This window comes from Barbus barbus, assembly GCF_936440315.1.
Source record: "Barbus barbus genome assembly, chromosome: 13".
Classification (NCBI taxonomy): domain Eukaryota; kingdom Metazoa; phylum Chordata; class Actinopteri; order Cypriniformes; family Cyprinidae; genus Barbus; species Barbus barbus.
This window is the reverse complement of record NC_136741.1, coordinates 27,419,436-27,641,191: the sequence shown is the minus strand read 5'-3', so window position 1 is coordinate 27,641,191 and position 221,756 is coordinate 27,419,436. Positions and strand designations below refer to the sequence as shown.

Genomic DNA, 221,756 nt, shown 5'->3' with positions numbered 1-221,756 from the left:
CCAGCGGCTCGACTGCGCATCCCCTTTCAGGGTAGCAGTCGTCAGCGAGAAGTAGCGGGCAGTGGGTGTTCTCTTCCGATACAAAAAATGTCGATCTCCGCTTCGCCAAAGAGACTCCAAATCAACTTTACTGTTGGAGGGTGTAATCTCCACTCCCCGTGAACAATGCCCTCCCTGGACAGCATGTCCGCGCCACGATTCAGACTGCCCGGTTCATGAACTGCTCGAATCGAGAGAAGTACCCGATCTGTCCACAAGAGCCGGCGTCTTGCCAAGCCCTGCAGGGCGCACGAGCGCATTCCTCCCTGGCGACTGATGTGCGCCACCACCGTCATGTTGTCCGTTCGGATTAGAACATGGTGGTCTTTCACAAACGGAAGAAAGTTCTGCAGCGCCAAACGAACAGCTTCCATCTCCAAGCAATTTATGTGCCAGCGCTTCTGATCTCTCGCCCACACGCCGAACGCTGGTCTGCCATCGCAGAGGGCTCCCCAGCCTGACAGTGACGTGTCCGTGGTCACAACTATCCATCTGACCACCCTGCCCATCGCAGCACCCTGTTTGTACAGAGCTGTGCCGAACCAGGGCATCAGAGCCTCGAGACATGAACGCGTTATGACAAGGCGATTCGTCCCCTCTCTCCATGCCCGCGGTGGGACTCGGTCCTGTAACCATAGTTGCAACGGCCTCATATGTAGCAAGCCCAGCCGGCAGGCGGAGGCTGCAGCTGCCATTAGACCAAGCAGTCTTTGAAACGTTTTCAAAGGAACCGCCTTGCCTTGCGCAAACGAGGCCAGTGTATTGTGAATGGACTGGATTCTCTGCTCTGATAAGCGCACGATCGTCGTGCGCGAGTCCAGAACCATGCCCAGAAAAGTAATCAACTGGCAGGGCTGAAGCATGCTCTTTTGCATGTTCACGGACAAACCCAGATCCGCTAGATGGGCGAGGAGCTTGTGTTCCTCGAGCACACTCCTCAATTGGGCGATGATCAGCCAGTCGTCGAGATAGTTCAGCACGCGCAAGAGGAGCTCTGCATTCACGCACATCGTAAACGTATGGGGGGCCAAAGCCAGCCCGAATGGTAACGCTCTGAATTGGTATGCGACACCCTCGAATGCAAATCGCAGAAAGCGCCTGTGATGAGGGGCCACCTGGATATGAAAATAAGCATCTTTCAGATCCACCGCTATGAAATGGTCATCGGGCTGAATGTGCGTGAGGATCTGTTTCACTGTAATCATCTTGAATGCGCGCTTCGCGAGTACCTTGTTCAGCGGTCTTAGATCTAGAATAGGACGCATGCCTCCATCTTTTTTCAGGACAAGGAAATAACGGCTGTATAGCCCGCACTCCATCTGCTCCTCGGGTACTATCTCTACTGCCTGCTTGGGTAGGAGGGAGGAGATTTCTGCCCATAACCCATATGTTTTATGTTTATTGCAACAGAACACATCGGTTTCAACATAACATTTAAACATACATTCTCGGCTTCTGGCTGCCGAGAGAACTCTGGGTGAGAACATGCCCTCTTGGCCGCTGGCCCGTTGCCATGCACGGACCGCGCCTCTTCCTCCTGGCATGAACATCAGGAACGCTGCTCTTTTTTCTCCACAGGCTGATCCTGCTGACGGGGTGCTGGCTTCGCTCCGAAGCGGGATTTCTTGAACTGCCTCTGATGAAGTGGCGGCTCAGGCTCGCGTTGCGAGCTCGTGCTCGGTCGTGGAGTGCGACCAGCATCCGTTCAATCACTGAGCTGATGACGATCTGGATCTTTACCTGGGGGAGCGCTAGATCGCTTGGAAGAAGGTGCGGCAGCGTCTTTGACTGCTTTAGTGCTTCCGTGCACTTCTCGGAAAAAGCGTCCACCGCAACTCCAAAGAGACCATGTGGGCTCACTGCGGCGTCGAGGAGTTGCTTCTTCTCTGCATCTTGCATTTCCGTAAGCGGCAGCCATAGGTGACCTTTTTAGATGCGGCCAGGGCTAGATCAGCTGCTGTCCGCAACTTGCGGAACGACTCTGGGTCCGCGCCTTCTTCATCCAGGGACCTCAGCAGTCGCGTCTGGAATACCTGCATCGTATGGAGGGCAGATGCTGCGTGTCCTGCAGAAATATATGCCTTTTCAGCGATGTGAGCTGTGGCTCAACATGGCTTAGAAGGCAATGAGGTGGTTTTCCAACCCCGGGACGGACAAAGGTGAGCCGCGACGGCGTCCTCAACGGGAGACGGTCGCGCGTACCCTTTTTTTCTCCGCCCCCTCCACTGTCGTGCTCTGCATCCATCGGAGTCGGGGTGCAGCTAGACTCTGAAGGGAATTCCGACCAGGCATCCGGATCGGAGGCATTCGTAGACATGGTGTCGTCCTCTTCACAGCTGAAGGAGACTATTTCCCACGCTTCTGTCGGAGGGCGGGAACTCTTTTCAACATAGATGAGCGGAGGCTCCGGTGTGTGAGGGCGATGTGGGCGCTGGGCCGACATCAGCCCCTCGTTAGAGCCTCCTGAAGGAGTAACCTGCAGTCTGCCGGCCCGCGGCTCGAAGGCGCCGGGCGGGGGAGATGCAGGAGCCAGCGGGCTACCACTGCGAACAACGGCCAGCCATGCCCGAAGGATCTTGATTGGCAATTCTTCACAGGCTTGGCATTCTGATCCTTCCAGTGCTGCCTCGGCATGGGCGCGGCCCAGACACAGTACACAATCCTTGTGTGCATCTGGAAAATCAACGGGCCCGCCACACATGCAGCAAAGAAACATCTTGTTGATAATCTTGTACTCCGCCGGAATGCAAGAGGGGATCGCTATCTGCTTCATCCACTCTAGTCGCGTAGGTCAACGGCGAAAACAGGCTCCAGGTGAAGGAGAAAGATTCTGAGATATTTTGCCGCCCGACATCGCTTATATAATATAAGGGGAAGTGGCGTGTGGCCAAGTATGGTGACCCATACTCGGAATTTGTGCTCTGCATTTAACCCATCCAAGTGCACACACAGTAGTGAACATACACCTGGAGCAGTATATAGTGGCTAAGCCAGCCAATCAGGCGAATGCTCAGACGCCATTGGCTATTGCAAAGCAATAGAGTGATTCAATCAGGCTTCAGCATTTAGAGGAAAAAGGGTTTCCCCATACGATAAGGGAACTTAAGACTGTAAGTATATTTATATTCAATTCACTAGTTTTATGATTAATATATAAAAATAAAATGAAAATGAAAAAAAAAAACAGCATCACCTCTCTTGTACAGAGGCTATTCTGTGATTATTATTGTGTTTGGGTGCAGCTCAACCCGTTTCTCATTGCGCTGAACAGACTGAACAGCGGCTCAAAACACCTGACCGCTGCATGAGCATATGATACGCAAACTACAGCTCTCGCTTGGATAAAAGAAGCCAGTGTTGCACTAGCAAGGTTTTGATGAATGACGATTGTAATCAAGGTAAAGATGATTATAGTGGCACAATATATATCGTCGACCTGATTGCAAAGACACTATTTAAACTTATTGACACATTATTTTCCTTTTTTGATATTGTGCAGTTGCTTTGACACAATTTGCATTGTAAAAAGCGCTATATAAATAAAGGTGACTTGACTTGACACAGGAGTCGTGCATTAGGCGCGCCTGTCCGTTATTAGCCTACTGATGCGCAAACAAAACGTGTATGTGTGCTCTTGGCACGTCTAAAATATCGTATTTCTGCTTGAACACAGTTCAGAAGAGTGTTTTGGAGAAGTCTGTGAGCATTAGTGGTGTTTATGTTCATATGAGTATCAGACGCTCCAAAAAAGCTTGTTCTGACAGAGGACCTGGCTGTTGACTGATGACATCGAGCCGCCTTCAGTTTCCACACATTTAGAATGGTTTCATTTTTCATTTGTATTTTGATGTGTTTAGTGATTCTGAACAGATCCGTATAGTGGCTATATGCAGTATAGCCTATATACTATTTGGCGTCTCCCTGTGGTCTTTTTTGGTGTGGCAGGTTGACTTGTGCTTATTTGTTAAAAATAAGTTACTGTATAATCTAGCTTCACATACTTTTAAAGAATATATGCAGTGACATTCTTGCTAAGTATTTTTGCAAATATAGAACACTATGTTTAAGTCTATCTTGAAATTGTTTAGTTTAAATGTAATTACAAGGAATTAAAAGGCACTAACATTAGAATACAATTTTATATATATATAGAAAAGGTTGGGGTGGCGGGGTTTGAAATATTGACTGAAAAAAGGTTGAGAACCACTAAGGCATTGCTTATCTAGGGAATAAACCAGTTTAGGTTCATTAGTTACTCAATGAGACCCAATACTGATTTTATGGATGCAGGCCCAGTCCTGACAGCGATTGTGCTATTTTTCATGGCTCTTCTTAGAGGCTTTGTGTTGCCGACCACACATCGTGACCTCGTTTTTCATCGAGGAGTTGTCATTATCACAAGTCTGTCAGTGAATGCCTGAGCATGATGTTTTTATCAAGGAATCGTTACAGGACACAAGTGGAACGGTTTTAATTTATTTCTTATGTTTTGGCTTGTGATATTACGATTATTTATGGGAAATGTCATAACTCAAATGCTGTGAAGATTCTTGAAATCGCTTCACATTATTCTGTTTAATATTCAGAACAGAGATATCGCAATCAAGAACTGGGACTCAAAATCCTAGTGCAGAAAGTCATTTCAGGAGTATGCGAGATGCTTGCTTCACCCTAACATTCAAGTTCTGTCATCATTTTCTTATTCAGTGTCATTTTATTTCTTTACGGGAAGAAAACAAGATATTTTGAATGTCAGTGGGCAACACTGGTCAGATCCAGAAAAATGAGTAGTGATTTATCAGTTTAATCTCTTAATCCGGTGTTGAAATGGAGGATTAACAGCTGAACGAGTTACAGTCAAACACCACATTTATTTCATCAGGTCTTCATAAGTGGATTTAATAACACAGGACAAGCTACCCAGAAACTCAGCCTGCTAACAGAGAAATTACTCTTTTTTTTTTTTTTTTTTTTCCATGGTTGTCATTACTCTAACGGGTTTTCAAAAGTATGCATGGCCAAAACGGTTAAGCCTCGCTTAATTCATAGTTACCTGACGGACTGGATAACACAAAGTAAGACATGGATGAACCAAATTGTCCCAGCATGTTCATTTATTGAAGGGCATCAAATAACTGACCAAATGAAGAATTGTGTGTTTTTTTTAACATAACCATATAATAAAACAGGGAATGCAAACGAGACAGTGACAATGTTTTCACAACTTGATATCAATGCAAAACGGCGTTGGTGAGAGCTTGCAGGCACTCGTGATGAGAGTGAGAGACATGATTAAGCACTATTATAGCCGTAAAGGTAACTGGCACAACTGTCAATGATCGTGTAGTCCGTTCTCATCCACAGCTGAAGCTGCAATTGGTCAAAGCTACTTAGTAGCGGTAGTGGTCCGCTTTGAAGGGACCGCTGCAGGGTAGGCCCAAATATTTGGCTTGCTTCTCCGTCAGTTTAGTCAGTTTGACGCCCAGCTTGTCCAGGTGTGCGGCAGCCACCTCCTCATCCAGCTACACATTCACAAAAGACATAATGAGGATCTGCATCTTGTTTTTATGCAAGCTTGCAAACCTTCTACACTCTTAAAATCAGAAAATATTCACCGATAATGTGCATATTAATGTACAATGCCACCTGCAGTAAGAGTCTACATGAAGCTACTGTACCTTCTTTGGCAGGAAGTAAACACCCAGTGGGTATTTGCTGGTGTTGGTCCACAGCTCAATCTGGGCAAGGACCTGGTTGGTGAATGAGTTGCTCATCACAAAGCTGGGATGGCCCATGGCACAGCCCAAGTTCACCAGACGTCCCTCAGCCAAAACAATGATGTGCCGGCCACTTTTCATGCGATAACGGTCAACCTGTATAAAAGAGTGGGCAGTTAGTCCAAGTCAGATCAGAGTTGACCATCATGGGTCAGAAAGCAGGGCTGTTTGGTGATGTCTGCCCAAAAGAAAAAAAAAAACAAAAAAAGTTCTGATGAATTGTTTGCAATAAAGCCAAGAGTGTATTTAGAAACAAATGGGGTCAGTTTTGAATTCATGGCCGTTTTATTTACAATACAGAAAAATCTTTGTACCATTTAAGCAAATTTTAACTAGGATTTCCCAACTATGGAATGGATCATGATGGATTAGCAAGCAAGCAATTTATTTACTAATAAAACACAAATAAACAATAATTGACCATTGTTCTGTATAACCACAATAAGATGTGTATATTAATAAAAACAATTATCATCTAGTGTTAAGTCCTCAATTTAGACTTAAAATCATAATGTAGCAGATTTGACATTCGAGTTTTACAAGATTCCAAATAACAAAATAATAAAATATAAATTCAATTCATCATTAAATAATTTAATATTTAATTAATACATAAAATACAAATATTGAAAATACTTTGTAAAGTACTATAATCATTTCCCTAAAACTATTAAATCATTTCATTATTATTAATAAATGAAAAACTAAATTTATTGAAAAGTAAAAACTTTCTCCTAAAACAATTATTAAATCACTGAAATATTTAATTATAATTTCATTATTTATAATTGGGTAACACTTTAAGGTGTCCTTATTACACGTTACATGTACTTACTATTATAATAACAACAAATTATGCATAATTACATGCAAGTAACCCTAATTCTAACCATATAGTAAGTACATGTAGTTAATTAATATTACTCAGTACTTCAATGTATAATTATACAGACACCTTAAAATAGTGTAACCAATAATTAAAAAAATATATATTGAAAAGACATTTGTAAAAGTAAAAAAGTCCTTGTTTAAAAAAAAAAAAAAACACATGCATTACTGTTCAACACTCAAGTCATTAATCTCATACCTGAGCTTTGATGTTGATTTTCTCCGCTGCATGTTCATTCAGCCATTTCATGTCAATCTCACAGTCAAAGTGGCCAATGTTACAGACGATGGCGTCGTCCTTCATCTGCTCAAAGTGTCTGTGAGGGAAAAAAAAAGATGTTTATACTACCTGACAGAGTGAATGACAAAGACGAGCAACATTTCTAGTCAAAGCATTTCAACATTCAAAAGGCTTGTGGCACAAAATTCTGTTCACAATTCAGTAAAAGCCAAAACAAACCACTTCAAGAACAATAATATAGAACATAATTGTACCAACATTAAATAAATGTGATGTTTGCCTTGCCATTTTATACAAACCACCAACCGTAATATTATTTTTGACAAGTAACTCATCCTGCATCTTTTATTCTTCAGCCAACGAATGATGCCTCAAATCATGCGGCTTTTCGAGGAGATGTGGGCAATTATGTTTCCAAGCAATCAAGGCTGAAGCAAAAATGTAGGTTCAGAATATTTCACCTCAACCATTTCTGGACTGCATTTGCTTAACTGGTGCCAGACAGACATATGCAGATAGCCAGCCTTTAAGCATGTCCCATCAGCTCTGAAAACTTCCAGAGAATCTAAGACACAGTTCTCACATCTGTAGATAATACCAAACAGCAGCTGTGCTCCACTGGCCCCTGCATGTCCTCATCCCGACCATTTATCACAGAGGCCCGCACCCCATCAGAACCCACCAGCCTGCTCACCTTCAGATAAACACAGAACAGCGTGCATATGCACACGAAACTCCAGCGAGCGCTGCATAATGTAGCAGGCTCAGGCCAGATCTCACGCTGTGCGTGTTTGATCGCAGGCCCAGGGGTCCTTCCACCGCACATGAATCTCCCCGCTTGTTACAAGCAGAAACCCACATCCTTATATGCAGTTAGCTTACAGTGTGAGAATTCAATTCAGTTTTTTAGCAAGATGTCCAACGAGTCAGGCCGTGTTTGAATGCTCGAGTGTGAACCCCATGAGGGCATAATCTAAATAAATATTAATACACTACAGTGTCTGTATATATTTATATTATACACACAAACATATTTTTTTAAATACAAAAATTTATACTTTTATTCAGTGCGGACACATTAAATTGATTAAAAAAAACGACGTTTTCAACTTTGATAAGAAATGTTTTTTGAGCTGCAAATCAGCATATTAGAATGATTTCTGAAGGATCACGTGACACGTAATGCTGAAAATTCAGCTTTGCAACAATAAGAATAAATGACATTTTAAATAAAAGACTGTTATTTTGAATTGTAATAATGCGTCACAATATGACTGGTTTTACTGAAGTTTTGATCACATAAATATAGCGTTTTTTGTCTTCGTTTAAAGACAAAAAAAAAAAAACTTGAACATTAGTAATTAGTAAAACATGTATCATTACTATTATTATTTATGGTATATTATTTAACTATTGGGTGTCAAATAAATACAGCCTTGGTAAGCGCCATGTTAAAAAACAACTTGATTATCTACGTCTAGAATCGATAAGATTATGAAAAGCAGCGTTTCATAGCAGGGTGGAGCCAAAACTGTTCGCTGAAATAGCTATTTGGCCACTAGCAAACATCCTACACTTTGACTGAAGATACTAACAAATTTTCTCTTTAAAAATTTAATAAAAAAAAATAACAGGCACAGGTGAACTGTCCACAATAAACCACATTTTTTGTATTTCTGAGACAAACTAAGTCCAAAAGGCTAAGGCAAGATAAAGACATTAATGTTTCTAGATGCAGTAAATTTGATTGAGAAATAACCTGTTGCTCCATAAATACTTTGATTTATTACTTCCCTGTTGAAATCAAAAGTGACCTCATCATTGGGCAAAAAGCTACTGAAATTGTTATAAGAATCGTTCTTGAAATATTTTCCATCTGTTCCATCTTAAAACAACAAAGTATGATTACGAAACCGGGAATTGAAATCGGAAATAGAATTTTCTCAGTTCTCGAGGGGACACTAAATGCAGTGCAACACATATTCTTATACATATCTCATATTTGTTAGTTGGTTCATGTTTGATTAACACAATACAAACCTGCCAAGGATAATGTCCTCACAGCCAGTGGTTGTCACAAAGATGTTTCCTTCCTTGCAGGCCTCATCCATGGTGGTCACCTCATAGCCTGTGTAACAGGAGCCAAATGCAAAGCAATCAGACACAAAAATAAACGCAGGGGATTAATTTTTTCTGTTTACAAATTTGCGATTAATTAATTTTTTTAACTATTGACAGCACTAATATATTATATTAATATATATATGTGTGCGTGTTGTCAATCGGTTAACAATTAATAAAAATCACTTTTGTTTTTTTTAATGAAATTAATCAATTAATCATTTTTACTGACATACGGCCTGGCAACTTCTCTGTACACACACACACACACACACATTAGAATGTGTCGTGTTTATTTATAAAAAAAAAATTCTGGTCAAAAATAATGACTATCATAAATTTTTACCATGAATTACAAAAAAAATACATAAAAATAGTTTGTAAAACAAATCTTGTCAGGCAGAATCATTGGATGTTATTAAAAGACTTTAAGGATCACAGTACAGCCCCCAAAATACTAATATTTGTAATTTTAGATCTTCAAAATGATCAGTCTATGCTACTATTCTTTAAATCACTAGGTTTTACCTATTTGCCAGAAAGACATTTTTGGTCATTTAAAATATTAAAAAGTTAGTATGATCACGTATTATTTTATATTTTTTAATAAGTAGAGGTCAGAATAAGTTTGTGGTTTCATTTACATGAACATATTACATGAATATAGCTCATGGTGAATGACGATGGAACATTATTTAATATTTTATTCCTATATTTTGACATTTTATTTTCACAAAAGTTATTTGAAACATTAAAACAGACACTTAGCATTTAATACGCTTTGTGTGTTAAAAAAAACAAAAAAAAACACTTTTGTGAATTTAATTTGATGCAGACACCAAAATGGGGCATCAGGAAAGAAAAACACACACGTGTGTTTTTTTATGGTTTACAGGGACTCTCCATAAGAGAGTTTTTTATACTCCAGAAACCGTATTTTCTATCACCCTACACCTAAACCTACCCAGGGGTGAAAAAGGTGACAAACTAAACTCCAAAGCAAAAATTAGATTATTTTGCTTTTCAACTTAATTTTGACCTTTTTTTTCTGAAAACAAGACAATCATTTTTACTTGTCTAGAAAATGCTTCTTGATTGGACTAGAAACAAGACAAAAACTAGGTAGGAAAGGATTTTTGTCAGTGCACCATTCAAGGATAAACACCTTTGTATGATTAAAAGACGTTTGAGCGACAACTACGGTCTACAATCAACAAGGATTGTAGTTAAGATATTACATGAACTTAGTCAGGGCAAATAAACCACTGTAAAACTTCATTTCAGCACTGGAATTATTGAAGCAGCTGACGGGCTAAACGTGAGGTGTTTCTCCATCTTGAAACAGTTACAGGCTGACACCTAGCTATGGCTTAGCGCTGCCTGACTTGAGCTGAGTGATACTAATATTACTATACATTAAACGGTATGCTTTACTTGTAGGTCGAACAGTTCTCAAGTCGACTTCATGTCAGAGTAATAGCTTACTAATATGTGAGACAGATGTCAAGGTCGAGACCGAGGAGCATTTTTGCAAAGGGTAGCGAACTAATTAGGGCTGCCACTAACGACTATTTTTATTTTCATTATTCTATCGACTAATTTAGCGATTAATCTTAACGATTAATTTCCCGCAAAAAATAAATCAACAATTTTACTTAATATTTTATTAAACCAAATGAAATCCAAATTTCTATGAAAGCAAAAGTAAAGTGCAACAGAGTGCAAGAAGCAAGTGTCCATCTCATAGTCCAAATTAAAGTTCATTATTATAATGTAATAATGACAACATAGCCATGTGTTCTAGTCTAATAACAATAAAATTATAATCAAAAAACACTTTTTAAAGGTGTATTTACCAGAAATATTATTTACCAGAATTTATTTAGGTGAAAATGTAAATGTACAGTATTTCTGAAAAAAAAAGAATAATAAAAAGAATACTTTTCTTTACTATAAAATCAATTAATTGGAGATGCTTAATTGGAGAAATTTAATGGAACCATTAAAATGGAATGCAGAAAATAATGGAAAACAGAATTTGGTACAGATAAAACTGTAAAACTCAATTAATTAGACAGGCTTTTTGAAAAAATTAATTTAACCATTAAAACAGAGTATAGAAAAATGAAAAAAATTATTTGGAAATAAAATGGATTTCATAGGGCCCTATAATATATATATATATATATATATATATATATATATATATATATATATATATATATATATATATATATGGTAATAAAATAGATGTAAGTGAACAATAGCTTTTAAAATGACTTAAAATACATATATAAAAGCAATGATGCAATAATAATAATTAGTTCAAATAAAGTATCAAAAGCAAGAAATCAAATGGTTTTATTGAACAAAACTGTTAAAACACAATGTATTATAAACAATAGAGCTGATGTAGATTACGCATTACAACAAAGGCCTGCACGGGGCGCCAGCGACCTGGTGATTATTTTTTACACATTACTGTGTGATCTAATCCTTGTTTAATATTGACCAAGCCCCATTTAATTCAAATGTCCACTTAATCTTTAATATTTGGCCATTTCTTTAGGACAGAAATGCTATAGCTGCTGTAATTAAATGAATTTGTGGTCATCAAACCGTGTAACACTCAGAGTGAGGGTTTGAGCTTTTATCTTGAAACCGCGATGTCTTCTCCTGTGTTTGAGTAGATTTATAAATGATTTACAGATACAGTTGGGTTTTTTTTCTTACAGATCTACACGATTCACGTGAATGACCTATTTCAAGGTGAAAATGGCAAAATTCTCTGAAAGGTGACAAGTTTGCACCCCTGCCTACCCCTCACAGGAAACTTTCTGCATTTTTAGACTTATTCCATTTAGTATATTTTTTAAGCCTTTTGAATTACGGGGGCACAGAAAGTGTTCTCATAAATCACCTTCCCATTGAAATACCCATATCATACCCATGTCATTATACAAATTTGTGTCCTCAAAGCACATATACATGCGCACACACACAACATACCCTCCATAGCCGCCTGCAGAGCATTGATGGGATCGATCTCTGTGACAATGACTCTGGCACCGAACCCTCGCAGGGCCTGAACGCAGCCCTTACCCACGTCACCGTAGCCAGCCACCACTGCCACCTTACCGGCAATCATCACATCTGTGGCACGCTTGATGCCGTCAATCAGAGACTCACGGCAGCCGTACAGGTTGTCAAACTTACTCTGCAGAGAGTGGGAGAATAAATCGTTCTCAAATAAATACTTTTATTTACAACAGCCACATAATATTATAACCATGCATAATGTGCTCACATTTGTCTGTGAACAAAACAGACCATCAAATGACGACAGCGAATAACCGGACAACACCATGTATTGATATTACCTGCTTGTAATAAAAGATTACCTTGGTAACGGAGTCGTTGACATTGATGGCAGGAACTTTCAGTTCCCCTTTCTTCAACATCTTGTAAAGGTTGTGAACTCCTGTGGTGGTCTCCTCAGAGATGCCCTTGATTCCTGAGACCACAAAGAGACATTTTGAAAATGTTAAAGACCCAGAAAATCCTGCTCAGCGCATCTGTCTGGAAGAAATGTTGAACTTACAAGTTGGCCGATAAATTTAATTTTTGCATAGCTTAGCTTGACCCTCAATGGTGTAATGGATCTGACCGAATCAAATCCAAGACATTTCAAGCGTCTACTTCAGAAAATCAGATAGATATCTTATGACAAATTTAGCTTTAGTGGAAAATATACTATACCTTGGAAGCCAAAAGTATTATCATAACTCCATATGGACATATTTCTGGCGTTAAGCCACACGAAATGAGAATAGGAGGAGCAAAGTTTGATGCTGCGAGAGACAAAATGATGTACGCTAGCACCTCCTGTGCATATGCAATGGAAAACATTAAAAATCTGTGCCATAATGTTAAATATAAAACACATTCTGGTCAATACTGCCTTCCAGACATGCTAAAACTGGACACAGTAATAGCCAAGATCTTAATGACTGTTAACGGTTTATTGTTTAGCTTGCACGTCAGGGGCAGTACTTAATGTAATAAAGTTATTAAATGAAATGAAAATATTTCCCTTCTATATTTTGTTTAGCATCTATTCAGGTTTCCTGCACTTTCTGACCAATGAATTTACAGGATTTTCCATGACTTGTCTAGTCACACTGGATAACTTTTTTAATATCACACTCAAAAAAAGAAATACTACTGAACGTAAATAGAACACATATTACAAATAAAACATACTGAAAAAAAAAAAAATGTATCTTCACATTATATTTATATAGTTATATTTTCCATGAATGGGAAAAAATTTAAAATTCCAAGATATTTCCAGTCTATCCAATGCTTAATATTGAGTCATTTCATGGTCTGTTATGAATAATGATGGACTGTAATTTTTCTACATTCACCCATAATAAGCAGGAGTGGCAGAAAGACCCCATTTCAGGCCCTTAGAAACAATAGGAAGCTTGCAGGGTTTATTTTTCCTCTTTAATACCCTGCCATCACTTATAGCAGTTTTCATATTTAAGAAAGTTTACCTACACTAACGTTCAAAAGTTTGGAATATTTTTGAAAGTAGTTATGCTCACCAAGGTTGTGTTTATTTGATCCAATAAACAGTAAAAACAAAATATTGTGAAATATTACTACATTTTCAAATATTTTAAAGTGAAACAATGTGATGGATTATTTCTTATAATAATCGATGTTGAAAACAGTTGTGCTGCTTCATATGTTTGAGGAAGCTGTGATACGTTTCTCTCAAGATCAGCTGAAGAACAGAAAGGTCAAAAGAACCGCACTTATTTGAAATAGAAATCTTTTGTAACGTTATTACACTTTTAGTCACTTTTGGTCAATTTAATGCATCCCTGCTGAATAAAATAAAAAAAATACTAACCCAAACTACTAAATGGTAGAGTATGAAAAAGAGAGATAATTAATAATAATGCTTAAAAGCATTTAACTAACACCACATGACTCTGTCAAATACAACAACGGATACCTGTAAATCTTTTTATGGTTATGGGTTATGTATGCTTTTCAGTTTTCTAAGACTGCACTATACTATACTGCTTGCTTTCTTTGCTTAGTCAAGAATAGAGCAGCTTGATCACGGATTGGCCTGCCATCTAGTGGCCATTAAACAGCAGTACAGTACAACTAAATGATGAGCATCAGCAGGCCAGAAGTACTGTTATTACTAGCCAGGGAAATCCAGACAATGATAGTAACTGAGGCAATGTAGTCTGAATGACTCTTCGTGACCTCTGGCTGTTCAGGATGAGGGTGAGAACATTATGACAGAACAAACACAGACCTGCAAGCAGTTTGGGGTATTTCTGGTGCACCATATTGGTCAGGTCTCCACCGTCGTCCAGGATCATGTTGAGAGGCTGACCGTCCTTGAAGTAGATGGTCTGCTCGATGCACCACACATACTCTTCATCGGTCTCTCCCTTCCAAGCATACACTACAATTCACAAACAGCACACTCACACATTAGACACAGATATGATTGTGTAACTAGCTGCTACAAATATTATTGAAATGGATGAACTGTTCACCGGGTTTGCAAAGTTTGTTACAGAGTGGTTATTTTCAAACTTACATCTTGACTCATATTTACCCGCCTCACATACCAAAAATTAATTTGTAATTTTACATGAATAAACGTAACACTAAATGTTACAAGTAAGGTGCAAAGTGGACAGAATGTTATCAATAGCTGAAAATCTGCTCTTTTTGGAACCACAACAAGTTCTCAATATGTTTGATAGATTTAATGTGGTATTATTTTCTAGCTGGTGCAACAGTTAGTTGAGAAATGCTGTTGTTACATAAGCAATGGATTCGAGTAACAATCACCTACTGTCATCACTCTAAAGGAGACTAATAGGTTCACATGAAATGCTATAAAACCGTATTACTTCCAAGTATAGAAAAATTAATGCAAAATCAGCTTATCAATTCAAAAGTTTGGGGTCAGTCTTTTTTTTGAAAGATATTTATTTGGCAAGGACAAATTAAATTAAAAGTGACAGTAAAATATTAATGTTATACAGGATTTAGATTTCAAATAAATGCTGTTATTTTTTATTTTCTATTCAAAACATCCTGAAATTGTTTTAGTAAAGACTGTTTTAGTTTCCAAAACTGATAATAAGATAAGAAACGTTTCTTGAGCAGCAAATCAGCATGATTTCTGAAGGATCATGTGACACTGAAGACTGTGAGCATTAGAGATTTTGTAGAAACATTAAGAACAATCTTACTGACCCCAAAATTTTAAACAGTAGCGCATGTTTTTCACGCTACAGTCACTGAAATATCAGATAATACCATGCCGTTTATAAATATTAGAATTTTTATTTTCAAATAAGTCTGCATTAGCACCAATTCAAACCTATAAGCTGCATCTCCAATTTAGTCTCAAAACCCCCAATGTATAAAGGTGTAAATTAAAAAGTAATATATGGATCTGTTCCACAACCTAGTGAGCAGCATTTTAATGCATCATAGTGCTGGCAACACAAAAGTGATTACAAAAGGCCGTCAGCATAATTATGCTGCTAACTAAAATACCTTCTTAAGGCCAAGTTCTTAGGGAGCACTTAGGCTTATCCTTTGTGGAGAAGGCAATCTCATAATGTACTGTGATCAGTGAAAAACAAATCCATCCAAGACAGCAGACACAGAGAGAGACATGTGGATTATAAATATATTTTGAGTTCATTCTATTGAATCTTAAAAGTATTGATAAATGTCCCAATATATGTGATTTTATTATAATATTATGTTCATGTTATGCTTATTGGAGCACTAAAGTAGAAGACACTTAAAATAAGCATCTTACACCGGAAAAGCACAGGCTAAAAATCGGTTTGATGTTGTTAGATAAATGTTTTGCAATCTTTTATAAAAATTTTTACATTTTTAACTCTAAAAATCATTCAGCTTGTATCCCTTTCAAGAGTTCAGTGTTTAAAAACTGCATGGGAAGAGTCTCATCAACTGAAAGCTGTAATAATGACGTTGATAAAGTGATCTTTGCCTGCATGCTCTTGCATGTTAGTCCTTCAAAAATGTTGAGTCCAATCTAAAGATTAAACCCATTTGTGCTGATTCTAGTTTTACCCGCTTTAAGCTGGATGCATCTCTAAACTCTGAGTTCTCCTTATCTACACTTGATTGTGCAGCTTTAGAGCAAACAGTGGGCAGGAGGGCAGCAGTCTAGCACACCAACACCTGTTACCTGGAACGCCAGATTTAGCAATGGCTGCTGCTGCGTGATCTTGGGTGGAGAAGATGTTACAGCTGGACCACTGGACCTGGAGCAGACAGAGATCAAGGAGAAGGAATGAGAGCATGTGACGTGCACAGACTTCATACATTAGTTTCATAACTTTTCGGATAAAATATGGCCTTGGGCTGGGAAATTCCAGCTTGACAGAGGAAATAGAGGATAAGAAGAGCAATGCATTTCAGTCAGACAGCAAGGTTAGGCATCTAGGAGTAGGTGAAGAAACTGTACTGTCCTTTTCCAAACAAATTACTTATAATATGAAAACTCGTATTTATATACCATGGTATTTACATTTCAAAGAATACCATGGCATACACAGGTTTGGTAAGATTTTTTTTAAATGTTTTTGAAAGAAATCTCTAATGCTCACCAAGACTGCATTCTAAAATACAGTAAATATTGTGCAATATTAAAATAACCGTTTCCTATTGTAATCTGTTATAAAATGTAATTTATTTCCATGATGCAAAGATGAATTTTTTTTAGCATCATTACTCAAGTCTTCAGCGTCACATGATCCTTTAGAAATCATTCTAATATGCTGATCAAGAAAAACGTATTGTGATTATCAATGTTGAAAACTGTTGCACTGCTTCATGTTTTGTTTCTGAAAAACCATGACTTTTTCAGGATTCTTTGATGAATAGAAAGCATTCATTTGAGATGGAAATATTTAGCAAAATAACAAATGACTTTACGATCACTTTTGATCAATTTAATGCATCCTTACTGAATAAACGTTTTAATTTATTGCAACAAAAAAAGCTACTGTACTGACCCAGAAAACCATAAAGCAATACCATATTTTTTTCTTAGTGAAACCAAGAAGCAGCAAAGTACTACTCATTCAGTAATTGCTCAGTTTTACATTTTTAAGCCCTTGTAAAATAATATTTTGCTACAAGATGAAAATTCTCTCATTGTTTACTCAAATGAAGAATTTTAAAGCAGCTATTGAGAATGATGAAATTTCAAAGAATGCTAATGCTGTTATTGTCCGTACAAAGACAGTTCATAAACTAATAACGTCAATCCTAGAGCAAAATGCAAATTATTAACACAAATATAAATCAGTTTTTATTTTTTGGGGGGTAATAACCATTTCTTCAATGGCTCCGTGTTTGCACCCTCACCTCAGCTCCGAGGGCGGTCAGGGTTTCAATGAGCACAGCGGTCTGTAGAGTCATGTGCAAGCACCCTGCAACGCGAGCACCCTTCAGGGGTTTGGTCTGGCCATAGAGCTCCCTCATCTTCATCAGACCCGGCATCTCATTCTCAGCTATGTCGATGGCTTTACGTCCCCACTCAGCCAGGCTGATATCAGCTGGACAGAGAGAAAATGACAACAGATTATGCATAAAAAATGCATACGGAAAGAATGATTAAATTAAACAGCCAAACTAGTACAGATTATGTAAGCTTTCACTAATGCATCTGAGAGCACAGTTAAATAGCAACAACAAATCCCATTATAACCTGCAAGTTAAACCGGTCTTTAAAGTGTCAGTCTCATATGTGACCCCTGACCACAAAACCAGTTTTAAGTGTCAACTTTCCAAAATTGAGATTTATACATCATATGAAAGCTGAATAAATAAGCTTTCCATTGATGCTTGGTTATGTTAGGATCGGACAATATTTGGCCGAGATGCAACTATTAGAAAATCTGGAATCTGAGGGTGCAAAAAAATCTAAATATTGAGAAAATCGCCTTTAAAGTTGTCCAAATTAAGTTCTCATCAATGCATATTACTAATCAAAAATTAAGTTTTGATATATTTATCGTAAGAAATTTACTAAATATCTTCATGGAACATGATCTTTACTTAATATCCTAATGATTTTGGCATAAAAGAAAACTGGATCATTTTGACCCATACAGTGTATTTTTGGCTATTGCTACAAATATACCCCAGCGACTTAAGACCGGTTTTGTGGTCCAGGGTCACATATTTGGACATCTAGGACAGGAATTCAACAGATGACACCCAAAACCACATACCTAACATGTCTTGAACTGGTTGAGGAGATGGTGCTTGGTTTCATATGCACACTTAACCAATAGGCAACCCAAAGGATATTCATTTTCTCAGTCTGCACTGATTATATTTTACTACCAGGGTTATTACCACTGCAGACATAGAGGAAAACACACTAGCAAGAGTAGTTGTTTAGTTTAATATGAAGACGGTGTTTTAGCAAGGTGAATTTCCAATTTCAGTGACTGTTACCGATTTCCATAATTTTCTTATTCCAGTTACTTCCAGGTTTTCCACTGACCATGGAAACCTTGTAATATGCCTTCAGAATGGGCTATTAATAAATAAGTGTGTAGTACTGGTGCACTTTGACATTTCATTCACTGATTTTGAAAAACTGAACTCTGATCTCTTAAAACTAGGGAGCAAAGTCCAGCTAGATTTACCTTATCTGCACAGAGAACATCACATAAATAACAGATGCTGAAAGCCTGAGGAACAGGTGCCAAGTCCTGACTGAGCTGACGTGTGAATAAACAATGCAAAAACAACAGTGAAGATAGGAACTTAACTGTGTTTAATCTGTCGCAACTCAAAGTATACCTTTTTAGCGCATAACATTAACTTCTGGTCAACCACGAGCAGAAGGGCCGTTCTTTTGAACTGGACCTTTTCAATGAATCGATTGAACTGATTCACAAAAACCAATTGGAGTGAACCGATGCTTTCACTGATTCGAACTGGAAATAGGTTTATGGCTTTGTTTGACAGTTTTATTAACAGACAAACGAAGCACAGCTAGTTTTATAAAACACTATTTTGTGAAATACTGTAATGAATTAAATTTTAATATTGTTTAATGTAAACAAATAATATTTAGGCTCTAAATGACTAAGTTCGAGGGTTTACAATAAACAGAACTAAGAGGCATACAATTACTATTAAGCAATATTAATAAAGCATTATTTTCCTACATGAACGTTTTAAGCATGAATGTCGGGGGGCACTTTATGAACTGGACGACTAGTTCAAAAGAACCGATTCTCAAAAATGAATGACTACGATCAACAAAAAGTGGCGGCGCGTTTGACTACTGCATTATGGGAAATGTAGTCCAAAAGTGCAGGAACTCTCATCCGGTGGAGCTCTACAGCGCACGGAAAAAACTACAACTTCCAAACTTTATTCTTACCGTCTTCCGAACGGAACCACGATAGCTTGTTTGACAGGTGTTAGATATAAAATCATATACACTACTTTATGAGTAAGCACCAAACGGCTATTATAATAAACTAGACATATTAAGTGCGCGAACAGAGATTTTATGGGGCTGGGTTTGTAATAGTGTGTCTCGTGCAAGGCAGTGCTGACAATAACGCCTCTACTGCCATGTGATACATAAGCACTAGCAACCGAAGATCTGCAGCAAATCTATGCTCGATCAAAAACACAGCTCAAGACCCTTTTGCAGAGATTCATATGCTTTATCGAGAGTCCATTAGAGCGCTTATTAGAAATCACTACAGTGGAATTAGCTAATTGGCGGCAAAAACACGATAGCATGATTTTGTGCAGAACAGCATCGAGCATGATCTAAAGTCAATAATCAAATAAACTTATACTAACCAACTTTGAATGGAAGCTTCTCTGACATTTTGCTGTACTGTCGTTAGGTAAGCCTGCTATGGGTTGGTCTTGAGCCCGGCTGTGGACCTGAGTGAGAGCAGAAGGAGGTAACTTCTTATGTGAACTTGAATATAAGTGTGTACAAACCGGTCGTAGTAATATTCATGAGATCATGCCGCCTCTCGTTTCTTATTGGCCGAAATACGCCACGCCTTATAGCTCTAAATAAACCATAGTGGGCGTGTTCCGTCGGTCCTACGATAGCCAATGAGAATCCACGGTGGTTTAAGGCGTGTAATATCATTCGGAATGTGGAGATATAGCAGTACAAGTTTCAACTGGCTTTTGTGTTTTTACTAATATTTAACATCATGAGGACGGATCTGAGCTGGTGGGAAGAAAGTTGCTTTTCAGATTTTTTTCAGTTTCAGTTGAACAGGGGTTATTTTGGGTTATTTGGATAACACTAGGGGCCCCCTGAATAAAGTCCATTCGATATGTCCTCAAATATTTATCCCCATATCTGAAATTGTCTGGTTTGTGTGATGAAATTAAACCTGAAAGACTGATTTACTAAACACTCTGTCAATCATAAAATTATTAAATGTTTTAGTGGATGGTATGAGGTCAGAATCTAGAGTTTAAATGTTGAGGTAGATTATTACTTAGACTAACTAAGTTTGGGGTCGGTAAGATTTGTTAATGCTTTTGAAAGTTTCATGCTCTCCAGCATGACATTTATTTGTTCAAAAATACAGTAAAATAGTAATATTTAGAATATTTAAAATTTCATATTTCAAACGTTTGGAATCGTAAAATGTTTAAAAATGTTTTTGCGAGTAGTTTATGCTCACCAAGGCTGCATTTATTTTATCCAATATACAGTAAAGCAGTAATATTGTGAAATAGTCATAAATTAAAACTTAAAAATTTATTTTAAAAGATCACTTGTTCCTGTGATACAAATCTGAATTTTCAGCATCATTTCTCCAGTCTTCAGTGTCACACGATCCTTCAGAAATCATTCAAATATGCAGATTTGCTGCTCATGAAACATTTCTAACTATTATTATTGCTAAAAACAGTTGTGCTGTTTAATATTTTTGTAGAAACTGTGATGCATTTCTCAGGATTCTTTTATGAACAGAAAGTTCTGATTTTATTTGAAATAGAAATCTTTTGCAACATTTTTTTTATTGTCACTTTTAATCCGTTTATTATTATTTTTATTCATATATTTTAAAAAAATACCAATCTTACTGATCCCAAACTTTTGAATGGTAGTGCATATGTATTTATTTTTCACATAACCGAAGCCTCATTTTAGTTGAATTCATGTGCCAGGACCAACAGAAACTCAGTCAAAATATTTTAATAACAATAATTATGAGATTATAAAGATAATGATATAACAATGATAAATCCAGCACCTACAAGATAATGAAACATACAAATGTTTCTGATGCAAACTGATTTGTACTTTCACATCCTGTACAAATCAGTTTGCATTATTACAGACAGCATGTTGCTTCAAAGCCTTCATTTTCCTTTCCACTGCATGAAAGAAACAGAAAAGCACCATAACATATTCCACTGGTGTCTCTGAAAGATTACTGACTGTATGCTTGTAATGGACCAGTCGGGATTCTCCTACCTGGACACTGTTTCCACAAATTCATGTTCAATATTCAATAGACAAAACCATATCTTCAAGGTGAGCACTGATGCGGTGAAGTGCATTAATAAAGAAATATTAAAAGAAACATCTAATACGCAAAGAAAAATCCAGAGAGGTGTTAGTTTGGCAAAACTTTAATGTAGGTGTAAGGTTGAAAGGCAGAGAAGGACAACATAAACGAGAGCGTCAAAAAGACAAACAAAACGATCCGAGTCTGATAAATAAACTGTTAAGTGTTTAGTGCTTCTCTCACCTCTCAATATTCAATACTCAAAAGTTTAATAGACTCTCAGGAGTGGAAAATGAATAAAACCACTGTGCCAGAACATCATAGTGCACTCTGTAAAATAAAGCATGATATTACAATAATCTGTGCGGTCTTTCCTGTCTGTACAAATCTGTCTGAATGCATTCACACCTCAAATATAAGACAGCAATCTACAACAAACCTTGTAGTTTTCCCCCTAACACAACACTCAGTTCAAGAAACCACTTCTAGTGTAATGATATCTTAGAATCATGAGCCATTATTTCTGAAATATCTCAAATACAGTACACGTTTCTCGAGCGAAGGGACCTATTCCATATAGGAATCCCATGCTGTCAGGAGAGTGTAAACCGTCACGCCATTAAAGAGAGATGCTATGTACAGTAAAAGCCTTACAGTTGCAGCAGCACTCAAACCTTCATGGCCACCTCTGTTCTGAAACGGAGAGCAAGACTTGTACTCATAAAGCCTAAGTGCTGATCTAGGACGTCCCGTGGGCGCTGTGGATATTGTACGTGGAAAGCACCTGCACTGAAACGCTCGATGCACAGAATCAAACGGGGCTTACAGTGCTTTTAACAGAACTTGGGAACAAATGAACTCGTAATATACCACATGTTCTCTCCAAAAACACGACAGATCGTTACAGACATTTTCCGCTGCGTGCAAAGGGTTTCGGCGAGTATTGGTTTCTCGGACCAAGCGGAGGATTTGCTGTAATGAAAGTTTGAAAATATATGACCACTTTTACAGGTAATGGACTGCCGAACACACAAACACTGATCTACAACAAGCTTTTTTCATGTCTGAACAGTCCAGAGATGAGGAGAAACGAGGCAAAACCTCAGACTTGCTTAGATGAGTGTGTTGACCGTAAGCCTGGCGGAGATTTTTTTGAGCAGCTGCATTCATGTTTTTGTTTTCCTCTTGTGTGTATTTAAATATTAACCTATTTTAGACACAAAGACGTCATACTGTAATATATTGAAGAGTCCTTCCAGGTCCTTTAGTAACAGGTATCGGAGTGAGGTTTATGCCTTGTATAGTGTATATGGGTATCGGGAGCATTAATTGGCAGCCCAAGCCTCCAGGTCTTTCATGTCATCCTCATCCTCTTCTTCTTTCTTCTTTGCTGCATTTATGAAAGACATTCAAGAACTGCATTTAATACAAGACCATTGTAAACACATTTGCAGGAGTCTAAAGAAGCAATTTGCAGCATCAAAATGACCAGAACTTGCTTAATGTCATGATTTGAGAAACATTATATTAGTAACAAGTAAAATAACATGATCTTACTGTATCAGTGTTTTTCAAATTAAATATTTACAATTTCAACAACTCACATACACTGCAAAAAATATATTTAAGTTGTAAATAAGCTGTAAAAATGATTATTATTATTATAAGTCGTTTTAGTGCATTAATTATGCCTTTTAATGCAACTTATAATGAAATGTATGATCTCATGAATAATTATAGCCACATTAATAATACATTATAATACTTATCTATTCATTGTTACACCTTTAGAAAGTATAATGCAATAAAACATGACAAACAAATCATTACACATTATAATGCATTTTAAATTTGGTTACAATTATTTATAGAAATACTGCATTACAAATAATGCAATACAACTTATATTATGAATACCTTTATTATGCATTATACTTTAAAGCTTTAAGTGTTACCAAAATACAATTTGCTTTGTTTTTTTACACAAAAATGTCATGTTTCATTCAATGTGTGAAATTTACTAGCAATTTCTAAGTGAAAAATGTCACCAAATCTCTTTCAGCATTGGCATGATGCACTAGAACGGTCTAAAACAAAACTAGATGATGTAAGGAGACTTATGTTTCCAAACACCATGTGTGTTTTTAGTACCTGGTCTGGCAGGTAAGGATGTAGAGGGCACATTTGGCAGTGGTACATTGTCTCCAATCTCCAGGAGGTTCTTATCCAACTCTTCCTGCTCCAGCTCCTCAAGTTCTGCTAACAGCTCATCCTGAAACAACACAACATCTATTTATACCTAGTATTAATATGCATCTCAATTTATTTATTTTTTTTTAAAGAAAGAAAAAATTCAGCAAAGCTGCATTAAATTGATCGAAAGTGACAGCAAAGAAATTTAGAATGTTTAAAAAGATTTTCATTTCAAATAAATGTTTCTATTGTTTAAAGCAATAAAGACACATAATAGACATTTATTTGAAATAGAAATCTTTCCACAAAAATATTAAGCAGTACAACTGTGTTCAACATTGATAATAATACTAAACGTTTCTTGAGCAGCAAATCAGCATATTAGAACAATTTCTGAAGGACACTGAAGACTGGAGTAATGATGCTGAAAACTCAACTTTGCATCACAAACATATTAAAATACAAAAAAAAGTTATTTTAAATTGTAATAATTTCACAACATCACTGTTTTTAAATGTATTTTTGATCAAATAAATGCAGCCTTAGTAAGTATTAATGACTTTAAACATTAAAAAAAAAAATCTTACCAACCTCAAACTTTTAGGGGCTTTTTACCTCAAATTAAGCGTCACCTAACAGGTTTAACAGAGGTCTTTGGCACAAATATGGTGTTAATGAGTAAGCGGATCTTTGATGTAGTTGCATGAGCATTTTTAGCTCTGACATGCAACGTGATAACATCCTGAGCACCTTAGAAATGCACTTGACTAGACCCATTTAGACCAGTATTCAGTGGTGTGTACTTGTGATCGCTTCACCCAAATTAGATGTTAATAGCGGGAGTAAACAGCACCTTTGTTAAAACACATAGAAATCTCCCAAAAGCTCAGCAGGTGAAGCTTTCATCATGGCTGTGAAGTTTGCTTGTTTTAATCTTACCTCATCAAATTCCTCCCCAAACCCGACAGGCTTTGAGATTGCGTCTGAAATTTCTTGCGCCAGCTCCTGCTGTTCTGTGATGTCCTGCATGAGTTCGTCCACTTTGTCGATGTCCCTGAAAGTACAAATTTAGATATATCATATATCAAAGTGTCATACAGAATCCTAATAGCTTGCACTGGTAAACTAATCTTGTTTAAGATCTCACAAACCCAAAACCTTGCCGTAATGAGGCTGATACCAAAAGGGAAGGAAACACTGATAATAGAAGAGAAGCTCCTCACATGTTGTCATGGGCAGCTTTCATGGCCTTAGCAGCAAAGCCCATATTCTTGATGACCTCAGTGTTGGTGTGAGCGTTCTCTAGTGCCTCCCGCTGGAACTCGATAGTAGAAAGAGTGCCATCAATCTGAGCTAACTGCTTCTCGTAGCGCTTCTTACGCTTCAGTGCCTGCAATGCAGCTGTTTCAAACAGAAAGAAAGGTAAAGCGATTAAAGTGCAAAATAAGAGAATTTTGGAACCCTCTAGAAAAGTACTGCATAACATTAAGTGTGCTTTTATTTAAAAGAGTTAAAGAGAACATTATGTAATTATGGGTCAACTGATTTAATTTGAAGCCCCTTTAATTTCAATAAAGATTTAGCTCAGTAAGCGTCATGCATTAGAAGTCCTCCTGTTACCCGGTAAGGTGGTTTGTGCACTATATTATCAAGTCGTTTTGGTAAGAAAGTGTTTGCGTGGAAAATAAATGTACAGTAAAGGTAAGATGGAAAGCCCATAGTGTAACACACTCAATACTAAATTAAAATTGTGAGGTCTCTGATCCACAACAGATTTGATTAGGGTTTTACCATGGAAAGTAAAGTCTACTACTGTTAATATTTCTCAGGAAAGCAGTGGTGCAGAGTTAGGGACTCCTAAATGAGGCACACTCACCAAACTTAATCAGGCAAGTGAGCTGCAAAAAAAGAGAAAAAAAGTGTTGCTTTGTAGGGAGAATCTGGTTGGCAGTCTAATAATGCATTAAGGACAAGCACATCAGTACAGACATGCTTTTCTTGTAAAGTTTGAATCCTGCAAAGCCAGCCAAGTAAAAAAAAAAAAAAAAAAGTGAAAGATTATATTTTGCACCAAGTCAGTAAACCTATTTTAGGACCATATAAAAAAAAAAAAAAAAAAAAGATCTGCCCATTCTCATTCTCAAAAAAAAAAAAAAAAAAAAAAAAAAACTATTCTTTCAGTTTTAAAGTGTTTATAAGCTGGGTTATTAATGCTAACTGAAACTAAAACCCATTCAAAACATTTTCATTATTTGAAATAACATAAATAATAGCCGAATAAAATAACTGAACTAAATGAACTAAAATAAAATACTTAAAAAATTGTACTTATTTTATTTCAACTAGTTGCCATTTTCATTTAGTTTAAGTACTTTAAATAACTTAGTTTAATAACTAAAACTAACAATCAAATGTATTAAAACTATAGACCTATTTAAAAATCAACCTAATAAAATTCTGTCATAGTTTCCTTTCATTTATCCTTTTGTTGTTGTTGTTTTTTTTTTTTAAATCAGGATGACACTGGAAAAATACATTTGAAACAGATGTCACAATGCAAAAAAAATGTCAGTATACTGTCAGTATACCAAACAAAACATGGTCCATATTCACTTTCTACAGATTTGAATTTTATACACAGTCAAAACAATGATTTGAGTTTATTTGTAGAAGATAAAACAGCAGCTGTGTTTGTGCAATATATGGAATGTAACCTTAATTTATCAGGTTTGCAATACAATAAAACCTCAACAGACTCTTACGTCATGTGCACGTTCAAAGGGGGCATTCCAAAGACGTCACCTGACACAAAGGTCATGCAAATTAAACACCTTTTCAATGAAGACACTGGAATTGTAAACTATGACCAAACATCAGTCCCACACCCCTAGCAGTCAAACCATCAGCGTCGTCATCTGTCATGTCCCAGAAGCCCTCACAGGATAATCAGATCAATTATTGATTACCTCTGTTCTGGGGACTTTAAATGTGGAGTTGTATTACAGGCCTCACAACCTAGACGGCTCTTTAATGTGGTCCTTATGTTGCCCTGAAATTATTTATGGAGCTATCTCTGGATTTGGACAACTCTAGTAGCAAAAAACTGACTTATAAATATACTTTTGTAACTGCATTTGCATCATTATATTTGCACACCCTGTAAGTGACACTAATGGAAACCATGACAAAGTAGGAGTATAAAACGACAAGTTTTCTCCAGGGTTTGAGTAGATGGGCAGTTTGCAGTCCTTTTTTATGTATTTAGTTCAGTAATAACAGTCAAATACAGAATGTTTTATTTAACAGTTCATAGAATGTCAAATAAAGAAGAAAAACAACAACAATAGTAATTTAAAAAAAAAACATACAAACAATAAAGTTAACATTTGGACAGCTGCATTAATTAAAAAAAAAGTTTTTATATTTTTATTTTGTGTTCTTATTTTTAAAAGGGTTTTAAAGTATATCTTATCACGGTTACAGAAGTTAATATATGAGACTTTTTAAATTATTCTTGACTTGACTTTTCTATTTCCTCTTATTCAGAAAGGTTTTACTCTGTAAATAAAGTTAGGTTCTAAATGTAAGGCTTTTAAAACATTTTCTCTGTAAAATGAAAGAAACAAAGGGCAACAAAAAAAGCAATATCTTCAACTGATGTGTTGCAGAAAGTGCATTCATCACATACAGTATGGATATATTTATACATCTGCAATATAACATCCGTGGATAATTTTGTATGTAATTTCCATTATTTTAGTTTCCGGAGTGACACGTGTTTGTCATCACCATGGATACTAGGATAGGTCAAAGGTTACCAGATGGAGAGCTACAACATTTTATCTGTCTATCCCAAGCATCCTGAAAGAATTATTCAAATTATAAAGCAAATTATCGTCCTAAAATCTAACTTATCTCAAGATAATTGACACAGCTCTCATGTGTTTTAGTAAAAGTCTAGCCCTGTTCATATTATATTACTTCAGTTACAAGATACGTTTTTGATGAATTCCTTTGTATAACAGACCAACATAAAACAAAGCTAAACTAACGAAGCAGTAACAACCACAGTGCCGAGCTAACCTGAGTTAACCAGCTAATCTTCTCCAGGTAACTCACCTCTTTTGTTCTTCGTGCCGTTTCTCTTGGCCGTTACAAGCTCCTGTTCAATCTTCTTCTCCAGGAATTCTTGTTTCTTGGACAACATTTCTTCTGTTTCTCGCAGTCGCTGGATAGCCTCTTGGGGGCTTGGAGATTTACCCCCCTTTCCACTGCTACCAAACAACTTCCCAAACAAAGACATCTTGATATTCAGTGATATTAGACTGATTTTAGTCTAGACGGGTCACCTCAGTGCGGCTTCTGTCTTGTTGTTGTTGTTTTCTCTGCGTCCTCCTCTCTAACCCAGGCCGCATGACATCATCACGTCACAGGAACATGACATCATCACGTCATGGCGTATCGAGCGTCTCATCATATACAACTATTGATATTACCATACATAAAAGTAATGTTTACAATTTTTAAACTATAATGTAGGGTGTTATGAATTTAAACGCAAAAATTGCTATTGTATAAAATATTATTATTATTTGTATAGGTCGTAAGTATATATGAACAATAAGCATCGGGTGATATGAAATCTTATGCAAACAAACTGCAACAAAATAAAAGAACCTTCTTCATGTATAATCCTCAGATAATGAACAGCATTGTTCAATAGCAATAAATGAAAATGTACTGTATTGTTCAACACGATTAATCCAAGCAGCATAAGGGGATTAATCAATAAATACTGCGATTGAGCGAGATTAATGAATTCATATTTTATATAGAATACACTGGAAAAAAAATTATAAATCTGAATTTGTGTAATTAAAACTTTCAAATATCCATACACAAAAATTCAACCTTTAAATTTTACTCAACTAGTTTATGGTTAGTGTACGTTGTATCATTAAACTGCGGTGATTGGGTCAATTGCAGGTGACGTATGATGAGTGACATGTTTGCCAGCCAATGAGACTGTACGCTGGTTTATGACGTGTATTCCGGCGGACGCACAGGCCTTGCTCTCGTCCTTGATCAGCGCGAACCGCAGCTTTTGACGGACTTAAGACGGAAAAATGGTTGCTTACTGGAGACAAGCAGGACTGAGGTAAATGAATGACAGATAACAACATAAAAAGCTGGGAAATTTGTATTTTAATAGCTGTGCGCTATATATGAGCCATGCAGTTGGTTTGGCCTTGCTCTGTATGACTTTGACTCTAGTGATATTAGCGTCGTGTTGAATTCGGATCACAGTGGACATATTCACACGAGCAGTTTCGGTTGAATTGTTCAGTAACTTAATATTTGTCTTATTTCAGTTACATCAGGTACTCTGCGATCTGCGCCAGGGTCGTGCGGGCAGCACTGAAGCCACAGCTGAAAACTGAGGCCATTAAAAACGCAGAATCCAATGTGAAGGTCACTAAAATGAAGACTGTATAATGTGAGTTAACATTTCAGCTGTTTATCTGAACTGCACTGCTGTAAGATTCTAATTTATGTTGTTATACATGATTGATTATCTGTTTGCTTTTTTGTAGGATCTGTAATTGCATCCTTCAATCCCCACTTCTCCACGATCTCTGTTGGATTTACAACAAGACCTGCAGTCATGATGATTAAATGGAAGTAGCTGTGTTCTTTTGATAATAAATTATGAAGAGTCTCAAACTAAAACAGCCTTCACTTGGTGTGTTTTTATTCTAAAGAGTTTTCTGTTCAGCAGGTGTTCACTGGGTGTATTGTGTAATCTATCAGATCAGTTTTACTTAGAAGTAGCACTGGCTTTAGAGCATCAGCAGAAGAGCCAATAACAATGAAGTAAATGTGGCATTTAGTATGATCTCAGTGTAAGATGTGGGCAAATTTGGCTTTTCAGTATGTACAGTGCTCTTTGTATATAACTCATTTTTACATGAACAAAACAAGTTTTTCAAAGATGAATCTATTTATTTTAAAATATGTACAGTGTTTCATTCATTATGTAAAACTCCTTAGATTAACAAATTGAGTAGTTTAGTCTGTTGCTGATATATAAAAGTTTTTATTTTGATGCATTTTGCAAGAAAACTGATGGGTGCTTGACATAAGTGACAATTAAATGGTAAAAGCTTTAGCATTATAAATATTTTAGTACAATGCAGATACATCAAATAACAGTTGCAGTTTATATTGGTAAAATAATTTTCTCATGCTTTTAAAGGATAAGCAAAATTAACAAAAAAGCTGAAATGAAGCATTTTTTGAATATTGACAACAAATAATTTAAGCCTCTATATAGCACTATTACACCACACAAAAGAAAAAGGTTTTGGCAATATGTATTTCCCCCTGTATTTTTGTTGAGATATCTATAGATATTCATTATTACAGAACACAGAAATTGTTTTGTTCTCCAGTGATGTGACGCATCAATATAGATTAATGTTTTGATATCTTTATATAAATTAAGCGTTACAATAAACTATACACTACCGTTCAAAAGTCTGGGGTCAGTGAGACTTTTTTTAAAGGAATGAATACTTGATAAGGAAACATTAAATTGATCAAACATTTATACATTTAAATAAATGCTGTTCTTTTGAACTTTCTAATCATCAAATCCTGAAAACTGTTTTCAATATTGATAAGACATTTTTTTTTTTTCTAAAAGTTCAGCTTTCCATCACAGAAATAACTTACATTTCATAATATATATTATAAATAATATTCACAATATTACTGTTTTACTGTATTTTAATTAAATGCAGCCTTGGTGAGACTTTCAAAAACATTGACCCCAAACTTTTGAAAATATATAGGAAAGATTAGAAAATGATATTTGAATTTTGAATAGATCCTAATTTTATGTTATTATTATTATTTAGTCATTTAGCAGACGCTTTTATCCAAAGCGACTTACAAATGAGGACAACCGAAGCAATCAATTGTAGTATTAAAACAACTAAAAACAGATTCAAAGCTAAAACTTTATAAATACTTCTATACACATTTTTAAAAATAAAGAAATTAAATAAAAATGACAAATGCATACAACAAAATTTCAAAATTTAACATTTAAATGAAAAACCAAAAAAACTATGTGATTCATCATTTTCTCCTGTAGGTCAGAAATATTTCACAGTTTGCTATGAACAGTGGCGCTAAATAGTATCTGAACACTTAAGGCACATTGTCATTAAATTACATAAAATATATACCTTTCAAGCCAAATATTTTTTCTAATGCAGTGTAATTCATATATCAGTTCAAACTGTATCTTAAGTGTCTAAATCTCTACACAAAATCAGATCCACTCTTGCCATATTCTCTAAAGCCCATGCGTCATTCGCTGACAGAAGTTTCAGTGACCACCTCAGTCTTAATCTCCACTGGAGTGCTGCGTGCTGTTGATGACAGACCCTCCTCTTCTGGATCTTTATCTTCTGCATCATAATCAATATCGGCCGTGGCATCCTGATATTGCTGGTACTCTGAAACCAAATCATTCAGGTTGCTCTCGGCCTCGGTGAACTCCAGCTCATCCATGCCCTCCCCCGTGTACCAGTGCAGGAAGGCCTTGCGTCGAAACATGAGCGCGAACTGCTCTCCAATGCGCTTGAATATCTCCTGGATGGCGGTGTTGTTTCCGATGAAGGTGGAGGCCATTTTGAGGCCTCGTGGCGGGATGTTGCAAACGGCCACTTTGACGTTGTGAGGGATCCAGTCTACGAAGTAATTGCTGTTCTTCTGCTGAATGGCTAGCATCTGCTCGTCGACCTCTTTAGTGGACATGCGACCGCGGAAAATGCCCGCCACTGTCAGATAGCGTCCTCGACGTGGGTCGCACGCGGTCATCATATTTCGGGCATCGAACATCTGCTGGGTGAGCTCGGGCACCGTTAGGGCACGGTATTGTTGGCTACCGCGTGCGGTTAGAGGAGCGAAACCTGACATGAAGAAATGGAGACGTGGGAAGGGCACCATATTGACGGCCAGCTTCCGAAGGTCAGCGTTCAGTTGACCTGGGAAGCGAAGGGAGGTCGTGACCCCGCTCATGGTGAGGGATACTAAGTGGTTGAGATCTCCATAAGTTGGCGTTGTGAGCTTCAGAGTGCGGAAGCAGATGTCGTACAGCGCTTCATTATCAATACAAAACGTCTCGTCTGTATTCTCAATCAGTTGGTGGATTGATAGGGTGGCGTTATACGGCTCGACTACTGTATCAGAGACCTTCGGCGAGGGCAGTATGCTGAAACTATTCATGATGCGGTCAGGATACTCTTCTCGGATCTTATTGATAATCAGGGTGCCCATTCCCGAACCAGTGCCACCTCCCAGAGAGTGGACGAACTGGAAGCCCTGCATGCAGTCGCAGCTCTCGGCTTCGTTACGAACGCGATCCACAACCTGCTCCACAAGTTCTGCGCCCTCAGTATAGTGACCTTTGGCCCAGTTATTGCCAGCTCCAGAATTGCCTTTACATTTATAAAGAGAAAGCAGGATGAGGAATGATGTTATGGCATATGAGTGGTATTGTGTCATTGTATCAGCCAATCAGATTTCAGAGTCTGAATTCGGGTTCGTTCACAGCCAGGGAGGTTAACTTTACAATAACTATAAAGTTTTAATAGTCGTTATAATTCTATGAGAACAGTGAAGTCCACACCACAATTATAACAATAATGACAGAGGAACGATATCGTTGGAATCATTTTTTCCAAGTGATGAATGATAAAAACACTGGCAGCCAATAACTTTTAAGAGCACATTTAAAAAACTACAGTGCACATTACTGTGCATTGGTGTGGAAACTAACTTACATAGTGTATATTCATGGTTGTTCATATAGATTCATTCATGGTCAAGATAAAGTTATTAAAAATGTAATCCATCCATTACATGCACACATTTTGCTGACACCTTTATCTAAAACAACTCACACTGCATGCAAGTTATGCATTTTATAATTTGATGCACTCTCTGAGAACCAGATTCATGGCCACTGTGCTACAGTTTGAGCTTTGTTTTGTAGTATTACATTGCATATTACATATATCACAATACACACTTAAAATACAAGTTTTTATTGCTGTCGCATGGCTTTATAAATTACCTTTAACATCCATAGATCCTCACCATTCCACAACAGGTTCTATATAGTGGAAAGGGGTTCCTTAATTAAAAAAAATATAATGTTCACACTAAGAAAAAATAGTTTCTTTTAAGAATTGTTTACTGAAGGTTCTTTGTGGAGCCTGAAATGGCTCTTCTGTGGCAACACTGTGAAATCCCCCTTTCGGAAGCTTTATTATATACCATCCCTATTTATATTTTATAGAATTCAACTCATGTGGTATCTAAAATGTCTTTAATGTAGCTGATTGCTGACTCACCGTGTATAAAGTTATCCGGTCGGAAGAGCTGTCCTATGTGACTGCCCCTCACGCTGTCCATAGTGCCCGGCTCCAGGTCCACTAACAATGCTCTTGGAACATACTTGCCACCTGACAGGCAATTAAACATGTCAATGAGACTTTTGTTACAGGAAGTTACTCTGCTCCTCAAATCCAAGACACATTTACAGATAAAGAAAGATTATGAAATCTAAGGCTACAATTTAATTAAATACCTGTATAATCTGATCTGCATTTAATGATTATAATGATTAAATATTAATATTTTTATTTTTTTTACAATAAAATTTTACAACAGTAATATTAATATTTATTTTAGAATTAGAGTCAAAACATACTATTACTACTACTAATACTACTAATTATTATTATTATTATATTATCAGAACTATGATCATGTGAATGAGTTGTTAAATTATTGACTAAATTATTGTTTAATTGTTTATTATTAAAAAGGGGGTTTGGCTGACAAAAAAAGTTTGGGAATATAGCCACTGCACACAAGCATTAAACATGAATGTAACGTGTAGGTCTGCATACCATGTGCTTCGTTGAAGTAAACATTGACCCTCTCCAGCTGAAGGTCCATGTCGCCCTCATACGCTCCTACTCTGTTAATACCATGTTCATCACTGATCACCTCCCAGAACTGCAAACACATGAAAATTAGTCACCATATTTTCTCCAATGAACTGCATTGTGACCTGCTTAAACTGATATCTTCAGCACTGAATGAAATGTTTTGTCAATTTCTTTCTCTACACACAGAGTCAAAGCAAGCCTTCAATAACTGACTTGCCTGTTGAGTTTAAGTGACTTGCAATTGTTTTTCCAGTTTTGACCACAATACTACTGCATCTATCACTCAGAAACACACAGGCCGCAGAGCTCATTTCCATGATAAAGAAGGCCCACCCCGTCACAAGAGGCTCTGTGTTTCTTATCTTACACTAGACCAATTTAGGGTCAACACCCTTGACCGCACGTATCATAACTTTATATATTTATTCACTTTAAAAACACATTTCATACTTCAAATATAGTAGTAAAGAAGTTTTTGTTATTGATTTTAACTGAAAAGCACATTACAGCAATATTTAGCTACTAACAGAATGCTGTTCAAAATGACAGTAGACTAATAAAATTACCATAATAATAAAAGAAGTGCATGACATAAACAACTAAGAAAATTAACTACTAATTAATACTCATAATAAAGAAATGCATGCTCATTTGTCTGCTAAGCCTTCATCAGATTGGCTAGCTTGAATCAACTTGAGGTTAAGATGATAATGCAGCTGCTAATCATAAAAATACACATAGAAACCCATATTTTGAGCCATCGCACCTTTGAGCCGATCTGATTCCCACACTGTCCGATCTGTAGATGAACAATCTCACGCATAATGATAGATTTGGCACGTTGAAAGAGCAGGAATAGCCTTGACCGTGAGTCTGAGGTGCCCACTGTGTGTGTAATACCACTGATGACATCATCGAGAGGGAGTCACCCATATGTCACATAACGTACTAGTCAGTGTGACACTTACAACAGACTACTGCCTTTCAGTCAATAACAACAATTGTGTTGCAGGGTCAAAGTTTAGCACACTGTGAATGACCAAACTGATGATGTTTGTTAAGAATGTAAGGATAGTTTAGATATTTGAATATTTAAAATGAAAAAAGTCCTATCATCATGAGCTTGGATCGGTCGCCGTCTCTCTGGTGTGCATGATAAGACTCTTGCGGGCCCTATCTGCTGCAGTGCAGTGACACAGACCGCCAGAAGGACAGACAGACCACATACTCATTGTCTATGTGTTTCCTGCAAATGGTAGCCTATATGTTGGAGCTGGCAGTTCTGTACAGTATGAAATTTTCCATCCTCCTGGTCTGGAATTTCAGAATACCCAGCTAGCAAAAACTTTCCCATTAAGTTAAAAATGCTATTTCTGAATGCCCCAGTTTTTTAAATGTTTTTCTTGGATATGCAAATGATAAGAGAACGTTCAAATCTGCCAATATTATTGGAATTTTGCATATGAATGTTCTCTGAACAAGTAGTAACATTGCTTGTTGTGCTCCAAGTAGTTTTCACAAGAACTATTTATTTTACTCCTACTTTTAATAAAAAAATGGACTCAATCATTCATCTTCCTGTCATTTATTAAGGTGATTCTAGACTATCAACATTCCAAAAAACAATAAATAATCTAAGTTAAGATAAAGCACAAGTATTGAGACCTGACCTGAAGTGGAGGGAATGTGTGAAATGGCAGCACTCTTATTGATAATGTCAATGCATGAGGCATGCTGTAGGACAGATTAAGAACAGAAGGCATGCTATTGTGCAAGTTATTCAACCTTCCAAGAATCAGAAGAGAGTTCGTATATTTAGCAAAGTGCTGTGCTTTTTGAACAAACCATGTCAGATCTGTAGTTACAATGAGGGCTTTCATGATTTCAGGTCATTTTATTAGGGGAAATTAAACAGAAATAGTGAAAGAGGGGGGATGAGAGAAAGCAAAAGATGACAAAGGGCAAGAGATCCATCTTCACTTTTAATTTATTCAATAGCCTGTGTGACATCTTTACAACCCTTTTAATTCATATCATGTCATACCTTAGAAAATGTTAACTTTCTACCATGTCATACCCTATGTGATATATGACAAATAAATAAATAAAAGCTTTATAGGTTTTTTTTCTTACATAAGCACTGTTTTTTCTAATGCAAGGAGGTGCGGGTTCAAATCCTGACTTATCTTTGATTATAAGGATTTAAAAAAGTAAAAGAAGCAAACAAATGTGCAAGATGATGCTACTGGTACACTGCAATGTATCTATAAGTAATTTGCAACTGTCAAGTCTGTCATGAACTTTCATGTTGATGTATAATAACGCCACCTACAGGATATTATTATTGCAGCTGTTATATTTTGTGCACCCTGTACTTGACAAAAACTGGAATGGCAGCAGACTCAATACTAAAACTGTTGTGTGCGCTTTAGGTACACACACAAAAAAAGCCTACAATAAAACATTTACACTGTAAAATAATATAAAAATAATTTTAACATAGAACAAAATAAATACATTTGAACAATTTCTATCATATAATAAAACTATAAATAGATAAAAGGAATACTTGGTTTACAAAACTAAAATTGTGCTATTTTTTCCATATGACGTCACTGGGTGACCTTTTTTTATTCAATGAACAACAACATTATACAAGACTATGAATAACAACCGAGATAAAATGACCGCCAGGGGGAATAATTGAAATATGCACTTAATTTCACTCAGTTTGTTTTCTGTGAGCGCAATTATTTATTAACATCAGTATTTGTGTCTGTATGTATGGAATGTCATCAAAATTATGACAAGATGAATGCAATTAAAGTGTTTTTCATCTCCATTCAGATAATTTGTGAAGCCACAAATATTTGAACAACGTCACGGAGTGAGTGACCTCCCCCTGCAGCTCGTGAAAATTTAACGCTGTGCAAAAGTTACGGAGCAGAGCTGATCTCAGGTCAGCCCCAGAGAGAGCGAGCGGAGCGGCGAGAGCTCCGGCGGACGAGCGGCGTCCCGAAATAGAAGAGCAAGAATAACAAACAGTGAAAAGTACGCTATGCGTGTCAGGTCAAAGTTCACTCCTGTCCACTCGTGAATGTCAGAAACTGAGGGAAAACCCGATGAGGCTAACTGACACCTTTGGAGAGCCTGAGCGATAAGGCTGTAAGGGATAGCGAGCCTTCTCTCCACCTGACCTGGATAACCATCATCATCCTCATCATCATGGTGTTCTTATCCTACAGTTTCGAATGTTAAGGATCGATCCCAGCGCTGGCCATGGGGATGTGTCACAGCTTCAGATCTAGGTTATCACAGTCGGCGATCTCATACACCGGCGGACGGACCGGTGCGAGTCCCGGGATCGATGTCGAGTCTGGTCATTTGGACAGTTGTGACCCGCAGCTCAGAGAGCGGCGGCGGGTGGAGGAGAAGGTGCGGGTCAAAGCGGAGAACAAACGGAGTCGAAACATTGACAAAAGTCTGAAGGCGGAGAAGAGGGAGTACAAGCAAACGCACAGGCTGCTGTTGTTAGGTAAGAGGACGGTGAGGCTACTTTATTTGCAGCTGTCAAGGTAAATGAGAGCAGCCACGAGCCGCTTGGCCCCTTAAAACACGTTACCATGGTAACCGTCGTTGCCACCTAAATACTGTGGTATCTTTTTTAAGCGTTAGCGGCGATGATGGCGTGAGTCTTTAATAAAATTAGCATAAACAAGTTTTTAATGCATTAGCTATGTTTGGCCTGTACCACGTAAGAGGCCTTCTCCACTAACAATTAAAATCAAACAATGTAGCATCTGTTCATTCATGCATATAAAAATGGTAAAAACTTTATTAGCATACTTAAGTACAATTGAAATGGAATACTTAATTACATTTACACTGATTATAAAATGATACTTTTTACTCTGTTCTTCATTTAATTACATATTTTGCAGGTCATCATGACTAAAGACTATTTTGGGTTAAATGCAAGCGTCAGCATCTGTGGCCTGCTGTTGATTACCAGAGAATAGAATCAGGTCTCATTTAGTAAATAAAAATAAAATAAATAATTGAATTAGACCAGAGAATAGAATTAGGACTCAATTATATATATATATATATATATATATATATATATATATATATATAAATTATTATAACATAAAATGCATGTACAGTAATACACTTACAATGGAAACCAACATAGGGAAAGGGTTGAAAAACAGAAATGTGCAGCTTTTTTTTTTTTTTTTTTAATTCATGCACTTGCACAGATTCTTCAGTTGTAATATGTTTTTGAGATCATGCTTCTCTAGATGGAAGAATTAAATATGTAATTCCTGTCTGGAGTTTGTGCTTTATTAAGGGATGAAGCAAATAACCCAAATTATTTTTTAGAAAATAATGTTCATTCCTAATGCTAAGGTTTTTTTATTTATTCATTTATTTATATAAAATTGTACACATTTTGTTAATTAATGTTTACTGCTACAAAAATCCACATAAATGTTAAACTGTAGACACTACAAACCCATTTAAAATAAAAAACAAAGTAGCTCTTTTCACCGACCACTTGTTGAGAAAGAAAATGAAGTGATTGCGTGTTTCCTTTTAAGTTTCAGGTCCTATTTTTGTCCACGGAGAGTACTGTGAAAGGTTGTTTTGTGGTATTTTGGTGGAAACTATGGTCATCCTGGTTTTCAGTTGGTCACTAAAAACACATTTTGATTGACCGTTATTCTGAATATGCCCCCTAAAATGTATACAGTGCAAAAAGAGTATTTAAAGTAATTTTGAGTTTCATACCTAAGCTTTTTAACTCGGATTAAACCTGGTTTCTGTGATCGTCATGGATTGTCATAACAATGAAAACATCTGGTCAAGATCTAATCAGTAGCAGGAAGCCCTACTTGTTTTGTTTTCTGTCTAGCAAAGAATGAAATTATAACTCCAGACGTTTTTTGCAGAACATAACATTCAGCTGATTCCAGTCTAAAATTGTACAAAAGTGAAGTGAAACTGTTTTCCGAAGACCATTTTATTTTTTAAAACTGCAGGGCTATTCTTGTGGCATACGTTTTATAATTTTTTTCCCCTTCCGCCTACTTCTGCACTAGTCGCGTGGCTCGACTTCCTCTTTGGATAAAAAACAAGTGTTGCTGAATATTTTCTGTAAACCAAGATGAGATATAATGTGTCTATGCCCATCGGTCTGGAATACATGTAGATTTAAAGGTGTGATGAAACCCAAGAAATTTCTAGTGCGTTATTTTTTTCTTTCAAACTTGTTGACTTCCCCTTTGGCGCAAACAGCGTTAAAGCAGTCGTGGTTTGATAAAGCAGCATTACACAAGGCCTCATATGCTGCTACCTTTATGAGAGCTGTTCTTCTTTTTTATTAACAAGTTACACAAGGAAAGGAGGGCAGCCTGACGACACAAATGAAGAAACTGTTAAGCTCTGTGACCAAAATACTCTAGTCATGCGGGTGCTCGGTTCAAAAACAGATGACACACACATACAAAGCTGATTGTTGCAACCTTAGAATGTAGGAAAATGATCTCTGTGTGTTGTGTGTTTTATGGGCCTTGGCCGGTAGTGTTTGTGTGCGCTCGTCTAAAAAGGAAGTCTGGTTATGAAGTGTGTCCTTCTTTCTGCTTTTGGGCTTTCAATAACAATTTGTCATTTTAAGGCAGAATCAACCTCAATGAAAATGTTTGTAGCTTAACTTGGTCTCTTTTGATGTGGCCACTTTTGACTGCTGCCTCTGTTGTTGAGCCGCTCACAGCTGCAAGCCCACAAGTGTAATGTCTTATTTTAAGTGATTGCATGCTGTTATTGCTCACTTAAACAGAATCACATCCTCTCATGAAGGATGAAATATTGCAAGAAATCAGATGAATGGACTCATAAGGAGTCCACTGTTGATCATGCAACTTCATGCAGGGCATGACAAAAGACATTCAACACATACTGCAGCCCGTTTGAATAGAATCAGGGGCTGTTAACCTCTGGTTACACACAACTGAAGTAAGCCAATTGGTCTGTAATGCTTGCTGAAACTTTAGCAAGTTGATTGTCACCAAGAACAATTGTATTTTTGTTCAGGTTAAAATTTGAGGAAGGCATGCAGTTCTTAATATAACATTAGACGAGGAGAAGGTGACTAATTCCCCGAATTACCTCTTTCCTTGAAAGGGACTGTCTTATGTAATGTGACATAACGTAAATGGGTCCCGAGTTAAAGGTTGGACTGTATTAAACCTCATTGTGTAACAGTGCTATACCTCTTATTGTCGGATGAATAAAATCCCATAGAACATTAAAGGAGGGGCCTAACTCATCTACAGTAAGGACAAGAATATCACAGAGACTTACCTACAAACAATACTCTTGTTTTCCTCAAAGGGATGACAAATTGTGTTAAATAAGCTAAAATATTTCTACTTATTCAGCAAACAACAAAACTAATCCCTTTTTTTGTACACACATCTCACATCTTTCTGTCCCATTTCATTTTGTGATTATTCATCATTCAAACTCAAAACACCTTAAGAAATAAATAAAATTAATACCATATGAGTGGGGTAGGGCAATGTCTATGGTAACATATTAAACTGTAAAATGACTGTAAAAAACATGTTTTACAGTTTAGGTACAGGTTTTCACAAAAAAAGTTTTTTATAAAATAATAACTTTACATTTGAGCATGTACACGATTTCTAAGAAAAGAGATGAGTCAAATTCATTCTCAGCCAGCAGGTGGCGCTTTTGGAAAGGCAGAAATATAGCAGTTTCCCCGGCAGGACCGTAGCTGGGATTTGCGGGGCCCCGGTGCAGGTTGTACCCATGGGCCCTGTTTCAAACTGTGTAAATAGCACAAATAAATAAATAAAGATAGAAATTAAACAATGTTTAAGTTTTCTTTTTTTTCAAGTTTGTAGGTGTCCAGGTACAGAAACTAAATAAAATGTAAGATATCATTGCATAGTCTTCACTGTATAAATTAAATATAGATTTATCCTTGTAAGTGATTTTCTCTTTCTTGAATTTAGCATTAAAGGTGCCATAGAATGGAATACTGTATTTTACCTTGGCATAGTTGAATAAGAGTTCTGTACATGGAAATGACATACAGTGAGCCTCAAACACCATTGTTTCCTCCTTATGTAAATCTTGTGTGTGCAAGAGACCACTGAAAAAGAGCCGAATCCCAACATAACACCGACTGTGACGTTACAGTCGGGATCATTAATGTTTACGCCCCCAACATTTGCATAACGTATACCAGCCCATGTTCTAGGCCAGCCGGACCTGCACAGCTAAATCATCGATGCAGTGTTGCCAGATATTGCTATTAAAACAAACAAAAACCTAAACTGCAACGTCCTACTTTATTAACTTTCTAAAGTGTCAAAAAAAGTGGAAAAGACAAGTCCAATACTTATAACAGCTGGATCTGGCAACACAGAGACTGCTTCCGCCCCCTCACTCACAACTCTCTCTCAAGCCTCATTCACTCCACCAGCGACTCGCAGCGATCATGTTCATACCATGGATGCTAAACATTCTTGCAAAATCTCTCAAAATCTGTATCTTCATCTGATACAGGCTCAAACATATAAGGTTGGATGCCTAATCTCTCCATCGTTCACGCCAGACAGTAGAGATCTGTTTGCTGTGTAAGCTACTGAACTGAGTCGTGCTGTGAAACAGCCAATCAGAGCAGAGCTCAACATTATTATTCATGACCCTTCCAAATAAGGTAATAACAAACCATTTCATTCTAGGGACAAATCCTAGGGTTGTAAATGGACATGTAACCATTTCTGGAGAATTTTTGGCCTTACCTAAGCCACATACCTTCTATGTAGATATCAGAGAACAATTTAAAATATTGCATCAATGCATTCTATGGCACCTTTAAGGACACCGACAGCAGATGGTAAATTAGACAATGCATCCAATATAATGATACACATTCACTTAAGACATAACCAACAGTTTTGTCGAAGATACTTGCCAAGACGGGTATTTCGGCATAATTTTCTATGTATTTGTCAGAGCAGGTGCTGAATTAAGCTTTTTGCATCTTTTTGTGTTTGTATGTTTAAATTGGCGAGGTTTATTTGTTCGTTCAGGTGCAGGAGGACGCGAAGGAGAGCTCGGTTCGGTGTTTGCATGCTGTCTGTGAGACATGGCTCTCTGTGTGGCTGAAATGGCCAGGGGCCCCCTGTCAGCCGTAGGCCCCTATAATCGTCATCACCTTTCACCCCACTTGCGACGACCCTGTTCCCAGATAATTTCAGTACACCAAGCAGCACAGCACTTGGCTTTGAAACGTGCAGCACTCATTTTTAATCAATGAAATCATAGCCTCTGTTAAGCTATTTCACAATTCTTCAATTTCCGTCCTCAAATTTAAGACCTCTTGAAATCAAAATTAAGCCTTTCTTGTACCTTTTAAAGTCCCCCTGTAGTCAAAAATGTTATCCCTTAAAACTCATCTTTGATCATCAAAATGACATATTAAAATGTTTTTTTCTTGTGACTTTTTATGGGCTTAAATTTGATACAACTAAGACTTTTTAAAGACCTGTGAAAGCCCTGTAATAATTAATTATGGCAAGTAAAACAAATACAAACTTAATTTTAAACAATATCTTCTCAAAAGTTTCTGAAATTAAAACTGAATGTTTGTTATATATGAACAAAGTTGCATGTTGAATCTTGAAAAGTTGTGCTGCCGCACTTAATATGTGACCCTGGACCACAAAACCAGTCATAAGGGTAAATTCTTTTAAAATTTAGATTTATACAACATATTCAGTCTGAATAAATAAGCTTTCCATTGATGTGTGGTTTGTTAGGATGGGACTATATTTGGCCAAGATATGACTATTTGAAAATCTTGAATCTTAGAGTGCAAAAAAGTTTAAATATTGAGAAAATCACCTTTAAAGTTGTCCAAATTAAGTCATTAGCAATGCATATTACTAATCAAAAATTAAGTTTTGATATATTTATGGTAGGAAATTTTTGTGGTCCAGGGTCACATATGTCAAAGCATTTTGGTCACAGAAATATTGGCTAATATATTGATCTGACTCCTTAATATGTAGTGAAAGAACATTGTTATGGATAATAAACTTAATTTAAAATGGAAAACAAGGAAATAGCATCCAACAATATTCATCCTGTCGATCAGCCTTCAAAGGAAAAAACAAAGAAAGAGACTTAAGACTTGTAAGGACAACAAATGATGTTTTCCACAACTGCTAAATCATTTATTTTTTATTTGGATAGTCATTTCTCAAATAGCCTAAGGGTTAACAACAAATGTGAGACTGAATAATAATAATAATTAGAATGTGGCATATGTAATGGATATTTTGTGTTTTGTGCTCTGTCAAACTTATTGTTCAGCACAGAATATGAGACAGATCATTCTGATGATCCTCATTTAACTGTTGCATATAGAGTTCGAGACAAATGGTCTCACAAAAAAACAAGTCTGCTGGAGATCAAATATTAGAGAAATGCTGCCACCTTCTGGTGACAGATCATAGTGTAGTGTCCTCAAACCCAAGAGTCATCTCAACTGCCATACATTATCCATGCATCCTTACATTTAAAGGTGATAACTTTGGTTTAGCCTCAGAATGGAGTTTAATTGTATATGGATGTGACCACTGAAGAACTCTGAGTATAGTGACTTGTTAACTGTTGTGTTGATTAGTTCAGGCTTAAACTTTTAACAAACCCTCACTGTATAAGCATACTTCTCCTTGTTTCCAAATGAGTCTGTTTAGTCTCTGCCCCTGAATGCCACACAAAGATTATGGGATCAAAAATAGATCACAGGGTGTCAAAAAATAGCTCAATGAAACGTCATTTTCCTTTTTCGGTCTCTGTCATACAGTAGTTTATCTCTCACATTGACTTTTGCATGATCTCTTATACTAGAACTATATGTGTCTTGATTCTTTGGTTTACTCTCTGACTATCAGCATGTCACTATTTTTAGCCTTTGTTTGGAGCAATACAGATAAATATACGAGAAAAATCAATGACTCAAGTTAACACGTCAAGGCACCAAATAGAGACTTCATTATGTTTGGCTTTAGATTGTTACTATAGCTTGAATGAAATAATATCAGAGACATTTTTTTAGCTGAAGGAAAAGAATAATAAAAACAACTCTGTATTTCTAGACTATAATCCACACCGAACAATGCATGTATTAAAAATAACTGATTATAGAGCACAAGTATAGTGTATTGCCAGATGGATGCCAGTATACATTTTCTTTCTAGCATGTCTGATGAATGTAAAGTGTGATATATTGTATGTTTACAATGAACAATTCTGAGTTTATGCAATTTTGAAGAAAACCTGACTATTTGATTAAGTTTTACTTTAATTTAGATTGACTGTAAGAAACCTCTAAAACGTCTTTGGCATTTTGTTTAGTCTAATGAATGTAGCCATTAATTGCCAAAATAGAATATAAACTGGTTTTAGATTATTTAGTGTTTCTGATTTATATTACACATGTACATGACATATTGCATGTCTGTGGAGATTCTCAGCAGGCAGATTAGAATGTATAGTACTTTTTCAAGCTAAACTTACTTAACCAGTTTACAAAATAGAAAATAAATACTGTTGTAGGAAGCTTATAATTATTGTAATAATAAGGAAGCACTTTTAACCATTCAAATGAATATGAGGACTCTATATACTTTTGGCTGGTGAATCATTCTGGTTTTGCAGCGTATGTTTTACTTCTGGTTTGCTACCGTTGTATGTTGTTGCCATATTGGAAAAATCATGGCTTAATACACCTTCAAAATAATTGCACTTTTAATATATTAAGAAGTAACTATTTGCAATTATGTTTGTGTACACTGCAGTGCTGAATAATCAAGTGCTCTCTAACAAATGTGCCAGTTTATTAATACAATAATTGTTACATAAAGTTATCAATTTACTGCGGCCATCAGGATTAAGTACATATCAACAGACAACAAACACTTAAAACATTCTTTAGTCATTTTTAAATATCTACTAATAAATGTTAGTTTTTTTTAAATACTTGTAAAGAAAAATTGTAACTTGTATTGCATTCACTGTCCTCAGACATCTGGTGCCACAAGAGAATATCATATTTACGTAACATTTCACATACAGATATAACAAATACAGTTCTTACAAAAGATGTGCTTGACAATAATTTGAGGACTTTTCAGACTGCAGTACAATAAACTAACTGATTCTAATAAAAATACACATTTTTAAAACCATATATTTGTCTAAATCTTTTTTATGTGTACGTTTTAGTACACGCTCAGTACGCGCTCTGTGTGATTCATAAATGTTTTAATTCACTATAAGGAATCGACTCATTCGAGTCAGTCGTTCGGGAATCGGACTGCACTAGTCGCGCTTTATGTTGGTGATTCGTTACAAAGAACCGACTCAAAAGAGCCATCCATTAGGGATTCGAATCACAGTGGTCAGAGTATTTTATTAGGCTACTGTGTTCTATGTGCCTCGGATGCAAAACTTACGCTCAAAAATCATTAACTGATTAAAATGATTTAATTATTACTCGGCTGTGGCATGTGTTCACGGAAGCAGCTCTCCAGTCCTATTTAAAACGAGCGTGTTGACATATTTTCAGGTCGAAGCTGTGCTTCGGAGAATACGTCGTTAAACATAAGATTGTACACATAAGCAGCGCTAATGGTCAATAGTTAAAAATGGATCGGGTGGGAATCGCGAACTTTATCGCGTATGAATCATGTCTTCAAAGAGGGCGCCTCGCTCCGCAGAATCGCCGCTTGCTGACGTTTTTGGGCTGTCATGTGATTAGCAGGGTTCAATGAGAGCTGTTTGCCCCACCCATCTCTTCAACGCTGTCTATCTCAATGTACAATTCACTGAGAAAAGGAAATAATCGCTAGAAAAACACCCTCGAAAAGGATCCATTCGCCACAATTGGGGATTCAACGCGTTCCGTCCGTAGGGAATCCATCGCTGTCGTTGTGGTGTCGGATTTATCTTCACGTTTCCTAATGCACATGATCTAAGAAGGATTCAAGAAGGATACAAAGCGTAGCCTGACAGCGGACTCGGGACTGCGATAACCGGTAAAATATCGACGGAATCGCTCGCATTTGCATCTGCGGTTGAGAGAACCGTAAGGATCGCCGCTCGCGTCAAAGCAAAGCCTACAGATGTGAGGAGAAACTCAAATTACGGTAACGGAGAAGACGGCGAAGGGCCTCGTTTGATTTGGACAAGCCGAAAAAAGCGATCAGTCACCGTAAGCAGAACAGGAGGGAAAATAGCGTCAATCTAAGAGGAATTTTTCAGGAGTACCGCCGTATTTTTCTCGCAGACATCGTCGTTTCGTAACGGAGTTAAAAGGTTCATGTCGGCCACGGCGCAGGGCGGAATGATCCACATGCCGTCATTTTGATGGAAATATTTATTTCTTTAATTTGTAGCCACCCTTTCTATCTCGTTCTGCCCGTCTCATTGCATCGGCCAACGGATTCGACAGCAAGAAACCGAAACGAATCGCGTTTTGTGGAGCTATTCATGATTTGAATAGGAGTCGCTCGTTATTTCGGGAAACCGAGCATGGATTCGCGACGGGAAATTTGCTAAATCTCCGTCGTGGGAAAGCCGAAATCATTCATGTAACGTCGAAGGCTTCGCTGGATGCACATCCACACACAGAAATCTCTTATTTGATAGCAGCAAGCGCTCGACAGGACTCGGTCGTCTGTAGGCCGGCCTAGTGTTTTCACCACCACCTATTCTCGCCAGTACTAGTCACCCATAGCTTTCATATTTCCCCGTGCTCCTCTCCTGCCCTTATCAGCGAAATCCGGGGAAGCGATGTGCATACAAGTATAAATGTCCCGGTTTTCCATCAAAGTGTTCTGATCGGAGGCCAATCAAGGAATTTGGATCATTTATTCATACGTTAGATACACCTCACCCCCCCACCCACCCCAAAACTTTTCTTGGGTTTTTGGGAAAATGGGTTGTTTGGGCAACAGTAAGACTGAGGACCAGCGAAATGAGGAGAAGGCCCAGCGAGAAGCTAACAAAAAGATTGAGAAACAGCTCCAGAAAGACAAGCAGATCTACAGAGCAACTCATCGACTACTACTGTTAGGTAGGTTGGTGTCAAAGCTGAGGTTCTGCTGCGAACACTTTCCTGATGCGCGTGACGTCATCGGGGCCTGTCATATTTCGTAGCGTTTTGTGTGCATTTGATTCATTTGTCCGAAAACACGATGGGGGTACACACGCGTTTCGATTGGGATTCCTGGGCCGTAGTAGTGGACACCTCAGGGCCTGTGGTGCTTCATCCAACACCGCTCAATCACTCCATTCATTCCCATCTGATTTATGTTGAATAGGTTTTGCATTATGGAAATGATTTTATAATTCATTCAACTATCTCATGGAGATCCCACATTCACAAGCATACACTTACACATGCATATGCTGTTTCTTTAGGCCGGTGTTCATGAGTTTAGGGTGGTTTCTGCATCCTGCTAAATTAGCAGTGTGCTTATTACATATGGATGGAAATATCTTTTGATATCATTTCTGAATTAAGGTGTTTAGGGGATTAGTGCATCATTTTTAGGTTTAGTTCTGGTAAGGGTTGCTTGCATAGTGCTATTTTTATAGTTTAGCATTCTGGGCATCCCCAAAATTATAATAGTAAGAAAGATGACACACACATTTTCTTATGTACATATTTTCTTTACATTTGTAACAGAAACTGATCAGTTAACACATTTTTCATGCTTTAAATGTTCCTAATTTAGCTGAGCAATAGACTGATGTATTAACCAAGCAGATGAACAGAAATGGTAATTTTGCTTATTGTCAGTTCCAAAATAGTTATAGAATGATGGGCTTTTGTTGTTGTTGAATTGAGTAATTAAAGTGTAAAATAATGAAGTTTATTTAAATTCCGCTATTTTGTAGATGTCTTATTTGTTTTCATGAAACTAGTATGTTTATATCAGCATTATGCTGGTCACCCTGCTCTTTAGATATCGGCATTGGAGTTATTGGCCATTTAGGAAAGAAAACATCAGTCTACCACCCTCACTACCTTGAACCCGATAAAATCAGCAAGTGTTTAATTTCATGGATCTTTTGTAGCACGACATGTAGTTGTTTTAATTTCAGTTTGATTTGATTTACTCTGTTTAAGAGACTGGTCTCGCTAATTCTGATAAAACCCAGTTCTCTAACAGCCTATTTTTTTTTCAGATGCACACAAAGTACCCTATTCTAAATGAAAATCCCATGAATTCAACATAGCACTCTAAATCATAATATCTGGTGTTTAAGGGATATTTCTAGATACCCATGATTCAAGTGTGTTTTAATGATATATGATTTAGGGATGTGTACCAGTGTAATTGAAGCACAAAAGTGGAATTCCTGGATGCAAACAGGCCTATTTGCCACAATTGGAGCCTGGTAACAAAATATGTGTTGTGATAAAGAGGTTCCCATCATATATCTGAACTGAGCGCCTAAATCTGAGGTGTGTTGGTGCTTCTGTAGTTTGTGCTTCACATCTGCAGGGGAAAAGTTAACTCTCTTTTCATATTTAGCACTTAGAAACTGTATTGTTGACCGTACATTGAATCATTCAGCTTTGTCAATGTTTGACAGCTATTGCTCTAAGAGACATTAGGTGGTGTTTCTGGATAGTTCCTTAATGTTTTGTTTTGCATTTCACTATTGTATTTGATGCATAGCTAACCAGTTCCTGTTTAGTTGGTTTACTTACAAGAGAATTGATTGGAGTGATATTGTTTATCATTTAATGAAAAATCAGAATCAAAGAAAGAAGCATCTTATTGAAATCTCGTGAGGTATGCAACTGTAGAGTATTCATAATTTAAAAAATCTTAAATTGGCAACATTTTATGTGTACTAAAGGACAAAATTATGATATTCCCTATAACATATTCCATGTGTTAAGTGTTGTGACGTTATGAATTTTTTTTTTTTGCTGCTGTTGCACGTTTGCAACGATATATTAATTTATAGACCATTCTTTTTAGCTTTAGATTTTTAGCATGAAATTTCTGCTTGAGGTGCATGTTTGGTTTGCCTTTAAAAAGAAATGCTACTGTGAAATTGACTTAATTATTCCTGTTGAATCAGGTGATATCTGACCCCCTCCTCCTCCCACATCCCTTGTGATTTATATCTTTCTTTTGCTCGTCTCTCAGGGGCTGGAGAATCGGGGAAAAGCACCATAGTCAAACAGATGCGCATTTTACATGTCAATGGCTTCAATGCTGAGTAAGTATTGCTTTCACATCTATGTACTTTTATGATTCCACTTAAGTCAAACACAAACTAGATTTTTATTACGTCCATAAGCATAGTCTACAGTCAAGTATGACATAGCGTATAAACAAACCCTGTTTTCATTCATCATGCCATTTTGTTGGCAAACGCCGATTTGCTGTAATGTTTTTCAGTGAAAGTTGGGTTTGGGAGGATGTTGATATCCAAGTCAGTAATCCATGCGGTAAAGGCGAGCTTTATGTCATTGTGTTGTTCTCTTGATTTAGTGGGACATGTTATATTTATAATTTTAGAGTATATGTATTTATTGTAAGTAAAATGCAGTGCTTTATTTTGTATTGTAACAGGACATTTTATTAATGTAGCATGATATTGCTCACTGAAAGTTATAATAAAAAGCTGACTTTCAAGAAGTTTATTCAATAAGTAGTATTTACCATTATGAAATTGCAGCTTAGCAGCTGGTCTGTAACCAGTTTTGTGATTTAAGTTACTATAATTTACTGTACTCTAATCTAGTCCTCGATTAGTGTAGTAAGGGTGTCCAAAAATACTGCATGGACCATCAGTATTTCAACACCGGTTAAAATTTCCATGCTAAAATAAGACAAAGGCAAATAATTGTTGGGTGAATTAGTCAATAGAAAGACTGCGATTGCAGCGTCTGGAAAACGATGAATAATGCTACGGTGGTTTATGCTCTGTAATGTTACACATTTAATTCTGTGGCAGATAGTATATTTGCGCAGTTGCCAGGACCACTTTATCAAAAATGTTCTATACATGCATTTAATATAGTATTGTTAATGTAGAGTCACATGTTTGTATTTGGCTATTTTACAACAATCTGAAGCAAATGCAGCTCATCCAATCAGAATTTAGAGTTTGAACAATGCAGTTTATAATAGTAGTTATAATTTATTTCAGGGGTGCAAACTTGTCACCTTTCGGAGAATTTAGCCGTTTTCACCTTGAAAAAGGTCATTCGCGTGAATCGTGTAGATCTGTAAGAAAAAATAAAACAATTTGAGGGGAGGGGGTCATAGTCGTCGTCGTATCTGCGAGTTATCTGTGTCACGTCACCTGTAGCGTTTTTTTTCCCGCTGTTGGCAAAGGAATGGACCGGCCCTACTCTGCCTCTGATTGGCTTACCTTAATGTTCTTTCCCTCATCCAACCAATCTCACTCCTGAAGCCTAACTTTTAGACGCTGCAGGCAACTGTCCATATTTCAGACGGAATGCATTGTATCTGCTGTAAATTATGGTGTTCCAGTTTAATTGATTTACTGTGTGAGGCTGCTGGTTTTTTTTTTGCGTGAGGCTGCTGTTGTGATAGATATGAAGATTGTAAGTTTCGTTGTCGCTACATTAGTTCGTTACCCTTTGCAAAAATGCTCCTCAGTCTCGACCTTGACATCTGTCTCACATATCAGTAAGGTATTAGTCGACTTGAGAACTGTTCGACCTACAAGTAAAGCATACCGTTTAATGTATAGTAATATTAGTATCACTCAGCTCAAGTCAGGCAGCGCTAAGCCATAGCTAGGTGTCAGCCTGTAACTGTTTCAAGATGGAGAAACACCTCACGTTTAGCCCATCAGCTGCTTCAATAATTCCAGTGCTGAAATTAAGATTTACAGTGGTTTATTTATCCTGACTAAGTTCAGGGGAGTTTGTCACCTTTTTCACTCCTGATGAGTTTGCACCCCTGTCTTTTGTTTTTATCTCTAGTCTTGTGTAATATGAAATTTTATCATTTTGTATGCATTATAGTGAAGAAAATAGAATGACAAAGTAGTTAATTGCGATGATACACTTTTAATTTGTAGGGTATTTATTTACCTCACAGGATTATGCGAACACTTCAAAACACAGTTGTTTAATTATTATAAATAACCTTATAAAATAATAGGGATGTAATGCTTAACCGCGAGCCGGTTGAAAATCGATTCAAATGTGACGATTCAAATCGATTGAGATGCTAAACAAATCGCGATTTAATTAGGGGTAGGAGTTTATATGAAAGTATGTCTTAGGGGAACTTACTGTCTTTAGAGTAGTTTAGATGGTATTTTTTCTTTTCATCTTGCCTCTGTATAATGCATAAGTGTATAAGTGCAGCCCTGTTTTGTTTACATCGGAAACCAAAGAAATGCTTTAAGTGCCACCTGCTGGTAGAAAGTGAAACTGCGTCTCATTCATCCAATTTTTTTATGTATAGTTTCAAGTCAAACCATTTTGTTTTTGCTTCAAATTTCGAAATTATACCATCTAATTTAGATTTAAAAACTGCTCATGTTGCATGTATACAGCATCTTTGTTTGATCATGAAAGGGGAAAGGGAAGTGGTGTGTGGCCAAATATGGTGACCCATACTCGGAATTTGTGCTCTGCATTTAACCCATCCAAGTGTACACACAGTAGTGAACACACACCTGGAGCAGTGGGCAGCCAATGCTGCGGCGCCCGGGGAACAGTTGGGGGTTCGGTGCTTTGCTCAAGGGTCTCACCTCAGTCGTGGTATTGAGGGTGGAGAGAGTGTTGGTTATTCACTCCCCCACCTACAATCCCTGCCGGACCCGAGACTTGAACCCACGACCTTTGGGTTACAAGACCGATTCTATCCATTAGGCCACGACTGCCCCTGAATGCAGTGGTTGCCTCTAATTTTAAATGGAAAGATCACAGACAAAGTCTTATTTTGTTTATATGAAGAGATTTCTTTTATTTGTGTTATTTATTTGATTTGGGGCTTGTTTTAAAATTTCTATTTAGTTTTGTTATTTACATTTACATTATATTTTAATTTTGTTATTTAGCAGATGCTTTTATCTAAAGCGATTTACAAATGAGGACAATAGAAGCAATCAAAACCAACAAAAGAGCAATAATATGCAAGTGCTATATTAGTCATAAATTGTTATAGTATATTATTATAGTGTTATATTTCAATTTCACACATGTAACATTTTGTCCTAGCAATAATAAAAGGACACATTTAATTTATAATTTGTCTTAAATCTCATTTTGGTAAAAAAAAAAATCGAATCGTGAGTTGAGGGAATCATTAGATCCCTATAAAATAATATAAAACCAAAATGTATAAAATACTATCAAATCAAAAATCTGTTGAATTTTCAGCAAAAATAACTTAATATACTGTAAATTGATTCATACTGCGATATAAAAATTTGGTTTACCGTCCACCCCTAAGTAGCATTAAGTTGCTTAATTCATACTGTTCACGAGATTACAGTTATTTCATTCATGTTGCTTGAAATTGAAGTGATCTGAAGTAACCAAGCGTCATTGTTTTACAGAGAGAAAAAACAAAAAATTCAAGACATCAAGAATAATATAAAAGAAGCTATAGAGGTAAGTGTTGAAGCTTCTGGAGTTGAGTTGAACTAGTAATCAAACGTGTAACTATGTGAACGCACTGAAACTCTAATGGTCTTTTTTCCTTTACAGACTATTGCGACGGCAATGTCCGCGTTGGTACCTCCAGTCCAGTTAGCCTGTCCCGCAAATAAGTTTCGAATTGATTACATCCTCAATTTAGCCAATCAGAAGGACTTTGAATTCACAACGGTGAGTATGAAGTTATTGTCACCCCATCGCCCCCGTTTTTGTTTCCGTTAAGAGTGTGTGTACCATCTCAATATTTTTAGCTGGACATGCACTTTAGACTTTAGTTATGAAAAACATGACATTTTTAAAAAGACTGATCAAGTTTAAAGGTAAAAATGGCAATTAAGTGTGTGAGCGTAGTGGTTGTTTGTGTCAGGCCCGTGTGTGTTTTGATGGTTCTCCTCAGTTGTAGGGCCTTGTGTGGTTTATGCAATTATAATTAGCAACTATTCTTTGCTTGGGGACAACACATAGGTGAATTGAAAAAGCGCCCCCACCTCAGGGAAATGTGGGTGTGTGAACGTGTGACTCTCAGGTATAATGGTGAGGCGTTCATTACGACTGATTACTTGTAATAACCTCTAAACTCTCCCTTAAGAGGGCCTCACCTGAGCCACACACCTTGTCACCCAGGACCTCCCTGCTCCCTCATCACCTAGACAGGTGCTCTGTGTCTAGGGAAAGAGGAGTGGAGAGCCGCCCTGACCTGCACCAATGGGCCGCTTAAGATTTAATTACTTGGTGGCCCTATGGACTTAAAAACAGAGAACATGAACCGCTCACCTGCTGGTTTAGAAGAGGTTTTAAATAGAAACCCGTATCATTACATAAACATTTCTAGAATTATTAGATTATGGATACAATGAGTTGGAATTTTTGACATCAGAAAATTGGATAGATGTACAATGACTGTTACACGGGATGCTGGTTTTGTCTGTATGCTACAGGATTGCCAAGAGAGCATGTGTGATTCGGAGTTGATCGTTAACTGTTAAACTTCAGAATCGAGTGCAGGAAGTTGTTGTAGTTTTAGCATTACTAAGATACTGCCCCACCCTCTCTCTCTCCCTCGGTGGCCCCAGGGCCCGCTGGGAACCAGTCTGACTGGTTGATTGTGTTGCAAGCAAGAGACAAAAATAAAAAGCAAAAGCAATTATTGACATTTATAACTCAGTCATGCCACTTTAGAATATAAAGACCCATTGAAGTTTATAGACGACTGCTATTTCAGCCCTGTTACATGGCTGAGTTGTAATATTTCCATAAAAAAAAAACAAATAAAACCCTCTGTAGCTGTGAAGCTATCGAGCTAGGAGGAAACTGGTGAAGCGTATTAGCATAAGATCTTTAAATGTAGAGAGAGACAGATGTAGACTAGCTGAATTTAAAAAAAAAACACACATTAAAAACGTTTAAACGCATTACCTTCACCTGAAACTGTGTATGCCAGGGCTGGGCAAAGTAGCTAAAAATGTCTTATTTTTTACATTTTCATCATACATCTGAATATTATTCATTTATTTATATAATAAATATGAAATATAAAAAATTATTTGTTCTGAAATTCTTTTCGCAGTAAGAGTGCATGTAAGACTAAACAGTAAAAAAAAAAAAAAAGGCATTGTTTTCAATACTATTGATATTAGTCATATATAATACATCACAATTTTAACCTAATATTTTGCTGTCATATTTAATGCCAAATGTATCAGAATCAGAAGCTTATTCATCAAATCGGATAAAATGGTTTAACTGCTTCACAGAAGTGAATTTGAATGGCCAACTCTACTACTGTTTTAGCTACTAATTATTTTAATTTGAAGCACCGTCATAATGTCATACTTTTTAAATACATACTGTTCATGCATTGCTTATTTAAATCTCTTAAATATTCATTATATTGCCCAGGCCTACCTTAAGCATGTTGTAGAAAAAAAACTGAATTGTTAACTCTGATAATCATGTTTATCCACTGAAAACTATTGTCTTATGTATTGCACATACGTTGTTTGTCACTGACGCTTGTGGATTCTATACAGTGAACATTCCTAAAATACCAATCATTATTTTACAGCAGCTTCAGCTTTACATTTCACATTCTGTAATTAAGTTTTTTAATATGTATATTGCTTAATGTGTTTAAATTAGCACGTTTAAATGTTTTTAGCTTGATGTTGTTTTTGCTTGTAATTGCTGATCAGCTTTGAAATATCAATGTTTTGTTTAAAATATAATTAGGGCCTAATTTTATTATTTGTTGCAGATCATATCATGGTTCGCGTAAAGAATGAATTTATTTTTAACAATAAAATATTTGCTTACATAACAACATATGCAAGACCGTGTCCTATATATCACAATATACTGTTGTGATACAAAAATTCAGATTCCCGCAAAATAAATATTTAAGGTAAGAGCAGTGAGCTGGTGGGTGGCGTGAATCTCAAGTGTGTGGCTCTTGTCCTACACATTTAAAAGCGTAGTGGCACTCCTTTTTAAAGGAGCTGTGCCAGAGTGAACGCTGACATTTCTAAACGCATCAACAAAGATCAAGTGAGACGAAGCCCCGTTCCCTGTCGGGACCACAGTGCCAGTCCTCCTTTGTCCCGTACGGTGTGCACCGACTCATTTGCTGTTCAGGTTCATGCCACCACATATAAACAGCTTTGCAAGGTGTGTCCCGCTTCATGTCGTATTGGCTCAGATTGGAAGTTGTTCATTTCGAATGCTCATTCATGCTTCACCACCATGTCTGGATTGCAGTAGGCGGTCAGAATCGTTTATTTCTGTCTTGAACTCCATAAATGTGGCTTTTGTTATACATGAACTGCGTACGTTGTTTGGTGTTTATGTATGTCATCCAAAAGGAGACAGCAGAAGAGCTAAGTCCATGCGTATAATGTTAGTCTTCAATGTAGCTTGCAAAAAAGTTTTGACTTTCTATCTTTTTTCCTGGTTCATCAAGGGTCGATGAAATCTAAAATCAGACACAGAATTCCTCCTTCGGGTTTTTTTTTTGTTGTAAACACCTTCTTGCGATGTATTCGCATACATGAGTCACATGACATTGCTCATTTGAAAAACAGATTTTTTTTGTTGCCAGTAATTCTATACAATTTAGTTTTGATTTTGTAATTATCGTTCTGTTGAAATCTGAAATTTGAAACAATTTGACACGCGTTAATAGAACCACTAAGGAATGAAAATCATTGTATTGAATCTGGTACCTTTGCATGCAAAAATCCCAAATCAAATTCCCGATTGGTTGTCCAGAATCTGTAACGGCGTGGTGGCGTTTTTATTTTTATACAGGTTAGCATGTACTAAAGAGGCTGTGCAAAACTAACACAAACATGTTTAAAAATGATATGCAGCCAAACGACAGAGGTGTAAAAGATTTGCCTGGATTCCGACAGCTAGTTTATGGGTTTGTCCTCTCTTCCACTTGTCTTCCCAACAGGAATTTTATGAACACACAAAGACCCTGTGGCAGGATGAAGGGGTGAGAGCTTGCTTCGAAAGATCCAACGAATATCAACTGATCGACTGTGCACAGTAGTGAGTATTTGGTATCTTTTAAATGCTGGGTTTGAATTGCTGTTTAATTGTGTAGAGTTGTTAGTGTTTGAACATTTAAAGCTTTGGAATATTCTTGGAATTGTTAGTCAAGTCGGTTGCAATCGATGGAATTGTTTGTGTGACTTTCATTGCACGTATCGCACCGATTTATGCATTCAAGAGGGAGGGAAATAGAAATGCGATGAGTGCAGAAGTGACAGAACGTGAAAAAGAGAGACTGATGAGTGCTAGACAGATAGGCGCTTTCAGCCAGACACAGAGGTATGAATGTTGGGTATACATTGTAAGGTTTCCTGCATTGTGGCGCATATGCGTCTGTGTCCTGTCCTCTCCCACAGCCACTGGTGGTTGTTGTGAATCAGACACTGGCCTGAGCCGTTTATACCGGAAGTTGCCCCCCCCATCGCTCCCCGCTGCACACTTATGTAAACGTAGAGCAGAGAATGAGAGAGAGAGAGCTATTTTTAACTCGCTGGTTCACTCTCTTGCAGCAGAAGGAGACTGTTTGAGAGGCAATCCGCAAGTATCGCGAATAATACATCTCCTCTTTTGAAGGAGAAAAATGAGCTTGAAGTGGTAATGGTGGCTACTTGCGACTGTTTGGAGGGCAACTCCCAACCTCCCAGACTGTGAAGAGGGACGGTGGAGAATGACAGTGCTGTTTCAAGCGCGTTCACGCACGTACACGCGTTCAGCAAGAAACCAGCATTAGACAGTCGTCTAGCGCTTGTCCTGTTATGAGCTCATTTTTCTGTCTGAGTGTTTTCAAGGCTCTTCCTGTCACATGGCCAGGTGTCCATATTGAATGTGTGCGTGCGTGCATGCGTTCGTGTTTTCATCCACCTCTGTTTCTTTGTACGGTCGAGCCACAGCAGTATCGTGGGCTCAATAATGTTATCATTGAGACAAACACAAGAATGGTAGAAAAACCCCCCAATGAGAATAGTTTCATTAGGGTTATGCTGTTTTCAGAGGAAGCATGTGTGTGTATTACTGAAGTAAGTTAACTATGTTTGTACAAGTTCTCTTTATTTTCGTAAGCTAGAGAATAAGAAATGTTCTCTTAAAGTGTTTTCAGGGCAAACGTGCGTGAGAAGCAGTATTTTCTGTTATGGTGTTCTCGTATACTAAAGAAATGTTATTTCTCATTTTTTGCATTTTGTTTGCATAAATTCAATAAGTTCATTTAGAAAAGATGAAATGTTTCTTTAATATTACATGTTTTCTATATTTCCATAAACTTTCCAATTCGAGAAATGTTCCGTTCCTGTCTGTTAACATTTTGTAAATGCAAATCAAGAGCATGATTTATTATTATTTTTTATTCCTGACAAAGGTCTCATGACCGAAATGTTTGTATTCCTCCTCTTTTGCATTTCGTTTGCGTAAATTCAGTGTTTTTACGTGCTTCCTATATTTACATAACCTTTCCAATTCCATATATTTCCTTAAAACAGAGAAATATTTCTTTTGTAAATGCAAATCATTTTTTAAATTCCTGACAAAGGTCTCATGACCGAAATGTTGTCACCTTAGGTAATATTGGATTCCTTGCAGGCTACAGCAGTATGCTTTTGCATTATTTCCTGTATCCAGTGCACCTGCCTGCAACCATTCATGTGTGCAAGAGGTGTTTGAATAGAGAAAAGAGAGATTTGTTTAAGGTGCTGTTATTACAGAAAGCATGTGTTAAATGTGGACAGTCATTTCTTGGAGCTTTCTATATTTTTGTAAACCAGAGGAACGTTCTTGCTTGTTTGCATTTCGTTAGCATCATGAAAGAAGGGTTTAGAGTTTTCAGAGAACGTAAAGAAAAAGAAACAACAGGGCTTTGTAAATTTGTAAGCCAGAGAAGCATTATTTTGTGGCGGCATATCGGAAAAAAACATTAGGGTTATGCTGTTAAAAAAAATTTGTATAAAATAAAAAAAAATGGACAATATTTTCTACAATAATTTCTTTCGTTCTTTTTTTTCCCTCTCCTGACTAGTTCTTCCTGCATCTGCTTGTAGCGTCACTGCAGTGACAGAAAATGGCTGAGATAGAAAAAGCTAAACTTTTTTTTTTTTTGTAATCCAGAGACATTTCGCATTCCATAAATAAAGAAATGTTTCTTTATGACTGTCTGTTTTCAGAAGGGCTTTTCACACTTCAAATAGTTAACCCTGGGTCATTCGAAACCCCGGGTAAACGGAGTCCTGGGTTATCTTGCTTCACGTTTCACACTGCTTATACTTGACCCAGGGTTGAAAGTTAATACCGGAGTATTCATAAGCTGCCGTTTCACACTGCACATTCCTAAACCCCGAGTCCTTATTTTCATGTTTGTGGTGACCATGTCACTGATTGGAAGAACACAGCAGGCAACCCGTTTACGTGGCTTTTCTCACATCAGTTATCCTGTCAGTTAAAAAATGTTACCACGTAGGTCCTCCTTGGCAGGTTTCATTGCTAACGCACATTTACTGACAGTGACCGGATACAGCACTTTCAAATGACACGAACAACAGGGCTCGACAGTGCGAGTGTTTCAACTAAAAATAGATGTGCCAAATGTAAAATGTATTTAGGAGTGCGAATAAAATTTCTGGTCCAACAGACGTCTTACTTTAAAGGTCCACTGCAGTGCTTTGAAACACAGAATTATTCTATGTGTTGACAATTTCAACTGAAACGGGAAGACAGGGCAGGACATATCTAGTAGCCCCGCCCCTTTTTAAAATAACCAATAGCGTTTTGTTTATATCACAGCTTGGGCTAGAGCTGTTGAACTCTGTGAAGCCACATTTGATGGTATAACAGTAAATGCAGGGTGATGCCATCAAAATCTTTGATCCATATTGGTGGAAGTGAGAGACTGCAAGGTATGAATGCTTATATCTTGTAAATGTGAATTTTGTCATTGTTTTGGAGCACACTAGCTTATAGATAAAGTTAAGCATAACATTCACACTAAAGGTCTGCACGGGCTTTAAACTGAAGCCCAAACCTGGCCCGTACCCGAGATCGTCTGACCCGTCCCGAGCGGCACAGTTAAATTTAGAGCCTGAACCCGAAATCTCTTTTCTAGCCAATTTAAAAAAATAAATAAATACAAATGCATGCATTTCACGACTGCATGCAACGGTCAGTAAACAAATACATGTAAAGAACCAGATTCATCACGGCTCAGCCATTTCACAAGGCAAAAGAAAAAACACTTACCAGTTATGAAAGTTTCATCAGGTGCAGCGGTCACACAAATTCTGCCGAGTTTTTGAATGGTTGTAAAGGACAAGACGATAATTCTTCCACCGTGCAAATTATGCTCATTTTCGTCAGTTAAGACTCGTTAGCATTCGGCATACTTTAAATCAGACGCGGAGATGTAGTGCGGTAAGATTGTATTTATTTGAATTAATAATTTCTTTGAATTAGCGAGAGAGAGACGGACAGAGAGAGAGAGGGATGAAAGTTGCGTGTGTGAACCTGCATCTGCGCCTCTCTCTCTACAAGCAATGAGGCTTAGTTACTTCAAAAACAGCGACTTTACCCCCTCATTGCAGAGAAATATAACATTGTGAGTCAGTAGCCTATCGAAGCTATTTTAATAATAAAAGTTTCCGTGCTTTGTGTTCGCTGCGCAATCTCTGCTATGTGTGTGTGCGTGAGTCTATGAAAGCAGCAAAGTCTGCATATAGTTTTGGTTTAGCTACAAACCCGAGCACGAAGCTATCCATTAAATATTAACCCAAACCCGACCTGAAAGTATTTCGGGACCCTTCGGGCACAGGTCGGGTAGCAGACCTCTAATTCACACTAAAAGCCCAAAAACTTCAATTTTGATTTCATGGGGACTTTAAAGACTTGAGCTATTTGTTTTCAAATTTAAATATTTTTAAGTTTTAATCTGACCTAAAATTTGCACTGGATATTGACTGAAAATGTCTGATTCTTTATTATTGTTTGGTCACATTTTACAATACGGCCCTTTTAGTTAACCAGTTAACTTGAAGTAACAATGAAAAATACTTCCAATACATTTATTAACCTTAGTTCATGTTTATTTACTAATGCGTTATTAAAATCAAGAGTTCAATATTGTATGTAATGAATATTGTTTGTTCATTGTTTTTTTTAACATTACCAAAGAATAATAACTTTATTTTTAGTTTAGCTAACATTACCTTATTGTCCCTCATTACTGTTGTCTATCACCATACACCAATGATTTGTACATTATAAGTACAGTCATTTTAGACACTTCCAAAACTGTTGCAACAGATGGAAGTAAAATTTACATGAATTATGTTTCCATCTTTGTTGCCACAGTTTTGGAAGTAACTTCTTCTGTTCTTAAGAAGGGGGTGTCCCAATACATTTGTCCATATAGTGTATGTACAAGTCATTGGCTCAAGGTCTGCATTTAAAGTCACACCAGAGGTGTTCAGCTGGGATTAGGACTTTGCTTTCTGCAGACCAGTCAAGTTCTTCCACACTGACTGAATCAATCATGTCTTTTTGAACCTTGTCTTATACACAGAGGCACTGTCATGTTAGAATAGAAAAGGGTCCTGTCCAAACTGTTGCTATAAAATTAGAAGCACACAATTCCCAGAATATCATTATATGCTTAAACATTAAGATTTGTACTCATGGAAATTACTAAAGTAGTCAAACCTGTTGATTAGAAGGGGGTGACCCAATACTTTTGGCAATATAGTGTATGATGATACCATGATAAAAGTTTCAGCAATTATCATATGAAAATTTGATACCGTCACATGCCATATATATATGTATGTATGTATATGTATATATCAGTATAAAGTAGGACTACAAATAATTACATAATTATAAACCGTTTCTTCTGTAACTTTTGTATTCTCCTTATAATATCCCCTATTTTATTTTTAACAGGAGTGCATAAAAAAAAAACTGCCTCCGTTCAAGCAGCATGTGAACCGATCGTCTTTTCTTATTTACTTAAAGTGCCAAACAAACATGAAAGAACATCAGAAGGTATTATATTTCAACCACGGAAAGATGTCAGTACACAATTTTTCAAGTTTAAGTCCACCGATTCAGCGTTATGATTGGTCAGATTGCTTGTCTTTCAAGGTCTCTGCGAAGGGTCCATTCTTATTTCAATATTTTTACTATAAAGTAGTAGGTTTTGACTTATGATGAATTTTGGTGACTATAGTTTTATGTACTTACTATTTTGCTTTGGGTGGTGTTCAGGAAGGTGCAGTATTGTAGGTGATAAGCAATTGTATCCATCCAATATCTTTGAGATTTTAATATTGTGCTTTTTATACTAATTCTTTATGGGCAACATTTCAAGGCTATAGTTAGTTGATGAGTCAGATGATGTATAAAAAGTTTTAATTATCCTTTTTTTGTGTGTGAGTAATGTTTCTGTTACTTGCTTTACTTCATTTCTATTTTTCCAAAACCAAAGAAATGTTGCATTCCTCCTTGCATTCAATGGGGAAATTGTTTCATTAATGTTGTCTGTTTGAAAGAAACGCATTATTTTCTACAAACGTTCTGTTTTTTGTAAAGCATAAAAACGTAGCATTCTTGCATGTCCCGCAGTTCCTAAACATAAGGCCAGCGCATGGAGAGAAAATTCCTAAACCATCCGCCATGTTACTTTCTGTCTCTCTGAGCATCTCTCTTTCCCCATCCCTCTTTTGCGAAACCAGACCTGTTTTTTTTTTTTTTTTTGGCTTTCCCCTCTCTTTTTCTGACTGGCCCTTCTCCACCCCCCAACCCCCCCCCCCCCCCCCCCCCCCCCCCTCTCTCGCTCGCTCGCTCGCTCTCTCTTTCTCTCTCTCGCTCGCTCCAATCCCTCTGTCTTTCTTTTTCTCTTCACTCTTTCTGTCTGTCTCTCCCTCTCTCTGGCCTCTCTCCAGTCACACAAGATTTGGAGCTGATAGTCTATTTATAGCGCCTGTGGTTCTGTCGCTATGACAACCGAGCTGGAGGCCAGGGCGCCAGGGAGCTATTTTTGGAGCGCCGCTGTAATGTCAGACACAGCCTTCTCTCTTTTCTTTCTCTTCCACCGCTCCCTCTCTCCCGGTTTCTGCTGCTTCCTTACTTTTAGCGTTGCAAACTTACAGAAGTGTGTGCGTTTGTATCTAAGAGAGGGAAAATGCGGTGGAGGCTATCGATTAATTCACGATTTAACATATTTGGAGAGATAAATATAGCTAGCTTTTTTTGTAAGTTGCATTTCATAAAATGCTGAACCTCAAATCTGACTGATTCTTTGGAATGTCGCATTTTCTGTTTATTTTTTAATTTTTTTTTTTTTTTTTTTTTTTAAACGGGCACAACCAATGCAACTACTACTTTTTTATTTATTTATTTTTAACAAGAAACGTTTGTTGTTGAACGCCACTTGATTCTGAAAGGCTTGCCGTTGTTCTGTTCCGTATCGTGCCACGCACACACACACGGTTCACTCAGAGCCTAAACACTGTTTGCCGTATTGGCCCCGGAAGTTGCCTAATCCACACTCTTAATACTCTACTGTTAACTAGATGAGCTGTAACATTAACCAGATTAGTAAGCGATGAGGATATTATCAGCTTTTCCATGCTAATACACCATCGGCACAACAGCTCACTCTTCTTTCTGTGAATGGTTTATTCTCTTTGCATGTTTTTTTTCTTTTTTCTTAAACAGAAATTGCTTTATTTTTGGGATTTTGTTTAAAATTAATTAATTAATTAAATCTAAGCTTTTTTTTTTTTTTTAGAATTTGTATTTGTTTATTTCTACACAGTTTTAAATGTTACATGCTGTGGTCTGTTGTGAATGTAAATATTTTTAATTATAACTTACAAATGACTTACAAATCACTGCAACCTAATATGTACTTGATAAAAAGATGAATCCATATTTCATAATTAAGTCTAATAATTAAGTGCTAATTATCAGTAAAGCTTTTGTTTGTTTGGGATGCTGTTTGCCATCTTTTATCAACTGTAAACATTTGTTTGTGCAGGTCTGGATAATTTGTTAATTTAAAATGTAGTTATTACAGCTCTAGCCCAAATGTAGTTATACCGTTATTTTATAATTTGTTATAAATGTCATTTGTTTTTGTGACCAAAGTAGTAATTGGTTTTGATTTAGGATTAAGTTTTGGTGATTTCAAATTTTTACTATCCACTTGCTATATTGTTAGTAGTCAAAATATGAATCCAGTTGCTTTGGGTGGTGTTTAGGTAGGTGCAATATTGCATGTAAAGCAATTAGATCCATCAAAAATCTAAAGATTTTTATATTGTGCTTTTTATACCAATTCTTAATGGGCAACATTTCAGGGCTATATTTTGAGGGCAAAGTTAGTTGATGGGACGGATGATATATAAACAATTTTAATTATACTTTAAAACAAAAAAAAAACGTTTCTGTGCTTTTACTTTACATGCATTTTTACTGCAGCGATTTGCTTTAAGCACGAGTGAGCTGCATACTTTTTTTTATACAATAAATAAAGGGAGCTGAACAGAAATTCTGTGTGAGCCAAGTCATATGACTCATGTGATGCGTTGTGTGTGTGTGTGGCCAGACCATCTATTTACTGCTTCAAGTGTTTTTACATTTAGTTTTTTTCATTGAAGTTGCTGCCTAATCATATCTGCACTGAATGCTTAGAACAACTCAAAATAAAATGCATATACATGCATGCTAATATCCATCTTGTGTGTTTTTAAGACTTCTGACATCCATCACACATACTTTAAAGTGCATTTTCAACGTCTGCTACACACTATTCCAAACTAGAACCTCCGCAACTGTTGGCAGACGTCAACATGCAACTAGAATTCCATGAACTTCCTGCCGTGCGGCCGTTTGATTTCCAGAATTCCACTTGAGTTGAGGCTGGATTTGGAAGGCAGGCCTAAGTATACTCGGTCGCAGCTATAGCTGTCTCTTCTGCTTGGCATTACGGCAGTCGAGACTGTATGCGTTCTCAACTATTGTACCCAGAGGGGCATGAGTTGTATTATGTCTGACCAGCGGGCTGGGCTATTGTTGGAATCGTTCTATTAATAGGAAAAAAGGCAATAATTGAGATATGGTGTTAGACAACGGCTGTGGTCACAACACAGCTGTCTGTGCGAGCCTCCCCCATCTGTCTGTCTGTCTGCATTTTATCCTGTCTGTCTTTCTTTGTTTGCTTTGTTTTATTTCTGTTTATGCCCCCCTCTTCCACGTGATGTGCCACACTTTCATTTGTGCGGCCTGCTGTGCGTGTTGCATGCATGCACATACACACACTAGTGCAGTCCATGCCGCTGTGTGTGGGACCTACAGCCTTGCTGTTACATTTCAACCCTCTGTGTCACATTCTTGTTGCACTTGGACAGGGGGAATGTACATGCGCATCCGGCCTGCGGATTTCTCTCGCTTTCTCTCCGATTCCCTCAGGCTTTGATTAAGGCGTTACACTTCTGCTGGCATTTGTGTGGAATTTTAATGATTCCAATTATAATTTCTTAAAGATTCTTTTAGTACTTTTGAAGATTCATTGGTCTTTCTAAATAAACAAGTTCATAAATGCCCTTTGTTCTGAATAATATTTAATTAAACAATATTAATTGTACTCATTTTATATCATATTGTAATGCTTAATATTAATATGTATTTTAGCATTTGTTTGTGTACAGTGCCTTGCGAATGTCTTCATACCCCTTCACTTTTTTCACATTTTATGATGCTGCCTTGTTAAACTGCTTTAAATTACTTTTCCCCCACATCAATCTACACTCCATGCACCATATTGACAAAGCAAAAACAGAATTGTCACAACTTCGTAAATTTATTTAAAATAAAAAAACTCAAATAAGTACATTGTATAAGTATTCATACCCTTAACTAAATATTTAGCTGAAGTACCTTTACAGCCTCAAGTCTTTTTTGTTTGATGCGACAAGCTTTGCTCATCAACATTTGGCAATTATCTGCCATTTTTCTCCTCACCTCTTCACCTCTCAAGCTCTGTCTGGTAAACATTTGATTTGGTTCAAGTTAGGGATGTCAACGATTAATCGACGATCGATTAATTGTCGATAAGCATTGTAATCGATAAAAGCTATCGAATTTCATTTTGGGGTGCGTTTGGCTCATGCGCAAAACGCATGCAAACGTCTGTGAGTGACGGTGAAGGGGCTGGGTTTTACACAATAATAATTTACTAATGTACAAACTACGCTTTTAATGTGATACAAACTTTACAAGTACATTAAAACAGATGCTTTACAAAGTTCTTTTGTATTCAAATGTAGTAATAAGTCATGTTCAATTATAATTTCCCTAGATAATTGTTGCATATTGGGCACTTCGCTTTGACAGGGCTGCCGCACGCGAGCAGGACAGATACTATAGAGACTATTCATTCATGCGACTTGTTAATTCATTCCTATGACATATTAATTTGTGGCCACTGTCCAAGTTTCATTAATTTGTTCCCTAGAAAACCCATGAATTTAAAAGCGGGAGCAATTTAAGTCATAGTAACGAATTCTTAATTCATGGCCACGAAATCTTTCATTTCCCCCACGTTTACCACAGTAAGAGATGAAAACAGTGATTTAAAACAACAATAAAATAAACCTGCGAATCTAGAGGGTGAGACAGTGAGGATTTGGGAAAAGAAACAATAAATAATATTAAATTCGTGACCATCTGGCAAAACGGAACACAAATCCACGTATGGCTTGATTTAAATGTATGCGCGTGACGTAACATTTGCCTGCTAACCAATTATTTCTCTTATCAACAAAGCTTTGTACCTCACTTGTGTCATAATACTCGCATTAAAATGTTTCAAATGGGTAACAGTGTGTTTTGCCGTTGCAACGCCGGTGGTTTTGGAAACGGATCACTGACCGCACGACACAGCCCCACGCGCCGTACTTGCGTTTGGGATTATTGCATGTTAAATCCCGATAATGTCAATTGCAAACATTGAGACAATGTTTTAAAATAAAACAACGAGCACCATGAAACCATTTAAAAAGCCGCATTCAGTGGTCTCCGTGACAGAATATGAAACAGCCACAAAGTATAATGATCCCGTGCGTAACTACGGCGCGCTCTCTTCATTTTATCAAATGATCATAATCGCATCCATTCATTTTACTATCCTGCTACTAGCCTATTACTTAAGACTAAAACACCTTTCATTTGGGTGAGGAAGCTGGCGTTTTGAGTGGCATTTGCACATCCTCTCATGCCGGTGACTATATGCTACTGCAATAGACGCATTTTGCAGTATTAAGGTTAACGATTAATCGATTAATTGATCGTTAATTTAAACGACGATTGATTGTGGAAATGATCAAGAATTGGCATCCCTAGTTCAAGTCCAGGCTGTGGCTGGGCCACTCAAAGACATTCACAGCATTATGTATAAGCCACTGTTGCTGTGTGCTTAGGGTCACTGTCCTGTTGGAAGGTAATCCCAGTCTGAGGTTCTGAATGCTCTGAACTGGACTTTTCATTAAGGTTACCTCAATATTTTGGTGCATTGAGCTTTTTTTCTATTCTGATGTGTCCCTCAGTCCCTGCTGCTGAAAAACAGCCCCATTGCATGAGGCTGCTACCAGCACACTTTACTTTTGGGATGGTACTCTGCAGGAGATGAGCAGAGCTGGTTCCCTTCAAACACGATTAATGCAGCACACATTTTCTGTTTGACCCGTAGCCTAGCCCGTAGTTGGAGAAATGGAGATGTACAGTGTTGCCAACTTAGCGACTTTGCAGACCCCTTTAGCGACTTTTTCACCCCTCTTCAAAAAAGCACCTAGCGACAAATCTTTACTTTGCCCAACCCTAATTTAAACACAGTTTCTGAGACTCTCCAGTACTGCTGTGCGAGCGCGAAGTCTTGCTATCCCAGCGCGCGCACACACACACACCTTTCTCTCTCTGTGCTTTGCGTCTGCTCTGTTCAGCTAGCGGCAGAGAAGAGCAGCGCTTTCAGTTAAACACTGATATTATGCTTCTCTAATTTTCCATGCAAGTATAGCAGAAATCATAGCACAGCTATTGTCATTATCTTATGTGTATTTGATTTTATCAGACGACTGCTTGATTTTCAGTATTTTTGTGCAGATTAACATCTTGGAAAGGAGAGCTGGTTATGTAGCCTAGTCTGAATGGGTCTCGTTTCAGTCACTATATCATATTCATTCTGTTGTCTGACAACAGAAACCGTAAAATATACCAATGAAAACAGTTTTATTGAGAATTTAGCTGCATCAAAATACAGTATGTGGGCACAGAGAGGCAAACAAATCTAATAATAAATGTACATTTTGCATGTTCAGAAGAAGAGGTGACCTGTCTGCAAAAATGTAAACAGGTTTGTGTAAGTAAATTACTCAGTGCAAAGAAAAAAAAGTAATGGGAGCCTGGTACATTTTTTTTTTTTTTTTTTTTTTTTTTTTTTTTTTTTACTATGGTTTCAATAATAATAAACATACATTTGCATAAAGTATTCATATTTGTCCATGCCCATGTTGATTAGAGTATTAAAAACTTAAATGTAAAAATTAAAAAAATATTAATTTAAGGTACATTTAGAACAAATAAAAATGTGTGATTTAAGTTGCGATTAATCACGAGTTAACTCATGACAATCATGCCATTTTAAGAAAAATAAATAAAAATAATAAATTTTAATCGATTGACAGCCTATATATATATATATATATATATATTTGGACCTTGAACCGTTTGGGTCCCAATGAAGTCCATTATATGGAGAAATGTTTTCATCAAAAACCTTAATTTCTTTTCGACTGAAGAAAGAAAGACATGGAGATCTTGGATGACATGGGGCTGAGTAAATTATCAGCAAAAGTTTTTTTAAAAGTGAACTAATCCTTTAAAACTACATAAAAAAAAAAAAACAGTTGAGGGTCAACTAGTTGAGAATATAAAAACTGTAACAAAGACTAATGAATACAATTCATGTGTATAACAAACTTAAAACTATTTTTTTTTGAGGATCAACTAATTGATAATATTGTATTATGGTGTCAGTTCTGAATGAGAAGCGTCAATGTATGTTAAATTAATATACATTGTATTTATTTATGATTTGTATATATTTGTGAATATTAATATTTTAAAATTAAAAAGCTAAAATGTTAAACTATATATTAAAACAATTTGTAGGTCAACTAGTTGAGAGTATTGTATTATATTGTCTTCTGATTTATAATGTCAGCATTGACATTATTATAAATCATATGCCAATAATATATATAAACATGGAGCCAGTTCTGAATGAGAAGCATTTTGATGTCCTCAGATGATAAATGTAAATATATGCATATTTATTAATATATATTAAAACAAACGTAAAACTAAAATAAAATACAAGTTGAGGGTCAACTAGTTATAAAGAATCTTATTACATTGTATTAGATTGTCTTCTGATTTATTATGTCAGCATGGACATTATTATAAATTATTATTTCTATGATGATCTATTAAAAATGGAGCGAGTTCTGAATGAGAAACATTTCATTGGACACATTGATTATCAGCCACTCTTTCTGTATATATTTGATTCTGATGAGCGTCCTTAAGATCTCAGCTGCATGAAGGACCAGGAGACGAGTTCGAGCCGTCCCACCATCTTGCAGTCTTTTTCGCCGGATAGCAGCTTGACCAAGACAGCATTTCTTGATCCCCCTCCCTCCCTCCCTCTGTTTTGCCCTCTCTTCCCCTCTGTTTCCTCCCACTAGAGCCGATCCATTGACTAGAGCAGCGTCTGACTGAGCGCTCTCTGATCACTATGACTCAGAACCCTGCCTGCTTTGATCTCCAGCACAAACACACGCCACCTGCTGGCTGATTCCGCAGCTGCAGATTGTGTCAGCTGCCATTTTTATTGTTTCCTCCATGGCTGACTTGTCATGCAGTGATTTGAAAAATGTGCGTGTGAAAGTTTTGCGGATGCTCACTGGGGCTGTGTAAATGCAGGAATATTTTGTTTGAATTAACTTTTGAACATGGCTTTTTCAACAGAATTTTTTTAATGATTATTAGGGATTGACGATATGACCATCTCACAGGACAAATAATTTACATCACGGTATAGCACAATAGAGTTTATAAATAAAGTAGTCGTGGTAATTCCTTTTTAGGGAAGGTTTCCAGATGTAAGGTGATTGCTCGGCAATGACTAAACTTTGGGTTGTGCATAACGACTTTTTTTGTTGTTAAAAAAAAAAAACAGCTGTACAAATTTAAAACCCATCCCACCCTTTGGTAGACTTAAAAATAAATAGCATAATAATAATAAACACGCATTAATTAATATTAATAGATAAACGCATAACAAAATAATTTTTACAAAGATTTTAGAAAAGACACATTAAAAGCTGAATGCCATGAATTTACAGTTTTCACGTTAGATCCATGTATACGAGAAGTAGAGAGTTCCATCGAGATAATGTCCAACAAATACACCGTCCAGCTTCGTCTGTTCATTGTGTGAGGAGGATTCCAATGGCTGACAAGCAATTGTTTTGCTGCTGTGAGAGCAGCTAACAGTAAAGATCTTTGTTGGACGGACAAGGTGAAGTCCCAAAAGTCATTCGTGAAAAAATGGCACTGAGTCAAACATATCTCAGTACCCAACAAATATGTCAAGTGAGAGCTGAGTCCAAAAAGGTGAGCGAGAGGGGCACTCCCAAAAAAAAAAAGCAAAAACGTGCCTAAAACTCCTTGGGAACAGAGATACTTAGAAGATCACTTAGGAGAAGACGACAGATTCATATAACATAACATTCTTTAATTCCTTGTCTTGATTTGTTTGGAATAAATCCAGCTGTCTGTCATCGCATTACTCAGTGTTTATATGCATCTAGCTCTATTAATTAAAAGGAAGTGTTGAGACATACTGGACAGTTGTTAATGTTTTTTTACTTTTATTTTTAGTTTCCTGGACAGGATTGACACTGTGAAACAAAGCGACTATACTCCCACTGATCAGGTGTGTAAATATCCACATGATGGGATTCAGGCATTAATATTGTAGTGTATATCTTCGGCTTATGTCCTCTTTCTTTCTCTTTCTTAAGAGGCATCATTCTCTTATTGTGTCTGATTTAAAGATGTCTTTTATTGTAAATGTAACCCTTCCCTTTGTCGCCGTCTCTCAGGACTTGCTCAGATGCAGAGTTCTGACTTCTGGGATCTTTGAGACAAGATTCCAAGTGGACAAAGTTAATTTTCAGTGAGTTTGACTAGGAAGCCTTCATGAAACTTTTCACAGATTCACAGTGCTACAAAAGATGTTATTTTCATAACCGCAGTTAACATCTTAATCATTTTTAAAAATGAATAGTAGTAATAAGTGCTTGACGTGAACAGCTCCATGCCTAACTGTCTAACTGATGTTTTTTTTTCTGCAGTATGTTTGATGTTGGTGGGCAGCGAGACGAACGCAGGAAATGGATCCAGTGTTTTAATGGTAAATGCTATTCTTTTATTACTTAAACCAACAATATTATTAATAATAATGAATGTCATTTTGGTCATTATTTTATCTATTCACTGACACAAAGGTTATTAGTCTGGCCAATATATTGGTTTATTAGTATACATTTTTTGTAATTGGTAGTAATTTTTTGTAGAATAGTTTTATGATGGATTGTTTGCATTACTTGTTCAAAGTGTACCATAAAACATTTTCTCTCTTGTTACAGATGTGACAGCCATCATTTTCGTGGTAGCCAGCAGCAGTTATAACATGGTGCTCAGAGAGGACAATCAGACCAACAGACTCCAGGAGGCACTTAACCTGTTCAAGAACATCTGGAATAACAGGTACCCTTAAGACACATAAAACATGCTCACATGTGTAAAAAGAGGGCTTAATGAGAGTATACTTCCACGCCGCTCACATTTTCTTCAGAAAATGTAAAAAAAAACCTCTTTATTTTTCTTTCCTTGCTTTCCAGGTGGCTTCGAACTATTTCTGTCATTCTGTTCCTAAACAAGCAGGACTTGCTGGCTGAGAAGGTTTTGGCAGGAAAATCTAAAATTGAGGATTACTTCGCCGAGTTTGCACGCTACACTACACCAGATGATGGTCAGTGAAATAGAATAATGATTTTTAGTCCGTATAATTGAATTGAATGCTAATTCATGTATTAATCTAAAGCACAGTAGTAACTTTGGATATCACTCCATCGGTGTTATTAACAAGATACTTTCTTTCTATCAGCAACACCAGAGCAAGGGGAAGATCCACGAGTTACGAGAGCAAAATATTTCATCCGAGATGAGTTCTTGGTGAGTCTGGTTCTTCACCAAAATCATCATCAACCCATCACCCTGTGTCTATGGCATTTTTTATTATTAGGGATGCACGATATTGTATTTTTGCCGATATCCGATATGCCAATATTTTTCAACTCATTTTTCCCGATACCGATATATTTACTTTTGTTTGGAAACAACATCAAGTCTCACAGGTGCAGAAATTATAAGCAAAATATTTTTAATTTTGGTTAGTTTTTAACAAGAACTTATTTGTTAGAATTAAATAAACAATAATGAAGGTTTTTTTAAAGTACATTGAAGCTTTGAAAATAAATATAAATAAACTATATATCAATCGCTGCATTTTTTCCCCCCAGAAAGATGCTGTTAACCATAACATTTTGTTTTAAGATTTAACATTTGTAGATGGTCTAAAGAGTTGTACAAATTCTGAAAACTTTTATAGCTTATGATTTGTTTAAAAAAATAAAACGTATTACATATTAATGAATAAATCAGTATATATCAAATTATTTAATTTACAAGTGTCATGTTTGTGTTTTTTTTCATGTAAGCTATAGCTTCTGACCTTTTAAAATAAAAATATGCTTATTATTTTATGACATCAATTTCTGCTTTATTTAATCAGAGAAACAGTCTAAATGTTATTTCTGTAGGCTATTTTATTTTTAATTTAATTAGAAGTAGGCCAACAGCGCCCCCTACAGATTAAAACTCCTTACCTAACGAACATTAGGACCTGGGGGAGGCTGCAGCTGCTGTCACTGCACGTGCTATTACTGTTTACTCTATCACACACCAAACGTGTCATTCTCAGTTTAAATGCAGCAATCCAAAACAGTGAATCTAATCATCATTCAGACAAAATTTTGCTTCAAGAAGGAGCCACACTGCTGATGTGATCTAATCACTAGCACTCCCTGAGCACATGTGAGTTAATGTATTCCTCTTATCTGCAAGATATATCGGCATCATTTTTCATATCAGGCCAATGCCGATATATATATTTAAAGCCCTTGTCAGCCGATTCCGATATCAGTCCGATAATATCGTGCATCCCTATTTATTATTATTTTTTATATTTTTTTAAAATACACTACCATTCAATTCAGCAAGGATGCAATAAATTTATCAAAAGTCACAGTAAATACATTTATGATGTTACAGAATTTCTATTTCCAATAAATGCTGTTCTTTGGAGATTTCTATTCATCAAAGAATCCTGAAAAAAGTATTTCCACAAAAATATTAAACGGCAACTGTTTTAAACATTGATAATAATAAGAAGAAGAAGAAAAAAGCAAATCTGTATAATCAGTATATCAGAATATAATTTCTGAAGGATCATTTGACACTGACTGAAGTAATGACTGAAAATCGAGCTTTTATTTTAAGTTACATTTTAAAATAATTTTTTTTTTTTTTTTTAATAATATTTCACAATGGTATTGTTTCTACTTTATTTTGCCTTGCTGTATTTTTGATCAAATAAACAGCCTTGGTGAGCATAAGAGACTTTACTAATCCTAAAGAGTAGTGTGTGTGTGTATATATATATATATATATATATATATATATATATATATATATATATATATATATATATATACACACACACACACACACACATAAAAATATATATGTATATATGCACATATATAAAGGGATATTTAAGTACATGTTTTTGATTTGAATTATGAGAGAATGACTTGCACTGCACCATATCATGCTGCCGGTCCTAGTAAAAATACCTTCCTTTTATTTGTTGTTGTTTTGTCTATTTAGAGGATCAGTACAGCGAGTGGAGATGGCCGGCACTACTGCTACCCCCCACTTCACCTGCGCTGTGGACACAGAAAACATCCGCCGAGTGTTTAACGACTGCAGAGACATCATCCAGCGCATGCACTTACGACAGTACGAACTATTGTGATCGCAGCAAGGATGACGGGACGCAAACTCACCACCTGAACTTTCTTTAGGCCCCCTGCCCTACATCACGCCCCAATATCAAACCACGAACCTTCAAACTGATGAGTCCCCACCTATTACACTTACACACACATGCATATTATATATATATATATACATACACACACACACACACACACATGGCCTTTCTCCATCCTGAGTGACTAGGGGCTGGGGCAAGGGGACACACTGTGTTACTGATGAAAGCGTGGCTGTGATATCTGGCAAAAAGACTTGTTAACACAGCCAAGGACTACCGATGTTAATAAAAAGAGAGAGAGGGAGGGGGGAGAAAAGAGGGAAGAAAAAAAACTGTCCAGGACTGCTCAGGACAAGGAAGCCATTTCGTACACATACAGACACATAATGCGTCCAGCTAAACTCCTGACCCACAGTCCTATGTATGTTACACGTCACACTTTGTCTTTTTTCCGATCATATGCCTAAACACACGTTACTTATATTGATGCGCACGCACAAGACATACACACGCTATTCTTATCCCCCGTTTTGGTCCTGTTGAACGTTTAGTGCCTGTACGAGCCTGGCGAGTCCCCCTCAGTTTCCCCATTTCCTCTTTCCCGAGACCACATCCCACCCCCAAAGGTGGACAGACCCCACCGGCGGAGAGCAAAACAATGGACCGTACGTTAAAAAAAAAAAAAAAAAAAAAAAAACACATAAAAACAGAATGTAGAGCAAAAAATATATATATTTTTTTCCCCCCAACAAAAATGGAGGGTTTGGAGCATTTACTGCCCCGGGTTGCTTTACGTGTGGAACAGAGAATGACTTGAATACAAGACCCATCACATGACTCGCTTCTCGAGATGCATCGCAGGAGAGGCGAGCGCATGCAATGCTAGATTCATGCAGAACAGTGAACTAAATGCAGTGCAAAAAATCCAAACTGTTCTGTTTTCTGTTTGTTAGTTACCCCAGTTTGTGTGTTGGCGTGTGCAAATATGCACCATGTTAAACCTCCTGTTTTCCCGGTTGCTCTCTCCTTCTGTTTTCCGAGTGTCATTCCTCTCTCTCTCGTTCTTTCTCCTCCCCTTTATCTTTCTCTCTCTGTCTGTCTCCTCCCTGCTGCAAAAAATCTTGTACACTGACACATGGGGACTTCATCAGACTGAGGGTAAGACCGAGTAATGAAGCGAGACATGAGAAGGACGTCTAACGGATGGCGTAGTTGCCCCCCCCTCCCCTCCGACTTCCTCTCCTCCCCTTTAGCCTGGCTTTTGGTCTGTCTTTTGATTTCTCTGCTGGATCATTATTCTTGTACAGACTGTAAAATGTATTATTTTGTACAACTTTATTGAAGAAAAAAGTAACTTGTAGAAGCTCCCTGTGCCTTGATCACGACTGTACGTGTAAAATGAGCTAAGATGTAAGTAAGATATGTTTCATTGCGCTGTTTGGCTCTGCCCTGCCTCTGTCGATTCCCTTGAACTCTGACCCCCTCCCTGATTGCCTGTTTAGACTCTGGGTGGAAGTAACCCCCCCCCCCCCCCCCCCCCCCCCCTTTCCTCGTGCCGATCACGAACCAGCCTCCCCGTACAACTTAAGAACGAAGAACGCGTGATGCCAGTGTCAGATCGGCGACAGAGCGCAACTTTTACTGACACTGCTTATCAGTGGAGTTTGGGGGGGAGCTGCTGTCTGTCACATCTCCCTCCCCCCCTCTGTTTTTTTTTTTCTTCCGTTTAACCTGCCTCTGGTTTGTTTTAGGATCAAGATGAAATGCCTGATTCTGTGTAGTACAAAGCAAGAAACATTATATACAGTATATATAAATATATATATTTATGTGTAAATATATTATTTATATATATGTGTTTGCTTTTTACAGGTCTTAATTGCCTTTTTGGTCCGTGACAACAATAGTCAACATTTTTAGAGGCAGGGTGTGGGGCTTTTTTGTTTTCTTTTTCCTTTTTTTTAGCTTTAACTCTGTTGAAGGAGAAAATAATCCAAATGCAAAAACATTGCTTGTCTCTTCGTAAAAAAACCAAATTTCTTTGCTAAAAAAAGAGTGAAAAAGACAGCAAATCTGTCGATGTATTAAGTGTACAAATTGTTTTGATAGCTGCACAGTCAGATATTGGGTTCATATTCCCCCTCCCATGGTATTCATGTTTTTTTCTTTATATTAAAAAAAAAAAGAAAAAAGCTGCTCTACAAACTGACATACTAACAAAAAGAGGCTGCCCATCACCGGACAATGACCAATCGTAACCCTCTCTGTACCACACTTCATGTCCTGCTACCCAATCACATGAAAGCAGGGGCCAGCTTTTGGTGCTCTAATGGTCCACTTTGTTACACAAAGTATTTATTTTTGTTTTATTTATTTGTCATTTTATACTTTTTTTTTTTTTGCAAAATGCCATAATTTGAATCAAAAACTCTAACGTCTAACCGGTCTGATCCGGTTGTTTTCTGCAAAATGTGGTACAGGTGTTATATACTTTTTTTTTTTTTTTTTTTTTTTTTTGTGTGTTATGGGATGGGATGGTGTGTGGGGAGATGTTAAGCTATGACATTTTAGTATGTTTACTTTTTTTTTTCTAGTTCAGACTCGCTGCAGCAATAAGTGAGTGAGATTTGAGTACCAAACGCCCCCTTGCCTGACTGTCTCTATAAGAAGTGTTTTCAGTGTATATGTTGCTTTTTTCCATGTCTCTCACACTTACTGTACATTTTGTACAAAGATTCAAATTACAGCAGTAAAAGAAGAGTGTAACACTGTCTGAGTGACACACACACATGCACACACTCTTTTCACAAGGCTAACTCTGTTTTTTGGCCCAAATCAAACTATAAAGGATACTGTAGTTGCTCTTACAGTGATGGTGGTTCTTAAAGGTCTAATATACCATTTGCTACATGTTGCTAAAGAAGCAAAATGTTATCATTTGCTATTTAAACTGACGGTTTCAATGGCACATCCTAATATGATTTTGGAAAACATTTGGTTGTCCTTAAACTACACATATGTTTTGTAGGCAGGCACATGGATATTCATGACGAATTTCTATGCATTTTTCAAGCAAATTTGCAACATCTTACATTATCACCTTTAAAATAAGAAGCCTACATTAGTGCATGATCCCATAGTAGGGTCCTGTAAGACAGGTTCACTTTAAAAAGTCACTGGACTGGGAAAGTATTACCGGTAATTGCTGTGTTTAAAACAAACTTAACTTGTTTCGAATCTATCATCTTGATGGTTTGCATCATCAAACACTCAGTTTCTGCTTATTGTATATATTTTGCTATATTCTTAATGTCAGAAGTCACTACACCACGTTTATGATCTTAAAAAACAAAAGCTATTTTTTAATGTATTAGCTGCTGTCAGCATCAGCAGTTCAAAGAACAGACATAAAAAAAAGTTACACAGTACACACAATAAATTTGGGGATACAATTTAAACCATTAGTTTATATAATATAACGTAAGACTCAGCATATTTTAGTTTCCCACTTCCTAATGAAATCTACTGATGTTCCAGGGAGTCTTAACATTAAGCCAAACACAGTATTGAGTGTACAGGCAAATACAACCCATTAATGTTATTTAGATTTTCATCTTGTCGTATGAGTAAGTATAGAATTACATTTCACAGTATTTAGAGCCTAAATTAGTTTCATTCAGCTGAGCATATTTTTTTTATATATAAAAATAAAATGGGGATATTTAATAGCAAGGTCTGCAAAAGGAACAAAATTATTCTCGATTGAAGATAAGGGATTGTTTCTACAAGTCTTAGCCACAATAATTTATTTATTTATTATTATTAGAACTTTATGACCTACACATATCTTGATTTCATTACATGTTTCTATATGATATCATAACAGAAGGTTGTTTTTGTTTCTCAGGGTATATTAGATCTAAGTCATTGGACATTTACGTATTTTTTATTATTAAGTTTTATTTAAAAGCAAATACCTTTTTGTTGGAAGCTTTTATTCAGTGTTGGTTACTCCCAACTTCCCATGAACTGCAGGGACACCTACTGGACTGGATGTATTTTTCAATACACAGCGCCATCTGCTGGACAGATATCGACTACATCACATATATTATTTCCTAAAACTCTTTACCTTTTTCTTTAAAATGTCAAAAACATTTAATAATAAATGTTATATAAACCTTTAAAATCTCATTTAATTAATACCTTAGGCTGAGCTACGACCATTTCATTGAATGATTTTACTATTATTAAAAATGGTATATAGATAATTTATCCAGTTTTTGCAATATTAAATATACAGAGTGTGAACAACATCTGGATCTAAACTTGACTTTTGGATAATTAGCCATTAGTTTGTGTGACCTCGAGGATTTCAAACAGCGCTGCTCAAAATGGCTCTTCTGATAGTTTAGGAGTTTACAGCACTCCCTTTTTCTTAAGGGACACAACGCTGTTTACCTCCAGAGGGCGCTTGAAGGCCCAAAAATCCTCCATTGGGTCGCACGGAGGATTTTTTTTACATTTAAACAGGTAAGCATTTAATCAATTTAACTCCATAAATCTCTCTCTCTCTATGTATTTTATAAATTATTTAACCAGTAATAAAAAACTTGATTGGTACAGACCAAACAGCGCTGAAAAAAGTATCAGAGACTGAATACAATAATTACATATTGCATTGTATTCAAATGCACATTTAAGAATAAAACAAGACCTTTGTTATTTATATTTACAGTCATTCTAGTCACTGCCTGCGGCCCAATGTGCATACTATCCATGCTAAATTCTATGTGATATTAGTAATTTTCAATACTATTTAGGGTGGATAGTATGCACATTGGGACGCAGGGACAGTCAAGTACACGTTATCCCATTGTGTAGTTCACTCCAGTCCAGAAGGTAGCGCGCTATTCCGTTCTCATGTGACGTATTATTCACGCGCCAGTCAGTGTTCTCGTACGTGTTTTGTAAACAGTCGCTTTTCTGGATTAAAGAAATCCGTTTATTTCTTTCAATGGAGGAAGAATACTACGGCAATGTTGGAGAATGGGAGGCACACGACGGCAACGTTAGTTTACTGAAACCACCCCACAGACACCAAGACCATGAAATTAATCTGATTTACTAGCTAACGTTACACTTTTGAAATCAGGAGTTGCTTTGATTTTCATTTACGTTACAAAAAGTACTGTCGTGGTACCAATATTCTTAAAACGTATTATTTATATGAAACTCAGGGTTAGTTAAAATAATAACGTGGGACATGTGCATAATCCATAACTGCACCATGATGAAAAATGGTACATAGACATTAAAATATGGAATTACCATTGTGCCATGTTTAAAAAAACAAAACTTCGCTAGTGCTGTCGTATATGCCCATAAACACCATGTTGGATTGTAATATGCTATGAACTACTGTAATCGTGTTAAATTCGCCAATAGAAGATTGACCGTTTCCCCTCTTTCTATCGCTCCAGGAGGATGGATACGCGGATGCTGAGACCGATGGAAAAGTTCAGGAGGAGTGCCTGCAGAAATTCTCCAGCAGAGACTACATCATGGAGCCCACCGTGTTTAACACCCTGAAAACGTAAGGCACCCAAATGGAAAGATGGTGATTTGTAAAGATGAAAAGGGAAAGATGATCCACAGCAACTTCTCCGCAGGTATTTCCAGGCAGGCGGTTCACCTGAGCATGTGATCCAGCTGCTGTCCGAGAACTACTCTGCTGTTGCACAGACGGTCAATCTACTGGCGGAGTGGCTCATCCAGATGGGTCAGTGAATATATTACCCAAATATCCTGTAGAAATGCGTTTATATTTGGATTTCTGCACACTTCATGACTCCCTATATCACATTAGCAGAATACGGTTGTCCGGCCAGTATTTGAGTTTGTAATAACGGTTATGTTCACGGTTTTAACGAAAGTGACAGCGATAGCCGTAAATGTGTGTATGTGTGTGTGTGTGTGTGTGTGTACCTGTGTGTATGTGTGTGCATGTTTATGTGGTTTATGAGGACACAAATTTGTATAACGACATGGGTATGACAGAGGTATTACAATATGAAGGTGGTTTATGAGGACACTGCCTATGTCCCCGTAATTCAAAAGTCTTAAAAAACATACTAAATGGTGTTTTTTTGAAAATCTAAAAATGCACAAAGTCTCCTGTGAGGGCTAAGTTTAGGTGTAGGGTTGGTGTAGGGCAATAGCACACACAGTTTGTTCAGTATAAAAACCATTAGCTACGCCTATGGAGAGTCCCCATAAACCACAAAAACCAACATGTGTGTGTGTGTGTGGTTTCGGTAACTTACATATCAGTTTTGTGTCATCTGAGGGGTTTAAATCCAGTCACTTTTGTCCACCGGAGCCGCTCTGGTCAGTTTTGTAGTCTTCATACGACTCAAATACTCAACACATACAGAAGTAAAAGCCGATGTGGATTAATTAACGGACGAACTCGCGCTAGTGGGCGTGTCACCATGGTTACAGAGGTGATATTTACCGCTAAGGCGCGAAAAAAAAAAACTACAAATGTATGTTAAACTGTATATAAAAACAAACGTGAACGGGACAGTTTGAGAGTCACACCTGTGATTAATAATAATAATAATAATAATAATAATTTCGTGTGTCTCTCGTTTGCAGGTGTGGAGCCCGCGCAGGTGCAGGAGCGTGTGGAGAATCATTTAAAGAGTCTCTTAATCAAACACTTTGACCCTCAGAAAGCAGACTCTATTTTCACTGTTGAGGGAGAGGTGAGGGTTTATATATATATATATATATATATATTTGTTGTCTAATGATATTAGCATTTTTTGTTTTCCTTTTTAAGAGTTACTAAGTAGTTACAAAAAGTTATTTTTCTTTTTTTTTTCCTTTTCGTCTTCAGGTATTATTTATTTTTGTGGTATTTATAAAGATTTAATTTTGTTGCATAAAAAACCCCGTTTTACATTTTGTGTTTTCCGATAATCCATTTCACTTGGAATCTTCATAATAACCGGCACAATACAGAAGAATTGTTTTGCTGGTTACGGTTTGACTTTGTTTATCAGGCTAATCTCTGTTCAGACACCTGCATGGCTGGAGCAGATGATTGCACACACAACATGGAGAGATCTGTTCTACAAACTTGCTGAGGCTCATCCAGACTGTCTGATGCTCAACTTCACTGTCAAGGTAACAAAAATTGGTCTGAAGTGAGTTAAAGATGCTCATATTGCTCAAGTGAGTTTGTAGTGGTAAAACATGTTTCTTGATCATGTATGTTGTCTGTAGTTGATTTCAGATGCAGGATACCAAGGAGAGATCACAAGCGTGTCCACAGCCTGTCAACAGCTGGAGGTTTTCTCCAGAGTCCTACGGACCTCTCTCGCCACACTGCTGGATGGAGGAGAACAGAACCTGGAGAAAAATCTGCCTGAATTTGCTGTGAGCATCTTTTTGAGGTCGCTATATTTGTTTGTGATTTGCGTTTTTATAATCAGATCTCATTCTTGTGTGTGTTTTGAGCAGAAGATGGTGTGTCACGGTGAGCACACATACTTGTTCGCTCAAGCCATGATGTCCATCCTCGCTCAGGAGGAGCAGGGCGGCTCAGCTATGCGGCGAATTGGACAGGAAGTACAGAAATACGCCCATGAGAGGTGCTTTTGTGTAACACTGAGCTGTTTCATCTGCCTTATTGATCTGATAATTAATAATAACTATGTTATTGATTTGTTTGCTGTTTTTAGGGGACATGATGCCAGTCAGATCACATTAGCGCTGGGCACAGCTGCTGTATATCCACGTGCATGCCAGGCTCTTGGTGCCATGCTGTCCAAAGGGGCTCTGAACCCAGCAGACATCACAGTCCTGTTCAAGATGTTCAGTAGCATGGATCCACCTCCTGTAGAGCTGGTCAGAATCTTCTTTACGTTTATGCATTTAGCCAACTATTTAATCCAAAGCGATTTATAATAAAGAAGCATAAGAAATTTGTCACAACATTTTTCATTTCTAATAATATTTGTAGTATGCAACTGCAGGTTTTTAAGAGAGCTAGATTAGATTAGGAAATAAGATCATTCAAAAGAGAAATGCAGAGAAGTCATGCTTAAACATAAATACACAATGGGTTCGAAGTATTTAGTTATGAAAATGCACATAAATCTACTGTATTTCTAAAGTTTTGTTTTTAGTTTAAAGAAATAGTTTCCCCAAAAATCACCTTCAGACTGTCCAAAATACAGAGTTTATTTCCTCATTGGAAAAGATTTGGAGACATGTAGCATAACATCACTTGCTCATCAATTGATCCTCTGCAGTGAATGGGTGCCATCAGAATGAGAGTCCAAACAGCTGATAAGTCCAGACCATCAATGAACACATTTTAAAATGAAAATCTGCATGTTTGTATGAAAAAAAAGTCCATCACTAAGGCATTTTAACTTTGAACTGTCCATTATTTTTTATGCTTCCTGCAGTTAAAAATGCTTTCTCTTTTGTCCTCTCACATCAAATTCCACTGACATGTTTGTTTAGAACTGGTTTGGACTTGTTATCTGGGCATATTTCTCTCCTGATTCAGACACTTACTTTTTCACTGGAGAAAGCAATATTGTGGATGCAGCTTTTTGCTTTAGATGTTTAAATGATGTGGTTGTGTGGATTACTTGTAGATTATTGTGATGTTTTTATCAGCTGTTTGGACTCTCATTCTGACGGCACCCATTCACTGCAGACCATTGGTGAGCAAGTGATGTAATGCTAAATCTCTCCAAATCTGTTCCGATGAAGAAACAAACCCATCTACATCTTGGATGACCTGAGAGTGTGTATATTCCTTTAACAAATACCTACAGAAAACTGTAGTGATGTTACCTAAACTGCTTCTTTCTCCATGTAGATCCGAGTTCCTGCCTTTTTGGATCTGTTCATGCAGTCACTATTTAAACCCGGAGCTAAAATCAACCAGGACCACAAGCACAAATATATCCACATTTTAGCGTATGCTGCTAGTGTTGTGGAAACATGGAAAAAGGTGCAGATTAAATACACACTTAACTATATATATATATATAATGCATTTTTCTCAGTACATTATTCTGACAAGAAATCTTGTACAGAATTACATCAAATATTACTTATTTCTAGAACAAGCGTGTGAATATTAATAAAGATGAGCTGAAGTCGACCTCAAAGGCCATTGAGACGGTTCATAATCTCTGCTGCAATGAGAACAAGGGAGCTACTGAGCTAGTAGCAGAGCTCAGCACATTATACCAGTGCATAAGGTATGAATAAACACATTTATATATATTTTTAAGGATTTTTCAATGAACAGAAAGTTCAAAAGAACAGCATTTATTTGAAATAAAAATCCTTTGTAAAATTATAAATGTCTGTATTGTTGCTTTTGATCAATTTAATGTATCCTTGCTGGAATACAAGTATTAATTTGTTTTTAAAAACCTTATTGACTTTTTGAATGGTTGTGCCTTGTAAGATTATATATTTGTTATTTCTGGATTTGTATTGCAGGTTTCCAGTGGTAGCGATGGGAGTACTGAAGTGGGTCGACTGGACGGTGTCTGAGCCTCGTTACTTCCAACTACAGACGGACCACACTCCTGTCCATCTAGCACTACTGGATGAGGTGAATTAAATATACCAACAGAGTACGAACTGGTCACTACCCAAACCATTATTATGAAGATTCTGATTCACCATAGTTTAAGCATTAACATTTGTCTTTATTTCTCAGATCAGCACATGCCATCAGCTTCTCCATCCGCAGGTGTTACAGTTGCTCATCAAACTGTTCGAGACAGAGCACTCGCAGCTTGATGTCATGGAGCAGGTTTGTAAGACTGCAAAAATGGCAGAATCAGTGCACTTTTATTTGCTCCTCCAGTACTCAAGTTAAATTCTGACAATTATTTTTTTCAGCTGGAGCTCAAGAAGACCTTACTGGACCGTATGGTTCACCTGTTGAGTCGAGGTTATGTTCTTCCAGTGGTCGGCTACATCCGCAAATGTCTTGAGAAGCTCAACACAGATATTTCACTGATCAGATACTTTGTTACAGAGGTGAGGATCAGGTCTTTGTTTTGAGCTTTGATTGATTTGAGTGGCAGTTTCTTCATAGATGACATCAGTATCATTATTGAGTCTGAGGTTGGTTTTCTCGTCCGTTTCATTTCGGACAGGTTCTAGATGTGATAACGCCTCCATATACCTCAGACTTTGTCCAGCTGTTTTTGCCCATCCTAGAAAACGACAGCATAGCGGGAACGATCCGCACTGAGGGAGAACATGACCCTGTAGCGGAGTTCATTGGTGAGTTGTTTTTAAAATGAAAATATGCTTGATGAGATGGAACATGTGATGTTTTTTCTCTTAGTATCTCTAAAAGGGGCATGATTTTATCTAGGGGAACCATGACTTGGGAGGCATACAAATGCAACTCATAATTATGTAGTTTTATGCTTGTAACACGTGGTTATTAATCTCCAATTTTACGTTATAGCTCACTGCAAATCCAACTTCATTATGATGAACTAACATTCAAAATTAGTGGGATGTTTGAGAAGTGAAAGGAGCAACTTGTACGAATGGAGCACTCTTCATGGATGGACAGCCAGTTTCAGTGTACATAACTGTTGTGTTGACCTTTTCAAATAAAATATTGACACGAATGCTGAACTTTGGAAGTGTGTTTTTCAGGTCATAACTTGTAGAGCCGCTATTTTGCTTTGAAATAATTTGTGACGTTGGTTTTCCTTTTTGTATATTGTAATCATTTTTATTAAACATGATTGTACGAAGTCTATAGTGTCATCATTTCAAAGGTCACAATACATGTGGTCAGGTATACTGTTGATGTTTCTTTGGAGGTTTTAGTCTTCAATAAAAGTAGATGCTAATGTAATTTGATGCAGATGAATGTGTAAATGACAAGTAAAACTTCATAAGACATTTAATGAAGAGTATGATTGATAAAACAGTGCATCGATTAAACTGATCCATGGCTTCACATGTTGAAATGGTTTGACAGATGCATTAAAAGAACAATCAAAAAGCAAACTGTACTTTTGCTTTTAATACAACATAGCAAACCCTAAAACCTTTTCAGCACACTAGGTCATTAGATGACCATTTGGCCTGAGTTCGGTCCATTTAAAACATCTTAAAAAGGTGTATAAAAACCAAGGGTGAACTACTTTTCCCTTTTCGTTCATTAGGTGGTGTAGAAAACCATTCAAAATGAGGCCTACAAATGCAGAATTACAGAAACAAATCTGTACAATTTCTCTAAAACATTCCTGAGATTAAAAATGATTAAAACAAAACCTCTGCAACTGAAGTTGGGCAGCATCAAAAAATGTTTTGGCAAGTCTAAGGCTCTTTTCTCAGTGAAGAACTTCACAGAAATCTACAGGTAGTTTTTGGGTAGGATAGGGTCTCCATACATGCAGTCCTCTTCGATGGCGAGGTTGTATTGGCTCCCACTTCCACCCTTGTATGCGCTGGTGACTATTCTCAGCCAGCCTTTCTCTCCCTGTATAACAAAAGAGCAGAACATGCATTCAACATCTTCATTTGTTCATAGGGCTACTCTAGTCCAACTTTCAGGTTTTGCTTACCCATGGCTCTCCCCAAGAATTACGAACGACCCAGTACTCCACTCCATTCTCATCAACACCCCAACCGGCTACAGATACAATGTGGTTTATATAGGGATCCTGTACGTATTCAGAGTACACACCACCCGTGTATGCATCCAGCTTGTCTGTTGCCATGATCCCACAACTACAAAGACGGTGCCAAAAATCAACAAATACTGGTTAAAAATAAAACAAATCCACAACTATTTGCATACCACAACATGTTGTATACCTGACGGGTCCTCCAGAATAGATCTCAGCTTTCATCTTGTCCAGCCCGCTGACTGAGCCATAGTCGCCGACTTTCCAGAGAGTGTAGTTCTTTACTACATTACACACGCCAAAGGTTGTGCAGGTTCCACACTGATTAAAGGTGTTACAGTCTGAAAGAACAGAAATACAAACCAATGCCATAAATATCCGGTCAAGCAAACTACCAGACGCCCAACCAAACAACTTTCTTACCCTGATCTTTGGCTTGATAGTTGTTGCAGGTTTCATCAGGAATGCCTTTACTGTGTGCATATTGCCACACACCAGAATGATCTCCACCGCCGCAGGAACCTGCGTCGCCACAGTCAATCACGTTCTGGACCGAGAGATAGGCAGATGGCCATGCTGCTTTCCGCTTGATGTTGATACGATCTAAAAGACAAAAAAAAAAAGTTACATAGGCTGACAAGAAAAGAGGAACTTTAGAACTTTTTTTTTTTCCTTTTACAACAAAGGGTCAGTTAAAAATAATAATAAAAAAAAATAATAGATGTGCTTCACTATTTGAAAATACTGAATAACAAGCTCAAGCAGTCAAAAAAAAAAAAAAAAAGTGGTTGTGTTTAATTAATTTTATGTATTTTTTCAATTTATTACAATTGACTTTTTTAAATTAAGCATTAGCAAAAAAGAAGTGCTTCACCTTCAGAAAATATTATCAAGGTCAAGTGGTCAAATTAAAAATGTAGTTTCTCAATTATGACGATTATTTTAATTGTTAGATACAATCAACAAGGTCCAAAATGCATTTAAAACTACCTGCTATTTATGGTACTGTAGATTGATATCATATGTAATAATACTGTTATAGATCTAACAGTTTTTCACACTATTTGTGGAAAATATAAGTAAAGCTTCAGTAAGAGGAAGTGGCAAGTTCACTGAAATGTTAAGGTGGCTGATCTCAAACTTGTAGAGATCAGGAAAACACCTTTAAGTCATAATTGCACATCAGATGATAGTCAGGTGGTACGCAAGCGTCAGATGGCATACACATCATAATTTCATATGACAGATACAGGCCATTGCATTTGTAATAATTAAACAACCCTGTAAGTCATAAGAGGCTACAACAGGGATGGTGATGTTCTGTGGTTCCTCATGAAAACGCAAGCTTCACAAAAATTAACATGGAGATATTTACCAGAAATTTATGGGAAAAACCAACCAGGACATTTTGCTTAATATTTCCTTTTGTGATTCACACACACCAAAAAAAAAACAAATTGAACTATCCTACATTTTAAACAATATTTTCCTTCACCTGCCATAGCACTAGTGCTTCCATGCGCCCAGCAGGAGCCGCAGTATTGTGGTATGTGTTGGTTGCGTGTGGTGCTGACGTAGTTAACGCCGTTGATGTTTCTCCAGTCCCATGCTTTGGGGAGCTCTTTTAAATTCATATATTCATAAGGACGTGGTCCAGTCCTGAAGAACATAAGAAAAAAAAAAAAAGTAAACTATCTGCACATGACATTAAGCCACAGCTCTCACTTCACGGACCACAAAACACTGAAAAGACATTCACAGCAAGCAGCAAGAGGCCAAGAAGGAAACTCCAGCAAATAACCCATGCACAGGCCATCTGTTCTTCAGTTAACATCCAAAAATGGGAAATGAACCTTGAGGGCATGACATTTATAATCATAAATGAAGCAGGTGTCAAACGGTCTCATGATGGCTACCTTTTCACCACTCTGCTGTGTTTTTCTCTTAATAATTTCATGTGCCGAATTGCCATGACGTGAGTCGCCTGCAATACACTGGGCGACAACGGAGCCAAAAAAATTAAAATGAGATGACAAAATAATGGGACAAATTATTCATGCATTACACTGGAAATTTAAAGTCAATCTGAGTGCATTGCATTGTGGGATACAGTATGCTGTGCTCAATACTGCACATTTTGGAAAATCAGTTCAAAGCAGAAAATTCACTTTTTTTTTTTACAACAAAAAAGGTAAAAGTAGTGTTATTCCACACAAAGCTCGTTAAATAAATAATACATATACATACATATATATCATTAGAATGTACCAAAGCTCAGTTTAACCTAACAGACACCAGAATACAATGTTACATGAACTAACTGTAAATAGAATAACAGGAAATATATTAGTATACTGAACAGTACAGGAAATAACTTACAAACTTACACCCCCGAAAAGAAAAGAACCAATACTTATTTCTTTGATCTCTTTTATGGCACTTTTAAAGAGAGTAATCAGAAAGTTAGCCTCAACAGTGTGTATTACTCGCCTGACTTGGGAACAAACATGTGATGCTCAAAACTGCTGAGAGATTGAGATTTGAGACACGGCCCTAGAGCCGCACTACTCAGGTAGACAAACATACACATGTTTATGTATAATCTGAGTTTTATGAAGTTTAGAAAAAATGATAGTTTGACATACTTGAGTCCTTGTAGGTTTCTCCTCGGCTGGGGTCTGTAGCAGGGCTCGTTCTCATTAAAATAGCGTCCGGCGAACACCCCCGACAGAGTAAACAGATAAAAGAGCAGCACGCGAGCCATGTTGAATCTCAGGCGGTCATATGATCTTCACAGCAGGCTGCACTGCGGCTTTTATTCCTCGAGTCTGCATTGAGGCGTGGAGGAAACATCGAAACCAACTCTCTTATTGGGCGTCTTCTAAGAAAAAATATGTTGTGTTTGTCAGACGCTTTCTGGCCTCAAAACGAGTCCGGGGCTAGTTGTCACAAATTTATCTAAAGAAAGCCCAACAGCATAAATGCTCGTTTTCATAATCTACTTCAGTGTCAGTAAACAGTCATTTCCCATTGTGACAACTTACACTATAGAGAAGGACAGGCAGCATAGGGCGTTTTGTCACAAGAGGTCAGTGTGTAATAAAATGAACTGGATCTTTTTAGGACAATACTTATAGAAATGTGCAATATTTATTTATTGTTTTTGTAGCCAAAACCTAAATACATAAAATATACACTAGTGTAACACTTGTGTGTGTGTGGAAATTATTAGTCTCAATGAATGCCTTAGAATAAAAAAATATTTTGTTATATATATTCATACATTAAAAAATAAATATATATATATATATATATATATATATATATATATATATATATATAGTCTAAAATGTAGGTTATGTTTTTGCTCTAAAAAATGTTATTTGAGTTTTATATATTTACTATATTATAGTATTTGTTAATATTTTTATTTGATTTTTATTCGTTTTTGTAAGTTTTATTTATATTTCAATTTTAGTCATTTTAATTTCAAGTCACTATTTTATTTAAAGTGCCCCTATTATGGGTTATGAAAGGTTCATATTTTGCATGCAAGGTCAAAAAATACGTTCATTTTCTTATAATATGCATTTTTATTTTTACCTTATTTGCTGTATAATAGTAGCACGGTGTGCATTATAATGTACAATTTATTGTTTAGATATTCATGTTTTCATTAGCTAAATGTGAAATATATTCATGTAAATGCATGTTATTTTGAGTCGGTTGTTATGTGTTTCACCAGCGACAGTGATAAAGAGCTTGATGCACCTCTTAAATAAACACCATTTAAAGGGAACAGTTATAATTTGGTAAGGACTAGAGGAGTTACAGGAGTTTTGCTTGATCTAACAATTTGAACGTTACATGATAATGTCTGGTCAGCTGAGATATTTTTTGCTGTATGGTCATGTGTCAGCTGCTTCATTTTAACTTGAAAAGGAAGTTAGCAGCTGCTGTGCATGTGATCAGACATGGCCGAACAAAGTCCAGCCAAAAAAATAAGGAAACAGGTCAAGGGGGTTCTTTGCGACGTGAGCCCCGTAAAAGACACATATTTTGATGCCGTTCTTCAACATGAAAGTGGAAATAGCAAAGTTACGGTCTTCAGACCAGAGGATCACATGCACTTCCACAACGCAGAAAAGACCCGGTAAGCATAGCAAGCATTTTAGCTTAAAATATTCCCTTGAATAACTCTTCCTTCTCTCACAAAAATAAAGGCATTCTATTTTTCTTAAGGTTCTAAAATGATTTATTGAGCTCCATGTTAAACTATATAAAGTAGAATTATTCAGACACCCATCCTGTTCATCTCTGCTGTGATATTTATTGTAAATGTGTGTCTAAACCGTGAAATGCTTCATGCAGGAGTTTAGTTACACTACAGGATGTGGTTTTACAGCCGTCTATGGAGTCCAGCAGAGGAATGGACGTCTTCTACACTCACAGCTCGAAACTGTCCTGTGTTCGCAACCTCGGAGAAGCATTTAACTACAGCTTTTCTTCTGGACCACAAGCTGTGCAATTGTCTGAACTCCTTAACCTACACACAAACCCAAAGAGGGTAGGTAGTTTATAATAAATAATACTAGTATCACAAAATGCTATTGTGCAGTTTTACAAATTAAACACATTCTTGGACAATGAAACCTACATCCCATTGTTATGTTGTTATACCGCATCTATTTAAAGAATTAAAATCAATGCATATTTCAGTTTAAGTTAGTATAAAATAAAATAAATCTATCTATAGTATATTATTTCCTATTTTGGTTCCACTTTATATTAGGTGGTCTTAACTACTATGTACTTACATCAAAAAAATAAGTACAATGCACTTATTGTGTTCATACTGTATTGCAAAACACTATTGCTGCTATTGAGGAGGGATACGGGTAAGGTTTGGTGGTATGGGTAGGTTTAAGGCTGGGTTAAGGTGTAAGGGATAGGTCAACAGTGTAATTATAAATGTAATTACAGAAATTAATTACATATAGGTATTTTTAAAAATATAAGTACAATGTAAAACATATATGTACACAATACGTGCATTGTATCAAATTATTAATTTAAATGTAAATACATAGTAGTTAAGGCCACCTAATATAAAGTGGGACGCCTATTTTTACCACAAACAATAAATAAATAATAGCTTCCTGCATGTTATATTACTTTTGAGTTATATTTTATGAGGACATATTTTCCATTTAATAATAATAAATTCCAAACTGCTTTACTAATTATTTAAATACACAATTATAAATGATTGTAAAACTACAAATGGTAAAGTTGTTTTCTGTATTTTCCATTATTTAATTTTTTATACTCTGTATGACAATATCTGGACATTTACACCCCCTAGATATTTTTAAATTCATAAAATAATAAAATTTAATTAAGAAATGTTTTAAAAATAGAGAGGTGTATTCAAGTAATTTTTGATGACATTTAAATTTTTTTTTTTTTTTTTTTAAATAAGCCAAGCGTCAAGTCACTGAGCCATATGCATCTGTTTGTTTTCTGTATGTTCCACAGGTCAGCATCAATGCAAAGATTATTCAGGAGGTGTGCAGGGGAAACGGTGTTGTATGGGACGGACAGAATCTTCCAAAAACTGAATATACTGTGGCAGATACCACAGGCTGCATGAGTCTAACGGTCTGGTGTGAGCACAGCATCACTGTCGGTGAATGGTACAACATCACAAACGTCTCTGTGAGAGAGTTCAGGGGCGAGACATCCCTATCAACTACCAAAGACACAAAAATCGTCAGCATCCCATCTCAAGGTACAGCAGCTGCTGCTCAAGTGCCGACAGAAACTATCAGATGTGACATCATTGGTGCAAACATTAAAAATCACATCATTTGTCCTCGTAAACATAAACTGAAGAGCATGACACTGTCAAGCCCAACTCTATACTGTATCTCATGCAACACGCATTATAAAAGCACTGCCATCGTCATGAACTTTAGTGGTCACCTGGATCTTAAATCGGAAACGGGAAATGTTGTGAAGGCAAAGATTGAAGACGAGGTCATAAGGTCAGCGCTCACAGTCGATCCCACTGCGTCACCAAAGGACATTATTAAGAGCTTCATTGCTCTGCCAGCCATGCAGATCACAATTCGCAAGAACGTCATTGTAAAGATAGAAGATGTTCCTCAGAAGACTGAAATCAAGTCTGAAGATGAGCTTCCTATTAAAGTGGAACCCGTGGAAGAATCTGATTGTGGCTTTCTATTCATTTCACAAGTCAGAAAAAGAAAATTTACCGACTGACTCTGATCATAGAAAATCATAACTTCCCATTACTCTATTATTCATAGAGTTTAGTTAAAATCAGAATAAAGACAATCTAACAAAGACTACCAGTGTAAATATTTTAACATTTAAATACCTTAAAAAAATGATGCAACCTTTCAATTAACCAAGGTCTTTGCTGCTGACCTTTGATGATCCAGTTCAACCATACTAATAAGCAAAAATGACTTTAGATAAACTAACACTTGTGCTTCATTGTTTTTTTTATTGCTGAGGAGTGTTGAACCTTCTCCTTCGTTCTACTGTACAGACGTGAATTTACTTTTCCTTCAGCCTGAGGTTTATTCATTACACTTTTTGTTGTGAAAGGGCTTTTACATTTGCTATGATGAGAACTTCTTGTATTAAAAACAATCAAGCCCTGCTCATATTTAAAAAGTAACGCAAAAGAAACGTAACGCATTACTTTCCATAAACAGTATTATTACATGCCATAGAAATAGTTTTAATGTTAATTTTAAAGTTTGTAAGTTAATTGGTGGTGATAAATTAATTGCGATGTTATTTCCCTTTGCATTAAAATTGATGATTATGTCACACTTTGTAGATTTTATGGTAATTCTGAGTAATTGCAGACATATAGCAGAGAAAATGAATGTGAACAAAGGTTTTTTTTTTTTTTACCATTTACTCTGAAAAGTTTTTTTGTCATTCACACTCCATATTCTTTATTTGCCACACTTACAAAATTGGCATCAAACGTGAATATCATCAGCACACATTTAGAGTCAAAAACAGTGTCATTTACGTTCGAAATGAAAATCAAATGATTGTATTTTAAACACTTTCTGATTGAGAAAGAAAAGATGTTGAAGACAGTAATTTGCTGACAGACACTTCAAGCCCCTTGCTGTTCCTGCCACATTCCCTATGGCAAAGATTTTCACATGTACATTACAAAATATTGAGACAATGTTTGTGGGGGTGTCTAATGGATACAACTTTTGTGAAAGAACATGTACAAGGCGTGACATTTAATCGTTTTGAAGATTAAGAACAGTTTGAAATGATCTTAGACAAGTCTTCTCCTCTTGCAGTCCCTCTCCATCTGGTCTTCAGAGGCAGTTTTGGCTGTGGCGGCACCCAAAGGGGACACAGATTTCAGCAAGGGGTCCTCAGACGCCTGGCCGAACAGAGCCAAGAGCATGGCCACACCAAAACCAGTGGCTCGCTCCCCCTGTCCACAATCCACACTGATCAATTATTAACAGTTCTTGGAGAAATATGCATCATTTTAGTTCATGCTCAGTCTATACTCACAGAATGGACTGGTGAAGCGATGTCTACATGTACCCAAATGCCTGGCCAATCAAAACCCAGATGAGAGCCAATGAAGAGGCCAGCACAAGAGCTCTGCGCATTCTCACGGTCCTGCAGACACAAAATATTCACCACTGTTAACTCAAATCAAATTACTATTAAAATGAATTGAAATTTTAATTTGTCTTAGATTGTGAAGAATTTAAAATCCCAATTCAGAAAGCAATAAAATAAAAGTAAAAAAAAAAAATTTTATAAAACCTAAAATAAAAAAATAAAGATGTAAAAATAAAAGGAGCAAATAAAATTAAGGAATACTAAATAAAATAAAGGAAAAGGGTGAAAAAGTAATAAATATATATATAAAAAAGTAAAGAAAACTATAAAAGTTAAAAGTAAAATATAAAAGTACAATAAAACAATATGAAAAAATATAAAATAAGTGAAAAGCAAAAAAAAAAAAAACTGTACAATACACAGAAAACACAAAAAGTTGTAAAAGCTAAAAAGTCCCTCATGTCCTAACGGTAAACAATTATTATGCACTGTATGGTGCAGTATTCTGGTAACTTCCATCACTATAGTGAACATTTGTGGGGGAAAATAAATAAATAAATACACTCTCTTTATCCCCTTCCTCTCCACACCCATCTCTTCCCCGTTTCCTCACCGCCACAGAGTTCTTCATGTCAGCCACAGCTGAGGTGAATTCACTGAAGTGAAGCTCAGGGCAGTAGACCAAAGGATGTGCCAGGTCTCCGCTGCTGCAGCCCGCCCTCACACAAGCAGCTTCCCACTGCTCACTGTTGGTCATCACAGCAGCGTGATACTTCCCCGTGGAAATGCCCTGCAGCGGGAAGCAGCAGACAAGGAAACAGAAAACACAAGAGATAGAATGTTTGAGTAGTATAATTTTATTGACTGGGAACTGGATTTAGAAACAAAGATATGATATACTATTATGATTTAAAACAACTGTTTCCTATTTGAAAACAATTTATTCTTGTGATGACAAAGCTGAATTTTCAGCATCATTACTCCAGTCTTCAGTGTCACATGATCCGTCAGAATTCATTCTAATATGCTGATTTACTGCTCATGAAACATTCCTTATCAATGATGAAAACAACTGTGCTGCTTTAAAGTTTTGTGAAAAGCTGTGATTATTCTTTGATGATTCCTCCTGATATCATGTGACACTGATTTCTCTTTTTACACTTCGCTTGAAAAGAAATCTTGGGCAGAAATCCTGCCTCAAACATATCAATATACAATATCTTGTTCTCAGTCAAAACCTGTAAAGACTTGTACACAAAGAAGATGGAATGACTGCACTGAAACTGAATATAGAATTATCATCTTTTGCTAATAAGAGAAGCAAGCAAGTGCATTCAGAAGATCCTCACACACTAATGCGTCAACACAAACGTACCTGAGCACCGGTCAGCGTCGCCATGTCCAGTATGATGTCAGCAGAGAGATCTTTGTGAGCATATACAACACCATCAGAGAGCACCAGCCTCCCTTCAGCATCCGTGTTGTTTATCTCCACTGTTCTGAGAAACAACAGAAACACACCTCAGTGCATTGCTGGTTAGGACACATAGAAAATGTTTTCACTGGCACGCCTAAACTCACTTTCCAGAGTAGAGAGTGTGTATATCATCTGGTCGAGTGGCTGTAGGTCCCACTGAGTTCTCAGCTAGGCAGAAAACTGCATGAAGATTGTCCTTAAAGCCCTGAGACATGCAACAGAAGTCAATGTCAGAACTTCAAACATGCATTAAGGTGATTAACATCCGTTTTGTACAATGTGATCACAAATACAGATGTAAACTAGTTCGCTCACAACATATTCAGATGAGGTCATGATAGATACAGCTAGATCACATATGTAATGTAGACACTAATGCATCATTCATGCAACGCGTAATCACTACACCAAAACAATAACTTACAAAAATGCTAAAAACAAACTACAGTTTAAACGTTCAGGGGTCTGTAAGACTTTTATTCAGCAATGATGCAATTAATTGAGCACAAGTGACAGCAAAGGCATTTATAATGTTACAAAAGATATCCATTTCAAATAAATGCTGTTGTTTTGAACTTTCTATGCACCAAACAATCCGGAAAAAAATATATAATGGTTTCCACAGAAATATTAAGCAGCCCAACTGTCTCAACACTGATAATAATAAGCAAATCAGCATATTAGAATGATTTCTGAAATTCAGCTTTGATCACAGGAATAAGTTTTTTTTTTTTTTTTTTTTATATAATAGAAAAGAGTTATTTTAAATAACTTTTAACAATTTTATCAAATAAATGCAGCCTTGTTTAGCACTGAAAGATATTTCATTGAAAAACATAAAATCTTACCTACCCCAAAATTTTGTACGTCTTCACTGAACACATTTGGTATACTGACGTCACATACACTTACATGTAAAAGGAGACACTCTCCCATAAACAAAATATTAAATGTTAACTGCAGACACATATTAATACCAGGTGTAAAGTACAAGCCGTCTTTGGCTGCCCACTTGTGATCAGCCCACCCGAGACCAGGGTTAGGACCTTTAATGTAGATAAGTTTAGCAGCCAGTGATCTGTTAGCTATCAAAATAATCAGTACCTGTTTAACAGTAGCTTTAAAAGCTCCTAAAATAGCTGCGGCTCCTCCACAGTCTCTCTTCATTCCTGGCATTGTGGTCTATAAAAGGGAGAAAAATAAATTGAACAAAAAACAAATAAAAGGAGTCAAATGTGATGTTTAAAGGTGAAGGGTGTCATTTCTGTGCCTCTAGCAGCACCAAACAGCATTACAAAATATTTGATTTAATGTTAATACCAGAAAAACATACAAACTTAACCTTTAAGAAAAAAATTATACTATTGAGCATTCTGCCCCTCTTTTAATCCATTAGCAAGACAGTAAGGTGTAGTATTTACTTTGCCCTTGATGCTGAGACCGCCAGTGTCATACACAATGCCTTTGCCCACCCAGGCAATGGTCTGTGTGGCGCCTGAGGGAGTGTGGCTGAGCACAGCCAATGCAGGAGGATGCTGGGCAGCTTTACCAACTCCATAGATACCTAAAGAGAGTGATTTTGCACACATGAACATATGCACAAAGGTAACGGTCATCTGGTGTCATGCAAAACAAAATGCATTTTCAAGCTTAAAATAGCGTGCATGATTTTTCTTTACGTGCCAGAAAAACGTCATCTGGAAGAAGAAGCACTAAGTCTGCAGTTCTAAAATAGCACATACATTCACTCATCTTGTGATAAGAATGCAAGCTCATCTTTTTCATCATAGATTAGAGATTGTTGCAATCTGCTGAGTTTTTAAAGAAGAAACTTATTACCTCCAAAGCCCTTTTGTTTCAGTTCCTCTCCTCGAATTATAGTTGGAGTGATGCCAAATTCATTTCCCACTGCCTTGATTTCCTGCAGAAGATTGCATTATGTATCATGAGCGGAAAAGCAATTTCAGCATGCATTGTTGTTAGAGTTAACTAAAACTATTAAAAAGTTTGTTAATTGAAATAACTCTGAAACAAAATAAAATATAAATACTAGATGAAAAACCAAAACTTAAATAAAAATCAAAAAGGAACACACATTTTCATTCTCCATTGACAGATTTTTTTCTTCTTGTTTTAAGCATAAAAACTGAAATTGGTTAAATTTTTCAAGACAAAATTTTACATTTGCATCTCAAGTAAATGCATCTTGATTAAAGGTTGTTTAGATATTTGCACTGAAAAATTCTGAGGAAGATATTAATTTTTTGAAATACATGCAACCTTTATTGCCATAATTTTACAAATTTAAGACTTTTCTTCTCTGATTTAAGATTTATTCCCCACCTCTCAGATGTGGTTATTTCTGGTGCTGCTTTCTTGGTTTTATTTCTCTGACAGACAGTTCTAAATTTTAGCGAAGGATTTGAGATTTCCTATTGCCTATTTGAAGCAAGGTGTACCCCAGAGATCCGTTCTTGGCCCACTACTATTCATTATTTACATACTACCCCTGCATCAAATCTTGTACCAACATGGCTTTAATTACATTTATACGCTGATGACATTGAAAATAGGCCCACTCTATCCACTCAAGTTGACAAAATCTCTGCTTGTGTGCACAAAAAAAACGGCTAACCTCCAATTTTTTGAAACTAAACATTCCTAATGACTTTTCTTGTGAGATAGCTGGTACTCTTTATTCGATCTTTATTAGATATATCTAGGTGTTATTTTTTATTTCTCTCTCTCCTTTCAGGCTCATATTAACTCTGCATTCTTTCAATTACATCGCACTGCCCAGGTCTATCGTATCACTAGAGTCAAAGATGCTGAAACCATTATTCATGCTTTTGTCTCATCCTGCCTTGATTATTGCAATGCCCTTTTCACTGGTTAACTGCCAGTTCCATTTCCAGGTTACAGTATATTCAAAATTATTTTCTGAAAATGCTCATTTGCACTCAAGACATTGCTGTTTTTTATTTTACTTTAGCTTATTTATTAGTATTCTTGTTAGCTAGCCTATTTATTTTATAGTTTTGCATTGAATTACTGAGTGGGGGATGTGTGTAACAATTTTGTTTTATGTGAAGCATAAAAATGACAAAAAGGAATCTTAAAACCTGTAAACTAAAATAATTACTAAAACTGAAATAAACATTTCTATTAAGTTTAACTGTATTAAAAGTATAATAAAAGTGACAAAGGCACATAAAAAAAAACTATTAAAACTTACACTAAAATGAAAACTGAAGTCAAAATATTAATAAATACTATAATAATATATAAATAATACTGTTTCACAGAAACTGCGATTAGAAATGCTTGCCTTCAGGAAGTCATCAGTATTCATTTCGCTGCATGGAGTGTCCACGATTCGAGCAGCCAGACGAACTCCATCCGCTGCACTGGCAAGACACTGGAAACAACCACTTGCACACTCAAATGGATGCATAATCATAATTTTCTAGTAACCAACTTAATGTGAGGCACAGGAAGGTAGCTCTGAACACTTTACCTCTAGTGTGGAGACCTCCAGCGGGCCGTTTTCCTGACCCACAGTCACAAACTCCACAGTGACGTGCTTCTTCTCTGTCCTGCGAGAAGATGCTGAACGGCGGGTGAAGAGCGGGAAAGCTCGGGCAATGGCACACGCTGATGCAAACACATCAGAGTGCTCACAAACCATCTGAAAAAGCAAACAAACCCACCATTTTAGCTAATGTCAAATTTGAAGAAAAGTTTGAAGTTGAGCTGCATCAAAAAAAATAGAAATGGAATAGAATAGAAAATAACTGCACATTTTAACATTTAAAGTGTTGTGGCTGTATTTTAAAGTTCACCATTTCATTCCATTGTAAATAGCATTACTACAAACATGATTTTTACCTCTTTTTTTATTAATTTCTCTAATCAGACTGTGGTATCAGACTTAGAAGACAGATCTGTAACTCATGTAATTACACATACAAAAAAGGGCAAAAAAACATTTTATATACTTAATTTTTCTTAAATTATAAAATAATTTGTATATAAATTTGGATAAATAAAATGTTTTTTTAAAATGAGTCTGTCACCAAGGCTGCATTTATTTGATTTAAACAAAAAACCCCGCAGAAAAATAGTAATATTGTGCAATATTATTACAATTTTAAATAACTGTTTTCTATTCGAATATCTTTTAAACCGCAATTCATTCATTTGATAGCAATGCTGAATTTTCAGCAGCCCATGCTGTACATTCAAAAATAATGTAAATACATAATTACATATGAATTAGTTACAAATCTGTCTTTTACCAAAAAAACAAAAAACAAATCATGGCTTATACGGTTTTAAAAAATTAGAAACTGAACAAACAAGGTATTTTAAATGAAAGTGTTACTGTATGTATATGAGAGTGAAGGAGATCCAGAGATTGTATGCATTACACTGAAATGATGAGCAACAGAAAAGGGAAATGAAGACTAACCACTGAGACACATGCTTTCAAGACCAATTTTTCAGGTCCATTTGAACAAAATAAGAGTTCTAAGCATATTAATAATAGTGTGAAATGAGACTGACCACAATGCATCGGTTATTGCCAGCGGGCAGGCAGGTTCGGACGAGGCGGGTGAGGAAGTGTGCAGATGATGGGCTGTTGTGACGACTGACTCGTGAAGGAAGGGCCGCCACGGCTGCAAAACTCAAATACAGCGGGCAACTATCCGTAGGGTTGGGATTCAGAGAGGCCAATGCTGCCTGCCATATCTGAAAGCAAAAACAGACACAGCACACATAAACGAAAACTGATTGTACCATGCTCTACTGTACCTGACACCTAATATACATTATTAAGTAAAATAACAAACTGATCATTAATGCAATAACAGCAGTCAAACCAAACAATCCAGAGCATCAAGTCTATCAGCAGATCTTGTGCTGATGATAAGTGTTCACTTTAACTACATGATGTGGCTGACTTAAGAAAAACTAAGACATACAAATAAGGGCTGTAGCTGTAATGTTAACAGATTTACATAGTTCTCCAAAATATGTCAATAATAATAATGATATTGCTATAATACATCAAAGAACACAATGGTACTTTTTAGTAGAGGAAAGAAATGATAACTGTGAAAAGTTTCCTTTTATTTAAATTTATAACGGTTCGTCTAGAATAATAATAACTTATCTCGTTAAACTGATTTTGTTATCTTCAGTAAATGCAGATTGTAACACAACACCAGTCAGAAGAGGCAGATTTCTCTCGAACTTTAGCCGGTAAGCTAACGTCAACAAGCTGTTACATTCTATTTAACATTACGTACCTCTTTGGTGACCACCGGCTGCAGTTTTCCTTTCACCTGGGTCCAGTTGATCTGTTGCAGGTTAGCGAGTTGGCCGACGATGAGAACCGGGCGGTTCTGCGGCTCTGAGTCCGCGGCAGAAGCCTTGAACTCCAGCAGAACGTTCGCCATCTTCCGCCAGAGTCTCTTCAGAGGGAAGATGCACTTTGACCTTCCGCTTCTCCTGCGCGTCTCGCGAGCCCTCGTGCTCTTATTTAGTTCAATCTAGATATTTATTTCAGGTTTTCGACCAAGAGAGTGCTTATAAAACGGCAGAACGTATTCCTGTAATAACCATACTTGAAATATGTTAGATTACCACCAGTGGTGTTTGAATATGGTAGCTAATAGTTCATTACAAAAGCACCACATAGCAAGTGTCATTAACACCTTTGTGTGACCAAATACAATTTAACCATGTAACGCATGATCTATGAAACCATAGTCCGAAAAAAATCTAATTTTTGTTGAACGTTCAGATTAAATGTTTTTTGTTTTTTTTTGTATATATACCAGGCATTTATGGCTCATATAGCTATGATGTGAGAGCCCTGAACTAAGCACAAATATGCAACTGTGTGCAGCTGGTGTTATTTGCATGGCCAAAATGTAAGATTAAATTATAATGTAAATCAGTGAGAGTTGATTATACAGGCATGTTTTAGATGGTGTACAAAAGGATTTTCAGCAAAGTTTTGATCATGTTGGTAATTTAGAAATTCATATATCAAATGTTATACAGTCAGCTTTATAGGGTTAAGTAGAAAATAGTGAGATTTATTTTGAGTTATTGTTTCAGTTGAGCGAAAAATCCTGACACGGTACTACAGTATTTTTTAAATAACTAAAATATATGTATCAGTGCCTTTATAAAATACTACACACCATGCATCTTTATATATATATTTGTTTTAATTTCATTAAAAACCTGTTCAGCGTTTACAGAAGGTTCAGATGGAATACAGTAGTACCATAATGGCAGAAAAATATTATATTCACACACATGAAATGGATTTAAGCCTTGAATGTGCAGTTATATATATTTTTTAAACCTTCTAAAACAACATAAACGGTCTCTGTATTTATAAAATAGCATGGTTAACTTCATGATTTAACCCCATCATACAGTAGTGGTGCAATTTCCCTTCACAAAAGCCAACAGGAATTGATTTTTGAAAGGACAGAAAAAAGTAAATCATTACATTATACAAAGAAAAAAAGACTCTGGACTACCAATAGACAACAATAGAACTTCATAAACTCTGTACACATATTTGCATCTAAAATAAATAATTTCATCTTGTACAGGGAACAGTAGTTGTACAGACAGTCAGCAGACCCAACTGAACTTCAATCTGAGACTGAAGGTCAAAGTTCAGTTTAAGTTCAAAGGTCAGACTGAACGATACGGTAGTGACAACACCAGCTAATAAAACATGGACAAGGAAAGCTTTAAAAAACATTAAGTTCAGCACACAAATATTCACTCTTTAAGGCAAGGAACAGAGTGAAGCAAAAAATCTTGATGAATCACTCCTGCTTTATACTGAATAAATCACTGAAATGATACTGATAGAATGACAACAACACTGCCATTAAAACGTAGACAAACACATGATGCATAAAACACCTCCGCTGACGTGCACAGAGGAACTAGCGCTCAGTTATGACGCTCATAAAGGACAATGTAACATTCAGCATGTTATAATCCCAATGATATACATTTTATCACATTAAAAAAAACAAAAAAACTGAACATGGTAAATGCTTTGAGTACACGTTCCTCAGTCATCAATTTCCTCCATGGTTGACTGGAGTATCAGTGCTTCTCACACTCTCACACACAAAACTTTTCAGATGAAATTACAGGAAAACACAGTTTATGATGTCATCTTGGGCTCGCATCAAACACACACATCCTAACCTGCAAGCAAGGTCTGCTTCAAAGGCAGCTTATGACAGGTTTCATTGAAGATGCTCACACTGATGTTGGCTGAACCCAAGAAAGTGACTGAATCTTTAGAAAACACGTTCAGGTGACATTTAACCCAACATTTAAAAGAATATGCATCATGATCTTATTTTTTACAACCATTAAGCCCATTCCCCTTTAAAGTCTGGTTATTCCAATTAGATTTGTACCAGTTATACAGTAAAATTACTGTAATACTGCAACTGTACTTTTTGATTTTTTATTTAAAATAATTTAATTCTGCATTACACTAAGTTGAGAAGGAAATGTGCAAAAAATAATAGATTAAGGAAAATGTGGAAAAATATTAAAGCTTTTAGGCAAAATTATGGGATGACATATGACCTGGAAATTCTTTTGAAATTCTTTTTTGAATTCACCCAAGCAGATATGATCTTCCGAGGATACCTTATCTCTTCCTGTTTACTCTTCAAATGAGATGACAAGGGCAGTTGATATGAGCATGCTGCCATATCGCATACACGCTCCTAATTACTGTGCTTGTGCGGGAAAAATGAAGACAAATGGCCCTCTGAAAGAAAGCCTTTCACTACAGAATTAAACAAGAACATCTCCAGACACTGCACTCGGTGGCCAGAAGGGGGCATCCTTATTTGCTTCACTTTGTCTTGTAGTATTTTAAAACTTAAGTACCTTCCAAATTTTCCCACCCTCAAACAATGGTGTTGAAAGTTAGCATGCATACCCACTCACGCACACATCAGTTTCTCTCATACAAACAGGTAGATCCCTCCTAGAGGCCATGGAATGATTCACCGAAACTTTGTCCCGAACAGAACAAGTATTAGAATAACAACTATGACAAAGAGAATTAAAATGACCAGCATCTTGCGGTTTTTCTTCTGGTACTGTTCAGCCTAAGAAAGAAAAGAGAAAACTTTGAGTGTGCTTTCCATCTCTTTTATGTAATATTACTTTTAAAGTGTCATGTGGATATTGTATGTACATTTACAGTATCTCACAGAAGTGAGTACACCCCTCACATTTTTGTAAATATAATAAAATATCTTTTCATGTGACAACACTGAAGAAATGACACTTTGCTACAATCTAAAGTAGTGAGTGTACAGCTTGTATAACAGTGTAGATTTGCTGTCCCCTCAAAATAACTCAACATAGTCATTAATGTCTAAACCGCTGGCCACAAAAGTGAGTACACCCCTAAGTGAAAATGTCCAAATTGGGCCCAATTAGCCATTTTCTCTCCCCGGTGTCATGTGACTCGTTAGTGTTACAAGGTCTCAGGTGTGAATGGGGAGCAGGTGTGTTAAATTTGGTGTTATTGCTCTCACTCTCTCATACTGATCACTGGAAGTTCAACATGGCACCTCATGCAAGGAACTCTCTAAGGATCTGAAAAAAATAATTGTTGCTCTACATAAAGATGGCATAGGCTATAAGAAGATTGACTGAGCTGCAGCACGGTGGCCAAGACCATACAGCGGTTTAACAGGACAGGTTCCACTCAGAACAGGCCCCGCCATGGTCGACCAAAGAAGTTGAGTGCACGTGCTCAGCGTCATATCCAGAGGCTGTGTTTGGGAAATAGACGTATAAGTCTGTAACATCCACCAGCTCTGTGATGTCGTCCTGGAGGAGTGGAAGAGGACTCCAGTGGCAACCTGTGAAGCTCTGGTGAACTGCATGCCCAAGAGGGTTAAGGCAATGCTGGAAAATAATGGTGGCCACACAAAATATTGACACTTTGGGCCCAATTTGGACATTTTCACTTAGGGGTGTACTCACTTTTGTGGCCAGCGGTTTAGACATTAATGGCTGTGTGTTGAGTTATTTTGAGGGGACAGCAAATTTACACCGTTATACAAGCTGTACACTCACTTTTTCTTCAACGTCATTTCTTCAGTGTTGTCACATGAAAAGGTATAATAAAATATTTACAAAAATGTGAGGGGTGTACTGTACTGAGATACTGTATATTAAACAACAAATTCAAATTCAAATTTTATTTGTCACATACATATACATACGTAGTACGACATGTAGTGAAATGTATTGTACGACTGTCCAACAAATTGTCCAACAAAATTAAGAAAAACCTCAAGTTTACAAAAATACAAATAGAAAAAGTACAGTAAACATATATACAGAAATAAACTAGCAATAAAATAAAATAACAAATAGATATGAGAATAAAAATAGATATGAAGAATAAAAATAGAATATGATTCTATATAGATTCTATAAAAAGTAAAGTGTATGTCAGTGATAAAGTGTCCGTGTGCTGTGCAGTGCAGTAAAGTGTATAAGTGAGTAAAAGGAATACTAAAGACAAAGACAAATGACAACAAATGACTAAAGGTAAGTGTAAGCAATTACAACCTTTGACATGTTGCTTAACACATCATCAAGCTTGATAAGAGCCTCACCTTCTGCAACTGCTGCAGCCCTTCCTCTGTTTTGACACAAGCTTGCTCCACATTGAAGTCGATTCTGTCGAGGACTGTGCCCTGCATTGAATTTACACTGACATTAAAAATGGATATTTAAAAAAATAAATAAAAAATAGCATATTAATGCAACTGCCTCAAAGCATAATATCCATTTTTTTGTAGGAACCTAATTTATTTATAATCCTTTTTATTATTCATTTTTATTTATTAATTTTTATATAATTCATATAAAATCAGTGTAAATATATAAATAAATTAATATATAAAAATTTAATCTGACCTGTTCAACAACCATTCCAGCAAGATCTCTAAATATCTCATTAAGGTCAGAGATGGACTGAACAATTTGTCGAATTTCTCTCTCTCGTTCTTCTACCAGCACTGTGTTTTGCTGAACCTGCACTAGTTGGTCATCTGTAAACCCCTGAAAGAGTGAGAAAGACAGATGTCAACCATGTACTGAAAACAATATGCTATTACATAACAAAAGTTGCATTGAAATGAATATTACTTTATATATTTACTAAATTTGAAATACTTAATCGTAAAATTTAATCAATATGAAAAAATTTCTAACTTGATTTTTAAAAGTCTGTAAAATTAACAGATGTACGTTTTAGCAACTTTTTGATTCTGTAATCCTATTATAGTATTTTTCACAAAAAAAATAATAGTTAAAAATAATAAAAAGTAAGTTAACACTCTAACAAACAGTTGACCCAGTAAGTATGTTAGCACTGGAAATTATATTTTCTTAAATAAAGACCAGGTAATGCTAATTTTACATACAGTACGCAGTGACATATGACTTGAATATGACAGTAGCAAACTGGATATAGCATAGTTTATTCGCTGTCAAAATAAAAGCTGCTATTGGCCAAGCCAAAAATGTATCGGTCAATGCCACTAATTTAAAAATGCCAAATTTCAGCTGATATTTCGGGTCGCCCACAGCACACCAAGATCTAAATGTTTGCTGAACAAAAACAAAAAGAGATTATTAATTATATATTATGGCCCATATTCACATTCACAGGGACATTAAGCATCAAAATATGACAAATTAATTGTAAATGTGCTTCCACCAATGTCAATAATTTAAAGCAACAGCGACTGGTTGACACCAATATGGAAACATGTATGTAGCATATAAACTAAAAACATAAGTAAAACAGTCTCACTCTGTCATAAAGCGCAATATCTTCATCTTCCTCCACAAGAGGACCGGAGTCAAAAAAGTGCTTGGATCGTTCTTCACGGTTTTTCATACCTATAAACGAAAGCAAGATGTATCAAAGATTTGTCAAGAAAATAAACAGCATGAGGTAAAAGCTAATGTTCCTATATTGATTAACATAAATCTTGTGTTTGCATACACTTACGTTTCAGGTAGCTTGACTGTGTGTGTCTGAAGTTGATTGACAGGTCTTGAAGGCTCTGGGCCAGTGAGGAAACCACATTGGTCAACAGCCTGTTTTCCTGCTCTGTACAATGACGGCTCTGAGTCTGCAGCCCCGTCACGGCCCGCTGGCACCTGTGAAACATCTACACACACATATATGCAGACTCACTACAACTGCTGAAAATTGTTCTGTTTTATGATGTGAGCTTTGATTAATTGCTGTAGTTTTTCTGTCTGTCCACTTCAGTCTCTTTAGTTATAACAGATGGCACTGTAATAAAACAGGATTTCTGTGTGTGCTATTATACCTGTGTAATTTCCTGTGTAGTGATCTCGATGGCATGCTCCTCTTCACTGCTGTCATCCAGCGTGGGCCGGTTCATGTGTTTGTCGTGCAGACTGGCCAGTTCCTTCATCTTCTGACGAATACGTGTGATTTCATACTGAATCTGCGGGAACAATGACTTCACTGTTCACTCTGTTGACGATGGCTAGAAGTCTTATTTGAGCTGAGACTATGTATGCCAATGTCAAATATCTATATCTAGGTTCAAAATAAATACTGTTGATTAACATTAAACATAAAATTGTTTAAGACCAAATATACACTGACATTTAAAAGTTGGTAAGAATTTTTAATGTTTTGGGAAAAAGTCTGTTATGTTTAGTAGGGCTGCATTTAGAGTAAAAACAGTAATATTCTGAAAAAAATAAATGTCCTTTTAAAATAACTGCTTTCTGCTTTAATATATTTTAAATTGTCATTAATTCCCCATCATTACTTCAGTCTTTAATCTCACATGATCCTTTAGAAATTATACTAATATGCTGATTTGCCTATCAAGAAACATTTTACTATACATTTTGTCTGGATTCTTTGATTAAAAAAAAAAAGAAGAAAAAAGTTAAAAAGAACAGCATTTATTTGAAGCAGAAATCTTTTGTAATATAATAAATGGCTTGTCCAGTTCATTACATGTCACTTTTGAATTATTCTTTTTAATATTGTAAATGTGTTACTGTTTTTTTTTTTTTTTTTACAAACTAAGTCTAAATGATTACTGGTAATTCATAGCATACCACAGATGCTGCCAATAGAGCTTAACTTGTTTTGAAACTGGAACATGCCTTTAAATGTCACTAATCACTTAAAACAAACATCTAATAATTACCTCATCCACTCCCTCCACCCATTTAGGTGGGAGTCTCTTCGTGACACCGATAGCAGCCTCTGGATCCAAACTGATGCCTGACACCAGGGCCATACGGTCATCAGCCAACTAACAGACAGAGAGAAATGAGGGCAAACATCACATTTCTGTTGATAAAATCTGTGAAATTAAATAAAATTCAGTAAATGTATCTTAATGAAATTATAATTGATCGTTGAAATAATTAATGGACAAAATATTTAATGAAAACTGAGTAATCAGTGTAAAAAACAACAGTGTTCAAATTTGGCACTTTTTTAATGCAAGTCTATGGATGGTGTGTTTTTTATGGTTTTGAAAGCAATTGTACAGACAAAATAAATCAATAAAATGTTGGGTCACTTAAAACTGTAAATCAGGAAGAAAGGATACACGCTGTCAAATCATGAAAGAGTTCATGCTGCGACTAAAACTGTGTGTTGCACTCATTCGTATATGAACACAAATAAATATGTTTTTATTGGTGGTAAATTAACATTAATTCATTCCAACGAGACATTCTTTAAAGCTCATCTGAGTTAGCAACAGTAACCAAGGGGGCGGAGCTTAGCAAAGGAATGCTAAAACATCAAAGTTACCTCATCAAACTCCTAATGTGATAGGAAGAGCCCAGCGATGTCCCATCCAGTGAGAGGAGAGATAGCAGAGAAGGGGAGGAACATGAGGAGTGAGAGCAGAGGAGCCCAAGACAAAAAGCAGTGATCAGCATCAAAAAGACTGACAGCAGGACTTGGACAGAACTGGACAAATCAGGAACAAAAACCAATAAATGCAAAGTGTTCTTAACTGAAGATTAGGCTAATTCATATATATATGCTAATGTAGAAGACAGACAGGCATACATACAAAATATACATGTGCATATGTTTTTTTTCGCATCATGCAGCAAGGCAGGTAAGATTTGTCCATTCCAGCCCAATAACTCCAACATCTCAATCCTACTGCATAATTGTGCTACCGATTCATAAATTCACTAAATAAGATATTAGATTTGGAAAAACAAAGCACTTTGTGATGTTACTGAATTTATAAAATGCAATAAAAGATTAAGCTGGAAGAGAAATCCTATTTTTAACCCAAAGCAACACACTGACATGAGAAATGCACAGCAGAAGATTCTGCCAGGATTTTTCAAGGCAGAGCAAGAAGTGCTAACTAGACCAAAAAAAAGATAAAAATATAAACATGCAAGCAGATGGTAAGGAATGGAGCCACTACACCAGACAAAACACAAGCAGGCATGACTTATATGATTGATAGAAGTTCAGAATGACGTCCGTGCTAGTAACACCGAGTTAACTTCAAATACAGCATTGACAGACATACAAAATCTGTCTGTCAGGACCCAATCGATACCCTATAAAGATACTGGACCATTTAAAAGCAGGATAGCATGCCGCCCACCAGCATCAAAGAAAAAGAAAAATGTGATGCATAGCTTATCTGTAGGAAAGATCTATGGAAGACTGGGAGACAAAACATACTGCCTTCCTCTGGAGTCTCGTTTTAAAATGTAAAAACATGACTAGTGCAAAGAATATAGAGAATCAAAGAGACTCTCAAAATTATTTGTAGCAATAAAACTACTACGTTTGTAAATGCATAAAAATAAGGTATTAGGGCATTTAATGAAAAGTGATATATAAAGGCATAAATTATGATTTTAAAAAGATTTAATGATTTTAAAATTCCATAATGTTTTGCAACTTCCATAAGCCTGGTTAACCAATCAAAAATATCCAGAATTTATAAATATTTCATTTAAATAATTTTTGTATGATCAAATTTCAGGAAAAACGCTAACCTACACTACCGTTCAAGGTCTGGGGTAATGAATAATTGAATAATAAAAAGCAAGGATACATTAAATTTATCAAATGCGACTGTAAAAACTTACAAAATATTTCTATTTCATAGTAATGTTGTTCTTTTGAACTTTCTATTCATCAAAGAATCCTGCAAAATCCACAAAACACTCTGATAATATTAAGAAATGTTTCTTGAGCAGCAAATCAGCATATTAAAATGTTTAAAAAAATAATAATAATAAAAAAAATAACTTTCTGAAGGATCATGCGACACTGAAGTAATAAAACAGTATTTCACAATATTCCTGTTTTACTGTATCAAATAAATGCAGCCTTGGTGAACATAAGACACTTAAAATAATAATAATAATAAAATCCCAACCCCAAACTCTTGAACGATAATGTATACTGATTTTGACATTACTGTTTCGTTATTATCGAGTTATTATTCTACTGTTACTAATCCTGGATTAATCACTAATTATCATCTTTGTTTTTATTATACTGACATTCATATTTGAAATAAAACAATTACAAAAATGTGTAAATGTTTCTCTTCAAGTTTATACATCTAACAGCTATTATTTTCATAGCTAATACTATTTTCAATGCTGATCACTTATGTTGGCCACAATGACACAAAAGCCAATGAACTTCTTTTATAATATAATAGGCCTACTTCGTTTTGTTCCACACTCAGTATAAGTGGATTATCGTAAACGAAAATATACAGCTGCCTTCATATTTCAGAAAGGGGCCCATTATATTTTAGGGTCCCTTGCATCAAAACGTCCCGCACTGATGAACTAAAGGTCCAAAACTAGCACGACCATCACCTTTTAGCATTCCCGTGTGTTGAGGTAAATCAAAATGCGACTCAATGAGAAGTGTTTGATGAATAGCTAGCACAGACCTGCCAGCTCCTCACACGGCAAACAAAACAGTAGAGGTTTGTTGGACAACCGACTGACATCAACAAACACCACTAGCTAGTGCTGTTGTCTAGCTAGCTCAGAATCACACACACACGAGAAAACAATCAATGCAGACAATGAACGTTAGACTCACCGCAGCATTGCTACGTGTATTCAGGGTACGACGGGGGTCGTATGTACTCACTTGCTCAGCCAAAATCTGCCGGTTTTGGATTGCATTGTTCCGCATTAATAAGAAGGCATCGGTCAGTCGCCGAGTTGCCATGGCTACGCAATACAAGGCGACAGTAAAATGAAATAACTGCGAGTTACTCAGCTCGTCGCCAAGGCAGCTGGCTGCTAAACTAGCGAGCTAGCCTGCAAAACGGCAGGCAGGCTCGCACACCAACTCAGCCTCCGCGCTTTCGGCTCTCTTTTAGACCAAGACAGTCCTGAGTCTGTATCCTGTGAAGTACCACAACATTACAAGACCGAAAACCCAAGTTCTCACTCAGCTCGGTTTTAGATAATGGATCATCATCTCTGACTTCCGTGACGTGGAATACGTAGACGTGACCTCACAACGAAACTTCCGCTTTGGGCAATGAATATGCAAAAGTCAGAGACGTTATTATTATTTCTAACATGATCGTTTTACTTTGTCTTAAAATACATTTTGTAATATTTTAACAATTTGATAACTGATTTGGCTTTGTTTATCGAGTCTCATATATTAATAGCACGTAAATGTATTTTATTTTTCACTTATTGTATCGAAAAATATAATAATAAAATTATCCATTATATTTAAAAATATACATTTTATGTACTATCATTGTCTAGCTTGTATTTTGTTCTTGATTAATAAAAAATTATCAATTTAGACCTAAATATATTTTTATATTAAACCTTCTGATTTTATTAAGTTAAATAATATATAAAATCAAAATAAGCAAATATAAACAATGTTTTAATTTTTATTTTTTTTATTTTGCGAAAGTTTGATCATTTAAAATATAGGCTATTAATAATATAAAAAAAGAGCTGAATTTAACTGAAAAGTATGAACTGTAAGTGTTGTCAATTAATTTTGTCTTTTATTTCACAAATTTTTTATTTTGTGAATGTAATAATTAAACACCTATATATAAAACCTATATTATATTAGCCAAAAGCCTTATAAATAAATGTAGGCGTAAATTGTAAACAACTTTATCTTTATCCACGAACAGGAGCATAGAAATAATTTAGTTAAAAATCTATTTTAAGTGTGGCATTGTATGAGGATTTGGGGTTGTTTGCTGTTATATTCAGACTTTGATTATAGTGTTGGGTCTGTCTGGGGGGAAAAAAAGCCGAAGAATGTAATGTTAAACTATAAGCACACTCATTTTTAATTAGCACAAGTTCTGGCTTCTGTACTGTTACGGCGACTCAGAAGGGCCATTTGGCATTTCCACAATCTGAAGTTTCACCACTACCTGAAAGATCACGCGCACAATCTGACATCAGGGTTGATGTTGAAAGGGAAAATGTCTGTGTGAACGCTTTCAGAAAATGTTTTACTCCAGATGTAGAAAACATGGATGTGGATTAGCTGGGGACCTGTTGAAGGGATAACTATGGTAAAATCTCCAGTGGCTGGGTGGGAAGTGACAGACTTTGAGCATTTCACATCTATCTATCTATCTATCTATCTATCTATCTATCTATCTATCTATCTATCTATCTATCTATCTATCTATCTATCTATCTATCTATCTATCTATCTATCTATCTATCTATCTATCTTTCTTTCTGTTCGTCGGTCCACTCATCTATCCATCCATTAATCCATCCATCCATCCATTTATCTATTATTCTAAAATGTGGAAAATAGTCATAATAAAAAATCAGAAGGTGTGTCCAAATGTTTGACTGATAGTCTGCATATACAGAAAGAAAGAGAGTTTCCAGCTTTACTTTCCATGTGCTAACCAGTGTGACGTGCCAAATCTGCTGGGTTTACGTAAGACAAACCCACCCCTGTTGACCTGCTGAAGCATGCATCTTAGCGCGACCCTTCAAAGATGTTCTGCAGTACTGGTGAATTTATTATCGCATACTGCCAACTTATAACAAGTTTAAAAAGCACCCTCCTGCCACACTACATAAAGAACTGTGACTTCCTGCCAAACGAGCAGCAGCAGCAGCCAACCCCACAGGAACATCATTTGAAGCCTCCTGTGATGTGTGCGAGTGAACAGTTGGAAGTTAAACTACAATCGTAGATCCAAGATTACAGAATATTCTGGAACAGAGTATACATAATAAAATATTAAATAAAATATAAAGGCCTAATAAAACAAAGTTGAGGTTGCAGAATGAGAAAAGACAGATATAACAGGAAGGTTTATGAACATGAACATGAACAGACAACTACAGAATGTGTATTACATATAAAAGTGGAGAGCACAGTTAGAGAGGTTAACTGGGGCTATAAAGCAGACAAAACCCAGCAGTGTTTTTTACCTCATCTGGACAGTAACAGAAACTAAAGGTTGTGACCAAGAGTAACTAGCAAGGGATTTCACAAAAAGAGCAGCCGTGCAACCCAAATCCCCTTCCTAAACTGTTCAGGACACTCAATATGAACTTCTATCATGTTATACTGTATATACTGTACTATACAGATTAAAAGTTTGGGATCGTTACGATTTATTAATGTTTTTGAAAGAAGTTTCTTATGTTCACCAAGGCTGCATTTATTTGATCTAAAATACACTAAAACATCACAATTGTGAAATATTATTACAATGTAAAAGAACTGGTTTTATTTAAATATTTTTTAATATGCAATTTATTTCTGTGATGGCAAAGCAGCTATTACTCTAGTCTTCAAAGTAAAAAAAAAGATCATATATTATAGATCAAACCTCTCTGCATGGCACTCAGTCAAATAGGATCTATGAAATCAATAAAATAATATTTGGCAAAAGTTACAAAACATCATTTGTAACTCATTTTACTACCATAATCTGACAAAAATTCAAAGTGAAACAGGATATTTTAACAAAAAGGATGAGACTTGTTTTTATAATTTGGGAATTAACTCGATTATGAAAATGTGATATTTCATGGCAGCAGAACTGAGCCTTTCTATAATGTTTACACAGAGCAATAACCTAACAGTATTTACTTATTGTTTCTATTCACAAATGCCACAATGATACCTATTATCTTAATCTGAGGTCAATTTTTGCATATGTGATTAACTGTAATTAATTAAATTAATTATTCAGAATATAAATTCAATCAAAAATTGAAATCAATTGCCATCCTAAATTAAAATTATAAGCTTTTTCCTAAGGATGACTGTGTTTCTCCACTTCTTTGTTTTTTCACACACTTGTTTCTCCTCTCTCCTCCTCTTTTTTCCATCACTCAGACATTCTCTCTTTTTTTCCCTCACAGTTCAATGTGAGATTCTCCTCTCTGCTTCATCTTATCCCTCATGCGTACCCAAACCCTGATGGCCATCCTCTCTCTCACACACACACACATTCAGACCCCAGCAGCCACATTCATCATGCTCTTTCGGCCCATTCATCACATCCCCCTGAGCCCCCACAGTCCTCTTAGACACAGGCATGGGGTTAGCAAACATCTCCTGGAATTTAGGGCTGTGGTTGGGTTTTTAATGTTTTACAGCGAGTCTCTCGCAAGTTCACAATTCCCCACAGCGCAGAGGAACTCGCAGGGAATGGAAGGAGAACGCATGTGTACGTAATAGGAATAATGTGTGCTCAAGTGCAGAAAATCCCACAGACTGTTTACAGGCTTTTCATACTTTGTGGCCGTGAGTGATGACATTTATTTGCCCTTGACTAAAGAGGAATCTCTTTGATTGTGTTCGAACTGAGCGCCTGATAAGAGTGACAGCGCCTAGTGTTGTGCTTTGTTTCCTCTCTCACTGAATATGTCTCTCATAGCTAGCAGGGCTATTAGCAAAATATATATATTTTTCACAATCTAAAGAATGCTAAAGTGTCTACATCCATAAAATGTGTCCAAAATCAATCAATTGATTGATAGTTAATTAATAAAGGTGTTTTGCATCTTTTAGATGTCATTGGAAAACCTGCTCATTTTATTGAGCTTTTTATTTGAAAGTGTTGCCTCTCGCATGCAGCACCTGTCCCACAGCAGCGGCCGGAGAGCGGAGCTGTAGACATGTGTTCCTCAAACATTCCTTCCACAGCGTTCATAAATCACCATTGCCCAGATACTCGGCTCTGCCAGCTGGATCTCTCCGCTCAAACACAACGCTTTTAATGACATTTTTACAAGAGAAACTTTATACGACAGTTATTTTTGATGGGTGTTTGTGTTATCTTTAGTGTATTTGGTGCATTTAGACACTGGCTATTTAGACAGTTTGATATGAGAAGGGTTAAAGGTGATTGATGACATGAGGACCGAAACTAATCATGTTTCCAGAGCCAGACAAAACTCAACACACCTGTCACAGTCAATGAATCACCTTTAAACGATTATCATTGGGTATTTGTTTTCTCATTGAACAAATTAAAGCCTATAATATTACACAAAAGTTTGGCATCAGAAAGATTTTTTGACAGAAATTAATACTTAATATATTGGAGTAATGACTGCTAAAAAAAATCAGCATTGCATCAGAGAAATAAATTCTTAAATATATTCAAATAGAAAATAGTTATTTTAAATTTTTACTGTAATTTTGATCTATAAATGCAGCCATGGTGAGCAAATGAAAAAACATTAGGAAATATAATAAAGATCAAATAAATAAAAATATTTCATACTGAAATGATCAAATTTGTACATTTACAATTCATCTGAGAAACAGAAACATAAAAGTTTGACTTTACAAGTTCATTACCAATTTTTACTTACATATCATTTTGATCCCAACATATAATCATTGCTGTTAATCAAGTTCACCATTTCTGTTTGAATACATGTCATTGACTAACTGCATGATCAGTAGCTACATTTCTGCCATATGGACATCACTTTGGAAAATCTTAATTGTAGAAACATTTATTTTCTGTCAAGTTGCTTTACAACGAAGTGTATCATGAAAAGCGCTATACAAATAAGCATGAATTGAAATTGTGTAATTTTTTAATGAACATCAAATGTTCGACACTAAATGACGCCTTTTCCATAATATTTAGTTTACTTCTATGGCCCTTAATCAGGAGGTTAATACCAATCCAACAATTCTTTGGGGGTCTCTTATTTTTCCATTTCTGTGCCCTCAAATCTTCAAACACCTCAGCAATAACATTCTCAGTGTCTTTTGTTTTCTTTGCTTGTCATAGGCTATTAGCTTTGATAAAGCATCCATTACTCTTTTATGAGCTACTCTAGATGTTTGGGCAGGAGCTGAGGAAACCTCAAACTCTGACATGCACTGTGGCCCATACGCTCTCACCATGCTACATGGGTCGATGGGATCAAATATCAATGTGAAATTCCTCATCGCTTAGCTACCTGGCCTGTCTATTATTGGCCCACATGCCACAGAGGGGGCGCAGTAGTGGCATGATTATATAGGTGTTACAGACTGGATGGAATCTGAAGGGCAGGGGTTCAGACTATAAAGAATGTGAGGTTTTGTGTGTGAGAGAGACAAAAGAGGGAGAGAAAGGACACAGACTTTTAGAAATGGTTGCAAAGCCAGGACAGTGGTGCTCAACTGGTTTTGCTTCAGGACCCAGATTTTACATCGGACCTTTTACGGTGGTGACCCAACATTGTCTTAAAATTGCTTATATTACCAACACTGAAATGTATAAATATGACCATGAACTAGGCCAAACAAAAAATGATTTATGTTTTGCACTCTAAAAAATATTTAGGCCTAAATGTAAGATTTACGCTTTCCATTTGGACTAAACAGTTTTAACATAAAATAATAAATGCACTGCGATGCATATTTGTCAGTCATACATAAATGAAACGGGTAAGATTGTGAAAATGTAATTTATTCAGTTAAAAATGGTAACTGTTGAAATAAGCAATATTCAATTAGTTAATATATATGAAGATACAACTAAGTGGATTTATTAATGATAAATAAACCTGGTTATTGTGTATTTAAAACACATTCAGTTTAATTAGTATATTACAAAAAATCTCACCTGTTTCATTTATGCATAATTATTATTTTACATGAAATACAACCCTTTTACATTGAGGCCTAAATATTTTTTGAGCACTTTGGAATTGGACTCAAACGACAGACTGAAATAAAGTCAGTAGAAAGTTGAAGGTATTTTCCATGGTGAGGAAAAGTACATTGAACTTTGCTTCTTTTTATCATCATCCATCAACATTGAAGATCAAAGGAAAGAAACTGCATATGAACACACACACTGCATTAAACACAGACATACCACTCTTAACAGGCAAGTCAACCAGCAAGCGAAAGAGTGTGATCATCTACCAGATAAACCTTCCTCTAGTATATGGTACATAATATGCACTCTTTTGTGTATACAGTGGTGTGTGCTCTCTCTCTCTCACTCACACACACACACACACACACACACGCGTATGAATTCCTCTGTAGAAGAGGAGTCTCAGAATAAGATATTCAGTTCTCTTGCCAAACACAACAGATGTTTTGCGTGGTATGTGTGAAACATCTGGATTACCATCATTTACAGTACTGCTTGTTTTTCCTACATCTGAAACTATCTCTCATCACTAGATTAATATACTTCTCAAACTTCAGTGTAAAGTAGCATGATTTAGCCTATAAATATACATCATTTAAACTAAAGTATAGGGACATAAAATTACATGAACTTAATCAGCATGATATTTTTTCTGCCAATACCATTCAAAAGTTTGTAATTAGTAAGATTTTTTAATTAATACTTTTATTCAGTAAGTAAGCATTAAATTAATCAAAAGTGACAGTAAAAACCTTTGCATTGTTACAAAAAATATATTTTAAATAAATGTTATTCTTTTGAACTTTGTATTCAAAGAATCCTAAAATGACAGCTTCCACAAAACTATCAAGCAGCACTACAGTTTTTAACATTGATAATAATAATAAATGTTTCTTGAGCAGCAAATCAACATATTAGAAAGATTTCAGCATATTATGTGACACACGAGACAAACAAAAGAAAATTGAGCTTTGCCATAACAGAATTACTGAATATTGTGAATGCTTTTGCACAGAAACAGAATAAGATGTTAAATAATTTGATCAAGATTGAGGAATTAAAAGAAAAACCTTAAGTCTCATAATTTTTTCTTTGGCTGCCCCTCCCCCCCACTTTAAGTTGTTTGATGTTTTTCATCACCAGCACTTCTCTGTGATTATAAAAATGTCTCTGAAGGAAAGTGTGTGTGCAAACATCTGCTGAAAAGACGAACTTCTGTGGCACACTTTATTTAAAACTGATTTCTGGGTGTTTCGTGAAGGGAGAAATGTCAGAGACACATGCACATATTTGATAATGATTCATGAATGATTTGTTTATTGAGCAGTTCACACAACTCCAGTCCATCAATTAACGTCTTGTGAACAGATGATCTAAGTGTGAGTAAATTTTCAGCACATTTGAATTTTTTGGGTGAACTATTCCTTTGATATCATCCTTCCTGAATCATTATTTGGATTTGCTTTATAATCATCCAAAAGCCCTTTAAAAATTTAACCACAGCTATAAAATCAAAACAACTTAATTCTGTGGCATCCATCAATGTCCCAGAGAGGTCCTGTACGCTACTCTATATCTAATTCTGTAAGGATGAGTTGAAAGGTTGTGAGGAGGAACAGACCATTAGCTGTTCTCTTTGCTACACTGAGTCTGGAATCTTGGGAATTCTACAGGCCTTGAGTTCATATCAAGCAGAGAATTCTCCATTCTGGAACTGAACTTAGCTGAAGGGTCATGGGTTCTGGAGATTTCTCTGTTCTCTGTTATTCATGGGCTCAAGACCGCTCTTTATACATAGTACAGTATGTAGACAAACATTAGAGGATCCTGGGATTTAGGGGGACTAGAGGGTCTTAAACTGGCGGATCAGGCACCTGTGGGTTTGTCCGCGGGAGATGCTTCATATCAGTGAATCTGAAATGACCCTCCCCCCCGCGTCTGACCTGCACACGGCCTGTTTGATCCGTCAATAGAAGAGCTGCTTGGTTTCTATTAGGAAGATTATGAACAATGATTAACTGCATGTTCTACTTAGATCAGAAATACAAAAAATAGTAATATTGTGAAATATTACAATTTAAAATGACTGTTTTCTATTTTAATGTATTTTAAAATGTAGTTTATTCTTGTGATGCAAAGCTGAATTTTCAGCATCATTACTCAAGTCTTCAGTGTGGCTTGATCTTTCAGAAATCAGAAATTTTTTTAATTATCATCAATGGTGAAAAAAGTTGTGCTGCTTAATATTTTGTGTAAACCATGATACTTTTTTCAGGATTGAATAGAAAGTTAAAAAAACAGCATTTATTTATAATAGATATACCTTTAGTAAAATTTTAAAGGTCTTTACTGTCACTTTTGATCAATTTAATGCATCATTACTGAATTTTTCTTTAAAAAATATATATTATATTCTGTATTGCTATAATATTATATATATATATATATATTTTAGGTTTGACACTCATTCTAAAATCCCACAGGTTCATATAAGTATTTTTGTGGCTACACACATGACCTGACATGAGCAACTCTCATTTCACTTGTTCTTGCAATGCTGTTTTTATGATTATTCCTCCAACCATTTCCAGAAGTGGAACTCCACATAGGAGAGGTAAACCAATCCAACAAGGGAAGCCTTTCTTTTAAGGATCACTAAATCTTGAACGTAATTCTATTCCTACAAACTCTCTGTCCCGTATCATTGCCGAGTGTCCCTGCGGTAAGGATGTGATTGTAAATAATTATGTGCATTACATGCTGTTACACTCGGTTGTTATTTCTATACAGCACCGAGAATTGTAAACCGGCTGTTTGCCGTAAATTCACCAAGAAGTGAGATAAAAAAGTTACAGATGGAACTTCATGATCTCGAGACGAGGGAGTGCTTCATAAATCATACATCACAAAGTGATGGAAATAGAATGTGTATTGTTGTAAATGGTAGTAGAGAGACTCTTTAACGAGGAGGGGATGGAGATGATAGCTTGCACTGGTGAGCATGTTGGATCGATTACTATGAAGATATAATGACACCATAACCAACATGCAGTAGATGCCTCTGTTTGTCAGCATCTTTAAATCAGGCCAAGGTAACCAACATAAAGATCAATGGTCTCTCTTTACAGTTGACTCTCTCTAAACCTGTCAAGCACATATCTGGGTCATATTTCACCCTAGAATCAAAAGAAAGAAAAAAATACATCTTGAAATATGAATTTATTATTGCATAAGAAGCTGAATAAACAAAAATTTTAAAAGATACGTATGTGTGAATTCAGGTAAATTGGGACATTTTTTTTCCCAGGCATCTTAAATGAGTCATGAACTGAGAAACCAAAATTCACTTGATCTTTTGACATATAAGAGGCCACTGTGCTATAAAAACATCCAGTAAGTTTCAGAACTCATAACTTTCTTGTTAGTCTAAAAACAGCTTATATTGAAGCCAATCTGTCAAAATGACAGGTTGTGCAATGTAGGACTCTGTGATGTAATAGTGTGGATAAGCACCGCCGCAGACGCAGAAGATAAACGCCTGCTTCTACATCACTGCCTGTTTAGCCCCGCCCACCAATTCACGCATGTAGTATTTACGAGAGAGACGAACGCAGGTCTATGCAGGAACCAAACGATAAAGATGCTCCAAAGACAACAAGATGCTGTGCAGTGCCAAGTTGTGGAAAAACAAGTCTTTGCATTACCTTCTTCTGATCCCAACATCAGGAAAGAGTGGATGAACTTTAGTTTTAAAGATGATCCAGACTGCGTCAGTAAGAACTTGGTCCTTTGTTCGCTTCATTTTACCACAGATTCGTTTACAAACAAGCATAATTCGATGCAGGATTTTCAGAAAGACTGAAACTAAAAGACGATGTTGTGCTGACTATATTGGATCCGACATGTCACAACACACATCACAAGTGTGACTAACTATTGCGTAGTCTATTACTATTGCTTTGTCTGTTATACAGATCTTTTGTTATGCATTTTTAATCTAAACCACTGCAGCATCCATCATAGCAGTGGGGGTTTACTTCTAGTCTAGTCTACGATCCGCCACGCCTATTCAAACAGGGGGTCAAAACAGCACAGAAAATAGCCTATTACTTATAAATTATGATGTTTTTTGATGTATATTATAATATTGATAATATTATAAGTGTACCTCAGAGAAGAGTACAAACTAAAAAATAAAGGCATGACCCCTTTAATGACAAAATGTTTCTCAATTAACCTGAATTCACATATATAGTGTAAAAATGTGGTTATTTGCCATGAAAATACTGCCACAATGATTGATATTGAAAAATGTAATATGTCTTAAGTCGCTGGGGTATATTTGTAGCAATAGCCAAAAATACATTGTATGGGTCAAAATTATTGATTTTTCTTTTATGCCAAAAATCATTAGGATATTAAGTAAAGATCATGTTCCATGCACATATTTTGCAAATTTCCTACCGTAAATATATCAAAACTTAATTTTTGATTAGTAATATGCAGTAGTATCTCGGCCAAATATTTTCCGATCCTAACAAACCATACATCAATGGAAAGCTTATTTATTCAGCTTTCAGATGAAATTGACACTTATGACTGGTTTTGTGGTCCAGGGTCACATATATATAAGCTGACAAAGAAGTTGCAGTGACTTTACAGTTTGTATTTGAAGATTTCTTTATATAAAATTTATTTTTTCATATATAAACACCCAGCTACTTTTGAATAGTTGTCAATGGAGAAATAAGTAGATGTAGTTCCGGCATCTACCAGCAGGGGCTAAATGCTAAAGTTAACCAAACCAATGAAGCCACACAGCCATTAGCCACAGCTAATTATGGCTTTGTCTGTGACCCCTTCAACCACCCCTCTGGCTCCCTCTATAAACTGTCCAATTAAAACCAAAAAGACTGCTGGAGGAATCCCACAGTCATGGGACATTTCTGTTTCAACAGATACATTTCTGTGAGTAATTAAAGAAACATTTTCAAGATAAGCAGCATGGTTGAACAGACTCACCAACACCACTTACACAAGTAAATATCCCGTTTACCCAGTTTTTTTTACCCTGGGTGGAAAAACAAATTATACACCATCTGGCCTTTCTGAAGGAGATTCAGGCATATTAAATTATATGTATAGTTTAATTCAATAATGTATAATTTAAAATAAATGATATATATATAGTGAATCTTTTTGTACCACCCATGAACCCTCATTCACCACCACACACATATGTATAGTAATATCTATGGTGTCAAAATCTGTAGGGCTCATGTTACAGGCCACAGAGAATTCCTGCTTCATTCTGGCTCTTAGGACAAGTGGGAATGTAGTTATGTCAACAGACTTGTCTTTAACTGACATCTGAAAACACATACACGGCACAAAAAGAGTCATTTGGGAATACCGGAAAAGGAAACTATTTTATGACCATGCTAATATCAAGGAGGTCTATAACACCTGGAAAAAGCTGTCTGTTAGCATTCTCATTCATCTCAAAGGCAGTTGCTCGGTTGACACAGGATATTCAAGATTGCTTAGATCTGAGCTGTAACGTCACAGGCTGCAGACAGAAAAAAAAGTTTGAAAAATTCCATTTCACACTTTAAAGAATTCAAATTTAGAATCTTTAAGGACTTTTAAATGTTTTTGAAATAATTCTTTCAAAAACTGCTTTTCAAACTTATTTGATCAGAAAAATCAGTGAAATATTATTACTATTTTAATAGTAATAATTTTTTAACAATTGTGAATTTTTTTTTTTTGTGGAAGCTGTGATACACTACTATTCAAAAGTTTGGGGTACGTTGTTTTTTTTATTCAGTAGTGACAACCGAATTGATCAAATGTGACTATAAATAGTCAGATTACCATTTAAAAAAAGAAAAGGTGCTCTTTGCAGTCATATGGTACTAAATCAGGTTCTCCAAGTAGTTCTTATTTATAGATTAAAAATAATCAAGAGCAAATTCTTTGAAACAATATTACATTCATAATCTAATTCTCAAATCCCAATATGTTTACGTTCATGTTGCTTTAAATAAGCGTGACAACAACTAGGCTTGTTCTTGGGCGCTTGTGACACTTTTAGATAATGATGTCGAACTGGAGGCAGTTAATTAGTCAGCCAGTGGTATGTTAATCTTTGTATCTGCAGAGAGCACATTGATATCTCCAGCTTTGTAGATGAAGTGAGAAGTGATGTGCTGGAGATACATTCCACTGCTGATATGAGATGTGTTTTGAGGTTTCTTTAACACAACAGTCGAGGTCTGGTTGGGGTAGCTGGTCTCAGATCAGTGCGTGATGAAGTGTTGAGAGTGAGATGCTTAGCATATCAAGCCACACTCATGTCACAAACCGCTAGCAGATGAGAGAGCTGCTGACTTCAGAACAGGCTAATCTTCTCAACCTCCTGGCAACAAGTCTTATCACTAACACTAGACAGCAAATGTTAGATGGAGAGAGTGAAAAACACAAAGAAGAGTAAGAGCAAGCAAACATGCCACAGGGGTTTGTATTTTCCAGGCGTTTGCTCACAGATCTACAGAGATTAATGGTAAAGTCAAGGATCTCGGGTTTTACTTTTCGCCTGTTCTCACTTGGGGAATGTCTCTGAGCCAAAATGAGGAACCTCCAACATAATAAGAAATGTGTTGTGAGTAGAGCTTTCAAAAACATTTCCATTTTTCCTTTCTGCTAATCCCACATTATTACAGAAAGCCTTTGTTCTAGCAAAAAACACGTCCATCACCCCTAACGCTTCAAGCTAATCTCCTTAATGATAATGTGCTATAATAACTTTTTGTGTGTTTTATTAAACATGTAGCTGCCAGTAGATTCATTGTTATTAAATATGCTACAACATTAAAATTCTGATATTGGAGTATTATTATTTTCTTCTTATGTCCTTTAACAAATAAATATCTTTTTAACACTATTTCTACATTAAAAATAAATTACATACAATTTTGTCTAAATAAAACACTATAAACTTAAATAAATTGCTTTAAATTCAAGCAAAGGTACATTTAGGAATCACGACATTATATTATATGTAACACGAAACATATTTTACATTATAATATATTTTAGATAATAAATTAAGATGCAGATTAAGTCTTTACTATTTAGTCCTTTATGGCAACAAAAGCAATTTAAATGTAAAAATAGAGGATATGAAAAAGCACGATTAAATATCCATTACTGGCTGCTACAAAATAATGAATATATGATGCATTCATAACGGCATGTTTTGTTAAGGAAAGCGACTACATTTAAGTAAAAAACGTCTTCCCAACTGCCTAGAAATCCACAACTACATTGCAACAAGCTAAAACTTAGGCCTACTCAAAACCAGTGGTATACTAATCACATGTAATCTGCATTATATAATAAGATTCCAAAACTAAGTACATGGAATTCGATTATTATATTTTAAAAATACCAGTAATTACACTACAGTTACTTTTTTATGGATTCATTTGGATCAGAGTTAGAGGAAAGAGTAGTTGTAATATGGCGAATTTGTGAAATGTCTCCGCATCATTATTTGTTACTTATTTTAGTTTCCGGTGCATTGAAAGCTGTAGCTGTTGTAACCTCTGGAAGAAAAAGCAGGGTCCTGCTGACAGGACTGCACTAATGAGCCGCTGTGTGCGTGTCTAAATGCCTGTTACTCTGCATGTTTGTGCATACAAATGTCTATTTTTGTGCCTCACACACACAGGACCAAAGAAACACACAAGGGGTCAGAGGTCAGCTGGCTAATGTATCTTCCATGTGGCATCGGAGCAGGAATTGAAATATTCCAGGCTATGGCTGTGTGGAATTCTCAATGAAAGAGGGGCAACATTGCCGGGATGCTTCCTAAGTTGCTATGCTCTGACTTGTTTGGGCATCTGTTGTGCTCTGGCTATGCAAAAAAGACACGCAGATAAACATCAGTGCAGATAGAGAAAGGCTAAAAGCAGCGTATCAGAAGAGCAAAGGCAAAATCTGCTCTGTCCAAGACCACCACTGAGGGAATCCATAGCAGGAGGTCCACATACCCACAAGGCAACTTCTCCCCATCTAGAAATAGACACTATTAAATGTAAATAGACAGAGCAGCAAACTGTTGGCGCAAGTATTTAAATTAACAACCAAAGCGTAAACATGCTAAAGCTTACCGTTTTAACCACAGTCACAGCTTGTTTGAATCTTGAAAAGTCAACCGTGGGTGTAATGCAAGGATATTTACGAGTCATTAAGCAGACTATATATATAGTCTAAATGTCCTGCGCATGTTTTAGGGTTAGTTCTTGTGAAAGGGTTGCCAACTTTCTCTACATCACATAAGATTGACGCCTGCAGCTAGAAAAACAATCACTCCTTGACTGAATGAAGTGCTGAAATGCATACTACTTCATTGCATCAGTTAAAAAATAATAATAATAATTTTAATGTCATACTGAAGGGCTAATTTAGCTTCTGTCCTCTAAACTAGAGAATTGTGAATGTAAATAGTGGAAGATGAAGTGTTGTTGTTGTTAAATAAAAACTGTCAAAATAAATAGTTTTCGGTAATTGAAATAAAACAAAATAAAATGTAAATATTAGCTGAAAACTTAACTGAAATAAATAATCTGAAGTACTAAAATGACTAAAACTGAAATTAAAAATGAATTAAGCTATTTAGAAGTATATTGAAAACATCTAATAAAATGACAAAAGCACATAAAATAACTAATATTTAAAAAACAAATTATGAAAACTGGAAATAAATCATATATACTTTTAATATCACGTAAGTGCTATGATTTTAAACAAATTACTACATATTTCTATATGTATAAAACCTCTTACTATAAGCGAAAAATTAATGAGTGCTCCTTTATAAATGGGCTGATTGTATATTCTACATTTTTTTAAATAATGATTAAAAAAAATAGTTTTTGATGCTAAACCCTAAATCGATGCTATAAAAGAAGAACTGGGGTTGCCCAAAGAACCCCCTTTTTTTTTCAAAAGTGTGAAGAATATTTTAATAATTTAAAGAACTTTTCTATTATAAAGAAACTTTTGTGCATGGATATGTTGCATGGATGTCAAAGGTTGCCAAGAAAGAATCTTTAATTATTAAGAGTGTAAGAGACGCTTGACAGCCCTATCGGTGTGCATTTAAAGCAAGTGTTTGTGTCAGTGTGCATTTGCAGTCACCCAGCTGCCTGATCGCATGCAGGGATGCGAATGTGTGATGATTAGAGAGTGGATCTTATCTTATGCACAGGGCACGATTCTGCTTTTGTTCTGCGCCAAACCCCCTTCTTGCCCACCTGGGCTGGGCTGGAACTCCTGCAGCTTGGACAACCGCCATGTGTTAGACTTCACTGGTTTGGAACCGCTGCAGCATCTCTGGTTTAAACTGAGGAAGCGAGGGGGGAAAAATACTCTCTTTCATATCTCAAAGCACCAAGACAGAATTACGCACCAAGCCAGCACACACACTAAAGCCACATCTCCACATGATCAAACAGATGACTGATTGCACAGGCCTCAGGGGAATGAGAGAAAGGGGAGGATAAAGAATGAAATGGGTGGTGGTTTTGCAAAGAAGCTTTGCACCTCAATGACATCAAATCTGTGCATAAGAGTGTGCGACAAAGAAGGCAGCGAGACGGAAAGGTTTTGATTAGAGAGCTGTTTGTGGTTTTGGGTGCATGGGTGTGTTAGATTAGAAGCTGCGTCCATTATAGAGAAAGCAATGTGAAGGGAAAAGTCAGAAAGAGAGTGGAAAAAGGAACGAGAATATGTCCATAAATGTGTGTAGAAACTAAACAGGTCCTGTTGGGGGTGCTGTAACCATATCTTGGGAATAGGATGTAAAACTTATCTTCTTCTTCTTTCATGTGAGCTAAATATAACAGTTTCTTCCTAATACAAGAATGGTTCAAGGTGAAGTATGTAATTTGGCGCCACTATTGTTACCAAAGGAAACTGCAAAAATAATGATTGCTTTTAAACAGGTTTCCCAAACACTCTGTCTCCCATTGGTTGGGCAAACAGAAAGTCCCACCCCCAAATTCCTGCTATTGATTGAGTTGCATTTTTAGGTGTGTCTTGGTGTTCAAACCAAAAGAGCAATGTTTTAAAAGTGCCAAAAACACTTGTTGGGGTTTTTAAATTTGTTTTAGGATAAAAAACATATTTTATCCCCTTTAACTTTTCAGATTTGTTTTGCCTAAATGCTGAAATAACAGACTGTATTAAATAACTATAAATAAATGAATTAATAAATCGAAATAACTCAACTAAACAGTCATGCCATCTCTCATTACTAGCAAAACCACTGGTGATCATTATGAAACATGAACTGTACTGACCGTTACCTTTAGTTCTGAAATTCAGCTGTTGTTTCTTTAAATAAACTCTTGAGATTTGAAACACTGAGTTTGTGCAGCTTGTCTGGCAATTAGACACTGGATTTTATCATCACAGCAAACCACAAGTGGTGAAACTCAGCTACATGGTCTGGCGCTCCTCAGGGTTATGTCCGCGGTCCAACTCTGTTCTCACTCGTCACTTCTTTACTGCAACAAACACATTACTAAATGAATGACTGATCGACACAGCAGTCACAAACAGTTATGAGGCTGTGGCCAAAAATGATATCACAGAGGGCTTAACAAGAATTCAGATTCAGAGTTAATGAGTTCACACCGCAGTCCATATGCAAAAAGATTTTGTGTTTAATGGACTACACATTTAATTTACCTTACCTAGCACAAAAACCCCACTCTAATCCATCCAATTTCTATGCATTCTAAATCCAAGCATATAAATTAACTCTTCAACTTGACCTAATGAACATAACACAGAATCCAAATCACTCAGGTCATAAACACTTCAATGCATTGGCGGCAGCATCGAAGTACAAAGTGCCAGTTTCATGACACTCTCACCAACACATTAAACACCATTAATGTCTGACTAAACGTGTACTAATATTTTACCTCACATGCATTAAATCCATTTAATATATCATTATAGTAAATATTATTTATAGCTGGTAATGTTTACCGGTATCTAGGGTCACATATATAGTAACAGATTTATTTTGTTGAACTGTACTTTCACTGTGTTATCTCTACTGTATTGCATTTCAAAATCATAGCAGCTGGCAGAGTCAAGTTATAATTTCAATATACCTCAACTTTTTTCTCAGATGGCACTGTGCCATTGCTTTTTAACACCTACTATGCCCATATTATATGTGTATATGAGGTAAAGGGAGAAAAGATTTAAAGCATTTCAAAGTTAATGCAGGAAACCTTCTGATTACTTTGCATCTGTCAAACTGTGTTTATATATAGGTGTGTGTGTTTGATTAACACATTTATGTTTAATCTAATGTTGCGAGCAGGTTTCTCAACTTGCTGGCTTTGATTGTGCCCTTTTGCACCTAACCCTGAGTGCTCCCCAGAGGGTTAATGCTTGGAGGTTACAAGTTCCCTCCTCTTTTCTCTCTCTCTCTCTCTCTCCCTCCCTCTCAGACTCTCGCTCCGCTCTCTAGCTCCTCTCAACTGAGTAACCCAAAGACAGACTCTTACAAGCACCACACAGGTTTATCATCACCAGAGAGAGCACAGAATCAACAAGGGACGGACTTTCAAGCACCATTAAGAAAGGAGATCTTGCAAACTCAGTCAATGAGTTCTACCATGAATGGAAAACTTCACATTTGAAGATGAAACTTGGATTAAGTGGATTAAATTGATCTGCATAACTGGTAATCTCTCATCTGACACGCTCTCATTGACGTGAACATCCAGTAGAGGAGCATTTCCAAAGCTTTTTCTTTTTAACCCTACATTTATTGTAAAGTGATTTGGAGACTGTAAGTACCTGATCATGGCTGAGGAAAGACTTATTCACCTGTTGAATTCAACTTGGATGGTTTTTCTCATGCAAGGTTAGTTAACTTGTCTTTTATACTCTTTCCATCTGTCATTCTAAATGAAGCATTTCAAGATGCTATTTCAAATATTTTAATTAAAAAAAATCATGAAAACGCATGATCATACGCCTGATACATTTGAATCATAAAATGTTTTTATATTGTGACGCCACAAAAAAAAAGCGTTTGGATTCATGCAATGTTGCTTTTTATCCTCTAAAACAAACTGGTGCTTTAAAGCATGGTTCTTAATCCTGGTCCTGGTCTCCCTTATCTGACACACCCAATTCAGGTCTTGGAGCCTCTACTAATAAGCTGAAGATATGAATCGGGTGAGTTAAATAAGCGAGATATCCAAAATGTGCAGTTTTTCAGAACCGGGACTGGGAACCACTTTTGTGAAGAAACCAAATATGCTTATCTGAACAACCTAAAATGCAACTGCATTAACTTCATTAAATTAAAATCACCATATAGCAACTCAATACAGCCAAAAAAGTAAGAAACGTGTTCTTTGCTAAACTTGAAGAACCTTAATTTTGATCATATTAGTACAGCCTAGATCTGCATTTATCAGATGCAACCAAGCAAATCAATCACTATAAATCAGAAACATACGATTAACTTTTATGGCACAATTGAATGAATCTGATGTCTTATGGTATTAATGTAAAATAATCACAAATATGAACTATGATAATCTTATGTATAAGATAGCTTAAGAATGGCTTATTGTTAATGTGTGAGAGCTGCCAAGCAAAACACCTTCGTTTTGGAGACCGACATGTCTGAGCATTTTCTAGTGTATCAAAGTTTTACAGCATTTTTTTTTTTTTTTTGGTCTAGATTTCATAAGAGTAATTAAGATCTAAAGGATGACAAACAGCACTCAGAGAAAAGTTCAGTTGAAGTTTTAGAGAAAATTCCAGCTATAATTAACCTTAATAAAACCAATGACAAAATTAAACTTGTCCTGAAATTGTTAAAAGAAACACATGCAACTCACACTTACACTCTTTCAGAATACTTAAGCTGATGTTGGTGGGACATATGTGCATGTGTAAAACACTCAGTGGGCTAAAAAATGCTTCTGATTTGCATGCAAATGATATAATCAAAATATAAATTGAAATTGTTTGATTTCACACTTTTGAAGCCCATATTCTTAAAAAAAAAGTTTTTGCAGCACCTTCTTGTCAACTACTGTCTTTTCGCTATATGTATGATCTAGAAAGTTGTTTTGACTTGAAAAAAGTTCTTGATGTTACATTAATAGGTTCTTCAGATCAGCGTGTCAGTTTCTGGCTTCTCTAAAGCACCACACAGATGGTTTTCTAAAGAAATAAAGAATAAATGTCGGTTCAGGAACTTTAAAAGGTTCTCCAATGGCATAAGGTTATAACTTTCATTTTTAAGAGTGCACAAGTAACAGAAATTTGGCTTGTTCTCCAGGAAAATAACTGTAAGTTAGTCAGGTGAAGCTGAAAGAGCTTTAAATATAAATAGCAAAGAGCTTGGCTCGACACTGTGAGATTACTCTCACCTTTCCCCATGCACCGCTCTTTTCACCTGTCAGTCTCCTACATGGGGCCCGGACCCCCATTTTTGTTCCAGGCTCTTTTAAAGTTAGCAGGGGTGTAGAGGAGGTCATTGTTTCCTGTGAAAGCAGATCACAGCCGTGGAACTAATGCCACCATTAAAATAATGATTAGAGTAACAGGCCAGCGCCATTAACGACCCCTTCTGTTCATATGCCATTTAGTGGCTGTTTTTCTTCTACGGTCCCATTCCTTTCAGTCAGGGATGGTTAGGGTGATGAAGAAAGCAATAGGCTTCTGTTCTCACTATCAGGCCGCCTACAGAATGACAGAAAGGGAAAGACTGGCGCAATTACACCCGCCCCCCAATGACTCATGGCAGTTACCCATGACCTCAGAGGTCAGTGTGTGCATTTATGTGCCTTTCTCTTTTCTTACAAAACATGAGCTTCTTTCATCAAACAGCAGAATTAAATCTGTGAAAATGATTAATATCATGCCCATGGGCTTGAGTAATCTGCCAAAACAGATGCTAAATGCAACGCTGTATTGTAGTTGGCTGTTACACTTTGTTTACTTTGATTTAAAGTGGAAAATTATTTAACACAAGGTGATTTTACAAGAAGTTACAAGAAGTTTTAAGCAATGATTAAAAAAAAAGCATGAAGGCTTTCCAGTATTACAAGGAATTGCCAACATAATTTTTCCAGCTGTTTGGCATCGTCTGTTCATCTCATTCCACCGTTTTAAAAAATATGTCTGCTTTGAGATGCATGAGTAATATTCATAAGCAGACGACATGAGAGAAAGGCTGTCAGCCCTTTATAGATTAAAGGAGGCCCAGTGCTTGTCAGAGAGACTTTGACTGATGCACAACACTTCAAAGTCATCAGCTATAGGAGCATAAGATCACATAAGTTACTATCTCGTTAACTGATTTGGTATGTGTTCAGCAACAGGTTGTATTACTGCATATGGTTGACTAATGTTGGTGAATTAAAAAAAAAAAAAAAATTCCTCATTTTGATATAACATATCCCATATACATGTTATGTATAAAATACAATACTATTTAAAAGTTTGAAGAATTTAATTTAGATACATTTATAAGTTACAAATTTATAAATTCTTAATTTATAAAAGTAAGAAATTAACACGTTTATATAGCAGGGATGCTTTAAATTGATCAAAGTAACAGTAAAGATATTTATAATGTTACAAATGACTTCTATCTCAAATAAAGGACTTCTATTTCAATTTTTTTCAAGCTTATTTATAAAAAATCCTGACAAAATTATATCATGTTTCCACAGAAATCTTAAGCAACGCAACTGCGGTCAACATTGATAATAATAAAAAGTGTTTCTTGAGCAGCAAATCAGCATATTACAATTATTATACATATTACTAAAAGATCATGTGACACTGAAGACTGGAGTAATCATGCTGAAAATTCAGCTTTGCATCACAGGAATAAATTACATTTTAAAAATATATTCAAAATAGAAAAGAGTTATTTTAAATTGTAATAATATAAATATCACTGTTTTACTGTATTTTTGATCAAATAACTGAAGCCTTTGCAAGCATAAGAGACTTTCATACATGCCAAAGAGATATTAGATGAAATTATTAAATATCACTGAAATATTGCAGTTTTTATTAGGGTGGAATTTGGCATGACACTTACTGAAGTTAAAGTTAGTGTAACACAATTTCATAAAGTTAACTGTATTCGTGCCATAATTTGCCTTAACACTCAATTAATAACCAAATACTTGTTGTTTTTGATTAGGCTAGCAAGATATTGCATTAGATCCAAAAACCTAACAGAACTAAAAAAAAAATAGGAATAAGTTACTCAGGAGTTCTGCTGTTTAGTCACTATCAGCAATGTTGAGTTAACCCTAGAATTGTAAGGACGTTGAGTGATGAGAAGAATTCTGGGGAAAAAAGCACACATACACCCACCATTTCTTACGCATATGGAGATATAACTGCTCTCTACACAAATCGTATTCACATTCACTTGCACGTATCAACAGACAAACATATTCTCCTACTCTTTTCATAAACATATGCACATGAACATAAGGGTTCACACACCTTTGTTGCCCCTAGCGCTTATATGCATGCACACACATGCTGACTTGACTCTCTATATGAAACTTTACCTTTCTGTAACTGTATTTCATCAGACAAAAAGATTGTGACAGAGGGAGAGGAAGCGAGGAATCTGAGCTCTATCCAAAGTAAATGAGGTGTAAATGGGAGTTTTTTCATCAGGGAGCAGTTATCAAAGCAGGGGCCGGTGGGAGAGAGAGTCGGACGAGCGGCACAAAGGCAGTTAAACACTGAAAAGGGGCCATTTCATGCATGTGGCAATACTGTAGTACAGTGATGATGGTATCAGATGGTGATACTATGGTGCTTTGATATATGCATTGGTTCTGAATCATTACCATATTCATATACCATGATATATACAGCATGATCCAAAAGCCTAAACATTTATTTTTTTTTTAAACATGAAAATAATGAAGGTTTAGGATTTTGAGAATGTAAAATAAAGTTATGATGTAAAATGAAGAAATGTTTTAACATTGTGATCCATTTCCAGGTTGAGTGCACATTAAAGCAAAATACTATAAACGTGACTAAAATACAATAAAAATGTGAAATTATTAGTATTAAAAATAATGCAAAACAGACGCATTTTCACTTAAGTGATTTATATAACTTTTCATTTTCATTTTGATTAAGCTGAAGTACTAGCCTAAATAAATAAAACACTATTAAAACTTGAAAAAATAAATTAAAAATTACCACAAAAAAAATACATACTAAAACTAATTAAAACGAAAACAGAAAATTTTAAAATAAGGTTTAGAAATGATGAAATTTAAAATGAAAACTGAAAAGAATATGTAAGTATATGACTAATATTAAAATAACACTGGTCTGACACGACTGAAAATGAGGCCATGTGCAGTCTGTTCAATATTTTAGACTTTAGGTGTCCTTGAGTGATCAAAACTGAACGTGTTTCATTTTAATTCACATTATATTAAATAGGCAATGGCAAATGTCCGGAGGAATACTGTAGTGGTGGAGAGGAACACTCTTCAGTAATGACGCATTAGGGGTGAGAGAGAAGCTGTCCAAATTGAAATGACAAATAAAAACAAATACATGAAACCGACGGAGGTACTTTTGCTAGCCTCACTTCTTCTATAAATCAATGTCTCCAGTGTGAGTGTGCCTGGGGGTGTTGCATGGTTGGAATATTAGGACAGGTAGTTTACTTTGGCTCACACTAAAGGGAATTGCCTGTAAGCAAGGAGACCACACGCATTCTACCACAGCGCCCTCTGCTGCTCAATATCATGCACTGCCGCTTCTCTTCACGCACCAGCGCTTCTGGGACATTTATATGGGAGATAGAAAGATAAGAGAAACAGAGAGAGAGACAGGATCACGACGTGTAATTCTCACAGAATTTACACCATGTCTACAATGAGAGCTAGTCATATTACATTTTATAACCAGAAGTCCTGTCACTCGGCGGCCATCTTTGAAACGCAATCCAAGTGCAGCTGCTATCACTTTGTATAGGAAACATTAACTTCTCCAAAACTGTTCACTAAGCTTACGATTAAATTTCATATTTGAAATCACCAATAAAATCGGACAACAGCTGTGTCATAAATGTTGTTTCTTTTGCTCAAATAGCGTTATAAAAAGCTTATTTCTCAGGCAAGCTCAGCTGAGCGCGCGTCTCAGAGCGCTGACTGTTTCTATAGCAACCGGGACTTCTAACTGCAGGTGCAGTGACGCGCTGACTTTACTGATTAGCGATTGGTTCTTTCATTCAGAAGGCGGGGCTTCCTGCGTTTGAGCGGCCATATTAAGCGTTGCATTTTTCCCCATTCAAAACAATACGAGTGATGACGTGTCTTTGGTATTCAATAGTCTTTATTATAACCCACAGCGCTTCTATTAACCAATTAAAGGGGCGTCTCACACACACACACACACACACTTATAATCGATAACTCACCGTGAAAAGTGATTCAAAGGCAGTCATTTTCACGAATGGGTCATTTTTTCGACATTAGCGACGTTAGCGCAACGCAATACGAAAATTACTATCAGCGATCATAGGCTTTTAAAACGTGTAAACGTCGCGTTTACAGCCAGGTTGAGCACTTTTAATTTTGAAATGGTTATAAAAGCAGCTTTCAACCCAAGTTTATGAAGCGCTGCTCCAGAGGTTTGCAACAGGCAACCAATCATAAACCGAAGAGCGCCTGCCTCATTAAATATTCATGAGCCCAAATAATATTTTAGAAACTTACAATGTAAGTTAAAATCTGACTACCCATAGTAAACTATAGGCTGAAAATTACCCCTGTTTACAATTTCAAGTGTGAAAAGCCCAGAAGCTATTTCTACTCTTAAGTGTAGGCCTATGTCCAAGTGATCCACATGCAGATAGTAACATAAAACAGGCCTGCACTGAATAAAAAAACATACAAGAGAACCTCAGCTTGATTAAAGGCTGCTGAACCATCAAAGCAACTGTAAACAGGCGGCTGAAATGCACATGCTAACTCTATCTAGTATTATTACTTTATTGTGATCATGAGCAACAAGTCTGCTTTCACATTGGCTTCATATGGGGGGGGGGGCTTTAAAAAGCAGATCCCGGATCCCTCCCAAACAGCATGAGGAAATAATTTCCTTCTTTAGGGCAAACAACTAGACCCAGCCTGACATGCTCAATAAATGCTCTGTAATTATGCAATCAGAGAAATTTTAGGGCTACAGTTAACAAATGTGAATAAAACATTTAGTGCTTCCCTGAGAGAAGTTTTATCTGATTATAAGTTCCATCGAACTGATTAAAAAACTATTAATTAAAACATGGCAATATATATTTTTTTACCTCAAATCAAAAGAACAGAGAGCAAAGATACATAACCCTACCATTCAAAAGTGTTTTTTTAGCATAATACTATAATATAAATAATACTTAAATATTACTTTTACTCAGCAAGGATAAATTAAATTACTTAAAAGTGACAGTAAAGGCATTTATAATATAAACATTTCTATTTTGAATAAATGGTGTTCTATAGCATTATTCATTTTAAAAAAATCCTTTAAAAACATATCATGGTTCCTGCAAAAATTGTGGTGAGCGTAAGAGACTTCTTTCGAAAACATTTTAAAAATGTTATGTCCCCAAACTTAATGGTAGTGCATACTGAAATGATTTATAATTTTTTTTTTAAAGTATTTGTAATTGAAATTAAATTAAAAACCTCACACCTCTAATTTATCATTAAAGTATTTCTGCAATTGTTATCAAAATCAAGATGCAATAATCTTAATTGTCCTAAAATAGGCTTCATTTTCTTTCAATTTCAGGGTGAAATGTGACTTAGAAATGTTATTCAGCCTGTTTGTATTTGGAATAGTTATTTGACATTTGCCACAAGAGTAAATTAAGTCCCAAATCGAGTTGTTCCTCTCCTTCGCACCCTTCTCTTTGGAGCAAGTTTGATAGAAGAGCTCAAGTTATGTGCTCATGTATAGTGAAGCACTTCTCAGCATGCAACTTCCCAAAGTTCTATATATCTATAATGTTCTTACTCAAGGACAGCTCTGTGGTGAGGCCAACGGCAAGGAGATTTACAGATCAAACAAAGATGCCCAATGCCATGTTGACAAATCTCACTCCTCATGAGCTCGAACCATGTTTGCTTTTCTGTCTGTTTAAAAAAATTGTCAAAAATTGTTGTTTTCATTGGCCAGTGCCACATATCCCTTCCCATTCCCTTGAAGATGGTGTCTGATTGAAGTGACATGCCAAACCTCTGGCCTCCGTCCCTCACCACAAATCGTGGTCAGAGCAGGATTGGGATCTATATATGGCTCTAATAGACCTCATCTCATTTCATTACACGGAAAATTACAGAAATGCAAAATCCTTCAACCACTTCCAGTTCTGCAAAATCCTGTTTATGGACCGTAAAAGACCATGAAGTGAAAATGCTCCTCTTGGAGTTTTTTTTTTTTTCATTGCTGGAGGTACCAAAGCTTTTTGAAGTGTCTGAGGTTTTTAAAGGTTTAATTTATTCGGAGATGTGGTGACAGAGTCATGAAAAGAGACACATTATTGCAAACTTAGACCTTCTGGAATGATTTCAATGAAGCCCTTTGGATTTAATATATTGGCAACTCTTACAAGCAACAACAATCCACATAAACAGTTAATTGGGACTTGCTTAAAACTTAGGACCTTCAACTACACTTTAAGGAAATAATTTGATTAAAAACATTAACATATAGAAACTTTTTAGGATTTAAAATTTTTTTTTTAATAAAAATGCCTATAATTTAATGATATAGTTCACCCAAAAATGAAAATTTGCTTAAACTATAGTCACCGTCAGGCCATGCAAGATGTTGATGAGTTTGCTTCTTTATTGGAACAGATTTGGAGAAATATAGCATTATATCACTTGCTCATCAATGGATCCCCTGCAGTAAATGGGTGCCGTCAGAATGAGAGTCCAAACAGCTGATAAAAACATCACAATGATGCACACGAATCTAGTCCATCAATTAATGTCGTGAAGTGAAAACCTGTGTGTTTGTAAGAAACAAATCCATCAAGGCATTTTTCAAACCGTTGTTTTTCTAGGATAATATTGCATTTTCCAGTCAATAAGTCATCTTATCTGAATTAGGAGAGACATGTCGGTGAATTTTGATGTGCGAGGACAACAGGATGGACTTTTTCACTGGAAGAAGCATTATTAACAGTTATGAACTCATATTTTGGCAGGAAGCGACAGTTTGAAGTTAAAAGCGCCTTAATGATGGATTTGTTTCTACTGATGGAGTGAAGTCCATTATTATGGATTATTTTGATGTTATCTCATTCTGATGGCACCCATTCACTACAGAGGACCCCTTGGTAAGGCAAGTGATAATGCTACATTTCTGCTCAGATGAAGTAACTCATCTACATTTAAGGACGATCTGAGGGTGATTTTTGGGTTAATTATTTTAAGCATGATTAGGTCAAAACCTAAATCACAGTTTCATATAAACTAAGTTTACAGTACATTGAGGCATTAACATACATACAGACTGGTAATTTCCCTGTCTCTCCTCAGTTTTGTGTGTGAGGGGCAGTAAGCTGTGGGAAGTGCCCACCGCCCCACTCGTACCCCATGCCAACCTCAGCACGAGACTGTTTTGGGAGCCACAGTGCCAGACTCAGCTACGCCATCTACAGAACGAAGCAAGAATCACAGCCACCATACCACCCAAACTAGAGGGCCACTGGGTGTCAAGCAGGTAAGAGACACACTTTTCTACTTTTAAAGTCAACATGAATGCAGATTTGATCCAATTTACGTTTCAATGCAAAATCTTGGTCTTATTGTGAATGATTTGTCAGTGCATATTATCAGTGTTGAGAAACCTACTCTGAAACTGAAGCCTGTGAAGCAACAAGCCAAGCATCATTTAAAGTAGTTCAGTCATTTTGTCTCACTGAATATCCTTCACTTGAAAATGCATCACATTATGGAATTAAAATGGTTTGCAACTGCCATATTAACTAACTTTTTGACTTTAAACATTGTTCTTTTCTTCTCAGATGTGAAGTGCGACCCGGCCCAGAATTCCTCACTCGATCCTACACGTTTTACCAAAGCCCCACACGTCTCTTCAGGGCCCTCCAGCACTTTTACTCTGACAGTGAGTGCCACATCCCAACCTACTCTCTTGTAATCAGGGGTAAACTGCAGCTACACCAGGCCTCGTGGATCACCCATGGAGCCACTGAAGCAGAGCACCACCTCCATAAAGTAGGAATGGTCATTCACAGCCAGAAGGCCGTTCATCATCTCTCTACTCGCCTGCCCTCTTCCTGCCTAGGGCTCAAATCTAGAGGACACCTGGTGCCCCATCGCTTCTATGAACTCTTCAACGCCAAAGCAGAGAAAGACTGCCTGGGTGCTCTTGGGTTCTCCATGATGGAACTGGAGTTGCTGCGGGTGGAGACCCATCACCATCCGCACAGCAGGCCAGCTCAGGAGCTCTTCTTAGGGGATGTACACACAGACTGGAACGAAAGGGTGCACCACAGACCGATTGGTTACCAGGAGCCTCTGCAGAATGCTATGGTGAGAGTAAAGACTACAATTATTATTATTTTTTTGCTTAAAAACTGATTAGGACTGCTAAGATAAAATGCTGACCAGATTCAATGACTACACTTTTAAACATAAAGGTTCTAAAATGGTGATTTCGCAGCAATGCCATAAAACATGGGTGCCCAATCCAAGCGTTCAGTTCCAACCCTGATCAAACACACCTGTCTTTAATTATTGAGAGCTGAAGATCTTAGTCGGTTCAGTTGGGTTTTATCAGGGTTGGAGTTGAACTTTGTGGGAAAGTAGATCTCCAGGAACTGGATTGGAGACCCCCACCATTCTCAAAAACCATTCTGGGTTCCTAAAATAACCTTTATCAACCATGCACTCTTAAAAATAAAGGTTCCAAAAGGAGATTTTCACAATGATGCCATAGAACAACCATTTTTAGTTCCCCAAAGAACCTTTTAGTGAACAGTTAAAAAAAAAATGTTTAGTGTAAAGAACATTTTAATAATCTAAAGAAGCTTTTTTCCCACTATAAAGAACCTTTTGTCCTTTTGAACCTCCCCATGGAACCATAGATGCCAATAAAGAACCTTTGTTTTTAAGAGTGTGGAACCTTTCCAATCCACAATAAGTTCTGTATAGTGGGGGGAAAAAATAAAAATTAGATAAATTTTTTATTTTTTTTTGGAAACCATTTTTCCAGGATTTTTAGATTAATAGAAAGTTCAAAAGATCAGCATTTATTTGAAATTTTTTTGCAACAGTTTAAATGTCTTTTCTGTCACTTTTGATCAGTTTAATGCTCCCTTGCTGAATAGAAGTATTAATTTCTTCCAAGAAAAAAAAAAAAAAACTAAAATAAATAAATAGAACTGACGCCAACCCTAAAATAAAAAAATTCCTTGTTTTTACTCTCAGCACCACATCCACCCATGCCCAGTGTGCGCCCTGGTATACCGAGCCTCTGAACAGCATCCACCCATCCTTCCTCCATCCTCTTCCATCCCTCTGGACCTAAATGGAAACTGGGTGAGTCAACGCTGCGAGTCCCATCCAGCCATCCTCTTCCTCACTCGCCTTTTTGTTTTCAACGAGAAGCAACGCACTTGGGAGGGGACCTACCAACATTACTCCGACCCAATGTGCCGCCAGCCCAGCTTTACACTATTGGCATCAGGTCATTATGTTAAAGTGGGACAGTCCACTAAGGTACGTGGGGCCACCGAGCTCGTCTTTAAGGTGACACGAGCAAAAGTGATCGTGTATGACCAAGCACTGCTGCGGGAATTGAATTCAACCCAAAATGGAAGATGTGGGCAGCCAGGTGGGTGGGAGACAGGCATCGAGCAAGACATAACCTGGACGGACGGATGCGACGCATTGGGGATACGACTTCCGCACAAAGAGTACGAGCTGTTTAAGATGGGGGTGGATCATAAAGGGTGCCCCCTGTTGTTCAATGGGGAAAGGCCCACAGATGGATCCAGCCCGGATCGACCTGCAAAAAGGCCAACGTCCTTTCAGACACCAATGGTGCAATGCAGCACAAGGGTTGGGGTGGAGCCACGATACAGTTCCTACAGTGATCATTCAACAGGACCTAAGATAAGCTCTGCTAATGCACTGCACTCTTCGTTGATTCTGCTGTCTGTTCTAAATGCATGGTGCTGGAATATTTATCTTTTCTAGAATATGACGTGCCATTCACGTTCTCTGATCAAATTCTGACCCATTTATTACGGGATATTATTATTACCTGATAGACTGGAGGAGGACTGTTCTCTTTGGTGCTATAACAAAACGCTTGCTGCAAATGCTCTGAAATATGACACTTTTTTTATCTAAGAAATTTCCACCTTTTATCATATAGTATATCAACAATTTGGAGCGTTGTTTCAGATGAACTCCAGAAGAATGCTACATGGATATCTATTCAAAACCTGAATGTTCTGTAGAAAGTATATTTGCCAACATTCCATCAAGATAAACAGTTACATTTACAAGTTACAGTTACAAGTACTTCAAATAATTACCAGTGTACAACCAATTTGTGTGAATTTGGGGCGGGACTATCTGTTGGACCGACCAACGGGAGGCAGGAGTGTTCGAGAAACCTGTTTGAAAACAGTCATTATATCTGCAATTCTTCAGCTTATATGGGAGATACAGATATACATTCAGATTCCCTTTCGACTGTAAATGAAGAAAGAAGATTTCCAAAAAACAATGCAAACACGCTGGAAGTCAAAATGCCTTTTTCTGATCTTGTATGTCCTAATTATTTGATCTGAAGTGCATATATGGACTACATTCAACCTTTATTTTTTCAATATTAGGCTGTTGTCTTCAAGACAAGGAGACTTAGCTGATTTTTATTTCTATCTAATAAATTTTATGTAGCTTTAATCTTCTAATAATGGTGAGGGTGAACATATTTATTGCTACTATTAAAGTAATTTTGATAAGAAACTTAATGGATGTATTTTTGAACTGATTCTCCATTAACATATCTACATAAATAGTATTGTACAAAATGTATTGTGTGACTATACGTTCGGTGAGCTCTTGCACAATAGTTCAATTCACATCCAATGTTGAATACATGTGCAAGACATTTGAACGGAGCTGTCATATGGCTTCCACATTATGCTCGCGCTCGCCAATATCTGAAGAGTAAGTTCCCAGAACTCTGCGTACAATTCACCCCCTCTGTTTATTTGGAAGAACAGGAAGTGTTCAACTCATTCAGTCTTAGTTTAGCAGAGCGTATGATTTTCTGTTTGTACAGAGTGGAGTGATTCCTTGTTCTGGAGGCAATCTTTGACCTAAAAAAAATTCCAAGATGTCCAAATGAATCTGTCAAACATAAAAATGCATGATATTGGTTGTTATAGTTTTGACACGACCCCTACAAAAATGTACCATAGTAGCCATAATTTCAAAATTGGATATAAAATAAATAAATATGGGATATAAAAAAGAGAGAAATACCATATTAGCTTATATGGTTCAGAAACAATTGCTGTAGATGTCTATTTAAGCAACTATAGTTACCATTTTAATAAGTTAATCCTTAATTAAATGCATAAATTATGAAATAATCAGAGATGCTAGGCATGAAATCCTACATATGTTCATACTCGTGTTCAGATTAAGTCCCATCACGAACCTTTCAAGATCCTGTGCTGAAGTGGATATATGCTTCTGCAAAAGCCACATTATTTTAAAATATCAAGATCAATCACATAAAAATATTGCAATTCTCATATATGGGTGGGTGGTTTGTTTTATGGCTTGTAACAATTTAAAAACGTTCCTGTGGGGAAAATAAATGGCGCAAATACTTGCAGAACAAAGTCATTGAAAAAACTGTGCTGTTGCGTTATGTGGGGGAAAAAACTGCTTGTATGCAAAAATGACAATCCTATAAAGTCTTGTGTCTTATTAATCACAGATGTTCTCAGCATTTGCACTTACCAGATAACAGCCAAACCCAGAGTTCAAACCTAGTAAAAAATGAAAAGAAATTGGAATAACCCTTAATTCTGAAATCTTTAGCTTTAATAAGCAATGTCATATGGCCAGCCATTACCCAAAATTCTCAAGAGACTTCCGCTTTCCTCTCCTTTTTTTTTTTTACTTTTCTTAGAACTACGTCATTTAAACCATCTGCAGGCTTATTCCTGTTAAACAACTCTTTTGGAATCATGAAACGATGGAGTTTGTGGTTTTTCTGTTAAAAGTAATGAAATAATGGTCGCTGGCCCTGAGGGACGTAACGGAGGAGAGCGTGGAGGGCAAAACGAGTCACAGCCAAAAGGCAGCAGATTGTTTTTATTAAATTGTGTCTGTGACGGTGGCTCTGGGTGCCATGAGGTAATGCTTTCTGATTGTAACAGTGTTCCGAAGGTTGGGAATTTGGAAATAATAAATAGAGAGCGGGAGAACAAGTCACCATACTGACAGTGGCATACAGCGAGCTCGCCAATAACAGCAGATGACTGGAGAAGTCCAGCAAAACTGATTAAAAATAAGTGACAATTTACTTTCTGTGGTTACAGTTAAACTAATAAAAGCCAACTGTCGGAAGATCATATTCCAAAAAAGCCTTTGGCTTGTAATCACGCTTCTTGCTTGTCAAAAGAATCTATAAAAAGATTTAACACGAGGCCTATTTTGCACTGTTCAATGAAAAGTTACGAAGCATAACAGCATGACTGTGTCCTAGTTACAATGTCTGTGCGTCGTGCTCTCCTGCTCCAATTATTATTTCTAATGGGATGAGCGGCTTTGATCATTAGCTCTTGTGATCAGAAACAACACACTAGAGCCGCCGTTCTAAACTAGTGGGTCGTGCAGAGACAGGATGACAAAATAAACCGGCTTATCAACTTTAAAACATGTCTTTTGTTGTTGACATCAAAGGCCGTGTGCATCTGCCACTGGTAGAATAGCGTGACATCCTCGAAAACCACAAACAAAACTATGCAAGGTGAACAAAAACACGACCCAGACTGTTAAATTCACTACAGAAGAGGACGAACTTGGAAAGTGCATGGTGTGGGGAATTACTGGCTGCCGAGAGCATGAAACCATTTAAAGGCAAGAGACGTTTTCAAACTCTATAAAGGTTTTGAAGGAAAGTAGCCTAATATGGTTATTCAGGAATGAGGCATTAAATGTATCAAAAATGAAAGTAAAGACATTCATAATGTTCAAAAAAATAGAAATTCAAACAAATTTCTATTTTAAATCAATTCCGTTCTTTTGAACTTTCTATTCGTAAAGAATACAGAAAAAAATGCAGCAGTTTCCACAAAAACATTATGCAACTGTTTTCAACATTAATAATAAGAAATGTTTCTTGAGCAGCAAATCAGCATATCAGAATGATCTCTAAAGGATCATGGGAGATTATGCTGAAAATTGAGCTCTGCCATAGGAATTTATTAAAATAGATTGAAATAGTAAACAGCTCTTTTAAATTGCAATAATATTTCTTTTTTGATCAAATAAATGCAGCCTTGGTGAGCATAAAATTATTTTTTAAAATCTTATCAATCCCGAATGTTTGAATAGTAGTTTACATCATATGAATAATTTTGCAGTAATAATACATTTCAATATTTGATAAGGAGATTTTTAAAAAAATAGATACATTTTATGTTGATTTGCCACTTGTTGGTTAATTTAAAATCAGGAATTTAATAAAAAAATAATATATGCAGATAAAAATAGGGTGATGAAGCACAACTAGCAATCAAAGCCAATGTTTAATTTCTGAATGCAGAATAAATGTTACTGTTGCATTTGTTGCAATCATACAATCAGCTGCACTTACTGTACGTATCCCTGAAAGCCTGGCCTGCTTGGATTCAGACCTAAATTGTGGTAATTAGTCCAACACTCAGTTCTGAAAAACATGAACCAAAGAATCAAATCAACTAGATTTGACATGCACAGTCCACTGGGGTGGAGTGATCCGTATATGGTGGTAAGTTTGCATTTTGCAATCATGCATTCGCAGAAGAACATGTTTCTGGCAAACCATAATAAAAAAAAGGTACAATAACACAATGCCAAAGTAAAACGTTTTCCTTCAGCAAATCGATGCGTCCAAACCTCAGAATCTTTGTGGGTTTGTCATAATAATTCCCTAGTAAGGAAACAATGTGAACCAACTACTTAGACTGATGAAATCCAGCCTTTGATGCAGAAATTATAAAAGTACAAAGATAACATTCCATACTTAACAGCGGCGAAAAATCCCCTCGGTCGGCCAGACAACTGACATTGCTTCAGATAGAAGAGATGCTTAAAAAAAGTGTTATTGTATCACATTACAAAAGTATTCTTCACACATGGTAAGCATTTGCACTACTTAAGAGTCATTACCATAAAACTGATTTCATCCCACAAAATGACACCTCTTCTTGAGACCGCTCTGGTACAAGCGTACAGAGTACAGTAACAGCCTCAATTCACTCAACTCACAAAGGAGAGTTATGTCAGGGCTATATTTGCCCTCTTATATTCTCGACTACAGACCTCCACTTACAAGCTCATTGGAAACATCCATTACAAGGCTGTACAGTTCAGTATATGAGCTACAGCTGTCTAATAAAACCTCACCATCAGCTAGACCCACTGACAAGAGGAAATATTAAAAGACCTTACATATCTATAAGATCTCTTTTATGGTATCTGTTTTTAAAGTGTAAGTGTGAGGTCCTGTAATGGATCAGATTACATTCTTATGAAAAACCAGGGCGAATTGTGCTTAGACTGACCTCATTCTGTTCATGTAGTAAAAGTGCGCTTATTGTTTTAAAGTTCACAGCAGGTCATCAATAAAACAAAAAGGCATTTATTGTTCTGCTTTGTGAGAGGGAGTAAATACTCTTTACCTTCATAGAAACCAAGTTGGACTTGAAAGCGAAAAAAAGAATCGGCAGCAATTTCAACGTTTTGACTAAACAACTCAATCACCATTTAGTTATAAACTCCCAATAAAGAGTAAACTTCAAAAACAATAGTGTTTCATTTACTGTAAAATTTGGGTTATAGACGTTATTGTTTTTCTATTTTCTTTCTCTAGTTTTTTAACATAACATCTGGCAAAGGGACTACCCATTTGGGTACATTTATATTCATGAACGTTGATTAATGAACACTGTCCATTTTTTGTGTGAAATAAACTAATGCACAAAAAAGTGCATCTTAAAAACACTTAATTGAGCTATAATACAGACATTTATGCATTGTTGCAATATATTTAAATGTCCTTTTTTTAATATGTCTCTAAATGTTCTTGGTATTGCATTATTTAATCAATAAAAATACTTTATTGTAAATACAGATACAGAAAAGTACAGATACTAAAATGCTTCTGTTTAAGTAAAGACCAACATCTGCTCGATACTTTTTCAAAATTTAATAAAAAGCATAAAGGGGCATGCATTTTATAGAAAAGACCAAACTGAGGTTTGCAATCCTGCAAGGCCAAATGTGTAAAATCCAAATAAGTGTAGTTTATAAGATAGCTGGAACAGACTTCCTAAATTTTTACATTATTTTTGCAAGTTATGTATACATTTGTGCAGGTGTCCTGTTATTTTCTGTAACTTGAACATGTCTACTTGTGGGTAAGTTAATATCAGAAGCAATGCGGTAGATCTGAGGTGGAGTTTAATGATGTCGCAGGTCTATAATAGAGGTTTATATGTTTTTAACCACAGCTGTAATGTGGTGAAAGTGAAATGTCTCTTACAACGCAGTCAACTCAGAAATCTCCTCAAAAATCAACAGGAAGTCCATTGACAGGCATACTATCCATCATTTTGTTGTCACTACTAAAAACTATTAACAACATAAAAACAAACAATTCACAGTACATGAGTAGAATACAGAAAATGTATTAAAGTAAGTTCAGCCAAAACTTTCAATTGGGTAAAAATACTCACCCTGAGAGCATTCAAGATCAGAACAGATTTGGAGAAATTTAGCATTATATCACTTGCTCACCAGTGGATCCTCTGCAGTGAATGGGTGCCGTCAGAATGAGAGTCCAAACAATTAATAAAAACATCTCAAATATCAACACCACTCCAGTGCATCAATTAATGTCTTATTAAATGAAAAGTGTGTTCATAGCAAAAAAATGTCCATAACCCATAAAAATGCTTCCTCCAGTGAAAAGTCCCCTGTTGCCCTGACCTGTTATCACTTGTACAGTATATGGTGTTTGATATGTGCATATTTCTATCCAGATTTAGACTTTTCAATTGAGAATTTGTTTGAAGAAATGGTTTGAATTTAAAATGTCTTGATGGATTTTTTGTTTTTAGTCATGTAGATTACTTGTGATGTTTTTATCAGCTGTTTGGACTCTCATTCTGACGGCACCCATTCACCGCAGAGAATCCATTGGTGAGCAAGTGATGCAATGCTACATTTCTCCAAATCTGTTTTATGAAGAAACAAACTCATTTACATTGGCCTAAGGGAGAAAAATGTAAGTTTTCAGCAAGTGTTTATTTTTGGGTGGACTACTCAATTAAGTGGACAATGGAAACTGGACAAAAGAACAAACATCACAAAAAGTTTTGGTCTGGGGCTTTATTGATTTAATTTATTAAGATGCTACATAGTCCAACAAAGTTGGGGTTTCTTTATATACCGTTATAGACTACTTGACTAGGAATATCAACCTTAATTTTCATCTTAGACTCATTATTTATTTATTTATATACATACAAAACGGTCACCTTCATGTTTACATCATATGTGAAGGTTTGGGGCACTATCGTAAGGTGTAGGTATAATTACGAGCCAGCTGATTGGCTGACAGGCCCCCAAATCCCTCCCTCTCCATGGCAATCATACTCCTTGGTGAACTATACATAAACCGCAGTCCAAAGATCACTATACCCTGAACATCTCCTAAAGTTACTTACAAAGCAAAGTTTTGCCATTTGACAATATCATAAGCTCCTCTGTTCTTGGAAATCCAATATCAGCTAAAGATGATCAACTGAAACAAAAGCTTCTCAATAGGGGGGGCATAAGAGAAACATTAAAGAAAAAGACAACCCCACAACACCAAACTATGACACAAATACATATCAGGTCACAAAATGGTCCCCTGTAGGAAAAGTCTCTTTTCTGATGTCATTTCGGTTATTTCACAAAGATCAGACCGTTGTGCATGGGAAGATGACATTCTTTATATGTAGTGCATTTTTAATATAAACAGCTCTGTGCAATAAAAGCTTTATTCATAACTTAAATCCAAACAAAATGACTAAATTAACATCAGAGGACAGCAAAGAAACAGAGGGCTCAGGAAAACAGTGCAGAAATGTCAGGAGTGTTTTTTTTTTTAAAGCCTTACGCTGTGAGATAAACCAGTGTTGTGTACATTTCAGACCACGAACAAGGCATATCGAAGCCATGCATTTATCTGGAAATGAGGTGTAGGCTTGGCATGGCTAAAACACAGGTAACAATACTCACACGTGCCAGTTTTTAATGGAATAGTTGGCTCAAGAATCAACATTTTGTCAGCGTTTACTCCCTATAATATTGTTCCGACTTTTTTCTTTTCTTTCTTCCATGAAACCCAAAAGAAGATGCTATGCACAATGTCCAAGCTACTCTGTTCCATAAAGTGAATGGGAATTTATCCTGAAAAAGTCCAAAAAAGGACAAAAAAAGCAAAAACAGACTATAAATGTGATTCAAACAACTGTGCACTACATGCTAAAGCCATACATAGCTTTGTGCAGAAAATAGACTTACATTTAAGCTTTTTTTCACTTATAACCTTATATTGGAGCACTCAAATGTCAATGTATCATTTCATACAGTACACCAAATCAACAAAGAATATCATATGCAAAATCACATAAATATATCACATTGAATGGCAAATGCAAATCTATTTAAATGGCTTCAGACAAATTGAAATACAGTGCAAAAGACGTTTGGACGAGTTTTATGATACCTATATGGTGCTTTTTCCTACTTCACAGCATAAATCACCATCTACATTCCTTCGTATGGAAATACAGCAAATCTTCCTAGCATCTCCTTTTGTGTTTCACAATAAAAGCTGGAACAACTTTAACATTATGACAAAATGTTGAAGTCTGGGTTAACTATACCTTTAACTACTTTTTTGTTCTTTTTTGGAGGGTAAAGTGAGAGGGGGGTCAGTGTTTATGGACCTGATGGTAAACTCTCCTCGTGGCATCTTCAGATAGAAAGTTCATAGGGAGAGAGACCTTCAACCAGTTGCATGTACATGGTGCATCAAAAGATATGCTTAGCAGCTGCACTATTACTGTATATAATGACTTGATCAATAAATTAACTCCGGTCTACAGGCAGCAGAATGGAAACAGAGGTGTGATAAAAGGGCCTGAAAAGGACATTTCACCTATGGAGCAGCTTAATAAAATATAAAGTATTTTTTGCTCTCAACAGAGCCATGCATTCAAGCACAACTCCCTTACCAAAAAAACCGACAATAAAGAAAGGTGAAAAATCTATTCTGATTCTGACAGGGAACTCGGTTTGTGCAAAGCTTCATCGGAAGTGTTGGTTTCAGGGACGTCAGCCCTGCGCCTTACCGAAAAACACAGCAGTTCACAGAGAAATAGTGTTTCAAATGGTTTTTGGAGCAAATGAGTAGGTGAATGGCCAAACGGTTTCACTGACACTTCCCCAGTAACAGCAGTTTGAAATATCTGTCACTAACAGTCCATTTCCTCGCTGTCAATTAAACATGTTTGAATTCCAAAAATAACCTAAAAGTCAAATTGTGTTGTCCAAGCCACTTAAAAGTAAGACTTTGCGGTGGTTTTGGCATTTGAACGTCAATTGGTGGCTGACTGCAAGTGAAACAGATATGACATTTTACAAAAATGTGGATATATAGTGACGATATCTCATTTGCCGAGGAACTATATGTTGAATCATAGTACCTGTTGGTACTCAAACATATCAGTCGGACTGAACAGAAGTGGATGGAAGATTTCAAATGCATTTTATTTTAACACCAGTGTGACTGGGGAAGATACCAGAAGGCTTGTTTTGCCATTTACCTGGACAGTGCTTGAAAATATACAGGCTGAACTTCAGTGAACTGCTGCTTTAATGCAAGATGTTTGGGTATGCATAAATTAAATGCACATGTGTCACTTTTCAAAGACGTTTAGCATTTGTACACGGTTTCAATTTGCTTCTGACCCACTGAGAAAAAAAAAAAAAAAAGTAGTGATAAAACAACATTCACTCTACCACAACTCAATCGCACATCTGGTGTTAGAAAATCCCTACAACATTTTTAGTGGTTAAAATCTGACATTTGTTATCCATTTGAACTTGCATCAGAAATAATTAAGGAAGAGGGGCCAGAATGATTTCACAATTTTGAGGCTGTGTCAGACTATTATTATTCTTTTTTTTTGGGGGGGGGGGATTTTTTTCTTTGCACATATCATGATGAAATTCGTTGATCTCTTTATTAATTTTACACACCTCGCTAATCCAAAACTACCCAAATGATATGGCATTCGGATTAAACGAATTCTGCATTGGTTATATGGCCGTTTTGTTTTTGTTTCATCCGCAATGCATGCTTGTAGCGCTCCCCTCTTGGATTTTACAAGGCCAACTTGCCTACAATGACACCCACGACAAAAAACAGCACAATTAGAGCGATCATCCTGGTGCTCAGCCCCTCCTCCTTCACTCTCATTGCTGGAGATGAGTGCGGAGTGGACATTACTGTGCTCTTCCTCATCCGCAGACCATCATCTTCCTGCTGGGGAGGGGATATGGGGGGAGGGGTGGAGAGAGAGAGAGAGAGAAAGATAGTTAGATGACAGAAATAATCTGGAGAGTTATGAAAAGCGCTTTTGGCCCTGTCCTTGTCTCATTAAACAAGCAGCAGTAATGGTCCCCAGCTGCAACTTCAGCCTTAGTCAGCGCTGATGACTAAGGCCAGGTTATCTTCAGTTCCGTCTCTCGGTATGTTCAACATCCTGTGGCCTTTACAAATTTAAACAATATGTGAACAAGCGCAAAAGTCATCTGGACGATCGGTATGGCAGTTCTGTATTGTCTATACCTAGAGAGCAGGGTGGCAGATATAAATATGGCATTCCTTAAAGGGCCAAAGTTGTCATGAAAAAACATTTTAAGTGGACATCAGAGGAAGCAAATCAAATAAAATGCATAATAACAGCTTTAAAAATAAGACAAAATTCCTGTAATTAAAGTTAACAGCATTTAGAGTAAGTGCATCCTTAAATGCAACTTTCAACCTTTTTATTTTGTCTCTGGTAATTTATTTAATGTCCTACTGGTAATTTAAGCATCATTTTCATTGCTTCTAAAATCAAGTTAGTAAGTAAAGTGATCATACAAGAACTGACCAAAAAGCATGTGTGTGTAAAACCCACATTTAATTTCTATTTATTTCAAGTATACTTGCTCTAAATTCAAGAGATTGCTGTTCTTTTCTGTATACACTATCATTCAAAAGTATGGGGTCAGGTTTTTATTTATTTATATTTGCAAGAAATTAATAATTTTATTAATCAAGGATGCATTAAAATAATTCAAGGTGATAGTAAAGACATTTATAATGTTACATTTAAAAAAAAAAGTATTAGGGATATGAACATTTTGGCTGATACCGATAACCGCTAATTCTTTATATTTGAAAGCTGATAACCCATATGTTGGCCGATAAATCTATATCCAAATTTGTATACACTTTTTGAGAGCCTGATTACAAAAAAGGTCTCATCATTAAAAGCCACATCCCAAACACTTCAACATAAGCAGCCTAGTCTGAACAGTGTACGTTTTAAAAAATTATTTTACTCTCCCATTACCAAATTTCATCATAAAAAGTCTTACAAATAAATAAAATAATGCATAAATGCATAATATTACAACTTATATATGCTCAAAAAGACGGGAATGCACAAGTTATCTTGAATTAAATTATGCGCTAGTCAGATGAGTAACTTGTGGACGCGCTCTTGGCTCTTCTCGTAACAATGCGCTGAAACCCGGCAAATAAACCCCAAAGAATTCACAACTTTTTATTATGGTATATGCCAATCCCAATCATAGTTATCAATATTGTACACTGCCGCTAGAGCTGCACATAATATCACAACTTATAAATGTACAAAATGACACAGTTATTGTGTGCTTAGGGTTGTAACGGTATGAGATTTTCACAGTATTATAATCGTCTCAGAAAATATCATGGTATATATTAAACAACAATTCTTAGTAGCAATGACCCTTAAAAGAATAAGAACAAGTTTTTTGAGTTAACAAATCCTTTATTACAACAAATTTTAAACCATTTTAAAGTATTGAAGTCTCCCTTCTGAAAAAAAAATTATAAATCATAAATAAATTAAACAATTAGAAAATAAAGCTATACATCTCCCATTTGTAAAAAAATTAAAAATAAATACAATTCTAAATTAGAAAATTTCAAAAATAAAAAATTAAATAGGAAGGGAAAAAGCAGCAAGGTTTTTTGAAAAAAAAAAAAATTAGATTAGACAAAAATTAACCAAACTGTCTTTCCTTTTAGACAGCATAAATGGGAGAGCACAAAGTGCAAAACCATGTTTGTTACTGTTTTTCAGCAGCATGTATTTCTGTGTTTCTTTTTAGTCTAGGTTGTGATGAAGAAATCTTCAAATCTCAAATCTCAATCTTGACCGCTGAGGAGAGAGAATGTGCCCACTTGTACTGAACATCCTCTCCGAAGGCACACTTGTGGCAGGGATGCAGAGATACTTCCTGGCCACATTTGCCAGGAGAGGCATTTCTTCAGCATGCATTTTCCACCAAGCCAGAGGGTCAGCGTCAGTGCCAATGGTAGGAAGAGACTTGTACATTCTCATTTCAGACAGCACCTTATCACGGACATTATCATTTCCTGAGGCTGCCTTGTTCTGCCTAGATGAAGTAATTCGCTTTAGCAAATCAGACAGACCTTTTTGCTTCCTTTTAGTGGTGGCGGGACTACTGCTTCCCTTTCCTGCCTCATTTTCTTCCCTTTCGGCTTGAGGATGTTCTCTGTCTAAAGGAACTGCTTCTGCAAGATTCACGGCTTCTTCCACACATGCCTCAACGGTGTCAACCAGGTTTTTACAGAAGCTTCCCTTAAATCGGGCATTCACAAAGCTGGAGATCTGTAGCACTCGTTCCACCCGCTCTGTGTATCTCACTTCTAGCAAGTCTTCCCTTATTACTTGCTTCATCTGTCTGATGAGTTGGTTGTCTGCAGCTTGTTCAGTGAGGATTTCACTGCCTATGTGCTCCAGTACTGGTGTGAGTGAAGACAGTGTGACCCGTTTCTCCGAGGCCGGGGCATCAGTAAGGTCACGGAGCGGTTGAAGGACCTGCTTGACATTCTCAAGTATGGCAATGTCACTGTCTTTTGGCACGAGATGCCATGTACTCCTGTCACTAGCCAAGACTGCACAGAAAGCCTGTTGCTGTTTCTGGAGATCATCTCAAAAGTTGATACCCATCTTATCACATCATGGATGAGGTCATGCTCAAGGAGTTCCAGGTCTGCCTGTTTTTATTTTATTTCTCTTTTCCTTTTCCAACTCCGAGAAAATCCTTGCATCAAGTGTCGACATGATCTGACAGCAGATTCCACCCTTTAGATCTTCAAGGCTTTGGTAATGGCCAGATTTAAATTGTGGCAAAAGCAACTGAGCCAAACACAAGGGAAGTCTGAAAAGGCCTTCTTCATATTTGTTGCAATGTCTTTGGTAATTCCACACACACTTTCCTCTGAAAGCTTCCAATCCTGGAGCATGTTTTCAAACATTTCTGAGATGTTTTCTGAGGTGTGGTCTTCAGGAAAAAAAATGAGACTCCAAACAATGGCACTTAAGCTGCCAATCTGAGGAGAGGTAGTGGACCGTAAAACTTATAAATGGTTCCCCTCCTCCACTACTGCTGGTCCACAGGTCTGTGGTGGCTGAAAACCACACAGCTTCCTTCAGCTGTTCTTCAACACTGGCTCTGACCTCTTTGTACATGCGAGGGATTTCATTGGTGGAAAAGTACGTTTTTGATGGTACCTTGTACACTGGGACTGCCTTCTTCATTAGGTGGAGAAAACCAGGTTTTTCCACTACTGGAAAGGGCATCAAGTCTTTGGCAATAAAATACGCTACAGCACGATTCAGCTCTTTGGTTTGTTTGGATGTGGGATCTAATTTAATTCCTTTTGCAAGTGACCATATGACAGTCGGTTGAACTGGATCAGGAAGTGTCTCTGCAGAGGCAGCCTGACCCTAAAGAATTACCAGAATTATGATAAACCAAATTATGAATCATGAAAAAAAAACACTTTTTCACAAAGGGCCATGTGGGTTTGGATTTTGTTTTCCCTTCATAATAAAACCCCTTCATTTAAAAACTGCATGTTGTGTTTACTTGTGTTATCTTTGATTAATATTAAAATTTGTTTGATGATCTGAAACATTAAAGTGTGACAAACATGCAAAATAATTTAGTAAAAACTACTTTTGACTTATCCATTTATCAGAATGTGCGTTTTATGTGATATCCTCGTTATACTGTAAATTTCAACTTCACGACTGCACTGGGATTCCCTCTGCATCACGGAAATCACACTGCCTTAATTTATAACTTGTTATAAATGTGACATTTTTAATGTTCTGCTGTTTGAGCTGCATGCGCGGAGCTAAAGATGATCACTGCTAAACCGAAGTGCTCTATTAACGCTCTATTAACTTAACCAAACGCATTCTATATGAGATAAATCAGATATACATAAAATAAACACAACATACAATTGCACAAAAGGCTGCAAATGCACAAGCAAGCTTAACTGTCATGGAGGTGGAGATCCGTTGTAGGCCGCTCAAAGCACGCACAAAACACAGGCGCACAAAGATTCAACAACATTATTTACAGTAATGTTCACATTATAAATTTATGTAGCCTTTATGACAGACTTGCCCTGCACATGTTGCACTTAAGTGTATTGTCCTTTTCGAAGTGATTCCAATTACATTTCAAGCATTTCAAAACCATCATGGCAAACCGCATCTGAAGTGTCTCCGAAGGAAATAATGCATTATTTATCGGCTTTAAGATATCGGGCAATTTTTTTAATCGGCCGATAACGATAACAGAAAAAATCTGCATTTATTGTCTAATACCGATATGATGGCCGATATATTGTGCATCCCTAAAAAGTATAGAGATTTCTATTTTTAAAATAAATGCAATGCATCAAAAATCAAACAAAAAAGCTTCTACAAAAATATTGAGCACCACAAACGTTTTCAACATTTATAGAAATAAAACATTTCTTCCAAAATCAGACTTCTGAAGTATCATTTGACACTGAAGACTGGAGTAATAATGCTGAAAATTCAGCATCACAAGAATGAATTAAATTTTTACAAAAATTCAAACAGAAAATAAAAACAAATTCTGATAACATTTATCAATATTACTGTATGTTTGATCAAATAAAGACTTCTTTCAGAAAAATTAAAAACTTACCAACCCCAAACTTCTAAACTATAGTGTATTTAATGTAATATTACTCTGAGAATTGACAAATACATTAAGTATATCTGAATTTTGGTTTTCAAAGAAAATATATTTTATGATATTTTGACATTTGTGAAAACGCAGTTAGCAAACATTACTCACCCTGATCTGTCTGTTCTCCTCTCGTAGCCGCTGCACCTCCGTCTGCAGTCTTTTACATTCCTCCATGATCTTTTTCACCTCTCCATCATCCAGACTGGAGGCCATGGACTTCATAGACAATGTGGATGATTCCGACTTTGAGAGACTGGAGGCTATCTTATTGCTTTCCATTTCGTGCTGTGGCCACAATCAGGTTCACACACACACACACACACACACACACACACACACACAGAGACTCATGAGCAAATGCATCCATAAAAGAGCCAAGAATCTGTTTTGCTAATTAGTTTTAGGACAGGGTGTCATGCCTGCCATCTTTGTCATTTCATAAACTGCCTAGAGCTCAGCGCTAACATGAGGAAGAACATGAAAACCAATCCACTCACTGTTTTCTCATTTTCAGCGGGCATCTCAAAGACACATCTCAGCTTGGAGTCCATCAGATCCTCGGGCTTGGCATCCTTCCACTGCATGAGAGAAGAACAACACAGGGTTCGTACTAGGGATGTGCAACAGCGATCGAGTACTCGGCCGTGACAGCGATGATCGATCATGAAAATGATGATCGTGGAAAAAAAACGATGATCATGGAAAAAAACATTTTCTGATTGGTTATAGCAGCACTTTGGGCGGCACCCTGAGCTCTGATTGTTTAGCTTGAAACAGCATGCGGTTCAAAGTATAGACATGAGAGGAGAGAGAAGCTTGGCTTTGAAGTCATGTAGTGATGTCTGGGTTAGCTACATACATATCTGATTAATCTAATATAGGATGCGTTGGGATATTAACATTTATTTACATGCAGCTGAATGTGCTGCATATCACCAGTGTTTAGTTTCATGCTCAAATACAATGCCCGATATTGACTGAGTTATTTGAGACGGTCATATTGCTTTTAGACGTTTCTTTTTTAAAAATACTGATCCTATAATAATGCAGCAGAGATGTTTTTCGTCATATTTGTTCAACAGTAGGCATACTTCAATTAAAATTGTTTCCGTACTTCGTATGGCTTCGAAAACACGCAGGCGATTTTAGGAATCACTTGATAATGTAGATGAAAATATAGCACAAATCTGCCATAAACATTAATGACATAAGCATTATAATGAGAACTTTATAAGATGTGAAATCTATAGTGAATTCTGTCCTTGCACGCTGGTGGAAACAACACGAGACCGTGCTACCGCAACTGTCAAGAGCGGCTCGACTGTGTTTAGTGTCCAGCAGCAGCAGCAGCGAGTGCTGGAAGAGTTCCATGTTAAAGTGCACGCAATAAAGCTTGCCGCAAAACCCCAGCAAGTAATTACCATGATGAATGTGTCGGGGCCAGGGGTAATAGAATATTCGCTGAGATTCAGTTCATATTTGTGAAGCAGAAAGCAAAAAGCACATCAAGTTCATTTTCTAAAAAAGCACAACATATGCTGATATTGTGAGTGCACACAAATAAAAGTAGACCCTTAATAGTGCCGAATGATGCATTACTCATTCACCTTTATGAACAAAAATTACGTTTGTTTCCACTGTTATAAGAAAACAAAATGCAAGTGATTGCTCTGGTGACTCCAAGTCCTGCAGAGCGTGCTTTAGCTTCTACTCTCCACACAAACGATTGGATACGCGTGCCTAGCACAAACGTTTAAACTAACATTATGATATGCTTTTAAGTATTTTATGTATAGTTTTATTTTAGTCAAGTGGTGATGATTTAAGAAGGTTAAATTGATCAAACGGGGAAACTGGCTGTCTGCAGCTGGCCACTTGGTCATAGCCTAATTTAAAAACAAAAACATTTTCCAAACGTATTTCTAAATTAACTTAATAAAGAAACTAAAATAAATAACCACTTTACCATTAAAAACGAAACTGAACTATTTTAATGGCTACAACAGCAGCTGTGTAATTGGGGAAGAGAGAAAGAGAAAAAAGACTGCTCAAGTCGGACTCAGGCCGGTAATTCTGATAATCTGCCGGACAAGGGTTGGAATTTGGTACTCGCAAGGCGGCTTTATACGCGTGCCCTCTGGATATGACTGAGCGCACAGGAAACCGCCTCTTGGAGCGCGTGAGTACCAAATGGCTTAAAAGACGTGCAAATATATAACACATTTTTGTGATGATGCAACAATGACCTGATTAAGCAAGTGACAATTCTGTCAACTGTAAGGCTACTGAAACACTACTGAAAGTCTTGTATCGGAGCGTGCAGCAGCTCTTTAGTGCAGACGAGATGCGCTGATGAAGCCGTTTTAAGAGACCGTCAAAGAGAGAAAACACGGTACAGCTGAATATCTGATATTCTGTGTGGATTTATTTACTCATCAAACCTACAAGCTTTAGGCTATTGAATAAATGAGTGAAAATCCATCATTTTAAAGTTGAAAGCTGCGGGAATGAGTAGAAATAAGCGATATAGCCCATGCGGCATGCGCAATCCCACACCGAAATTCAGGACCTGAATAAACACAATTCTATTATACAGAGATTTGTGAAATAGATTTCCATGACTTATCCAAAACTTTGTGGGTTTATCTATTTTTCCCAAACTTTTTCAGGCCTGGAAATTGCTGTCTTAAAATCCCATGACTTTTCCAGGTTTTTCATGACCGTACGAACCCTGACAACATATGTAAACACGCGCATATATATGATTATACACCAAATAAACACCTCATGAGCTGTTTACAAACCCTAGCGACCTGCGTACATACACAGCATTTTTAGGCTCCTTCCCAACATGAAGGCCAGGGAAGATTTCCCGAAAGAAATGTAGTTAATAAAAAGTACAAGAGCATATTTATAGAAAATATCAAATGCAAACTGATGCCAATTGTGGATGTTGTATTAAATTGCCCATTGGGACAGTTTCAAATCAGTCATTGTAGTTATATCTTAGAATACACCACAGACGGTGAGGAAGTTCGCTCAGTTTTCGATCTGAGCTTTAGAGCCATCAACAGGAATAGTGGAAATAGCTCAGGACAGCGAATAAGTAGTCAGATCTCTGCTCCACATTTTCTTTCCGCTTCTCCATTCCTAACGTTTTCATAACCTATTTATCGTTAAATCTGCACACGCACACACATTTTCAGTATGCTCTATTTGGGGCGTCATTCAGAAAGCTTCAAAAGAGTTATGAACATGAGATTTGGATCATACTCTTGGGGCCGTCAAATACCGCTGGAGTTATATGACATCTGTTTGTATTACTTGAACAGAAAACTCAGACCATGTTGTTGCTCCATGCTGGAGGTTATCACAATATTATTGCTCACTGGCACTGCAGCACACTCTCTATGAGGCTTATATATTGAAACACTAAAATAATGCAAAATACTGATTTATGTTAACTATTAAAAATAAAAAGAATTACTGAAAAAAAAAGCTGAAATACATTAAAATATGAATATTAGATGAGAAATGTAAACTTAAATCATTAATAAAAATGAGAAATTAGAAATGTTGTCTTGGAAACTAACTGAAATAAAATAAGTTCAAGCTGAAGTACTAATGTAATTAAAACAAACTAATAGAAATGATAAAAGCACATAACATTACTAAAACTACTAAAATTAAAATGTAAACAAATAAAAGTTCATTTAAAATATTAATAAATACTATAGAGGTATATAAATAATAATATATTTATGAATTCACCTTCACTTAGCAATTCTAAAATACATTTTGGACCAATTATAATGTGTAAGACATCAGCTTTTAGGGCATCAACAATGGGTTTTTTTAATAGCTTACATATACAAGCTTTACAGTGTTACTAAAAAGGAGCATATGCAACCAAAAGGAAATGCTTCTGAACAAGTGAACGAGTATAAGCCTTGAGAAAGCAGGTGGCATGGATCAGTACTCACCACTCCCTCAGTGTCGGTCATGTCAGGTGGGGCCAGCAGAGACTGTACCATAAACTTGTGTTTGCTTTTCTCATTCGGATCATAATCGAACGGTTGCAGCATCACTGAAGAAACAAACAAACACAAGAACATGAATACATACATACAAAGAGAATAGGAGAGGAAGGAGAAAGAGAAGGAACCAGTTTTGGAAATGTTCTGAGCCAGATTTGAACCTGTGCTGCCTACATGAGCACCAAACACTAGACTAAAGCTCCAACATAATTTCTGTATTTTAAGGAATAAGAACACAGTAAAACTGCATTCTATTAGCATTAATATGAGACAAAGGCATCTCAACAGTCCACATGTGATAAAATACTTGGGTGTAGAGCATTACTCTGAAACAAAAAGATTTAGCCATTCATTGCATATAATCCCACTACAAACGTTGCTGATAAAACTTCATTGACTCAGAAAGGTAATTTTTCTTACAGCTCCTAAACAGTGTTTTTCATGTTAATAATAACACATTCAGCCTTCAACTCAAACCAGGTGTTGGTGTGAGGAAGTTCACGTCTACAACCCCATCAGCATCATTGGCAGATGGCATTCCAGTGAGCAAAAGCTAATTTAGAGCTGTTAACATGATTTACAATGATCACTTTCTTATGACTGGCGTGCGAGGGCTCTGGCACTGTTGAGAACGGTACTGAAGGCCGATTTCACCCCCATCGCCCTTTTAAAAAGACACAATTCGGATTCAAAAGAGTCTTTTTTTAACATTGGGGGTGAATGTGTATGTGATTTTGGAAAACTGCAGCTAAATTTCATTAAAAACAAATAATCTCTTAATTTCAAAGGCTCTCAGATGTGGCTACTACTGCCGAGCTCACAGAAGGTGCACGCCAACTCCCCCGCGAGTTAAAAACCTCACTTTGGTTTTGTGTGCCATTATGGCAATCAAGCACCGTCGATATAGCAAACTGAAAACAGACGGCTGAGACAGATTGGGAATGTGCTGTTTTGTCAGTCCCAATCTTCCCGACAGCACTTGAAAGAACGGTGTTTCACCATCATCACCAAGAGGGTATTTTTACAAGTATCTACAGAGGAAGAGGGTTTAAATTAGTCTTGACATGGCTTTATTTGTACAGCTCACATCATTAATATTTCTGAAAAAAAAAAAAAAAAAAAAAATTGCACTGAGCAAATATTCAGATTTCTCACACATAACTGTTGCTATCCTTGACCCAAAAAGTCTTTTCAAGCTATGATTTGTCGTTGATGGTACCAATGTTATATTATTATATGAACATATAGGCTTTGTTCATGCTGCATATAAATATAGGACCTACTGTCTCATTTTGTAACGACTTAAATCTGTGATCTGTTTGTTTCACCAAAACTGTTGTCATTGATTATCTCATTTAACTACACTCTTGTTTGTAAAAGAACACTTTTATTCAGCAAGGACACATTCCATTGATCAAAAGTGACAGTAAAGACATTTATAAATGTTACAAAATATTTATATTTCAAACACATGCTGTTCTTTTGAACTTTGAATTCAAAGAATCCTGAAAAAAAAAAGTATCAGTTTTTGAAAAAATAATGATAAGGAATGTTTCTTAAGCAATTAATCAGCACATTAGAATGATTTCTGAAGGGTCCTGTGACACTGAAGACAGTAATAATGATGCTGAAAATTTGGCTTGGCATAACATGTATAAATTACTCTTGAAATGTATTAAAATAGAAAATAGTCATTTTAAACTGTAATGATATTTCACAATATTACAGTTTTTACTGTATTTCTGATCTAATAAGAGACTTTACATGAAAGAAAATGGTACAAAGTATAAAACGTTTGAACTGTAGTGTATATGGCATAATATGCACTTCACAATCCAAAAAACTGGCTGTTTAGACTGAAACAATTCGATTTCAAACCACATGTATTTTTGTAAAACAGATTTCCTGTGTTTTTCCGATGTTCAGACTACAAATAATTGAACAGATGAGAGTCGGACCCACCAAAAAAAAAGAAAAAGAAAAAAAAAAGGTTTTTTGCTGCCTGTCTAAACAAAGACTGTATAGTCTAAGAATGAAGAGTTCTTGTTCTGAAGAATAAAATGGGCGGCTCCATGCTGACTGTGATTGACAGTTCATTACTGACACAATCCAACACAAGCGAGGCAGTGATTTAATGATTATTAAAGGAGGAGAGCATTCTTTCTTTAACAAAGAACATCTTTATGTGATGCTTAAATTTGTAAAATATGGAAAATGTTAGCCTGAAGATGGTTGAAAAATTACAAGAAAAAAAAAAGACAAAAAAAAAGACCAATGCAGTCTGGAATTAATCTGATCATGTTGTTTGGCCATTTAATGTGATTAACCTGATTAACATTACAAATAATAACTAATTTATGCTCTCAGGTATGCACACTGGTTATTAGGAATCTCTGTGCAATGTAGAAAGATGAGGACTGTTCATGTAAAAAAGGTCCTTCTTTTTTTTGTTTGTTTTGACATCAACCACATTTGGCACAATCTCCGTCTTTTACACAAATTTTATAAACTGTCTGCACATGCTGTTCTTTCGTGAATTCTTAAAAGAGAACTATTTCTAATCATACTGAGTTTGTGTGGTCACAGCTTGAGCGGTCATCTTTGGGGCCGTTGTCTGGGGGCAGGACAACTGCATAAAATGTTCCCTGGACCATGTGAATTCAAGCGACAGCCGCGGTCATCTCAAATAAAAAGTACAACAAAACACCTGACTGCAGACAATCATTCCACTGCGTAATGAACTGGATCCCTGGAGATAAAAAGCGAACAACTCCATTAATTATGAAACATGACCTCAGAATCCCCTCGGCAAAACTGTGAAGCCTTAATGGAGAGGGAGAAAATGAGAGGAAATCCAGACAACACTAATGGTTTGGAAAAATGCACTTAACTTACTAAGTTCCAAAGCAAAGGTTCTGAGTCAGAGAAATGTATTAACAAGTAGGTATAATCAACATGTAATTGGATATTATCGTGACAGTTCTTATATATATATATATATATGTGTGTGTGTGTGTGTGTGTGTGTGTGGGGGGGGGGGGGGGGGGGGGATTCAGAGCTTGAAGTTGTTGCTTTTGAACTATGAACAAATAACTTCAGAACCCAGACTGACAGTGATGTCTGAGAATGAGATGTGAGGCTCATCTCACAGGTCTGGATAAAAGTCAAATACACATTAGGCAAAATCCATTGTGTATCCCCTGTGATAAACACGCAAGGGATGAGTTAGCCTGTCATTGTTTCAAATACCAGTTAAGGAAAACTGTGCGAGTCCGAGCTATTGTATATATTGACGGGGACCAGGCATCTCACCATGGAGAGAAATCCCAAAACATTGGAATCAACACGGAATAATGAGAGCAATTTAAGAACGCCCATGAGATTCCAAGAGGCTCGGAGATTTCAAACGAGTTGAGTTATTAGGAAAACTCTCGAAGGTCTCAGACACCAACAACTGTTGTTACAAAAATATCTCTTGGTTATGTAAAGGCTTCCGTCATGCACAAAGAGCAGTTGGGTAATAGATATAAAGGTGCTGGAACATAAACATCTCCATTTTGCCAACCACAGTATCTCACAGGAGATACGTTTACTCCGATGTCTTCACTCCAGTTAGCTAATCTGCAAAAAGTAAAACTATTTTCAACTTTGCCACATTGATGGACACAAAAATATCATATCAATAGTCACTGTTGCTCACGTCACCAAAACTAAAAACCACAAAAAATTATTACGACTTTTATTGCTAATCACTATTTGCAAATGTGCCTTTAAATCAGTGGTATTTTATCATTATTTATATATTTTTATAGTATGTATTAATATATTATTTTCATATATTACATTTTCGTTTTAATTTGTTAATGTTTTAGTAATTTAGATTTGTGCTTTGGCCATTTTTATTAATTTTTATACATTTCTATATAACTATTTTTTATTTGTTTTAGCAATTTTAGTACTTCATCTTAAACTTATTTATTATAAGTTAAATATATTAAGGTTCTGCAATATATAAATATATTGTGGAAACTTAATTTCCTGTAGAGATGCTTTGCAACGATTTATATCGTAAAAAACGCCATACAAATAAACTTAAACTTATTACATTTAGCTGTCAAGAAAGCATTTCTAATTTCCATTCAAGTTTTTCCATCTCGTATTTTTATACTTAATTGTGTTTTAATTACTCAAAATAATTTGGAAGCGTTTAGCTTTATTTACAAAGAACAACACTACTTCATATTAGCCTGAATTTGGGATTTGATTATTCCTAGGTTTTTTGGGGTTTGTCAGTTTTTGTGACATTCTCAGCCTTCCGTTCAAAAATAACAATACAGAAGGTGTGTGTTTCTGATGATTCCCTGAAGCTTCACCCATACAGACGCGTCACCTTGTTACTGAAACCAGGAAGTGTTTAAAAAAGAAAAAAAAAAGCTGTCTGCAAAAAGGGGTAACACTAACACTGTCTGCGGGAAATAGTAAGGATATATTTGAATTATTTACTAATAAACTAATGTTTTCTGAGTCTGTGTCGCAAGGATGAAGTTGCTGATCCTGAGAGAGAAATGTGTCTTTATTGATTATGATTAAAATTATAATAAAAGGCACTTTTTTTTTTCGTTAAGTGATAATTTAAAGCTTTCTATAGATATATTTATCATGTCTGAGAGGCATGTATTCGCTCAGTTTCGGTTCATTTTTGTGAAGCACTCCTGTTAAAGACGGCAGAAAGCGCATCATGTTTGTTTTCTTTGTTTTATAAAAGAACTACCTTTTGTTGGTATTGTGAGTGCACACAAATACAAGTAAACCCTTTAACAAAAAAAAAAAAATTTAACGGCGTAGGCTATTTTAATTTGTTTCCACTGAAAAAAATGCAAGTGTTTGCGCTGGTGCCTCCATGTCCTGCAGAGCGCGCTTTAGCTTCCAGTCTCCGCACAAACTTAGATATGGGCTAGCACACATTATTATTATAGCAGGTTTAACGTTTAAACATTGTTATATACTTGAACTGTTTTAGTATATCTATAGATTTTATTTTAGGCAAGTCGTGATATGAGAAGGCTAAATTGATCAAACATAGGCTATGATCAGCTCATGCCGCTGGCCGCTTGGTCGTTACTTAAAAAAAAAAAAAAACCTTATAGGCTATTTAACGAACAAAAATGCTCCAAATGTTTTTCTAAATGAACTTAATAAAAAAAACTAAACAAAATATAATAATTTTGCCATTACACACAAAACTGAAAAAAAGAAAAACAATTTTGGAAAAAAAGACAGGCTCGGGTCGGAAATTCTGATAAGCTGTCGGACGTGGGTCGGGCTAGGGCCTGAGCGTCTCGGGCCAGGGCCAGGCTAGGGTCTAAATTTGAGGCCCGTGCAGGGCTCTAGTTTAAATCACTGAGTCATTTGCGTTCATCGCTGAATTCAAGCGCTTCACACTAGGGGTGGGAATCGCAGGGTACCTCACAATACGATATAATCACGATACATGGCTCAAAATAACTATAATATCACGATACAGCGATAATCGATATATTGCTAGACAATCATATAATGATACATCACGATATCTGTCTAACTTTGAAAACAAAATGCCTGTGAAAAGGTTAAGTGCAAATTTTCTTTATTCAGGTACAAACTGTTAGAAATCAGCAAAAAAAGTTCTGTAAATAAATTTTAACATGTTAAGTAAATTAATAATTTTATTCTTGGACTTCTTAAAAAGCATTTGGAAGTTCTCTATGAGCTCTATCAAAAAAGAGCAATGTATCAATATGCTAATTTGACAAACCATTAAAGGCTCATCGAGAGCTCACATTTCAAATCTCAAACTGTCCTCAACTATACATCAACAAATGCTTTGAACTTTGCAACGTGGGCTTTGGTATTGGTATTTGCATTGGTAGAGTTGAGGCATAGCTTTAAAGGCTTCATTTATTGTGAGTAACATCAAAAAGACAAACGAGGTGCATTTACCAGAGACGTGGATCGAGGTTCCGGCATCAATCACTCCGCTGTTTGGCCGCACACAGTATCGGCGCGGTGCAGTCGTCTTTACTTTGAAGCACACATTTCTGTCTGTGGGGTTAGCAAGCTTTAGGGTGGAGGTCACCACATCTGTAAATGGACCTAAGGGGAGAAAAAGAGGACATTACTGTACATTCAAAACGCATTGAAATGTTTCTAGGGCGTATAGTGTAGCTGCATTGCACATATTCTAGGGTGTGCTGGGTGGTGGCTTACTGCAAAAACATCTCAAACTGATCAAGAGCAATATCTGCAGCCAGACTGCTCTAAGTGACCACATCGATTTACAACCATATAACCGATTTCACCCCACCTAGACATAATGATTCGAGACAAATCAAATTAGTGGGACATTACAAAATTAGCGATACATCAAAGGTCAAAAGACCACAGTATTGTTCTCAGCCCTGGCACTCGCTTTACACTCCGGCAAAGAATAAGGGTGATTTTCAGGAATATGGAACGAGCAGAATTTGTTCTGCCAAAGGCTGTTGCTAATCAGTCCACATCACAGAGTCAAACTATTTAAATGTCTGTGGTGATAAACACAGTGCTGAGACCTGAAAACAATATGGTAACAGAGAGAGAAAATCTTGGTGGCAGTAAGATTTTTCATGTTTCTGAATGAATTATGCTCACCAAGGCTGCATTTATTTGATCAAAAACAGTAAAAAGCAATATTCTGAAATACTATTCAAATTTAAACAACTGTTTTATATTTTAATATATTTTATTCCTGTGATGCAAAGATTAATTTTTGGAAAATCTTTACTCCAGTCTTGAGTGTCACATGATCATTCAGAAATTATTCTAATATGCTGATTTGCTGCTCAAGAAACATTTCTAATTCTTATCAATGTTGAAAATAGATGTGCTGCTCAATATTTCTTGGAAACTGATACTTTTTTTTAAAGGATTTTTTTAAATGAAAAAAGTACATAGCATTTGTTTGAAACAGAAATCTTTTGTGACATTATAAATCCCTTTTGATCAATGCATCCTTGCTAAATAAATGTATTCATTTTATATTTATTATTAAATTTATTCATAAACAGTTCATTTCACACTAACTTAAAAGGATTACAATTGACCCTAGTTAGCCAATCAATTCCTGATAAACCAAGTGCCATCCAACATAGCATAATATAGCTTAACATAACAAGTATTTTGTCTCGTTGTGACATTAAATCAGTGCTCAAACATTTCTAATCAGAACGAGCTGAAAGATCAAAGCGTTGATATGGCTGTTCAAGACATGTTTTTCTCTGTAAAAAAACAAACAAAAAATAAAAATGTAGAAAAACAAATAAATTTAATAATACTATAAATGTTTGTAGCAACACTATAAATCCTGAAGTCCAAGAACAACACTGATAAATTTGTTTACCCACAGCTAAATCCAGAGAAATGGATAACATATGGTATGACATTATATTGAAAGTTTTAAATGGCAAATTATTTGGTTTCCCTTTCATGGTGCAGCGGTTTCTGCTCAAACAGGAAGAGTAGATAAAATCTCTGACCGTCAAAGATGAGTTATGCTGCCAAGATTGTCTCATTCACAAAGATTTCATTGTCTTCTAATGTATTGAAGTCAACACAAAACAACATAATTAGCAACATTTTTTATTTCCATACCGACATATTTCCATGTGAAACAATTTTTAAAAAGAAACAGGACTTTTGTGCAAGTGGTTATTACATTTTGATGATCGATTAAAGTTAGAGAAAGTTAGAGTGTTTAGAAATGAAATGGGGTCAAGGAGTCACTTGATGTGCTCATGAACCTAGTCGCACTTGAGTAGAGCTCCGTACATTTGGCCTTTTTTGCATTTTTTTTTCCGTTTTATTTAAAGTTTTATTCATTAATAATACTTTCACTGATGGCATACAATCGGAAACAGCAGGAGTTGTTTCCGTCGGCTTCTCCGAATAAGAAGAAATCCAAGCCACCGACCGTGAGCGATATGATGGACAAGATGGCGAACACTGTTACACACTTTGAAGACATTCTAAGAGTAGATGGCGATGCGGAACGAGTTCGCTTCTCACATGTCAGTTGTTCAGTCGCTATGCTCTAAACTGGATCTTCTTACAGAGGAGATGAGAGAACAAAAGAAAGTTGTCGCAGATCACAATAGTCATGTTGCCGCGCTCGAGCTACAGGTTGTGGACTTGCAGGATCGCAATAGGGGCAGCAATCTGGGTCTGGTTGGATTGCCCGAAGGTTCCGAAAAGGACGACCCTATGGGATTTTTGAAAAGATCGCTATGGTCCGAATTCTGTAATGTTGCATATCCTAGATAGATGTGGACCAAAGGAATCACACTCTCAAAGTATTTTATTTTATTTTTTTCTGAATATGAATCTGTCATCTAATCCAAAGTGTAATCTCTGTTCGCAAGGATCTTTAGGAACATTTTCGCATTGTTTCTCATCTTTTTATAATGTCACAAAAAAAAGAAATGAAGTGGGGTCATGCTTGATTTCACGGCAACTTCATACATCTGTCTAAGACATCCCTCACTCTTTGTGATGCAGCAGCGCCACACATCAAGTATGCAACACCTCATCTGGGTTATTTCTATTAAACCAGGTAAATTATTGAGAGGCTGCGACACTTGAAACTCATACTGGGCCTTATGTTGTTTGAGCCTTTATGTTGTGTGTTACAAGGAAAAGATGCAGATGAACTAAGTGCCTTGGGCCTTTAAAACGTTTATAGAGACAAACATTGCACAAGGCCTAACAATGAACTATCCTCCTGGCCAAAAGCCTTACGCTCCATGTAATTTCCATTCATACAGACCTACAGTGCCTATTGAAAGTCTTCATACCCCTTAATTTTTTTCACATTTTGTTATGTTGCGTTATTATGTTAAACTGCTTTAAATTACCCCCCCCCCCCCCACCCCACATAAATCTACAGCCCACTCACCATAATGACAAAGCAAAAACGGGATTTATCACAACTTTACATTTAAAAAAAAAAGGAAACACTGAAAAAATGACATTGCACAAGTCTTCATACCCTTTGCTTTGACACTTGAAATTTAGATCAGGAGCATTCCAGTTTCACTGGATCGTCTTTGAGATGTCTCTATACTCCGACTGGAGTTAACCTGTGGCAAATTCAGTTGATTGGACATGATTTGGAAAGGCACACACGCCTGTCTATATAAAGTTTAACAGCTGAAATGGATGTCAGAGCAAAAACTAAGCAATGAGGTCAAAGGAATGGCCTGGAAAGCTGAGAGACAGGATTGTGTTGATACAGATCTGGGGAAGACTACAGAAAAAAAAATTCTGCTGTGTTGAAGGTTCCCAGGAGCATTTGGCCTCCATAGTACTTAATTGATGAAGTTTGAAACAATCAGTACTCTTTCTAGATCTAGCCTCCTAGCCAAACTGAGCAATTGAAGGAGAAGAGTCTTGGTTAGAGGGGTGATCAAGACACTGATGGTCACTCTGGTTGAGCTCCATTATCTTATATGGAGATGGGAGAAATTTACAGAAGGACAAACATCATTGCGGCACTCCACCAATCTGGGCTTGATGGCAAAGTGACCAAACTTAAGCTTCTCCTCAGTAAAGATACACGAAATCCTGATTGAAATTTTCAAAAATACACCCAAATAACTTTCAGACTATGAAGTAAAAAAACAAAAAAAGATTCTCTGGTCTGATGAACTTCAATTCCTTATTCATGTCTGAGGGAAACCAAGCACCGCTTATCACTTGCATAATACCATCCCAACGGTGAAGCATGGTGGTGCAGTGGGGATGATTTTCAGCGGCAGGACAGGGGAAGCGATCAGAGAAGACGGAAAGCTGAATGCAGCTAAATACAGAGATATCCTTAATGAAAAACTGGTTCAGAGCGCTCAGAACCTCAGATTGGGCTGACATTTCACCTTCCAACATGACAATCACCCTACGCACACAGCCAAGACAATGCAGGAGTGGCTTAGGGACGACTCTATGAACGTCCTCGAGTGGCCCAGCCAGACTTGGAACCAATCAGACAGCTTTGGAGAAACCTATAAATGGCTATCCACCGATGGTCCCAAGCCAACCTGACAGAGCTTGAGATGATCTAAAGAGAAGAATGGCAAAAAAAACAAATGCATGTGTAAAGCGTGTTGCATCATACCCCAAAAGACCTGAGGTTGTAATTGTTGCCAAAGCGCTTTAAGTTTTGAGTTAAGGGTATGAAGACTTGTGCAATGTAATTTTTTCATTGTCTCCTTTTTAATAAATTTGCAAAGTTGTGATAAATCTGGTTTTTGCTTTGTCATTATGGTGAGTGGGGTGTAGATTTATGTTTAAAAAAAGTCATTTAAAGCAGTTTAACATAACACAACATAACAAAATGTGAAAAAAATGAAGGGGTATGAAGACTTTCTATAGGCACTAATAAAATTAGGGAATAAGTAATTGCAAAGCATGAGTCATGCAGAAAGACATCTTTCTCTGTATTAATTTCATTAGGTAAATCAAAACGTCGCCAATCAATACCAACAGCCTAAAAGGAACAAAACACTCAGATTATGTACAAAACAGCCCTATATTGTAGGGATTGGCATTTTGAGAAATTTTGTTTAAAAAACAATAGGCTATCAGTTAATTGAAAAACAAGTATGACTTACAGTAAATTTTCAGTTTTGCAAGCGTTTCTACACAAATAACCAATTTTGAAAAATAATGAAATATGCATTAATAAAATAAAAGATAATATATATATAAAAAAAACCAGACATTTTTAAAAATGCTGATATTAAGTAATACTGAGTATGCTATAATAATAAATATAATTGAGTCCATAAATACTACTTATAGCCATGTAGTCTCATTTAATGCATACATATTTTTCTTAAGATCTTCAGTTTGACCTCCAGAGTCAAGCTAAGCGTCAAGAAAGTTCTTGGATATTCTGCAGACACAAAACATGTTCCCTTGAGAATCTTAAAAAAAATCATTGTACACATCATTTACTGTTGAAGAAGTTTTCTGCCAAACAAGGAACAGCAGCGGAAAAGCCTCAAGCGATTATTCGTGCCTTTCGTACGGCTCGGAAATACCCAACACATCTGTCTGCAGTGATGCAGCGTTCATCTGCACGGAGAGATACTTGGCATCCGCACATGTGCAGATGTGACTCGTCTTTCCAACTCGGCATTTCAACATCTGCCTCTCATTTACACCCTGCTTTATAGCCCTAAAACATATTTATTACAGGACCATTTCATGATCATTATAATAATTCAGTTATCCAAGGTCTGAATCAATGAGCACTTATGCAATTTCGCCACGTAGGTCAAGGTATTAGTAGGCCAAAAAGGTGCAGCCCTGCTAAATCAAACTGACATCACCGTATTTTAACAGCTTTGCCACATTACTACTACAACTGGGTCACCTTATAATCTCAGAGGGATCAAACTGCCTTTTATACTTCCATATAATTATTGGCTGGGGCTACTTCCTGAACTCCACAGATGAGTCTCAGCTTCAGATGCTTTAAAAACAAAGTGGCATGTCTGGATCGTTGGGTTGTTGTTACCTGAGGTTACCTGCTACTTCAGAGCTTCACAGACTTTAATGAAAAGTATTTTAGGGGCCGATGTTATAGACAGGAGGCATAGTCTAATTCTAATTTGAATTAGGGATGAAGTTGCTGTGGCTCCTTTATGGCGAATGACCCATTCTAGTAGCCACCTCAGGGGGAAAAGCCATGTCCAGTGCTGAGAAATAAATGCATTGTACCTCATTTATGAAACATAAACCTGTAACTGTGCTTTGAACTACACCAAACAACTACACGGTGGATTTGAGATCTCCACAGCTTCGTTAGAATGCCTTAATGTAAAGCTGGCTAATTAAATAATTAAAATTATTTTATGCATGCATTAAATCATGCAGAATTAAATGCATGATACAGAAGATTAATTTAAAAAGCTTTAAAAAATATCCATTAAGGATGCATTTCTAAAAACTACATTTTTCAACTTTACACTACCATAAGATGTTCATGGTGCAAGACCCGGAGAAAAAATTCTGAGACCTAAGATGCTTGTCTAGTGCACACGTCAGGAAAATTATATATTAAGTCTTTTTTCAGATAATTAAAAAAAAAATTATTACGTGAAGTGTAAGCTTATTTTAAAAAAATAAATAAAAAATAGAGAAGGAAAAGCATCAGATGAAAAAATAGTTTCAGAGGAATCGTACACAAGAACATTATTGCTCAACAAGCAAGATCACCAAAGGAAAACTAAGCAATAAAAAGGTGCAATAGTTCCACACTCATTAGCCTTGAATATCAGTGCTTATGAAAGGTTTGGCTGTTGATAAGCAAAGCTCATGTATGGCTTGCCAGGGACTTTGTGTGTGAGCAGTTCTTTTCAGTTTATTCATAAACTATCTGTAACATAAGACAAGCTTTAGATAGGAACCACTAGATTAAACAGTTAGTGATAAGTATTTTGACTACAAACTAAATACACTGGGGTGAGCAAATGGCATTGAGAGTTACCTGGCATCGATATATATCTCCTGCAGCCAAGAACATGTCTAATGTCACCTCACAAGCTGCTGGTGTGAACAAGCAGTAGGAGAACTGATCTAATTTTTGAAGAGCCTAAACAATGAACCAAAAACTGTGATGTCATGAACAATAACATTTCCAACATTAGGTTTAAAAAAATGTCCCAGTTAACCCAAGATAATTTACAAGGCGTGTCCTGACAAATGACTAAAAAAAGGAAGACTCTATGGAGAATAATTCACTGACATTGCAAGTTGATTTGCCTAAACTTTAAATTTAGCACATATTTCAGGCAGTATGATATTACCTAAATTTGAAAATAAATATAAAAATTAACTGTTCATTTTTGGTTTCCTTTCTGTTTGGTTTGCATCCTTAAATCACAACACAAGTCAAGCATATTAACTTTTTACAGAATTCAAAGCAGAATAAAGCATGACAGAAAAGGCCCAGGGATGAGAAATTCTAGATGAGAAAATAATCAACAGCAAAACAATTTTGAAATATGAGATCAACTAGTGTAAAACACACTTATTTTCAGCATATACATTTTCAGAGGAAGTAAAAGCCACTTTCACCCATTACCAGCAATGCATGAACTACCTTGAATGCAATACCAGTCGCTTTGTATAAAAGCTTCAGCCAAATGCATGAATGTAAATCTAAAGTTGAGCTCTCTATAGCTGCACAGAGCGCCCTAAAGTTCACCCAGAAATTATTCCGTCAAAACTTACTCTTATATTTCCAAAACCGTACAACTTCCTTTCTTCTGTAGAACACAAAAGAAGGTATTTTGAAGAATGGTGGGAACAAAACAATATTGGAGCCCACTGATTTCCACTGTATGGACAACAGAAACATTTTTCAAAATATCTTATATTTCACATAAAAACATAATAGTTTTGGAATGACTTGAGCGTGAGTAAATAATAACAGAATTTTATTTTTCAGTGAACTATCCCTTGTGCTTCAACAAGGGAAGATCACATGAGAATTTCCTGTTTCCTGATTTGTATCGTGAAAAGCGCTATACAAATAAACTTGAATTGAAAGTACCTCCACAGCATTTTGATTGGCTGATTATCCTGTCAATGATATGTCTGTTGTGCTGCTTATAATGTTCACAATCTGAAGCCTGAATGGGTCATCCTAGTGGAATTGTACAGACTAACTAATTACATACCCACTCAGATATTTGTGGAAGAAGTAATTTAAGCAGGTTCATTTCCGTTCCGGAAACCACTGTTACACATGAAGTGTATACAGAAGACTAATGGACTGGTTACTATTAATAATATATAAATAGTTGTCAATACTAGCAATTATTGATTGTTGGAGTGTAAAGGAAAAATGCATACACAATGCTTATTTGATTTTAACGTTGTGATAAAAGACCTGAAATGGATGTCAAGGATTATTGAAAAAAAAAAGTAGGGCGGGGACTTGGTTCATTCATTAAATGTTGATTTTGAGATGTGGGCGTTGCACTCAAAAATGGAGGCAAATGAATGTGAGCTTGCTAAATGATAATATATATATGTATGAATTGTAAACATACGATCAATAATATGCATTTAGAAAACAGATTTCATTTCATTCTGACTTTAATAAATGCTAGGCCTATGCTATAAACATATAACAATATAGCAATGGTCTGCTGTCGATAGTAATTGGTGATACCTATACCTGTTATGCTAAAACTGGGTAAATATTAAATGGCACATGAACTAAAAGTCCCAAACCTTCCAGACGTCTATGAAATGCCAGTTTCAATGAAACGTTATGTTTTCACAAAAATCCCAACATTAGTCATTTTACCACATAATTGATGGCGCTATGAACCATGGCAGTAAAATAATAGTACAAGTGTCAAATCTTTCTCGAGACTTCCTGACTGGAAGCAGCTTCAAGGTAGTTTTCAGTGTTGCCAGGTTTTGCTAGAAAAAAATACGCTATCCGTTCTGATAAAATAAGCCAAAAATAATCAACTTGCTTCACCAAAACAAGCAAAAATACGCGGTCCACTTATTCTTGCTTATGATAGGAACTATTTCACCTTCTGTTTATCTGAACATGAGGAGAAATGAAGCTCGACTTTGACAGTTTACACACAGCGGTCATTCAAAAATCTCTCATTAAATAACGACACACACACTTTGTATACAGACTAAACACTACCATACAAAATGTCTCTGTTGTGTTCAGGAAACAACCTCGTAATAAACCCCAACAGCCTATTTTTATAATCGCTAATATTAAGCGGACATGGCAACACCGGTTCATACTAACCGCATTAACCAGTCCACCAATACAGCCTGTATATCAAGGCCTAAAACAGGCTAGCTCGAGCTAATGTGCTAGTCAGTCTTCTGCTAAACCTAGGGAACACTTGATTAACCCGTCGTTGTCACATGAAGGACATTTAAAGAAAGTCTAGAGTCTAAAACGATTCACCATTACGGCGCTGCGCCATATTATTATTATTACAAGGACTGAGGCCTGTCAGAAACGCCACCTCACCGCCTCTTTCTGCCATTAACCCCTAAAAAAAACACGTCGGTTGATCCTCCCTCTTTGTGCTGGGGGTTATAGCCGCTAGTTCACGGCCGTGTCAGTCTCTCAGCTCACCTCGGAACCTCAGTTCGTGCTGCGGTTCAAGAAGCAGGACCTGCTCTGGCCTGGCCATCTCCCACTGCGCTTCAAACGCGTCGACTGCTGCGCTGACGTCCGCTAGAACTGACGGTGACGAGCTTGACGGCTGAGGCTGTCGCTGAGGACTTCTCTTACATTTATTGAAATAAAAACTCCACAAGGCAGTGGAAATAGCTCAGTGTTACCCGATCCACTAGCGACTGTTGTGATGCAGCAGGAAGGGACTTGGAGAGAGAGGCCGTGACGTCACTGCGGCTGATGTGAGGAGGAGGAGGAGAAGGGTGTAGAAAGAGGGTGGGGGTGGTCTTTATGTGTCATCTTCAACCACGTTATGAAAATGTTATGGCAACTTTACAGTGGTATATTTACATATGTACCTGCAATGACATTTTTAATTATTAATTATTATATTATATATGATATTAAGTTATATAGCCTATTAACAAGCAGTTATACTGTTGATAACAGGTTAACTGTTTTTATAAATAATATAACATAATAAAAAATGCGTTATTATAATGCATAATATAATATAATGAAGACTAGAAAATATTTTTTCAGTGTCTTCAATATAAAGTAAATAGTTTTAAATAAAATCTAATATATTATATACATATATAAATATTATGTATGTATTTTTGCGTAATTATTTCAAATCGATTGACCTTATATTTAAGATACATGCAATATTTGTACCTCAAAAAGATATGACAGCAAAAAGTTTAAAATTATAATTATGTCAATTTAATTAAAACACACATATCATAATAGTAATAATAAGTTTAAAGAAAACTAAAAAGTAGTGAATATTTTTTTTAAACTTAATATTCATCAACTACCTAAAAAAAGGCTATATAAGTGCCAATACTCTGATACATAAGACAGATTTAGACTTCAAAAATGTTTTTCGATTTTTCTTGATCAAGAAATGTTTAATCATAATGTACCAGTTGCACACAAATAATAATGTTAGAGGAGAAAATCTAAGTCCGTTCCTCAAACGCATCCAACTGAATATATGGGAATCTAATAATTAACATGAATTACTTAATCCTCAGCCAAGTTTCTGGATCACATTGTACTTGCATCTAGTTGAATTAGGTGAGTTAATTTATGCTCAGCTTGGCAGTTGAACACAAGCTCTCAGAGGGTCGTTTTACTTTCCTCAGCACAATTAATGCTTCAACAGGGACCCCCTGCCAAAGGAGACACATACCACAAGTGTCATATTTATATATATAGCCCATCAGTTCAGGAGGAACTATCACCTGCTCCAAACAGATTCTCAATCCCTCTAAACTGCAGGCAGACATTTGCTCCATTATTTATTTTTAACTAAAACTAGAATAATTAGGAGTAACCTGTCCCAGATCACAAACCAATAAAGCTGTATGTTGATTACATAACATAAACAGATTTTGTATAATTTTATTACTAATAAAAAGCTTAACATTTCCCTTTTGCACATTCACAAATCAACAAATAAAATAGCAAGAACACTTAATGATTGGGTTAAATTACTTCTGTATATACTGAATTACAATGGTATGACATTGACATTGACAGACTACATATCAATTAATTTACACAATTGATCTATGTGTGGTATATACAAGGACGTAAAGTACATAAGCAGAATTTCACAACTTTCTTAGGGCCAGCCCAAGACTGTTGGCATTGTTCTTCAACCTAAACACTACAAGTAAACCACACCAGACAGCATATCATACTGTCTGACTCAAGTGTAGCATGTAGTTCCCCTCAAAGGCATTACCGCAAAGCCTGTGCTCCCTAGCAAGAGGACAAGCAATTCAGCAAGTCCTTTTCAATTGGCTGAGAATCAAGAACTTCAACAGGACTAAATGAGACGTTTGGTCTCACTGTGGATCACAGGCTTTATACAATACAAAAAACAACATTTAGAGCTAGTAATGCATTTCCATACATTGTAAAGGCCCTTCAGTGAGTTTAATAACACGTGACATTAGTCGAATGGTTTCCTTCTCCAATTAGTTTGACATGACAGAAAGAAAATAAATGTAAGATTCTGGTTTGAGTGAAAGATACTTTTACTTCGCAGTAAGGTGTATAACAGACACTGGAATAATCAATTTGAATGTCGTTCTCTGTGTAAACATCAATAGAAACTGCTTAGGACTGTAATTTTTTATAAGTTGTTTCAACTAGGGCAAAAGACACAGCAATTCTGAAAAAGTGCAATTTTATCCCCTAAGTATTATTCCAAGTAATCCCTTTTTTCCATTTAACAAGCACTGTCTCTAAAGGAAAATATTGTTGTGTTAAAATTCATGGATTAACTACAATTACTGTAATAAGTCTATAAATCTCTCAGCTATTATTACTGACAGCACACATTTTGAAGGGGAAAAGTATTATTATTGCACTTGTGAATTCCTGAAAACATTACAGTGCATTGGCATCACTGCATATAAAAATCACAGGATAAATGACGGCAAAAGAAACGCGAGACTTTGACGATGCCAATAATATTCATTCTGATTCACTAAACACTCCTATATGCCAATATAATGTGTCAAAAGCATATGCAATAATATTTGTGACACATTTTTATAAGAGAAACTACAGAAGCCACATACTAATTTCTAAAAACAACAGAGTTATACTGATGTGCACGTAGATGAAACACCTTTTAAGCACATTTTATCCTTAAAACTTTGTCATTGTGGGTATGCAGTTAAGAAATCATAATTTATTTATTCTATATTCACATACATGACAAAACTGTAAAAGATAATGTTCGATTTTGGTTGAATAAACCTCAATGTAAATTCTACATGATGTATAGAAAAAGAGCCACTCAACCACATTATCTTAATGGTCTTGAATTAATAGTGTGTATATGAATCTAAATCTTTTAAATGTAACTTTCTCAGGTTGTCAAAAAATAAGGTGTTTTCTGCAATTCATAAGACTTTTTCTCCCAAATTAAGAATATTTCTTCACAAAACGGACAGTAGAGCTCTTAAAAAAACATTTAGGCTCAAACATTTGAGTGACAGGAAAAAAATCAAAGCAGAATATTTGGTATAGAGTAACTACGTTCTTTAGCTGTTTTTTTTGACAAGACTAGTTTCCAGATATGCTCCTTTTTTATTCCTGTCCAGATAGTAAAAGCATGTTGGATGTGCAAGCCAAAAGTTATTCAATGAAAGAATGAGAAAGATGAAAAATGTTTATGGGACAATTAGGGCATTTGGCAAGACCTCACAAAATCACTCAATCCAGTAAAAAATGTCATAAAATGGAACAGCGAGGGATCTGAAGAGACCAACTGCCAACCAACACAAATGGTTAAAATACAATTTCAGAAAGTATTCGGACATAATGCACACTTCACAAAGTCTTGGACAAAAGCCTAAATCGCACCACTTGGTGTACAGAATTCCAGATTTGGCTCCTTCCCACTAACATTAAATTTCTGATATGAAAAACATGTGAACAGTTGGAAAAGTTATCAAATCTAACACTTTGAATCTGCTATTTGTGTCAGCATTCTAGAGGACTGGCTAACTGTATCTCAAAGCGTTAAGATTGAACTTCTCTAATACCACGATAATGCACTGCAAGCGGTAACAACGGACATTTACCGGCAAACATAAGAGTCCCTTCTAACCGTTTGTTACTCCAAGAACAGGCTGGATCTATAGCTAAGAATCTGGCAACCCAGAACGTGGCTAACTGTAGCAAAGAAAGTGTTACTACTGTTATCTTGACTTGCGAACTGATTAAATAAGCAGAAGGTTTTGCTGAACTCACTCATGCTGCCATCAGCATCACTGACCTATTGATCTGCTACTACAAGATCCAACTCCTGCTATGTCACAAAAAAAAGATTTGGCACATTTTTCATAACTTCATAAATTCATCTCAAAATAGGGCTGCTGGCCAAAGCTCAGACATCTCTTGCTAAATCCCAGAGTTATCTTCATTTATATTTTTAGTACTACCACTGATAAGTTTTTTTTTTCATATACAAAATATAGGAAAGACAGAAGTGCTCACAACCTCATGTCTGGTCCTGCGTAACAGAAATACAAACATATGTTATTTATAATAGTACATTTTTGTTTAAGTAAATCTCACAAAAACATGTCCGTGTCATTTTACCCTCATAATCACAATAAAAAGGAGAGATAATGAGGTCTATTTTTAAGAGCATTTTATCATTAATGTAATACAGCTACATTAGTTACTGTTTTACATTTTAAATTAATTTTATACTGTTACACAATGAAAAACATGGACTTTATCTTCATTTTATGCAAAATATAATTTCCTATTTTTTCCACTTAATTTGACAGCTTTCATGAGATTCACCCATTCGCATTTTTTATCATATCCATCAAAAATGTGCAAAAATAGTGAGAAAAGAACGCGGTGTTGCTTGCATTTGGAGTGCTGCAAATCTTAAAATGTACAGACGGACAGACAACAGCTTCACTTGGAATCTTCATAGAGTTTTGCAGAGGTTGTTGCACAGAGATGAGAATGAATGAGAGAGAAAGAGAGCAAGACAGGACAGTATCTGATCTGTTAAGCAGGTGTTTTCATTGCTGTCTGATTCTGGGCTGTGATCTAGAACAGAAATGGATTCCCAAAGACATTTGAACGGGGGCTGAAGAACAGGCAAGATAAGGTATAACAACTGTATGAGGGCAGTTTGATCTTTTCTCAAGGAAGTGCATCGGGATTCAGACTATACATCTCATTCCATTCTTAACTGAACTTCTTTTTTGGCTCCAAAAGGAAGTTACGTAACTTCCCCTATGACATCACATTCTTCATCTGCTATTATCCTTGTTTACTAATTTAAAATAAAACAAGAAACTGGAGAGGATCTGGCCAAACTGTTTACGGCTGCGTCAACAGCAAGTGCGTTCCCTGGTCGACTCTGTTGGTTGGCGACCAAGTTTGAAACCCTTGACTGCAGACCCCCCATCCGTGTCTATAACTGGGATCCTTTGACCTGTAAAGGAAATCAAATAAAAATTGAGTAATAAAAAACATACGAAAAAACATAAAAAAGCTAAACTGATTTGCTGTATCAGTTCCTGCACAAAAGTCACAAGCACAGTATCGTGCACCCGCAAGAACGCCTGTTCCTCAATGGGGCCACTGCCAAGCTCTATGGTAAAAGATCTGTATCCACTGTAACTCATCCACTGCCCTGGGTCCAAGTGGCAAGAACAAGTATCCAACAAAGCACTATTCTCACCACCATCAGGATCAATTATAGATCATGCATTCATTATTTCAATAAGAGGTTGTGTTGCAATAAACAGCATTCATTAAAACTAAACCTGCTTGATTAAGAAGCACAATCAAGGGAAGACGATAACATCTAAAATCACAGGGGTTTAAATAAGTGGTTCTGGATTTCTACAGCCTTGTCAATTACATACCACACAGATGACTAGCTAGGATTTTACTCACTTATCTGAATGAAGATCTCATTGATGTTAATGGCATTTTTGGCACTGGTTTCTACAAATATGGCATGAATGGAGTCAGCGTAGTCCTTAGCGTCCTTCTCTGAAACCTCTCTGGAAAACAAAAGGACAGAGCAGCGGAAAATAGGTGAAATAAGAGAGGAGTAAAAAAAGAGTAGTAGCTTATTTTACAACACTAATCCCACACTAATTAGTCATCAGTTTCATAAATGAACAAAGCTAAGATGTTTAAAACTCTCAACAACACTGGCATGTCAGTGTTATTCTGGAGATTTTCAACTACAGAGATTTAAACTGACACCAAACATGTGTGGGAGATTATCTGAGTGGGCAGAACCCTGTAAAGCTCATGTATTTTTTTGTGACGGTGCTGTTTAACTAGTACACAGCAGCATGTAGGAGGTAAACTATTGTGTGCTGGTTCTCTGTGCACCTGTCACCTGATCACAGGTGCTGATCAGATTGCCCCCATTTACGTATCAGGCCAGTCACACTGACAACGGATCAGTTTTCCATTGACGCTTCGCTCTCTCTTAGATCAACTGCCCAGCTGGTGATGTTTTCTCTAAACATTTCGATTAACTCGATTTTTGTTGGTTGTTTGTGGAAAAGTCCTTGCCACCTTGCTAGGGTGTTGTGGGTGATAGACATTTTTCACATTTCCGGGTTTCTCACCAGCGGAAGTTGTCATAGTTGGGTTAACTTCAAGAGCAGTGAATGGGAGAGTACCATAAATATATATTTTTTTTGCATTCCCATTTGCTTAAATAGCAAAAGAAAAACTCCACGATAGTGTTTTCATGACAAAAGTTGAACAAAAATTGAGAGAGGCTGATAACGGCAGTCAGAAGAGAGAACAATGTTAAATTTACCATCCCTCCCATAGACGCTGCATAAGAAACACCCTCGCATTAGCGTTAACTAGTTTTTTTGTAATGTGATGCAAAGGTGATGCAATACAAAATATAGTGTTATAAATGTGTATACATTTAAAAAAAATTCTAAATATAAAAAACTTTCAAGGATTTATGATGCTGATGACCGTTAAACGCGTCATCAGTCTTGTGAAAAGGGTCCATTGTGGTAACTAGGGTATTGTTATGTGATCACTAGTGTGATTGTAACGGTTCGGTGGTTGAGGAGGAATAAGGCGCACGACGAATGTATAAACAAAAAGAGTAGCAGTAATCTTTAATAAGCAGCATCCACACACTTAGTTAACTCAAGATCGGACAAACACAGAGGGAGAACTGAGGACTTATAAAGGGAGAGGAACAAACGAGGAAACAAGATGATTAATCAAACACAGGTGAAGAATATAACTAATTAACAAAACTAGGTCATAAACTAAAACAGGAAAAACCAAATAAGGGCAGAAAGGAAACTAAACAGAAACAGATATGTTACAGTATCTCCCCCTCCCGGAAGGTGCGTCCCGCACCGTAACAGTAACATCGGGGAGGGGGGGCGGGCGTCCTGGAGGCTGGAGCAGGACCAGGATATGACAGGGAAGCCTCCAGGACGGATCAGGAGCCTTGGGATGCCATGGCAGGACTGGAGATTCGGGAGACCAGGGTGGATCCGGAGCCTTGGGAGGCCATGGCAGGACTGGAAATTCGGGAGACCATGGCGGATCCGGGGCCTTGGGAGGCCATGGCAGGACTGGAGATTCGGGAGGCCATGGCGGATCTGGAGCCTTGGGAGACCATGGCGGATCAGGAGCCTCGGGCGACCATGGCGGATCTGGATCCTCGGGCGGCCATGGCGGGTCGGGGTCCTCGGGCGGCCTTGGCGGATCGGGGTCCTCGGGCGGCCTTGGCGGATCGGGGTGCTCTGTGGCCTTGGCCCTTGGCCTGGCCACACAGACTGAGACTATATGGCCCCCCCCCAAAATTTCTTTGGGAAAGTTCCCCTCTGGGGGCCACATTGGAGGAGCGGACTTTTGGGGGCGCTCTGGAGGAGCGGACGCTTGGGGGCGCTCTGGAGGAGCGGACGCTTGGGGGCGCTCTGGAGGAGCGGACGCTTGGGGGCGCTCTGGAGGAGCGGACGCTTGGGGGCGCTCTGGAGGAGCGGACTCTTGGGGGCGCTCTGGAGGAGCGGGCACTTGAGGGTGCTCTGGAGGAGCGGGCACTTGAGGGCGCTCTGGAGGCGCGGAGCTGGACGGAACCAGCGGAGACGAAGGAGAGCTGGACGGGACCAGCGTATATGCAGGAGGGCGCTCTTGCAGCGCGGACACTTGAGGGCGCTCTTGCAGCGCGGACACTTGAGGGCGCACGGGAGGCGCGAAGCTGGATAGAACCAGCGGAGACGAAGGAGGGCTGGATGGGACCAGCGGAGACGCAGGAGGGCGCTCTTGCAGCGTAGACATTTGAGGGCGCTCTTGCAGCGCGGATACTTGAGGGCGCTCTTGCAGCGCGGATTCAAAGGGGCGCTCTTGTAGCGCGGACATTAGAGGGCGCTCTTGCAGCGCGGACATTAGAGGGCGCACGGGAGGTGCGGGGCTGGACGGGACCAGCGGGAACTCAGGTGGGCTGGACGGGACCAGCGGGAACTCAGGTGGGCTGGACGGGACCAGCGGGAACTCAGGTGGGCTGGACGGGACCAGCGGGAACTCAGGTGGGCTGGACGGGACCAGCGGGAACTCAGGTGGGCTGGACGGGACCAGCGGGAACTCAGGTGGGCTGGACGGGACCAGCGGGAACTCAGGTGGGCTGGACGGAACCAGCGGGAACTCAGGTGGGCTGGACGGAACCAGCGGGAACTCAGGTGGGCACTTGCGAGGTGCCGGAATTGGTGGGCTCAGACGAGGAGCAGGCACAGGAAGGCACTGGCGAGGGGCTGGCACTGGAGGGCGCTTGCGAGGAGCAGGTACTGGATGGCACTGGCGAGGAGCAGCCACTGGATGGCACTGGCGAGGAGCAGGCACTGGATGGCGCTGGTGAGGAGCAGGCACCGGATGGTACTGGCGAGGAGCAGGCACTGGAGGGAATGACATGCCCTCAAACTCAACTAAAATCCCGACCGGCACCTGTTTTTCCCCCCTCGGTGGTTTGGGGGAACCGTTATTGGCGGCGGAATCCCTCTTCTCCGCGGACGGCGCAACGTTCATCGCCCCTCGCGGCGGAATCCTCCTCGCCGTGGGCGGAACATTCATCGCCGTGTACGGCGGGATCCTCTTCGTTGCCGACGGCGCAACGTTCATCGCCCCTTGCGGCGGAATCCTCCTCGCCGCGGGCGGAACATCCCTCGCCGTCTCAGGCGGAACGAATTTCATTGGGGCGGTGGGTAAGGGTGTGCGGCGAATGGCGACCCGTCTTCCCCAAAACGGGTGGCCAGGGTAAGCCGCGACAGGCAGCCCAACGTCCCACGCAGAACGGGCAGGGGCGAGCCGCGAACGGCGGCGAGAACCCCCGCAAACGACGGGAACCAGCTCTAGCATAACGAGCGTTGATCTCGTCTTCAGTTAAAGGTCCGATCTTCTGTAACGGTTCGGTGGTTGAGGAGGAATAAGGCGCACGACGAATGTATAAACAAAAAGAGTAGCAGTAATCTTTAATAAGCAGCATCCACACACTTAGTTAACTCAAGATCGGACAAACACAGAGGGAGAACTGAGGACTTATAAAGGGAGAGGAACAAACGAGGAAACAAGATGATTAATCAAACACAGGTGAAGAATATAACTAATTAACAAAACTAGGTCATGAACTAAAACAGGAAAAACCAAATAAGGGCAGAAAGGAAACTAAACAGAAACAGATATGTTACAGTGATCTACTTGGCCTAAATATATGTAGGGTCCTTCACATCAAGTTTATGGGATTTGTGCACACAAATGTGAAAAAGAAAAAAAAATTACACATGCAATAAAGTATCTACCCCTGAGTCTAAGCAAAAGTAATGCTGTGGTAACACTTCAGTATAGGGACCAATTCTCAATATTAACTTATTAGCACGCCTATTATTGATATATTTGCTGTTTATTAGTACTGTTTATTCTACATCCCTAATCCTACCCAATACCCAAGTTTAACAACTATTAATAAGCAGCAAATTAGATGTTTATCGAGGCAAAAGTCATAGTTAACGGTTTGTTAATAACGAAATTTGGACCTTAAAATAAAGTTGCCTTTTTTTAGCTATGCTTTTAATAGAGTACAATTTTAATTTGAAATAGTATTCAGATTTCTAAGTTGAAGTATTGTTATCAGTAACTGTATTTTCAAGATGACAGATTTTTTACCTCTTAAACTTGGATTAAAAAAAACATTGTAAAGAAACAATAAAAATCAATGTTTAAAAGTGAAGTAAATGATGGCTGTGGATCACTGAGAACAGGATCAGTTGTGCCAGAAAACGAAATATCTAAGCTTTTTGTGCCAGACAGAACAATTGCAAGAATTTTCCCTGATATTTATTGCCTGAATGGCTTGCGGTGCGATCGCTATTCCTCAGATTCGATGTCTCGCTCTTTATGGTTTCGAAAAGTAAAATACAACCGCACTGACAGCCGACTAACACTGCCAAAGAAAGCAATGGTGAACCAAGACATATCATTGGACCTGTGGGAAGAGTGAAGCAATTTAAAGTGGAAAGATAAATTACAGCCTGCTGAAGAGTGGATTTCTTTTTCATCACAAGTTATGCTTATGGCAACGGTACGTGTGCGAACTTGTTTTCAATGGGTCGAGACAAGTTGACAGCAAATATGCGGGTCTTTTCCCAACGTCAAATTGAGTTGACAGCCACCGCGGGTGCATCCCTTCAAGCTGAATAGAGATGACAGGATGTGGAGTATTTTGTGGCAAGGAACGGTGGAATTCACCTGGCATCGGAGAGATCACATTTGTTGCCAGCGATAGCCACCACTATGTTGGGTGGTCCGTGTTGGCGAAGCTCCTTCACCCAGTTCTTCAACGTCTGGAATGATTCCTGAGTGAAAGATGGGTGAGACCTTTAAGACAAGCAACACTGCTACATCATAAGACTTTAAGGTCATTATCTACTGACCCTCATATTGCTCAAAACCTGCATGGTAAAAGTTCTTCCGTTAAACACAAAAGGAGCTACCTAGCAAACTGTCCAAGCTGCTCTTTTCAATTAACTGAACTTGAATGCAAACTAGCGGCTGTCAAGCACCATAAAATTACTCTGTATGACTTGTGCATGATATATCCGGTCTTCAAAAGCCATATTATAGCCTTGTGTGAGGAACAGACTGACATTTAACCCACTATTCACTGAAAGTCTTACCTCAGCCCATAACTCCTTTAGTGTTCCATGGAAAAAAAAGATCTTGCATAGTTCAGGCGACATCAAGTTGAGTAGATGATGACAGAACTTTCATTTTTGGGTGAACTATCCCTTTAACAGCTTTACCAGCAGAAAGATTTGTGTAGTAATAATGAAGAAATATTTCAGTACCTCTTTAGTGATGTCATACACAATGATAGCCGCAGCAGAGCCTCTGTAGTACATGGGAGCCAGGGCACGAAACTGAGAGCAAAACAGATAACATGCAGATGTGTGAGAAAAATGATGGCCTGTACTTAAAAAAACATGACTTAATCATCACTGATAACATCCCAAAATCCCTTCTTCAAAATCTCAACCTTCGTATGCTTATTATCAGAGCTTTGAAAGAATTTGTTCGCTTTGGCGGAGGTCTCCTTCGAGTTTCATGCCGAATTAAATGGACAACTGAAACACAAACAAACGCATGTTATTCCAACTTGTTCCGTTCAAACAGAACTCCAGGCGGCGGTTAGGGAAAACCACGGTGAAAAACCCTAGACGTGAGCCACTGTTAAAACCTGAAGGAGAATTGTGTTTCAGACGGCCATGCCAAGGAGGCTCGAGTTGAGGAACTGCATGGAAAGGCGTATCAACACATGTGGGAGCCATCAGGGGAAAGATGAGTGCAACGTGTCAGAAGTTAGCGTTTAATCATTATAAAATAAGAGTAGTTGGGTTGTCTGACCCCGGTCATCAAAAATAGACCAAAAAGGCTCTGATTAATAAAAACAAGCTGGATCCAGTATGCCATTCCTCTGACAAAAAGAGCTAAAAGAGGGGAAAAGTGCATTAGAAAGTGAATGATTAAGAGAGAGAGACAGGGTAGGGAAAGTGGCAAGAAGCCTCAGCAGTTTAGCTTTTTTTTTTTTTACATACTTTCTTAAAGGGGTCCTATTATGCTCTTTTACAAAGTCTTGATTTTGTTTTGGGGGTGTACTAGAACATGCTCTCATTCTTGGTGGTTCGAAAAACGCATAATTTTTCACATAATTTACATTATTACAATACATCTCTCCCTATATATTATATAAAAACACCTGCACCGGGTTTCGATTTTGAAACGTGCAGTGCTCAACCAAGCGTTCTCCCCACCCGCCAACCGTTCGAATTTCTGTAGGCGGGATTTATTTAACATATTTGTGCTCATTAACGGAATGTTTTATGAACTGCTAGTTTTCATCAATAAAAGTGAATAAAGCCATATGCGTGAACATACATCATTTACAAATAATATCTAAAACTAATTGGAACTTAAACCTGTAGCTCTTAACTGATTTTGCTGATCATTGCATCAGTACCAAGTGAGATCACTTGAGATAACATTTATTAATTACTATTCTACAGATTCATTTGACACCATTCAAAGTTTGTTATTTAATTCATGAAAACGCTGTATAATTCCAACATAAATTGGATTTAAGTTAAGAAAACAAGTCGGAGCTCTGCTTAATCCATCTTTTTCACCAATATAATGAATAGATCAAGTTTGACTGACACGGTTTCTCACATTTATAGCTGTTTTTGGCAAAGTTCGCTGCACAAGGAAGAGGAAATGCTTCAGTTTAGATTTTGACTAAAATTGCAGGATGTCTCCTCAGACATATCCCAGGATTCCAGACTGCGTGGTCCCTCTCCAACTCTACTCCTGCATTTTCTCTCATCCAACTTCCTCCAGTCACTACCTCTTCAAATTACTCTTCGATTTGTCAGTTTTAAAGACCTCATGAAATCGCTTTGTTAGCTATATGCAATTTTTAATTCTGCCTATATTTAACGAAAATAAGTTTTTAAAAAATGTTTTTAAAAGAAGACTCCTATGCTCAACCAAGGCTGCATTTATTTGATCAAAAATTAAGTAAAAAGGAATATTGTGAAATATTTTTACAATTTAAAATAACTTTCTATTTTAATATATTTTGAAATGTAATTTATTCCTGTAATGCAACGCTGAATTTTCAGCATCATTACTCCAGTATTCAATGTCACATGATCCGAAATCATTCTAAAATGCGGCAAGAAATGTCTTGTTTTCTTATTACTATCAATGTTAAAAATAGTTGTGCTTCTTAATATTTTTGTGCAAACCATAATGCATTTCCCCCAGGATTCTTTGTTGAACCAAAATTTCAAATGAACAGCATTTACTTGAAATTTTTTGTAACAATGTCTTTTTTGTCAGTTTTGATCAATTTAATGCACCCACAAAACCACTAAATCAAAAAGCAAAGAGTACAAAACAAGCCATGTTTCTACAACGCTGTTCGAAAAAGCAATGTGCCAGATAATTATCTAATCAAGCACTTGACAGCCAGTGAAAAGCCTGATCACAGCTCCCACTAGCGTATAGGAATCTGTGGACAGAACTGCCTTCTCTTCACAAAATCACAATAGAGCTTGAAGTTCGAAAAGAAAGAAGAAAGACACTAAGAGGGAGGAAGGCAGAGACAGATTCTGGCTTTGATTGCTCTTCTAAAAACCGCTATCTCTGACATGGCCAAGCATTTCATCCCATCAGGCTCTGGAGCATCCCGAACAAAGCAAGGAAAACCTGACCCCTTTAACAACTCAAAGGCTATGATGATGAACTTGCACCATATTTACCAGTGGGAACACATCAAAGTGCTAAACAGGACCAGATGAGGTAAAGAGGCTAGATAAATCAGTCTCTCTCATATGCTCATTCTTTCGTATGGTGTGAGATCCAAACATTCAAGACCAATACTTCTATTTTGCATCTTTCTAATTTAATACCATTTATATATATTATATATATATATATATATATATATATATATATACACACACACACACACACACACACAGTATATAACTTATATTACCATCAAAAAAAATTTTTATTTTCCTGCTTTACATGTAAAAAAAAAGTCCTAGATCTTCGATGTAGTTGCATAAAAAGAGGCAAGCGATTCCTTAACACTTGGTATGATACTATTTTTTCTAGCAGCTTGTGTGGGCCGCTTGGCATTCTACATTTAGCATCACATAACATCACAGACAAACATAAGAGGAGATCATATTCCAAACAGCCTCAAGACTGCCATCAATTCATCAGCGGTGATAAACATCTCAAACTATGCGATGTCACCCATACACTTCAGCTGTCTTGCCTAACGTAGAAGAGCGTTTTGGGAGAGAAGAGCATATAGAGATGAAGAAGACCAGCCCCCTTCCAATATCATTAACCCCTCTCTCTCTCAAATACATGCGTGCATACAAGAGAAGTGCATGCAATACTGCCCCCTGTCTGAAGTGCAAAGGCACTGCAAAAACAGAAGTGAAACAGAGTATACATTGTATTTAATGGCTGTCAGCTTGTGTTTGTATCACCCCAGTGTGTGTACTGATTGTTACTGTTTACCCTTTCTTGTCCTGCCGTATCCCAGATGAGGAATTTGTGAAGCTCGTTTTGGTATTGCACAGTCTTCGTCATAAATGATGCTCTGAAAAACAATTGGCACGATCAATAATAACATTAGGCATACAAATACAAATAGATAGGTTGGCATGGAATCTGAGACATCTGCTGATCTAGTTTATTAAATATTTCAGCAATTTTTACAATGCATTTAGTTGCCAATAAGTCTCTCAGGTTTGTTTAGTGTATTTTACCATATTTAAATCCAGACTGCCCCCCCCACCCCCAGAATCTAAGAAATAAATGAAGAAAATGCGTAGATGTCATGTGGACCTACTTATAGATGGTTTTACAGGGTTTACAAGGGTCTTGCCAGGTGCCAATACACACAAAACAAATGCAAGACATGAAAAGCCCCATAATAAGGATTGCCTGTTGTTTGTCACTGTCTGATGTTTTTTACATGTGTTGTTTTGCTCCTGCATTATTGCAAATTAAAAACCTAATTAATTGTAAACTGTATTTTTTTTTTTTTTTTTTTTAAAACAAAAACAAAACAATATTATCATCTTTTGTTGGACAGCAGAAAAATCTTTATTGTTGAGCCCTGAAATGTGTGTCAATTGGATTCACACTTACGTAACTCAATTAAAAGGGGTCACAGTTTAAATCTTTAACACACTGTGAGATAACATGCATTATACAATCAATGCTGTATATTAAATCACTTAACGCAATGTGAATCTCTATTACATTCAGATTTACCAGCAGCAACAGGTCAACTAGTGTATCTAATCTGATTTACATTTTATTAAGATATTCAATTATTACTACTACTATTATTATTATTAAAATAATCCATCAAGTCATTTTTTTGATACAGTGCTTTCTGACACTAATCCTCAGGAAATTTCAACAATTTTGTTTGCTTGAAACGACTTCCGTTTCAGTGCATGTCGCCACTTGCTGTGATTGCTTTTTTTCAGAATTGCACGTTAGAAATCAGAAAAACCTGCATCACAGTCTGCTTGACCTTAGTGTGAGTGTGTTTTGAAGTAGGCTTACCCAATTGTGGGATTAATGTTGGGATCAAAACTATCCTCCACAAACCTCCACACGATACTTGACTTTCCAACCCCTGTATCCTAAGACACAATATCAAAATCAGTAACAAAACCTATTAAACTAATTTTTATATATATATATATATATATATATATATATATAATAGGTCATTTAATTTGTGTCTTCTTAAACACTTTTTTTTGTGTTTTTTCATGTGTTTTTCCAACTTCATAATTTTAGTTAAAAATGCATATATCTGTGTTTTGTAAAAGGTCAAATATAGGTTAATATAAGGTCAAAACCGCCTGTAAAATAAACCAATCGATATCATTACCAAAAAAAAAATGAGAAGGGTCTGGCTACAGAATATGAGAGTGCAAGTCTGAGAGTGCAAGTGCAAGCCTGAGAGTGCAAATGCAAGCCTGAGAGTGCAAGTGCAAGCCTGAGAGTGCAAGTCTGAGAGTGCAAGTGCAAGCCTGAGAGTGCAAGTGCAAGCCTGAGAGTACAAGTCTGAGAGTGCAAGTCTGAGAGTGCAAGTGCAAGCCTGAGAGTGCAAGTGCAAGCCTGAGAGTACAAGTCTGAGAGTGCAAGTGCAAGCCTGAGAGTGCAAGTCTGAGAGTGCAAGTGCAAGCCTGAGAGTACACGTCTGAGAGTGCAAGTGCAAGCCTGAGAGTACAAGTCTGAGAGTGCAAGTGCAAGCCTGAGAGTGCAAGTGCAAGTCTGAGAGTGCAAGTGCAAGTCTGAGAGTGCAAGTGCAAGCCTGAGAGTGCAAGCCTGAGAGTGCAAGTCTGAGAGTGCAAGTGCAAGCCTGAGAGTGCAAGTCTGAGAGTGCAAGTGCAAGTCTGAGAGTGCAAGTGCAAGCCTGAGAGTGCAAGTGCAAGCCTGAGAGTGCAAGTGCAAGCCTGAGAGTGCAAGTGCAAGCCTGAGAGTGCAAGTGCAAGTCTGAGAGTGCAAGCCTGAGAGTGCAAGTCTGAGAGTGCAAGCCTGAGAGTGCAAGTCTGAGAGTGCAAGTGCAAGCCTGAGAGTGCAAGCCTGAGAGTGCAAGCCTGAGAGTGCAAGTCTGAGAGTGCAAGTGCAAGTCTGAGAGTGCAAGTGCAAGTCTGCAGCCAGACCCTATTGTGGGAAAAATGGCTTCAGATTAGGTATGAAATGTCAAATTGTGCCATGTGAAATCCTTATGCTAGAAGATTTGATTTGACAACACTACCTGACCTATACAAATATCTAAATGTATCTACTGAACAAAATGTAACTTCTCAATCTCTCTAGCCATTTATCATCCACATCTGAATGGGTTGTTAAATACGTCATCAGCCAAGAAATATTACTGTAACACTTTAAATGAGATCATCAAAGCTTGCACAATAGGTTAAACCACTGGCACACTTTATTGCATGCAATAACATTTCTGACAGAGCATAAACTGTGATAAAACAATAAATATGCATCCAAACTACAATCCACGTCAAGTCATAAAAAGCGAATAGAAATCTTACCCCAAGAAGACATACTTTCAACTCTCTTAGTGACATATTGACCTCCAAACTAATGAAAACTTCCCAATCATTCCAAACAGTTTCATAAAGCTGATCAGCAACTATTTCTATTTGACGTAAGCTAAAAAACAACACACACAGTCTCTCTCCAGACACTAGTGTCGGATATCCACTGCTTTAGGACGGTATAAGAAGCTGATTTGAAATACTGACATAACGCGTATAGCTTAGTGTAGTATGAGGACTTAGATGTTATATTAATGATCGATTAGTTGCTATATTAGCTGCTCGCTCATCGCCATCTTGAACTCCGGTTGACGAGTCTAGTTATGGGAAGTCATTCCCGCGAATCGGTTCTTTCGAACAGTTCGTTTCATCGAACCGTTCAGAAACTGTTTCAGCAAAGTAACTAATTACGTCATCTTATGGTTCCTAACAAGTCACAATCCTGATTCAAATCATAAAACGGGTTATAACCCAAATTTGCATTTAGTTCAAAGCGTGGCTTATCGTGAAAGAATCATTCAGTCCATTTTTCTGAACCGGTTCTTTCGATTCACTGAAAAGATCCGACTCTACATAAACAGTTCAGACAAGTCACGTGATCGACATTGTCTTATTTTTTCCTCATCGAGCGGTCGGTTGAGCGAAACGAATATTTGCGATATTTTCACGCGTAAAAGTGTTTTGTTTCGATGAGTTTATGTTTGCTTTTTAAGTATTTGATATCCATATAGATGCCGGGATTGAAATAAGAGCAGGAAATCTTTTGAGGAAGTGGAGTGACAGCCCCGCTGTAAATCAAGATGGCAGGTAACTTAACGTGCTTTAGTACATTTATTTAAAGCTTTATGAGGCGGTTTAAACAGAATCGGCTCTATTATCACTGTTGACTTTCATGACGCGGAATGCCTTTTAAATTTTTCTGGTTTATTTTAGACGAAAGGTTATTAGCCTGGTGAATTTGTAAGTGGATTAACACTAGTTGCGAGTTGTGGAGCTAGCAGGACAGACTGGGATATTATAAAAGTACTTTGGTAAAGAACTACTTTGGACCAACAAGATCATTTATGTTGTATTAAATACTTTAGGATGGAAATTATATAGTACATAATGAAGATAACATAGCTGAGCTGACAAGAGCTTGACTGTCAGTTTGTTAGCCGACCTGACCGGGCTCGATTCCGGTTAACACGTTTGGTTAACTGGTTACCTTTTAAAATGCATTTCTAAAGTGTCATAGCTCAAGAACTGTTTGTATGTTATTGCACACTACGATATAAAAGGTGTTTGACAGACATCTTCGCCTAGTAAGCAGGTTATTTGTTGTTGACACATACGTGAGAAGCTAGCCTAACACTACGATACATGTCAAAACATAGTGAGCAGTCTGCCTAAGCAGCACTTGCACTCAATGCTCTTGCAACTAAAAGACCACAAACACTGTCTAGTAAGGTAGCTTGCGAGTCACAGCCGAACTTCATGTGTCACAGCAGCATGGCTTGAACCTGTCAGCTTATCTACTAGACACTTGTCTGTCTTTGATCTTCATTGATGGTTTTTGTTTCTCCAGGTCTGTCTTTGTATTTTGAAGATGGTCATGATGATTTGGATGACTGTGAGTATACAGAACTCTTCAGCAACTTTAAAAATCAATATAACTCCATGATTGTGACTGGGTGAATCTTATTAAACCTCTCAAGAACATGTCCAGGACAGGTCATGTCTCACTCAGATCTTTTACTGGCAGAAGTGGTTTGCATGCAATGGAATCTCTTTAACTGTTCTTGCTGTAAAGTAAATAATTTCTCATTAAAACTCTGTCACTGTGAGTTTCGCTTCATCTTTTAATAATATTCCTGGTATGAATTTAAAAAATCTCGCATTTGATACCACCCGTCTGTACTAACAAACAACATTAATTTATACTCTATCATTAACTGTCCATATGAATCTGTCTTGCAGTTGGATTCGATGACTATGGTTCAGAGTGTGATGGGATTCGGATAACAGCTTTCCTGGATGCAGGCCAGGATAATCTCACCCCTCTGGGCCGGCTGGAGAAATATGCTTTCAGTGAAAACGTCTTCAACAGGTGAGATGTAAAGCGTGTGGTCTGCAGTATAAAACGAGTAACTATCAGACATGTTATGTGAGATGGATTTCTTTTTCTCTGAAATGCAATACTCTGTGTTTTCTTAGGAGTAGTATAAGATTTTATATGTCCATCTTGTAACTATCGCTCGAATATAAGTGAGATTTGATACAGAAAATATGAGGATAACTTTTTATGGCACAATGGTGGAACATAATTTTAAAAGTTTAAGGGCTTAAAGCGAACCTGATATGGTGTTGGACCAGAAATACTTAGTAAGTAGCCAAACTTGTCATCGTAGAAGAACTTGGCTTCCACTGAACGTTTTTTGGGTGATTTCTGATATTTTGGCTTGGAAACATTATGAACAATAATCTGGAAAAATTGTGTTAAAGTAGTCTTACTTTTTCAAATAGTTTTGTGCATATTAATTGCAAAGGCCCATGTGATGTGGACTGTTATGGTGTGCTTGATACATTTGATGTTTATTTTCAGGCAGATTGTGGCTCGTGGATTGCTGGATGTGCTCCGGGAGTTCAGTGATAATGAAAATGACTTTATCAGCGTCATGGAAACAGTTGCCAGAATGTCTGAGGATGGAGGTTTGTATGACTTCTGACTGTATTTGACTTGTTTAGAATGGCTAAACTGTACATAATATTGTAAATGTAATGTGATGTTACAGAACCGACAGTGCGAGCAGAGCTGATGGAACAGGTACCAAACATTGCCATGTTCCTTCATGAAAATCGGCCCAATTTCCCAGAAGCATTCTCACGATATCTGGTACCCATTGTGGTCCGGTATCTCACAGACCCTAATAACCAGGTGAGTTTTACTTTGAAAAACTGCCTGTTCTTTGAATCGTTTGAATCGAAATAATGACAAATATTTTTATAGGGTAGGGATGTTAAAATGTTTAAACTAGTCAGCCAACTATATATAAATATATATGTTAAATGTATAATATTGTTGTTTTTAATATATATATATTATTTAGCATTTAAAATACATTTAAAATTTAAAGTTTAATTATAAATATATTATTTAATTAGAGAGAGAAAGAAAGAGAAAATAAGATTCAGTATTTTTATTGGAACTGCTTGGGGGAAATTTTTTAAACTTGCCAGAGAAGGTGTTGGTTGCTGACTGCATGCTGTGCTTTAACTTTTACTTTCACTATTGCATCTCTAAATTCATCCCATTTTATCGTTTATTCTGTAATACTCACAGAGCCATCTTAAAAGCTCTTTTGTAATAGTCACAGGAAGTTTCACAACAATTATCAGATTGCTTGAGTAATGGTCCCATTATTATGCATAATCATTAGGCTTCCGTTTTTTCAGTGAAGACAATGATCATTTTGTGTAGTAATTGTTTAGCGTATTTGTTTGTTAAATATGTCACTTCCATGTTTGGGGTCCATATATCCTTAAGAAATGCATCTGGTCAGTATTGGGTGTTGATCCTGAAGCCTTATTCAGTGTTTCTTTAACTCCAACTAATCATTTACTCCACCTATTGAGTCGATTTTTGTCTGTGCTTTTTCCCATAGGTGCGAAAGACGAGCCAGGCTGCTCTGCTGGTACTGCTTGAACAGGGTCTGATGAGTAAAGCAGATATGGAGGGAAAAGTCTGCCCTGTGCTTCTGGAGCTCACTGAACCCAGCAGTGACGATGACTACAAGATCGAAGCAGTTGCGGTGAGTCTTTGTGTTTAAGAGAATGTGCTGCTGATTACTGGAAGTGGAAAATACTCATCATAAAAATATGTAAGCCATGAGCTTTCATAGGACTGAAAAGATAACAACTTGTTATTTCCTGTCATAACTTCATTCCATCTGTGATGGAATGCTTATCTGTGTACTGTCTGCATGATACTGCGTTACTGTGTTAATTGTTTTGTGGGATGTGTTGAACTTTTCATGTTTTGATCTCTGTGTTGATGGTGAATAATGTCTTGTTGCAGATCATGTGCAAGCTTGTGACCATGTTGACAAAAGACACGGTGGAACACCTTTTATTGCTGCGCTTTTGTGAACTCTGCAGTGACGTCAGATTATTTCAAGTCCGCAAGGTAATGATACTCTCTGTTTCATAATTTGTGGAAGAGCTTAGAACTGTTTTTTGGAACATGCTCATAGTTGATGTGATGAACTGCATTGTGTGTGAAATGCATATGCTATACATACAATAATAATCACTTTGCGACCTAAAGTAAATCCAAAAAATGGCTCAAAAATGGAAGTTACTTTAAAATGTGTTTGTAGATTACATTTGTGCCTAATACAATGACATTAAAAATGAACTACTGTTCAAAACTTTGTGGTTGGTAAAAATGTATTATTTTGTTAATAATATTGGGATATAATACTACAGTGTATAGCTGTTTCTAATTGAAAGTATTTATTTCTGTGATTGCAAAGCTGAATTTTCAGCAGTCCTCAGTGTCACATGATTCTTCAGAAATCATTCCAATATGCTGATCCTTCAGAAATCATTTTAACTTGCTGACCCAAACTTTTGAACAGTGGCGTATTTCCCTTATTACTAAAGTGTGCAAATACCAAGTTCATGCAGCATTATATTACATCAGTGTCATGAGACAAATAAGTAACAATCCAAAGAACACAGTGGACAGAAATGACTTCCAAAAACAAGAAGCCTTGACACAGTTCTGGTACAATATGCATGTGTTTGCGACTGTTTTGTCATTGTGGTGGCTTCTGCCTTTTCTATGAAGAATCACTCTTGAAGTCTTGAGGTTTTGATGCCAGAAGAGAGACTTTATTGTCATTAGACGATAAGGCAGAGAAAACTCTGAAGAGAGATCTCCCGAATATCTGTTTGTATCGTCTTTAAATAGTTTTTCCTCTAGGCGTGTTCAATACATTTCATACATATGCGTGTTACCTTTTTTGGCTGTTTCTAGTCTGCTACCAAGATGCAGACAGGAGACCTTAATTTTATGTTCCATGAAAGTAAGGGCCCCTCATATATTTTGTGTAATGTCAAAACAGGAGAAATGTTCCATTCATGCAGGCCTCTACACACAGGCATATACAAGATTATATTAGTAGAATATCTTGATACATAAATGGTTATATTCACTTTGATTATACTTGAACAATTCATATTTTGATCAATAAAACTCTTCGTCATCATTCAAATAAGTGCAGTAATAAAGCTCAGTAGTCGTGAAGAATGTTAATCTACTTTTGCAACTCGTGCTGGGTTGGCAAGAAGCAATGTTGCTTGAGTTGCAACCGGCCTCTGTTTACAACACAACAGAAGACTGAATTTGACCTCATTGCAAATGTATAAACGTTCTATTACACTTTGTTTTTTTTTTTCTCACCATCAGGTTTGTGCTGCAAACTTTGGCGAGTTCTGTTCTATTGTTGGCCAGGAAGCCACAGAGAAACTTCTGGTGAGACTTGCTCCGTTCCTCTTGTGCTTGTATTTAGAACAATACTGCAGTCACAGCCAGAATGAATGCATTTAATTATAGTGCTAGACCCAGAAAACACCTTTCATCTTATAAAGCCTTAAAGTCTGTTTGTGTCTTTGTGCAGATTTTTGTTAACACGACATGCAAATGTGTTGACCAGCATTCTTTCTTTGTCCTCACCTCAGATGGCGAAGTTTTTCGACCTGTGCTCAGACAGTCTGTGGGGTATTCGGAAAGCCTGTGCCGAGTGCTTCATGGTTGTTTCAAACTGTACTTCTCCAGAGGTGCGGCGTACTAAATTGTCCCCCTTGTTTATCAACCTCATTAGTGATCAGTCACGCTGGGTAAGAGCAAAGAAACACGCACACTAACACTGTGTTCTAACATGCTGTGACTCCGCATGTAATTTCTGTCCCCTCTGAAAGTGAACGTGGTTATTTGATGTTTAGTAAGTGAATGTATAATGTGGAGTAGGATTTACGATCAGTGAGATTTCGGACTTGTGTTTCCACCTGTTTTGGGAAATCTCTTTACTTTTTTAATTTTTATTCATTTTTTAAAGGGAATGGAACATCTGCTTATATTCTTTTCCTTTACAGGTACGCCAGGCTGCGTTCCAGTCTCTAGGTCGTTTCATCTCCACGTTTGCCAACCCTTCAATCACAGGATTGCATTTCTGTGAGGATGGAACCCTCTGCGAGATACCGAAGATCTGCTCAGAAAAGTAAATTCACATGGTTTCTTTACTGTGACTGGGTTTGTACGGAAAAAAATACATGTGTTTGTAATTAACTAGTTGTTGTAGTCAGGTGTCAATCTTTATTGGAAACCTTGTATAATTAGGCTTTAAAAAAAAAAAAAAATTAATGCTTTTATTCAGCAAGGAGGGATTAAATTGATCAGAAGTGACAGTAAAAGTTTGCATCTGTTAGAAAAAAAAGTAAATTTTTTCCCCCTCCCAAATAAATGCTGGTATTTTGGACGTTGTATTCAAAAGAGAATCCTGAAAAAATGGTTTACTCCAAAAAATAACAAATAAATAAATGAAGTAAGCAGCACAGTTGTTTTCAAAAGTGATAATAATTAAGGAATTGTTAAAATTTTTATAAATGTTTTGAGATCAGCAAATTGGCATATTAGAATGATTTCTGAAGGAGCATGTGACACTGGAGGCTGGCGTAATAATGGTGAAAATGTAGCTTTGCCATCACACGAATAAATTACATGTTAAAATATATTAAAATAAAAATATTATATTTCATAAAATTGCCAATTTACTGTCCTTTTCATCATATAATGCAGCCTTGGTGAATGTAAGAGATTTCTTTCAAAAACATTAAAAAATCTTGGAGACCGCAAATGTTTGAACAGTAGTATTGTTCTTAGTTACTACTTTATATTTAATAAATTTTTGAACTCTTTTGCACAACTGTCTTTGTAGCCACGGGCAGGAAGTGACTACCAGCAACTCCAGTAACAGCCGCAATGCCTCCATTGCTGGTTCTCCACACAGTCTCATTCAGCCCCATTCAAAGCAGCTACAATCCACTTCAGTTCTGACAGGTCCACCATCACATCGTCCAGAAGGCCATCCATCTACCCAACCCCGAGAAGATGGCACCAGTCTGTGCCACCCTGAACACTCAGCCCCTTTGTCCCACCAGCAGACGGACGAGTGCACAATGTTCAGCTCCTTCAATTTCTGGAGAGACCCACTACCTGACATCACCCAATACCTGGAACTCTTACAAGAAGAGAAAAGCGATGAGGTGATAGAGAAACAAGATGAGACCATGAGGGAGACGGAAGGTGAGGGGGAAGAAGACGTGCCAAGTTTAGATTCACAAGGCCCAGCCACCAGCTCTCAGATCCAGAAGGTTCTGGACTGTCTTCAGCCTCACCTGGATGATCCTGATGTTCAAGGTGATTGCAAAAAGAGCCCATGTTCTTTTGACCTTTTCCACACAAGGTCAAGGACATAGTTATTTATTTCCCTGTGTGCTTTCCACTCGCAGCTCAAGTGAAGGTGTTGTCCGCTGCGCTGAAAGCTGCCCAGCTAGAGAGTCAGACAGAAGATGCAGATGAGTCTGTGTCAGAGAGTAACGGTTCCACAGGCTCCCCGACGACTGATGAGCTCAGTGCCATGAGTGAACTCTCACTGACAGATGCACAGATCTCAGACTCACCCTCCAGTTCACCAGTGCTGGTAGACGACTCTGAACACAGCAGTGAGGTGAGAGGATGATTTTGTAGTTAATACATTTCAAAGAATGTTTTTTTTTTTCCTGTTTCTGAGGAAAAAACATTTAAAAGAAATTATCTTTCATGTTTTAATGTTTGAAATATGAAATTTAATTAATGTAATGCTTACAATGTTTAAAAGTGTTTATCTTATTATTATTATTATTATTTAGACTGTGTAATTAAATTAAAAGGTTTTTTCTATTCATAACCATAATAATAATAATAATACAATTATATATTATAGTAATATTGTAAAAATAAAAGTTATTACATTTGATTAAAAAAACAGATTCAACCATTTTTTTTAAAATATTAAGATGATAGTTTACATTTAATTGGTATTAATATAATGTTGTTGTTATTATTATTATTATTATTATTATTAATAGATATTTAATTAAATTAATTCCATAGCAGTATTTGCTTAGAAAAGCCCCCAAATAAAGAATCTACATTATCGTGGAAAAATATCTATATTTCATGTAGTCAATTAATATTAAGTCATAACAATAATACAAGGAGAATAATGTTGTTTTAAATGTTTTTTAAACTGCTGCCATTATTTGACATGCCTTGGCCACTTCCCATCTGCATTTTTATGTAAATCTTTTTATGCAAATGTCATTAGAAGGAAGTGCTGGCACAGTAACTCTACAGTAGAGAGTTGATTATATATGCAGTTATGTGTGTGCACAGGAGTCAGACCTAATAGAAAATGTGGAGGAGGACAAAGATTCAGACACAGCTAAAATGTGTGAAGAGGAGAAGTCTAAAGTTCAGGTAATGTACTGCTCTGGATATGTGTACAGTGACTTATAAAGCAGAATTTAAAAAAAAAATCTTGCATGTCTTAACATAAAAATCTGCTAGCTTTCCACTGGCCTTGATTTTGAGGTAGTTGTACAAACCACAAACCTTTAGGTGTTATTGTGCCAACTGTTCATTTGCACTCATTAATGAATTATTCATCACACAAGCACATTAAATGTACAAAGAAACTCCTTTCTTTTAAATAACAGACTATTTCAGATAGTATTTGATTAAATCTATGATGTTTCCTAACAATCATTCTTTCTGTCGTTGCAGAATGTAATTCCACAGCAGTTGCTGGATCAGTATCTGTCCATGACAGACCCCACTCGAGCTCAGACCGTAGACACTGAGATCGCCAAACACTGTGCATTCAGCTTGCCAGGTGTCGCCCTAACGCTGGGCAGACAGAACTGGCACTGCCTCAAAGACACATACGAGACCCTCGCTACAGACGTACAGGTAAAACATCCTCTCAATCTATAATGCTGATGTTATTTGTTGGAAACTATATTATTATACCATATTAAATACCATATTATTATTGATTATATTATTGATATTGTTATTTTTTGTCTTTATTTTGTAAATATTAAAAAAATGAGCAATAGACACAATAGCTTCAGTGGTTGTTAAATGAAATACTATTGAATGTGTTACAGTGGAAGGTGCGGCGGACGCTGGCGTTCTCTATCCATGAGTTGGCAGTGATTCTGGGGGATCAGCTGACTGCAGCTGACCTGGTGCCCATATTTAACGGCTTCCTCAAAGATCTCGATGAGGTGCGGATAGGAGTCCTCAAACACCTGTATGATTTCTTGAAGGTGAGAATATGAAATTTCCTCGATTTGGAAGACAGAATATATGATCATTTTATACCAAGAGCTTATAAATAAATAAATGCTTTATAATTTAAGAATTATAATTTCAGACATACAGTTTTTATATATATTTTTTGGATTATTAAAAAAATATTATAAATGTATAATTATAAATTTGATGAGCATGTCATGGCTGTCCCAAACAGTGTTATTTAAGTAGTTTTTTTATATACTATTGAATTTTTGTTTTAGTTTAAGTAATTTTGTCATGTGCTTTTGTTATTTATTTATTCATTATTCTTTTTTAATAATTCTGAATATCTTTTATTTAGGTTTTTGTCATTTTAGCACTTTCATCTTAACCTTATTTATTTCAGTTAGCTGCTGATGCAACAATTCTGATTTTTAAGTTTCTCATCTATTATTTATTTCATCTCTATTTCAATTACAGAAAACTATTTTTAATCGTTTTGTTTTAGTTAACAATGACCTCAACAACACTGGCTCTAACAGATCTTTCTGTGTCTTCTTTTGTAGCTTCTTCATGCCGATAAGCGTCGGGAGTATCTGTATCAGCTGCAGGAGTTCATGGTGACGGACAACAGCCGAAATTGGAGATTCCGCTATGAGCTAGCAGAGTACGTACTACTTTGTTCCATGCTTCGTTGACAATGTAGCTTTTGTAGCTCTCAAGTGTGATCTCACTCTTGTGGCATTTGTCTGTGTCTGTGTATTTAGGCAGCTCATCCTGATCATTGACTTGTACAGCCACAACGATGTGTATGACTACCTCAGACAGATCGCACTTAACCTTTGCTCTGACAAAGTGTCAGAAGTGCGGTGGATCTCCTATAAACTGGTGAGTCATGTGGGCTTCAGCTTGTTGTCAAAAATAGCAACAACATTACAGTGCCTTTCACTAGCTGTATTGTTTGAGTTTGTGTTCTGCTTTAAGTAACTCCACTGGACAGTGTTTAACCTTGGCTTATAGGCCGTTTACACCTGGTATTATCATCCACACCTGTATTTAGTGACAAGTTTTGTCTTGTGAATGTGTGTAGGTGGTGGAGATCCTGCATAAGTTGTATGGCTGTCAAGCTCATGATCTGGGTCTGAATTTCATTAATGAGCTCATTATGAGATTCTGCCACTGTCCCAAATGGATCGGACGTCAGGCATTTGCATTCATTTGCCAGGTAAAATTTACGTCAGGTTTTTACAGTGTTACACAGGACTTAGTCAAACCATCTTAACACATTTCTCTCATTCATAGATCTCATATTTTTGATGGTGTTAAATAAGTTACAATAATTATTTTGCATCGAGGAGTACTATAGTTTTTTTTCTGGGACACTGTGGGATTCATAATTCTGAAATTGATGATATCAGAATAACAAACTGGTGTGCAAATAACTTTAACCAGTCAGGTCAAAACGTATGTTTGTTTTGTGTTTTTGTTTTGTTTTGTGCAACATTTTCAGAAGTCCGACACTGAGGGCTCTTGGATGTTAAATCTGTCATGTTATATCTAACAATGTGTGAGAATGAATGATTAATTAATTTCTTATGTTTTCACGTAGGCCATTGTGGAGGAGGAATGTATGTCCATGGAACAGTTTTCACAGCACCTTCTACCCAGTCTGCTCAGCCTCTCATCAGATCCTGTACCCAATGTACGTGTGCTGGTGGCCAAGGCGTTACGGCAGAGCGTGTTGGAAAAATGTAAGACACACTCACTCTTTATAAAGACAAGTTAGAAGATATATGCATTACAGGATGTTATGCATGCATCCACTCATTCATTAAGCCAAGTAATATGCTACACAAGATGTATACTTATTTTTGTCCAGTGAAATGCTTTCTAGAATGTCCAAAGTGCAAGTTGTCAAGTGTAGTTGCACTTAAAGTAAAGGCCATTTAGAATTTTGGTTTTGTTGTTTTGATTTATTGCATAATGATTTTTTTATTATACTTTTTTAGTTTTGTTTTCATTTATTTTATTTTTAGTTCAGTTTTAATTTTTTTTTAATTATATATTTATTTTTTTATTTAAAATAAAAGGGATTCTTTTATTTGCACTTTTATTTGAAGTTCTTGCAGTTCTTTAGTTTTATCTTAATGTAGGCTAGTGACCATTTAATTTAACGTTAAACAAACTGTCACTATTAGTAGCACAAAAAATAAAATGTTTTTCTTATTAAGTATTTGGTGTGTCACTGTTTAGGCATGGGTTCTATTCACCTATGTCTGTGTTCTGATTTCAGCGTACTTCAAGGACCCAGGCAGTGCTTACTCTGATGAGCTGGAAGAGGCTCTGTCTGAGCTGAGGATGGACAAGGACAGGGATGTGCGGTTCTTTGCCACACTGGATCCCAACAGAAACGTCATGGACACAGCAGCGTTAATTTAGCACCATGTACTGTCCGCACACATGAACAAGCACCAGCAGGAACAACACTAAATGGATTGACAGACAAGTGTTTACAAATAGGAACTACTGACCAAGACCTTCGCACACACAATATATCCTTACCCTCTCCTGATACACTCCACATTTGACAGTGCATGCATATATTATGCATTATACACAAAACGGCCTCATTTATAAAATGTTGCTACTGATATGTAGCTAAATCTAAAATTGGATCCTTAAAATATGCAAATGTATGTGTATTTATGATAATACGACTAATACAGCCTTGCAAATTAATCTTCTACAGTGGTTTTCACCATTTAGATGATTAAATTGTGAGATTGCCTTGTCAAGCAATTTCCAATGACAGTTACAAACACAAGGACCACTCAACATCTCACTTACACAGCCTCACTTTAACCACCCAAATACACACACACACACACTTTCAAACACAGAACAACCATCTCACCTCTGAATGGTGCAAGATTTTATTTGCACCTTTGCGGCAGCATAAAGTATTTGAAGACACAAGACGCATCTTAACGATGGATTGTGTCGTTTCTGTTCATCAGACCGTTCAGATGCTACCAGCTGCCCCTCCAAAGCTAACTGTACATTTGTAAGACTTTACTTTTTTTTTTCCATTTCCTTTTCTTGTGGATTTCTTAATACAAAAAGGACTAAGAAGACATAAGCAGACTGATACAGTGAAGTGCTACTAACTCAGGGAGACCTGATATTCAGATTTTTTTTAAAGCTGCAATGCCGCAAAATGGTATCGAGCTGAGCCCAAGTGATGCTGCAGAACTTTTGCTGCGTTTACCACCCTCCTGTTTACCCTCAGGATCCACCCAGATTGTTGCGGGGAAACGGTGTCTAGAAACTGCAAATGAGTGAATTTTTGCAGCTCTGGAGCCGAAAACCTCCCTCTCTTTTTGCTCAAACCTTTTGTAGCGCACAAGAATTTGCTATTGTCTTTCAATACTGACATTTTAATGCACATGTTTTGTCTGTATGTTTTGAATGTGATCCAGTTGTTCGTAACCTCCTCGTCTTCCCTGATTGGTGAAGAGCGGTTTTATTCCTTGCCGTTTTATAAATAAAAGGGGCCAGTATTTTAGAGGGGTGTCAGGAGTTGCTTTCCAAGCAACCTTTACAGCCACTAGTCAACATTTAGACACTGGACAACCAGAATTGTCAGACTTGTCCGGTCTAAGAAATTGTTAAAACATTAATACAATCTTGATTGGTTAATTCTGAGCTAAGAGGGCCTGGCCTGCAGTTGGTTGTCTGTGGAAAACACTGCACTTCTGACACTTTTAGTTGGATTTGCACTAGTTAATCAAAGCACGCCATGATTCCTCTCATTCAGACAATTCCCAAATTTGCTTTAAACTAAATAAGCTATTTTGTGCTTGAAGTTGATATGACGGACCATCCGTTTTTATAAAGCATGGTTGTGCTGCTCTTGGCATCGGTTAACTAGCGTCTAGCTGCTGATTGGTTATCAGTATGCCTGTTTTTATGGTTTATATATTTAAATTAGGAGGACTGGACCCACATCAGCATGTAAGGGCAAACTTTGCCAAGAGCACTTTACTATTAAGGGTTCAATGGAAAGAAAATCGCAGGTCCTTGTTTTATACAGTATATATAATAATTAATAAATAAATATGTTGGACCGGATGAATCATGATAAATCAGTGGTTCAGATTTGTTATTTTAAATAAGGCAACTGTCTAGACCTCAAGTGGTGCTTGGATCTGGTGCATTTATTCTCACAGATGTGAATATGGAATATGTTTATGGATTGTGTATATGGAATTGTTTAAAAAAAAAAAGATATAGGTTTAGTTTAGCTTTGAAAACAGCCGGTGATCAAATTTATAATATGATTTTATTGATGATATCTACAGGAGTCGAGGCCAGTCTTTTTTTGTTTTTTTCCTGTGGCGATATTTGGTTTGGAATTGTAACGGGAAGTTGTTTTCCTTCTGCTCCCATGTGTGTTTGTTTGTGTGTCTGCATACATCTGTGTGTGTGTGGCTGTTTGTCCTTTTTGTTTCTTTGCACCCACCCCCCATATGGACCATGTTGAAAGAAGATATATATATTTTGTTTGTTATATTTTCCCCAATAAATTCTCCTGTGTGATTTACTGAGGCACTGACATCACTGATGTGTCAACTAAACCACTTCAAACTGTCTGCATATGTACTGATCCACTAGTTTTCCAGTAATGTTACAATATTATGATACAAGTATCTGATTCGATTCTTTTGCCCCTTTTATTCTTCTCAATGTATCATGTTCAAAGATTTTATATCCTAACCTTTCAGGTTACAACCTTTGTAATTTTCTGTGCATCTCTTTTAAATACATTTTATGTATTGTTATTTTTAGTATTCATTAATTAAAATAATATAAATTTGAAATCAGTTCTCAATTGTGCTTTTTATTCTTAAGACAGTTCAGCTAGAAATCACCAAATCAACTGATTCTTTTGCACCTCACACATTAATAAAGAGCATTCTTGCTTTATTGTAATATTTAAAGTGCAGTTAACATTTGCTGTACATTTTAATTTATTGTGAAAATGTTTTATAAAGTATTTTATTATTTTTATTACATATAATTTAATTTTATACATTTTCTATATATATATGCTTAATTGACCCTGCTAGCATGATGAAAAAATAATAGTAGTAAATTTATTTTGTGTACGTTTAGGCTTTGTCATTTATAACAATTATTATATGACTTTTACGCTGCCTTCGCCATCAACTCAGATATCCTTCCGCAGTAAACTAGTTCCCTATTATGAATAAATTAGTATCATATAGTGATATTAAATTGTAAATATATATTGTATACCTCCATATACGTTTATATATACGTTTGCATCGCATCAAAGCAGTATTTTCCCGTTCAATAGACTTTTGTTGTGTAGCAGAGAAAGATTTTATTTCCGGTTTGCCTTTTCCGGTCCTCTTTCCTGCCTCCCGTTCAAGATGGTGAGTAGCGAGCCTTCACCATTGATTCGTGAATATGTTTTAGTATATTAAATAGCTTTTATACACTCAAGAAAACTGGTCACAGAGTATAGTTAGGTATTTGATTTGATTAAATGTGGGCCATTACATCGGATTATTGGACAGTTTTAGTAAGACGTCTGTGAAGATGGCTAACATGTGCTGCCTCTGCTGTAGCACGCGGCTTGAACAGGCCTGCTCCGCTGTATATATGAAGTAAAACACTTCCATTTAATGCTTATTATCGCCATTAGTTCTTCAGCGTACTGATAGTCATTATTTAGTGTATGTATGAAGACGCTGCAGCCTGTCATAGTGCTTGAGTGTAAACTGAGCTGATATGAAGATTGATGCTGCATCGAACTTGGTTTTCTAGTGTAATATACCTTTAAGAGTGGATTGACAGTTATGTATTTTGATTGGTGCAAAACAAAAAGTTCTCAATTTTAAGTGTCTGTTCTTAGGAAATTTATTAAAGATCTACGTAGTTGTTATGGTAATGGAACACCTGGAAATATCAGGAAAAACCCAATTTTCAGATGTCCAAAAATGAAAATAAAAATATATATGATGTCTGTTAGTGGTTCTCATTCTAATGATCCTGGAAATTTAGTTGTTTGACATTTTAAAAAGGTAATTTAATGATTGGTTATTTATTTGCTTTTAAATAAAAGGTCAACTTAAATGGAAATTTGAAAGTGGTTCCCATAGAATAATGGAAATCCTGGAATTTTCCTGATATTTCCAGGATTTACATTACTATGGGAACCACATACAAATCATGAAGTTTATTTGTACATTTTTATATAATTTCCCAATTTTTGAAAATTTGAAAAATCTGATCAATTAAAATGAATAATATTAATTTAAATTTAGCACAAGCAAGAAATGGCTTAATCTCCAGCAATAAGCTTGGTATAAAAATTAAAAGTATATTATGAAATTTTTAAATTGCTTATGAACAACTGGAAAATATATGTAAATTCATTGGGCAGAAGGTGTAGGATGTTAATTGAATTATATTCTGTACTCCTAATGATTAAATGTTTCCATTTTTAATTGACAGACTAAGAAGAGAAGGAACAACGGACGTGCAAAGAAGGGCCGTGGACATGTCCAGCCCATCCGCTGCACCAACTGTGCCCGCTGTGTTCCCAAGGACAAGGCCATCAAGAAGTTTGTCATCAGGAACATTGTGGAGGCTGCTGCTGTGAGGGACATCTCAGAAGCTAGTGTGTTTGACTGTAAGTGACTGCTTTAACGACCAAAACATTGCCAAAGTCTTAATATGTGCTATTCCTTGTCATTTTTAATATTTTTTTTATATCCCTATTCCTCCTGTGTAGCATACGTATTGCCCAAGCTGTACGTGAAGCTGCATTACTGTGTTAGCTGTGCCATCCACAGCAAGGTGGTGAGAAACCGATCCCGGGAGGCCCGCAAGGACCGAACACCACCTCCCCGCTTCAGGCCCAGTGTAAGTACAATCAAATTCTGTTGCAGGCAAGTCTATAAAAATTAGTAGGGTTAAAGTGCATGCATTGTATTTTGTTACTTGTTTATGTGCATCGCAGCATTTTCTTTTCCTGCATTTTCCTCATTTTCCTCATTTTCCTTTTCCCCCTTTTTTCCTGCAGGGTGCTCCACCCAGAGCTCCTCCTAAGCCCATGTGAAGCAAATCAACTTTCACATTCTGTGCATTTTTATGCAGAAAAATAAAAAAATATCTAAAACAGGTCCTGGTGTTTCATCGTTTTGATTGTTGCTGCATGATGGTCTGACAGCATTTGTTACTGCCATGTGGTTTGGTGCTCTGTCAAATTTAATAATAAATCCTTCACTTTTTATCTTATAATAAATTTTAAAATGGTGCTGTCAAACAATTAATTGTGATTAATCGCATCCAAAATAAAAGTTTGTGTACTGTGTATATTTATGTATATATAAATACACACACATACAGTATATATTTTGGAAATATTTACTTGCACATACATTTATATTCTTATATTTTATACATAAATATATATAAACAACACATTTTTCTTAAATGCATACATGCACGTGTTTGTGTTTATACACTCACCGGCCACTTTATTAGGTACACCTGTTCAATTGCTTGGTAACACAAATTGCTAATCAGCCAATCACATGGCAGCATTTAGGCATCTAGATGTGGTGAAGACGACTTGCTGAAGTTCAAACCGAGCATCAGAATGGGGAAGAAAGGGGATTTAAGTGACTTTGAACGTGGAATGGTTGTTTGTGCCAGATGGGCTGGTCTGAGTATTTCAAAAACTGCCGATCTACTGGGATTTTCACACACAACCATCTCTAGGGTTTACAGAGAATGGTCCGAAAAAGAGAAAATAGCGGCAGCTGTGTGGACGAAAATGCCTTGTTAATGTCAGAGGTCAGAGGAGAATGGGCAGACTGGTTAGAGATGATAGAAAGGCAACAGTAACTCAAATAACCACTCGTTACACCAAGGTATGCAGAATACCATCTCTGAACACACAACACGTCAAACCCTGAAACAGATGGGCTACAGCAGCAGAAGACCACACCGGGTGCTGCTCCTGTCAGCTAAGAACAGGAAACAGAGGCTACAATTCACACAGGCTCACCAACATTGGAAAAACACTGCCTGGTCTGATGAGTCTCGATTTCTGCTGCAACATTCAGATGGTAGGGTCAGAATTTGGCGTAAAGAACATGAAAGCATGGATCCATCCTGCCTTGTCTCAATGGTTCAGGCTGGTGGTGGTGGTGTAATGGTGTGGGGGATATTTTCTTGGCACACTTTGGGCCCCTTAGTACCAATTGAGCATCGTTTAAACGCCACAGCCTACCTGAGTAGTGTTGCTGACCATGTCCATCCCTTTATGACTACAGTGTATCAATCTTCTGAAGGCTACTTCCAGCAGGATAATGCACCATGTCACAAAGCTCAAATCATCTCAGACTGGTTTCTTGAACATGACAATGAGTTCACTTTACTCAAATAGCCTCCACAGTCACCAGATCTCAATCCAATAGAGCACCTTTAGGATGTGGTGGAACGGGAGATTCACATCATGGACAAATCTGCAGCAACTGCGTGATGCTATCATGTCAATATGGACCAAAATCTCTGAGGAATGTTTCCAACACCTTGTTAAATCTATGCCACGAAGAATTAAGGCAGTTCTGAAGCCAAAAGGGGGTCCAACCCGGTACTAGCAAGGTGTACCTAATAACGTGGTCAGTCAGTGTATATACATAATAAATATACACAGCACACACACATTATGTAAACAAAAACTTTTATTTTGGATGTGATTAATCGTTTGACAGCACTATTTTAAAACGTATCATTCTCTGTTATTATAGTAGGTGAACATATCCCCAATAGTATTTTACATGGAAAAAAAATGTAGGTTTGAGATGTTTGGTTATAATATTAATTGAATTAATATTAGCAGTCAGTGTTACAAACTTTATGTATTTTTGTAACACTTATTATAATAATAATACATTGTTTTAATTATTTTTATTTCAGTTAATATTTCACTTATATGATCCTAATTATTTTAGGAATAAGCAAAAGTGTTATAGTTACATGAAATGGATCCTAAAAGTAATATTATATGCTGAATATATTCAGCATATATGAATATATCAGCTTACGTCATAATCTGAAGATCGTGACTTCAAGATTTTCTGCATTTAATAAGTGATATACCAATATATATAAATATTTGCATGTGTACTTGTAAATGCAAATACTTGCATCCAAACTGCTTTAGTCACGCTCAGATGGAAAAGTAACACTTAAAGTCCAGTGACTGTAATTAAATATTCCCAAATACAGAATAAATGGTTAAAATAGCCTAAGTACAAATACAGAATAAATAGATTCAAAAGTTTTTCAAAGAAATAAAGCCATGCTAGATGCCTTTTTGTCAACAACTTGCCATCTGTTACTTTAGGATTTTGAAAAGTGCTGAGTGTCACTAAGTCCTAGTGATCTTCTTAGTGAGGTGTGAGTTCATAATCAGCCTGCCCTATTCAGTCAGATACACACAGCAGCCTTGACGGGGACAATGGAAATTAACCAACTCAATTAAAATGGCTACAGTTAAGTAATTAGTTTCATCATTTAAATAAGGCATCCTTTGTATGTTCTCAAACTTCAGGTATTAAAAAGAGACCGAAAACTAATTAAGCTGCTGCCAATTCAATTACTTAAGGCTTTATTCTTCGGCTGCGCCCAGGGAAGACCAACAAAAGAGGACGCGCCGGGCAGAGGCCTGTCTCCACAAGTTGGAAATTTCATTACAAAAGCAATTTCCAAAGGCCTGACTTTTGGAGAGCGTTGAGCAGGATGGCAGAAGGTGACGGAGCTGTGGAGCAGCAGGAGATGGAGACACAGGAGATAAACAGTGATGAGGAAGCACTCCTCCATTTCAGCAAATACAGCGAGGCTCGGGCCGCAGTGCCGTGGGAGCAACGCACATTCAAAGAGAAGGTGCTCCACCACATCGATCGGATCTTCCTGAGTGTTATGGTACTCTTGTTGCTGGTGCTCTTCGGAGAATTCCTGTATAAGATCTGGTATGTGACCAGCTGGAGGAAAACCCTGGAGTTTATTCTGGAAACTGTGTCTTACCTCTTTACACAAGAGAAGGATGAAGAGCTAATAGAACTGTAGATGCTTCTGAAATTCACATCTGTTTTCCTTGATCAGAATTCCACTGCTTTCTACATCAAGATGGAACAGAAACTGAATCGAAGATAGTGTTAATTATCTGATATCTGTTTAATATTCTGAGTCAGTGTTTGTGATTGCTGTGTTTGCCATTGTGAGCTTTTGTTACTGTAAATAAAAAGCTTCAATGTCTATTCATTTTGTATTCTTTTAATGTGGTCATGTCAGGAGCTGTTTGTTTTACGTACTAAATAGGTGCTATTCTAATATTTGGCTATGATGTAATGTCAAGAATGATCTTTACAAGAGGTTGCTCTTGCAGTGTAAAGGGTTCATGGTATGTCATGCCTCATTCCTTTTATTTTTGCCTCTACTAGAAAAATAAGAAGTGATGTAATTAATAAAACAAGTTGTTGTGTATCAAAGTCAGAACTGAATGGAGGTTAAGGCCATTAAATACCACCAAAAGTGTCAAAAGACCAAATCATAGACATTTAATTAACGTTACTTTTTTTAGTTTCATATTAATATTTCTTTTTAGATCTAGAAGATCTCTTTATTCACTAGTGTGAGGTGTTATTGAATGTGTAGCTATTAGCTAAATTGGAGGGGATTAAAACATTTAAAATAGAGAGATGGTTAACACACACCAATTGTTAAGAAAATGTATTTATTAAATAATCAAGTTTGATATAAATTATATTAAAGGGAAAACGCCTTCATAAAATCCACAAATATCTCCCTGATTCTCACACTACCACGGCTGTCGCACTCACTCCCAGCCATAAACGAGGAAAAAATAGTGGCCAATCAGCGTTTGGCATTTTGACAGGGCGCACCATGCAGCCAATCAGATCATCGCACACTGATGCATTCTTCAGCTATTTCCTTCTACTCGTCCTCTCTTTTCCGGAAATTGCAGCGTGACCGACGTTTCGTGTCTTTCGCAGACTTAAAGTATGTTTTTATCGACATTTTAACACTAAATCTTGCTCTGTCTTCTTGTTTATATGTTGAAAGTGTTAAAGTATGTTTAGGCAGTATTTATGATTAAAACTCCCCCTCTGTAAGCACATGCTTATCAAGTGATAGCCATAACGTTACTCCATTTTGCTTTCGTTTGCTCAGATTCGAAAAATGGCAGAATGTAATTAAAATTAATACCACAGTAAGTCGTAAAGGGTTGGAAAATGTTCCGTTTATTTGAATTAGTTTTTAAAGTTGAAATGCGTTAAACAAACCACGTGTGAAACGTTTGATAAACCTTGGTTCAGTCCCAGTAAACATCTGACCTGGAGGCTTTCTTTCGACCTCTGGGACAGTATAGCAGTTAATTTTCATAATTTTTCAGTTTGATTTATATATTAGGTGACAATATATCAGAAATATTGTATTTGTAATTTAATGCCATATTTTCAAAATTAATAGTGGGACCAAAGATTTAATTCACAATTTAGATATTTTTTGTTTTAATCAATTGGAGCTGCATTGTAGATATATTAAAATATAATTCAGTATTAAAATATACAAGTATTAAATATACATATTTGGCCAAAATTCTTCTGTAGATAATATGAATAATGGTGACCCATACTCGGAATTCGTGCTCTGCGTTTAACACATCCAACGTGCACACACACACACACACAGCAGTGAACACACACACACAGCAGTGAACACACACACACACACACAGCAGTGAACACACACACACCGTGAACACACACCCGGAGCAGTGGGCAGCCATTTATGCTGCGGCGCCCGGGGAGCAGTTGGGGGTTCAGTGCCTTGCTCAAGGGCACCTCAGTCGTGGTATTGAGGGTGGAGAGAGCACTGGACATTCACTCCCCCCACCTACAATCCCTGCTGGCCCGAGACTCGAACCCGCAACCTTTGGATTACGAGTTCGACTCTCTAACCATTAGGCCACGACTTCCCCTACATATATATATATATAAGATAACTAAGAGATAAGATATATAAGATCCTATATATAAGATAAGAATAAAAGATAACTATAAACAATCCCATTAATCAGTTGTAATATTTTTTCTAGAATGCGTTACGTGGCCGCTTACCTGTTGGCTGTTCTGGGTGGCAACAACAACCCATCCTCCAAAGACATCAAGAACATCCTGGGGAGTGTTGGAATCGAGGCCGATGATGAGCGCCTTAACAAGGTTCAAATAAAATCTGCATCTCAATATAACAGATTTTTTTTATGCAAGTGTTTTATAATTTATGCATCAAATTACAACAAAACTAGTTAACGCCAATGCGAGGGTGTTTCTAAAGCAGCGTCTATGGGAGAGACTGTAAATTTGTTCTCTCTTCAGACTGCCGATTTCAGTTTCTCTCAATTGTTTCCTTTTTTTTGAAAGTCATGAGTTTTTCTTTTGCTGTTTGAGCAAATAGGAATGTAAAAATAATTTGTGGTACTCGGTACTCTCCCATTCACTGCTCTCAAAGTTAAGCCAACTATGATGACTTCTGCTGAAAAAGGTCTATTAAATAAATCTCTTGGGTATATTCTATTGAAATTATCAGCTATTATAAGGAATTCAATACAGTTCTGGTGGTTTTGCACATGCAGCTCGGTTGCCCTTGTTTCCTTGTTCTTAATCAGTAAGATGGATGCTCTCATAATGCAGCAAATTCCCCAAATGATTCAATCTCTGGTGTTACTCAACAGGTCATCAGTGAACTGAATGGCAAAGACATCAATGAAGTCATGAATGCTGGTACGGCTGCTTTGCATTTACTGTTTGACTTGCATAATATAAAAATCACATGAGCTGTGAGTTCTAAATAAGTCTCGCTTTGTTTTACTTTTATTTTGCCACAGGCCTCTCTAAGTTAGCCTCCGTTCCAGCGGGTGGTGCAGTGGCGGTTTCTGCTGCTGCCGCTGTTGGCAGTGGTGCCGCTCCTGCTGGGGAAGCACCTGCAGGTGGGTAGTTTAATTAACCTGCTACCAAGGTTTTTATAGAAAACTAAAACTGAAACCATTAAACCAAAAAGCATTTGTTAAAACCAAAAAACTATAAATATTTCAAATTTTTAATTTAACTAAAGCTAAAACTGAAAAAAGAATTTATCAAAACAGTGTAGACATTAAGGAAAATTATAAAAAAAATGACAAACATCAAAATTAATACATTTTAACTGAAATAAAAACGAATAAAACTATAATAGTATCTTAACAAAAAAATAACTTTATTCGTGTACAAATATTTATTTAATTCTAATTTGATGATATAGGTTCTACTGAAAAATGTCATTGTTTTGTTTTCAAGATGCATTACTTTATGTTAGCAAAATGTTTCAGATCTGTTTCCTGGTGTGAGTGATCTTTTTTTCATTAGTAGTTGAACATCACCCATTACACACTAATTGGTTTGTAATGGATCTGATCAGATAGTAGCATTCCTGCCGCCTTCCCTCATGCTAAATTGCAGCAGTCCAAACTTTAATTTCAGACAGGCTGATCTGGTCCACTGATAATGTACTTTGTGGTTGAAGTCAGAAATAACCAGGAAGCTTTGTGATGTGTAATTTCACATTTGCATATTTATTTTTCAGCGGAAGAGAAAAAGGAAGAGAAGAAAGAAGAATCTGAGGAGTCTGATGAAGACATGGGCTTTGGGCTCTTTGATTAATCTATCTTTTGTATCTGTAAAAATACAATAAAAAAGGAAAACATTTGTGTTTAAAGCTGCCTTATGATCATTTGTCTCCAAAATGGTACATTTTATAATTTTATAAAATCGGACTTTTGCCGAACAGGTAAAACAAGTTTTGCATCCATGATTGAGCTTTTCATTCAACATGAAATGACATTAGCAACCCATTTAACTTCCATTATGTGACATTGCAATGTGAATGCATTGTAGATCTTAACTTATTACCATTATTAGATGTTCCTTAATTCTTCCAGACTCCTGCTTTTGCAAATTCCAACTTTGCACCCCACACTTGCTCTGTTTCTTGCACCCTGGTCCTGTTTCTCATCTCTTCCCTTTACTTTCCTTCCTTGGTCCTCTTGTCCTTTACTTTCTCTTGCTTTGCGTTTTCTGCCACGGTGTCTCTCCACTTCAACCTCAAAGAACCAGCCGGAGCGCAGGAGCCAGACTCAGCCTCTCTGGTCTAGACGACGATCTCTCCTCTGCTTCCAGCTCACCGGATCTGGCGGTTTCTGCAAAAAGACAGCTGACATCCTTACAGACGCAGAGCCACTATCTTCAGCCTTCCTCTAAAGTACTAAAACAAAAGCTATATTGAAATAATTTTTAAAAAACAAAATCCAATAAAAAGGAAAAAAAAAATCACAAAATTACTACAAAAATATAATAAACATGCCACAGTGATATTTTGTTTCATGTATGCGAGACTAATCTAATAAATGCATTATCAGGTTGGATTTGGACAGACTGATTTCCCTCTGCATATTGTTTATAATTTTTTTTTATTAAGGATGGATCAAACAAAGCAATGAAAATAACATTGCATAAATTAGCATAAAACTATATCGGACAATAGTTGGCTGTAATACTGTAATATTTTTTGTCATTCATAACTAAATTTGCTTTTTTAAAATCTTGAATTATTTAAACTGATAATTATTTGGTATATAAAAAATGTACATAAATATTTTAATGTAACAATATATTTTTTTTTAATTACAATTTTCCATAAGTTTAGAAGGAAATAAATGAAATCAGCAACACTTGACAAAACGTGTTTATTCAATATATTTAATATTTATTAATAAACATTCTGCATATGCCTGCATATACAGTTATAACACACACATATATATATATATATATATATATATGCTTTGTGAGTAAAGCTTATAAATTTGAGTTATAATATATAGATAAAAAATGCATTATATAAATAAAACAATGATTGCAGTTGTGCAAATACATCATAATTTGTCAACAATAAAATCACATTTTAGATTTTTCTCACTTCATTCAGGGTTTTTATGATGTAAAACTACATAACATTTCACATTAATGTATTATGATATTACCAACCCAGTTCTTTATTATGTGTGATATTGTGCAAAATTACACAAACAAATCCTATTTTAAAATCCTTCTATGTTGCTACATTTCAAAGGTAAATCAACCAGAAGCTCATGCCTCTACAAGCTTATGAATTCTTGATCAGAGTTCTGTGTTTTCCAATCCTCTGCTTTAATGTCAAAGAGATGCGGATGGTTCTCGCTCATGTGAGTGAAGCGATCTTGGAGATACTGGTTCCCGAAGCCCATGATTTGGCCCGTGGCTTGGCAGTGTAGATTAGCCACTCTGGCTGTGAAATCCAGAGTGAAGGCAAACTTCACCAGCTCTGGTGCCACGACAGGTGGCTGGGTTTTGTTATTGGGAACTTCTGACTGCACGTATTGATCAGCCATTTGCTGGAAGGATCTATAGGTGATTCCATTCAGAAAAGCGGTCATGGTGCTGTTCTCTTTCAGCTGGGGGGAGGGAGGAGGTGATCAAAAAACATTAGTGATCTAACGAAAATTGGTGGATCTCACTTAAATAACACATTACAAAAAATGGCAATACTTGGGTGGTTTTAACATTTCATACCTGTTTGAAACTGAGCCAAACATCTGCAATATTTGTCTCAGTAATATTAAGTAATAAAATGTCTAATATTTAGTGATTTTTTAGAGACACACTTACCTTGATATTTATTAAGTCTCCTTGCTGTTTTAGAAGTTCTATGATTTTCCCGATAACTTCTTGTGAGACTAGTTTGGGAAATATGATAGAAAAATTAGCAAATACTATATTGTTTTTGCTTTGAGCAACAAGAAAATCACAAGAACAAATTACAACCTGAGGATAAAGTCTATTTACTGATCATTCAAAACCTGCATACTGGGTTTCTTTTTGCAGAACACCAACGATACATTTTGGAATCATTTTCACCCAGCTTTTATTATGCTGATGATGTCTACCAAACTCTAAAGGACAAAAAACACCACAAAAGTAGTTTGTATAATGTGTGTGCTGTATTCAAAGACTTCTGAAGTATTTGCAGAATGGATATTTTAGAAAGCAGCGGGAAAGTTCATAACTAATTGATAATTAGTATTACTTTAAAAATAATGGACTCTTTTTTTATGGCACTTCATGGAATTTTTGTCTTGCATGGTCACTATGGTGTTCCACAAAAAAATAACAGCATAGGGTTTTGTAACAACGTAGTATGAGCAAATGATTATAGAATTTCTTTAAATTATTACTAAAAAGCTTTTAATTATAAGCTTTAATGCTTAAGTAAATTCAGTTTATTGAACAAATGAAAAATTCTGTCAAATTCAGTCGTTCCAAACCTGTATGACTTTCTTTCTTTGGTGGAACAGAAATTTTATTTTTTTTCTAAATATCTTTTATGTTTCACCAAATAAAGAAAGGAAGATTTTGGAACGACATGACAGTAAGTAAATGATAATAGCATTTGAATTTTTGGTGTGAACTATCCCTTTAATCTCAACCCTATTCTGTTGTAATTTAGACATCGAGACGCAACCAGCTGAACCCTATACTGGTTTGTGTTGTTCTGTATGTAATATTTAACCCACCTCCTTTGCATCATTCAAATAGTCTATTATAATAACACTCACCATTTTCACCATTCTGGTCTGTTATTTGAGTGGCATTGTTATCGGCTGGACTGTCTTTCACTTCATGCACAATTTTCTCCAGTTCCTCTGACATTTTCTCATAGTATGAGTTAGTGGGTTCCACTATCTCAACAGCTGTTAAAAATCAAACTTTATTAGAACATTTTTCCCCAACGTATGCAAACTAGCATAACAACGTTGCACATACATGGAGAAAATCTGAGATACATACATTTTTCAGTGGACATATCTCCACTTCGCCTCCATTTTAATGATCTCCTGTGCAATGATTTCTTTTTCATCGATTTTGAACGACGCAGGTTGATATCGCTTTTTGATAGGGCATCAGCTAAAGGCAAACAAGAGATTTGGGGTGTTGAGGGATGGGAAAGAGGGAGCTGTTCTTCGGTTCTCTGATGATCTTGCTCCTTTTCACAGTTTCCTTTGGAAAACCAGTTCAAGAAACTCTTCCATACAGTGGGCTTCTTTGTCTTCTTGCCTTCTTTGTCCTTCCTTTCCATTGTAGAAGTCTCCAGATTTTCTTGCACATTTGAATGCATATTTCCAGCAGTAACTGTACTTGTTTGGGGGGCTAAAGCATCAGTGCTTTGCCCACCTTCCTCCTTGCCCAAAAGTAGAAACTTCTTCTTGGGTTTGCTATTGGACTTTTGCGACGCATTAGAGCCATCGCCACGGCGCAGACTCCCTTTAACTCTCCACTTTTTAGATATCTTCTCAGACAACGTCTCCCTTTTATCCACTGGTGGTTCAGCGACGGGCTCATATCTAATGTCCTCATCTGAGATGGAGGCTTGTGAAGTCAAATTCAGAGATGTATCGCTGGAATGTTTGCGATCTCTTGTCTTGCGCTCTGTGATGGCAACCCATTTGTTTGATCTTTGCTCCTTTCTCAGAGGACATTGTGATCCATCGTTAAGGCTGAGACTTCGCTTTACATACACCTCCAACAGCCTTTTTCTATCCTTTTCTCCCACTGAAAGCAGCTGAGGGGTGGGCTGTGTATTCTGGTCAGTCGAAATGGATGCCATACTGTCATACTGCAAAAAAAAAGCATAAACATTTGTATTAGTGATAGACTAATATGTGTTTTTTTTCTCCGATGCTAATGAGCAGGGAGGCTGATGGCTAATATATAGAGAAAGAGAGAGAAAACAAAACATGCTAAATACTGAACTGCAAATTAACACTTATTTTACAAAACATTTGAATCAAAATTAACTATGAAAAACAGAAAAAAAGTAAATTATCGGCAGACATGCTAATCCTCCAATGCTAGAAATCGGCCAAAATGTGGCTACATATTACTGTCGGCAGAACATCACCATTAATTTTCATTGTATCAAATCCCTTTTTGTGTTGATCGGTAAAATTAAAATTATATCGATTTACATGATTTTCTCCACATAACATAAAGGAGACGAAATTTGAGTTTTTACGGAAATGATCCCTTTAAGAATAGTCGATCTTAAAATCATTTTGAATACCATGGTAATGGCACAATCAGCTAACAGCGAAAAACACAAACCTAAAACGATATTACAAGACAAGCGTTACTTGAATGTATTGAAGATTTGAAATAAACCATTGGCTTTGTCTTACTATTTCTCGCACTCTACGGTGTTGGTTCAATCTCCAGTGGTGACCGACTATTTGTGCAAAGTCTGTGAGGAACCTTGGACGTGTAGGCGACGTTAAAGACGCCCATTTTGGAAGCACCTATCAGCAGGTGTTGCAGCACGGGCTGACGTCATACAGGTAGTCTGGGAAAAGGTTTGTCAGGTGATGTTTACAGTTTCGGCGCATGTTTTCTCTCCATGTTAAGATAAATAAGGAAATGGGTTCGACTAGAAGTAGGCTAGTTTCAACTGAGTTGTGCAATAAGAATTATTCATTAGTTTTTTTCCAAAGTAAAGAGTTGTGCATTTGTGTGACAGGAAGAAGAGGTTGCATTATTCTGCAGCCAGTACGCCATTTACTGTGCGTTCTGTTAGATGACATACACTAAACTGTTTATGAGAGCAAGAAATTCCTGAACCCTCCATGTTGTGGAGGTCTAAGATAAGACATGGAAAATCTGGCGCATAATGAAAATTAAAATGAAAGTGGTTATGCAAAAATTAAGGTATTGCGATATAAAGAAATTTTCTGGGAATGACATTTCTAATTTTCTGATAAGTCGCCTAATTCATATCAAAGAATGCACTAAAATGCAAGCAGACAAAAATCAGGAAAAAAAAGTTAAATGTCATACGTTGACCATAAATTTGACTTACTTCAAAACATTATGTCACATGTTTTTGCATAAAAATGGACAAAGGGAAAATCCATTTAAAGTCAAACCAGTTTGTCAGCTGAGTTATTCCTTTGTTTACAGGCTGCTTGTCACCAAAAAAGGATGTTGGCCCTTTTTTCTTTCACTATTCACCCTTTCATTATTATAGACTGAGATAAAGAGATATTTGTATAGTCGGTTACTAATGATTCATATGTATTGTATTCATAGCTGACTAAATTATTGAATACATAAATGCACAAATAGCTAGATAATGTCAATAACAACCATGTTAAATTAACATCCTAAAACAGACCCTTTCTTACTTCCGAAAGAAAAATAAACATGCTATGGGAGTGCATTGGACTATATTGATGATTACAAGAGTACCAAGGTGATTGCTTTTATTCTGTATACAGTACCAATACAGACAGTGTAGGTGTACATTACAGTGGTATCCAGTAAATGATGTCAGATACACGTTTTCATAGCATATCATATACTTCCTGTATGGCTTACATATGCCATATCCTGTAAAGATACAGTGCCACTCTCTCTTGATTTATTTTTCTGCATATCACATATATCTATTTTCATATATAAGATGTATTAAGTAATGCATCTCTGGTGTATTTTCTCTATGTGGTCCATTCACAGTAAACAGTTCAACAATATGACCACTAGAGGTCATCTGAAGGATGTGTGGGGGCAGACCTTGGCTGCTTTACTGAAAGTATGACAGTTTCCTGGAAGGATGATGATTGACTTTTCACCTTGATTTCACTTAATGATGCCTGCATTACTGCACACACCTTTAAAGCCTTTCAATTTTGGAAATATGACTTACATCACACACATAGTTCAGGGGACAGACCTTTTATGAATCACAGGCACGATAATTGCGACACTGTAAGCAATCAGCAAATCAGATCGGGCTTTCAGTGATGTGGTTTATGGGAAATGCACCATGCATATCAGACAACATTGTATAAGGAAGTTCCTCTTTCCATATTATTTGGGAAGATGTGATTTTGATTCATGACTAATGACTGTGCTGTGCTTTCATCTCTTCGAGATTCAAGATTCAAGATTTTTATTTGTCACATACACAATTATACAGAGTATAACCAGCAGTGAAATGTAGGTCAGGTCCGCTCCAAGGACAGTGCAATTATATAGAATACAAATATTAAGGAAAAGAAAAGTAGAAAAAAATTAAAGAATAAAATAAAATAAAATAAATAAAAGATAAAAAATGTAAATATAAATGTCCAGGTCAGTATGTTGTTGACTTAAATAGTAATAAAGAGGAATGTGCAAAAATAAAAGAAATGTGCAAAAAAGTTGTACAGGGTATGTAATTAGCAGAGAGGGGAGAGCAGACCCTGAGATGCGCTCAGCTAAGCGCACAACTCTCTGTAGTGCTTTGCAGTCCTGATTGGAGCTGTTTCAATACCACACTGAGATGCACTGAGTCAATACACTTTCTATGGTCCCTGAATAGAAAGTTTTCAGGATTGCTGGTGAGACCCTGAATGTCCTCAGCTGTCGCAGATGGTACAGTCTTTGCCTGGATTTTCTTAACCTTGATGAAACCTTGACCACATAATGTTTAGAATTTGATTTTCTTTGAAATGTCCCCTGTTGAGCTACTGAGAAAGAGGTATGGCTGATCTAATGCAAATTCTGGTGTCAGCTAGACATGATATAAAATAAGCCTTTTTCAAGTATAAATATGAAAATCTGTTTGAAGGCACAACATGAAAAATTTTGTCAGTTAGGCCTTCAAGTAAGGAATGGTGCCCTCAAACTAAACGGAGTGTGAGTGCAAACAGAAAAGCATATCTATTCTCATTATTCTACACACAGTGCATTTGTGATTTGGAGGTTTCAGTGTCCAGGCAAGGACATGTAGGGACATAAAGAAGATAAAGTATCTCCTTGGTTAACAATGCACAGCTGGCAGGAAGCTCACCTTCCAAAGACACATATGTTCTCAGACAGATGATTAATGTTTGCTGCATATTGCTTCTAAAAATACACATGCTTACTAATGTTTTTCTTTAAACTCTTTGATACACCTTAATGATGCTAACATTAAAAACCACCGAAAAGTATTCAATATCTTTGAAGGCGGTGTTTGTGTATGTTGGTAGCTGACCATTTTATTCATCCATTTCTCATTTTGTATTTTTTTCATATAGTAAGTCTTTCTTCAGGTCACTGCCAAGTGCCAAGTCAACCATGAGAGTATCATCATAATATAATAGTTATTTTATTCTGCACTTTACCCCAGTTATTAGACCATCATGTGACCATTTTGAATTATTGAGTGAGACCAAAACATCATGTAAATAATGAATGAAGAGGGTGTAACAAAGCTGGGTAATAGAGAGTTAGAGGGACAGACAACAGTAAAGCAACAAGGGAAATCCCTCATGGGATGAGTAACATTCATTAGCTGTTTTACAGCTTAATTGGTGTAAGAGGAAGGGAGAACCAGCACGTTCAGCATGTGAACACAGGCAGAGGATATTCCCTATTAGTCATGTTACATAATTACAATAATCTATATCGTAACTGGGTGATCTACCCGTATTTATTATAAACTCGCCTGAGGAAATTTTCTTTCTCAAGATTTCAGGATAACCTATAGGTCTAATATTACGACATAGGTGGCATGTCTCGTATATTTTAGCATATCTCATATTTTAAAAGAAAATAAATAACATAAGTGTATAAAAAAAGTGTATTTTGTAGGCTAATTGGAGACATTTATACAGTATACAACAGAAGTTGGGACAGAGAAGATCACTGGAAGGAATCGAAGGGAAGAAATTATTTCCACTAGGTTAAGGATTGGACATTGTGGGTTAAATAAGGGCTTACATATCTTAGGTAAGCATATATCAGTAAGATGTGAATTTTGTAATAGTATTGAATCTGTTGAACTTGAATGCCAAAAGTATGAGAGAGAAAGGATCAAGATGAAAGAAAGCTTTGGAGGTGCAAGGGAATTCAATTAAGGAACTTCTGGGAAAAACTTCAAATGATGTTAGTACACATTTATTTAGCTTTCTGAAGGACAATGGCATAGTAAATAGGATACAGAATACAGTTTGAGAAATGGTTATAGGGGGGGGGGGGGGGGTGGAAAGTCTACATATAGATTATCTCTGTCTAGCTCCGGTTCACACTCTAGTACAGTAGGTGACGGTAAAGCACCATTGAAGTTGGATGCCAACCGCCGTTAAACATCAAGGAAGAAGAAGAAGGCTGAATGGATGTGGCTATATTGGCTGTATCCGAAATCGGATAGTGCACTATTTGAGGGGACAGCCTTTTTAAGTGGTGTTCGAAACCATAGTGGATGTTCTCGAGTGCACTCATTCAATCCCACAATGCACTGCAAAAACGAGTGTACAACCGTTGTACACTCAACGGCTAGAGAATCCCCAGAATGCATCCGAAAACTTTGGCAGCTGACTTGCTGCCTCGCTGCCTTATGAGGCAATGACTTTGCAGGCAGCATTTTTGCATGAAGGCACCTCATGAAACTGATTTCGGACAGGCGTCTGAGGCATTAATGATCTTCAACAAAATACAACAAGTCTTGGTGATCACTAATTTCAAGCTAGAAATAGCATCAAAAGTGCAAAAAGTTAATCAGAAATAAACATTCACACACAAACTAACCACCAAACGCAGCTTTCAGACGCCATCTTTATTTTTTAGCTATCAAAAGGATATCAAAGGCATCTATGCTGCCTTAAAAAATCGATGAAGGTATCTCATGAGACAGGAAGTGAAGCTAACTTTGGATTCGAACG

At 36.8% G+C, this 221,756-nt stretch overlaps 15 protein-coding genes and 1 pseudogene across 22 annotated transcripts; 8 read left to right on the top strand and 8 right to left on the bottom strand.

Annotated features, from left to right (window-relative positions):
• Window positions 1–5,135: 5,135 nt before the first annotated feature.
• On the bottom strand, window positions 5,136–20,144 carry ahcy (adenosylhomocysteinase). Its single transcript, XM_079432408.1, has 10 exons — window positions 20,002–20,144; window positions 17,530–17,720; window positions 16,346–16,421; window positions 14,411–14,563; window positions 12,468–12,580; window positions 12,076–12,283; window positions 8,986–9,073; window positions 6,904–7,021; window positions 5,718–5,912; window positions 5,136–5,561 (listed from the first exon to the last, which is right to left on the bottom strand). The coding sequence occupies exons 1-10, from the start codon at window positions 20,027–20,029 to the stop codon at window positions 5,430–5,432; spliced, it is 1,302 nt and encodes a 433-aa protein (XP_079288534.1). The 5' UTR covers window positions 20,030–20,144; the 3' UTR covers window positions 5,136–5,429.
• Window positions 20,145–21,799: 1,655 nt separating this feature from the next.
• chmp4ba (charged multivesicular body protein 4Ba) lies at window positions 21,800–28,321 on the bottom strand. The gene is made up of 5 exons (XM_079432426.1): window positions 28,002–28,321; window positions 25,106–25,283; window positions 24,822–24,936; window positions 23,841–23,961; window positions 21,800–23,079 (listed from the first exon to the last, which is right to left on the bottom strand). Exons 1-5 carry the CDS (start codon window positions 28,183–28,185, stop codon window positions 23,015–23,017), a joined length of 663 nt encoding a protein of 220 aa, XP_079288552.1. The 5' UTR covers window positions 28,186–28,321; the 3' UTR covers window positions 21,800–23,014.
• Window positions 28,322–28,923: 602 nt separating this feature from the next.
• Window positions 28,924–29,612, top strand: atp5f1e (ATP synthase F1 subunit epsilon). Its single transcript, XM_079432430.1, has 3 exons — window positions 28,924–29,040; window positions 29,255–29,379; window positions 29,477–29,612. Exons 1-2 carry the CDS (start codon window positions 29,009–29,011, stop codon window positions 29,376–29,378), a joined length of 156 nt encoding a protein of 51 aa, XP_079288556.1. The 5' UTR covers window positions 28,924–29,008; the 3' UTR covers window position 29,379; window positions 29,477–29,612.
• Window positions 29,613–29,869: 257 nt separating this feature from the next.
• Window positions 29,870–34,811, bottom strand: LOC306879454 (tubulin beta-6 chain). Its single transcript, XM_079432407.1, has 4 exons — window positions 34,680–34,811; window positions 33,872–33,980; window positions 33,311–33,421; window positions 29,870–32,392 (listed from the first exon to the last, which is right to left on the bottom strand). The coding sequence occupies exons 1-4, from the start codon at window positions 34,734–34,736 to the stop codon at window positions 31,260–31,262; spliced, it is 1,410 nt and encodes a 469-aa protein (XP_079288533.1). The 5' UTR covers window positions 34,737–34,811; the 3' UTR covers window positions 29,870–31,259.
• A 2,047-nt stretch (window positions 34,812–36,858) lies between these two features.
• LOC306879457 (guanine nucleotide-binding protein G(s) subunit alpha-like) lies at window positions 36,859–73,648 on the top strand (annotated as a pseudogene). Its single transcript, XR_013785875.1, has 12 exons — window positions 36,859–37,448; window positions 49,192–49,264; window positions 52,595–52,649; window positions 52,746–52,865; window positions 56,146–56,243; window positions 70,224–70,278; window positions 70,448–70,521; window positions 70,700–70,758; window positions 70,994–71,114; window positions 71,249–71,379; window positions 71,515–71,582; window positions 73,359–73,648. The product of XR_013785875.1 is annotated as a guanine nucleotide-binding protein G(s) subunit alpha-like (transcript).
• Window positions 73,649–78,457: 4,809 nt separating this feature from the next.
• Window positions 78,458–84,348, top strand: LOC306879453 (negative elongation factor C/D-like). Its single transcript, XM_079432406.1, has 15 exons — window positions 78,458–78,595; window positions 79,008–79,120; window positions 79,197–79,306; window positions 80,185–80,294; window positions 80,611–80,718; window positions 80,818–80,970; window positions 81,055–81,185; window positions 81,276–81,441; window positions 82,430–82,564; window positions 82,678–82,817; window positions 83,065–83,179; window positions 83,288–83,383; window positions 83,473–83,613; window positions 83,733–83,862; window positions 84,053–84,348. The coding sequence occupies exons 1-15, from the start codon at window positions 78,542–78,544 to the stop codon at window positions 84,085–84,087; spliced, it is 1,737 nt and encodes a 578-aa protein (XP_079288532.1). The 5' UTR covers window positions 78,458–78,541; the 3' UTR covers window positions 84,088–84,348.
• ctsz (cathepsin Z) lies at window positions 84,312–88,282 on the bottom strand. Its single transcript, XM_079432417.1, has 6 exons — window positions 87,878–88,282; window positions 86,728–86,891; window positions 85,656–85,835; window positions 85,423–85,573; window positions 85,170–85,335; window positions 84,312–85,084 (listed from the first exon to the last, which is right to left on the bottom strand). Exons 1-6 carry the CDS (start codon window positions 87,994–87,996, stop codon window positions 84,959–84,961), a joined length of 906 nt encoding a protein of 301 aa, XP_079288543.1. The 5' UTR covers window positions 87,997–88,282; the 3' UTR covers window positions 84,312–84,958.
• Window positions 88,283–89,168: 886 nt separating this feature from the next.
• Window positions 89,169–91,765, top strand: LOC306879565 (uncharacterized protein). Its single transcript, XM_079432600.1, has 3 exons — window positions 89,169–89,385; window positions 89,604–89,799; window positions 90,771–91,765. The coding sequence occupies exons 1-3, from the start codon at window positions 89,207–89,209 to the stop codon at window positions 91,515–91,517; spliced, it is 1,122 nt and encodes a 373-aa protein (XP_079288726.1). The 5' UTR covers window positions 89,169–89,206; the 3' UTR covers window positions 91,518–91,765.
• A 3-nt stretch (window positions 91,766–91,768) lies between these two features.
• Window positions 91,769–99,985, bottom strand: LOC306879564 (putative aminopeptidase NPEPL1). Its single transcript, XM_079432599.1, has 12 exons — window positions 99,666–99,985; window positions 98,920–99,105; window positions 97,871–98,041; window positions 97,682–97,771; window positions 96,193–96,274; window positions 95,775–95,917; window positions 95,458–95,535; window positions 94,458–94,558; window positions 94,252–94,375; window positions 93,490–93,666; window positions 92,820–92,930; window positions 91,769–92,736 (listed from the first exon to the last, which is right to left on the bottom strand). Exons 1-12 carry the CDS (start codon window positions 99,813–99,815, stop codon window positions 92,572–92,574), a joined length of 1,578 nt encoding a protein of 525 aa, XP_079288725.1. The 5' UTR covers window positions 99,816–99,985; the 3' UTR covers window positions 91,769–92,571.
• Window positions 99,986–100,596: 611 nt separating this feature from the next.
• Window positions 100,597–110,028, bottom strand: LOC306879513 (syntaxin-16-like). Of its 5 annotated transcripts, none has more exons than XM_079432515.1 (8): window positions 109,573–110,028; window positions 106,662–106,769; window positions 105,798–105,938; window positions 105,470–105,632; window positions 105,269–105,357; window positions 104,368–104,511; window positions 104,064–104,144; window positions 100,597–102,533 (listed from the first exon to the last, which is right to left on the bottom strand). In XM_079432515.1, exons 2-8 carry the CDS (start codon window positions 106,752–106,754, stop codon window positions 102,429–102,431), a joined length of 816 nt encoding a protein of 271 aa, XP_079288641.1. In that variant the 5' UTR covers window positions 106,755–106,769; window positions 109,573–110,028; the 3' UTR covers window positions 100,597–102,428. The 5 variants fall into 5 exon arrangements, with proteins under 5 accessions (XP_079288641.1, XP_079288642.1, XP_079288640.1 ...); XM_079432516.1 differs by having other exon boundaries at window positions 109,624–110,028; XM_079432514.1 differs by having other exon boundaries at window positions 109,628–109,982.
• A 17,172-nt stretch (window positions 110,029–127,200) lies between these two features.
• Window positions 127,201–139,826, top strand: LOC306879077 (protein APCDD1-like). Its single transcript, XM_079431782.1, has 4 exons — window positions 127,201–127,587; window positions 136,301–136,484; window positions 136,789–137,317; window positions 138,215–139,826. The coding sequence occupies exons 1-4, from the start codon at window positions 127,527–127,529 to the stop codon at window positions 138,983–138,985; spliced, it is 1,545 nt and encodes a 514-aa protein (XP_079287908.1). The 5' UTR covers window positions 127,201–127,526; the 3' UTR covers window positions 138,986–139,826.
• Window positions 139,827–145,403: 5,577 nt separating this feature from the next.
• LOC306879025 (vesicle-associated membrane protein-associated protein B-like) lies at window positions 145,404–173,005 on the bottom strand. 2 transcript variants are annotated; one of them, XM_079431695.1, is made up of 6 exons: window positions 172,682–173,005; window positions 163,459–163,611; window positions 157,426–157,529; window positions 153,940–154,020; window positions 153,551–153,727; window positions 145,404–148,625 (listed from the first exon to the last, which is right to left on the bottom strand). In XM_079431695.1, the coding sequence occupies exons 1-6, from the start codon at window positions 172,737–172,739 to the stop codon at window positions 148,464–148,466; spliced, it is 735 nt and encodes a 244-aa protein (XP_079287821.1). In that variant the 5' UTR covers window positions 172,740–173,005; the 3' UTR covers window positions 145,404–148,463. The 2 variants fall into 2 exon arrangements, with proteins under 2 accessions (XP_079287821.1, XP_079287822.1); XM_079431696.1 differs by having other exon boundaries at window positions 145,404–148,622; window positions 172,682–172,967.
• Window positions 173,006–174,101: 1,096 nt separating this feature from the next.
• Window positions 174,102–189,754, bottom strand: LOC306879574 (ras-related protein Rab-22A). The gene is made up of 7 exons (XM_079432620.1): window positions 189,430–189,754; window positions 187,934–188,013; window positions 186,872–186,953; window positions 183,622–183,693; window positions 183,023–183,129; window positions 178,181–178,290; window positions 174,102–177,713 (listed from the first exon to the last, which is right to left on the bottom strand). The coding sequence occupies exons 1-7, from the start codon at window positions 189,463–189,465 to the stop codon at window positions 177,610–177,612; spliced, it is 591 nt and encodes a 196-aa protein (XP_079288746.1). The 5' UTR covers window positions 189,466–189,754; the 3' UTR covers window positions 174,102–177,609.
• A 260-nt stretch (window positions 189,755–190,014) lies between these two features.
• LOC306879288 (serine/threonine-protein phosphatase 4 regulatory subunit 1-like) lies at window positions 190,015–203,418 on the top strand. 2 transcript variants are annotated; one of them, XM_079432105.1, is made up of 20 exons: window positions 190,015–190,242; window positions 191,003–191,047; window positions 191,395–191,524; window positions 192,020–192,126; window positions 192,210–192,352; window positions 193,080–193,226; window positions 193,493–193,600; window positions 194,888–194,953; window positions 195,160–195,318; window positions 195,574–195,698; window positions 196,416–196,897; window positions 196,990–197,207; window positions 197,915–197,998; window positions 198,305–198,490; window positions 198,691–198,852; window positions 199,387–199,487; window positions 199,588–199,708; window positions 199,911–200,045; window positions 200,430–200,522; window positions 201,114–203,418. In XM_079432105.1, exons 1-20 carry the CDS (start codon window positions 190,236–190,238, stop codon window positions 201,174–201,176), a joined length of 2,682 nt encoding a protein of 893 aa, XP_079288231.1. In that variant the 5' UTR covers window positions 190,015–190,235; the 3' UTR covers window positions 201,177–203,418. The 2 variants fall into 2 exon arrangements, with proteins under 2 accessions (XP_079288231.1, XP_079288230.1); XM_079432104.1 differs by having other exon boundaries at window positions 200,430–200,571.
• An 828-nt stretch (window positions 203,419–204,246) lies between these two features.
• LOC306878777 (small ribosomal subunit protein eS26-like) lies at window positions 204,247–206,034 on the top strand. The gene is made up of 4 exons (XM_079431301.1): window positions 204,247–204,279; window positions 205,364–205,541; window positions 205,644–205,774; window positions 205,935–206,034. Exons 1-4 carry the CDS (start codon window positions 204,277–204,279, stop codon window positions 205,968–205,970), a joined length of 348 nt encoding a protein of 115 aa, XP_079287427.1. The 5' UTR covers window positions 204,247–204,276; the 3' UTR covers window positions 205,971–206,034.
• Window positions 206,035–209,855: 3,821 nt separating this feature from the next.
• On the top strand, window positions 209,856–212,698 carry LOC306879520 (large ribosomal subunit protein P2-like; the record flags this gene model as incomplete). The annotated part of the gene is made up of 5 exons (XM_079432525.1): window positions 209,856–209,944; window positions 211,044–211,167; window positions 211,680–211,728; window positions 211,833–211,934; window positions 212,567–212,698. 5 exons carry the CDS (start codon window positions 209,856–209,858, stop codon window positions 212,641–212,643), a joined length of 441 nt encoding a protein of 146 aa, XP_079288651.1. The 3' UTR covers window positions 212,644–212,698.
• Between the last annotated feature and the right edge of the window lie 9,058 nt (window positions 212,699–221,756).

What these genes read in the sequence shown, in the direction of transcription:
- ahcy (XM_079432408.1), bottom strand. Translation starts at nt 20,029, where the DNA reads ATGTCAGAGAAGCTTCCATTCAAAGTTG. An exon ending in TGCTAAATCTGGCGTTCCAG is followed by an intron (nt 14,564 to 16,345) that starts GTAACAGGTGTT and finishes TGTGAATTGTAG; the next exon opens with TGTATGCTTGGAAGGGAGAG. An exon ending in ATACCCCAAACTGCTTGCAG is followed by an intron (nt 12,581 to 14,410) that starts GTCTGTGTTTGT and finishes TTGTGGTCTCAG; the next exon opens with GAATCAAGGGCATCTCTGAG.
- chmp4ba (XM_079432426.1), bottom strand. Translation starts at nt 28,185, where the DNA reads ATGTCTTTGTTTGGGAAGTTGTTTGGTAGCAGTGGAAAGGGGGGTAAA. An exon ending in CGGCACGAAGAACAAAAGAG is followed by an intron (nt 25,284 to 28,001) that starts GTGAGTTACCTG and finishes TGTTTGAAACAG; the next exon opens with CTGCATTGCAGGCACTGAAG. An exon ending in ATCCTTACCTGCCAGACCAG is followed by an intron (nt 23,080 to 23,840) that starts GTACTAAAAACA and finishes TCATAAATGCAG; the next exon opens with CAAAGAAGAAAGAAGAAGAG.
- atp5f1e (XM_079432430.1), top strand. Translation starts at nt 29,009, where the DNA reads ATGGTTGCTTACTGGAGACAAGCAGGACTGAG. An exon ending in TGGAGACAAGCAGGACTGAG is followed by an intron (nt 29,041 to 29,254) that starts GTAAATGAATGA and finishes GTCTTATTTCAG; the next exon opens with TTACATCAGGTACTCTGCGA.
- LOC306879454 (XM_079432407.1), bottom strand. Translation starts at nt 34,736, where the DNA reads ATGCGTGAGATTGTTCATCTACAGATCGGACAGTGTGGGAATCAGATC. An exon ending in TTACTTCAACGAAGCACATG is followed by an intron (nt 33,422 to 33,871) that starts GTATGCAGACCT and finishes ATTGCCTGTCAG; the next exon opens with GTGGCAAGTATGTTCCAAGA. An exon ending in ACCGGATAACTTTATACACG is followed by an intron (nt 32,393 to 33,310) that starts GTGAGTCAGCAA and finishes ATAAATGTAAAG; the next exon opens with GCAATTCTGGAGCTGGCAAT.
- LOC306879453 (XM_079432406.1), top strand. Translation starts at nt 78,542, where the DNA reads ATGGAGGAAGAATACTACGGCAATGTTGGAGAATGGGAGGCACACGAC. An exon ending in AGCTTGATGTCATGGAGCAG is followed by an intron (nt 83,384 to 83,472) that starts GTTTGTAAGACT and finishes TATTTTTTTCAG; the next exon opens with CTGGAGCTCAAGAAGACCTT. An exon ending in TCAGATACTTTGTTACAGAG is followed by an intron (nt 83,614 to 83,732) that starts GTGAGGATCAGG and finishes CATTTCGGACAG; the next exon opens with GTTCTAGATGTGATAACGCC.
- ctsz (XM_079432417.1), bottom strand. Translation starts at nt 87,996, where the DNA reads ATGGCTCGCGTGCTGCTCTTTTATCTGTTTACTCTGTCGGGGGTGTTC. An exon ending in AGAAACCTACAAGGACTCAA is followed by an intron (nt 86,892 to 87,877) that starts GTATGTCAAACT and finishes TATGTTCTTCAG; the next exon opens with GACTGGACCACGTCCTTATG. An exon ending in AAGCACTAGTGCTATGGCAG is followed by an intron (nt 85,836 to 86,727) that starts GTGAAGGAAAAT and finishes TTTGTCTTTTAG; the next exon opens with ATCGTATCAACATCAAGCGG.
- LOC306879565 (XM_079432600.1), top strand. Translation starts at nt 89,207, where the DNA reads ATGGCCGAACAAAGTCCAGCCAAAAAAATAAGGAAACAGGTCAAGGGG. An exon ending in CACAACGCAGAAAAGACCCG is followed by an intron (nt 89,386 to 89,603) that starts GTAAGCATAGCA and finishes TGCTTCATGCAG; the next exon opens with GAGTTTAGTTACACTACAGG. An exon ending in TACACACAAACCCAAAGAGG is followed by an intron (nt 89,800 to 90,770) that starts GTAGGTAGTTTA and finishes TATGTTCCACAG; the next exon opens with GTCAGCATCAATGCAAAGAT.
- LOC306879564 (XM_079432599.1), bottom strand. Translation starts at nt 99,815, where the DNA reads ATGGCGAACGTTCTGCTGGAGTTCAAGGCTTCTGCCGCGGACTCAGAG. An exon ending in TGGAGGTCTCCACACTAGAG is followed by an intron (nt 97,772 to 97,870) that starts GTAAAGTGTTCA and finishes GGTTGTTTCCAG; the next exon opens with TGTCTTGCCAGTGCAGCGGA. An exon ending in CACACTCTCTACTCTGGAAA is followed by an intron (nt 94,376 to 94,457) that starts GTGAGTTTAGGC and finishes GTTGTTTCTCAG; the next exon opens with AACAGTGGAGATAAACAACA.
- LOC306879513 (XM_079432513.1), bottom strand. Translation starts at nt 109,708, where the DNA reads ATGGCAACTCGGCGACTGACCGATGCCTTCTTATTAATGCGGAACAAT. An exon ending in GGGTGGAGGGAGTGGATGAG is followed by an intron (nt 105,939 to 106,661) that starts GTAATTATTAGA and finishes TTGTTCCCGCAG; the next exon opens with ATTCAGTATGAAATCACACG. An exon ending in ATATTGCGCTTTATGACAGA is followed by an intron (nt 104,512 to 105,268) that starts GTGAGACTGTTT and finishes TCACTCTTTCAG; the next exon opens with GGGTTTACAGATGACCAACT.
- LOC306879077 (XM_079431782.1), top strand. Translation starts at nt 127,527, where the DNA reads ATGGCTGAGGAAAGACTTATTCACCTGTTGAATTCAACTTGGATGGTT. An exon ending in GGCCACTGGGTGTCAAGCAG is followed by an intron (nt 136,485 to 136,788) that starts GTAAGAGACACA and finishes TTTTCTTCTCAG; the next exon opens with ATGTGAAGTGCGACCCGGCC. An exon ending in AGCCTCTGCAGAATGCTATG is followed by an intron (nt 137,318 to 138,214) that starts GTGAGAGTAAAG and finishes TTTTACTCTCAG; the next exon opens with CACCACATCCACCCATGCCC.
- LOC306879025 (XM_079431695.1), bottom strand. Translation starts at nt 172,739, where the DNA reads ATGGCCAGGCCAGAGCAGGTCCTGCTTCTTGAACCGCAGCACGAACTG. An exon ending in GCACGAACTGAGGTTCCGAG is followed by an intron (nt 163,612 to 172,681) that starts GTGAGCTGAGAG and finishes TTCTCCCCTTAG; the next exon opens with GTCCATTTACAGATGTGGTG. An exon ending in CCGCTGAAAATGAGAAAACA is followed by an intron (nt 153,728 to 153,939) that starts GTGAGTGGATTG and finishes TTGTGGCCACAG; the next exon opens with CACGAAATGGAAAGCAATAA.
- LOC306879574 (XM_079432620.1), bottom strand. Translation starts at nt 189,465, where the DNA reads ATGTCACTAAGAGAGTTGAAAGTATGTCTTCTTGGG. An exon ending in ATACGGCAGGACAAGAAAGG is followed by an intron (nt 183,694 to 186,871) that starts GTAAACAGTAAC and finishes TTTTGCTCTCAG; the next exon opens with TTTCGTGCCCTGGCTCCCAT. An exon ending in TGAGATCTTCATTCAGATAA is followed by an intron (nt 177,714 to 178,180) that starts GTGAGTAAAATC and finishes TTTCCTTTACAG; the next exon opens with GTCAAAGGATCCCAGTTATA.
- LOC306879288 (XM_079432104.1), top strand. An exon ending in AGGAGAAGTCTAAAGTTCAG is followed by an intron (nt 197,999 to 198,304) that starts GTAATGTACTGC and finishes CTGTCGTTGCAG; the next exon opens with AATGTAATTCCACAGCAGTT. An exon ending in GCAGAGCGTGTTGGAAAAAT is followed by an intron (nt 200,572 to 201,113) that starts GTAAGACACACT and finishes TTCTGATTTCAG; the next exon opens with CGTACTTCAAGGACCCAGGC.
- LOC306878777 (XM_079431301.1), top strand. An exon ending in AGAAGCTAGTGTGTTTGACT is followed by an intron (nt 205,542 to 205,643) that starts GTAAGTGACTGC and finishes CCTCCTGTGTAG; the next exon opens with CATACGTATTGCCCAAGCTG. An exon ending in CTCCCCGCTTCAGGCCCAGT is followed by an intron (nt 205,775 to 205,934) that starts GTAAGTACAATC and finishes TTTTTCCTGCAG; the next exon opens with GGTGCTCCACCCAGAGCTCC.